This window comes from Schistocerca piceifrons, chromosome 1, assembly GCF_021461385.2.
Source record: "Schistocerca piceifrons isolate TAMUIC-IGC-003096 chromosome 1, iqSchPice1.1, whole genome shotgun sequence".
NCBI lineage: Eukaryota > Metazoa > Arthropoda > Insecta > Orthoptera > Acrididae > Schistocerca > Schistocerca piceifrons.
In genome coordinates this window covers 364,412,784-364,701,141 of record NC_060138.1, presented here as the reverse complement: position 1 = coordinate 364,701,141, position 288,358 = coordinate 364,412,784, and the positions used below count along the sequence as shown (strand labels likewise).

The 288,358-nt window shown below is 42.6% G+C and overlaps 1 protein-coding gene across 4 annotated transcripts; it reads left to right on the top strand.

Annotated features, from left to right (window-relative positions):
- The first annotated feature begins 56,039 nt into the window (after positions 1-56,039).
- Positions 56,040-190,370, top strand: LOC124785632 (dihydroxyacetone phosphate acyltransferase). 4 transcript variants are annotated; one of them, XM_047254197.1, is made up of 15 exons: positions 56,040-56,095; positions 58,157-58,376; positions 61,775-61,951; positions 62,061-62,190; positions 77,181-77,384; positions 77,476-77,627; positions 80,569-80,944; positions 90,119-90,256; positions 90,354-90,500; positions 108,408-108,487; positions 135,997-136,161; positions 136,651-136,820; positions 136,909-136,967; positions 177,737-177,809; positions 188,967-190,370. In XM_047254197.1, exons 1-15 carry the CDS (start codon positions 56,055-56,057, stop codon positions 188,968-188,970), a joined length of 2,136 nt encoding a protein of 711 aa, XP_047110153.1. In that variant the 5' UTR covers positions 56,040-56,054; the 3' UTR covers positions 188,971-190,370. The 4 variants fall into 4 exon arrangements, with proteins under 4 accessions (XP_047110153.1, XP_047110152.1, XP_047110154.1 ...); XM_047254196.1 differs by having other exon boundaries at positions 136,906-136,967; XM_047254198.1 differs by lacking the exon at positions 56,040-56,095 and adding an exon at positions 56,249-56,623 and having other exon boundaries at positions 136,906-136,967.
- The last annotated feature ends 97,988 nt before the right edge of the window (positions 190,371-288,358 follow it).

Below are 288,358 nucleotides of genomic sequence, written 5' to 3'. Positions count from 1 at the left end.
GGCAATTTGGCCTTCAGCGCACGGAGTATATCACGTGTTGCGACTGGTTCGTCCAAAAAATGTCCCATGTTCAAGTATTTTTCAAAATATCTGCGTAAGTTACCATTTTTACTGTTAAAAGTTTCAGGTTCTAAAATTTGTCTTCTGAGTCGCTCCTGGACGGATTGCGACCAGAATTTGTTCAGAAAGGCACGCTCAAACTCACTGTACGTGGTACATACGTCAGCTTGACTGTATGCCCAGACAGCTGCATCGCCTTGAATGTAACCGACAATATATGAAATCTTTTTCCGGTCACTCCAAGTGCGTGGAAATGCGTTACTAAAAGATTTAAGAAAAAGCACCGGATGAATGGTTCGTTTTTCTGGGATAAAAGTCTGAAATTGCCTGTGTTTTATTAAGCTTTCTTCTTCCTTTGCATTATGATATGGATTTGTTCCACTGTAATTACTGTAATGTTCAGATGGCGAGTAATCACGATAATGTTGCTGTGGTTTACCATGATAATAGCTTGTGTTTGTGTTTGCACGTCGTGGTATGTGTTGTAGTCGTGGTGTGTTTTGTTCTTGTGTGTTTGTCGTGTGCGGTATGTGTGCGTCATACTCGAATGTATATTGGTTTCTGAACTGTACATTTTGACTGATATTTTCGTTACATTCAGACTGTGGTTGATCGGTGAATTGTCTCATGGGTGCAGTGACGGATTGTACTGCGTCACTAATCAGCTGTTTGTTATTAGTGATGTATTCCGCTACGGAGTCGTGCACAATTGTTGGTAAATTTTCACGTATGCATCTATCAAAATGTTTGTCTTTGCTCTCTACCCAATCATGAAATTCTTTATTAATATTTTGAAAATGAGCTATGACATCAGATTGTAATCTGTCAGTCAGTTGTTGTTCAACATCGCCAAATTTATTCTGCACGTCAGTAACTCGTTTTTCAAGGCAGTCATGTACTGAAGGATATGTCTGAATTTGTTCAGTAAGAGCTTCACACGTGACATTAAGGTTTTTTACTTGTGTCTGTAAAAGTGCCACGTCATTTGTAGTCTTTTCTTGTCTCGTATTAAGGCTGGAAAATTTCGTACTGAGTTCAGTCATCTGTTTGGTCAGTGTGGCGTCTATAAGTTCCACACGTTTACATAAAGTGTCATTACAGGCCTTGATTGCTATGAGGTCAGATTTAATTTCGTCATTTTGTGTCTTTAACTGTTCATTTTGTGTCTTTAAGGTTGTCAGGTTTTCCGCGTTCTGCATCCTTAAGGTTGCCATATTTTCTGCGTTTTGTTTCATTGGCATTTGTAACATGTTGGCAATGTTTACTGTTTGCAAGGTCTCTGCCCCCGCCTCATCATTAGACGTGACGTCATGTATTAACATGGGCTCTGACTGAGACTGAAATTTTTGTGGTGGACGGCCTATTGTCAAAATTTCCGTTAACACTTGCGTCAATATTTGATGAATCGTCACTACCGGTTGCTGTCGTAAAGTCATTTTCTAACATTTGTCTCTCGTCCGAGTCGGATTGCGTCTGAATAGTATGTCTTTGCTGTTCCATCTTTGCGTATTGTTTTCTAGTTATGACCATGCCACACGTATGGTATGCTTCAAGAAAATAAAGTTTGACACTGGTTTTAAAATAAAATACAGTTGAACATGAATCGCTCGTAGCAACAATGGCTGTTTGTTGATTTAAAAATGTAAACTGAATATCGGATTATTCTTAATGGCTGCTGGCCATGTTACAACGTATCGTACAGAAGTCGGCCATATTGTACACTCGTGTATTGGTATTGTTGCAGAAGTTATTGTTCAAGCAAAAGCATTGAGAATGAAATTTATCACTGAAAACTGCTACGCGCGAAAGAAATACTACAGAATCTACTGAAGAGCTAATACACTGAATTATGCGTCTGGTCAAGCTGGCCAATGCAAAGATGCTGCGTCTTACCTTATTTTGCTGGAAGCTTCGTTGCGTCTTCCCGCAAAATTTTAGAATTGGAAAATATCTTCAGATTTTTGTTATTTCTCGTACATTCACGTCCAGGTCCAGAAAGTTGATTTTTCACATGAAACAAAGAGAACAATGTAACAAATGACAAATTGAACAACGTCCTGTCACCGTCGCCAATATAAAATAAATAACATATTAATTATTGTATATGTATGATAGTGATTAGTTGTAATTAATACTTGCTTATCTGGAACGTTGACGTTTAATTATTTCGTATCAGACGCTTGACAATGGCTTTTTCGTAAATGCAATGTTATTCGTAGTTGACCGTGAAATGTGATTCAAATAATCGGACTTCGTATTTAAATCGTTTCCAAAGACTGCTGCGGTAGGTGCGGACTCAAAATCTAAATCTCAATATTAGAATAATTTGCCAGCCATGTCAATACGTCGTACAGAGGTGACTGTCTACTAAACATAAAAATGTTTACATAGTTAGTTGAATCAGATATATTCAACAAATAAGCCTACAGTTAAATAATTCTACTTACTTTCATAATTATAAATTCTTTACAGAATCGAGTGCCTAGTAAGATTGCAACTCGCAGTGTTCTTATATAACTTCAAATATGGTGGTGTGCCAGTTAATAAAATATACGTGCTTCCCGCACCAGTTGTTCTGCAAGACCTCCCCCTTCTTAATCAAACATAAGAGTTTCCCAATTGTATTTTGTTTTATCAGCGACATAGCGCTGCAGTTCTGTGCCATAGGCTTTATTTATTTGTCAGAGATTAATTATTTAATTAAGATTTCGCGTTTCCGAGGAAACTCACGCACGGCATGCAAATGTGCCTTTATAAACATTCCATTAGAACTACTGACAGCCTTGGGAGAGCCAGTCCTGACAAAACTGTACCATCCGGTGAACAAGATATATGAGACAGGCGAAATACCCTCAGACTTCAAGAAGAATATAATAATTCCAATCCCAAAAAAAGCAGGTGTTGACAGATGTGAAAATTACCGAACTATCAGTTTAATAAGTCACGGTTGCAAAATACTAAAGCGAGTTCTTTACAGACGAATGCAAATCCTGGTAGAAGCCGTCCTCGGGGGAGATCAGTTTGGATTCCGCAGAAATATGGGAACAGACGAGGCAATACTGACCCTACGACTTATCTTAGAAGATAGATTAAGGAAAGGCAAACCTACGTTTCTAGCATTTGTAGACTTATAGAAAGCTTTTGACAATGTTGACTGGAATACTCTCTTTCAAATTCTGAAGGTGGCAGGGGTAAAATACTGGGAGCGAAAGGCTATTTACAATTTGTACAGAAACCAGATGGCAGTTATAAGAGTCAAGGGACATGAAAGGGAAGCAGTGGTTTGGGAGGGAGTGAGACAGGGTTGTAGCCTCTCCCCGATGTTATTCAATCTGTATATTCAGGAAGCAGTAAAGGAAATAAAAGAAAAATTCGGAGTAGGTATTAAAATCCATGGAGAACAAATAAAAACCTTGAGGTTCGCCGATGACATTGTAATTCTGTCAGAGACAGCAAAGGACTTGGAAGAGCAGTTGAACGGAATGGATAGTGTCTTGAAAGGAGGATATAAGATGAACATCAACAAAAGCAAAACGAGGATAATGTAATGTAGTCGAATTAAATCGGGTGATGCTGAGGTATTAGAATAGAAAATGAGACACTTAAAGTAGTAAAGCAGTTTTGCTATTTGGGGAGCAAAATAACTGATGATGGTCGAAGTAGAGAGGATATAAAATGTAGACTGGCAATGGCAGGAAAGCGTTTCTGAAGAAGAGAAATTTGTTAATATCGAGTATAGATTTAAGTGTCAGGAAGTCGTTTCTGAAAGTATTTGTATGGAGTGTAGCCATGCATGGAAGTGAAACATGGACGATAAATAGCTTGGACAAGACGAGAATAGAAGCTTTCGAAATGTGGTGCTACAGAAGAATGCTGAAGAATATATGGGTGGATCACATACATAATGAGGAGGTATTGAATATAACTGGGGAGAAGAGGAGTTCGTTGCACAACTTGACTAGAAGAAGTGACCGGTTGGTAGGACACGTTCTGAGGCATCAAGGGATCACCAATTTTGTTCAAAAATGGCTCTGAGCACTATGGGACTGAACATATGAGGTCATCAGTCCCCTAGAACTTAGTACTACTTAAACCTAACTAACGTAGGGACATCACACACATCCATGTCCGAGGCAGGATTCGAACCTGCGACCGTAGCGGTCACGCGGTTCCAGACTTAAGCGCCTAGAACCGCTCGGCCATTTCTGCTGGCACCAGTTTAGTATTGGAGGGCAGCATGAAGGGAAAAATCGTAGAGGGAGATCAAGAGATGAATACACTAAGCAAATTCAGAAGGCTGTAGGTTACAGTAGGTACTAGGAGATGAAGAAGCTTGTACAGGATAGAGTAGCATGGAGAGCTGCATCAAACCAGTCTCAGGACTGAAGACCACAAGAACAACAACAATATATCCACTATGTATGTTCTGTGAACAAAAGTAAAAAAGTAGAAATAGTTAAAAATGTAAAAAAGCATAAACAAATATATGTCATCCAAGTATTTATTTATTCATACACAGCATATATGTACTATGTACATACATGTGAATATATCTACGCAAAATGTTTGTTATGTAAATAGAATAGTTTCACATGCTACTAGCTGTCCAAGAGGATATAGTTCACAGCCCATCAGAATTGTTGTACAACCTATGCTACTGGGACTGTGGAATTTTATTGTGGTAAAAAAAGTACATCTGCATTAGTTTGTGGCATAGATTTATTAAAATTGTAAAATATTCTCATCTGGTGCTACTGGAAGTGGTTGTAAAAATATTCTCTGAAGTACGGTTACTTTTGGGAGGTTTTTTTCCTATTTATTAGTCATAGTGTGTAAGTTTAAATTATGTCTGCACTAAAATATAAGAGTCAAACTGTTTCTCAAGAACTAAACTGTACCTCAAGAACTAAATTCTAATATCAAGAACTATATTGTACATCAAGAACTGAATCATATCTCAAGAAATGAATTGTCTCTTAAGAACTGAACTGTATCTCAAAAATCAAATTGTATCTGCGTGAATAGAATAAATGAAAACATTCATTACTGTATGTCTTTGTTGTTGTTATTTACAAAAAAATCTATCCCATATTGCTTTGTATACATAAAGGATGTGTAGGACACAAGTGACATTGGCTTTGAAAATGAATCTGAGGTTTAAAGTGGAAGATAATGAAATACAATAGAATGGTTGTGTGTAATTTCCCATATCGTGCTGCATGTGTTGGCTAATGGGAGCAGGTGGCTCCTGACCTTACCTGCTTCCAAAGACATATAGCAAACATGTCTAAAATTAGCCAGCCCCGTGACCGTGTGGTTCTAGGCGCTTCAGTCTGGAACTGTGCGACCGCTACTGTCGCAGGTTCGAATCCTGCCTCGGGCAAGGATGTGTGTGATGTCCTTAAGTTAGTTTGGTTTAAGTAGTTCTAAGTTCTAGGGGACTGATGGCGTGAGGTGTTAAGTCCCATAGTGCTCAGAGCCATTTGAACCATTTTTTGTCTAAAATTATATCTCCAATGCTTGAAGAAAACCATAGACGTGGTACCTGGCCAGAGTTGCGTATTATGAAAGTGGGAAAAGGGTGAAGAGAAATCACAGACAGTGAGGTTAAATTACCATTTATTTCCCATTCAACTTAAAAGTAGTTTTACATTTTCATAAACAGATACAACATTATTTTCACGCATGTTCTTCTTGACTTGATGGAGAGCAGGGTACCTATAGAATTCCAAGGTTTGAATAGCAGCATACTCGAAGATTCGACATATCCAAGCTAGCTTCTCCCCCTTGACGTAGATGGTGGTCGAATAATCGAACCGACGTCACCATATCTTTATAGGGAGTACCAATATATTCCATGGTAGCTACTTTAACCCCTGTGTTTTAGTGCACTTCACATACTTGAAAGGTCTCAGCAATGCAATGCTTGCTGAGAATGTCTCTATTATATCAGTATTTCTGTGTATGCAATATCTTTAAATATGAATAGACTCCATTGATCATCATAGAGATCATGAATAAGTAGTAGCATCTTACTTGGCTTTTGTGACTATGGAACAGACATTATAATTTATTATTGGTGATTTCAACTATACATCCAACATAATATATTTTAACTGATAGTGGCCCATCAATGTGACCTAGCGCGTTCGAGTTATAGTGCTTAAATCTGGGCTCGTACTTTGAAATAAATTCATCCCTTTTAAATATGTCATGTATTGAACTGAGCCCGTGCGATATAACACATAATAATGGTCTAAGTTGTGTAGAGAACATTTAGTAATCAAGTGGTGACGACTCTTAACCAGTTTCATATAAATATCTGAGAGCACATTAGGCACATTTCACGATTTCACCACACTCAAACATGTCGTAACCAGTAACATTCTCTTGTCCCAGCGAATCCGTAGTCCTCAAGGCTAATTTTCGTAACGTATTGAGGAAGTAACAATTCTAGAATATTTATTCTGATTTGTAGGCACAGCTGTGTTCTTGAATGACGCAGAGCCGTGCAGTCACTATTCTCCTTTAATAGCTTTGAATTAGCCATGACTAAAGCATGAACCTCGGAATCCACGATCATACACTCCTGGAAATGGAAAAAAGAACACATTGACACCGGTGTGTCAGACCCACCATACTTGCTCCGGACACTGCGAGAGGGCTGTACAAGCAATGATCACACGCACGGCACAGCGGACACACCAGGAACCGCGGTGTTGGCCGTCGAATGGCGCTAGCTGCGCAGCATTTGTGCACCGCCGCCGTCAGTGTCAGCCAGTTTGCCGTGGCATACGGAGCTCCATCGCAGTCTTTAACACTGGTAGCATGCCGCGACAGCGTGGACGTGAACCGTATGTGCAGTTGACGGACTTTGAGCGAGGGCGTATAGTGGGCATGCGGGAGGCCGGGTGGACGTACCGCCGAATTGCTCAACACGTGGGGCGTGAGGTCTCCACAGTACATCGATGTTGTCGCCAGTGGTCGGCGGAAGGTGCACGTGCCCGTCGACCTGGGACCGGACCGCAGCGACGCACGGATGCACGCCAAGACCGTAGGATCCTACGCAGTGCCGTAGGGGACCGCACAGCCACTTCCCAGCAAATTAGGGACACTGTTGCTCCTGGGGTATCGGCGAGGACCATTCGCAACCGTCTCCATGAAGCTGGGCTACGGTCCCGCACACCGTTAGGCCGTCTTCCGCTCACGCCCCAACATCGTGCAGCCCGCCTTCCCAGCAAATTAGGGACACTGTTGCTCCTGGGGTATCGGCGAGGACCATTCGCAACCGTCTCCATGAAGCTGGGCTACGGTCCCGCACACCGTTAGGCCGTCTTCCGCTCACGCCCCAACATCGTGCAGCCCGCCTCCAGTGGTGTCGCGACAGGCGTGAATGGTGGGACGAATGGAGACGTGTCGTCTTCAGCGATGAGAGTCGCTTCTGCCTTGGTGCCAATGATGGCCGTATGCGTGTTTGGCGCCGTGCAGGTGAGCGCCACAATCAGGACTGCATACGACCGAGGCACACAGGGCCAACACCCGGCATCATGGTGTGGGGAGCGATCTCCTACACTGGCCGTACACCACTGGTGATCGTCGAGGGGACACTGAATAGTGCACGGTACATCCAAACCGTCATCGAACCCATCGTTCTACCATTCCTAGACCGGCAAGGGAACTTGCTGTTCCAACAGGACAATGCACGTCCGCATGTATCCCGTGCCACCCAACGTGCTCTAGAAGGTGTAAGTCAACTACCCTGGCCAGCAAGATCTCCGGATCTGTCCCCCATTGAGCATGTTTGGGACTGGATGAAGCGTCATCTCACGCGGTCTGCACGTCCAGCACGAACGCTGGTCCAACTGAGGCGCCAGGTGGAAATGGCATGGCAAGCCGTTCCACAGGACTACATCCAGCATCTCTACGATCGTCTCCATGGGAGAATAGCAGCCTGCATTGCTGCGAAAGGTGGATATACACTGTACTAGTGCCGACATTTTGCATGCTCTGTTGCCTGTGTCTATGTGCCTGTGGTTCTGTCAGTGTGATCATGTGATGTATCTGACCCCAGGAATGTGTCAATAAAGTTTCCCTTCCTGGGACAATGAATTCACGGTGTTCTTATTTCAATTTCCAGGAGTGTATTTTGCATAATACACTCACTACCTATGATCAAATTCACTGTTAGGATTACCGGTACGGCGCTGCTACTGTTCTTCTAAGCCTCCTATGGCATCACCTCATTCACACACTTGAAGTTGAATTACTGAATGACGATGGAGTCATAGTGGTTATTCAGCTATATGCAGTGGATGCAGTGAAGGGACAAACGGAAGTCTATTGTTACCTTGCAAAAAACATGCTTTGTATTCAAGCCTATAGGTTACGTAACATGGTATTTCTTTTGAAAATTCTGCTTCCCCCGCGTATTGTAGGATGTAAACAGACATATGTTAACTATGTATCGTTACGTCACCGTTCCTCGCACATGTAACAAACAAAATCTTTCTATGACGCTCTAGCAGCTTCCTTTTTTAACTCAGTTTGCCAGAAGCAACAGATCTGTCTTGTGATGATCCTCCTCCAAAGTGTTAAACAGACACGGTGCTTATCAAGAGCAACTAAAATATTCTTAGACCTCATACAGAACAGTTTTGTGGTAACGTAATGGTATGCAAAGGCTTCTCTATCCGTTTAGTTGGACCTCGAAAATTACCCTTGAATGGACGTACTCTAGTATTTTGCACTCGCAGTGAATGATGTCTGAGTCGAGAAATTTGTATAATCTGAGTGTTAGATCTACGACAGTTATACGTGTAAACATGGCATAAAGCTCACATGCACTAACAGAAGCTCCAACTTGGCGGTCCGATTATATAAGGCGTCACTGTGTTAGCTGGATTTAAAAGTATCAACTACAAGAAAAGTTTTCGTGGAAGTAGCGAAATCGAGAAAATAAAAGAGATGCTAGGAATTTTTTAATTGTAATTAGACCCTTTATTCCTTGACGAATACGTGATGATTTGGCTGGAGGGTTTTGCTACCGGACAGTATGAAACGATACCCATCTGGCATGAGTGTGGACAAATCATAATTTTTTTTCAGGCGCTTTACATCTATAAAAGATAATCGGAAATGTTATGGTACTTGAAAAAAAAGTTACTTTGGCTTATGTTCTGACATGTGCAAAGAAAATTACTAAGTATGGTTGTAAGGGAGGTATGGACTTGACGTGGGACATTGGCCACATCAGTAGCCGTAGTGGTATTGGAGCTTTTATGTGGAAAATTACGTCCAGCCATAAGGAGGGTAAGGAAATTAATATTTATAGAGCCACAGTCGTCAGCAACAGCAATATCCAATCACTCATTGTCGAATGTCACCAGATCGGCGCTATGATCATGATATTTAATTATAATTACACTGATAACTATGCGGCTGGTTTCCCAGTATGGTTCTACCTGGAGTACGGGTGCGTGGCGGAGGTAGCCCGAATCCAGAACGAATAGCATTTCTGGATTAAGGCATGATCCTCCCAAACCGATCTGACAGGGAACGGAGATGCAGCTGACTTCACTGCATCGCCCTCTGGGCAGGTGAATAGCGAACTAATATGCAGTGATAGCTGAGACACGCATCCACGGCGGCAACTTGCGCTGGCCATGTCTGGTCTGAGAACATTGGGACATGGGCACGTGGGATGTGTTAGTGTTTCAACACCCTCTAACGTCTAGTTGTGACAACTACTACTGCAGAATGGAATATGATTTAATTGTGTGGTGTTTACTGCTACTCAGTGAAGTCCAGTTAACGCTGTCTAGCAACAGAAAGGTGGAATTGGTCTCCCTTGTTGATACTATCCTATCAAACGGTACACCCTTTCTACTCATCCTCCTAATTCTTCATCCTAGTGTAGCTGAGAGAACCAACTAAGGGATTATACTGTGCTTTAAAAAACCAGTCGCAATATCAGATTCCCGATTGATCAATTTATTGTTTCCAGAAGTGGTACTGCGTGGACATACACCAATTCAACCACTTTGCACATTATTTAAGGACATATCTTGCAGCTGAGCTGAAATTTGAAATTCTCTGTTACCTTCATTGTAATGGACTTCCTACCAAATGACCTAACTATGCCAGTATCCACCAATAGGAAGCAAGGGAAAAATAAAGATCCGGAAGTGTTTGGAAAATGGGTGGTTGCAGGATCGAATCCCACCAAATGTACCAGCTCTAGTATCCACCAATATGATGCAAGGAAAAACTGTCCACACACAAAAGATATCTATTTAATTAATTAAGTAGTCAATCAATCTGATAGACTGGGTAATATTTCCAAAAAATGCACAGCCTAGCATTTTCTGGAGGCCTGGGGATTTCCCAGGTATCTGCTGCTTTGTTCAGGACAAAAGAGGAGTTAGTGTGGCACATGACAGATGCTACCTACGTCCTCTTGAATGACTTTGTTTCATCCGCTGCAGTTTTCCATAGCAATGGGTAGTGTGGGAGCAAACAGGGATATACCGGTTACCAGCGCCAGGTCTGCATGAATGGCGAGGGTGGCACAGGAGGAGTGTGGAAGGGAGGAGGAATGTGAAGGACATCTTAATCTGTGTGCGTTTGGATACGTCTGTGCACACAAACAGGAAGTAACCACTTGAGACAGGGGGAAATAGAGGGAGAGAGAGAGAGGCAGGAAGTGAGTCTGGTATCAGATTTCAAAGGGATGCTGCTACCTGATGATTTTTTTGCGGAGGACTAGCATGGTCCAGCACTGAGATGTTCCCTGACCGAAGGCGTGCAGTTTGGTTCGATTGACTGGCAGTCATCGATGTGATGAGGAGGTCTCTTTCGCCAGATATGTTTAGCGCGATATTTGACCGTGTAATTACGTGTGGTGTTTCACGACGGTATTCCTTGTCGATCGGAGTAAAAATGTGCCGCAATTGATAAAATTTTGCACACACTGTTATCAATTTCCCGACATATTGTTTAAATGAACAATATTCCAGACACTGCAATCCACTTTCTGACAAATTCTTCAGATAAATAAAGGAACTTCGATACACTTCGTTGCATCCCATAAATTGCTTAGATAAACAACATTCAAATAATAAAAGATTAAGAACAAAGAATATTTTTAAATAAATTCGTTATTCGTAATGTTTTATTATACATAACCCACCAGCTGATGCAATTAGTGGGTCCTTTAATTGGTACAATGGTATTTGAGCTGGTTCACAAATGAACTACAAGTAGTGTTAATTGCAATAAGCAAGGTACCTTACTCGTGATGTTTGTCTACTTACTCTAGTGGTATACTTAAAAACTAAACCTCTACACTATCTGCAGAGTTACACGTGTGCCAGTCGGATATAATCCTATTTTGCACGACCTTGCTCACCGAGCTAATCCCGGTGAGCCTGCCCCTGGCACTTTGCAGGCCCAAGATGTCTTGACTATCTCGCTGCCTGTTATTTATTTCCTTATATCTAAGTCCTACTTACTAGAAAAACCTAATCTACGTCAATTCCAGTGCGTTGTCCTATTCGGTGTTGTTGCACTCCACTCCCCCTACTCCTGGACGTGGCAGATTTCAACTGTAACGGCAGTCGGCCTATCCACGCCCAAGCGGTATGGGATTGGGGTACCAGGTTACATTTTGTTATTTGTCATTATTCACGGTTGTCCCTCAGATATTCCAAAAGAACTTTTTGTGATACGATACCCAGGTTGTTTAGTACTCGGAATGCATCCTCCTATCGTAGTAGGGTAAAAGTGCCGTGTTCCGGTAGTTGCTGTCTCGGTGCAGTGTAAAGGGGGCAATCATAAACAACATGGACGGAAGTACCCGCCAGTGCACCACAGTCGAACGAAGGCGTAACACTTCTCCCAAACTGACACAGATATATCGGATAAGGCCCATGACCAGTGGGAAAATGGAACAGTCCTCTTGTTGTCTGAAAGTAACCCAAACCTAATACTTCTTTAACATCTGGTAGGAATTGGAAAGTTCTTTTTCTGGTGTCATCGGCTTCCCATGCTTCCTGCCACAGCTCTTCACCCCTTCTCTTGATTGCACCCTTATCCCCTGAACACCCAGAATATCCTCTGTTTTTTCGATCTCCCCCTTCTTTGGCCAGAACCATGTTGCCCATTCCTTAATTTTGGTATCAAGGAGGCAAAGCCCCAATATCACCAACAAGGCCCCACCCGGAGATGTCCTGTAGACCCTGACTGACCTTAGTAACATATTTATTTGTACCCTTCTCACTGACATGGCTGATACCAACCTCATGAACCTGTGCACCCAGACTCCCGAGCTGTAACCTACAATTGATATTAGTATTCTGTTTTGATACAACTTTACTAGTTTGGTGGGAAGATGTAATCTTTTATGTCCAGTGCATATGAGGTTATTAAGTACTTCTGCAGTTTCTACGTGTGTTGTGAAGTTCCACCTTTCATCAATGATAACTCCCAGGTAACGCGCATCTTATCTCCGGAGAACTGGTGAGCCCTTGATTCTAACTGTTGGGTTCCTAATTAGTTGTCCTTTCAACAGGAGATAGGTTGACGTATTTGATGATATTTTCAATTTAGGAGGAGGTCATTTGCATAGGCTGTCACATGTCTTCACTTTGTTGCAAGTTGTCCAGTCATGGTTCCATGTGGATGCCCCAAAACAAGGGGCCCAACACAGAACCCTGGGGGCACCCCTTTCTTATCGATTTTCTAACTTTCCCAGTAGGGGATGAGAGCCAAAACTTCAATCCTCACAATTACTCTTCAGACAGTATTATAGTTGCTCTGGACACTCTTTCTCCTGTAAACAAGAGAAGATCGAAGGCCACAAGTGGTAAAAGGTTCCATTGATGTCCATCTTGATTCCAGCTATTTACTTGTACAAGGCTGAGTTACACTCCTTGGCCGCCACAGCGATTGTGCCAGCTGCCGACCACCCAGGCCTGAAGCCAAACTGCCTGTCACTCATCCTGCACAGCACTTGATGTGCAACCAGTCTATCAGCCAGCAATTTTTCGAATAGTTTTCCAAAGAGGTCTAGCAAACATATCAGTCTGTATGACTTATTCTCAGTTGGGTCTTTTCAGGTCCTTTCTTTATTATGACCACATTAGCAGTTTTCCAGATTTTGGGAAATTGTTGCAATCTGAGGCACTCGTTATATAGTTGGGTAAGTGGTGTTACCAACTGAGGGGCTAGGAACTGTGCTACCTCAGTGACAATGCCGTCTGGCTTAGGAGCTTTCCCTCTCTTTAAAGATTTAATTTGGGCAGCCACCTCCTCTTCAGAGAAGGGTTATACTGCCCTGTCATTTGCATATCTTATGCACCGGCCCTCCATTTCCTCTTTCTCACTGTCATCAGGCAACAGGGAAATAATTGGAAATTTGTGATAAGCTCTACAGGACCAAACTGCTAAGGTTATCGTTCCTTAGACTTACACAGTACTTAACCTAACCTAAACTAACTTACACTAAGGATAACACACACACCCACGCCCTAGGGAGGACTTGGACTCGAACCTCTGACAGGGGGGGGGGGGGGGGGGGAGCCACGCAAACCGTGGAAAGGTACCTCAGACCGCATGACTACCCTGTGTTGCTCAGGCAACAGGGACTGGAGGAGAACCTCAGCAGTTTAGCAGTTTCCTGCCAGGATTCCGTTATCCTGTCCCCATGCCTGATTGTGGATATCGCCAGTGGAGAGCCGATCTTCTCTCTCACCAACTTATGGGGCACTCCCATGGGTCAGTAGTTAGTTGATTTATAACATACCTCTCCCAACTTCGAACTCTAACCACCTGACGTTCCTTTTGGAACGCTTCCTTTGATTCCCTTTATTGTTGCAATGATCGTTGCCTTTCCCAGCAGACAACACTGTGCTGGTAGTGCCTCCATACTCTCCTGATGCTCTACTTCGGCAGACCATGGTGATGGAGAGGCCGCTGTGGCCTGCCTCCTGGTAGGTACGGCTGCCTTCACTGCTTTGTAATCGCACTCACAAGCTCTTCAGTGTACCTATCCACATTTATATCTCGGTCACCTGGCAATGCAGGAATGTCTCACTCCCTTGCTAGGCGCTCTCAGCCTGTTCTATTGTAGCTCAATTGAACCTCCCATCCCATGTCCCAGCGGCACTTCCTGTCGCCTATCGTGAATGTGATCAGACTGTGGTCACTTCTGGTGGCATTATCTTCTACTTTCAAATTTCTCACAATGCTTGCGGCATTAGGTGTGGTGAGTTTTACATCGTTATTTGCACGTTGTCCCCCTCCCGCTGTACAGGTGTGAGGGTTACAGGGCTTATTGGCCACCACAAGGTGCAAAGCCATACCTAATTGTTTCTTCTGCCTTACCTCCGTTTGCGTCTCTTGTGCCACTGAACCATAGGGGGGATTTTGCAATTATGCCAGCAGTCACAATCACCTTTCGACCCCGCAACGCTATGATTACCCGAGCGAGATGATTCAGACGCTGCTCTATGTATGTATTGATGAGAGGCAGTACTCCCGCAGGAGATTGTATTCCCACGATGCTGCAGTGACTGTTTGTCAGCTGTGAGAGAACTGTTAACCGCAGTGCTCTGTTCGTTGTTATTATCACCACTCTTGGCTCATCTCTGTTGCTGACTAGCTGCCATGTCGCGGCTGCAAAGGCTGTTTGTCAAGCTTGGGAGTACAGCTCCTGCAGGCAGAGCACATCTAGTCTCTTCACCTCCGCCACCTCCTATCTCCACCTCAGCAGGTTGGGTCGTCTGACTGCTACCCACTTCCACACAGTCGCTGGATCCGTAGCCCAGGTATCAGCACCTATGATTTAAAACACCTCCCAACCATTGGGTGATCACCATTTATCGACTACTCTCAGTCACGAACACCTTTTCTCTGACATATGTATTTAAGGACGTGATATCTCTCAATCAATGAATGGGATGTATCAGTATGTATCCCTCCACTAAGAGAAAAGGTGTCATAACCACACATTCAACTTTAATGTACACATGTGTTACATTGAGAGGCACCCACATGCCTTGCTCATACTGTGGCATCAAGCAGTCAGACCTGCAAGATGAGTGGTCTGCCAAGCGAGTGGATTTATTCATATTTCTCAATGACTGATTATGAGCTCTAGTACTCACAATTAAGCTACAAATTATCTCGTGTTTGAACATTATGCAACAGACACGGATAACGCACTTCTGACTATTAGTAATTTACACAACTCTGATTGCTCACTACGCTCTGGCAATACCACATTTTCTTTCTTACCCAACGGCTCTGATCAACACGTGGCCATCGCACTGATTATGAATGGCGCACACATTATAAATTCTGGGTATCATGACTACACACTAGTCGAAGATCAAGGCCACCAATCTTATTCTTTTCATTATCCGTATTTATTCCGATAAATTATATTATAATTCAAAGATTAAACACACCATTACATTTTATTCAACAATTACGCATGAGAAACTCCGCCCAGTGGGCATGGCTTTACATTGGTGATTCTCTATCTTATGGTCTCGTAATTATTTAACGCTACAGTGCACTTTCTGGATAGGATGGTGGATCTTTTGCTACATCTCACACTTCGACTCTCACATCCATCATCATGAAAACTTCCTCCAGTCCGAGCAGGACAAAAAGGAACATGCATGACCCACTGCCTCTGAACCTATCTTGCTATTCTCCCATGCAAACCACACATACTTAAATTACGTGAAATACATCACACTGGCAACATAGAATACAATCACAAAGAATAGTCACAACGTTAGAATCACTTCACTTTCAGCTTCCCCACTTCAGTTAGTACACACAACACTGCCCCACTTCGTAACTTTTCTTTCCTACTACGAACTCTGGAGGATATATGCACGTCTTGCTGTGCAATGCAAGCCAAGTGGCGTTGCTGGATAGACGACTGACTCACCTTGCTTCACTCTCAGAGTATTATAGTTTGAATCAAGCGTCACACAGAAACATAACACGCAAGGTAATATTAAGAACATATTCATCACACACACGGGTCCTCAACTGATACCATGGACGACTACTTCTCTTTATCCTTTGTCTCATACACAGATTGAGACTCACACAGTACTCACCACTCGGAAGTACTCGTCTCTAATTTCAAGTCCTGCACACACCATTTCTTAAATATTTCCAACTTATAGTACACACGCCAGTAATTCAGCTTAACTTTAGCACTTGGAAATATTTCAACTTGTTTCTACATGTGGTTTCATTGTGACCGTTGGTCACTTCTGAAGATTACTACGATCCCCCTAATATTACCTGCCTGACATTTAATTCTCCCCACAAAAGTTCCTGAAATAGAGAAATTATTATTCTAAACTACTCTTAAGTATTCCACATGCATACCATTTTCTCCACTCTTTTGTCTTTACGGAGCACACCTATGACAGGTCTTACCATGACAAGATCCAGCGGCAGAGAGCTGAAAACATGGCCGTTCTTCAGGTCATCTCGCACCTCTGTCGAAGTGGGGGAGCACCTTTCTACCGTATTGGTCAGTCACATTTCAGGCGCTCAAAGCTCAGGTAAATTTCATCTCTTACGTTCCACGAAAGGTGACCAAAGGACCGTCTCAAAGATGATCATGTATTGCACCTTCACTATATGCGGTTAGCAGACGACCATACATTCATTCATTTCACAGATCTCTCCAAATTGGGTGAGAGTGCACATGTGATCAATTAAATAAATAAATTGTCATTCTTTCCTACACTGGTATCTGGCTTCGGTGTATTAAGTGAAATTGACTTATTATTACAAAAAATATGTTGTTCTGACAAGAATAACGAAGAATGTTGTAACTATTTTCTATGTCTGGCGGTACTGTACCCTTTCAACATAAGTAGACATGTTAGCTTCGCTATCACCTTCAGTTTTTCTTTAAGTTTGTCATTGCAGTAAGTATTTATTTGTGTTTGGTTTTAGCATTAATACATATTTCATTATATCTTATCACAAAAATCTCTTTATTTTTTGGAGAAGGCAAATATTATTTATAATTATAGGATAAAACATCAGAGCACTCTGAGATTACATTGTGTCCTCGGAAATAGGTAAATTACTTAACTTCAATAATTTTATTTAATCAGTCTGGAGGAAATGCTCCCTTATCCAGGGTCTCTAGCCTTGCGTAAATTGTGCAAAATGCAAATGTCGTGTGACTAGGGCCTCCCGTCGGGTAGACCGTTCTCCAGATGCAAGTCTTTCGATTTGACGCCACTTCAGCGAGATGTGCGTCGACGCAAATTATAATACTCATAAACATTTCTCAACACTGCCCCTCCAGGGATTAAGTACTCTTTCCTTTAATTTCGTACCCTCACTGACGTAATGTATCTCTCTTCCCATAAAGTGATGGAAACTCGTGTAAGTTTACTTCTCTGGGATAACTTACCCATAAGCTCCGATAATGTGAATCACATAGCTTCTTTACTCTTATTCTGAGTGCTCCAGTACCTTTCCCTTCTGTTATTCTTTTTCCTATCTCCTACATCCCCCACCAGACTCCTGAGTTTTTCCTGACAGTTCTCCTGCCTGAATGTTCTTCCTATCGCTACTCTCCTTTTTCTTCTACATGTTAGCTCGTCACTTTACCTTTGGATTATTCTGACACCTGGTCTCTTTATTTCTCCCCTCAAAAAAGTGACAAGACTAACTTCTAGGAAACTATTTTTGTTCCTGTAATGTTTTCCACATCTGCTTGAGATCGTGCGCGTGACTGTACACTGTTTGCATGTGTGTGTGTGTGTGTGTCAGCGCGCGCACGAGCGCTCGCGCATTGTTCATTGTTCCCCGGCCAGTTCACTGAAGTAAACGTTGTAATCACTCCACAACGAATGTCCCTACTGACACGAAAACAGAGAAGGGTCTCAATGATAGAGACATACGAATATGGAAAAAGGGAATTCAGAGTTGGTCCTCAAAGCTGAGAAGTAAGCAAGTAAAAAAATAGAACCAGAGTGTTGGACCTGAGGAAGGATAAACCCCAAAGACTGAATCCTTCCCCCCCCCCTCCCCCTACCCCTACTCCAGAACACCCTCCCTGCCAAGTTCTTCATCAGTACGCCAGAGGACACAGAATGGTCGACATGCCCTACAGAATGGTAATGTCCCGACCTCACCCAAACAGGCGCTGAAGGGTGAGCCCAACACTCTCCTATGGAATGCCTGTAGAGAGTAAACAATAGCGCTGTGTTAATTGTGTGTGTGTGACTTGTAATGTCTGCAAATCCCACACCTCCCCTATAAAATGAACGCAGACCCATCCACAATACAATCATTATATATAACAGTTTAAAAAATTGCCTAATTCACATTGTTCAGGTTGAATCAATTTCCCAAAACCTGGAAAACTTCTAATGTAGCCATAATAAACAAAGGACCTGAAAAGACCCAACTGAGACTAAGTCATACAGACTGATATGTTTGCTAGATCTCTTTGGAAAACTATTCGAAAAATTGCTGGCTGGTAGACTGGCTGCACATCGAGTGCTGTGCAGGATGAGTGACAGGCAGTTTGGCTTCAGGCCTGGGCAGTCGGCAGCTGACGCAATCGCTGTGGCGGCCAAGGGGTGTGACTCAGCCTTGTACAAGTACATGGCTGGAATCAAGATGGACATCAATGGCACCTTTTACCACTTGTGGTGGCCTTCGACCTTCTCTTGTTTACAGGAGAAAGAGTATCCAGAGCCACTATAATGCTGTCTGAAGAGTAATTGCGAGGATCGGGAGGTTTGACTCTCATCCCCTAGTGGGAAAGTTAGAAAATCGATAACAAAGGGATGCCCCCAGGGTTCTGTGTTGGGCCCCTTGTTTTGGGACATCCACATGGAACCATAACTGGACAACTTGCAACAAAGTGAAGACATGTGATAGCCTATGCAAATGACCTCCTCCTAAATTGAAAATATCACCAAATAAGTCAACCTATCTCCTGTTGAAAGGACAACTAATTAGAAACCCAACAGTTAGAATGAAGGGCTCACCAGTTCTCCGGAGACAAGATGCGCGTTACCTGGCAGTTATCACTGATGAAAGGTGGAACTTCACAATGCACATTGAAACTGTAGAAGTACGTAATAACCTCATATGCATTGGACATAAAAGATTCCGTCTTCCCCCCAAACTAATAAAGTTGTATCAAAACAGAATACTAACATCAATGGTAGGTTACGGCTCGGGAGTCTAGGCGCACAGGCTCACGAGGTTGGTACCAGCCATGTCAGTGAGAAGGGTACAAATAAATATGTTACTAAGGTCAGTCAGGGTCTACAGGACATCTCCGGGTGGGGCCTTGTTGGTGATAATGGGGCTTTACCTCCTTGATATCAAAATTAGGGAATGGGCAACATGGTTCTGGGCAAAGGAGGGGGAGATTGGAAAAACAGGGGATATTCTGGGTGTGAAGCAGGGAAGGCTTAGAAAATTCAGGAAGGAGAGGGTATAGGGATTATCAAGGCGGTGATAGGTACCACTGAAAAGCGACTTAGCGATCACCTTTGAGACTGTCTGCACGCGACGCCCGTCTGGTAGTGGCAAGCGACGTCCTCCGTCGTCACAGAATCTTTCTGTAGGGCTGCTGCGGAAGGGGTCTCCCTTTCTTCTCCTTTCGTCTTCTGCTGGCCGACTTCCTGCTCTTTGGGAGGATATGCGACGAGCTCCTCCTTCATGGCAGCCTTCTCTGCCGCGATTACGACTTTGAGGGCGTGTCACGTACGACATCTTCCTGGCAGCTCGGCGTGCTTCCCCCTCTTGAATGGTTAGTAAGGGGGGAGGGGGGGGGGGGGCTGCCGAGTCACCTGGGACCGCCTCTTAATGTGTGGAGGCCTTCTTCTGCTTCTTCCAACCTTTCATGTAACTACAGCTACGAGAGTTTGCAGCTTGAGCCCCGCGGCGCTTCACGTATGTGACAGCAACGTTTCCCGGTTTGTCACAGTCGCGAGTATCGTGCCCTTTCGCGCATTTAAAACGAGCAACTGCCTCTGCAGTGCTAGTTACATACATGCCCTCATCTTGTGGCACTTGTAGCACTGCTACACCTTCTACTTGGGCTTCTTGCCTTCTCAGTCACTCCCGACTGCTTTCAGCAGGAACTCGACCACGGCAGCAACCTTGCCTCCCTTTCCTCGTCCGGACGTGTCTGCGGAGTGTTGTGGGCAAGCGAAAATACACTACTGACCAATAAAATTGCTACACAACGAAGATCACGTGCTACAGACGCGAAATTTAACCGACAGGAAGAAGATGCTGTGATATGCAAATGATTATCTTTTCAGAGCATTCACACAACCTTGTGTGAGCGCCGGTGGTGACACCTACAACGTGCTGACATGAGGGTAGTTTCCAACCGATTTCTCATACACAAACAGCAGTTGACCGGCGTTGCCTGGTGAAACGTTGTGATGCCTGGTGTAAGGAGGAGAAATGCGTACCATCACGTTTCCGACTTTGATAAAGGTCGGATCGTAGACTATCGCGATTGCGATTTATCGTATCGCGACATTGCTGCTCGCGTTGGTCGAAATCCAATGACTGTTAGCAGAATATGGAATCGGTGGGTTCAGGAGGGCAATACGGAACGCCGTGCTGGATCCCAACGGCCTTGTATCACTAGCAGTCGAGATGACAGGCATCTTATCCACATGGCTGTAACGGATCGTGCAGCCACGTCTCGATCCCTGAGTCAACACACGGGGACGTTTGCAAGACAACAACCATCTGCACGAACAGTCCGACGACGTTTGCAGCAGCATGGACTATCAGCTCGGAGACCATGACTGCGGTTACCCTTGATGCTGCATCACAGGCAGGAGCGTCTGCAATGGTGTACTCAACGACGAACCTGGGTGCACGAATGGCAAAACTTCATTATTTCGGATGAATCCGGATTCTGTTTACAACATCATGATGGTCGCATCCGTGTTTGGCGACATCGCGGTGGACGCACATTGGAAGCGTGTATTCGTCATCGCCATACTGGCGTATCACCCGGCGTGATAGTATGGGATGCCATTGGTTACACGTCTCGGTCACCTCTTGTTCGCATTGACGGTACTTGGAACAGTGGACGTTACATTTCAGATGTGTTACGACCCGTGGCTCTATCCTTCATTCGATGCCTGCGAAACCCTACATTTCAGCAGGATAATGCACGACCGCATGTTGCAGGTCCCGTACGGGCCTTTCTGGATACAGAAAATGTTCGACTGCTGCCCTGGCCAGCACATTCTCCAGATCTCTCACCAACTGAAAACGTCTGGTCAATGGTGGCCGAGCAACTGGCTCGTCACAATACGCCAGTCACTACTCTTGATGAACTGTGGTATCATGTTGAAGCTGCATGGGCAGCTGTACCTGTACACGCCATCCAAGCTCTGTTTGACTCAATGCCCAGGCGTATCTAGGCCGTTATTACGGCCAGAGGTGGTTGTTGTGGGTACTGATTTCTCAGGATCTATGCACCCAAATTGCGTGAAAATGTAATCACATGCCAGTTCTATTATAATATATTTGTCCAATGAATACCCGTTTATCATCTGCATTTCTTCTTGGTGTAGCAATTTTAATGGCCAGTAGTGTAGTTCGGCCTGTGCCCGGCGATCGGGCTGCGCGCAAGCATTGGAGTTTCTGCCTCGAGTACCACCGTCGTAATGTCTGTTGTGTGTATTGCTTGCTGTTGGCCCCTGATGCACTTGTCGCCAATAGCAGTTAGCGTAAGGGCTGACCGGATACTCTTCCTGTCGCCAACGTATTACCTCCCTATCTGCGTGCAGTGCACTTCATGTAAAAGTGGTCAAAGTTTTCCAGACGTTTGCTAATCGTGTAACTGAAACGCGACAGCCCGGTATTCACCTAGTGGAATGTGGGAAGCCGCCTCCCGTTTCTAAAGCGGCGCTTTAACAAGCGCGGCTGTCCAGCTGGGTGTATCTTCCGAGAGCTGTGTGAACAATATATTGATCCCTTTTTTTCCAGAGAACTAACGACATTAAGAAATATCTACAGTTATTTTCTACATCTACATCCATACTCCGCAAGCCACCTGACGGTGTGTGGCGGAGGGTACCTTGAGTACCTCTATCGGTTCTCCCTTCTATTCCAGTCTCGTATTGTTCGTGGAAAGAAGGATTGTCGGTATGCCTCTGTGTGGGATCTAATCTCTCAGATTTTATCCTCATGGTATCTTCGCGAGATATACGTAGGAGGGAGTAATATACTGCTTGACTCCTCGGTGAAGATATGTTCTCGAAACTTCAACAAAAGCCCGTACCGAGCTACTGAGCGTCTCTCCTGCAGAGTCTGCCACAGGAGTTTATCTATCATCTCCGTAACGCTTTCGCGATTACTAAATGATCCTGTAACGAAGCGCGCTGCTCTCCGTTGGATCTTCTCTATCTCTTCTATCAACCTAATCTGGTACGGATCCCACATTGCTGAGCAGTATTCAAGCAGTGGGCGAACAAGCGTACTGTAATCTACTTCCTTTGTTTTCGGATTGCATTTCCTTAGGATTTTTCCAATGAATCTCAGTCTGGCATCTGCTTTACCGACGGTCAATTTTATATGATCATTCCATTTTAAATCACTCCTAATGCGTACTACCATATAATTTATGGAATTAACTGCTTCCAGTTGCTGACCTGCTATATAGTAGCTAAATGATAAGGGATCTTTCTTTCTATGTATTCGCAGCACATTACACTTGTCTACATTGAGATTCAATTACCATTCCCTGCACCATGCGTCAATTCGCTGCAGATCCTCCTGCATTTCAGTACAATTTTCCATTGTTACAACCTCTCGATATACCACAGCATCATCCGCAAAAAGCCTCAGTGAACTTCCGATGTCATCCACAAGGTCATTTATGTATATTGTGAATAGCAATGGTCCTATGACACTCCCCTACGGCACACCTAAAATCACTCTTACTTCGGAAGACTTCTCTCCATTGAGAATGACATGCTGCGTTCTGTTATCTAGGAATTCTTCAATCCAATCACACAATTGGTCTGATAGTCCATATGCTCTTACCTTGTTCATTAAACAACTGTGGGGAACTGTATCGAACGCCTTGCGGAAGTCAAGAAACACCACATCTACCTGGGAACCCGTGTCTATGGCCCTCTGAGTCTCGTGGACGAATAGCGCGAGCTGGGTTTCGCACGATCGTCTTCTTCGAAACCCATGCTGATTCCTACAGAGTAGATTTTACGCAGGACAATGCAAAATCACACGTCACCAACATGTCAACGGTAGTACTGCTGATAGGATCTATTCTCTGAGAGCAGTTGCTACCGTTACGACAGTCTAAAGAGCTAAATGATTTTTTCGACCTTCTTTTCAAGGCCGTTCCTAACTTGTCTACTTTGGCCGAACCCGATACACTACCCGCAAAAACTCTGAGAACCGGGCCGCAGCGCTTGCGGCGGTATGATCCTGCCTGGGCGGTATCGGATCCCGCACGGCGGCGGACACAGAGCTGTTGTACACGAGACACCCCGTGTACTCATGAGATTTGTTGGTGTTGTGGTCTTCTGTTCGAGGATAAAATTGTTAAAGTGTACCACAGAAATATTGAAAAACCTGAAATGGTACATACCCGAAGAAAGAACTCAGTTATCCCGACATCTCTGAGGACATCGATGTTGACGGGACGTCAGACCCTAATCTTCCTTCCTTTTTTTTCAATTATCCCGCCAATGCTTACTTTTTAAAATTTCAAGTCCTGTTAGTAGAGGAAAGTGCCCAAAACTAGATTCCATCCGCTAAAGTGAACTCTTGATCTCTTGGCTCTGAACTCTCTTGAACTCTAGTGGAACCAAGTATAAATTATAGTTTAGGCTTCTAATACTCTGTAGCAGACGGCACCCGCAAGTCGCCCACTTCACTTGTTACTTATCAGTTCGTGGTTTTATGTTTTGACAATGGAAGCAGTTTTTAGATTTTGCTACAGTTTTAGGTATTTCTCCTAGATATTGGCGAGCAAGCCTTTCTATCCACATGTAGTCTTCAATAGTGAGTTTTATGGTTAATGTTTATATTTACATCGTTGGATGTTTGATTAAAAAGGTATTTAGTTAAAGAATGTAGGCTATGATTGCTTAAACTGGACCCCTTTAAGTTACTTAAACCGGACGCATTTCCGCTTCATGTTTAAAGTCTGCTAGTATTTGGTCACACTCTGATTGGAGTTCTAATGCGGATTTCAAGAGGATAACGGGAAGGTTGATCAAAGGAAGAGGAGTCCTTCTAACATGATAAACCTATTGATTCACTTCAGAAAAAAAAGATGAGTTCGAAGAAGGCCAACAAACAGTGCAATGTTCCAAAAACAACACATGCGAGGTAATCAAACATGAAGTTTGGTACACTTGGAGAAGCAGCAAAAACGGAGGCGGACCTACAATTTTGCGTAAAGATCTTGAAGAAGAGTTGGTTTAGTATTATATTGCTATGGAAGCTTCTTTCTTTGGGCTTACTTGTAATGACCTGTGAAGACGTGCCGCATAGTTGGCAGACTCAAGCAACGTTGAACATCCTTCAGTTACAAAATCAAACTGTCGGAAAGAAAGTCGACAGGAATATCCTATAGCGTGTAGCATGGCTCTTGGTTTCAGCATAGAAAACACGGAGAAATTCTATAAGCCTGCTAAAGATGTTATACCTACTCCAAAAGTTGTCTTGTGACAGCCAGAGCGAGAGCACCAGCAGCAGCGAGTACTGTTTGTATAAAGCGTTTTTGTACTTATTTGCTGCGCTTAGCTTTTAAATAGTTTTTCTGGGAAAACCTAGCGTAGTTTTCGCGTCTCGTATTTCAGTGAGTGTTTCTTGATTATCAGAGTAGCTCATCAGAAGATTATCTTGGGAATTTGTCACCGTATAGAGTAGGGTAAACATAGTCATGTGTAGGGACTGTGGTTGTTGTGAGCGGACGCAAGGAGAATTGGCCACTCTTCGGGGGCAGGTGGAGGCTTTGTCTGTTAGGCTCATCGAGCTCGAGGCGCAGGCGTCGGCTCGTAGTGGCGTTGGGGCAACTGTGGTGAGACCTATGCCTACTTCGGTGGCCTTGGAATCACATGGAACCCCTGATGTCGCTGCGTCTTCCGGCAGTGAGCATCTTACCGGTCAGCCATCACTCCAGGGTGAATGGCGGACAGTGGTGGGCTCGCGCGTGCCTGGCCGAAAGGCGAAGGTGGGATCTGGCCGCGTGGCAGCTGCCTTACCCCTTTCCAACAGGTACGGGGTGCTTCCTAGTGGTGATGACATCGTTTCCGAGCCACCACAGGATGCCTCGCCTGTTGGGCCAGTGGCCGATTCTCCGGCAAGGTCCCGACAGTCACAGAGGGCGGGCCTATTAGTTATAGGGAGCTCCAACGTTAGGCGGGTTATGGAGCCCCTCAGGAAAATAGTGGGTAGGTCGGGGAAGAATGCCAGTGTGCACTCGGTGTGCTTGCCGGGGGGTCTCGTCCGTAATGTGGAGGAGGCCCTTCCGGCAGCTATTGAACGCACTGGGTGTGACCGGCTGCAGATAGTAGCACATGTCGGAACGAATGACGCCTGCCGCTTGGGTTCTGAGGCCATCCTTGGTTCCTTCCGGCGGCTGGCTGATTTGGTGAAGACAACCAGCATCGCACGCGGAGTGCAAGCTGAGCTTAATATCTGCAGCATAGTGCCCAGAGTCGATCGCGGTCCTCTGGTTTGGAGCCGTGTGGAGGGTCTAAACCAGAGGCTCAGACGACTCTGCGACTATAATGGTTGCAAATTCATCGACCTGCGTTATTGGGTGGAGAACTGTAGGGCCCCCCTAGACAGGTCAGGCGTGCACTACACACCGGAAGCAGCTACTAGGGTAGCAGAGTACGTGTGGCGTGCACACGAGGGTTTTTTAGGTTAGAGGGACCCCCCCCCCCTTGGGCGAAACGATAAAATACCTGACGGCTTACCAGAGAGGACATTATCATCGTTGATAAAGAACGTCCGTCCTCAGAGACCAAAAACAGGAAAAGTTAACGTAATATTGGTAAACTGCAGGAGTATCCAGGGCAAGGTTCCTGAATTAGTATCTCTTATTGAAGGAAATAGTGCGCATATAGTATTAGGAACGGAAAGTTGGTTAAAACCGGAAGTGAACAGTAACGAAATCCTAGACACAGAATGGAATATATACCGCAAGGATAGGATAAACGCCAATGGTGGAGGAGTATTTATAGCAGTAAAGAATTCAATAATATCCAGTGAAGTTATTAGCGAATGCGAATGTGAAATAATCTGGGTTAAGTTAAGTATCAAAGGTGGGTCAGATATGATAGTCGGATGCTTCTATAGACCACCTGCATCAGCAACCGTAGTAGTTGAGCGCCTCAGAGAGAACCTGCAGAACGTCGTGAAGAAGTTTCGTGATCATACTATTGTAATAGGGGGAGACTTCAATCTACCAGGTATAGAATGGGATAGTCACACAATCAGAACTGGAGCCAGGGACAGAGACTCTTGTGACATTATCCTGACTGCCTTGTCCGAGAATTACTTCGAGCAGATAGTTAGAGAACCAACTCGTGAAGCTAACGTTTTAGACCTCATAGCAACAAATAGACCGGAACTTTTCGACTCCGTGAATGTAGAAGAGGGTATCAGTGATCATAAGTCAGTGGTTGCATCAATGACTAAAAGTGTAATAAGAAATGCCAAGAAAGGAAGGAAAATATATTTGCTTAACAAGAGTGATAGGGCACAAATCGCAGAATATCTGAGTGACCACCATCAAACGTTCATTTCTGAGGAAGAGGATGTGGAACAAAAATGGAAAAAATTCAGAAACATCGTCCAGTACGCCTTATATAAGTTCGTACCGACTAAGGTCCAAAGCGAGGGGAAAGATCCACCGTGGTATAACAATCATGTACGAAAGGTACTACGGAAACAAAGAAAGCTTCATCATAGGTTTAAGAGTAGTCGAATCATAGCTGATAAGGAAAAGCTGAACGAAGCGAAAAAGAGCGTAAAGAGAGCAATGAGAGAAGCATTCAACGAATTCGAACATAAAACATTGGCAAACAATCTAAACAAGAACCCTAAAAATTTTGGTCATATGTAAAATCGGTAAGCGGATCTAAATCCCCTATTCAGTCACTCGTTGACCACGATGGCACCGAAACAGAGGACGACCGAAGAAAGGCAGAAATACTGAATTCAGTGTTCCGAAACTGTTTCACTGCGGAAAGTCGTAACACGGTCCCTGACTTCAGCCGTCGCACGGACGCCAAAATGGAAAATATTGAAATAAACGATATCGGAATTGAAAAACAACTGCTATCACTTAGTAGCGGAAAAGCATCCGGACCAGACGAGATACCCTTAAGATTCTACAGTGATTATGCTAAAGAACTTGCCCCCTTTCTATCAGCAATTTATCGTAGATCGCTGGAAGAACGTAAAGTACCTAGCGACTGGAAGAAAGCGCAGGTCGTTCCCATTTTCAAGAAGGGTCATAAATCAGATGCGAATAATTATAGGCCTATTTCGCTTACGTCAATCTGTTGTAGAATAATGGAACATGTTTTGTGTTCTCGTATTATGACGTTCTTAGATAATACAAATCTTCTTCATCATAACCAACATGGATTCCGCAAACAGAGATCATGTGAAACTCAGCTCGCCCTATTTGCCCAAGAAATTCACAGTGCTGTAGACACTGGCGAGCAGATTGATGCCGTATTCCTGGACTTCAGGAAGGCATTTGATACGGTTCCGCACTTACGTTTAGTGAAAAAAATACGAGCTTACGGAATATCGGACCAGGTTTGTGATTGGATTCAGGATTTCCTAGAAGAAAGAACACAACATCTCATTCTTAACGGTTCAAAATCTGCAGATGTAGAGGTAATTTCGGGAGTACCGCAGGGAAGCGTGATAGGACCTTTATTGTTTACAATACACATAAATGACTTAGTTGACAACATCGGTAGCTCCGTGAGGCTATTTGCAGATGACACGGTTGTCTACAAGAAAGTAGCAACATCAGAAGACTCGTACGTACTCCAGGAGGACCTGCAGAGGATTAATGCATGGTGCGACAGCTGGCAGCTTTCCCTAAACGTAGATAAATGTAATATAATGCGCATACATAGGGGCAGAAATCCATTCCAGTACGATTATGCCATAGGTGGTAAATAATTGGAAGCGGTAACGACCCTAAAATACTTAGGAGTTACTATCCGGAGCGATCTGAAGTGGAATGATCACATAAAACAAATAGTGGGAAAAGCAGGCGCCAGGTTGAGATTCATAGGAAGAATTCTAAGAAAATGTGACTCATCGACGAAAGAAGTAGCTTACAAAACGCTTGTTCGTCCGATTCTTGAGTATTGCTCATCAGTATGGGACCCTTACCAGGTTGGATTAATAGAAGAGATAGACATGATCCAGCGAAAAGCAGCGCGATTCGTCATGGGGACATTTAGTCAGCGCGAGAGCGTTACGGAGATGCTGAACAAGCTCCAGTGGCGGACACTTCAAGAAAGGCGTTACGCAATACGGAGAGGTTTATTATCGAAATTACGAGAGAGCACATTCCGGGAAGAGATGGGCAACATATTACTACCGCCCACATATATCTCGCGTAATGATCACAACGAAAAGATCCGAGAAATTAGAGCAAATACGGAGACTTACAAGCAGTCGTTCTTCCCACGCACAATTCGTGAAACTAGATTATGTTTCCTCTGATTTAATACCTTTTCCCAATTTTGTTTAGTGCTATTTTGATTATTTTTAGAAGGTATCGGAAATTGGCAAATATTTTTCAAACACGTCAAGTGCAAGATTTTTTCACGATAGTTCTTAATTACATTTTCTAACAGTAAAATATAAATGGTGCAAAACATGTAAAGTAAATATTAAATGCTTTTGAAACATAATATGTAACACTTTCTATTTTATAGAATAAAAAACAATATAGGGATTCCATGTGTTAAGTCAGGAATGTAGAAATACACTGAAAAACCAAAGAAACTGATACACCTCCCTAATATCGTGTACGGCCCCAGCGAGCACACAACACGACGCGACATGGACTCGACTAATGCCTGAAGTAGTGTTGGAGGGAATAGACGCCGTGATTCCTGCAGGGCTGTCCACAAATCAGTAAGAGTACGAGGGCACGGAGGTCTCTTCTGAACAGCACGTTGCAAGGCATACCAGATATGCTCAATAATGTTCATGCCTGGGGAATCTGGTGGCCAACGGAAGTGTTTAAACTCAGAAGTGTGTTCCTGGAGCCTTCCCGTAGAAATTTTGGACGTGTGGAATGTCGCATTGTCCTGCTGGAATTGCCCAGTCCATCGGACTGCACAGTGCACATGAAAGGATGCAGGTCATCAGACAGGATGCTTACGTACGTGTCACCTGTCAGGGTCGTATCTAGACGTATCTGGCGTCTCATATCATACCAACCGCACACACCCCACGCCATTACAGAGCCTCCACCAGCTTGAACAGTTCCCTGCTGACTTGCAGAGTCCATGGATTCATGAGGTTGTCTCCATACCCGTTCACGTCCATCCGCTCGATACAATTCGAAACGAGACTCGTCCGACCAGGCAACATGTTTCCCATCTTCAACAGTCCAATGTCGCTGTTAAAGGGCCCAGGCGAGGCGTAAAGCTTTGTGTTGTGCAGTCATCCGAGAGCCCATATCGATGATGTTTCATTGAATGGTCCGCACTCTGGCACTTGTTGATGGCCCAGCGTTGAAATCTGCAGCAATTTGCGGAACGGTTTCACTTCTGTCACGTTGAACAATTCTCTTCAGTAGTCGTTGGTCTCGTACTTGCAGGGTTTTTTTTCCGGTCGCAGCGATGTCGGAGATTTGATATAAACCGGATTCCTGATATTCACGGTACACTCCTGAAATGGTCGTACGGGAAAATTCGCACTTCATCGCTACCTCGGAGATGCTGTGTCCCATCGCTCGTACGCGGAGTATAACACTACGTTCAAACTCGCTTAAATCTTGATACCCTGCTGTTGTAGCAGCAGTAATCGATCTAACAACTCCGTCAGGCACTTGTTGTCTTATATAGGCGTTACCGACCGCAGCGCTGTGTTCTGCCTGTTTACTCGTCTCTGTATTTGAACACGCATGCCTATACCGGTTTCCTTGGCGCTTCAGTGTATATTACAGCAGATCACTTCCTAACTGTAAAAAATATTGTGGCAGTAAGATACCAGTTGCATCTTCTATGAAGTAATACTGTATAATCGGAAACGACTGATGTTATTGTCGTATCAATGGTTTTCGGGGACGTTAGTCTTATTGTTGACACTGGTTTATTGAACAGAATGAATATAACTTCATGTTTCTCCAATTTTCATCCTTTTTGAAACGATAGGTGATTGCTTTCCCTGTACAAACGAACGTTGTGTGATTAACGAATCAGACAGGGCCAGCGAAGCAGCTGATTACTTTATTAAGAAATGTCAGCTCTGGAAATACGAAATACACTACTTAATCGAAAGTATCCCGTCAGCCTTATGTAATGCGGAACTGACCACTAGATGCCGCGGCAAGCGAATCCACCGGTATATCAGGAGGAGGAGAGTATTGTCAGCAGAGAAGCAGTAACAGCAGACTGCGGTGTCAGGAGAGGTCAGCGACCTAGAACGTGGACTGGTAATTAGATGTCACCTGAATAATAAATCCATCAGAGACTTTTTAACCCTTTTAAAACTGCGCAAGTCTACTGTTGGTGATGTCGCTGTGAATGGAAACGCGAAGAAACAGCGATAGCTGAACCAAGACGAGGTAGAGCTCTGACAGACAGGGACCATCGAGTTTTGCAGAGAGGGTTTGTAAAAAAGGGGTTTGTAAAAAATCTGCGTAAGGGATCACTCTTGAGTCCCATTGTGCGGTGTGTAAGAAGTTAAAAAGAATGGTATACAGTGGGTGAGCAGCTTGTCATTAGCCACATCTTCCTGTAGTCATTGTTAAGCTAAGCTTGTGGTGATGTAAAGAGCGGCAGCACTGGACAGTGCATGACTGGAAACGAGTAATTTGGAGCAACATCGACCTCGCTCCAGACGTCAGTTCCAGAGTAAACATCACTGCTGGCTCTTGTGGAAGAATGGGCTGCCATTCTCTCACAGACATCCTGACACCTCACTGAAAGTGCCCCCAGCAGAGCTTAAACAGTCATAAAAGGGAAGGGCGGACACACCCAATGCTAATGTCCACTAACAGCTGGCCAGATACTTCTGATCAGATAGTGTACTCAAGCATTAGTTTCCTCTGCAAGTCATTCCCTCACCACGTTAAAAGACGAATCTTACACTCTCTGTAGTACAGTGTAGGTTATATCATAATTAGTAGCGAAAACCGACTTCGGTGAAAGTATACGATAGTTGAAAAAAATGTTCCATTAAAAACAACTTTTTTACGAGATAGTTGCTAATGTGTGGTCACCAGCCGCCTTTAAGTTCAGTATGAAGTAATGTCTTAGTTAGGACAAAATATTTGAAATTTTAAATCTAATCAGGCACAAATTTCACAAGTGGCTCATGGCTGTGGAGTGTAGTACATGCATGAAAGGGTACCGACAACTCACTTCAGCATAAAGTATTTTCTAAATTAGGACAAACATTTGAAATGTAAAATCTAATCAGGCACAAATTTCAGCCATGGCTCGTGTAGTACGAGTATGTTGGGGAATCAGCAAATTTTTCTGCTCATGTTAGACATGTAAAGTTCAAATACGGGTCAAGATGGATAGGTGGAGCAGGTTATTCTGGACCGAGAATTGGCTATGAAGAAGGTGTGCGCGAAGTGGATGCCACAGTAGCTCGAAGTCGACCTAAAGGGTATCCGACACGTTTCAGCACAACGTCTGGCGATGTTTAATAGCAATCCGCAAGACTTTTTGCGCCGATCTGTGAATGTGGATGAAACCCGGATCTGTTATTACACACCAGAGTCGAAGCTTCAGTCAAGCAATGGAAGTATACAAAAAAGGCAAAGGTCATTTTATCAGCTGGTAAGGTGATGGCAACTGTTTTTGAGGCTCCCAAGGAATAATCCTCTTAGATTGCTAGGAAGAAGGTAGAATCATAACTGGGCCCCACTGGGCTTCATTGTTGGATCGTTTGAAACTTGTGTTGGTTGAAAAAAAAAAAAACAGGGTTCGCAAGCAAGAAGTGCTCTTTCATCTGGATAATGTACCATCACACACATCAGGGATAAGAATGACGAAAGTGCATGAATTGGGGTGTGAATTGGTTCCTCATCCACCGTGTTCACCCCAAGTGACTTCTTACTGTTCCTTAACTTGAAACTTTTGCTTGCTGGGAAGAAATTTTCATCAAAAGAGTTAAGTGACAATTGCGGTCAACGAGTATTTTGCGGAGTTTGACAGAACCTATTTTCCAGTGGGATGAAAAAGCTGGAGGATCACTGGACGAAGTGTATACTCCTCAGAGGAGACTATATCCAGATGTAGGCTGAAAAGGTGAGTTGTTTACGTAACAAATATTTTTTCTTGATTTTTAACAGGCTTATCAAACCACCGTCACTTGTGCTAAAAAGAGGTGTTGCATACAGAGGCGAGTGGCGGTTCGCAACCACAGCCTTGTAATTATCTTATCTTTCAAGCGGCTCGTTTGCGGAGCCGTGTATACCGGAACGTTTTTGCTTCTTTTGCTGCAGTCATTCAATCGTTTCAGTTTCCGCTATTGGTTGCTGTTCACCTTATATGTGTAGGACAGGACCCGGTTACTGAGATAACCACAATCCGCGCCCACGTTTCCCAAAATCACACAGATTACACAACTCTTCTCTGGACGTTTCAGGTTTAATCAAGCGGTTTCACCTGTTATGAGTCCAGGAAGACGAGAATGGTTCACACTGAGAGATACAATATGCGATTCGACACGTTGCGAAAAAGGTCGCACGACGCGATGCTTATCGGTTCGCCACTCCGGTTCCTACTGACAGTGAGATGAAAGATGCGTAATGCAACTGGCCGTACGACAAGCAACAAAACAACGTGAATCACGTTTCAGTTTCAGTTTCAGTTGCAATCATCTGGACGTTATTGCGGCTTTTCATTATTTAAAGCTCAAAAAACGGAAAAAGAGAAGGAAGTACTGAGTGAACCTGTACAATACGATAAATATCAGACATAGTTCAGCTGTGGTTTCTCGTGAATTCTCCCAGCACTAACACAAACTCCACGAATTCTAGAGAATGAGTCCAGACAGTTTCCACGTTTTGGAGCAACTAGTATCAGCTACTCTGACAAAGCAAAGCACGAAGTTTCAACTTACTGATTCTCCTGCTAAGAAGCTACTCATTACAATAACGTAAGTTAGTGCAAGTGTTTGAGTGGTGTTAAAAACACCACAATGAAAAGTTTATTTCTAGCTAGACATACTAGTATGGTATCTTATTCGGTGTAGCACATACATGAACAGTGGTTAGAAAAAATGGTTCAATTGGCTCTGAGCACTATGGGACCTAACTTCTGAGGTCATCAGTCCCCTAGAACTTAGAACTACTTAAACCTAACTAACCTAAGGACATCACACACATCCATGCACGAGGCAGGATTCGAACCTGCGACCGTAGCGGTCGCGCGGTTCCAGACTGTAGCGCCTAGAACCGCTCGGCCACTCTGGCCGGCCAACAGTGGTTAGAGATTAATAAAACTAGGATATTATTGCTACAACTGTTCAATTTCGTAAAGTATTATATGATCAAAGTTAAGGGGTTCAGAAGAAATGTTGCTGGATTTGAAGAGAGATCAATCACCATCGATTGACTAGTAGTGGGATGGTCAACGAGCGATGGGAAAAACTGACCGGTTAAATCCGATACATATATTTTAGTTCTGAATAACCGGTATTTTTTATATTTGTTTGGTCTCAGTTACAACAGATCCTTCTTTTATTTTTTGCTAATAACCGGGTAAAAAGACGAAATATCAGTTAGCCTTAGCAGCAATGTTACAAGTTTTCGTTTTCAAACAAACCTTTTTCTTAAGGAGTGATTTTTATTCGTAAAATGTGCATTTGTTTCAAATATTGTGTTATTATACAAAATGGGAAAAGAGATCAGTGCTGTTTTAATAACAATGTCGACAGAAACGAGCAGTGTACGTGCAGTGTGCAAAACTTTCCCCCAGCTGGTCCATACGGCAGTTTCTCACAGTTGTCGTCAAACATCCGTTGTATTGCAGAATGGCACCAACCCAAGTATGCGGATATTTTTTCGCAGTGACGTAGCTCAAAAATGGTTCGAATGGCTCTAAGCACTATGGGACTTAACATCTGAGGTCATCAGTCCCCTAGACTTAAATACTTAAACCTAACTAATCTAAGGAAAGGACATCACACACATCCATGCCCAAGGCAGGATTCGAACCTGCGACCGTAGCAGCAGCGTGATTCCGGACTGAAGCGCCTAGAACCACTCGGCTACAGCGGCCGGCCAGTAACGTAGCAATGAAGTACAATGCTCCATATACTTTTAAAGATTTAAGATTTGTCTACCATTTCTATGAAATAATAAAGGAGACAGAAAATTACGGTAACAGTGATAAATTAAAAACTTAACAACAATTTATTCATGGCACACAATAAAAATACGACGTATCTGATCTGCTGCCTGTGTCTACATAATATGCCTTTTATCTGCTTGTAGCCCTTGAAAACGGGCCAATGAATACTAAAAATAGCACTGACTATAAGTAATGTCCAAGTAGTGGCATGATACCCGATTACAAAACGATTTTTGAGCAGAATTTCAAAAAATTAGAGTCAATAGAAGAAAACGAGATTTTTTGGTAGTACTCAACCAATTATCACATTAAGAGAAAATCAGCAAACGATGAACAGACGAAGTTTTATTTTATTTGCCTATTTAATTTACTATTTCGATTCCCTGTAACCTGAAACTGAGTCAAAATTTTTCAGTCTTCGTTCAGTTTCTAAGAAAAAAAGATACAACCGTTTTCGGTTGTTTCAGAGATAACCGCCGTCCCCACTGTCAATTCTACGTCGGGCTAGAGAGTACGTTTAAATAAATGGAAGATACCCACGATGGCAAGGAAAATACCGACGTACCCCCCTCGGCTTCTTCCAGCTGTTCATTTAGAAGTGACAGAAATCAGCTTTCAGATCTCGTTAACGCCTGACACAGAGCTTCCGGAAATCAGAAAGCATAGATTGGAAGAAACATCCAGTCACCATCGTCTGCTGATGACTCCCGGTGTCATTTCATTTCAGTAGGTTTCTGATTTCCAGCTACGGCTTGTATCGAGGCAGCTCCGTACTCCACATTGCAGGCGGCAGTAGCCGCGCGTGTGGCGCTTAGCTGCCGACCTAGTCGCGGACAACCTCCCCTGTATCTCACCTATTTTCTCAAGAATAGGAAGAGGTAAGGCGCTTCTGCCACCGATAAAACCAATTTCCATACGTTAGCCAAATTTCTTATGTAGCGACCAAATGTAAACTGGCTAGCGGCTGTATTCTTCACTGCAAACTTTTCAAAATATACCCATCACAATAACTATGACACTAGCAAAAAGAAAATCATTTCGTTATTAAGCTGTAATGTGGGACTATAAGACGCGTGAATTTTTTTTTTTTTTTTTTACCTACACTACTGGCCATTAAAATTGCTACACCAAGAAGAAATGCAGATGATAAACAGGTATTCATGGGACAAATACAGGTTTATTACAAATGATTGAAGCGATTTCACAGCTCTACAATAACTTTATTATTTGAGATATTTTCACAATGCTTTGCACACACATACAAAAACTCAAAAAGTTTTTTTAGGCATTCACAAATGTTCGATATCTGCCCCTTTAGTGAGTCGGCAGACATCAAGCCGATAATCAAGTTCCTCCCACACTCGGCGCAGCATGTCACCATCAATGAGTTCGAAAGCATCGTTGATGCGAGCTCGCAGTTCTGGCACGTTTCTTGGTAGAGGAGGTTTAAACACTGAATCTTTCACATAACCCCACAGAAAGAGATCGCATGGGATTAAGTCGGGAGAGCGTGGAGGCCATGACATGAATTGCTGATCATGATCTCCACCACGACCAATCCATCGGTTTTCCAATCTCCTGTTTAAGAAATGCCGAACATCATGATGGAAGTGCGGTGGAGCACGATCCTGTTGAAAGATGAAGTCGGCGCTGTCGGTCTCCAGTTGTGGCATGAGCCAATTTTCCAGCATGTCCAGATACACGTGTCCTGTAACGTTTTTTTCGCAGAAGAAAAAGGGGCCGTAAACTTTAAACCGTGAGATTGCACAAAACACGTTAACTTTTGGTGAATTGCGAATTTGCTGCACGAATGCGTGAGGATTCTCTACCGCCCAGATTCGCACATTGTGTCTGTTCACTTCACCATTAAGAAAAAAATGTTGCTTCATCACTGAAAACAAGTTTCGCACTGAACGCATCCTCTTCCATGAGCTGTTGCAACCGCGCCGAAAATTCAAAGCGTTTGACTTTGTCATCGGGTGTCAGGGCTTGCAGCAATTGTAAACGGTAAGGCTTCTGCTTTAGCCTTTTCCGTAAGATTTTTCAAACCGTCGGCTGTGGTACGTTTAGCTCCCTGCTTGCTTTATTCGTCGACTTCCGCGGGCTACGCGTGAAACTTGCCCGCACGCGTTCACCCGTTTCTTCGCTCACTGCAGGCCGACCCGTTGATTTCCCCTTACAGACGCATCCAGAAGCTTTAAACTGCGCATACCATCGCCGAATGGAGTTAGCAGTTGGTGGATCTTTGTTGAACTTCGTTCTGAAGTGTCGTTGCACTGTTATGACTGACTGATGTAAGTGCATTTCAAGCACGACGTACGCTTTCTCGGCTCCTGTCGGCATTTTGTCTCACTGCGCTCTCGAGCGCTCTGGCGGCAGAAACCTGAAGTGCGGCTTCAGCCGAACAAAACTTTATGAGTTTTTCTACGTATCTGTTGTGTGACGTGACCATATGTCAATGAAATCGCTTCAGTCATTTGTAATAGCCCTGTATATTATACTAGAACTAACATGTGATTACATTTGCACGCAATTTGATACGCCTGGGCATTGAGTCAAACAGAGCTTGGATGGCGTGTACAGGTACAGCTGCCCATGCAGCTTCAACACGATACCACAGTTCATCAAGAGTAGTGACTGGCGTATTGTGACGAGCCAGTTGCTCGGCCACCACTGATTAGACGTTTTCAGTTGGTGAGAGATCTGGAGAATGTGCTGGCCAGGGCAGCAGTCGAACATTTTCTGTATCCAGAAAGGCCCGTCGGGACCTGCAACATACAGTCGTGCATTATCCTGCTGAAATGTAGGGTTTCACAGGGATCGAATGAAGGGTAGAGCCATGGGTCGTAACACATCTGAAAAGTAACATCCACTGTTCAATGTGCCGTCAATAAGTACAAGAGGTGACCGAGACGTGTAACCAATGGTACCCTGTACCATCACGCCGGGTGATACGTCAGTATGGCGATGACAAATACACGCTTCCAATGTGCGTTCACCGCGATGTCGCCAAACACGGATGCGGCCATAATGATGCTGTAAACAGAACCTGGATTCATAAAAAAAATGACATTTTGACATTCGTGCACCCAGGTTCGTCGTTGAGTACACCATCGCAGGCGCTCCTGTCTGTGATGCAGTGTCAGGGGTAACCGCATCCATGGTCTCCGAAGTGATAGTCCATGCTGCTGCAAACGTCGTCGAACTGTTCGTGCAGATGGTTGTTGTCTTGCAAACGTCCCCATCTGTTGACTCAGGGATCGAGACGTGGCTGCACGATCCGTTACAGCCATTCGGATAAGATGCCTGTCATCTCGACTGCTAGTGATACAAGACCGTTGGGATCCAGCACGGCGTTCCTCCTGAACCTACCGATTCCATATTCTGCTAACATTCATTGGATCTCGACCAACGCGGGCAGCTATGTTGCGATACGATTAACCGCAATCGCAATAGAACACAATCCGACCTTTATCAAAGTCGGAAACGTGATGGTACGCATCTCTCCTCCTTACACGAGGAATCACAACAACGTTTCACCAGGCAACGCCGGTCAACTGCTGTTTGTGTATGAGAAATCGGTTGGAAACTTCCCTCATGTGAGCACGCTGTAGGTGTCACCACCGGCGCCATCCTTGTGTGAATGCTCTGAAAAGCTAATCAGTTCCATATCACAATATCTTCTTCCTGTCGGTTAAATTTCGCGTCTGTAGCACGTCATCTTCGTGGTGTAGCAATTTTAATGGCCAGTAGTGTATTAGTTCCCGTTGAATCGAATGAGAAAGACTGCATAGCGGAAAACACATGCAAATCTAAATACCGCGGTTTTTAATTTTTTACGCAAAAAGTAAAAGCTTTACTGAGAAACCAAGTAGAGAGACGGATGCAGCTTTACTTTATCTACATAAAAGAGTTTTCTGAGGCGCATCTGATGACTCGAAATTTGAACCGTATGACAAAGTTGCGTGAAGCAACGACCATTCCCTGCTGCGCCGGGCGATACGGTAGAGATAGGTGCTGGTGTCATCCGGCGAGTGTGAACAGTGAAGTTGCTTCAACTACGTAGTTTTCCACGCGCTACACCAGTGCGGGTTGCTCTGTATCGCGAATCGCGTAGCGCATCGTAACGCGTATCGGCATCGCTTGCGTTGAGAACCGTGTCTAACTAGTTGCACCGGTCATACTTCCCTTCTTCATACTGAAGTCAGTCATTTATGACAAAAGTCCTACTGCACTGTGACCAACTCTAATTTCGTGAGTTGTCGGTACTCTGATGTAATAACAATGTTTTTGTGTGTGTGTGTGTGTGTGTGTGTGTGTGTGTGTGTGTGTGTTTGTACAATGCTAGAGCTGACGAAGGATTTCGTAGGAAAAATATTTCTCTTTTTACTCAATATTATTTAAGTTTGGCGCATTGTGTTTCGCCAAGTATGACGCCTTTGCCTGACGTTCAGGCAGGTGTTGCGTGCCGTACTGTGTTGACCTTGCAATATTTATACAATCACTTAGCTGCGCGTTTTCTCATCCGCAGTGATGTCACTGGAAGGGGACCAGCTTCCTCAGCAAAGGCCATGGCACGCGTAAGGAAATTATTCGCACAGTTTTCTCTCCAAACATTTCACGAGTCGAAACTAACTTGGGCTTTATCTATTAAAAATGCAAGACGATCAGAGTGTAATGCCTTTTTGGCGACCAAGTCATTAAAAGATTAAAGACACAGAAAACATAGTTGACGAAAGAAATAGGTCATTGCACGGTTTAAGTGCCATTCCAGTACTCACCACAAATGATTTCGCGAAACCACGTAAATGTCGGACGGAGTTTGAAAATCTCTTCCAGAATACGAATCCACAAATACTAGTACGCCACTTTCCACTTCTCTCGGCTCAGAGTTCCTGTTAATTTTTGGATGCACAAATCATGGATAAAAAACAGATATATGCGCAGATTTCTTTTTTCCCACGAAATAAAACAATGACAGTGAGAGAAGATAAAAACCAGTTAAGATCGGCGGTTGTTACACTTTAAAATTTATTTGAGACAGAAATTTGAACAAATATTCATCATATTTCTTTGATAAAAATCTTCGTCGGGGCGCAAGAAGGGATATTAACGGCAGCCGATATACAATGAGGTGACAAAAGTCATGGGATACCTCCTAATATCGTGTCGGACCTCCTTTTGTCTGGAGTAGTGCAGCAACTCGGTGTAACATGAGCTAAAGTCGCTCGAAATCCACCTGCGGAAATATCGAGCCACGCTGCCTATATAGTCGTCCGTAATTGCGAAAGAGTTGCCGATGCAGGATTTTATATGGTAACTGACCTCTCGATTATGTCCTATACATGTTCGATGGGTGGCCAAATTATTCCCTCGAATTGTCCGCAATATTCTTCTAACTAGTCGCGAACAATTGTGGCTCGGTGACATAGCGCATTGTCATCCACAAGAATTCCATCGTTGTTTAGGAATATGAAGCCGACCGTTGTGGTCGAGCGATTCTAGGCGCTTCAGCCCGGAACCGTGCTGCTGCTACAGTCGCAAGTTCGAATCCTGCCTCGGGCATGGATGTGTGTGATGTCCTTAGGTTAGTTAGGCTTAAGTAGTTCTAAGTCTAGCGGACTGATGACCTCAGATGTTAAGTCCCATAGTGCTTAGAGCCATTTGAACCATTTTTTGAGGAATATGAAGCCCATGAATGGCTGCAAGTGATATCCAAGTAGCCGAACATAACCATTTCCAATCAATTATTGGCTTAGTTCGACAAGAGGACCCAGTCTATTCCACGTAAACACACCCTAGACCATCATGGAGGCACCACTAGTGTTCACAATACTTGTTGACAACTTGGGTCCCTGGCTTCGTGGGATCTGCGTCAGACTCGAATCCTACCATCAGCCCTTACCAACTGAAATCGGGACTCGTCTGACCAGGCCACGTTTTTCCAGTCGTCGAGGGTCCAACCGATATGTCCACGAGCCCAGGAGAGATGCTGCAAGCCAAGTCTTGCTATTAACAAAGGCACTCACTTTGGTCGTCTGCTGCCATATCCCATTAACGCCAAATTTCGCTCACTGTCCTAACGGATACGTTCGGCGTACGTCACATACTGATCTCTGCGGTTATTTCACGGGCTGTTGCTTGTCTGTTAGCACCGACAACTCTACGCAAACGCCGCTGTTCTCGGTTGTTAAGTAAAGGCCGTCGGACACTGCGTTGTCCGTGGTGAGAGGCAATGACTGAAACTGGTATTCTCGGTACACTCTTGACACCGTAGGTCTCGGAATATTGAGTTCCCTAATGATTTCCGAAATGATATGTCCCATGCGTGTAGCTCCAGCTACTATTCCGCTTTCAAAGTCTGTTAATTCTAGTCGCGCGGCCATAACCACGTCGGAAACTTTTCACATGGATCACCTGAGTACAAATGACAGCTCCGCCAATGCACTGCGTTTTTATACCTTGTATGCGTGATACAGCCGCCACCCATATATGTGCATATCACTATCCCATGATTTTTATCACTTGAGTGTGTGTTAAATTGTGGTATTACACTGTCAGTGCTGTCATCAAATATTTCATCATAGATCCCTCTGAATGGGTAGCTTGTAACAACAGTAGAACCGCATATCAAACGAGAAACTGCTACTTTTGATGCTATTGGTTTTATTGTTCCCAGTCACTAAACGAGACTGTGAGTTTATCGATACGAATACGAAATGTAATTGAATTAATATCCCCCCCCCCTCCTGTTAATGTTAACATATAATAAAATCTGACTGGGATGTAATTCATGAAGTGCACGTGTGTCCGAAGGAACCTTGCGTTGTAAATCGGGATAACACATCCGCCGGAACCGGGAAACCGATTTTCAAGTAAAATGTGCTGCTTGCGAGCGCGCGTTTGTGTACTTACGTGTAGCAGCCTGTTCCAGAGCCCGACTGCATTGGCCATAATGGTAAAATGAACTGCTACGTCGTAAGAAAAAAATTAAGTAATTGACTAGTTTGACCTTTTACCTTGACACAGACAAAATATGTATTGCATTTAAAGTCGCTTTTGATTTTTTTGCCTAGATGCATACATTTTAAAATTTTTCACCTGTCTAAGATAAAAATCTGTAAAAAAAAATTGACTCTAGATGATTATGTTTTCTTTGTGGCTGCTGTAAGGAGAGAACGGGTTAGGTACAGGATGAGTTGGCGGTCGGAGGTTTCCGTTTCTCCGGTTCTCAGAGAATGCCAGGCAAAGGTAGAGAAAACTGCCACTACCCGCGGTGAAGACGCCGTCTCTGTTGGCAGCTAAAGTACTCACAGTCGCCGAAGATTTTCTGGAAACACTTTCAGAATGAGAAGGTTGAACAACAGTGGCAGTGTGGTATCTTCTGACTAACAAACTGGTCGCTTAGGGAACGTCTTGACCGCACAAGCTGACGGCGAAATATTGCGCGTCGCTCGGACCGTGACAGTAGCAGATTCGTCCAGTATTGTTAATTCGCGAAAAAATCACTATGCACTGTATTGCTAAACCCACTAATAGCTTTTGTGAAGGCCCGGGGATCCAACATCGAATAAAAGTTCGTAAACGATATTTACCATCTCTTTCATAAGAGAAACTTTTTATTCTTGATAATTGCGATTACAAGTTGTATCTCCTCTGCACTTCAAATTACGTCTATACGCAAACTTATCTACCCCCCCCCTCCCCCCAAAAAAAATCTCCAATAGTTATTCCTTATCTCCAACAATTGCAAAAAAAGAAGTTAGATGCTTCTTTTCCACAACAAAGAGCGGAGTCGTCACAACAAAGAGCGTTGTCTCAATTACGGTAGCGCGTCATCCCTGGTACTCGCAGCCGGAATATTACAATAATATTATAATATTATTTTACGGTGGTTCATGGTGTGGGTTCCTGGAGTCATGTCCCAGTTCATGAACCACGGGCAACGTATGAGCGGCCAAGTAAGCGGTCCCGACAGCCGGTATACCAGTCACCTTGGAATAAGGCTGAGCATCTCGGACATATTCTGAGTTGTGGGTTCCTGGAGTCATGTCCTAGTTCATGAACCACGGGCAACGTATGAGTGGCCAAGCAAGCGGTCACGACAGTCGGTATACCAGTCACCCTGGAATAAGGCTGAGCATCTCGGACATATTCTGAGTTGTGGTCACCCTTGAGCTCATACGGCAAAGACTACCAAATCCACCGGCTAGTCCCTCAACCGTTATGGGTAAAACTCAATGGGACTCGGGGCAAGTAAGGCTAACAACCTGCTTCCCCGGTACTTTAAATATGATGCTGGTAACAATCAGAGCAAAATGCCTCGGACCTTTGGAGGTGACGGAGTCCCACCTCTAACTGACAAACCAGGGACTCCTAAGATACGACTTGGCAAACAAATGGTAATGAGATGGGGAGCTATTAATATCAATGGTGGCTACTCTGGGAAGAAGGTAGAGCTGGCAGAGGCTGCAAGTAAGATGGGGCTGGATGTTTTAGCTGTTAGTGACATTCGGGTAAGGTGTGAGAAAGAAGAGGAAGTGGGAGAATACAAGGTCTACCTGTCAGGAGTCAAAGCAGGAATAGCACAATTGGGTGTAGGGCTTTACATCAGGAAAGAAATGGAACCCAGCGTAGTTGCAATAAGGTATGTAAACGAACGACTGATGTGGATAGATTTGACAGTGTCTAGCAAGAAAATTAGGATTGTGTCAGTATATTCGCATTGTGAAGGGACAGATCAAGATAAGATGGATAGTTTTTATGATGCACTCAGTGATGTAGTTGTTAGAGTAAAGGACAAGGACAGTGTTCTGCTCATGGGTGATTTTAATGCCAGGATTGGAAATCGAACAGAAGGGTATGAAAAGGTTATGGATAAATTTGGAGAGGATATGGAGGCCAACAGGAACGGGAAACAACTCTTGGATTTCTGTGCCAGTATGGGCTTAGTAATCACAAACTCCTTTTTTAAACATAAGAACATTCACCGGTATACTGGGGAAGGCAGGGGAACCAGATCTGTCATTGACTATATAATAACAGATCAGGAATTCAGGAAGGCTGTGAGGGACACACGTGTATTCAGGGGATTCTTTGATGACACTGATCATTATTTAATCTGCAGCGAAAATGGTATTGTGAGACCGAAAATGCAGGAGGTCAGGTCCATATGTAGGAGGATAAGAGTGGAGAAACTTCAGGATAAGGAAATCAGGCACAAGTACATAACAATGATCTCAGAAAGGTACCAGTTAGTTGAATGTAGTCAATTACAGTCATTGGAAAAGGAATGGACAAGGTACAGGGACACAGTACTAGAAGTGGCTAAAGAATGTCTTGGAACAGTAATGTGTAAAGGTAGGATGAAGCAAACAGCTTGGTGGAACGACACAGTCAAGGCAGCCTGTAAAAGGAAAAAGAAGACGTATCAAAAATGGCTACATACTAGAACTCAGGTAGACAGAGAAAGTTATGTTGAAGAAAGAAACAAAGCCAAACAGATAATTGCAGCATCCAAGAAGAAATCTTGGGAAGACTTTGGAAACAGGTTGGAGACTTTGGGTCAAGCTGCTGGAAAACCATTCTGGAGTGTAATTAGCAGTCTTCGAAAGGAAGGTAAGAAGGAAATGACAAGTATTTTGGACAGGTCAGGAAAACTGCTTGTGAATCCTGTGGATTCCTTGGGCAGATGGAGGGAATATTTTGAAGAGTTGCTCAATGTAGGTGAAAATACGATCAGTAATGTTTCAGATTTTGATGTACAATGGGATAGGAATGAGGATGGAAATAGGATTACATTTGAGGAAGTGGTGAAAATGGTCAATAGATTGCAGTGCAATAAAGCAGCTGGGGTGGATGAAATTAAGTCGGAACTCATCAAATACAGTGGAATGTCAGGTCTTAAATGGCTACACAGGATAATTGAAATGGCCTGGGAGTCGGGACAGGTTCCATCAGCCTGGACATAAGCGGTAATCACACCAATCTTTAAACATGGAAACAGAAAAGATTGTAACAACTACAGAGGTATCTCTTTAATCAGCGTTGTGGGTAAAATCTTCTCAGGTATTGTTGAAAGGAAAGTGCGAGTATTAGTTGAGGACCAATTGGATGAAAATCAGTGTGGGTTTAGGCCTCTTAGAGGTTGTCAGGACCAGATCTTTAGCTTACGGCAAATAATGGAGAAGTGTTATGAATGGAACAGGGAATTGTATCTATGCTTTATAGATCTAGAAAAGGCATACCACCGGGTTCCTAGGAGGAAGTTATTGTCTGTTCTACGAGATTATGGAATAGGAGGCAAACTTTTGCAAGCAATTAAAGGTCTTTACATGGATAGTCAGGCAGCAGTTAGAGTTGACGGTAAATTGAGTTCATGGTTCAGATTAGTTTCAGGGGTAAGACAAGGCTGCAACCTGTCTCCACTCTTGTTCATATTATATATGGATCATATGTTGAAAACAATAGACTGGCTGGGTGAGATTAAGATGTGTGAACACAAAATAAGCAGTCTTGCATATGCGGATGACTTAGTTGTGATGCCAGATTCGATTGAAAGTTTGCAAAGTAATATTTCAAAGCTAGATCAGAAATGTAAGGACTATGGTATGAAGATTAGCATCTCCAAAACGAAAGTAATGTCAGTGGGAAAGAGATATAAACGGATTGAGTGCCAAATAGGAGGAACAAAGTTAGAACAGGTGGACAGTTTCAAGTACTTAGGATGCATATTCTCACAGGATGGCAACATAGTGAAAGAACTGGAAGCGAGGTGTAGCAAAGCTAATGCAGTGAGTGCTCAGCTACGATCTACTCTCTTCTGCAAGAAGGAAGTCAGTACCAAGACTAAGTTATCTGTGCACCGTTCAATCTTTTGACCAACTTTGTTGTATGGGAGCGAAAGCTGGGTGGATTCAGGTTACCTTATCAAAAAGGTTGAGGTTACGGATATGAAAGTAGCTAGGATGATTGCAGGTACTAGTAGATGGGAACAATGGCAGGAGGGTGTCCACAATGAGGAAATCAAAGAAAAACTGGGAGTGAACTCTATAGATGTAGCAGTCAGGGCGAACAGGCTTAGATGGTGGGGTCATGTTACACGCATGGGAGAAGCAAGGTTACTCAAGAGACTCATGGGTTCAGCAGTAAAGGGTAGGAGGAGTCGGGGCAGACCAAGGAGAAGGTACCTGGATTCGGTTAAGAATGATTTTGAAGTAATAGGCTTAACATCAGAAGAGGCACCAATGTTAGCACGGAATAGGGGATCATGGAGGAATTTTATAAAGGGGACTGTAGTGGCGTGGCAAGACAGCCAAGCCACTCGGAGGTAGCCGAAAGGCACGCGTTAAGCTCACGCAGACTGGCGTGAGGTCTGGAACAAGGTAAAGTAATTATCCTATAAAGAAAAGAACGTAGTTCTTGGAATACTTAACTTTAATCCACAATTGGAGAACATCGCTCTTGTTTAGACATTATTACACTGAATATAAACTGGTAATGGCGCCTTGCTAGGTCGTAGCAAATGACGTAGCTGAAGGCTAAGCTAACTATCGTCTCGGCAAATGAGAGCGTATTGGTCAGTGTAGCTTCGCTAGCAAAGTCGGCTGTACAACTGGGGCGAGTGCTAGTAAGTCTCTCTAGACCTGCCGTGTGGTGGCGCTCGGTCTGCAATCACTGACAGTGGCGACACGCGGGTCCGACGTATACTAACGGACCGCGGCCGATTTAAAGGCTACCACCTAGGAAGTGTGGTGTCTGGCGGTGACACCACAGGGACTATGCTCCAGACTGAACGCTGAAAGGCATAATCAGTCTTAAATGATGATGATGATATTATATTACGAAGGGACATTGCAGTGGCTATTTTTTAACTGCCATGCCATAATTAAATTAACTTTTCCATTAGATCACGAACTGACCGAAGGCGTATGAAGTTGAACGCTTTATACGGGATAAAATGCGTCTCCCGCCACAAGACGACCTTAGAATACATATTACAATCCTTAGTACTACTTTGTACATAAAGCTCGCGAATGACGAGCTGTGCGTCGACCTTGTGCGGCCTCAAGTTTCGATACTCTGACGGACATATGGGGACTGAAGTGGTTGATCACGCTGGATTTGGCCTCCGTACGTTGCGGGTTTTCGAAATCCAGTTTGAAGTACCGTCGGACTCTTTGGTGGCCGCTTTAAAACGGCAACGTCGTCAGTCACGTGGCTGAAAAGTGAAAGACGTTCGAAACGTACCATGCCCTCAGTGGTGTCCGTCAGATGAAAATTGAACTACGGGAACACGTGCCTTCCTACTTGGTTATTGCCGGCTGCAGGGTTGTCGTTATGTACGATGTCCAGCCGCGCACTTGTTCAGGTTGTGGCCAGGAAGGCCACGTCCGTTCTGAACGCCTCCAACGTAGACTGGTTCAGACGCCGATCGGAGACCTCACTCCTCCTGTAGCGCCCGCTATATTCCCTCTGTCTTACGCGTCTGCGGCGGTGCTGCCTGCTACGCCCCCTCTCGAATCAGTCGGTACTCCTGTCAGCTCCTCTCGACGACGCGATGGACGTTTCGCTTGTCTCTCCTACCCCCCTGCTGGCGGCGGTGCAAATGAACGACAACCGTCAGCAGGCACAAGCTGTCTGTCCCGTCCCCATGGTTGTTGATAGTGGAGCTGTACCTGCCTCTGCCTTTCTGCCACCTGGCCACATGTCGGGACGATAGCCGTCCGCCATCCGAAACGGAACAGCATGTTAGGAAGCAATGCTCGCAGAGGAAACGGAAGAGACAACGTCATACCCCTTCTGATGACTGCGTCCATCGGATGTTGCATGGGGGCTTAATTAAATATGATTGAAAATATTTTTTATGTTTTTTAGTAGCTGTATGTCCGATTACGCTGTTTCGTAAACGGTTGGCCCTGACTAGAATTATTACGCAATCTGACTGCAACAAACAATGAAAGAAAATTTTCGTAAACACAGTTAATTAATTAAGTCCCCAGCATGCGTGCATGGGGGCATAATTAAGTACAATTGAAAATATTTTTTTATTTTTCGTAGCTGTATGTCCGATTACGCAAGTCTCGTAAACGGTTGGCCCTGACTAGAATTATTACGCAATCTGACTGCAACAAACAATGAAAGAAAATTTTCGTAAACACAGTTAATTAATTAAGTCCCCAGCAACTATAAAACCTACAAAACCAAAGCACAAATGTAACTGTCCTGTATGTGGGAGTGTGACTCAACGTACACATCTGGCACGGTTCTTCTCCAACAAGACAAGAATTTTTAAATACCAATTATACTAACGTGATAAAAGAAAATTACAAATACTACAATTGCGTAAGGAAAGCAGAATTAAACTCTAATACAAGAACACACGCCAGATGCTTTGTTGACTGAACCTGTAATGACTCATTATTTAAAACATGGAATTAATGAAAAAACACGCAATATTTTACCTTCATATATATTGACGAAAAGCACTCTGATCGATACAGTATTTCCATTAGAATAACATCTGCTATCTCTCCCATCAAATAACTGGATAAAACATGGAACAAACACTCCTTACTACAACATCTCGACAAGCCTTGCCCACTAGCACATCTCAACACTAACTGTCTTCTACGAGCTCTGCCCACGCACTGACTTCTACGAGTTCTTAACAGGCACTGACTACCACGAGTCCTCGACAAGCACTGCCTACTACGAACTCTCAACAAGCACTGTGGAGGCGGCTTAATAAAACTCTTTGGCGCAATCTCTGGCGCAGTGGCTCAGTGTAGCCACCTTTCAATGTGTGCACAGGATGACGATCCTGCAACTGATGGTGTGCTGTCCTCTGACGCCCTGCCAGCCGACGACGCGACGTCCTTCCCTGCCTCCATCTCAAGTCAGCGTCCACCACCGGACACCGACCTTCCCCCGCCTGCGGTTGCCTCCATTTCTGTGTCTGATAATAATCCACTGAACCCGCCCGGTGGCACGTCTGCCTCCTGGGCAGACAACATCGATGCTGAGGATGGACATTTTGGAGGTGTACAGAACTGTGGATCCCACGTTGGCAGGGTCGCTTCCCTTCCCATGAAAGTGATGTGCCCTTCTTCGGGGGCCTAACAGGGAGCTCCCTGTGCTTTCTCCGTGTTAGAATTGCCAGTCCTCCCGGCAATGGCAGCTTTCCAGACCTATCACATAGCCACGGTCAATGTCAACACTATTTGCATACGCCACAAACTGGCTTTACTCCATGACATATTGTATGACGCGGAAGTTGACGTAACTCTCCTTCAGGAAGTGCGTGTTGCAACTTTCTGTGCTCCCCGTGGTTTTACAGCATATGTCTCTCATGCTTCCCCTGCAGGTAGTGGGGTGGCGATCCTCTTACGTGACGGTATCCTCGCCGATGCAGTTACCTATCTCCCTGATGCCAGAGGTATGGTTCTCACGTTTAGTGGTGTCAGGATCGTCAATGTCTATGCACCATCTGGTTCAGGTCGCCGCTGTGAACGTTCCACCTTCTTCCCAGAGACAATCATGCCTCTCTTCCTTGGTCAGTAGGATGCATTGATAATGGAAGGTGATTTCAGCTGCACCCAGGCACCCAAAGACCAACTACCACGTCATTTTCTGTGCACACGCTAGCGACAACTCTCCAGCACCTCGCCGGCCAGAGTGGCCGTGCGGTTCTAGACGCTACAGTCTGGAACCGAGCGACCGCTACGGTCGCAGGTTCGAATCGTGCCTCGGGCATGGATGTGTGTGATGTCCTTAGGTTAGTTAGGTTTCATTAGTTCTAAGTTCTAGGCGACTGATGACATCAGAAGTTAAGTCGCATAGTGCTCAGAGCCATTTGAACCATTTCTCCAGCACCTCAGCCTAGTGGATTCTTGGGAACATGTTCATGGCGATCGCCCAGGGCTCACAAATTTCACAAGCTATCCTTCCAGCCGACTGGATCGTGTTTACATCACCTGCGGTATTGTCAGTGGGGTGCAGGCTGCTGAAGTCTGACCCATTGTGTTTTCTGACCATGACACATATATCTAAGCCATCAATCTCTGCTGCCAAAGAGTGTGGTGCAGCTGTGGACCATGGAAACTGAGCACAATCCACTTTACTTCACGCGGCTGCCGGCAGCTCATCGAGACCATGTGGGCAGCTTATCATCGACGCTATGATGTATATGAGTCTGCCTTGTCATGGTGGATGCTCTGTGCAAAGCCTGCTCTCTGCAAGGCCTTGATTGGTTACGGGAGGGAGGTTGCGGCGTGTCGGCGACGGACACAGGAATTCTATGTCACCATTCTCCAGGAATGTACTATGATGCTGTATTCGCCAGAGCGCCAGGAGATAGCGAATCGTGCCAAGGCACAGCTCACATCCTTCTCTCACCGCCACATCGAAGGAGCACACACACGATAGGTTAGTGCAAGAGCACCCATCTATGTATCATGAAATAGTGGAACGACGCCACCGTCGGAGGAATTTGATTAATGTTCTTATGACTGATGACGGGCAGTGATTTGATACCCAAAGGGGTATCGGGTCTGCCCTCCATGAACATAATGTTATGCTGTTCTCTGAACATCGTCACCGCCCCACTAACATTACGGCGGTCTCGAGACTCTCCTTTGGCTTGGTTCCCATGGATGCGACGATGGATCTGATTGCTAACGTCACAGAGGATGAGTCCATGACGCTATCCAGGCGGCTACTACGAACAGGTTGCCTGGTCCTGACGGCCTCCCACTGGAGTTTTATCGGACACTTCGACCCCTTCTGCCGCCAGTGTGGACGGAAGTTTGTCAGGACCTTATGTCACCTTTCGTGCCGATTCCAGACGGTTTCCTTGATAGTTTGCTCATTTCCATCCACAAGCCTCGGGCTACGTCACGGATATGTGATTACTGCCTCTTGACGTTACTCAACAGTTACACAAAAATCTTTACCCGGCTGTTGGCTACGTGGCTTAAACGGACAGCTTGGTATGTGGTTTGCTTCAAATGGCTCTGAGCACTGTGGGATTTAACTTCTGAGGTCATCAGTCCCCTAGAACTTAGAACTACTTAAACCTAACCAACCTAAGGACATCACACACATCCATGCCCGTGGCAGGATGCGAACCTGCGACCGTAGCGGTCGCTCGGTTCCAGACTGTAGCGCCTAGAACCGCTCGGCCACTACGGCCGGCGGTACGTGGTTTCCCTCGATCAAAATTGTTTGGGAGGTACCAATAACATCCACACTGCCCTCTGCCACTATCGGGCATAATCGCTCTTGCCCACGCACGTTGTGTGCATAGGCTTTTGGCAGCTCTTGACCTCAGCTGGGAGTTCGATCGCGTCCATCACGACTTCCTGGAAGGGGTGCTCCGCAGTATGGGCTACCCTGATACCACCGTCGACGTCGTAATGCGTCTCCTCTCGAGCTACGTCTCGTGTACTCTGCAATGACTGTTTTACTGCTCCCATTTCGATCTGTCGATCAGTGTGTCAAGGCTGCCCGTTCCCTGCACTGTCGTATGCATTCGCCATGGAACCCTTGCTTTGCTGCCTCCGACAATGCCTCTCTGGGATGTCTCTCGGTGATCATGTATTCAACAGCACTGCATACGCAGACGATCTCGTCATCGTTATTCGTAGCGGTGCTGAGGTCAGGGAGTCACTGGCATAGGTTACCACCTACGGTGAAGCTTCTGGTAGCTGCGTTATATCCGCAAATCGAGCGCCAAGACTGTAGGTGTGGGACTTTCTGCTGACAGTGCTGCTCCTTTGCATGCAGCTGATACTCTCCGATGCTTAGGACTCGATTTCGCGAGTGATCTGCGGCGGACAATTGCCCACAACTGCAGACGTCTACTTTCCCAACTACGATCTGGGTTCTTAGATCACCGTTTACGAGCACTCGATCTTCTGTGATGCACACAATACATAAATGTATATTTGGCGTCACGTATCCCCCACGTGGCACAGACTCTTCCTATTCCGCCATCCATGGCCCACTGCATACTAGTGGCATTTGGTTCGTTCGTTTGCCACGGCTTGATATTCAATATAAGGAACGAAACCCTCACCCTCCCGCGATGCGGGGGCGGTTTAGGTCTGTATCATGTGCCTGACAGAGCGGTAGCCCTTTTATTGGCTCTCACATGTCATTGTGGCTCCGTACTCCTACGTGCCTTACCACCCTGTTGCTGGAGGCCCTTGCACCACACTCGGTCGCAGCACCTATCCAACTTTCCAAAGTCCTGCCGCCCTTCTTTTACTTCCGCCATATTTTTGTTGAATTGAGCTACGTCCGTACTGTGATACTGCTGGCGCAATTGACAGCCACGAAGGTGATTTACGGTTTCCTTCAGTATCACAGGTCACCAAATGTAGTTGAGCGGAAGCTTCCCCACGTCGACTGGCGTGCCGTTTGGCGATCGGTGTGCTCTCCTTATCTTGACACTGACGTCCAGTCTGCGTGGTACCTTACTGTCAATGGGAAGCAAGTACGCGGATCACGCCTTCACAGGATTCACCTCGCAGACATCCTGTTGTGTGTCGACTGTGATGTTATGGACACAGACGAGCACCGCCTGGTGTGCAGATAGGCGAGAGGTGTCTCGTTCTTGGTGCGACAAATGTTGTCCCTAATTACCTGTACGACTCTTCATCAGATACCTATTGAACTGCTCCTCTTTCCGGACGCGAGATGCTTCTCGCAAGCAAAGACGAACTCTGTGAGGTGGATTTGTGGACACGTGGCACATTACTTGTTTACTGATGGCGAGAAATGTGTCCTCTACTTTTGGCAGTTCTTTTTCGTTAATGAACGCCACTGTGCAGTTGTCCGTAATCCAAAATACAGACAATTTTTCTCCAATTTCCTCTGCAATGTCTTCCTTAACCCACCCCAGAGCTGGGGTGTTCCTGTCATGAAGAGTTGATCCCTGTCTCTTCCACACTTAGAACCGATATATTCACTGGTAATCAGAATGTTCTTCTTAGACTGACGTCTTGCCACGCCTTCCTCCTCGCATGTCGCCGGTTTCCTGATATTCTAGGTGGTATTAACGCTAAAACTAAATAAATAAATAAAAAGAACAAAAAGAAAAATAAATTAATAAACGACGTTCATTGTACCTCTACTCCACGTTCCCTACGCTTTTCTTAGTTTCTGGAAGATGGGAACGGGGCATCGTGGCCAAGCCTCGGGTTGCGACCCCTGCCCTTTTTTTTAAAAAAAAAAAATTAAGGCGTCCGCTCTCTATAAGCGGGAAATGCGGCTTCGTGTCCCGGTCCGGCACTGCTGGTTGTCCATATTTGCAACTGCGAATAAATTTAACGTGAATTATGAGTATATCTGAATGCTTGCCAAGTAATTTCTGATGCTTTACGTAGATTGTAATACTTTCAAACTAGGCACGATTTTAACATTTTTGGACATTAGCAGCGATTTATCTACATTAAAGACGTTTTGGCCTTGTCCTTTCGTGTACTTATCAAGTTTTTCTTTCGCGGCTACAACGTAGTCGTCTAGCATATCCGCCTATGAGCCTATGATGCATTCTTCTTTATATGCATATTTGAATAGACAGCTTGCACGTGTTCCATTACATTTCTTACAAATCTCAATTCCTACTCAATTCCTATTCACTTTCAGCCATCAATGCCACATCATCAGTGAATCGTATTGGGCTAATTTTCTGTCCTTCACAAAGAGCAACAGTTGTATAAGTCCCTTTTCAGTAAACAGATAAACACCAGTGATGACAATAAACTTACATTACATCTTTCCTGGCTTCAACTTCTTATACAAGTACGTCAGTACAGAATATTCTAATTCGCTTTGAAGAAAGAGAGCGGATTTCCGTCTATCTGCCTAAAAAAAGGAAAAACATTTTATTTCATCCCAGATTATAATATGCCTTTCCATATTTATAGCGTCACAAAAAGCTCCGAAATAGACCTACTTTGCATATTCAATGTGCTTCTGCACTCCATATACTAGGTTCGTAGCGTTTTTGTTTTGCATGTTGGTATTTCGGTTGCTAAGGGTTTATTTGTCGATTGTTACTATTTCTAGTTCTCTGTTGCTTTTTGAGTTTACATATTGTTATGTCGTCGTTTGGAGGTAGTGAGTGGATCTGTGGACGTTTGGCGATAATGCCACTGTACAGCGCACGGCAAGAAAATTGTTTCCTCGTTTCAAGGAGGACTGTTTTGACGATAGTCTCTCCACATTCAGGAAAACCTAAGACCTTGGGTATTTGATGAGGATCACTTAAACGCATTACTCCACAATGTTCCTGGCAAATCCGCTGGTGCTCATTCAACCATCGTACAATAATTGCATGCAATGGTGAAGGTACGCTCTAAGCCAAAAATCACAAAAATCAGCATCTCTACTTGTTCGTCATCAACTGGTTCGTGAATAACACCGACCATTCCTATCCTCTTTCGTTACTGGTGACGAGAAATGATGTCATTATGCTAGCATAAGGAAAAGAAAGGAATGGTTGAGCCCAAATAAAGCAGCAGCTCCCCCATACAAAGTTCTGCGAACACTCATAAAAGATGTTATGTGTCTGGTCGAACAGCGACGGTATGGTTTACGAAGAATTGCCACCCAGAGGTGTAAAGATATTTTATGACATTCTTTGTCAACAGCTGAGACGTGTTGCAGACGCAGTCCAGAGCAACGACTGGAAAGACTCCGTGAAGTGATGGCACTCCAAGATAACGCTCGTTCCCATTCTGCTCGCCTCAAGGCCGTTGCTAGGTGTTTTGCCGCCCTAGGTGAGAACTGAAAAATGACGCCCCCTCTTATCCTCACCCTCCCCCCCCCTCTTCTCCTCCACTAAGTAAGTAGCAACATGATCACGAACTAGCGTATGAGTCCTGCTCCAGCCGTTGACATAGATAAATCAAAGTCTTGTTGGTTTTCAGTTTTGTATTCAGTAGTGGCTGTTTTTGTTTTGAGGCAGATAGAGGCAATGTGTTTACTGTTGTCAAAGTAAGCAAAGACTTATTAAGTATTTGTTTGGCACAATATTGAAAACAAATCGGTGTTTTGATTTTTCCTCTTTTTAATTTTTTCCCCTCAATCCCCCCCCACTTGATTTGAAGTTATTTTTTCCGCCCTTTGCCGCATCTAAAATTTTGCCACCCTAGGCGGCCGCCTAATCTTGCCAAAAGGCAAGAAAGGGCCTGGGTAGACTGACAAAAAACACAGTACATGAGTTGGGTTGGGAAGTCATTCAGCACCCACCTTATTCACCTGATAGTGCACCCTCAGCTTTTCGCCTTTTCCGCTCTCTATGGAACAACCTTCAACGAACTTCCTTCCCGGATGAAAATGCGCTCCGAATATGGCTCGACGAGTTCTTCGCCTCAAAAGTTACCGCAGCCTTGGCAGTCTGTTGTAAATAGTGAAGGAGAACATAATATTGATAACTAAAGTCTTTGTTATGTGTATCTTTCGTGTTTATTATTATGGGATAACGCCACGAGCTTATGCATCAATCTAATACACAACACTCAGTTGTTTCACAGTGTGTTTACACATGCCAGCCGCTTGCAGTTAACATAAGATGGCGGCTTTTTTGATCAAGATTTGATCAAATAAATTTGACATTTGACAAAATCTGCCTATTACACAACATCAAACATATTTCACAAAGTAGCTTTGCAGAAGATGTTTGACGGCATAATACCAGCTTACATCAAGGGCGTACCAAGTGACGGGCGGTTGATATGTAACACCTGTGTGCCTGTTTTCATTTTAATTTCTGATGTTATGTAATTCTGTTATACATTACGTAAAAATTCTGTGTAATGCGTTTGTGTAACGACGATGTACATGCAATGAATATTATATATCGACGAATTAGTAAAAATATAAAACAGAGATAAGTCTTTTCATGGTCCACTGCCTAAACACGCATCCTTCCCTGCCAAAACAGACAGACGTATAAATCTGTGATGTTATTTGATATATGGGCACTAGGCAGTGATCTCTAAAGGCCGTGGGCTAAAGCATGTTTCTGTAAGCTTGAAGAAATGCCGTAATAATCGTTTTTGCCCTTGCCTGTTCGTTGACTGAGTGGGAGTATTTTTAGTTTTAACGATATGCAATTGTACGAAAGATTTTCAGCCTTTTACTTCTTCGTAACGTATGAACTTTCAGACGAAACGAGGAGAATTATCATACGGCATTGAATACGGATGCATTTTCTTCCTTTTTATGGCGATTCTCGTGGTCAGAGAAAGCCACACTAAACGAAGCCTGACGCACTGCCGTTGCCGCCTTCTTGTGAAATGATTTGTTTTCCAACTTGTTCGGTAAACACGAGCGTGCTTTCACTTAACAAGGTTCTACTGCCCATTTTATATGATTCTGCGTACATCTGTCGTCGTGCAGTACGACTGCAGGTAAGAGGAGCAAGAAGTTACAATGCAAGTAACGCTTATAGTACCTAGCAATTTTGCTGCAGAATACCACTGACATCGTAAATACACCAAGATGTGATGTAACTACGGCTGTGCTTGCCCGCCGGATATTGGGTGTTGGCAGCGGCCTTGCGCGGTTTGTATGTTGGCAGTCGTAGCGCTGCCGTAGCCGGTGTGTAAATTATGCTGCTGCGAATGTTTTACGTATAACATCGTGGGAACTTTGAATGAGAGGTTGAAGAGGGGCTTGTTTTCTCAGTAGGAAGCAATTTTATGTACCCGAAACTTGTAATAAGCAGAGATACGTCAGTAAAATTTGTATTTGCTTGTTTGTATAATTGAAACTTGAAAAAGTACGAAAAGTTGTAACACCATCACGATGACTGTACTTTATGGTAAGCAAACAGCAGTGAGAAAGAAGCCGGGTAATGAGCGGTAAGTGCTCTCACACCATGAGAAGCTGACCTCAAGTGGCAAACAGTTTGTCGCTACTTCAAAAATCATAGGAAGGTGGGTATCGTAAATTTCTTCGCCACTTTGGAGTGTTGATTTTGATTTATTTTATGGAGATGCTTTCGGAATGATTTGTAGCGTTTTGTAACTCAGCACCAGAATATCTAAGAAAATGAATGGTTTCTTTATACAGAGATCATATTATTAAAGGAACGTGAACGAAAGATTGTTAACAGAACTCTGATTTTGTTGTCATTATTCGTATGATAGCAGGACTGACCGAAACTTTCGAAGAGGAATAGCCCTAATGCCAGTAATAAGGATTTAAAGCGCGCCAGATATTATTTGTAATTGATGATTGTTGCAAGTATGGGATCAAGCATTGGTTGGGACTCGCACAATAAATTTTGAATGTCAAAATCAATGGAAGTTTGATTTTTTTTAAATAATCATTTTCTGTTCGCAATTCCCTGTTGTAGTCAACAAATCTGTGTTTGAAGATCGCTGCTTATATGCCTCCGCGTGGAAAATATTTTTGTGTGTTCCATGAATTTTGAAGATACACTGGCTGCAATTCTTGTGCTAATTAGATTACCCTTATGATAAGAACGCTAATACTATAGCGTAATTGACAAGTTCTTAGACGAGGCCTCCAACGAATATTATTTTGTTCCCGTTTATTTCAGAATTACTATTATCAGCAAATAGTTTTACTTTGAACTGTGATGGTGATGGCGAAGATGGGCGTGGTTATGAGAGAAGTGACAAACTGGGGATGAGCTGTCACAGGATGCTTCTGTAAACTGAAACCCTGCTGTTGTTTGATTTTGAAATCGGGTGGAAAAGCTGCCTGTAAAGACTCACTGTAGTAATTTTACTGAACAAAGTGAAATTCCACCGTTTAGGAGATTGTATTGGCGTTATAGAACTGATATCTTTCATTCTGATACACAAATGATATCTTCTCAAGCAGTTGCAGAAAAATCTGTATTCATTGTTGTAACAACTCTTATTCAAGCTCTACCCATGTCATACCAATACAGACAAACGTGAATTCACCACCACCACCACCACCACCAATTATTGTGTTGAATAGCCTGTTAACACTTCTTATTAACAGTGTTGTTTTCCATCTTTTCTGTCGCTCCATAAGCCTTCAAACCCTTCAGTTATGCAAGTGTGGTCCATTTGAATGTAATGAAATATGTGCAGTAAACATTATGTATCACAAAATTTGATCTGTCATCCTAAAAAAAAAAAAAAAAAAAAAAAAAAAAAAAAAAAAAAAAAAAAAAAAAAAAAAAAAACCTTGTAGATACTAATTTACAGGAAAACAATTGCAACTTTCTGACATTATGCCGAAATTAATAGAAAAAAGTGCAACTTCTTCTGCAGGAGTAATTTTTTGCGGCTAATACTGTTTACTCATGTTTCATCGCTTTGTACCATCCTATTAACTTCAGTTACAGGTTTCTAAAATGTAATAGTTGTGCCTGCAGTTCTGTTTATCTTGTAAGTAGTAAATATGAGAATTGTTTATTTGAATATCCTTTCTTTAAAAGCTCATATTTTGTAATTCTTATTTTACAGGTCCAGACAGTTACAAATAAGTTCTATAATGGATACAACATGCAGAACATTAACTGCATTTAAAGACATTTTGGAGGAACGGAGGAAGGGAAGTGATTTTATGTTCATGTCAAAAAAATTTAATCCCTTAGTAGCCTATCGACACAAATGCAAAACAAGCCCCCAGAAGATTAAGGATGATGTCCTACGTACTGCTAAAGTACAGCAAGTCATAGATGAAGTAAGTGTATAAAAACAAATCATTGGTTTGAAAGTGTGCGTTGAGGATTATTAAAAGAAATTGTCAACACCGTGGCTGGAAGATATCCACAGCAAGGTGTGATGAGTGAAGTATTGGGAGGCAGGTGAATTGAAGACAAGTTTGCCGTCAGCTGTAGTGAAATGCAGACTCTAGTGGTAACAACTGAGGAGGTAGTGTATGTATTATATAGCAACAAGAAAAACAGTAGTTCGTTGTTGTGACAGGAGAGAATTGGGGTTGGAAACAAGAAGTTAAAAACTTCTGAGGGCATTGGAGGAAAAAGTGGTAAAGGTGTTGAGAAGGACTGGCAGGGAAAGGAGAATAGTAGAGTCTTAGATCAGGAGAAGTCAGGGACATTCTCATAAATTCAGGCTAACTGGTGACAGGGTGGAGTTTGTGATCCAAATAGCATAAGTTTCAAGAAAGAAAGACACCATCAAAAGGCAAGGTAAAATGAGATACAAAGAGAACACCTGCTCAATACACATGACTTGTTTCAACTTTGTATTTCATTGCAGTTTCTGGAGCCATTTACGTATTTCATAAATATTTTTCCGTGTTAATGGATTATGGGGTTTGTCTACATTCTGGCTAAGTTGTTAACTACAAATCCAAATGTCTGGACCTCATGCAGTGTGATGTGTATTTCATTTAAATTGTAGGACCTCCTAGAACTGGCTGGCAGTACCAGTTTTTCAGTTTGGAGAAAGGCAATGGAACTGCGACTTTCAATAGGGACTTTGGTTTGGGAATATAGAAAATCCAGGATGGAATAACAATAATATGAAAAGCATCACAAACAATTTGGAAAGGATAGACTGCTACCCACCACATAAAAATGTTTTTGGGTCACAGACAAGCTCAATGAAAGAGAATGCTAGATGTATTCAGCTATTGGACTAAGACGTTCATCAGACTTACACGTACGAGTTTTCTGCATCTGATGGAGGATATAGTCTGATAGCTGAGTATGTTTACCATTCTTTTTCATTGTGTCAGTCTGTGACTCAATGCCTCCTATATGTAGTGAGTAGCAATCTATCCTTTCCATATTGTTGTTATTCCATCCTTGATTTTCCTTTGTTAAACCTTTTAATGTTGTTGTTATAGCTTTAGTTTAGACGTTACTAATAATATCCTTTATGTGTGGCAGTGATGTACAGTCTTTAATATCATTGTCTCTCCTGTTCACTGGTATGTATCTGTTGTCTTTTATGCGATACTTGTTTTTCTTGTGTTTGTTAATTTTGTGTTCTGTATATAATTTCTGAGAATTCTACAAAATTATGCAAAATGAACCAGTGAGTTAAACTACTTGTAATTATCACATGTTGTGATGAATTGCTGTGTAGGCCTGTCATCTTCACAGTTTGATATGAAAGCTAGTTTGGTAGACAAATTCCTACAGAACCTAAAACTTATCATATTATTATTATTATTATTATTATTATTATTATTATTATTATTATTATTATTAAATACCTATTCAGATAAATATGTTCTTATTGGATACACTCATATGGCTCATTCAACTCACCTTGCCTATATATCCTTTCATAGCAAATCTGTAAACATAAATGGAAGAGAGACTAACTTTCCAGATATTTTCTGTAGTTGAAGATTTTCACTATAATTACATGGTGTTCCAGGAGAAAACAGACAAATGTTAAAAGAGAGAGCATGAGGTAGTCTGATGGAAAATCAGTAAAATGATTCCCAGGATGCTATGTTTGGAAAGAGTATGGTGCTGTTGATATTAAATGAAAAGATAATTGCTTGTTGTCTTTCATTGTAATTTTCAATGAACAGGTCTTGTTAAAAATATTCCTTAGCACTTGGAGAGTCTTGGTAACAATGAACAAAACCAATTCATCCTTTGTTTACACTTTTCATCCGTACCCTTCAGTCCTTAAATAAACCCATGATAATATAATAGATAAATGTTGAATGATTTTTGTGGCTGATCGTCAATACTGCTGTGACCGATCCAACAAAAGACCTAAGTAGGTTTAATTAAGGCACTGTACCATTAGCTGTGATAAATTCGCAGGGTTTCTTCCTCTCATGTTGCCTAATAAATCCCTCGTATATTCAAGCAAGTTGCAAATGACATGTTCAGATAGTGATTATCTGCAATAACAGAACAAACTAGTGGCCTATCATTGCTACATTATCACTAGTTAACTTAGAAATGACACAAAAATGGTCTTTTCACAGTAGTTTTACGATGTCGACCAAATATATGCAAGACTGTGACTTTTATAGATTCTTTCCTGAATAAACTTTGAGTCAGCAGTTAACACTCTGTGAAACCAGACAGACCATCAGTAGCACTTACACACAAATTTCTTGTCACTTGGCACTCTCTCTTTTCTCAAAATGCTACTTGCTGGTGGTGGTAGGAGTGTAAGCCCCCACTCATGTATTATGCACCTCATGTATATGAGATTTTCAGTCGCACTAAAATTCTTCTTCAGATAGTTAGTGAGAAATGTTGCACTCCATGAAGAATGTTTTCTACTTGGTAAGAAGGTCAACAAATGCAATTTATTATGCAACAAGGTCACTGGGAAGAGAGAACATTCACATGGTGGCAAATCCCATGGAAATATTGTTCTCAGGAAAAGGGGGGGGGGAGGGGGTGGCAATATTAGTCATTCAGGGAATTGTCGCTGATATTGTGAAACAGAAGCCCTCACATTTCCATTGCAATGGCCATTGCCATGCACACATTGGCAAAACCTGCATATAAATATTGCATCACAGCATGGAGTGCAGACTACCCTTAAGTATTTGCTACAGACTTTCAAACTCTGTGATGTAGGAGTGGAAAACCACCTCTCTTTGTCCTTTCCTGTAAATAATGTACTCTTATGTATGCAAGTGATGTGCATGTTGAGATGATCACTGTGAGAGATATTGTGAGCTAAATAGCTGTGTCCTGGAACCTGTTGAGAATCTTTGTTGATTTCGTGTTTTCCCTTCAGATTGGTACATAGTGCTGTGTTTTTGGTAAGCAATTATCTTTCCTTATACCAGTGTTTATTTTTCAGCCAGCATTTTTTGTTATCTAACATTAGTTCTCATACATTCCTCACAAACCTAAGGAAAGTTTGTCAGATATGTTTCTTATATTGCTACTCCATGAATGGAATCCCATTGTATTCAAGAAATGAGTAGTTTTTTGTTCCAAGAGAATGGAAAGAAGTTTGCTTCTACTTTCTCAGGTGCAAAGTGGTAGGTATATTTGTACACTCAAAAAATTTGTATTGTTGTCTACATATGAGGGGCAGATGGTGTACACCAGAAATGTCATTTTAGATGAATGGTGAGAAGAAAAGCCTCATTAAAAAAGATAAATTTTTTATGTTGTCCAGGTTGCAAATGAACAGAGTACAACCAAAGAGGAAGTGTATAAGACTGTCAACAACATCCTAAATGAAATTGGCTATGACAAGAGTATGCCTGTCATTCGTTGGCTTGGTGTGCTGCTGCTGAGAATTCTAAAACAGAGTTATTCTGCATTGCTTGTGAATGAAAGCAGTATAGAGAAAGTAATTACAACACATGATTTTCTTGTGGTTCCTATATGTCCATTTGTGTTATTACATATTGTACGTTATTTGCAATTTCAGTACTGAAATTAATTTTTGTGTTTAAAAGGTGAAGTCTGTGATGGGAAATAATCCAGTTATTTTTGCTCCCAGTCATCGCAGCTATGCTGATTTTATTTTGATGTCATATCTGTGCTTTCACTATGACATAGATATCCCAGTAATAGCAGCAGGAATGGGTAAGTGATTTTACATCCTCAGTTACCTAATATTGGAAGAAAACCTGTAACTTTTAAAAGATTCTTGTATGTGTGCTTTTGAAATGTACTTGGAATTTACCTTTATTTTATATTTATTGACTTCACAAATTTGCTACTATGTTTTTGAAATCTTTTTTTTTATTGTTCTCACTCATAGTGGGGCTCAGTGGCTTAGTGGTAAAGTGCTAGACTACAGATCAGAAGGTCCTGTGTTTCATACCCTGTCAATCCTGGGATATTTCTCTGTCACTTACTGTTTTTTTTCAGTGGAAAAGATATAGAATTGCAGCATGGTTTTGGAACCTTTGTTAAACAGAGAATCTCTGTCTGGCTGGGCAAAGTCAATTTGAAGATTGGAGGAAGGCAATAGCACACTACCTCCAATACTAGGAACATGCATAGTAAAGTACTGCAGTGTTCAAACTGGCTTTCTGGTTGAAATTTCCTGGCACATTAAAACTGTGTGCCGCACCAAGACTCAAACTCAGGACCTTTACCTTTCGAGGGGAAGTCTTGCAAGTTTAACAGGAAAACTTCTATGAAGTTTTGTAGGTAGGAGATCAGGTACTGGCGGAAGTAAAGCTGTGAGGACATGTTGTGAGTCGAGCTTGGGTAGCTCAGTCAGTAGAACACTTGTATGGGGAAAACAAAGATCCTCAGTTCAAGTCTCAGTCCACACACAGTTTTAATCTGCCAGGAAGTTTCATATCAGTGCATACTCCGCTGCAGAGTGGAAATGTCATTACGCAAACTTTCAGGTTGATGAGCACTTCTTAGTATTAACTGAGAAAGATTGTTACAAGACTAAACATGTTGTTGTGGATTGAGGCAGTTTCTGTTTGATGAATTCAGTTTTTTTAAACACATTGTGCAGTGTAAAAGATAACTATAATCTCAAACTAACTTTGAGAAAATGATAACAGTACACTACCTTGACAAACAAAATAAAGACTTCTAAAGAACTGTTTGTTCTGACTTATTAGTGTGTGCCTGTTATTTGATCTTTGGATGTGTCCTTGCACTGTGACAAGTTGTATATTCCCCAGAAAGAAATGAAGAATAATAATATCAGATGCAGTCAATTTATTTTCTTTTGGAGACTTGAAAGGTCTGGTGCTGGATCCATATCCTGTTGTTTGTAAATAACTTACCTTTAAATATTGATGTGCATTAAATCTCTCTCTCTCTCTCTCTCTCTCTCTCTCTCTCTCTCTCTCTCTCTCTCACACACACACACACAGGTGACTTTCTCTTAGTTTGAAATTAAGACTCGAAAAATTCCAAACAGCATACTAAATAATGTAGAAGACCGTACAACATGGTTTCATACAGAAATGTAACAGAGACTCAAACTGAACAATTTAAATTTATACCATACTGTAATAAATGAAAAATATATTAATAAGCGAATTATATAAACCTAAATTTAAATTGCAAGTCACATACAGATTTGTAGAATGCCTAGTAGTGGAGAGGAGTTGACTTGACATTGGAATAAGACCATGGCCTTTCCAATACTAAGACAAAGGCCAGTATCAATTACACATTATTACATGGTTTCGGTATGGTTGGTAGGGTTTTGCATAACATTATCATACATATATTATGAGGCGTGTTTTTTAAGTAATTACCATTTTGTCACACTGCGGTCGCAGCGCTGCGGTCGGCATTCTGCGCATGCGCACTGGGTTCCTACATCTGTTGTCTACGCACTGATGCCATTACAGTCAATTCTTCCTTGTTTATGTTGTGTACTGAGTGTTTAAGATGCCTCCGATAATCGTGTGTCCCGCTGACTGTGAAGTACGGGCTGTTATAAGATGTCTTAGTGCTAAAGGCCTAAAAGCGATCATATTCATCGTGAGATCTGTGCAGTTTACGGAGAAAACATTATGAGTAATGGAATGGTAAAAAGTGGGTGAGAGCATTTAAAAATGGCCGCACAAATGTGCATGATGAACAACGTAGTGGGCGTCCTTTGGTTGTTAATGAAAGTTTGGTACAGGAAGTGGACAATAAGGTGAGAGAAAACAGACACTGTACGATTTCGCCCATGCGGGTTGACTTTCCTAATGTTTGTCGTAGTGTTTTGTTTGACATTGTGACCGAGCACTTGAATTACTGAAAATTGTGTGCACGTTGGGTACCGAAAATGTTGATGGATGTGCACAAAACCAAACGTTTAGACAGTGCATTGACTTTCCTTCAGCGGTACCACGACGACGGTGATGATTTCTTAAGCCAAATTGTTACGAGCGATGAAACATGGGTGGCCTACATCACACCAGAATCAAAGCAACAGTCCATGGAATGGTGGCATTCAGATTCGCCCAGAAAAGTGAAGTTTAAGCAAACAATTTGACCGGAAAATTGTGCACAGTTTTTTGGTACAGAAAAGGAGTATTGCTTGTGGAATTTCTGCTTCGTAATGAGACAATCAGTGCAGCAGCTTACTGTAGGACATTGTACAATCTGCACTGTTCAATTCAGAACAAAAGATGTGGCAAGTTGAACAAAGGCATCGTTTTGCTGCAAGACAATGCCCGTTCACATGTGGTAAATCAGACCAAAGATCTAGTCACATCTTTTCGATGGGAAACTGTAGATCATACTCCGTACAGCCCCGATCTTGTGCCCAGTGACTACCATCTGTTCCTGCACTTGAAGAAACACCTGGGCGGCCGGCGTCTTGAAGACAATGACAAAGTCAAAACAGTGGTGATGCAGTAGTTAACAAGTCAGGCGGCAGACTTCTATGAGGAGGGTATTCAAAAACTGGTACAATGTTATGACAAGTGCCTCAGTATTGATGCAAATTATGTAGAAAAGTGGATTAAGGTACAGGATTTCTTGTAAAAATAAAATTATTGAGATATCTTAGCATATCTATTTTTTTTTTTTTTTTTTTTTTTTTTTTTTTTTTTTTTTTTTTTTTTTTTTTTAAAAATTTCAAAATGGTACTCACTTAAAAAACACACCTCGTATTTCTCAAGTCAACATTCCTTTTTCTCAACTTACACTAATTGTACAGGGATGATTGAGGTATTGTCACAAATGTTTGTTAACTGGCTTTTGACATTGTGTACTGATTGTGCACTAAGGCTTGCTATTTGTGTAAAATTTTAACAAAAGAGAGACTTTTAACTATCAGGAGATGAAAGGGCATCATGGATGCCCAGCTTTGTATCTATATTTTATAAAGCTATCTTCTTAATTCCAAATAAGAGACTCCCTTTTCACATACTATTGTTACAAATACCACTTTATTAGCCTTAAAGTACTTACTAACTGTATAGTTTGTACATAGCAATGTCGTAGAAAGTATCTGTGATTACTGTGTTAGTCCATTATTTCTACCCTATCCCTTAAAGAAAATGAAAAACAAAAAGTATGTGAAGGTTACATATTATGACAAAAGTCATAATGCTCTGTAAAGAATTTTGTTCAAATTTATATGAATGGATGTACAAGGATGTATCATAAATTCATGATTGTTATTTCACACTGTTCTGTTAATTTTTAAAGATGTTTTCTCTTCATTCCCACAATTACCCTTATCCTGACTGGACCTATTCCAAATATTTTACTGAAGTTTTGGATGGGTTCCCTTGTCATTTAATTATTGGAGCTCAATAATTATAGATGTTATTGTCTTGGATTGGTGTATATTCTGCCAGTGTTAAATAATCTATATCAGTCTGTATTCTGTTTCAACACCACTTGGACTGCAGTGATTCATTGATTAGTAGCTAGATTGAGTATGTGTCATTTGTTTTTAATTTATTCCAAGAGGTACTTCCTCAAACTGATCAGTTAGTGCATTATTGTTGGCAAAACAGCCTACATGAATGCAGGGTTCCCTTTTTTTAGGTAAACAAAAACAAAATTATTGAAGCAATTAATCAAAGTTAACAAAAAATTGTACAGACCTTCTGAAGACAGTTCAGAAGGCAATTCATCGGGGTCAACCACCTAGGAAATGGAACATAGATGGTGGAACGCTGTTTCTGATCAGGCCACGGAATATTGACTCCAGGCCTGGAAGAAGTTTAGTAGTAGCAGAACAGCAGAGACATGGTGGGGTTTCTCAAATTGCAGAAACAGTCCTTGAAAAATGTTACAAGAGTGAAAAGGACACATGACAAAAGAAGACTAAATGAATTTTCAGGGAATATATAAAGGGTTATCAGCCTCCAAATATGTTTCAAAAGAACAGATGGATCTCTTTAAACAAATACTAAAGAATACTGCAAAATTCTTAAAAAAAACTATTCCGATAAATTCCTGAGGAAAAATTACACTTCATGAAAATGGTACCAGACCCAGGTTCAAAACCACCTGCAATAACAGAGGTAAATGAGATAATAAAACAACTAAAAAAACGACAGAGCCCCAGGAGAAGACAGCATTATCTCTGAGATTTGGAAATTCAGAGACCAAAACGTCACAAAGGAACTCCATAAAATTTTCACAGAAATATGGAATACAGAGAAAATCCACAGGAATGGAAATGTATGTTGATTTACCTGCTTCACAGAAAGGTGTGACTAGACAGACTCTAATAACTAAAGAGGTATCCTACGAAATTCTTTCCAAGACATTAGTCAACATGCCAGTACCACAAGCTAACACAAAGACAAGCAAATATCAAGGAGGCTTCAGGAAAGGAAGGCCCTCTATTGAACAGATTTGGAACCTGTGAATGCTCCTGAAGGTCGGACAACACCACCGAAGTCACATCTGTGGACTTGAAGAACACTCAGACAACAGACTTGTACAGACAAAAATAAAATTTATGGGAGAGATCTCAGACCCATTTGAGATATGTACAGGGGCCCGACAAGAAAATGGTCTCTCACCACTTTTATTGAACATCAGCTTGGACAAATTTATCAAACAGTGGGAAGAAAAAGTAAAAGGAATTCAGTTAGGAAGAACATGTGCAAACAAGATCATCATAAAATGTGTGATATTTGCAGATGACCTGGCAGTATGCAACAACAAAAAGACAAGAATTACTGGAATATGTATTTTGTGCCAAAAATAGGTCTACAGATACCACACGAAAAAACACAATACACGGAAAGAAAGAACAACTACCACCAAGTCATGTACACAAAATACAGAAAGGTCAACAGAGTGGAAAAATTAAACTATCTTGGATAATATATACAAATAAGAGGATTAAACAAGGCATCCAATGTAGAAATAACAGAAAAATTTCAGAAAGCACACAAACTGACGTGGGTACACTACAGTAAAAAGAAAGAGAAGCTATTTTGAGACAGGTCAAACTAGGTGCTACAATGCAGTTGTTCTACCAGAAGCACTCTATGCGTCAGAAATGACCACATTGCAGAGACAAAAAACACCTCGGAAAAATTTCTGGAGCTATCTATACTTAGAGGTGGCATACGGCTGAAGAGACCAACCAGAGTATTATATGAATGTGGAGACAGACTGAGACATGATCAGGAAATGTCGACTAGAAGTAGAAGAGTTAATACAAGCAGGCATCAGTACTGAAATGATAAATGAAAGTACAGAAACAAACATATGAACACGAAATTTGAAGTAAAAGAAAGGAAGAAAAGAGGAAAAATATGGACAAAGCAAAGGAAACAGAAACACAGCCAAAGAGTTAAGAGCCTCTGAAAACAGAAAAAGAAGAAGAAATAAGAAACATATGATTAATCATGCAACATTCAAATTAATCACTGTCCTCAAAGCAAACATGTTTAATAATTAATAATAATAATAGTAATATACATCATTTTGAGGTTGCTACATATTTAACATTTGTTAAAATGCTTTACACAGTTAGCTTTTGGCCTAAGTGGCCTAAGCCTTATTCAACTCTCTCTCTCTCTCTCTCTCTCTCTCTCTCTCTCTCTCTCTCCCCTCCCTCTCTCTCTCTACTGTCATCTCCGGCAGCGCAGACCACAAGTCGTTTTGGATGAAAACAAAGAACTCTTTCAGTATCTGTCCTTGGGGTTAGCTAACCATGTTCATGGCATATATGCTTTGTTAACTAACAGACAAAGGAATGTGTAAACATGTCCTGCCTGAAGTGGTTGTGGATTATGATTCTTATGAGTTGTCCAGTTTTCACCATTTTAGGGTTCCATATCTCAGTTGGTAAAAATGTAACCCTTATAGGGTCTCTCTTTTTGTCCGGCCGCCTGTCTGTATGTCTGTCTGTTGAAAACCCATTTTTACAGGAGTGGGTTGATGTATCAAGTTGAAATGTAAGTCACATACTAAGATCTATTGTCCCTTGGCAGCATAAAAAAATTGAAGCTTGTAAGTCAGTGCAATCAAAAGATATGACTATTTTTGTCACAAATTGTGATACTTGCAAACTGACTCGTTGAAGCCTATAGCGTACTTCCTGTTCACTTAGAATCATGAAATTTTGCAAGAAGCAAGGTTTCACAGTACAAGTAAAGAAAAAATCTGAATAGTGTAATCTTGTAGGTATATCAAACGAAAAAAATATTCTGTTTGTTATTTGTTCTCAGACTTAGTATGTCTGTCTGTGAAGACCCCTTTTTCTCATGAATGTCTCGATGTATTAAGTAAAATTTTATGTTGTCCACTGAGATCTGTGGACCTTTGATGGTGTAGAATATTGAAGTTTCTAAGTCAAAGCAATCATAATATACAGCCATTTATGTCACATAATTTGATACATTCAAACTCGCTCTTTACAACCTGTAGGGTACTTCCCATTGACCTAGAATCATGAAATGTGTCAAGAAGTAGGGCTTCACAGCACAAGTAACGGAGAAAATCTGAATATTGTGTAGGATGAGCTGTGTGTCATGGAATGCGTGGAACCGCCAGTGCACGAGCTCTATTCGCTTGTGGCCAATTTTTATATATGATGTAATTTTTTGTGTTGTTGTTTCCTGTTGCTCATAGACAACTTTATCAAGTCATAGGCAGTTCCTGTAATCCATATACTGCAGGCCACTGTGAAGTGCACGGGAGGGGTTATTTACCACCATTCCAAGTATGTATTAGGGATTTTCCCCATTGCATTTGTGTATGGAATGCTGCAAAATGACTCCTTAAAGGCTTCTGTGTTGCTGGTAATTAGACTAATTTTGTGTTGGACAGTTGTGAGGCTGAAGTATATTCCTAGATTTCTCATTTAATATTGATCCTTGACACTTCGTAAGGATACTTTGAAGGATAGTTGGCATCTGTGTTGAAGTGTCTACGGGAGAGACAGTTGTGAGGCTGAAGTATATTCCTAGATTTCTCATTTAATATTGATCCTTGACACTTCGTAAGGATACTTTGAAGGATAGTTGGCATCTGTGTTGAAGTGTCTGCCTGTTTGGGTATTTTGTCATTTTTGTCAGTGAAACAAGCCTCTCACCATTTGTTCTTCCCTGAAGTGTATGCGCTCAGTATTACCTGTTAGACACACTTGATCCTCAGGATCCGTAGCCTGTCAAGTAATATGATGATCAGTGAAAAATGCTCCTGTTGGAACACAAGGAAGGTGGATATGTTCCTCTTCAATAGACTTTGACAGAAAAGTTGGGAACCAGCTGCCTCATTCCACATTCCTCACCATAAATTTTGGCATTCACGCCCTTTTAACACAGAACATTCTAAATGCTTTTACCCAGTCTCTCTTTGTAGCTAAACCTTCATACTCGGAACCTCCCTCTCACTGCCACTGTCTGTATATGTTGATCTCACACTGATTTCTCCTTTTCCTCACATTGAGTTAGAGTATACCTCACTGCCATTCTCTCTTCTCTCACTTTCACTGTCTTCTTTTTTCTTTCATTCCTACTGCCACTGTCTCCATGATACATGGTAGCTCAAAAATTATAGATGCGCCTACTTATTTTTTCCCCTATACTCACATGTTTAAAATTTTAGTACACACTGCAGCCATCCCCATACCTACATGTTTGCTGGTCTGGGAAAGTCCAGTCTCTCCAAGCCTATGTATGGTCTCTGCTCATACATATTTTTCATTTCCACTGTCTACACTATCTTTTTCTCCCACTGCTTCTGTCTCCATCCACCTCTCTTTCTCTTTTATTGCCACTTTGACTACCCCTCCATCACGGCATCCTCTCCTTTTCTTTCCCACTGGCACTGTTTCAATTCTCATATACCGCTACTGTCTCTCTGCTACTCTCTTTCAGCACAAGAAAGCGTGAATATGTTCACACGCGAAAATGTTTGGTAATGAAGATGGAATGAGGATTGAGGCAGCTGGCTCTCCCCCTTTTCCTGTCAGAGTCTTTAAGAGGAGCATATTTATCTTTTTCTGTGCTCCAACACCAGCATTATTCTGCCAGTTTCCTTCTTTTTCCCTTTTACAGCAGGATGTGCTGCATATATAAAATTAATTCTGTAGGTCAGTAATGTTTTGACAGTTTATCTACTTTGACACACTTATGTACTTCGACACACATGAACAACAAATAAGTACGCATAATGTAAGGTTAACACAGAATCATATGCTTTATATTTTGGCTGAATAGTTTTCTCATTGATCACAATTCTTTAAAAATGCCCAGCTTATGATTTGTATATTAAGAGTAGAAATGTTATTAGATATATTCTATTGAGTTTGCACTCCACGCAGGTCTGCATAATTTTTGATAGTCATTTTAAGTTCTTTTCAGAAATGTTAAGAACTTTGTCACTGCAATACTGCTTTGGGCATATTTGTCTAGGTATCAAGTGCCCATTATACAGAGGCAGCATGTCATAAAATTTTATTGCTGGAAAAATTGCTGACTAAAAACACAGTTTGATGACCTCAGAACTCTTGCGATGACCCTAGAACCCTTGCCTTGTGTTCACATGTCACTTAAAATTACATTTATGCCTCGGACCGGATATTACATCCATAAGTATGATAAATTTGAACCCTTGTATCTCGGCAACATTGATGATACTGGAAAAGTTTCAGCGTTCCCCGACAATAACATCTTAAGGACACTTGGTAAAAGTTTTGATGATTTGCTGTGAGTAGAAATTATAGGAGTAGCCCCCCCCCCCCCCACCCCCACCCCCACCCCCACCCCCAATTGGTATATTTCACACCCAAATTTATTTTTTTGTGTGGTTTCCTCAGGAACTGCCCGTGGACAGATGGTGCTTTTATAAGCAGCCAAAGGTCCACCATAGACCACACCTAATGCAAAAGAACCAGCCAAGTTTCTCAATTTGCATGGGCTGGAGGAAGTGTTTAATATGTAAATCTAGACCCTGTACTGTAGGGTAGCTACGGTATACCCTTTCTTCTGGTAGTTAAGCAGGTGGTCGCTTGCCCCTTATCTCTGTGATCACTGTAACCTGAGACATGACCCCCTGCAAGACACAATATCGTGCAGTTTTATGGAACATATGGATACTGTGCACTGACTGGTGTTGATAATGTTAAGTGATTTTTCAAGATGTGCTATCTGTGACTATTACTATCAATTAGAAGTGCTACAGGTACAGATATTAACTTATTCTGCATGAAGCTATTTTAATTTTTGAATATGTGTTAGTGCTGAGATGTCATTTGCCTAGTACAGATAACTTTCTCAGTTGCCTTTGGAACACGGAGAGTGATCAGTAGTTTTCAATTTGTGTTGTGATATTATTAGATTGAGTGGTAACTACCTCAGAATTATATCATTTACTGCTTAACAAGGCATAAAACTAATTGTTCCTAACCATTTTAATATGCTATTAGACAGCTTATGATAGCCTTGCAAGTTCAAGTGTTTTTTTTAGACCTGTGTACATGATAGAAAGGAATTGCAAAGTCAAGGAGGAGGTGTGTGACATAAACGAAAGTTGGTAGGCATGTTTCTCCATCTGGGAGATGATCATTCAAATTCCACACGAGTCGCACAAGAGTGGTGAAATTAGTGTCACTATGAGGATTCAAATCAGGCTTGCTTTAAATACATGCTGTGATGGTAGTGAGTGTTAGTTACCTTTGAGACTGAAAATGGAGTATTGATGTTAGTCAAGAATGCCTGTAAGGTGACAAAGACGCCAGTATCAACACCTCACTGAGTTTGAACTAGGTCGTGTAATAGGGCTACAAGAAGTTGAATGTTCCTTCTGTTATATTGCAGAAAAACATGGCAGGAACGTAGTTACCGTACATGATTGTTGGCAGTGGTATTCACGAGAATGTATGGTCGCAAGATAACTGGGCTCCGGACGACCACTTGGCATTACGAAGAGGGAAGACCATCTTGTTTGGCATATTGCTCTGGCACATTGCACTGCATCTGCAGAAGCAATTTGAGCAGTAGTTGGCACCACAGTGACACAATGAACTGTAGTAAATTCGTTACTTCAATGACAGCTCTGAGCCAAGTGCCCTGTAGCTTGTATTCCACTGCTCCCAAACCACCACCATTTGCCACTTCAGTGTTATCAGATGAGTGCTCATTGGAGAGCAGGGTGGAGATCTGTTGTTTTTTTTCTGTTGAACGCTGATTCTTTCTCAATGCCAGTGATGGCTGTGAGTTGGTTAGGAGGAGACCAGTCGAGGGCCTCCAATCAGTCTGTCTGAAAGCTAGACGCACTGGACCTACATCTGGATTTGTGGTCTGGGGTGCAATTCCATATGACAGCAAGAGCACTATTATGGTTATCCTATGCACTCTGTCTGCAAATGTGTTCGTCAGTGTGGTGATTTGACCTGTTGTGCTGCCATGAACAGCATTCCAGGAGGTGTTCTCCACAGGATAATGCTCTCCCACATACCACTGTTGTAATCGGACATGCTTCTACAGAGACCCTGTATCGACCGACCCAAGTGCAACAGACGTGGAACTTCATTCCACAAACTTCCTTCAAATGGAATGCCCTTGTACCTATGCAGTTGATACTGAATGTTGTCATTGATGTTTTTTCCAATGATGGAAAAATCCTCATTAAAAATGTTCAAACTGATACTGGCATTTTACAGTACACACTTTAAATTTCATGGTAAGGTCACAAAATCATACGTACTTAGAATCTCTAAAGCTATCTAGAACTTTTGAAAACAGCTATGCTAGTTGAATAAGAGGGGCCAGCTGTTTCAAATAATAAGGACTTGACAGGTGTTGCAAACTATATTGCATCATCAGGTGTTTATAGTCAGTCCACGAAAACAATCTGTTTACAAGTCAGTAAAAGCACATACCCAAACATTATCATCAAGGTATTTAAAATTTCTAACTCACAAATGGTCCCCATTCTTTGTTTATGGACATTCGCACACTTGTGAGTTAGAAACTTTAAATACTGTGAAGAGAATATTAGGGAATGTGCTTTTACCTGCTTTGAAACAGATTGTTGTTATGGATGGACTACAAACATATGATGATGCAAATATAGTTTTCAAAACCAGTCGTGTCTGTGAATAAGGATTTTAAACAGTCATAGTGGCCCTTCTTATTCAACATGGAATACTTTGGCTGTGGTTGCTCTACATTCAAAATATGTTATTGTGTTATTTCATTTTCTTAAGATTGTACCTACGTTTGTAATAGTTGATCTTCGTAATATGATGACAGTTTCTTATTTTCTACCTTCAGTATTGCATATTTTTAATTTTTTTCTGGCTATTTCACTTCATGATTTATCCAGTTATGTGTTTGTATTTTGTGAATGCCCTTAACTTCAAGGCACAAGGTATTGAAGCAATAGTAAGCCAGATGCAAATTGATTGAAAGTATTGCAGTTCTTTTCTTGCCATTATAAGCTTTTGAACATAATTTTCAACATTGCCATCATGGGTGGTACTTTTTTTTCTGTTGACATGATGATTTTCAGCTTCCATATGTACTGGAACTCCATGGTGGTCAAACATGGCATGCTTCAGAACTGATGCATTGGATATGTAGTGAGCCACATTATTATAATGTTGTCAGAGCATGATTTCATCCTTATAAAGTCTCTAGTAGGTCCATTTATCAGGAAATTTAAATTAAAATGATCTATACTAGCAATATTGTTAGCTGTAGTCAGTAGACAGCATGCCATGTTTTTTTATCTCCAGTTAATTTAACGTTTAACTGGCCATATTCTTTGCAATGTTTGTGGTGTGTTTCAAAAAGTGGGTCATCAAAATTTTCACAGAAAATGTTTAGGCTACCATGGGGATGTCTGTAGAGACCTATGATGATTAAGTTCTCTTTCCCTTACTTGTTGGTAACTGCTACAAATTCTGTATTATGTCTGTTCTTAAAATGCTTACATTTCTTACATAATGAGTGCTTCCTCTCACAACAAAGATTGCTACCCCTACCACCACCTCTCTGTTTTCTGCTTAAAGCAGTGCAAAAGATTGTGGAGTATTGGTGACACACACCTCATAATTCATTTGTATGTTAGTGCTCATTTGTAACTAAAGTATCAGGTTTGTTCTCAGCTTGGGATTAACTTTAAAGACATCAGCAGCATTTGTAGCGAAGAAGATAAATTCAGTATGGCAGGGTCTGATAAACAATGGGGAAGTTCTCAGCAGCATTGCAGTGAGCAGTATGTGCAGGGATGGACTGCTACATATTCAGCCACTGCATTTGTATGAGCACTAGAACGGGGAGAGTGGGGAGCCATTGCCATGACTGCCTTTTACTGCCAGGATAGATCCACAAATAGCTCCACAAAACTCAATTTGATAGCAGGCTGAGTATACTTGGGCCCATCCTGGAAGGACTGGAATGAGAAAAGATCTGTTCTGACCCGGGATTGAACCTGGGATTTTCAGGGCCAAATTCTGGCACTCTACTCTCTTGGGTATCACACACCAATTCATTTTACTAGATGAGACAGTGTGTGAGGAGTAGAGTGTGTGTGTGTGTGTGTGTGTGTGTGTGTGTGTGTAAGGAGAGTTTTGTCCTTTGGCAGTTCTGCCAATGTCTTTAGTGAATACACTGTCACATCTACCATCTTTCTTTTCATCACCATTCTTCATCTCTGAGTAGCACCTACACCTAGTGTCCTCAGTCATTTGTAGTATATATTCTTATAACTTCCCCTACTATATTTGGGTAGCCCAGATGCAAAAGCAGCTAAATACATTTTTTGTCAATTTTGAGATGAGTGCGCTACCATAGAGACTTTTTTCAGCAACTACATGATCAAATAAGTTTTAGGGTGGAAAACCAACTATAAGCTATTGAAAATGGCTTTAGAAAATTGTGATCAGTTGCAAAAGCCACTAACTGAATGTTGTCTTTGGGTACAAAGCCTGCAAAATATCCAAAATTCGCAAAACCTGCCAAGTTCAACAGGCATGGCGGTCACCGTGCCATGTACAGATACAAATTTTCTACAATATCTTGTGATGTCAGAAAGTGATGATGTAGTTAAAAAAAAAGAATCTAATGTTTAACATTCATATTTGTTATCTTTTTGACCTTAAGGAAGTCAGTTTTTCCTGGTGAAATAATGTCACCTTTGTATTTTTATATGACAGATGTGTAGAATTTTCTGACTTGTCTTTGAAATAAAACATATTCTGTTTATATTCACAATAATTAAACTTCACATTTCTGTCATTTCTAACATATCACCGAATATTGGATTTTGCAACTGAATGTTTGTTTTGTAATTGAAGTGATACATTTGCAAAACCTGCTAATTACATAAATCGGGTGCAAAAACTGCTAAGTCAGTGTTTCACTTAAGATTTCAATGTATGAAACATAATTTGGGCAACTCATTTGCTCTCTGTGGTTCTCTCTAGTACCGTGGAAGTTATTCCCTGATGTATTAACAATGTTGTCATCATATTCCATCTTCTGTTTGGTATTTTCCATATATTTGTTTCCTCACTATAGTGACCTGCTGAGTGGTGGACTAAGTTAGTGACTGGTTGGCATGCTTGATGTAACACTGTTTACTGAACAGGAACTAAGCCAGTACAGTTAGAGGACAAAAGTCCATGCATGAAATAAACTGAAAATATCCTGCAGTGACCATTGAAGAATACAACAGAGTGACCTTCTGGGTGTGATACATAGCTGGTGCGCACATAGATGAAGTTCCAGTTGTCAGGAGAGGTGAGAAGCGACTGGGAACTGGCAAAAGTATGGGACGGCACTGTCAGTTGGGTTGCAGTGCTAGCAGGCACTGCGGTCTGTAGTGCAGCCTCACGGCGTGGCTGGCAATCTTTCTGGATGCCGGAGTTAAACTGGCTGTCGAGAGGGTCAGCAATGACCTGAGGACTCACATGGGGGAACACAGGCGTGCAGTCATGTGGACACATGATCGAACATATTTGAGTAGGTCCCCCACAAATACAGTGCTGTTTACTGTGGTCTACAGGGAGGGGGGGGGGGGTGGGGGGGGGGGTGAGAGAGAGAGAGAGAGAGAGAGAGAGAGAGAGAGAGAGAGAGAGAGAGAGAGAGAGAAATTAGTAATCCTTTATAGAATTTGGCTGTTTGATGTTTATCATCCCTTTTAAATATTTGCCGTGCAGTTTTTTTTTTTTTAAGAAAAAATGGCTTTTGTTTCATTGCTATAGAAAATTGTGTGTGTGTGTGTGTGGGGGGGGGGGGGGGGGGGCGCGCGCGCCCGCGCGTGTATGTGTGTATGCTCTTTTGTTGTCAGGTTCCTTGCCTATGGCTCCACACACTTTTTCATTTCTTAACTTATTAATTTGTTTGACTTGGAAGAAAGGTGCTTCAGATTAGAATCTCATTGAAACAACTACCACTATTTCCTTTTCAGACAAAAACAAAACTAAATTAAAAATTCCTTGAGTCAAGTATACAACTTGTACAGTATGTTAAAAATGATCTTTCTTGTTGTCATAATAAAACGTAGTGTGGCAGTCTGCAAAGTATTTCAAGCTGACCTCATATTGATTATTCAGTGTAAATTAGTTGCTAGCTGTGTAAAGCGTAAAACTGCTGACTTTTTTTTAAATTGCCTTATCAGAATTCATCTGCTGCTATACATGTGATATAAGATTTTACTTTCAGACTTCCACTCAATGTGGCTCATGGGTCGTTTACTTCGAGAAAGTTGTGCGTTTTTCATGCGGCGTTCATTTGGAAAGGATAAACTTTACTGGACTGTCTTCAGTGAGTATGTTCAGAAATTAGTTACTGATGGTGATGCAGCAATAGAATTCTTCATAGAAGGGACTAGAAGTAGAACTGCAAAGTCACTGCCACCAAAATTTGGTAAGCAACGTTTTGGGAAGAATATGTTCACTTATTATTAAATCATTAAAATGAGTGCTTTGCATGGACTTACATCACTTTTAACTTCCAGGTTTCCTGACAATGGCACTAGCACCATACTTTGACGGGCGTGTTCCTGACATCAGTATTGTTCCTGTTAACATAAGCTATGATAGAACTTTAGAGGAGTCACTGTTTGCATACGAACTGCTTGGAATTCCCAAACCAAAGGAGTCTACATCGGTATTAAGGATATATATTTTTTGATGTATTAAGGATATATATTTTTTATATTTGATTATGATTTCTGTTCAGTGACCTAACATTAGTTTTTCCATTACTGATTAAAAATTTTGATTATAAGTTTGAAACAGAAACAGTATTTATGAACAGAAATATGACTTTAATAATAAGTCTGAAGGATTATGGACAAACAGAAAAAATAAATGAAATTAGTAGGAAAGACAAAGAAGAGGGAGAACAAAAGGACAAGACTAAAAAAATTGCTATAATTTTAGGTTTTGAAAAATAGTACATTTAGAGTAAGTTCTCATCCGTAAAGTTTTGGGGAACAGGAAAAACTAGGTGATTAGTCCACATGACCCATTTACTGAAACAGGTACCAAGGTCACAAACATTGTATCACAGAGCTGTTGCTCGTGTTCTCTCTATGGCTGTTCATCAGCATTGACAGCTTTGTGGTTACAATACCAATATCGACATCTATGTAGTGGTTGCACATAAATGGGTGTGCAACAGGAGTTGTTTCACAAGGAGCTGTTTTGTTAACAGAGTAGATCTTAATAGTACTCAGTGGTTAGCACTCTGGACTCGCATTCAGGAGGATGATGGTTCAAACTTGCGTCCGGCCATTCTGATTTCCCTATATCACCTCGAGCAAATACCGGGATGGTTTCTTTGGAAGGGCACGACCGATTTCCTTCCCTAATCCGATGGGACCAATGACCTCCTAAGGACAACCTATATGTGAGGATGGTTCCTGTGGCAGTACTCTGCAAGTTTCAGTTGGTCACAAGCATGCTTATTTGGGTTTGTGTCAACAGGATACTATAAGCCATTCCATTTGGTTGATTCTTTCCTCCTGGAGGCAGATGCTAATGAGGTGGATGTGATATACTTGGGCAATATTAGCTTGAAAGGTGAAGCACTGCCAAAATATTGACTGAACTGGACAGTAGGTCACTGAAGGGTCTTGTCCAAATACTGCACAGCCTCTAAATTACGTTTAATAAAAATGAGAGACATTCAACGTCTGTACATGATACCGGCCCAGAAGAATAAGTGATGACTACTATTATGTTGAGCTTGGGTGCATGCATGATAACTAGTCACCTCCACCCTCTTATCAAGAGTGAGACAAATCTTGCAGTTGTTGATAAAGAGACCCCAGTGTAACTTATCCAGATTCCATTCCACATGTCCCCATGTGTATCTGTGAGCACCCCAAGATGCTGGGGTTGTGTAATGTTGTTGTTATTATTGGATGCCTAGGGGGGGGGGGGGGAGATTTATAGTGTGGATATTTTTGTGCACTGTCTGGCATGGCACAGCCCTCCCAGTTGCCTCCAGAAAGACAGCAGGCCATTCTGTTGTATTTTCTTGGATGTACCTGCAAGTCATAATTTGGAGGTATTGGCCATCAGTGTAACAGATCTCTAATGTTTTTATGTTTCATGATAGTGTTTGAGTCTTCAAATGTGGTGTATGCTAATTTGGAGGGATACAACCACCGCTGATGATCCTTGGTGATAATGTATGCATGATTTACTGTTGCGATGGCTCTTAGAGGCACACTGAGAGATTGAACTGTGTACGCAAGCTGAAGTGTGATGTTAATGATTGGTGACATACTGTACTTTACCTCTGAACTGTGCTGAGAATGCAGAACTGTGCTGAGAATGCAGATTTACTTTTACCTCAGTCACACATGTAGCTATATGCAGCAATTTCTCACAGTCAAAAGGATATTGAGATAGAGGTTTGTGACCAAGAAGCACAAACTGTGTGTATCGTGAGGGTGGTACACACTATTTTTATTTAAATGGTGAGTGGAACAATACATATTTAAAGTACTGGACACAATTATCAACATAGCATAAAGAAAAAACAAACTATGAACTGTGTTTATTAAAAAATTCTAAACAAATCTGAAGAAGTAGGTTAATTAAAGAGAGCAAAAATTACAGAAATGTTTAAAGTTACCAGCACATCTGACACATTCACACTAAGATGGCTGATGTATTCAGATCTCCTCAAACACTGCAAATATCCTGTTAACTAACTCCATGGAGGACTCCATTGAGGTTTAATAAATCACACTGTTGAAAAGTGCTGTCAAGTCAGGTGATGCAGTTCAGCAGTCATCACATTTTCAGTGCTTTATAGCAGGCATGGACAGCCTTCGGTGACTTGCAGGCGCCTCATTCATATGCTTAAGCTTGTGGGCCATCTAGACATGCGAGGCGACAGCACATGAAGTCAGAATTGTAGCAGTCATGACGTTAATGCTTATGGGATAATGCACCAATACGAATGGCACCCCTTTCCCAACACCTTACACCAGCAAGTTGTGCCGCCTGACATGCGTTTGTGAGAGTACATTCATTTAATGTTCACCTTATGTTCAGATCCTTACCATTCATTTATGTTTCGTGAATTTTGTTTCTTTACTTACAACATTTTCAAGTAGCTGTCTTAAAAACTTACATGGTATAATTATTTAATGCCTTATTCTCTTTTTCAAGAATATTTTTCTGTGAGCCGAATTGAAACACACCATGGGCCAGATCAAGCATGCTGGCCACTGGTTGCCCACTCCTGCTTTATAGCAGTGTTTCTTGAGAAATCCGCACAAGTTCCTATCCTCAAGGTGTTCCTACAATCATCCTATGCATTAAACAGAAGTTTTTGTTGTCATTTTGAAACTCTCGTGTGTAATAACAGATTTGTTATTCGAATTAAAGATATTTAATTATTAAAAATGATTAATTAAACATAAGTTCACTGATTCATTAGTCCCATTCATTAAAGGTTATTACACGTACTATTCAAATTAACATAATGTTTGCAGGCATAATGGGTACAACTATTTTTTGCTCCATGTATCTTTTATTTGTTTTGATTAAGTCAATACTTACTGTTAAAATAATTGAATTATGTGCAGGGTTTTGTGAAGGCACTAAAGCTGGTGAATGAGCACTATGGAAACATTTATGTCGAATTTGGAGAACCAATATCTGTGAAATCCTTCTGCCAAGAAAATGGGCACTCTGATCCTCGCCTCTGGCGTCAGGCTGTACCGAGAGAGGTGCCAGCTGCCGTGGATTTGGAAGCAGCAACTGTTCAGGAGTTGGCCTATAAAGTTGTACATGCTCAAATGGCTTCAACTGTGTTAACACCCTTTAACGTACTGGCTATAGCTCTGAGTGGCAGCCTCATGTGGAAGGCAGATGCTGCACCTTCTCTGACCCACATTGCGAGGGAGGTTACATGGCTGTGCTCTGTGCTTGAAACACTTGGTGCTCTGGTAGACTGCAAAGGTACAGTAACGTTGATGCTTAACTGGTATACTTTGAATGCTTGATTGATGGAATTCTTATTGAATTGAGACCAACAGACTTGCCACAACATTCTGTATATTTGATAAAAGTAGTGTAATTTGACTAGTGTACATAAATGAGCAGTGCCGTAACCAACACATTATTTTGTAATTAATAAATAATGTAGTATAGAACCATTACAAAAAGAAGTAGCATAGACAAGGAAAGGTTATACCTTTTAATAACTTTGTTAGTTGTGATTTGGTTTGGAGCAGACTTCAGTTGTTCAAATTCTTTGTTTGAAAATTTGTTGCAGTTTATTGCCCTCTGCCATTGTCACAACTGTGCAATTTAATAGTTTGATCCTCTCCTTTTTTTCTCTTTTCGGTCAATGTTTTAACATGAACTAGCCTTCTCTCTCATGTTGCTGCACATTGTCGCAATCCAAGACCCTTTTATAGTCATTTCCTTGTATTTCGTACGATATTTTGATTTTTTTTTTGTTCTGATATCCCTAAATAAAAGAAATATGTTATTAATTTACATTTTTTATTCCTCTCTTTAAGTCCGAACAGTTCATTATGTTTGTGAGAAATTGTAGTGTGTAAGTGAACAATGAAATGTAATCCTTAAATATTGTTCTTGTTAAGAAGAACAGGATATTTCTACTTAAATGTTGTAAGTAAACATAATAACTAACATTAATGGTGCTACTGTGAAAGAAAATGGTGGCATTGCTGTCATTCAACATCTCATGAAGTTATATATAAAAACAAAGATCAGGTGACTTACCGAACGAAAGCACTGGCAGGTCGATAGACACACAAACAAGCACAAACATACACACAAAATTCAAGCTTTCGCAACAAACTGTTGCCTCATCAGGAAAGAGGGAAGGAGAGGGGAAGACGAAAGGAAGTGGGTTTTAAGGGAGAGGGTAAGGAGTCATTCCAATCCCGGGTGCGGAAAGACTTACATATGTGCGTGTGTGCGAGTGTATACCTGTCCTTTTTTCCCCCTAAGGTAAGTCTTTCCGCTCCCGGGATTGGAATGACTCCTTACCCTCTCCCTTAAAACCCGCTTCCTTTCGTCTTCCGCTCTCGTTCCCTCTTTCCTGATGAGGCAACAGTTTGTTGCGAAAGCTTGAATTTTGTGTGTATGTTTGTGTTTGTTTGTGTGTCTATCGACCTGCCAGCGCTTTCGTTCAGTAAGTCACCTCATCTTTGTTTTTATATATAATTTTTCCCACGTGGAATGTTTCCTTCTATTATATTGATCTCATGAAGTTATTTGTTTATGGCAGTTACACCATATTTATAATGTGAGAAAGCAGAATGTGTGCCTTGTGATTCATTTATTCATTGTGTTTTGTAAATATCATGATTAAGCAGAACCTTCAGGGAAGTGAAATGAGTCAAGTTATACATTAGCAGGCAAAAGCATCCACTGCAGGTTGCTAGCATACAATACACTAACATTGTGCGATATAGTTGGATAGATTAAAAAAAAATCTACTCACTGAGTGGCAGCAGGAGCAAAAACATATAAAAGTTAAGGAAATGTACAGACTTTCTGAGGCAGTAGTCCATTTATGGGCAGAAGGATAGAAGGGGAAGGAAGAGGGAAGAAGAAATAGAACTGGCGAGGTGTAAGAGATGGAGAGAACAATGGCAAAGTCACCATGAACGCCTGGTCAGGAGAGACTTACAGGATGGGATCCTTCTCTTCCCATCTGGTGAAGGAGAGATCTGGGGTTTCAGGTGACTTTTCCATAATTCTCTCCATCGCCTAATCCCACCAGTCCTTTTGCTTCATCCCTCTTCCTTCTCCTTCAATCCTTCTGCCAGAAGAAGGACTTGCATTCAGGAGGGCAACAGTTCAAACCTGCATCCGGCCATCCTGATTTAGGTTTTCCGTGATTTCCCTAAATAACTCTGGCGAATGCCGGGATGGTTCCTGTGAAAGGGTATGACCGATTTTCTATCCCATCCTTCCCTAATCCGAGCCTGTGCTCCATCTCTAATGACCTCGTTGTCGACGGGATGGTAAATACTAACTCCTCCTCCTACAGAAGACGGCTCCAAAATTTGTGCATTTCCTTAACTTTTGTATGTGTTTGCTTGTGCTGCTGCTCAGTGAGTAGGAGCTTTTTTTTTTAATTGTCCAATTATATTATATTTTCAGACACTGATTATTTTCATTGGTATGGTAACATTATGGTTAGTGCTTACACTGATAAGTGCTACAACTCCTCTTCTGCTACTCAGTTGCTACTATGGGCATTTTGTTAATCAAAATTTAGGTCTCATATTCCAGATATTCTGATAAATTGAAGAAATATCTAACAGGTAATCTTTTACTGTGTTTTTGAACATTTGGGGCCAATTTCCTGTCTGGTATCTATCATTAACCAGTTATACATTAGTTCTGAATCCTAGACAGGGACATATAATCTAAATGGAAATAATCTTTTTTTTCTGATATTTTAGTTCTTACTTTCACAGATCATCCTAAATTCACTCAGATGTGAATAGTAGGATTATTATTAACAACATGATCAATGATGTTTGGTTATCAGCTTAGATAAGAATGTGTCTCTCATTTGACTATATAATGTTCGCTGCTTGCAAAACTTCTGATGTGTTAAAAATGTCACCCGGACTGGGACTTGAACCCAGAACCTAGACATTCATGGCAGTGACCTTTACTATCTGAGCTATACAGGTGTGACTCACAGTCCACCCTCATGTGCCTCAGTTCTGCCAGTACCTCTTTCTTACTTGCTTAACTGTGCAGCTCCTAGATTTCTCCTGGAAGAAGACAGATGGCTTAGCCACAGCCTAAGGATTGTTTGTTTCCAGACTGAATCTTTTAGTCTGCAGTAGAACGAGTACTACTTTGAAATTTTTTGATAGATAAAACTGCATGCTGTACTTGAACTCGAACAGGAACTTTGCCTGCAGTGGACAATACTCTGAATTTTTTGAGCAATGCATAAGGGGCAGTCAAATCTAAATGACACACACTATATGATGAGCATGGTGGGGCCTTTGGTAACACAAGTAGGTGTGTTTGGAGGGTGCCCTCTTGTGGGAATTGGGAAGGAACAGTGCGAATGTTCACCATTGTGCCATTTATCTATTAGATGTGTTCTGTGTTAGGTCAGCGAGTTGTGTGTGCATCTCACTTTACTATTAAAGCTGGGAAACAATAATAGTGACATGTAATGTGGCTTTTGGCTGCAGAAGGAGTGTCTGGAAATGAAATTCATGCCCAAATGTCTGCTGTTTATGGCGAACACAGTATGCCATGTGCACGTGTGTTTGCATGGAATAAATGTTTTCGAGTAGGTCTTGTGTGAGGAGTCTGCAGGACAAGCTCCTTGTGTCTATCATCTTCTATCATTACTGTGGTGGATGCTGCCTTCAGAAGTGACCAATGATGTGTGATGGAAGACATTCATCTCATGTTGGGCATCGCTCATAGTATTGGTCATGCTGTCAGGACAGAGCTTCCAAAGTTTCAGAAAATTTGTGTGCAGAGGGTTCTCCACAATGTGACGGAAGAGGAGAAATTGAACGAAATGTTGACATCACTGCAGCATTAGAAAAAAATATAACAAAGAAGAATATCATTTCCTGTCCCATATTACGATGGAAGATGAAAGATGGCGTCATCATTTTGAGCTGTAGAACAAGTGTCAGAGCCGACTATGCAATGGAAGTAGGTGGATTCACCCCCCCCCCCCCCCCTCTTTTTTTTCCGGAACACAGAGCCACAATTAATGCATGACACTTTGCAGATCTAGAAGTTGTCCATCAGGTCCGAATGGCCAGGAATCTTGATGGATGACATCATTCTGTTGCAGGATAATTCACGCCCACATGTCGTCAAGGTTGCAGAAGTTTTGCTGGGAGGCCCTTACACATCCTTTATAGACTCCTGAGCTCTCCCTATGCAATTTCAATATTTTTGTAGACCTGCTCTGGGCAAAGAGGTGCATGCCTCTACTAAGTTTTATTAATATTCTCTCTCTAACTGCTCAGTGAGCATTGTTGGCAATGTGTCCTTCGTCCTCAGTTGCATAGTTCAGGTTATGGCCCAAACTGTTACCACTCCCTCCATTAATGACTATATGATCTTTTTTACCAAGAATTTTTCTCAGTGAGCCTTAATCATAGGTAACATCATGGAGTTATGCACTTGGCTTAAAAGTATTAGTTGTATAGATCCTCCCACTCTATAGCCATGGTGCAGCAACTGTGATACATTTTCAGTGGAAAAAAATAGTCAAGGTTGCAATGACAGAAGCAGCTTTATTGATGCATTATGCATTTTCGAGCCATTTTCAGAAATTATTTAGAAATTATGGCTACTTATAACTAATGTGTTACTCGCAGTTCTGAAAAAAATTCTGAAGATGCCTCAAAGAGGCGAAATGTGTTAGTAAAACTTCTGCTGTCTTTGCAGCCTAGATTGTTTTATTTTCTTACTGAAAATTTTAGTTACTTGGTATTTACTACCCTGGGAGTTTTGTACTGAGTTGGGCATTGGCTACCTATGACTGTTCCCTAATTGAATGACTCTCTTGGTCAGTGTAACCTTCTGATTACTATTTGCTTTGACATGCACTTTTCTCCCTCTTTTGTCTGGTTGTTCCTTAGCTCCATGGGTTGCCTGTTAATTTTGTGCACAGTCTCCAGAGCAAAGAGTTTTTTTGGAACACCAAGAGTGAAGGGAGTGGACTTGAAGCACATATTGAGCGTCTTGCATGATGAAATGGTGAAGGTGGCACTGTGCCATATTATGACGTGGTGTGAGTGAGAAGGCTTCAGTGAAAGTGAAAAATGAAGAGTAATAATAGCCCCTCTAAGCCAGTAATAGTCTCTTTCAAAAGAATTGTTGCATATGGGCTATAGTTTGTAGACAAAAGTGAGAAAAATATTTGTACTACAGCATTAGAATGAACCAGTGCATGCTTGTTGCTTCTTACATTGTTTCTAAATTTTCAGTACAACTGACTACATTTGACCACACTCCAACATTTAGTTGTAAAATACATGGTTGTTACTCCAGGGAGACACTTTACTCCACTGAACTGTTCATAGATGCACTTACGCTTATTGATGGGAAACTATATGTACTCTTTGTTAACATTGTGGATGAATTTACTGTTTATATTTTTTGTGCAATATGAGGGATTTGCAGGCACACAATCCCGTTATTTGGACAATACTTTTCTGGGACACTTGAATTTGTTGAGATTTGCTGTGCTAGTCTTTACACACATGAGTAAATTATTTCCCTCTTGCTTTTACTGTTGCATGTAATGACAGTTGCAGAAAATATCAACAAATTCATCTTCATGTTGCAGAAACTCTGTCTCCATTTTGCAGAGTATAAAGTCTGTGAGTAAATTATTTTATATTGTATCTTCTGATTATGTACGCCCCACTCAGTCATCACCAAGAGGTGTATGACAGGGGTTATTTCATTTAAAGGTTTCTTATTGTTCCATTCACAGATAGCACACAGGAAGAACAACACTTTTACACCTTCATGTGAGCTGTTATTTTCCTAACTTCATGTGTGTGAACTCTGTGAGATAGACACACAAAAGACTGAGGAATATTCAAAACTGCTGACTTCAGAGATGATACTTGCAGTTTTCCAAACAGGTCCTTGCAACATGAAAAGCTCCTTTCTTAGTGTGCCTGCCAGATAATTTTTAACATTTTTATTACAATCTCTTGCCACTAAAACAACTGCAGGATCATTCAAGGACAGTTGTTGCATTCCCTAAAAGTTTAATGTTACAGAACAAAGAGTAACATTTTTACTTGCAAGTCAAAGCATTTAAAAGTATTTCCAGCTGGCAAACAGATTGAAACTCAAGTTCTTTATTCATTCAGTAAATCTCTACAGATTGCTGTATGCCATTTGCACATGCACACACATGCGCTGCCCCCCACCCCTCTCCCCCTCCCGCCCCCTCCTTCCCCCCGAGCATGGGTGCGCTCTCTCTCTCTCTCTCTCTCTCTCTCTCTCTCTCTCTCTCTCTATGTATATCAAAATATATTGCAATAGTGCAATAAATTAATTCTATTAGATTATGCATTTGGAGCAGCAGCAGTTATTCCATGTTCTTGCTTCAAGTCTGCTGCACTTAACATGGTCTAAAAATTCTGCTTCTGAATGTAGGGAGTTATCTAATAAGGATGTCGTTAAGGATTTATAAAATGGTGATAATTAGGAAATAACTTTTATGTGACAGATATTTGTGCATTTGTGTAGCACTATTTATAGTGGGTGTTTTACAGGCTGATGTCCTTCCTGACTGGAGATGGAGTTTTGTCTTTTTACCTGGTATCGTGTTCATGCAAATAAAATTTTTATTCCTATCTTTTTAAATTCTTTCTCACTTATTTACATATTTCTAGAATAAAAATGTAGGAGAGTGGGTGGATTGAAGACTTCTGCTATAGGGTGTGCAGGAATCTTTCAAGCGTGGTGTATTGCTCTTTTTTGGGTCAAGATGATGACTGAAATAATGGTTGTGTTACACCAAAATACAGTCTGATACTGTATAATGCTGTGGAATTAGACAAAGTATGCAATTCAAACAGAATGGAAGCGTGCTCTGTATACAAGTAAACATAGGCTGTAGGATAATTTTTTCAGTGTCACATTTGTTTTTGTTTGTGTGTCTGCCATTTAAAATCATGTTGAAGCCATATGCTGAGCAATTTTGTTTCCTTTGAGGATGTAATTCTGCTGAACTTTGTCACAGAGGTGTTGGAGGCATCCCCCTTTAAACAAAAGTTCGGAAAAGTTGTTTTGGATGTATTTATTATTAGCTCATTTCCTTCAAACAAGGCATTCAGCTGGTCTTTAGCTTTATTCACGGCTTTTTGTAGTTGTCTTGGGATTTTCTCTTTAAGAAGGATACTAGTGCCATCTGCAAACAAGGTATTTAATTGTGATTTAGTGCTTAGGTTGGGTTGTTTATGTACAGAAGGAAAAACATAGGCCCAAAAATGGATCATTGAGGGATTCCACACTTTATTACACCTGCATCCAAGCAATATAATCTAGTGCTATTATTTAGTTCATGTGTAAGTATTGCTTCCTACTTCCAGATTGTTAAGTACGAGGAAAACTTTTTTAATGCAGTGCCTCTAATGCCACACTTTTGAAATTTTACGAACACTATTTTGAGGTCCAAGATGTCAAAAGCTTTGCTTAGCTGTGAGAAAATAGCAACAGCATTTTGTTTCTTGTCCATTGCTTCTAGAACGTTTCATAAAAAATTATACATGACGCTAGTCATGGACTTATTTTTTCAGAAACCAAGCTGGGCATTAGTGAGGATTTTGTTCCTGTCCAGGAATTTCATTAATTTGTTATACACTACTGGGCATTAAAATTGCTACACCACAAAGATGACATGCTACAGACGCAAAATTGAACCGACAGGAAGAAGATGCTGTGATATGCAAATGATTAGCTTTTCAGAGAATTCACACAAGGTTGGCGCCAGTGGCGACACCTACAATGTCCTGACATGAGGAAAGTTTCCAACCGATTCCTCATACACAAACAGCAATTGACCAGCGTTGCCTGGTGAAACGTTGTTGTGATGCATCGTGTAAGGAGGAGAAATGCGTACCATCACGTTTCCGACTTTGATAAAGGTCGAATTGTAGCCTATCGCGATTACGGTGTATCGTATCGCGACATTGCTGCTCGCGTTGGTCGAGATCCAATGACTGTTAGCTGAATATGGAACCAGTGGGTTCAGGAGGGTAATACGGAACACAGTGCTGGATCCCAAAGGCCTTGTATCACTAGCAGTTGAGATGACAGGTGTCTTATCCGCATGGCTGTAACGGATCGTGCAGCCATGTCTCGATCCCTGAGTCAACAGAATGGGATGTTTGCAAGACAAAAACCATCTGCACGAACAGTTCGATGATGTCTGCAGCAGCGAGCAACTGGCTCGTCACTACTCTTGATGAACTGTGGTATTGTGTTGAAGCTGCATGGGCAGCTGTACATACACACAACATTCAAGCTCTGTTTGACTCAATACCGAGGCATATTAAGGCCGTTATTACGGCCAGAGGTGGTTGTTGTAGGTACTGATTTCTCAGGATCTATGCACCCAAATTGCGTGAAAATGTAATCACATGCCAGTTCTATTATAATATATTTGTCCAATGAATACTCGTTTATCATCTGCATTTCTTCTTGGTGTAGTAATTGTAATGGCCAGTAGTGTACGTGATTCTTTCAGTGATTTTGGCAAAGCCTGATAATAAAGAGACTGGTCTACAGTTTTCTAAATTTGCTTTGCCACCATTTTTATGAGTATGGATCATTTGGCAATTTTAAGACAGCCAGGAAAGGTTCTTGTCAAAAAGGGTGGGTTGATTATCTCTGCATGATGTGTTACGGTATTTATAATTCATTCCTTTATGATCATTCCTTTACGTTGCTCTGGTGATTGTTTGATCTGCCTCTCTTATTACTGATTATTAGATTTTTGTGTTGTCTGTTTAATACTGCCTGAAGATACTCTCAACACATTGTGGGCCAGTAATTCTCTTGTTGTCATAGTTCACGCTGATATTTTCCTTTTTGCATTCTTTGGTAACTTAATGAATGTGTTCCTCCATTTCAGTATGTTGTCTTTTTGGAATTGTTTTATAAGTTAGAGTGTTTGGTATGTGGTATCTTAATTGCCTCACCTATTGCTTGACCATGTCTAGTGTTTCTCAGGCCCTTGATTAGGGGTCATCAACTAACATCACAGTTCTAAAAGAGAGATGTTGTATGTGGATAAGTTACACTTTTCAGCCAGGACATTATGAGGTACTTCCTGTGGTGAGAACAAGTATGTTTGAGTCATATGCAAGTTAGTGGCAGGGTACAAAAGGTATATTAACTGGTGCTATAATACAGAAAAATCATTCATTTGATTTCATGTGAAAAGCAGCTAATATATTTGACGTTAACAAATTGCACAGTATAGTGATCAGTTGCTGAAGAAAATGTATCGTTGTAATAATGAGACTTGATGGAAATTCTTGTGCTGCCAGTAGCAGCAGTATTTATTAAAGTGGACAAATCACATGTAGTGTTGTTAAAACATTATCAATTTCTGTTTTACAGGTCCAGCAAGTACAGAGGAGGTCCTTAGAGAGTCACTGACAGTTCATAAATCCCTGATAACATTAACCCCATTTGATGATCTGGTTTTAACAGATATAAGTATTTCTCCTCGTGAAATTAATACTGCTAATTTGAAAGGTAATGTGTGTAATCATTTTTTATCGAGCAAAATTTAATTTTTTGAAAAAATGCTTTATTACCAATTGTTGCTATTGTAAGTAATTATTTTGAACAGCACATTCACTATCACACAAAACTATGGGAATAGCAGTGCCACTGATAATGCTTCAGCATTATGTCAATCCTGTGATGCACTACATTATTGGTCCAGCTGTGGTTACAGTTGCTATGCAAGCTATGCCTGAAGCAGAGATACAAAAAGGTGAGTTCTTTTAATGAAACAAATTAATTACTTTCTGGTGTCCTGCTTATTCAGTAAAACTATACACAGTTGAGATGTGTAACACAAAGTAAAAATGTGAAAATCTAAATTGTGTTAAATGTGGACAAAAGTGAGAGGAGCAACAGATTCTGGCTGGGTCAACTACAACGTGAAATACTGAGTTCTAAATATTTAATAATTATGCTCAGACTAACAAAAAAACAAAATCGGAATATATCAGAAAATGAATAGAGTGGTGTAAAATGACAACTTGAATCCTGTAACACATAATTTTTCGCGTTGTTTCTGGCCCAACTGTAACCTAATCTGTTGGTGACTGTAGACATTTTTCCAATCAGATATTAGAGGCATACAGATTTATCATTCAGGTATGCTAGTCCACTTTGTTAATTAAGAGTACAAGTCATTAAAGAGTGGTATTAATTTTTTATTATCTTGTGCATCTTACAAAAGGCATTAACATTTTGTTGAGGAGAAGTCTTCATGCACTGTGAGCAACTGCCTGCACAGATCTGATTGAGGCCAAATAACAGTACAATTAGGTAAACAGTCACCTACAAAAAATGGAGTTGAATCAATTGAAATTTTACTCCATCTCTTGAAATATACTACAGATACTTGTTAAATGTTACATATGAGAAAGATGGTGTCACACAATTGACCATATTTTAGTGAGCCAAACACCTTAAAGATACTTTGGCTTCAGTTCAAAATAGGGCATTCAAATAGCCTTGACCCCGGTGAAAATGTTTGTGAACAACATGGCTGCCAATATTATTAAGGGAGAGGGATTTAATGTTTCCTTGGATAGTGCATCCACTATTATTATGCATGATTGCTTTCACATATTTGCTGCTGCATGCAATAGGTGTCAAAGACTGCTAACAGCTGAACACAAGCAAATGTGAAAGAAAGCTAGTTTGTAGTGAGCTTCAGCTACTCATGGCATAGCCTAACACATCCTGGGGAGGACTGTCCCAATTCTGTCTCTGTTTCTAATTGAACTTAATTGCATCGTTGTTCTGAAAAATTGATTTGTAAGTAGTCTTTAAATTACTAAATTCATCAAAATTAAAAAGTACAAAGACGGTTCAGTATGTGAAAAAGTTTGAAGTGATTTCCTTCTTTGATGGACCCTCTTACATATCAGTTTTGGTGATCGAGGTTGAACACAATAGATCATTGGGGAAAGGTGCACTGACATCTAGAGGTATAATAAGTGTGAATTACATCCAGCTTGCTGCCTGTGACTCACATTGAAAATTTGTTGACAGCTCTCATATAGAGGAGTGGATTTAAGTTTTCCACCGAGAAGTCTGTATGTGTTCTTTTTAACCGTTCTCGTTCGATTTTAACCTTTCCTGAGTTGCGCTTGAGGGACACTATTCTTACTTTTCAAGACATAGTGAGATTTCTGGGGCTCATTTTTGACTCGAGGCTCACGTGGTTACCTCATCTTAAAGACCTGAAACGGCGGTCGCTTCAGGCTTTAAGTATTTTAAAATGTCTTAGTCACAGTACATGGGGAGCTGACAGGACTTGTCTGCTCCAGTTTGTGCAATCTCGGCTCGATTATGGGTGCACGGTGTATGGGTCTGCGAGGCCTTCGTACTTAAAGATTTTGGACGTTGTCCACCATGAAGGGCTTCGGTTGGCCACTGGGGCATTCCGAACTAGCCCCATACCAAGCCTCTGTGCAGAGGCAGGTGAACCGCCACTTCATATGCGGCGACGGCTCCTTACGGTACGCCAGGCGTATAAAACTTTGTCCACACCCTACACACCTGCATACCATACCGTTGCTCGGCCTCCTCTGGCACGGTTATTTCATAACCGGCAACGTGCGACGCAGCCCTATGGGATTCGCGCACAGGATTGCCTTGCTGCGATGTCTGTGGCTGGTCTTCGTGTTTTACGTCGCGGTTGGAGCAGATCTCCACCTTGGCTCCTCCGGCGTCCCAAACTTATTTTAGATTTGACTCGTTTTAAGAAGGATGGCACGCCAGATTTTACATTCCAGTCACTGTTTTTTAACATTTTAGATGTGCATCACGGTTTCACTGTCGTTTACACTGATGGCTCCAAACAGGAGAATTTCCTTGGCTGTTCTGTGGTGTTCCCTGATCATGTTACCCGGATTCGCCTCCTTGCTGAATATACCGTTTTCGCAGCGGAGCTCCACGCGATCCTGAAGGCACTGGAGCAGATGCATCGTGTTTGGGGCGATCGATTTCTTCTCTGCTCCGATTCTCTTAGTGCCTTACAATCACTGCAGAACCTATACCCAACTGAGGAGATGGTCCAGCTGATACATGACCAACTGTACTTGCTCCAACAGTGGGGTAAAGAGGTATCCTTCTGCTGGGTGCCTGGTCATGTCAGCATTTGGGGCAATGAACAGGCTGATCGGGCTGCCAAGGAGGCCTGCAGAGGGCAGGATGTGGTCCAGTGTCCTATCCCCTTGCAGTCAGTCATCGCTGCACTCCACAGGAAGTGCATGGAGTTGTGGGAGGACGAATGGCTGGCGGTGACGGCCAATAAACTGCGGTCGGTAAAGTCAACCACTGGGCCGTGGCGTTCCTCCTGCCGGTTGCTCAGGCGGGAAGAGGTGGCCCTCACACGTCTTCGGATCGGGCACTGTCCTCCCACACATAGCTTTTTATTACGGCGGGAGGATCCTCCGTTTTGTGATGCTTGTGGTGTGCACATCTCTGTCCGGCACATTTTAACAGGCTGCATTTTATACCGTGATGCACGGGCAGAAGCACAAGTTGATGGGGATCTGCCTTGTGTTTTAGCTAGCGATGAGACGTGTGTGTCTAGGGTTTTTAAGTTTTGTGATGTGTCTGGACTCTGGCCTAAACTTTTAGACTGGAGGTTTTAGTGTGTTGCAGAGTGGCTGACTCCTCCCTTTTTTCCTTGCGGTCAGCCAGCCACTTCCATCTGCTACATTGTTTTAGCTCCCTCTACCATTTTCTTCCTGTGTTGTCCATGTTTTACTGCTGACGCCCTGCTTCATCCCATGCTTCGGTGTGGGTGAGCACATTTTTTCAATGATTGTTCCCCGTGTTTTATGTTCCGTTTTATGTCAATGTTCTGAGGTTTTTTTTTTCTTGACACCCGTCTCACTATGATACTGCACGGGCGCTGAAGACCTTGCTGTCGTGCGCCCACAAACCCCTCTACTACTACTACCACTATCAGCTCTCATATGTGGCATGATTCAAGAAATAGTGTTCCAGCATTATGTCTGAAAATAAGTCAGTGATTGATTTATAGGAAAAACCTCAAGAATCACACTTACTCATGTCACACGAGAATGCCCTGAATTGCATGCATATCCTTGGTGCATAGACTACATAACAACGTATTGTCAATAATGTTACTCGTTATTGGACAAAACATAATGCTGACTGTCAGCTATACCCCCGTAAGATGACTCTGGCCCTGTGTGATTATTTTCGTTTGCCTTATTTAAAATTACGGTTGTATGTATATTTTTTTTTTTTACAAATTAACACCTGCAATTCTGAAAGCAGTGCCAGGCCAGTTAAACAGATTGTCCATGACTGATTTCTATGAAATCACAATAAAGTCCAACTGTAAAGGGAGGGAGAGGGAGAATCCAGAATGACTGTGTTTACATGTGCACAGCAGTTTTTACACTGACCAGAAACAGGTTATGAACACTTTATTATATAGTGAATGCGTGTACAGGTTTTGTTCCCTTGATCTCTGACAAGTGGTACCTAAGGCCTCCAACAAAATAGAAAAAACAAAATAAACAGCAGTATCAAAATTTATTATAAAATTATTTAATTGGATAGATCAAAAATCTCCTCACCAAGCGACCACAAGTCACACACGTAAGACTGTTGTAATTGGCAAGCTTTCAGAGCCAGTGGTTCCTTCTTCAGGCAGAAGGCTTGAAGGGGGAGGAAGAAGGGCAAAGGAAAAGGACTGGAGAGGTCCAGGAAAAGGGATAGATTTAGGAAAAGTCACCCAAAACTCGGGTCAGGGGAGACTTAACATGTGGGATGAGAAGGAAAGACTGATTGTTGGGGACTGTGTCAGATGAGATTTGACAACCTGAGAGCTTAAAGGTGGAAGACAGGGTAATATGCAAGACAGAGATTACTACTAAAACATCGTGCATGAGTTAATAAGAGCGAAAAGCTAAGTGCATTGTACGTAACAGAGGTGGGGGGGGGGTGAGAAACAGACGGGAAAGACAATGAAAGACGTAGAAAACTAAAATGCAAAGAGTAGTTACAGTAAGGCTCATATAATGTCGCAGTGTGAAAATATATTGTTTATATTTTGCTCTACCAAATTATCTTGTTTGGAGAAAGAGGCATTCACACTAAGTTTGCTGCACCAGAGGTTCCCAGTGTCAGCAGTGTCAGTTAACATTAATGAATTGACAGAAAAATGGAAAAATGAAAGAGTACTGGGTGTCAAGAATATAATAAAATGAATGAATGAAAAAAGTTATCTTTATACTTGTATTCAGTTTGACCATACTGCTGGAATGTAAGAAGGCAGGGATTTTTAGTTCCCTGTGTTTTTTTTGCTGCTGTGCTAATAAATTTTTCAAATGAGAGCGTTTTCATCAAATATGTCTGAATAAGTTTATAACCACTGTGGAAACCCACTGCTCTAATTTGGCCCCACGATATTACCATGCAATTAAAGGTAGTAGTGGAAAGTGTGTTAAATCCACAGATAAATCTAATATGGAATGCAGCTTACCTGTGTTGGGTAAAGTGATTAAATAAGCATACAGTGTGGAATGGACTGTGCAGTTTATGTTGAGGAGTTGGAAATTCAAAAGTCCAAAATTAACAGTGTATATCGATCTAGAAATAAACTATCCACCTCACAAGAAATAAGAGTTACTGAAAAGGAGAGAGATGTTGGATGCTTTTAAATCAATGCATCAGTCACATTTTGTATGACCCTTTTGAGCAGCATTAAGATATATCTGTTATGACTCCATGTATAAAATCTTCTCGGTTTTCAAGCCACATCACTTCAAATAAAATTCTCGAGCTAATGACAGCTATCTCTACCATCGTCGTCAGGAGTATAACTGTTGACTACTGGGGCTGGTATGATTTTCCTCTTATACACCCATCATAACAATTGCGGGAACCAATCAGAGAGGCCAAAACAAAGTGTGCACGAAGGTGAGTCAGGCAACTCATAGCAGCTTCAGCCCACCGCGTTACTGAGCAACGTCAGATGGCGCAAGGGGCCAGTGCCATGTTAGATACTGCCACTCCCGCCTCCCTACAAGTCTTGAGCATCCTTTGTGGCATCCTTTCAACATCCAAAGCCTGCCCCCATGCTGTACTCAGTGTGTACCCCTGGTTTTTGTTAATTTGTTGCTGTTCATTCTAATCTCAGCCACCCCTTTTACAACGGAATCCCAGTATGTTGATTCATGAGTCAAGACTCTCGTGTTCTCAGACTGTATTTTGTGTCCATTTACCAGGCAGCGCTCAGTTAAAGCCAATTTGTCAAGCTCCCTTTATTTAATATGTCTCTTGTGCTCTGTATGATGTTCTGCAACTGTTTGACTTGTCTGGCCTTCATGATGAAATACGTTAATAATTTTGAAACATGATGATCTTATTAACCCATAATCAGTGACAACACTAAAGCCTTTTAGAACTTCGATCTGAAGGGCTATGTCTGCTCCACGTGATCTACAGCCAAAGAACTATAAAATCAATACCCATAAGTTTATTGTCTTTAGATTCCATTACATGTAGAAGCCACATTAGTCTATGATCGAAAGTGATGATTATTTTTAGTATCAGAACAGTGTGCCACATTACAAGTTCAATCAGTTTAAGAATTTGACAAGAATGTTAATGTCCACCCACTCCTCCAACATCTTAATAGTGAGCTACAACTGTTGAGTAGTGGTCACAGAGCTAGAAGTGGAACAGAAAATAGCAAAATCTGTCCATAAATAGTACACACTGTATAGGACTCCTTGCTGTGGAGATTATCCCATTAATTGCTATTGCAGGCACTGTGACGTTTAAATTGGAGCTGTAAAATGTGCCCTCAGTCTTTCATGGTGGCACGTCTATATAAAATCTTCTTGGTTTTCAAACCCCAACAATTCGAATAAAATTCTCGAGCTTTCGATGGTTACCTCCACATCATCGTCAGGAGTAAAACTACTGTCTGCCAGGGCTGGCATGATTTTCTTCTTTTATATCCACGATTACAGTCACTGGCACCAATCAGAGATGGCCAAAACAATGCATGCGCGGAAGCTGAGATGGGCAGCTCATAGCAGCTCCAGTGTGCTGCAGCACAGAGTGACGTCAGGTGGCGTAAGGGACTGGTGCCATGGTTGAAACTGTCACTTCTGCCTCCCTGTAAGTGTTAAACATCCTTCGTTGCTTCCTTTCAGCATCTAAAACTTGCCCCCAGGCCCTACTCAGTGTGTACCCCTGGTCCCTGTTAAAATTGTTAATGTTCCATTTAAACCCAGCCGCCTCTTTTATAGTGGAATCCCAGTATGTTGACGCACAAGCCAAGACTCTCATGTTCTCAAACTGTATTTTATGCCCACTTTCCAGGCAATGCTCAGCTATGGCTGACTTGTTGAGCTCTCTTTGTTTAATGTGTCTCTTGTGCTCGGTACAATGTTCTGCAACTGTACAAATTGTCTGGCCAATATAGATACTGCCGCACACACAAGGGACATCTTATGCACCAGGCACATGAAGAGCCATGTCCTCTTTAACAGTTCACAGCATATCTCGTATCTTGTGAGTGGGCTAGAACACTGGTCTCAATCCATGTCTCTGCAGTACACATCTTAACTTGCTGCTTGTTGTCCTATAGTATGGCAGGAAAGCTGCCGGCTAGACGTCTTCAGCCAGTTTACAAGGCATCCTTCTTCAGTGACACCTGAAAGTGTTTGCAATGTCTCTTTTGCTATAACCATGGGAATTCAGGAAAATGAGACTAATGATGAAGTAGCCAAGGACACCATGTTCCATCCCCTTACATGCTGTGAACTTGTTGTCAAGCAACAAGGCCACATGTCACTGAGAGTTACAGAGGCTCTCCCAGTATGGCACAGAAATATTTGTACACCTTATTTTAACTGAAAATGTATTTCATTATGACAAGAGTGCACAACTGGTTTATCACCTGATCTTCCCTATATTTTGGGTGGTGGTTAAACAAGTGTATGTATTTTAAACTTTTGTAATATGTTCAGTCTTCTGCCTAATGTGTTACACAGGAAATTTTAGTGTATACTCATGATAGCATGCTCATCCATTTGTTTCGTGATCAGCCAACCACAATATAGTGACTTATTGTTTGGTATGTCTAACTGTATCATTATTTTAAAACAGAAACACACACTTTTATGTTTATGATAAACAGGGTGAATGTATGAGAGAGAGAATAGAAAGCAATTTTGATTTATAGTTTCAGTTTTAGTTTTAAAGATTTTAATGAAATTTGTCTTCAGAAGTTGCAGTAAGGATGCTAGTAACTGAAAAGTTGAGAGATCTTACTTAACCTGCGGTCATATTCACAGTAACCACCACCACCACCACCACCACCACCACAACAACAACAACAAAACATTGTCATCATAAAAGTCATGCAGTTTGTGAAAATGTAAATAAGAAATTTGAAACACTCTCCTTTCACATATAGAAAGTGATGGAACAAAATTGAGGAACACTGAAGGATATTAAATGTCTCTGTAATGGGATGTTCCTAGCTGAAACTTTGCCCTTTCACAAAGAATCAACTCTCGTAAAGGCTATTAATAGGCTTGGGAATATCTCACATGGCTGAAATACATAATAGCAGTAAGGATTTTTTATAATGCAAGTGGAAATACACTGGAGTGCGAAACTTGAGGATGGAAGTAATTTACACATGATGTGTCACTGCCAAATAACATAGATCAATGAAATGTGAACTGTACATAGAAAGAACTGACACAGTGTAGTACAGAATGTAACTGAAAGAAATATGTAATGAGACGAACAGAAATGCCACTTTCATTCAGAGACAATAATTGCATTGAAGTCACTGCAGTCATGAAGGGGCCCCTGGACTTTACCAAAAGGGGGGATCATGGTTGTTAATATGGGGTGTGATCACCATGGTGGCAAGTCATGTTCTGCAATGTGCTCCCATGCTGACCACAAGATGGGTAAGGAGTTCTTGTGATAGGACGTTTCACTCCTCCACCAGCACGGCTGACAACTGCTGAACGGTTATTGATGCCTATGGACATACTGCAGAACGTCTCTCCAGCACATCATGCACATGCTCAATGGTATTTAAGGTGGTGGTGGTGGTGGTGGTGGGGCGGGGGGGGGGGGGGGGGGGGGCAGCCCTGTGCATTTGCCGAATATCCTCTCATATGAAGAGATCCACCACCTGTTCTGTTCAACGAGATCACACATTAGCTTCCACAAAAATGAAAGAAGGCCAAACACATATCTGAAAAGATGCCCGTGGGGAAGGAGTAGGGGCACAAGGGTGTTAACCGATGATTGCATCTTGTTCAAAGATTTGGAGGTCCTTCCACCCCTGCAACATTACGTGTTGCCATGATTGTTTGGTGGTCCAGCTATTACGGTGTGTGCAGAAATAGTATTGCATGGGCATACTGCCCTCAAAATATTTGAACACGGTACACTCACCAGTTAATGCCCTTGTGACACTACTCGTTCCTCACGTGCACCGTGTCAAGGGTGCATTTAGCCCTGACTTCATTATTATGTATTACAAAGTACAGCCGTATCGAACTGAGCTGGTGGAGGAGCTCTTTGAATGAAAAGATATTTAGTGAATGTACTGCCATGCCTGTTCCTCCCAGCTTAAATGCAGGATGTGTTTAGGAGACGTATTGACGCACATCACCAATGACTGTCGAGCAGTTGTCAACTGTGCTGGTGGAGCTATGGGACACCCTACCTCAGAAAATGCTTACGAACCAGCATGGGGCATGTTGTAGAACATGAATTGCCATTTGTGGTGATCACGTACATTATTAAAAACCGTGTCTTGCAATTTGTAATGTCTGGGGTACCCCTTCAGTGTAATTATTGTCTTTGAATAAAAGTGCCATTTCTGTTTACCTCAGTGCATTTCTTAGTTACCTGCTTTACTCTGCTGCAGCACTTCTTTCTTTGTATGGTTCAAATTTCATCAAGTTGTGTTGCTTGGCAGTGACAATGATACAAAAGTTATTTTCTTCTTTAAGCTTTTTACACCACTGTTTTAGTTGCTGGTGAAGCACAAAGAAAACCATGCTTAACTCACACTAAGTATGGCTGAGGGTCTGCTGATTTGTCACAAAACCAGTTGCTTCAAATTTCATAAGTTGATTTGGCCCTACCACATTGGAATGCAGAATGCAAGGAACTTCTGGCAATTATGGGCCATCTGTTCAAAACCCAGTAGTGTAATGCTTGGATCCATGAGGATGTTTAGGTTTCTCAAAGCATCATCAGATATGGGATAGAGAATATTCAGTATTCATGGAAGAGAAGAAAGTAGAAAGGGCTAAGGCTTTGTTTACAGTAGCACCGACAACAGCCATCAGCTGCCGTTGCCAGAGGTCGCCCAACAGCATTGTCCAATGACATCTTGGTCATGGTGCATCAGATCTCATTCATCAGTTTTTGGCAGGATTGAGCTGGTTAGGTTAGATTTTAACCTCCAAGGGTAGGATCTATTAAAAAGATGCCGAATCAGCTATAACTGTCTCAAAAAGAATGTTTCGGCTACTGTACACTCTGTCTTCAGTTATCGGAATTAAGAAACAAGTTTTACAAAATACCCATGTATTATGAAAATATGTAATTTCAATGATACACCACTCTAAGGATCTCTCCAAAACACATTATTCAGAGTGTGGTTTATTATGCTGTAGTGGCGACTTCAGAGTATGAAGCCTGTGCTAATGAGGTCATGTGCACATAATGATTAATTCACGTGCTAAAAAGTAGATTTTCTATTATATGCTGAATGGGTAAAATTTGTGGGTGGGTAAGCAAGCATTATTTAATTAATGAAAAGTAGATTTGCGGTGTCACACCCAGTTCACTTTATTCTAAAAACGATGTACATTCATGCCATACTGGCAGTAGGTATATTCAGATAATCTAATTCTAGCACTGGAAACTACACTGCTTTTCGACCACTTGCCCATTGGATTTGAGAAAGGACATAACAAGATTTCTGGTGGCAGTATTATTTCAGATTCAATGTAGTTCGTAATAAAGAGTGTCAGCCATATTACATTGTCTTAGGACATTTGCATGAAGCATAGCTCCAAAATTTGATACAGAATAAATTTAAAACTTCGCAATATTTGGGGGTGCAGGAGTGAAATTATTAGCTTTTAAATTGGTATTTAGGGCATGGCAAATAGCATCCAAAATATCACAAAAACTTTTCAGAATGTAGCAGAGGCCTAATCATTGGAAAGATGTAATCACCATGTCACTTCTTGTTTTACTTGAACCAGAATTGCAACTTTAATGTGAGTATTGGATGTTTTGATAGAGCTCAAATCACAGCTCTAGGCAACCACTAGAAATCTGTTTTCTTTAATTTATTTGAAGTGGTGTAGACAAATTTCGGTTAACCTTCAATGGCTGTCATTCAGCGTACATGTGAAAGACAAGCACAAAGCTTGGAATAAGATACCCTGAACACCTAAAGCACTGTAAAGTCGAAAAACTTGTGTACCACATTTGCAAACTATTTCATGGAACAGAATAACCAGGCTACTGGCATAAAAATGCCAGTAAGCAATAACAAAAGTTTGTAGACAGCTAATGTCCACCTATCACAACCAAAAAATGTCTCTACAGTAACTTTAATCATAAAATACACCATCCTTGTCACTTAAATTATTTTTCAAGGTTATAATCTACACTAAAATTCCTGACAAAGATTTTGTCTACTATTGGTTTCCAATAAACCTGCGATTACAGTCCATAGATTCTGAGCTACATCTTGATTTGATATTTTTCATCCTCAGTTTACCCCGAACTACTCCTTTCAGTAAACTTATCAGTTTCCCACAGACCATGTTGCATGTCATGTCAGCCATTATGACCGAAAAAACAAAGTGATTTGAATTTCGCTGATTGTTGTCCAAAGTCTGTATGTTCTGGTGAAGAAATTGGCTACATTGTGATCGTGCATGTAGTGACATACTGATTTGAAAAGATCGGTCATGTTTGGACGGTGTTGGCCGTCGGTGGAATCCTTTGACATCAGTGGCACTGTGAAAGCAGTCTGAGAGTTGTTAAACACGTTTCATGTGGTGATGCAAAAGTTGTATGAAGCCGTACAGTCTCAGGCTTTTACTCTACAATTTGCATCAGTCATAAAGAAACAAGTTCCCAAAGTGAAATCTGCAACACAGACTGTCAGAAGAAACAGCACAAGTCCTAGCATTTGCAAGTGCAAAAATAGAATGCCATTTAATGTTACTCCCCGTGTTACTTGCATTCCTGTCAAGGCACTTGCTAAACAACATGTAACAGAATCAATAGTGAAATTGCCAACTAGAAAAGTATTTGCATCCTTGACCACAAGAATGATCACTGTCATATAGGGCAAAATGAACGAAGAAATAAAAATTCTTCAAAAATGCCATCAAAGCCATCAGGTCTGGTTCAGAGCAGATGGATTTGAAGGTGTTCCTTAGGGAACTGTGTAGCCCCTTTATCTAGTTCACAATGTTTCCCTTATCTGCCCCATCCCACTCTAGCAGTTTCTGCAGTAGTGCATGTGCTATGTGTGCTCACAACGTTCCTAATAGTTGCCCCTTCTCTCACCCCCTCCTCTTCCAATGAAAACTTAATGTCAAGGGTACCTTGCTTATGCTAATACTGAAATTACATACCAGTTTACAGTGAAGGGTCTCAGATGGGGGACACTATTGGCTGCTTTGCAGCTTGCCCCAGTTGTGTACTAAGGAGCTGAGGGACAAGTAATCTTTATGTTAATGAAGCTGGTGACTTGTACTTAGGCTACAAAATTCCTCACATAGTCAGAGAGTCCCTGCATATGCATAATCCAACTATTGCATTTACCCAGCAGAAGAACCAGCCCAAACGTATAACCTCAATGTTGGGATAGGTTATTCTTCTTGGTATCAAGTCATGTGACAATTATGGACAACAAACTGGCAGAAACAGCAGCAGTGAAAGTATGCAACATCCCCACAGGGTCACAATGTAAAGCAATCTGCAGGCAGTAAACCTCATCTTCATACAGTGCTATAGGAGGTGGGAGGGAGGGGGACTGGAAGGCATGAACAAGTTACGGCTAGTTAAGCTAGCTGCTTGGCTGTGACAAGTCTTCTAATGAGAGTGCAGCACAAGGTTTGAATGACCTTCTGTTTTTGAATTTTGACTTTGAAATGTTAAGCAGCTGTAGAACATTTTCTTCTCTTCCAAGTTCCTCCCAAAAGATTTTTGAAATAACACTTAGGTGGAAATAGTTGCTAAGTTTTAAAATATGTGAAACAGCTTTTTGTGCACTCAACCATTTGAATATGTTACCCCTGTATTATTACTGTACTATTTTGATTAGTTTATTGTTTTATATAATTTATTTTCTTCAGTATGCTCTTCAGTGCCCAGGCTGTTGTGCATACTTAAATGGAATTGTGAAAAATTGGTTTAAATCTAAATGATCAATAAATTGAGGATAATCCAGTATTCACAAAGCATGATGTAGTCTGATAGTTTGGATCATCCATGTAAACATCAGCTTATGCATGGTTGCAATGAAAAGACACCTTTAACAAAGAAAACCTGGAGAAAAATAAGCAGATCTGTTTTGTATATGTGGAACCACTGATGGTCATCTTACTGACAATTCTGAAGAAATTCCATATTCAAACTGAGTTTACTCATGTGACAAAGGGGGATGATGTAATCAACTCAGTGAAGCAGACTCTGTTATTGATTACTTAATTTTTATCCAGCTGGACATTTGTAGTGGTGATACAATTGTTAGAATGCCGTAATATAGACTTGAGTTATTGAAAGAAAGCAGTAAGGGTCAATAAATGATTTGAAGCCAGAATGAACACTATAACAATAATCATGTAGTGAAGTAGAAGTGGATAGTTCCTGTGAAATATTATGGGTGGAGGTTACACTCAACAACCGAGCTAGGTTAGTAATTGGCTCCTTTTACCGACCTCCCAACTCAGCAGCATTAGTGGCAGAACAACTGAGAGAAAATTTGGAATACATTTCACATAAATTTTCTCAGCATATTATAGTCTTAGGTGGAGATTTCAATTTACCAGATATAGACTGGGACACTCAGATGTTTAGGACAGGTGGTAGGGACAGAGCATCGAGTGACATTATACTAAGTCCACTATCCGAAAATTACCTCGAGCAATTAAACAGAGAACCGACTCGGGGAGATAACATCTTGGACCTACTGATAACAAACAGACCAAACTTTTCGACTCTGTAAGTGCAGAACAGGGAATCAGTGATCATAAGGCCGTTGCAGCATCCCTGAATATGGAAGTTAATAGGAATATAAAAAAAGGGAGGAAGGTTTATCTGTTTAGCAAGAGTAATAGAAGGCAGATTTCAGACTACCTAACATATCAAAATGAAAATTTCTGTTCCGACACTGACAATGTTAAGTGTTTATGGAAAAAGTTTAAGGCAATTGTAAAATGTGTTTTAGACAGGCACGTGCCGAGTAAAACTGTGAGGGATGGGAAAAACCCACTGTGGTTCAACAACAAAGTTAGGAAACTACTGCGAAAGCAAAGAGAGCTTCACTCCAAGTTTAAACGCAGCCAAAACCTCTCAGACAAACAGAAGCTAAACTATGTCAAAGTTGGCGTAAGGAGGGCTATGCGTGAAGCGTTCAGTGAATTCGAAAGTAAAATTCTATGTACCGACTTGACAGAAAATCCTAGGAAGTTCTGGTCTTACGTTAAATCAGTAAGTGGCTCGAAACAGCATATCCAGACACTCCGGGATGATGATGGCATTGAAATAGAGGATGACACACGTAAAGCTGAAATACTAAACACCTTTTTCCAAAGCTGTTTCACAGAGGAAGACTCCACTGCAGTTCCTTCTCTAAATTCTCGCACAAACGAAAAAATGGCTGACATCGAAATAAGTGTCCAAGGAATAGAAAAGCAACTGGAATCACTCAACAGGGGAAAGTCCACTGGACCTGACGGGATACCAATTCGATTCTACACAGAGTACTCGAAAGAACTTGCCCCCCTTCTAACAGCCGTGTACCGCAAGTCTCTAGAGGAACGGAAGGTTCCAAATGATTGGAAAAGAGCACAGGTAGTCCCAGTCTTCAAGAAGGGTCGTCGAGCAGATGCGCAAAACTATAGACCTATATCTCTCACATCGATCTGTTGTAGAATTTTAGAACATGTTTTTTGCTCGAGTATCATGTCGTTTTTGGAAACCCAGAATCTACTCTGTAGGAATCAACATGGATTCCGGAAACAGCCGATCGTGTGAGAATCAACTCGCTTTATTTGTTCATGAGACCCAGAAAATATTAGATACAGGCTCCCAGGTAGATGCTATTTTCCTTGACTGCCGGAAGGCGTTCGATACAGTTCCGCACTGTCGCCTGATAAACAAAGTAAGAGCATGTTCTTATCAATGGAGAGACATCTACAGACTGGCGTGCCACAGGGGAGTGTTATGGGACCATTGCTTTTCACAATATATATAAATGACCTAGTAGATAGTGTCGGAAGTTCCATGCGGCTTTTCGCGGATGATGCTGTAGTATACAGAGAAGTTGCAGCATTAGAAAACTGTAGCGAAATGCAGGAAGATCTGCAGCGGATAGGCACTTGGTGCAGGGAGTGGCAACCGACTCTTAACATAGACAAATGTAATGTATTGTGAATACATGGAAAGAAGGATCCTTTATTGTATGATTATACGATAGCGGAACAAACACTGGTAGCAGTTACTTCTGTAAAATATCTGGGAGTATGCGTGCGGAACGATTTGAAGTGGAATGATCATATAAAATTAATTGTTGGTAAGGCGGGTACCAGGTTGAGATTCATTGGGAGAGTCCTTAGAAAATGTAGTCCATCAACAAAGGAGGTGGCTTACAAAATACTCGTTCGACCTATGCTTGAGTATTGCTCATCAGTGTGGGATCCGTACCAGATCGGGTTGACGGAGGAGATAGAGAAGATCCAAAGAAGAGTGGCGCGTTTTGTCACAGGGTTATTTGGTAACCATGATAGCGTTATGGAGATGTTTAGCAAACTCAAGTGGCAGACTCTGCAAGAGAGGCCCTCTGCATCGCGGTGTAGCTTGCTCGCCAGGTTTCGAGAGGGTGCGTTTCTGGATGAGGTATCGAATATATTGCTTCCCCCTACTTATACCTCCCGAGGAGATCACGAATGTAAAATTAGAGAGATTCGAGCGCGCACGGAGGCTTTCAGACAGTCGTTCTTCCCGCGAACCATATGCAACTGGAATAGAAAAGGGAGGTAATGACAGTGGCACGTAAAGTGCCCTCTGCCACACACCATTGCGTGGCTTGCGGAGTATAAATGTAGCTGTAGATGTAGAACAAACACCTACAATTACCATTTTAAAAGTCCCAATAGTGGGAAATGAAACGGGGAGGTGTTGAAGCTGGCATGTGAGTGGAAAAACCATCCAGGCATTCACTTGTAACATGTCTTCCTGCAGAGGTTGCAAGCCACAAATGAGAGCAGACCGGGGAGGGAGGGGGGGGGGGGGGCGAGAGAGAGAGAGAGAGGGAGAGAGAGAGAGAGAGAGAGAGAGATTCATCAGCCAGTGTTAAAATGTTGTGCCCCTATCAATCATGTTGTTGCAGTGGCAATGACTGTTAGCTAATGAGACGAGAAAGTGACCCTGTGGGTTGGCAAAGGAGTGCTCAAAGATAGTGCTGGACATAACATTTTCATCTAAGTGCAAAACATTATCAAAGCTGTCAACACTAATAACCGAGCATTATGTTACTCGGTATTTAATATGTGACTCTCAGATATTTTGTGTGAAATGAATATAATTGAAAGCACATGAGTGCAGTTATCAAAGGAAGTAACCATTTTCGTGATCTCTCTCTTTTGGGAAAAAGCCATCAATAATCTTGTGGAGCAGGAGTTTGTCATCTTCTTCATATGCTTCTTGGTAAACCATTGCAACCTCATGGTTTGCCTTGACTAAATAACACCGTACTGTAATTTCCTCTAATAACTTTATTTAGGTGATGGAAATTGTCTGCTGCTTTCCCTGGTTACCATAAGGCGGTGATGGGTAGGTGACTGCTTAGGAAATTTTTTCATGTGGCTCTAAATATGGTTGGCATGTCATATCATGCCCATTTACTTATTCACAGAACACACACCTTTTGGATGGTTATCTGACTGGAATTGTTTGACGTTTGTTGAAAAACACTGATCCAAAAGCAGTTCTTCTGAACCATGTTTTTACTGTATAAAATGTAACTAATGCAAGGAAATGGTAACTCAAGAGGTGTGCCCTTATGCTTTGCTATCAGCAGTCAACAAAATTCTGAGGATGAAACTGTTTGCAAGTAAGGTGCATCCAGCACATTCTGCCAATTTAAAATCTAAACTAATTGCACTTCGTGTCTACATAAATAAAAGTGACACATGTCTCTGATGGCACTGGGTTCAAGTGAAATAACTGCTTCTACAACCTAAGCTTTTTTATTCCTGGCAGAACTGATGAATAACATGTTGAAAAGAGAAGAAATAACACAATAGGTCATCAGCGTGTGAAATTGTCCCCATTTACGTTAATGGGAAAGCTCTTAAATATAACACCAGTTTCTCTTTTCCTTTCACCTTGGAGGGGGGGGGGGGGGGAGGGAAAGGGAGGACGAGAGAGAGGGGGGGCTATTAACATTACTGGGGTTAAAGGTTTTCAAAATTAACTACAACCACTCGTCTTTTGTGATGGCTCAATTTTTATTTTACAATGACTTGTTTCAAGATGCCTTTATACTGCCTGATGATGAGCCCTAGGTTACTTGAAGCTGATCATAGTAAAATAAAAGTTGAACCCTCACAAAAGGCAAAAGGTTGCAGTTATTTCTGAAAACCTGTATCAATTTGTCGCAGTGTTCTACTATCATAATGCATAAAAGTCTTGTTGCTATAGTTTTCAGTATTTCTGTTGTTTTGAAGCAAGATGCCTCTTGGTCTCAAATGATGCTAGATATTGTTAGCTTGAACTAAGAATTCTTTTACTACTTGTATGTACTTCCCAGCCATATGCATAGAAATTTATTTGCATGACCTTTGATCCTATATAGAAGTTTTCATTTATCTGTCTACCAACGAAAATGTAGTTAACTTTAATAAAATGGTAATTGACAGGTAAATGTATCAAGAGCACTGAAATTGTCAAGATATGCTTAATAATTCCAAGTATTCGACAATTGAGAAAATTTTGTCTGTAAACTACAGAAAGCATTTTTGTTGAATAGTATTATAGGGTAATGTGTGATGATGATGATAATAATAATAATAATAATAATAATAATAATAATAATAATAGTAACAACAACAACAACAACAACACACTTAGTTTTTCTGTCTGAATTTTGACACTAAACTTTTTGTGTTACCACGCAGACTATGTGATTGCTATAGTATCCTTGACGTTTTCTATTTCACCATGAAGTGAGCAGTTGTTTTGAGTTATGTGTATAAATGTACATAAATCTCTTGCAATTTAATATTAAGAACTATTTTCAGGTGTGATTATAACATTTGTCTTCAATAGCCTGCAGAATGCACATTTGTTTGTTTTTATTCTTCAGATAAACTATTTAGGAAGTACCACTTCATACGGTTACTTCTGTCACATGACTTTGTCTTTAATGGTGCATGGGAAGTAAAGGTATGTTGGAATTTTCACTTGACTGCTTCTTGAAAGTTTTGCTGTATATCTTAGAACAAAGAACTTAGCACTGCAGAATTTGTTTAGCCTGTTAATTGAGTGCATGCTACTTGTACTGTAGTAGTAGTAGTAGTAGTAGTAGTAGTAGTAGTAGTTTTGATAAGTGGTAACTAAATCTAACAGTAGCTAACATGTAAATGGATGGAACTGTACAATCTGTACATAGTATCACAGATTATTAATAAATTTATTAAGGTATTGGTAACGTGACTGTAGGAGCATTATACACAATTCTAAGAACATAATTGTCAAAATAACTTTTTATAATCTGAACCTCATATCCATGAATTAGAAATTGTTGGCAGTAATTTTTGCAGATGCTTGCTACATTTGGTAGAAGACCAATTTCTGGTTAAGGTAAATAAAGTTCTGTATTGCAGCAACATTTTTGTAAAACTGTCCTGCAGATAGAGTACCTATGTTGGGGGAGGGGGAGGGGAGGAGGGAGAGACTTTGGCCAAGCTTATAGGAGCAAGAATTTATCTGATGTGGATAACTACTTCTAAATGTTTGAGCTTTCAGGACATTGCCCTGACTGAATGTAGATGAGAAATAGGTGCAAACAAAGAAAAAGATGATTGTTAGATAAAAAAAAAACAAAAAAAAAAAACCTATGTAGTATGAGCCGCCTCCTGTGTAATGTATTCACTAAAATTATAACCTACTAAATAGAAAAACCATTGCTTTTTAAGCATGCAAAGTAATGAGCTGGCTTTCAAAGGGGATGTGGCACAGTGGACTATTTGCATGTTGCTAACAAAATTATAGTGTAAAGCAATGAGTGTGAATTACCATTTTGTCTATTGACAAGTTCCAAGAAAATCTGCACTAGTATTCAGAAACAAGATATCGATTGAACCAGTGCTACTATGCTATAAAATAAATTCATCAGTGCTACAGCGTACTTTAAACTTGATCAAGATAGTAAGAAATGTACAATTGAAAGAGGAGTCAGGGAGGAGGGTATTTTGTGTAACCAAGGCTTTTCTCTGCAACACTAGAGAACCCTTAAGACAGGAAAACAGAAGGAATGTGTATTAATGGAACTTTCTTGAACCATCCAATAGAGTAAGTGTGGAGGCAGACCTGAAAAGTAGTTGTAATAAGGCTAAAATAATGCACAGAAACATACAGGCCTGAAAATTAGTTATAATAAGGCTAAAATAATGCGCAGAAACATACAGAAAAGAAAATATTAAAGTTGACCCTGAACCAGTAGAGTTTGTTTATTTATGGTTATTGGGAACAAAAGTTGGATGGGCAGAATAAGACAGAGTAAAACTGGCCTGGCGTGCTTTTGGTAAACTAATTAGGGGCCCTAAAGCAAGTTTCTGTTATCACTAACAAGGGAAGTCTACAGTCAGCAGTGTACAGTAGCAGTTTTGACTTAAGGTTGTGAATGTGGACTTACAATGCAAAAACCATATAAATGTTGAGGGTTGTTTAGTGATCACTGGAGAGATGTTTATCAGGAATTTTTAAGAGAACAAAACAAAGAAATTTATCTGGAAACAGTCTGGAATGGAAGATGCAATTATGGCTCTCATGAAAATCAAATGAAAGTGAGTTCGACTTACTGCCCAGTGAACACCTGGTAGGTGGACTGAGGAGATTGTTTGCTGGACTGAAAGAGATAAGACAGAACTGAGATGAACTATTTGTTAAGGTCATTACAAAACATACAGGAGCTACATGAATGCAAATAGCTGAAGCCAATAGGGTATGGAGAAGTCTGGAGGAGGCCTTTATCATGCAGTTAATGTAAAATTGTTGCTTCTGCTGACGAGGATGCTGATGATCATATATCAGTTAATAACAATACATTTGTTGTATGGGCTATCATCTACACAACCAGAAGAAAAGGATGTGATAAGTCTATTTTCTTATTGTTCCTATATGATTGTGGCTTTGAAGCAGATGTCATACAGAGAAAAAGTGTTTTTCACAGTTGGATCTAAGATAAGAGTAAATAATCTAAATTTACTTGAGTGAGTTTGGAACAATCAATACAATTGGATTTCTGTACCATTCTTAAAATTGACAAAAATATATGATGTTAAAATGTTTAAATCTTTGAACTGGCATGCTGACATCTTCTCTCTCTCTCATATGTGTGACACATGAAGTTTAGCTGTTATGAGATGTTCTGCCAGTAGTAGATCTTGGGATTTGACACTAAATAAGTAAAATATTGGTATGTCTCACTTTTCTTGAGAAATTGAAAAGAAAGTGTTAAAAACATACTGATATTCAGTTTTGCTCGCAGATCTGTTAAGTAGTTACACAGGGATGCATAGAATTCTTTACCATGTGTTTATAAACAGATTTAGAGAAGATCAATAATTGTAGATTTGAGGTCTCTTTAATCTACATTGTGAACGATTGATGATAACACTGCTGCCACTCATACTATCATATTATTAAAAAAATCTATGATGTTAGAGAAATGCTTGTGCAGAATAAAGACCAATCTGAATGGGAAATAACAGTTGAATGTTAAATCAACACACTTGTCAAGCACACACATAACTCGTTATGTACAAAGTGCAAGTAAGACTGTACTGGGCAGTTTCTTGTTACAGGTTTTTTTTTCCCAGATAATACAGTGTTTCTGTTGCATTGCGTAATTAACAACTTTTGTTTTTTTTCATATTGTTTGTCTGCCTCCTTTGCTTTGGGAAAGTATTTTTGTCAGCTTTAATGTTAATCTAGTGCTAAGACTAACACATGGTCATATTCTGTGATGTATTGTTTCTTTTTTAAGACTACAGAAAGATGTTCATAATTCCGTTAATATACTCATTTGCTTGCCTGATTCCAGGGTTGTGGAATCTCCTTATTTTTCCCTGTGTTACAGAAAATTATGTATAGTGTATTAATATTACAAATTCATCAATGAGCAATGAAACAAATGTAATTTTATGTCAACTTTTCTGATGCATGTTACTGACACTAATCAGGTGATCTGCTTAATAATAAACCTGTACAGTATAGCCTGTAAAGTATGACTAAGTGCAGTATACACCTAGTAATTGTTATAACCTTTAATCACCAATAATTGCGTGGATATTCAAACACACTCACATAGAAACAATAGCTGGTCACATGATAACAACTCAGTATCTCTTATTCAACTGCCGTGCCGTGACATGCGGCCGGCGCCGTTCGTAGCTAGGTGGCGCTTCCGCGCTCAGCCGAGTTGCGGAGCGCCTCTATCGCTGTTTGCGCGTACTGTCGTGGCGGCACTGTTAAATGTCATGGCACTGTCACTTTTCCTCCCTTGAAAAAAAAAAAACACTCACTTCCTTGGAGACATGGACAGTGTGGAGACATCCATGGCCTCTTGTGAGGCCCCGAGAAGATCCCGTGGAGAGACACGAGAGAGTGGTCGAAAATGTCCAGGACAGAAGCTCGTGCGTGGAACGTGCCTTCTGGACGAGATGATGGGTGAAAACTCCGGAGCAGCATCCATAGGTGTCGTGGACCTGGGGGTGCGCTCCAGCGAGATGGGTCCCAGAGAAGGCGGCGTCGTGACTGGGGCCGGTTCCGGCGTACTCGGAAGCGGTAGCAATGTCGGCTGCATCAACACGTACAGTAGATCGGCAGCAGCGACAGGACTGGCTTCTCGGGCTGGTGGAGGCGAAGGAAGGGGCGGTGGCACCGGCGTGGCCACCACTCGTGGTCGCATCTGGTCGTAATGGCGAACAACCATGCCGTTGTCAGTACGTATTTCACAAAGCCGGTGGCCGCGAAGAGCCTTGACCACCCCTGGAATCCATTTAGGGCGAGATCCATACCCTCGTGCCCACACGTCGGCACCCACCGAGTATTTTCCCGCACTAGGGGACACAGCACAAGGCCTGACAGGGTGAAGCAGGTGCAGTAGAGTGCGCGGTTGGCGGCCATGCAAGAGTTCAGCAGGGCTGCGATCACCCAGAGGCATGAAGCGATAAGAACTCAGAAACTGCAGCAGAGCGTCATCTGTGGAAAAATCACTAAGGAATTTTTTCATCTGGCCTTTGAAAGTGCGGACAAGGCGCTCGACCTCCCCTTTCGATTGCGGATGGAAGGGCGTGTGCTGTAACATGATGAATCCCTTGTCCAGTACAAAAATCATGGAAGGCCTGCGAAGAGAACTGAGGGCCATTGTCTGTGACGATCATGGATGGAAGACCTTCTAGTGCAAAGATTTTGGACAAAGCCAGCATCATCGCTGCAGTGGTGGGCGAAGGACATCAAACAACAAACGGAAACTTCGAGAAGGCGTCAATCAACAGTAGCCAATAAGTACCGAGGAAGGGGCCGTCAAAGTCAGCGTGCACCTGTTCCCATGGCTGTGCCGGATCAGGCCACGGAGAGGGCATTGTACGAGATGCAGCCAGTTGTTGAGCACACTGACCACACGCAGCAACCATGTGGGTGATGTCCGAATCAATACCCGGCCAATAAACGTGCCTGCGGGCCAGGAACTTAGTCCGAGAAATACCCCAATGGCCTTCATGCAACAGTTTGAGAACATCTTTGCGAAGAGAGGCTGGCACCACGACCCGTGAAGATGCGCCATCCGTGGCCAGAAGAACAACACCATCATGAACAGACAGACGAAGGCGCAAGGAATGGTAGTTGCGAAGGGGATCCGATGCCCGGACCTTGGTCCTGTCCGGCCAACCCCGTTGAACAAAACTGATCACCTGACGCAGGACCGGGTCCCGCGCAGTAGCTGACGCGACCTGCGAACCTGTAAGTGGAAAACCCTCGACCGCATGAAGTTCTTCCTCATCAATGTGGAAACAGAGTAGTTCATCACGATCGAAAACCGGGTCAGGGCCCATCGGCATTCGCGACAATGCGTCAGCGTTGGCGTGCTGGGCCGTGGGGCGATAGTGAATCTCATAGTGAAAACGAGACAAGTATAAGGCCCAACATTGCAGGCGGTGAGCTACCTTATCCGATGGGCTGAACAGAGACACCAGCGGCTTGTGGTCGGTGATGAGGTGAAACTTAGAACCATACAAAAAAACGCTGAACTTTTTTAGAGCATAAATGATAGCGAGCGCCTCCTTTTCGATTTGAGAGTAACGCCGTTGCGCATCGTCGAGGGTCTTGGAAGCATAGGAGATGGGTCGTTCTGATCCATCCTCATACCGATGGGCAAGAACAGCCCCTAGGCCGTACTGTGACGCGTCAGTCGCCAGAACCAAGTGCTGACCCGGACGGAATGTGGCAAGACAAGGCGCCGACTGCAAATGAGCCTTCAGGTGGACAAAAGCCTGCTCACACTCGTCGGACCAACAGAAAGGGACGTTTTTGCGTAACAGCTGATGCAGAGGATGAGCTACCGCCGCCGCGGATGGAATGAATTTGTGATAATAAACAATCTTGCCTAGAAACGCCTGAAGTTCTTTGACCGTAGACGGCCGGGGTAGAGTGTTAATGGCTGCAACGTGCTGACGTAGAGGACATATACACTCACGGGACAAGTGGAAACCAAGATACACAATGGAGGGTTGGAAGAACTGTGACTTGCCCAGATTGCACCTCAATCCAGCCGAATGCAAAACCCGAAACAGTGAACGCAAATTGCAAAGGTGCTCCTCAGTGGAGGCCCCCGTGACAACAATGTCATCCAGATAGTTTATGCAGCCGGGAACGGAAGCCGTGAGCTGTTCCAAAAACCGCTGAAAAATGGCCGGCGCGCTAGCGATGCCAAATGGTAACCGCTGGTACTGATACAACCCACAAGGAGTGTTGATGATGAGAAATTCCTTGGAAGAAGCATCCAACGGCAACTGATGGTACGCCTCCGATAAATCAAGTTTGGAAAAGAACTGGCCCCCAGCGAGCTTGGTAAATAACTCCTCAGGATGGGGAAGAGGATAAGTGTCAATGAGGCTCTGAGCGTTGACAGTGGCTTTAAAATCACGACACAATCACAGACTCCCGTTTGGTTTAGAAACCACCACGATTGGCGATGCCCATTCGCTGGAGGTAACAGGAAGAAGAATCCCAGAAGCCGTTAACCTGTCTATCTCAGCCCTGACAGGTGCACGCAACGCCACCGGAATAGGGCGTACCCGGAAAAACTTAGGGCGAGCTGTAGGTTTAAGAGTAATGTGGGCTTCAAAATCCTTGGCATGGCCCAGACCAGCAGAGAACACGGATGAAAATTCAGAACACAATCCATCCAGCTGTTGATACGGAATATCCTCAGATATGAGGTGCACATCATCATCAATGGAGAACCCGAACAACTGGAAAGCATCATAACCGAACAGGTTTTCAGTGCCCGCATGATTCACCACATGAAATGTGAGGGACCTAACAACAGACTTGTAGGCAGTGGAAGCATCAAACTGGCCAATGATAGGAATTTTCTGTTTATTGTAAGTTCTCAGATGTCGCGTAACTGGAGACAAGGGAGGGGAGCCCAACTCCAAATATGTGCAAGAATTAATGAGAGTTACTGCAGAGCCAGTGTCCACTTGCATGCGAATGTCTTTATCCAGAACATGAACAGTAACAAGCAACTTATTTGGTTGAGAAAGCACACAGTTAACATCCATGTCCGATGCCTCGTCCTCGTCAACAGGAACTTTAGGGGACTGACACACAGAAGCAATGTGGCCTTTTTTCCTACATGAATTACACGTGGCCCAACGTTTTGGACACGCGGCCCTGTCATGCTGTATGAAACAATGTGGACACGAAGGAAGTGCGGAACGAACCTGCTTCTGGGGTTGCTGTTTTCACTGCGAGCGTTGCGGCCCAACGCGACGTTGTTTATGCGAGTGAACCGCCGCCACATCTTCGTACTCCTGTGAAACAGGCAAATTGTCCGTGTCGAAAGTTGACTGTACAGCGCCTACATCACACCACGCGTCTATTTGCGCGCCAGCAGCGTGAGACACTTCAAAGGATTGAGTGATGCTTAGAGCTTCCGACAACGACGGGTTTGGCAGTTGTAGGGCACGTTGCCGAACTTCTTTATCAGGAGCAAGCTGTAGAATAGCATCCCTAACCATTGAATCAGCATAAGACTCATGATGAGTGTCCGTGACAAACTGACATTTCCTACTCAGACCGTGTAGTTCCGCTGCCCAAGCCCGGTAAGATTGATGGGGCTGTTTATGACACCGGTAGAATGCCATGCGGGCAGCAACGACATGGCTGTTTTTTTGGTAATAGTTAGACAATAAGTCACACATTTCTTGGAAGGACAGAGAGGCAGGTTCCCGCAGAGGGGCTAATTGAGATAGCAGCTGATAGATCCGTGGGGAAATCCAAGATAGAAATAACGACTTACACATAGGAGCGTCGACAACGCCAAAAGCCAAGAAGTGTTGCCGCAAACGCTTCTCAGAATCCTCCCAGTCTTCAGCAGCCTCGTCTTAAGGAGGGAATGGAGGCACAGAAGAGGAAGACAGACAATGAGTAAGCAACGTCGACAACGCCTGAATAGCAGCCGTCAGCTGTGTTTGTTGTTCAATGAGCGCTTGCATAAGCTGTTCCATGTCTGCCCCGTCACGAACACACAAATCCACAACGCAGTGAAAATATCCGACCTCGTCGCCAAAAAGTGTTATAACCTTTAATCACCAATAATTGCGTGGATATTCAAACACACTCACTTAGAAACAATAGCTGGTCACATGATAACAACTCAGTATCTCTTATTCGACTGCCGTGCCGTGACATGCGGCCGGCGCCGTTCATAGCTAGGTGGCGCTCCCGTGCTCAGCCGAGTTGCGGAGCGCCTCTATCGCCGTTTGTGCGTACTGTCGTGGCACTGTCACAACAGTAATGAATGTGTGTGTGTGTGTGTGTGTGTGTGTGTGTGTGTGTGTGTGTGTGTGTGTGTGTGTACAGTGGGAGAAAAGATATTAGGGTGGTATGCGGAAATGGATTTATAGACAGCAAAAGAAAATACTTTGTTGACACACACACACACACACACACACACACACACACACACACACACACACACACACACACACACACTTGTGTAAAATGATATTAAAATTAACTGCTTGTAACTGTTGTTACAAACCTTCTGCTGTGCAAACTTGCTGTTCTAATTTTTCAGTACAACAAAAATATGTCATTGCTGTTCCAGAGGCTTCCTTCACTTTTTGGTGCTAAAACTTGATCATTATATTCAGCTTGGAGAATTAAAGTTGAATAAATAAAGATATGTTGCACATAAGCCAAAAGATAAATATATTGCTCTCATTTTGGTTTCATCTTTGGTCACTATTTCCTTGCTTTCCTTTGGGTTTATTAAAAAAAATTGAGCAGGCCCAGCATAGTAAAATACAAATTGCTATTTAGAAATGCTGTCTCTACATATTAGTGCCCAGTTGGAAATCACTGAGGGCTGTGGCAACTTTGTAAATGGTCAAAATGATGTCAGTCCTCCTGCAGACTAGACCTATGCTCATTGTGTGTGAGTGAACGAGTGAGTGAGTGAGTTTGTTAGTTACATATTCCACGGATCATATTGCATGACAGATCGTAATGATGCAGAACGAGTCATTTTACATTCACGTTGCAAATTAACTTCTGTAGATGGTTACATTCTGACTATTTTGAGTTAGTAATTCCTATCCACCATCTTTTACACATTACAGTAGCAGTAATTCTTCTACATAATAGGAGGAGTTGTCTAGGAGAAAATTTCCCAGTTTTCAAACTTCATGTTGCTGTCAATCAGACATTTTATATCACTGGATAAATGCTCAAAAATTTTTGTTGCAGCATTGTGCACTCCTTTTTGTGCTAAAGATGACCTTAATTTGGAGTAATGAATGCCATTTTTCCTCCTGGTATTGTAATTATGTATGTCATTGTTCCCTTTTGAACTGTAGCAGATTATTTACAACAAACTTCATGAGGAAATAAATATACTATGAAGCAGTAGTCAGAATGCCCAACTCCTTAAACAGGTGTCTACAAGATGATCATAAGTGAACAGCACATATTATTCTTATAGCACATTTTTGCACAATGAACATTGGAATGCTGGTTTGGCTACAACCTGACTATCTGACTAGTGCCCCCCCCCCCCCCCCTCACACACACACACAAAGGTAAACTTTTCACTCTTCAGCTGTGTGATATTATATGATGTTTGCTATGGCTGGCAGATTTTCTGGATTTTGGGTACAGAATCAGAGACTTCAGCATATAAATTGCAAGATGCAGATATACTAACACCTTGCAGGTAAGAGAGCTCACTACACTGGGGAAGTATTGTTGACTATTAAAAAAGTGTGAATATATCAAGATGTTTTGATTTAAATGTCTTTCAAGCTGCCATATGAGTTGAAAAGTTAGTTCCCTTCTTTTACATCCCAAACTCAGCCCAGGACATATTCGCCGTTTTTGTGCTATGATAGGAGCGTTTTTAATTCTTGTTCCTAATTTTACCCTACCATAATTTGGCATTATACTGCCATAGCTTGGCAATCGATGTATATTTTTGTTGATTCAAGCGACATGATCCCATATAGGTTTTTGTTGTTGTAATTTGAAACATGTTGCTTGAGTTGGGCATTGTTAATCCGGTTCCTGTATGACTACTTATCTGGTATGGCTGAACCTGTCCCATATAGCCTACTGTGTGCTCAGAGCACACAAGCCTCAACAATCATCAGAGTCAAATGCCCGCAGAAAGTTTCTTATCTTACTTATATGTTGTTTTAATTTTTTATTATTTTGTTTTATGTTTTTTAATCTTTTATTGTTTTTTAATTGTTTCTATTTTGTAGGTACACACATTTTATTTATATACACGTGAGACTGTACATGTAAACATCTGAAAAATAACCTATGTACTTAACACAGTGCAAATGAAATATTAAATATTGTGCAAAGTTTATGATAATCATTTACGTAAATAGTTTCTGTTACGTAGATAAACTTAAGACCAGGTTACTTAGATAAACTTACTTATAAGCTTACTAATCACATGCTCAATGTTTCACACAACAATTAATAAACTACTGAAAAGCGTACATCTTGTTATTATCTCTTATCTTAATATTTTTGTCACTTTTTATCTATAGTACGCAATAACAAAAACCAAAATTAAGAGACCACCACTAGATAAATTCAGGTGAATAATTTTGGCACGAAACGTTGCACTAACCTATTTAAATTAAGTAGAATTGGTAGATTTAAGGTTATCTTTTTTTTTTCTTTTTACAATCATTTTCATAGCAATTTTTGGGTTGGTTTAATTTTCTGCGTGGTCATCGATGAAGCTTAAAATGCTCATTCAAACATTATATCGATTACTACAGGGGTGGGCACAATTCTGATTTGGTACATGCATTGTTTTACATGTCCAAAGATTTTTTTATGATTTTAAGCCACTGTTGAATGAAATCTTCAACATATGAGTACAAGCAACAAAATGGTATTTAGTCTGTAATAAACACTTTCTTAAATTATATTAAGATGCAGCACTTAAAATGGAACACATTTCTGTGAGAGACAGTTTCATGTGCAGGCATGATCTTTTGCACATAAAACCCAAATTATGAAAAATTTGTACAGGTACTTCCTACAGTTACTGTATATAATTTTTTTTGCAATCTGTACCACTTTAAACTGTCTCAGCCCATGAGATTTGCATAAAACTAGATTTTACATGCATTTTATGTGCAACTGTAGACAGCTATATCATGGCAAAGGATAAAACTTTCACAAAACAACAGGATGACCATTAATTACATGTATTTGCCTACCTTCTTAGAAAATTTGAACTGATTCACCCAAGTTCAAAACATATAAGTGGCATGTGTAAAAAAAGAAAAAAAAAAAAAAAAAAAAAATGTTTTTCACATAAAATCCAAATGAAGCTAGATTTTTGGAAGCAAGTTTTCAATTTCATTGTGAAAATGCATTTTTTGTTTGTTTGATTCACTTTAAGCTGTTTTTGTGTATTCAGTTCATGTAAGAACGAATTTTACATATTATCTTTGGCTTGAGTTTCAACCATCATATCTCAACAACGGATATAGATTATGGGATTTAAAAAATTGTTTTGACTTTATCCATTCATCTCTCTGTGCAAAGTTTGAACTGATTTGCCCAAGTATAGAGTGTGTGCTTCAAAAACCTCCCAGCAAATGTGTTTGTGGATGTAAAATTCAAACGAAGCAAGACCTTAGACCAAACTTAGACACAGCAGTGGGCCAAATTTGAACCATCAGTCTGATTCCAGTCCAGAGTTATTGAAGGGTGATGGTTTTGGCGCATAAAATACGATTGAGGGTGAATGTTTTTGCACATAAAATCTGAATGGTGCCATTACATGAACATTAATTTCAGCCCAATGAAAATCTTTTGCAAAAGGAATTAATTGATTTGCACAATTTGCCAAGGTGCCAGCTCCAGTTTGTTGTTCAGACATTGCTTAACATACAGTAACATAGCTACAGTAAGACAGATATTTGAATGGCTATACCAATGGCTGCTGGCCTGTGTTAAACCAAAAACCTTTGACCTCATCTTCCTAGCAGCAAGAACTACTCCCCCCCCCCCCCCCCCCCCCCCCCCACAAACTGCAATTGTGTGTGAGGCCTTTTTCTCATTTCAGCACTTCCTTGGTGTAACTACATTTCTTAACATTAAATCTCTTGCCCCCTCCTCTTCTCCCCCGACATACATAAAGCTTATGACACGACCTGGTGATGTCATATCCTTGCCATATTGTATGAGTGGGGTCTCTGGGGCCCGCTCCCGATTTTTATCCAAAACTTTCTGTCACTCCGTACTTTCCGTGTTCAAGTTGGTGCCTCCCATAGTCCCCCCCCCCCCTCCCCCCCCCCCGTATTCAGGAAAATGGCATTCAGCAGGGTTCCGTATTGAGTGTGTCTCTATTTTTAGTGGATATTAACGGTCTATTAGCAGCTGTAGGGCCATTGGTCTCACCTTCCCTGTATGCGGATGTCTACTGCATTTCGTACTGCTCCACCAGTACTGGTGTTGCTGAGCGGCACCTGCAGGGAGCCATTCACAAGGCGCAGTCATGGGCTCTAGCCCACGGCTTCCAGTTTTCAGCCGCGAAGTCGTGTGTCATGCATTTATGTCGGTGTCACACCGTTCATCCAGAACCAGAACTTTACCTTAATGCCGATCCACTCACTGTAGTGGAGACATATCGATTGTTAGGACTGGTTTTTGATGCCCAATTGACTTGGCTACCTTACCTTAGTCAGCTTAAGCAGAAGTGCTGTCAGCACCTCAATGCCCTCCACTGCCTGAGCAACACCATCTTGGTCAATCCTGCCTTGACTATTTGAGTCCGGTTTATCATTCGGCGGTGCCCTCAATGTTGCATTTACTCAACCCAGAGCACCACTGTGGCGTTCACCTAGCGACGGGAGCTTTTAGAATGAGTCCAGTGACCAGTGCCCTGGTGGAGGCCAGAGTCCCTCCATTGAAGGTTAGACATGCGCAACTGCTTGCCAGTTACGTTGCACTCATTCGTAGTTCTCCTGCGCATCCACATTACCGTCTCCTTTTCCCAATCACGGTGCTTCATCTCCCGCATTGGCGGCCCAGGTCAGGGCTTAAGATTGCAGTTCCCACCTGGCCCCTTCTGTCTGAACTGGAGTCCTTCCTGTTACCTCCTCTCCTCGAGGTCCATCCACATACACCTAGACCGCAGATTCGTCTGGACCTTTTGCATGGCCCTAAGGACTCTGTTAACCCTGCGGCTCTCCGCTATCACTTCCTCTCAATTCTCGACATCTACCATGGCCATGAATTGGTTTACTCTAGCGGCTCGCTGGCTGATGGTCATTTAGGCTTTGCTTATGTTTGTGGAATACATATTGAACAGCACTCCTTGCCAAATGGCTGCAGTGTTTTCACTGCAGAGCTGGCAGCCATATCTCATGATCTTGAGCACATCCACTCATGCCCTGACGAGTCATTTCTCCTGTGTACTGACTCCTTGAGCTATTGACCAGTGCTACCCTCGCCATCCTTTGGTAGCGTCCATTCAGGAGTCCATCTATGCCCTGGAATGGTGTTTGTGTGGACCCCAGGACACGTCAGAATACCAGGCAATGAACTAGCTGACAGGCTGGCCAAACAGGCTAAGCGGAATTCTCTTCTGGAGATAGGCATTTTCGAAACTGACCTGCATTCTGACTTACGCTGCAGGTTTTTATGGCTTTGAGAGATGGAATGGCATAACAGTAGGCACAACAAACTGTGTGTCATTAAGGAGAATATGAATATGTGGAAGTCTTCCATGCGGTCCTCTCACAGGGAATCTGTTGTCCTCTGCTGGCTCTGCATTGGCCATATGTGGCTAACGCATGGTTACCTCCTCCATCGTGAGGACCCACCTCAGTGTCGCTGTGACTCACAAAAGGACGGTCCCCATCTCTTGCTGGACTGCCTACTTTTAACTTTCCCAACACCTTACCTTCGGTGTTGGGTGACAGTGCCTCAACAACAGCTCCAGTTTTACATTTTATTCGTGAGCGTAGGTTTTATCCTTTGATCTAAGTTTTAGCACATGTCCTTTCTCCCTTGGCGTCCTCCACCCAAGTGCAGAGTGGCTGGCTTCTCCTTTTTATTCTCATGGTCAGCCAGCCACGCTAATCTGCTCACTTGTATTGATCTCTTCTACATGTTTCTTGCACCTCTCTGTGGTTTTCTTGTCTGATTTTGTCCATTTTAGAGTTTGTGGTCCTTCTGTCATTCTTGTGGTTTTCTCCTTTCTTCGAGCTGTGTTTAGTATGTCTCAATTATTTTACTACCACCATAGTGGAATTATTTTAATCGGGACCGATGACCTAGCAGTTTGGCCCCTCCCCCTTATTTTAAACCAACCAACCAACCCTCTACCCTCTCCCCCACTCCCCTCCCCTCTACCTTCCCCACTCCCCTCCCCTCTACCTTCCCCACTCCCCCTCCCCTCTACCTTCCCCACTCCCCTCCCCTCCACCTCCCCCACACCCCTCCCGTCCACCTCCCCCACACACCTCCCCTCCACCTCCCCCACTCCCATCCCCCTCGATCTCTCCCTCCCCCACTCCCATCCCCCCCGACCTCCCCCTCCCCCACTCCCATCTTCGCGACCTCACCCTCCCCCACTCCCATCCCCCCCGACCTCCCCCTCCCCCACTCCCATCTTCGCGACCTCACCCTCCCCCACTCCCATCCTCGCGACCTCACCCTCCCCCACTCCCATCCTCGCGACCTCTCCCTCCCCCACTCCCATCCTCGCGACCTCTCCCTCCCCCACTCCCATCCCCGCGACCACTCCCTCCCCCACTCCCATCCCCGCGACCACTCCCTCCCCCACTCCCATCCCCCCGACCTCTCCCTCCCCAACTCCCCTCCCCCACTCCCATCCCCTCGACCACTCCCATCCCCGCGACCTCTCCCTCCCCCACTCCCATCCCTGCGACCTCTCCCTCCCCCACTCCCATTCCCGCGACCTCTCCCTCCCACACTCCCATCCCCTCGACCACTCCCATCCCCGCGACCTCTCCCTCCCCCACTCCCATCCCTGCGACCTCTCCCTCCCCCACTCCCATTCCCGCGACCTCTCCCTCCCACACTCCCATCCCCGCGACCTCCCCCTCCCCCACTCCCATCCCCCCGACCTCTCCCTCCCCCACTCCCATCCCCCCGACCTCTCCCTCCCCCACTCCCATCCCCCCGACCACTCCCATCCCCCCGACCACTCCCATCCCCCCGACCACTCCCATCCCCCCGACCACTCCCATCCCCCCGACCACTCCCATCCCCCCGACCACTCCCATCCCCCGACCACTCCCATCCCCCCCGACAACTCCCATCCCCCCGACAACTCCCATCCCCCCGACAACTCCCATCCCCCCGACAACTCCCATCCCCCCGACCACTCCCATCCCCCCGACCACTCCCATCCCCCCGACCACTCCCATCCCCCCGACCACTCCCATCCCCCCGACAACTCCCATCCCCCCGGCCTCTCCCTCCCCCACTCCCCTCCCCTCGACCCCCCTCCTCCACCCTTCCCCTCGACTCCCCTCCTCCACCCTTCCCCTCGACCCCCCTTCTCCACCCTTCCCCTCGACACCCATCCCGCACTCCCCTCCCCTCGACCCCCTCCCGCACTCCCCTCCCCTCGACCACCACCCGCACTTCCCTCCCCTCGACCCCCCTCCCGCACTCCCCTCCCCTCGACCCACCTCCCGCAGTCCCCTCCCTTCCCCTCCCCTCCCCTCCCCTCGACCCCCTCCCGCACTTCCCTCCCTCTTCCCTCCCTCTCCCCTCCCCTTGGCCCCTCCCGCACTTCCCTCCCCTCGACCCCCTCCCGCACTTCCCTCCCCTCGACTCCCTCCCGCACTTCCCTCCCCTCGACCCCCTCCCGCACTCCACTTCCCTCGACTCTGCGCAGTCCCCTCCCCTCGACACCGTGCAGTCCCCTCCCCTCGACACCGTGCAGTCCCCTCCCCTCGACACCGCGCACTCCCCTCCCCTCGACATCGCGCACTCCCCTCCCCTCGACATCGCGCACTCCCCTCCCCTCGACATCGCGCACTCCCCTCCCCTCGACATCGCGCACTCCCCTCCCCTCGACATCGCGCACTCCCCTCCCCTCGACATCGCGCACTCCCCTCCCCTCGACATCGCGCACTCCCCTCCCCTGCCCTCGACATCGCGCACTCCCCTCCCCTGCCCTCGACATCGCGCACTCCCCTCCCCTGCCCTCGACATCGCGCACTCCCCTCCCCTGCCCTCGACATCGCGCACTCCCCTTCCCTGCCCTCGACAAGTCGCACTCCCCTCCCCTGCCCTCGACATCGCGCACTCCCCTCCCCTCCCCTCGACATCGCGCACTCCCCTCCTCTCCCCTCGACATCGCGCACTCCCCTCCCCTCCCCTCGACATCGCGCACTCCCCTCCCCTCCCCTCGACATCGCGCACTCCCCTCCCCTCCCCTCGACATCGCGCACTCCCCTCCCCTCGACATCGCGCACCCCTCGACATCGCGCACTCCCCTCCCCTCGACCTCGCGCACTCCCCTCCCCTCGACCTCGCGCACTCCCCTCCCCTCGACCTCGCGCACTCCCCTCCCCTCGACCTCGCGCACTCCCCTCCCCTCCCCTCGACCTCGCGCACTCCCCTCCCCTCCCTCGACCTCGCGCACTCCCCTCCCCTCCCCTCGACCTCGCGCACTCCCCTCCCCTCCCCTTGACCTCGCGCACTTCCCTCCCCTCCCCTCGACCTCGCGCACTCCCCTCCCCTCCCCTCGACCTCGCGCACTCCCCTCCCCTCCCGTCGACCTCGCGCACTCCCCTCCCCTCCCCTCCCCTCGACCTCGCGCACTCCCCTCCCCTCCCCTCGACCTCGCGCACTCCCCTCCCCCGGTCCTCGCGCACTCCCCTCCCCCGGACCCCGCGCACTCCCCTCCCCCCGTCCCCGCGCACTCCCCTCCCCCCGTCCCCGCGCACTCCCCTCCCCCCGTCCCCGCGCACTCCCCTCCCCCCTCCCCCCGTCCCCGCGCACTCCCCTCCCCCCTCCCCCCGTCCCCGCGCACTCCCCTCCCCCCTCCCCCCGTCCCCGCTCACTCCCCTCCCCCCTCCCCCCGTCCCCGCTCACTCCCCTCCCCCCTCCCCCCGTCCCCGCGCACTCCCCTCCCCCCCTCCCCCCGTCCCCGCGCACTCCCCTCCCCCCCTCTCCCCGTCCCCGCGCACTCCCCTCCCCCCCGTCCCCGCGCACTCCCCACCCCCCCCTCCCCCCGTCCCCGCGCACTCCCCTCCCCCCCGTCCCCGCGCACTCCCCTCCTCCCCGTCCCCGCGCACTCCCCTCCTCCCCGTCCCCGCGCACTCCCCCCCCCCCGTCCCCGCGCACTCCCCTCCCCCCCGTCCCCGCGCACTCCCCTCCCCCCCGTCCCCGCGCACTCCCCTCCCCCCCGACCCCGCGCACTCCCCTCCCCCCCGTCCCCGCGCCCTCCCCTCCCCCCGTCCCCGCGCGATCCCCTCCCCCCCGTCCCCGCGCGCTCCCCTCCCCCCCGTCCCCGCGCGCTCCCCTCCCCCCCCGTCCCCGCGTGCTCCCCCCCGTCCCCGCGCGCTCCCCTCCCCCCCGTCCACGCGCACTGCCCTCCCCCCCGTCCCCGCGCGCTCCCCTCCCCCCGTCCCCGCGCGCTCCCCTCCCCCCCGTCCCCGCGCGCTCCCCTCCCCCCCGTCCCCGCGCGCTCCCCTCCCCCCGTCCCCGCGCGCTCCCCTCCCCCCGTCCCCGCGCGCTCCCCTCCCCCCCGTCCCCGCGCGCTCCCCTCCCCCCGTCCCCGCGCACTCCCCTCCCCCCGTCCCCGCGCACTCCCCTCCCCCCGTCCCCGCGCACTCCCCTCCCCCCGTCCCCGCGCACTCCCCTCCCCCCGTCCCCGCGCACTCCCCTCCCCCCGTCCCTGCGCACCCCGCCCGCTCCCCCTCCCCGCGCCCCGACCCCGCCCGCTCCCCCTCCCCTCGCCCCGACCCCGCCCGCTCCCCCTCCCCTCGCCCCGACCCCGCCCGCTCCCCCTCCCCTCGCCCCGACCCCGCCCACTCCCCCTCCCCTCGCCCCGACCCCGCCCGCTCCCCCTCCCCTCGCCCCGACCCCGCCCACTCCCCCTCCCCTCGCCCCGACCCCGCCCACTCCCCCTCCCCTCGCCCCGACCCCGCCCACTCCCCCTCCCCTCGCCCCGACCCCGCGCACTCCTCTCCCCTCGCCCCGACCCCGCCCACTCCCCCTCCCCTCGCCCCGACCCCGCCCACTCCCCCTCCCCTCGCCCCGACCCCGCCCACTCCCCCTCCCCTCCCCCCGCCCCGACCTCGCGCACCTCCCCTTGCCCCGACATCCAACTCTCCCGTCCCCTCCGCACGACATCCAACTCTCCCGTCCCCTCCGCACGACATCCAACTCTCCCCTCCCCTCCACCTCCACCTCCGACACTCCCCCCCCCGTCCACCTCCGTCACTCCCCTCCCGTCCACCTCCGTCACTCCCCTCCCGTCCACCTCCGTCACTCCCCTCCTCTCGACCTCACCCCCTCCCCTCCCCCATACCCCTTCCAGCGACCTCCCCCACTCCCCTCCCCTCCATCTCCCCCACATTCCTCCTATCTGCCTCCCGCACTCCCGTCCACTCTGCCTCCCCCACACCCATCCCCGCCCCCTCCTCCCACTCCACCTTGCCACCTTCCCCCCTATACCACCTCTGCCCCCCTACCCACCTCTGCCCCCTCTGCACCCCTACCCCCTCTGCACCCCTACCCCCTCTGCACCCCTACCCCCCTCTGCACCCCTACCCCCCTCTGCACCCTCTGCACCCCTACCCCCCTCTGCACCCCTACCCCCCTCTGCACCCCTACCCCCCTCTGCCCCCTGTACCCACACCCCCCTCTGTACCCCTGTTCCTACCCCTCCCCCCCACCCTCTGTCCCTAACTCCTCTGTCCCTACCCCCTCCCCCTCCCAGTCCCCATCTCCCTCTCCCCCTGCCTCCCTCCCCCTTCTCCTTTTCATGCTCAGTCCCCACCACCTTCGCCCCTACTCTTGACATTTTTGGAATAAACATTTCACTTACAGATGGGAGTGCCCATTTTGTAATTCATTAATAGGATTGACTGAATAAATAATTTACTATATTACTAAAAGATTGTCATTTCTTTGTTAGCATAATGGGACATATGAAACCACTATGTTCATATAAATTATAATTATCTTTGTGGTTTAGGTGTAATTAAGTTCATATTTAAGTAAAGTATTTTCTCACTACTGAGAATGCAGTAGAGTGGAAGGTATGTTTTCCTCATATTCTACTCCAGCATAGCTTTTTTTATGTATCTTTCTTCCTTCTGTCTCTCTGAGGAAGGTGACACTTTTTAGAAGAGCCAGGAGAATGAAGATTCAAGTCCTGTTTGCCTTCTCCAATTTAACTTTCATATCGTTACACGAAATGACTTTAGGGGGACGCTTTAGTGACACTGCTGGATGTACAGGTGGAGAAACAAACATATTGATACGTGTAACACTGCACGTATCCAGCAAGGGTGTCTGCAGTGGAACAAGGCCAGTATTGCAGGATGGTCATGTTGAGTGTCTGTAGTAGGTCTAATATAAGGCCTTCCGGCAGCTGTCTCTGCCTCAGTTTGCTACAGGCTCTGTGGCACTAAGAGTTTTTACTGTGTGTATGTTGCTATGTACCATGAACTTTTGGTTTCCTTGAGCTTCTGCGTCATCTCTAGACCACACCATTTATCTGATACCAGGCTATATGGCTACTTCCCGTTCATTCTCTGTCCTGACTTTTCTATAATTGCTGACTTTATCACGCACATTGATTAAAATACCCTTTTTGTACTTTTTGCTATTAAACATTGGTACATGGTGTTTAGCTAACTGTACAACATTTACTTGATCTAGAGATAATCACCATTAGTGACACGTTTGTCTTTGAAAATTGTTTTATTAGAAGTTATAAAATAGAAACACAATTCGTGAATAAATGGAGGTACTAATTGTGTGCCAGCTTCTGAATTAGCTACTTTTGCTATGTTTAGTGCTATAAGAGGTAAATAAAAGTTACTGAGTATGAAACCTTTCTGGCTGATTAGCATATGTTAGGTTTCTGTTTGGTGCTGCAATAAGATTATGCATTCTTTCTTATGTTAGTTATCAATATGTCCAGTACACTGCAGAAGTATTGGTTAAAACTATGTTTATGTCTGTTTTCTGATGTTGATACAATATTGGAAAGTGCTGAGGGAATAAAAGCAATAGGAGGAGGTGTTGTAACTACTCACCATATATGTGAAGTGTTGAATGGTATGACACACACACTATTTTGTTATTCCATCCTGAATTTTCCATTGTTTGATAAAGATAAGTGTTAGACTCAAAGAAAACCATCAAATTCAAATGGAAAAAAAGGTAAAGAAAATGAGGAAGTGGGAAGAAAATGAAGAAATAGAGAGAAAGAATGAAAAGAAATTATTGAACGTGTAGAAAGGCAGTGGCAGTGAACAGAGGATGTAAATGAGAAAGGAGGGAAGGGATGGAGTGGAGGATAATGGGGAAGCAGAGTGTCATAAAATAAAGGCAGAGCAGATGTAAAAGTTGTATGATGTCAGGTTCGTTTCTATTTCTGAAGAAACTCGTGGGTCCTAATATCAGGGATGGGGATGAGAATGATACTAACAACACTAGCTTTTATTTAGGCTACAAAACCAATGGTCTGTTGTAAACAATTTCTCTGTTGCCATTCGTTTTCGTAAAAAGCTTGGTGTGTCTCATACCAATTTAAAATGCTGGAGAAAGTTTGCAGTTTAGTTGATAGACCTACACTTTCGCTACTGGCAAGGTAGGAGCAGTCTGTGGAATTGGTTGGGTGTATTGGACAGATTTTACCGTTGGTGTGCTCATGTGGAGTTGTACATGTGTAAGGAGACATGCCACCCCAATGATGATTGCTGAGCCGCAGACAGGCACTTAGAAAAGACAACCACACTCTCACAACTAAATATTCACCCATAGCTTTTGCCAGAAAACAAGAGTACACACACATTCACATAATCACTCAGACACAACCTATGCACACATGACCACTGTCTCTGGCCATTGCGTTTAAAGTCTCTGAGAATCAGATCCAAACAAACCACTCCTCATGCCAGCCTAATCTCTCGTCGGCAGCTGCTAGGCTAGCAGCAAGAATTGGTGCCAGCACTGACTGCAAGCTGAAGGGAGTGGTAGGATGGGGAGAAGCAGTATTAATGAGAGAGTAGGGAAGCAGCTTATGCACTCAGCTGCAATGGATATAACACAGTAGTAGGTAATAACCAACAATAACGAACATAGAACCAACATTTTATTGGCAGTCAATTCTTCCCCGCCTTATACACATCTTTCAAGAGGCCTACTTCCTTCTGAGGTTATTTCTGAATTCAGTGAAGGTATTTTAAATCTGTCATGTGACTTCAAGGAAATGTATATTTTTATCACCAAATGTGTTTCGTGTTATTGAAATAAAATATCAGTGGTCTTAATGAAACATACGTACCATTTGGGGTGCCTTCTCCATCTAAAAATGGTTCATTACAAAGGATGTTGATATTAGTACTTAAGATTTTTGCTCACATCAGGAAACACCTTCCGCTTGCAAGTTTTTTTAGATATTTGTTTGCACTATTGTTTTTTGTACTGTAGCAGCAATGACAGATTGTCAACTTATGTCATAATTTACCCTTGAGATCCCTAAATTTGTCAGGGTAAAATGCTAAAACTTGTCTCGAAATTAGGGAAATATCAATGAATTTCACTTGGAGAAACCTGGGGCAACCCTGGACTGAAGCAAACAGACAACCATGCCACAGACATGCAGTTGGGCTTCCTACAGCCAGCTTAACTAGTTTAAAAGGAGTCAAACAGTGGCCTTTGAAGTGGCAACATGGTCCTTTTGGAGAACTGCCACACAAGGTGGAGGTGCTGTGTCAGTTGTGCAATATCAGTGATGTCAGTGGTTATGTGAACATTCTCCCACCAGTAGATGAGTTTCTGAATGTCTAAACAGCACAGAAGCGTGCCAGCATCGGGGTATTATAAGGGTAGCAGTGGCAGATTGGACAGCTGCCACAGCACAGATAAGAGATCTTATGAGCCTGGACATGTCAACACAAATTGTTGCTAACCAGGTATTAGCAATGGGACAATAGGCACACACAGCTCTAGTGTTCTTCCACACATGCCAGTGCATTGATGTGCACATCCTGACTGGTGTGGTCAGAGGATCACTTGAAAGCACTGTTGTCTTCAGCGATTGAAGCAGATTCTGCCTACATGCAAGTGATGGTTGTTTGCGCATGTGATGTAGAGCTGGTGAGTGCTGTCTCACAGAGTGCATTCATCCAAGACACACTGGCTCCATCCCTGGCCTTATGGTCTTGGATGTGATGAGCTATAACTCTTGTTCACCTTTGATGTTTCTGGGTGGCTCATTAACCAACACTCAGTGAGTGCGGAATGTTGTTAGACCTGTTCTTTTGGGGTTCTTGCAACAGGAAGGTGATCTGTTGTTCCAACAGGATAATACTCATCCACACACTGCCTGTGAAACTCACATATGCTCTGTGAGACATACATAAACTTCCCTGGCCAGCATGATCTCTGGACTTGCCTTCAGTCAAGCAAGTGAGGGATATAATATGATGAGAAGTGACTCGTGTGGCTTGTCAACCAACAACTCTTACAGAATTACATGAACAGGTCAAGCAGGCGTGGCATAACATATCCCAGGACAGTACTCGCTATCTGTACAATCAACTGGCTGCCAGAGTCATTGCCTGCATCTGCCGAAGGAAGCTACACCCTATTGTAATATGTATGTTTCAGCATGGATCGTCGTGTGGTACCTCAGAAACACTTGTGCTGTTGATCTGTAAATGTAATTGTTTCATGTTTTCCATATGCACTGTTGAAACAATAGATCTTGTGTGAACTGCAAACCTCTAAAAGAGTGCACTAATTTTCTCCTCTGGCAATGTATTTTCACAGTAAAATAATGTTGATGGAGAAACATTATCATATTTAGGAACATATATTTTACTATGTTTATTTAACATGTTCCCAGCAGTATACAATGGCATACACAAAGGCACATAGCTCAGAATACATATAACAGAGAAGAGATCTGTGCACATAAACACACTGGCAAATAACAGATATTTTGTTTTAGAAGCTTGATCCAGTTGGAGAACACTTTTAACACCAGAACTTCCAAACAGTTAATGATTGTCACTCCACTTTTCTTTTCCTACATGTCTGATTTTCATTTGTGGTACTTTCTTGGCCAACTTACATCTTTATTTATTCTCTTCCACAACCTTCATTATTTCTCTACTTCATTTAAAAATCTCTCTCCCCCCTCCCTCATCTCTGGCCCTTCCTCATCTCTGGCCCTTCCTCATCTCTGGCCCTTCCTCATCTCTGGCCCTTCCTCATCTCTGGCCCTTCCTCATCTCTGGCCCTTCCTCATCTCTGGCCCTTCCTCATCTCTGGCCCTTCCTCATCTCTGGCCCTTCCTCATCTCTGGCCCTTCCTCATCTCTGGCCCTTCCTCATCTCTGGCCCTTCCTCATCTCTGGCCCTTCCTCATCTCTGGCCCTTCCTCATCTCTGGCCCTTCCTCATCTCTGGCCCTTCCTCATCTCTGGCCCTTCCTCATCTCTGGCCCTCCCTCATCTCAGGCCCTCCCTCATCTCTGGCCCTCCCTCATCTCTGGCCCTCCCTCATCTCTGGCCCTCCCTCATCTCTCCCCCTCCCTCATCTCTGGCCCTCCCTCATCTCTCCCCCTCCCTCATCTCTGGCCCTCCCTCATCTCTCCCCCTCCCTCATCTCTCCCCCTCCCTCATCTCTCCCCCTCCCTCATCTCTGGCCCTCCCTCATCTCTCCCCCTCCCTCATCTCTCCCCCTCCCTCATCTCTCCCCCTCCCTCATCTCTCCCCCTCCCCCAACGCCCCCTCCCCCTCCCCAACTCCCCCTCCCTCATCTCTCCCCCTCCCCCAACGCCCCCTCCCCAACTCCCCCTCCCTCATCTCTCCCCCTCCCCCAACGCCCCCTCCCCCTCCCCAACTCCCCCTCCCCCAATGCCCCCTCCCCAACTCCCCCTCCCCCAATGCCCCCTCCCCAACTCCCCCTCCCCAATGCCCCCTCCCCAACTCCCCCTCCACAAACCCCCATCCTCCCCCATCCCCTCCCCTCCCCTCCCCATCTCCCCCATCCCCTCCCCTCCCCATCTCCCCCATCCCCCCACCCTCTCCCCTCCCCATCTCCCCCCTCCTCCCCCCTCCTCCCCATCTCCCCCCTCCTCCCCATCTCCCCCCTCCTCCCCATCTCCCCCCTCCTCCCCATCTCCCCCCTCCTCCCCATCTCCCCCCCTCCTCCCCATCTCCCCCTCCTCCCCATCTCCCCCTCCTCCCCATCTCCCCCCCTCCTCCCCATCTCCCCCCCTCCTCCCCATCTCTCCCCCCCTCCTCCCCATCTCCCCCCCTCCTCCCCATCTCCCCCCTCCTCCCCATCTCCTCCCCCCTCCTCCCCATCTCCTCCCCCCTCCTCCCCATCTCCTCCCCCATCTCCTCCCCCCTCCTCCCCATCTCCTCCCCCTCCTCCCCATCTCCTCCCCCCCGTCCTCCCCATCTCCTCCCCCCGTCCTCCCCATCTCCCCCCCCGTCCTCCCCATCTCCCCCCGTCCTCCCCATCTCCCCCCGTCCTCCCCATCTCCCCCGTCCTCTCGCCCTCCCCATCTTCCCCTTCTTCTTCCCCTGCCCTCCCCCTTCCTCTGCCGTCCCTCTCCCCCTTCCATCCCCATCCCCCTTCCTCTCCCGTCCCTCTCCCCCTTCCATCCCCATCCCCCTTCCTCTCCCGTCCCTCTCCCCCTTCCATCCCCATCCCCCTTCCTCTCCCCCTTCCATCCCCATCCCCCTTCCTCTCCCCCTTCCATCCCCATCCCCCTTCCTCTCCCCCTTCCATCCCCATCCCCCTTCCTCTCCCCCTTCCATCCCCATCCCCCTTCCTCTCCCCCTACCCCTTCCTCTCCCTCCTCTCCCCCTGTACCCCCTCTATCCTCTTCTCTCTCTCTGTATGCCCCTGTATCCCCCTCTCTCGCCCTGTATCCTGCCTCAATCCCCTTTCCCCCCTGTATCACCCTCTATTCCTCTCTCCCCCCTGTATCCCCTCCCCCTCTCTCCCTCCCCCCCTGTATCCCCTCCCCCTCTCTCCCTCCCCCCCTGTATCCCCTCCCCCTCTCTCCCTCCCCCTCTGCCTCTCTATCCCCCTCCCCTCATGCCTCTCCCCCTCCCTCCCACCTTTACCTCATGCCCCCTTCCCCTCTCCCACCCACCTTTACCTCATGCCCCCTTCCCCTCTCCCTCCCACCTCCCCCTCCATCCCTCTCTCTCCTCCTCTCCTCTCTCCCCCAGCTCCTCCTCCCCTCTCTCCCCCAGCTCCTCCTCCCCTCTCTCCCCCGGTCTAACCCCGGCTCCTCCTCCCCTCTCTCCCCCTGTCTAACCCCGGCTCCTCCTCCCCTCTCTCCCCCTGTCTAACCCCGGCTCCTCCTCCCCTCTCTCCCCCTGTCTAACCCCGGCTCCTCCTCCCCTCTCTCTCTCTCTCTCCCCCCCCCCCCTGCCTCATCCCCACCCTCCACCGACGTCTTTGTCCCTTCTTATAATTTTCCTGTTGTTTCTCTCCGTTTCTGTCTCTCCCTGCTGCGCTACTCCTGTTTCCCCAGTTTACATATTAATTTTTAGCACTCTATGGTTGCCTTTGAGCTTGGTTTCCATCCTGGATCTGATGATTACAGGCAGCTCGTTGTTGATATTCTGTTAGAAAGAAAAGTTAAGTTTATAGCCTGTTGGTTTTATAACCATTAAAGACTGAGCACTTACTTGGGTGTGCAAGGATGGAAAGAAAATCGGTGGTGATTTAGTAAATCAGAATCGCCATATAGAGATTGGCATTTTCCCCCTCTCAAAATTGGTACCACGCTGAGTTCTGAATTTTGAATCTCAGTGATGACTTTGTCATTTCTCAAACATATGCACATTTTACCTGTTGCTTTGATCAAGTCTTTTGATCTGTATCTTTTCAGCAAATCGTAACTCATTAGTGAGAGCCCAAGAATATATCTTCCATGTTCCTAAAGCTGTTGAAAAACAGAGATTGCATCTAACAGTAAAAGAGGGAGTCTGTCAATAATTATTAGCACCCCCCCCCTTCCCCCCCCCCCATACACACACACACACACACACACACACACACACACACACACACACAAACATGCGCAAGCATGAGTGTGAACATATGTACTTCTTCCCTGTGACAGACATATTAAAATTAAAAGCCATATGAAACCCTTCCTATGTAGTCAATCCTTAACTACTGTTTTTTGTGGTCATTGTTAAATATATACAGGCCGTCCCAGGAATAATTTTCAGTGTTCAGGGATATGGCAGGAGATAGTTTTCACACTTTTCTTGCACACTGACAGTGAATCAGAATTATATTCTGATACCACATACTTGATCCTGTACATGTTAATGATTTTCATTGGATTTTGGCCTGTTTTTGATTCATATAGAGTTATTTAAAACATTAACAGACTGTCAGTTGTTGGTCACTGTTCCTCAGTAATGCAAAATGCACAGTTGCTTCTTTTAATAATCTCATATCTGTATATGCTCATTGTAAAGACAATTTAAAGGACTGTATTCTGTTACTGTAAAAAGTAGGTCATACATATTCTATATTAACTTAGCTTGTAAACAAAGTTGCCATAGACTAGCGTTCTAGATGATATTCAGTATTACGTGTATCTGTTAAGACTTTAGAGTGATATAGCCTCCTGTGTAGATAATTTCAACAGATTTTTCTTTGTTTGTTTTTCTTTATGGGCACTCAACAGTGAAACCTCTAAAAAGAAAGAGTACCAAAAATTGGGTTTAAATGTTGGGAAGAAAAATAGTAGTACAAGTGTTGAGTCATCAACAGGCACACAAAAAAAAGTAACGGAAACTTTCCTAGGTTTTGGACCAGTCCTTTAATAAACTAGAATACACAAACATATGTGCACCTACATTGTGCTGGCAGCTGCACTGGGACTGGGGTTGTCATGTGTGTGGGTAGAGGTAGAAAATAGTCGGTGAGTGGGAGGAGGGGTGGGAACAGGTGGCTGATGATCTGGGAACAGGTGGCTGATGATCTGGGAACAGGTGGCTGATGATCTGGAAGGAGGCAGCAGGTGTGCGGGATAGAAATGCAGCACACAGGCACCAAAGCTGGTGGAGTTTGTGTGGCACAAGCTGCTGATGACTTGTTGGATAGGATTCTGAGGTGGTCACAGGGCAGAGGAAGAGGAGACTTGGGTAGAGGGTGTGGGTGCAGTTACTTAGCAAAGATTAAAGCCAGGTGGTCCACAGGAATGAAGGATGTTTTGCAAAGATAACTCTAATCTATGTAGGTTAGAAAAGTTGTTGCTGAAGGCAGCCCTAGCTGGCACGGGTGGTGATGCAGCCGTCGAACTCAAGCATGTTGTGCTTATCAACACATTGCACCACTGGATGGTCAACTCTACCCCCCAATCCACTCCTCCATAGCATCATCATTGTGCACTGTATGAACTCCTTGGCTCTTGTGCCACATTCCTATCTGTTGCACCTGTTCTCTCTCCGTCACACATTTCTATCTCAGGTACCTGCTGTCCCCCACTGAGCCACCAGCTACCCTTCCCCTTGTGTATGTGTGTGTGTGTGTGGGGGGGGGGGAGTGCACTTGTGGGGACCAGGGAGGAGGAGTGGCACCCTGTCGATGACTCAATACTTCTGCTATTCAGTAAGTTGTCTCCCTTACTCTTAAATTATTGACATTCAGTCAGGACTTTCCTTACCATATGATTTAAATGCCTGTTTTTCAGGAATTTGAAGAAGCATTGAAACAACTAGATCTTCTGAATATTATTGAGACATCGGCATTAGGAAACTTGGCACTGGGTAATCATCGTAAACTGAGAGAGATCTTCTGCAATTTACTGCAACCTTTCCTTGAAGGGTATTTCATATTTTTTCATGTTGTGCGAAAGGTTAGTTCACTGAGTGTTTTTAATCTTCCATTATCTCTATCTATTTTGAAAAAAAGAAAAGTATTTTTCCAGTACTGTCTCTAAATATATGATTTATTTAGACTTTTGAATATATGTGTTTTAGAATTTATTCTGAGTGTGACTATGTTGCAGATATTTGCCTGTGAATGATAATTAGTGAATATTTTGATAGGTAAACTTTTCAGTTGTGATGTTTGTGTTTTTACTCGAAGTAGTAGTGGTGTTAAATTCCCATGAGATAAAATTGTCAGACAATTACAGTCAGTAAAATTTTCAGCCAAAAAACTAAAGAAATATTTCTGTAAAAAATAAGGAAGGCAATTCAATGTTTGTGATATTTGATCAGATGGATAGTTAGGTGTGTGATATTTACTTTCAGTTTTTCTGCACAGTAAATTTTTATCTATGGTTGTGCTTTACCATACGGTGTCACTGTCGGTGATTAATAGATGTACTCCTGTTTTCAAGCATGCTGCAGTTCCCTGCACAGAGAAAGTGCTATTACAACAAGCTCAGAAGGAACTGGAGGAACTTCTACTCAGAGGAGAAATTAGCCACCCTTATTCTCTCTCATTAGATATGCTGGCTTCAGCACTGAAATCACTGGTATTACTTCAGGCAGTGACAAAACTAAAGAGGTTTGTGTGATCCAAACTTACGCAACACTTACCTTGTTTACACCTGTAAAACCACTAACCTACGTTTCTTTTTCATTTGTTTTAGCAGCGAAGAAATAAAGTATCAGAAGAATGAAAGTACATTGTCAAGTATTATACATGAGTTAGGTAAGCACTTTCAATAGTCAATCTGTTATGTAAAAAGACCTATAGAACATTTAAATTAATAAGGTAAATGCTAGAATCACAATTGGAAAATTCTGCAACAATTAGTCTCAAAAAATCGTTTAAAAATTGTCAGTTTATAATGTAGTAGGAAAAGCTTCTTCATTAATTTAAGATGAAATTGATTTGTGCTAAATACAGCTCCTCATTATTGCTACCACCACGTAAATGATTTTGTTGTGCTTGGACATGGCTGTTATTCTACATGTCGCAGTGTGTACCTGTCATCTACCTATCCCTCATTGTTGTTCTTAGTCATCTGCTTGCATAGCTTTATGTTATCAGTTGCACATCAATGATAAATGAAAATCATAGTCATAGGACTAATAATATAAACAACATAATAGTCCACAATGTTGCACTCAGTTATGTGGAACATGCTTATTGATTTTGTTCGAAAATTCAACTTCAGTTGCTAGCTTCCAATTACTGAAGGGCAGCGGAATCTCCATCTTCATCTGATCATTCAGATTAAGTTTTATATTGTTTTCTTAAATGCTGAGTGATGTCTGTGAAACAAATATGGCCTATTTCCTACCATATCCTTCCCTAATCTGAATTTGTGCTCAGTCTCTACTAGCTGTGCTCAGCCTCTAATAGCTACATCACTATGGCACCTTCAGTCTTATCTTATCTTTTTCTCCAGTTACTGAAGTCCATACTTCAATAATATTTAGCATCTGCAGCAAGCACCAATATAAAGTAATAAAGAAAAGTAATATAGGAAATTATAGGTATTAGCACTTTTGCACAAAAATTATTCACACTTATTCTCACTCAAAATATATTTTTTTTCAAAAGTTTCTGCTATTCTTGCAAACTGAAAATGGGTACAGACTTCATTTTTTTAAAATCTTGATTGTCTCCTTTGATGCCATTGCCCATCTTTTACTCCACTCCCCCACACTCTCTATAGCTCCCAACTCATTTATGGGTGAGCTTGGGTCCCCAAGTCATTGCAGCATTTCTTTTCTGACTATTTCCCTTTGGTTTAACCTCCAGTGGATGCTGAAATATGGCATCCCGGCTAAGACACAAGTTGAAAATATGGTCACTATTTTTTTTTATTTACTTAAATTTGCCATATTTCGTGACAGTACCTTTTCCGTTAGACGTTTGCAAGGCGATATTAGTCTTGGCTTCAGTTGTCTAAGTATGATTCCACAATGCATCTTTGTCGGCTGCAGAAAAGACGTGGTTCAACGTGTTCGCCTCATTTTGGTGTTTCAAATACCATTTCTTCAAATGTAATTTCTTATTTATAGTTAATACAAAAAAATAGTAACATAATTCAAAATTATTTATGACGGCGACCTTCACATTGTTCTTCCGTCAACACACACCAAGAGTTAGCTGCCGACTGACTATAGTCAAAGACGACTCCAACGTCAAAGATATTTTACACAACACACAAGCTTTCACTTGTAATCAGTCTCTTTGCTATTCTTTGATACATTTTCTAATAGTAATCAATATGCTTTCACTCTCAAAAACAGAAGTAAATTAACATATAATAAGACAAATTATAATAAATTCTGACAAAAAATATAAGAAAACATTTACAATTCGGTATCGACAAATACGGTAAAAAAAATAACATCTCCCAGATCCATTACAACTGCTCCCCAGGGCTTTTGTTGTTATGGACATATACAACAAAATCCCGACCACACTCAGTGATGGATCTGAATTACACAATTAGTACATTAATGATGCAGTCTGATAACCTCTTCTAAATTTGGACTCTTTGACTCTGTGGACTTGTTACTGGCTGTTGTTGCAATGATACTTCCCCATCAATCCCATACACAAAAAATTCAAGTAAAGAAATTATTTGACATGACAAATATATATGGTATAAAACATACATGAGAAATACTCTAATATATAGCAAACAGACTGAAAATAATAGAAAGGTAAAACTCATTTCCTAGAATAAGATTTAAATTTTTTTTAAAAATATCAATGTTAATTTCATTATGCTTACATATTGTACAGTAAAAATGATACTGGATATATATAGTGTAGTGTTTTTTTTTTATATATATATTTGCCTTATATATATATATATATATATATATGCCAGATTTCGTGACAGTACCTTTTCCGTTAGACGTTTGCAAGGCGATATTAGTCTTGGCTTCAGTTGTCTAAGTATGATTCCACAATGCATCTTTGTCGGCTGCAGAAAAGACGTGGTTCAACGTGTTCGCCTCATTTTGGTGTTTCAAATACCATTTCTTCAAATGTAATTTCTTATTTATAGTTAATACAAAAAAATAGTAACATGTAAATATGTCTGCTTGTGTCTGTATGTGTGGATGGATATGTGCGTGTGTGCGAGTGTATACCTGTCCTTTTTTCCCCCTAAGGTAAGTCTTTCCGCTCCCGGGATTGGAATGACTCCTTACCCTCTCCCTTAAAACCCACTTCCTTTCGTCTTCCCCTCTCCTTCCCTCTTTCCTGATGAGGCAACAGTTTGTTGCGAAAGCTTGAATTTTGTGTGTATGTTTGTTTGTGTGATATATATATATATATATATATATATATATATATATATATATATATATATATATATATATATATAATTTTGATTTTTTTTATTCATGTTTTTTTCTTTTGTATATTTTTTTTGCTTATGATTTTCTTCTTTTAGTACAGCTAAAGATACATCAGTATTATCTAAATTTTCTGCAATTATTTATGTACACTTGCCTCTCTACTACAATATTACTACAAGTCACATTCTTGTGAAGAGTACTTTTGCTCCCCACAACATCAGTATAAACAACAATAAACTGCTCATATATCATGAGGCTTTATCTAAAATTGGTTTTGAAACTTATACCTTTGCATGCATGTCCTCACATGCATGCCTTCACCCACAGGGAAGACTTAGCTTCCAAAAATTAGAAAAATTCAGAAATGCTCACTATGGAGACTTTTTTTTTTTGTAAAAAAAGTAAAAATAAATCTTTCTCTCATTTTTTGTTACAACAGTGTTTTTTCATCAGTTTCAATTAACATGTGACTTCAAATTATTAATTTATACATGCAAATATACATACTTGGTTGTACAAGTAGTTTTGTTCTAACAAGCATATTCCAGTGGAGGACTTTTGTTTTAGATGATAATAGGTTATTTAAATTTTGAAATTATGATTTCTGTTTATATAGTTTTACTCCATCTTTTTTCGAAACCGCTACTAGAGGATTATTATATGCACTCATACTCCTTTCTATTGTATTACATCCTTACATCTTTTTCAGCTCTTTCTCAACAGTAGGTCTTTTTGATATTGCAATACTGTATGGTTTTATGAAAAATGGTTCATGAGTTTTTACCTGAAGCTCACACTGATAACCCTTTACCCTACCAGGTATGTCACTGAAAACATCACTGTATTCCCACAACAGATTTTCTAACTGTTGTTTTTGCTCCCCATATAAATTTTGTGTTTCTGAAATTTTCAAATTTACTAAATTCCTAAATTCAACTTCATCAGTATCAAATCTGTGAGTTTCAATATTCTCCAAGCTATTTTCTTTTAGTAAATTGATACTGTCAAAATTTCCATTACTCTGATCACCAAGTGTGTTCACAAAATTTGTCTGAATGTATTCCCTTTCACTAGTTTCTATCAAAAGTTTTCTTCCAACCCAATCAAATGCTGTATTTACTTTTACTATCCAATTCATACCCAAAAGAAAATCCTCATTAAATTCCTGAATTACAAAACATCCATGTGTGAACAACTTGCCTTCAATTAAAAATGTCACTAAAGCCTGGCTTTTTACCAATTTACTGCTCTTCCCAGTAGCACCTTTTATCTTTACCCCAACAACTGGCATCTCAACATAATCTTTCCCCACTTTCAATTTCTTGCTTAACCTTTCAGATATTCCCGAGACCTCACTTCCTGTATCAATTAAACATTTACCAATCCATGACCCAATTTGAACTTTTATATAAGGACTGCAAAATTGATCACTTTTCTCAGAACCTGTATCCTCATGTAATAAATCACTTTCAATTTCCCCAAGCCTATACTTATCAGAATCATATGGTATATCATTACATGTATTATTTGTCACAGTTATAAAATTTGCACAAGATACAAAATTGTCATTAGTAGTCTCTATTATCTCAAATAGCCAAGAATTTTCATCCAAATCACATTGTATACTATTGAAGTACTTATCCTTCAGCTTTTCAAAAATAAAATATCTCATCTTTTTCCACCACTCAAGACATACAGTTTCACATACATTAATAAGCATCTTTCTAAAGTTCTTGTCAAAAGAAATAGTTTGACTGTTCAGCCATAAATTCATAAGAAATGTGTGTGTGTCATTAGTACGAGGTGCATTCAAGTTCTAAGGCCTCCGATTTTTTTTTCTAATTAACTACTCACGCGAAATCGATGAAACTGGCGTTACTTCTCGACGTAATCGTCCTGCAGACGTACACATTTTTCACAACGCTGACGCCATGATTCCATGGCAGCGGCGAAGGCTTCTTTAGGAGTCTGTTTTGACCACTGGAAAATCGCTGAGGCAATAGCAGCACGGCTGGTGAATGTGCGGCCACAGAGAGTGTCTTTCATTGTTGGAAAAGCCAAAAGTCACTAGGAGCCAGGTCAGGTGAGTAGGGAGCATGAGGAATCACTTCAAAGTTGTTATCACGAAGAAACTGTTGCGTAATGTTAGCTCAATGTGCGGGTGCGTTGTCTTGGTGAAACAGCACACGCGCAGACCTTCCCGGATGTTTTTGTTGCAGTGCAGGAAGGAAATTGTTCTTCAAAACATTTTCGTAGGATGCACCTGTTACCGTAGTGCCCTTTGGAATGCAATGGGTAAGGACTACGCCCTCGCTGTCCCAGAACGTGGACACCATCATTTTTTCAGCACTGGCGGTTACCCGAAATTTTTTTGGTGGTGGTGAATCTGTGTGCTTCCATTGAGCTGACCGGCTCTTTGTTTCTGGATTGAAAAATGGCATCCACGTCTCATCCATTGTCACAACCGACGAAAAGAAAGTCCCTTTCATGCTGTCGTTGCGTGTCAACATTGCTTGGCAACATGCCACACGGGCAGCCATGTGGTCATCCATCAGCATTTGTGGCACCCACCTGGATGACACTTTCGCATTTTCAGGTCGTCATGCAGGATTGTGTGCACAGAACCCACAGAAATGCCAACTCTGGAGGCGATCAGTTCAACAGTAATTCGGCGATCCCCCAAAACAATTCTCTCCACTTTCTCGATCATGTCGTCAGACAGGCTTGTGCGAGCCTGAGGTTGTTTCGGTTTGTTGTCACACGATGTTCTGCCTTCATTAAACTGTCGCACCCACAAACGCACTTTCGACACATCCATAACGCCATCACCACATGTCTCCTTCAACTGTCAATGAATTTCAATTGGTTTCACACCACGCAAATTCAGAAAACGAATGATTGCACGCTGTTCAAGTAAGGAAAATGTCGCCATCTTAAGTATTTAAAACAGTTCTCATTCTCGCCGCTGGCGGTAAAATTCCATCTGCCGTACGGTGCTGCCATCTCTGGGACATATTGACAATGAACGTGGCCTCGTTTTAAAACAATGCGCGTGTTTCTCTTTCCAGTCCGGAGAAAAAAAAAATCAGAGGCCTTAGAACTTGAATGCACCTCGTATCTGTAAAAGTTTCACTTAGGCTAGAAGTTATACATATGTCATCGTTATTTGTGTAGTCAGATTCTTTACCAACAACATCAAAATTCACACTTTCACATACATCCAGCTTGTGAGCCTTATTCATCCTGGTAACATCCCTGGGAATTTCTATAATATTCTCACTATTTAATCCATTTTCAACCATGTGTATACCCAACTCTGTATTTAAACTAATGAAATACCTTTCCTCAACATTATCATCAATACCATTACCATTACCATCATTACCAACTTTATCATCAACATCATTATCATTACACATATTCAGGTCATACACATTCAAATTATCCCCTAAAATATTATTTCCCCTTTCTAAAGTTACCAGATCACTTTCACCAACATTTTCATTCTCACAGCATGCATTCTCTCTTTCATTCACACACATCTCTGAACTACTACAAATTACATCATCTGACAAAGTGTTGTTCTTTTCTGCCCAAGTGTAAAACTCTGTTAAATTAAATGAATCACAATTACTTTTATCTACTGTATGTTCTTGTGTACTGAAAATGTTATCTTTATCATCGTTATTTTCCTCTTGAAATTGCTTCAATAAGTAACAACTAATGACCTCATGTAATAGCTTAGGTTTGGAACTGTCATGTTTGGGTTTATGATAGTCACATCCATTGGTCCTTTCATCATGCTCACCTTCTGCCTCAACCTTGCGGACCTTCAAGGCCCTACTCGTTTTTTATTTCCGGTTCCTGTTTGAACTGCTGATTGTGGTTCTGCCAATGTCTTTGATCAACATTTCTGTTCCCTTTCCTATGCCAAACATTACCTGATTGTTGATAGTTTCTATTGTACTGATCTCTAACAAAATTTCTGTGATTTTGATCCCTAAAGTGTTCTCTATTTTGTTGATTATTTCCGCGGAAATCATGTTCTTGTTTTGGATAAAAATTATGGTCCTTCTTCTGAAAATTGTTATATCCCCCTGAATTTTGACTGACACCATGATAATTGTTTTGTTCCCTTTTTTGAAAGTTGTCATTTCCCCAATTTTGACCATTACCTTTCTGAGTAACCCCACTGTGTGCTCTTGTTGTTACCCTATCCAACTTTTCAATATAATTGAGAAACTGCGCTACATTACTATCAGGACAATGAACTAAACTCAACTGCATTGCTGATGGCAATCTTCTCTTTAAGGTATCAATTTTGATCAAGCCATCCAAAGGTTTTGTTAAATGAATAAGTTTTTGAAGTTCACTTTTGCAAAATTGTTTCATGTTCCCATCTGATTCTCTATAGTTTCTCCCATTCAAAAATTCACTTTTGATTCTAGTTTGTTTAAGATCATCCCAAAATGTTTTCAGAAATTTTGATTCAAATTCTGAAAAGGTCATCCCCAAAGTTACAATCTGGTTTTCCCAAGTCAAAGCTTCGCCTTCCAAGAATTTTTTCACAAATTTAATTTTTATTTCATCTGGTGAGTGAGGTAAAAAACAATCCTTACAATACTGTATAAAATCAACGGGATGTAAGGGTCCATCTACCGAAAAGTGCTTCACTGGAACATTAGATACAAGACTGCATGTGTTGACATTGTGATGTTTGCTTTGAAATTCAATGTCAAAACTTTCAATTTTTTCGCTAAGTTCTTTGACAGATGTTTTGTTTTCTAAATCATTGCACTCTACTTTTTTTTCTAGAGTAACCAAACGATTGTCAGTTTATTGTTGTACATTTTTTGCTAAAACTTTTGTGTTCTCATCCAAATTTTTAATTTCCCCTTTTATCTCATTAAAATCAATTAAATTTCTTTCCCTATCTACCAGTAACTCATTTTTTACAGTATTAATTTCACCGCTCAATTTAGCATCAGTTTCATTTACTTTTGCTTCTACAGATTCAATTTTTTCCCCAACACTGCCAACTCTGTTCGAAAGATCACCCATTTGGGTATTGACTGCTTGGATTTGCAACAAAATGTTATCAATTTTTTCATCCCAGTAAGTCTTATTGTCGTCAACTGATTGTTTAATTTCTTTCGTGAAATTTACAAGAAAACTTTTTAAATCAAATTGATCGGTTCTTTCTGTTTCATTTGACCTGTCCTGATGTTCGAAGTCTATTAAATTACTACTTTCTACTTTAGGCACAATACTCTCGAAAATCTCATAAGTCATTGTGAAGAACAAAAATTTATACACAACAATACAAAACAAGGTAAAGGCACAATACTCTCGAAAATCTCATAAGTCATTGTGAAGAACAAAAATTTATACACAACAATACAAAACAAGGTAAAAATATTGTTTTAACAAAATACGAGCGTTTCGTGACTTATCTGGAACACTCTTCTACTGTTGCAAAACCACTTTTTCCATCCATGTGATTGTTGACCAAAATTCTTGAAGTATTTTCTTCTGTCGAAAATTATATTTTTTTGCTGAAACATGTCTTCTCAAAACTTTTACTTCCCGATGAACACAAATACTGTAACACACATTCTGAAGAAATTGGTATTAACACACAAAAATTTTCTTCCTCGTAGCACTGTTGAAGATCTCGTGAACACAATATCCCGGCTACAGTCCCCAGTTGAAATATGGCATCCCGGCTAAAACACAAGTTGAAAATATGGTCACTATTTTTTTATTTACTTAAATTTGCCATATTTCGTGACAGTACCTTTTCCGTTAGACGTTTGCAAGACGATATTAGTCTTGGCTTCAGTTGTCTAAGTATGATTCCACAATGCATCTTTGTCGGCTGCAGAAAAGACGTGGTTCAACGTGTTCGCCTCATTTTGGTGTTTCAAATACCATTTCTTCAAATGTAATTTCTTTTTTATAGTTAATACAAAAAAAAAATAGTAACATAATTCAAAATTATTTATGACGGCGACCTTCACATTGTTCTTCTGTCAACACACACCAAGAGTTAGCTGCCGACTGACTATAGTCAAAGACGACTCCAACGTCAAAGATATTTTACACAACACACAAGCTTCCACTTGTAATCAGTCTCTTTGCTATTCTTCGATACATTTTCTAATAGTAATCAATATGCTTTCACTCTCAAAAACAGAAGTAAATTAACATATAATAAGACAAATTATAATAAATTCTGACAAAAAATATAAGAAAACATTTACAATTCGGTATCGACAAATATGGTACAAAAAATAACATCTCCCAGATCCATTACAATGCCCTGGTTGATGTTGACTCAGTCATTCTTTTGATTTCCACTTTCAGTTACTCAGTTGTACTGTTTCTGTTAAATCCTACACCGCTTTTGGTTTATCCACAAATGGCATGCATACTGGCTTGGACCTCCACTTTATTTTCAAAAATTTGAGCTGTAATGACTGCAGGGTAGGTCATTAAGTTCCCAACATCATAGCCAGTCCATTTTTTTTTTTTTGGGGGGGGGGGGGGGGGGGAGGCGGCATCAGGTAGACAAAGTAGACACTGAAGCATTTGTGGGTCACTTTACTAGATAAAGTTGAGATTATAGTTTACAGTTGTGATGGAAAACTCTGTGTGCCACCTGTCATGAAATGTTTAAAGTGTGTGAAATATGGCCATCTTGTCTAGGTGTAGACATGAATCCACCTGTGGATATTACAAACAACCATTGCACACAGGTACTCCTGTGTACAACTGTATTACTGCACCAGTTGCAGAGAGGATCACTCCGATTTCTCACACAAAAACAGCAGTTGACCGGCGTTGCCTGGTGAAACGTTGTTGTGATGCCTCATGTAAGGGGGAGAAATGCATACCATCACGTTTCCGACTTAGATAAAGGTTGGATTGTAGCCTATCGTGATTGCGGTTTATCATATCGCGACATTGCTGCTCGCGTTGGTCAAGATCCAATGACTGTTAGCAGAATGTGGAATCGGTGGGTTCAGGAGGGTAATACGGAAAGCTGTGCTGGATCCCAATGGCCTCGTATCACTAGCAGTCAAGATGACAGGCATCTTATCCGCATTGATGTAACGGATCGTACTGCCACGTCTCGATCCCTGAGTCAACAGATGGGGACGTTTGCAAGGCAACAACCATCTGCACGAACAGTTCGACGATGTTTACAGCAGCATGGACTATCAGCTCGGAGACCATGGCTGCGGTTACCCTTGACGCTGCATCACAGACAGGAGCGCCTGCGATGGTGTATTTAACAACGAACCTGGATGCACGAATGGCAAAACGTCATTTTTTTGGATGAATCCAGGTTCTGTTTATAGCATCATGATGGTTGCATTCGTGTTCAGCAACATCGCGGTGAACGCACATTGGAAGCGTGTATTCGTCATCGCCATACTGGTGTATCACCCGGCGTGATGGTACGGGGTGCCATTGGTTACACGTGTCGGTCACCTCTTATTCACTGACGGCACTTTGAACAGTGGGCGTTACATTTCAGATATGTTACAACCCGTGGCTCTACCCTTCATTCGATCCCTGCGAAACCCTACATTTCAGCAGGATAATGCACAACTGCATGTTGCAGGTCCTGTACGGACCTTTGTGGATACGGGAAATGTTCGACTGCTGCCCTGGCCAGCACATTCTCCGGATCTCTCACCAATTAAAAGTCTGGTCAGTGGTGGCCGAGCAACTGGTTCCTCACAATACGCCAGTCACTACTCTGGATGAACTGTGGTATCGTGTTGAAGTTGCGGGGGCAGCTGTACCTGTACACGCCATCCAAGCTCTGTTTGACTCAATGCCCAGGCGTATCAAGGCTGTTATTACAGCTGGAGATGGTTGTTCTGGCTACTGATTTCTCAGGATCTATGCACCCAAATTACGTGAAAATGTAATCACATGTCAGTTCTAGTATAATATATTTGTCCAATGAATACCCGTTTATCATCTGCATTTCTTCTTGGTGTAGCAATTTTGAAGGCCAGTAGTGTACTTATGTGGTTGGCTCAAGAATTGAAGACCGGACAGGTTATGTATTTATGTACAATAGGAGCAGTGACACTCCTAGTCTAGTGCATGTACTGTTTTACAGTGGAATTGGTGGCCATCATGCAGGCTCTTCATTACATCCACACCCAATCACAAATTTTTCCTAATCAGCATGACTCCATGAGCAGCCTATAGGCCTTTACTATTTCTGATGTCTATTGATAACACACATATAAAATCTCCTCCTAGAACCTAATGGCAGTGAGAAGAAGGTAGTATTCCACTGCTCCCCAGTCATGTTGGGGTACTGGAGAATGAAATCGTGGATCTTTTCCCCCCAAGAGGTTACTAGGAACAGTGCTCTTGGAAATAAAGATACTGGAGTCTGACAGGCAGGTGACATTACATCACTGATCCTTAGCAGCATGGAAAAGTGACTGGAGTGTCACAGCCCCAGCCAGTAGGTTACCGACTATAGAAGAATCTACGACTGTGAGGCAGTCATTTCTTTGACTGTCTCATCATGAATCCACAGTCCTATTGCTCACATCAATCATCACATGGATGCTTCCTAACACAAACTGCCCCACCAATAGTTGGTTTGGCACTCTCCTGACGATTACCCAAATCTGTGATGAATCAAGTTATAAATTTTATTAATCAGAGTGAATTTTATACTTTATCTGCAACAGTGCCAGTTAAGTGAATAAAGTCAAAAAATAAGAAATATGTATAACATTGCTTATTATCAAAGGATATTGTCACTGAAAATACAAACATGAACAGCTTGGGAATATCATTTTTCATTGAAAAATTATTAGTAAAATAAGTCAGACATGATGAAAATGTTGCTAAACTTTTAGCTTTTGAACACACACACACACACACACACACACACACACACACACGACTACTGGCTACAGCCTCTCAGGCCCAACTGCAGGCTGCACCTGTTTCTGAGTAGGGCAACAATGTTCAGGTAGTGAGGGTAAGGTGTCGGCATGGGGTGGGAAACGGGAGGGACAGCACAGTAGGTGTGGGGAAGATGAAGTGCTGCAGTGTTAGTGAGCAGGGATGTTGTGGAGGCAGGATAGAGTAGCTAGGTGCAGAGTCAGCAGGCTGTGCTGGGAGAGGGAGAAGGAAGAGGGTTGGGTTAGAGAGAGAGAGAGAGAGAGAGAGAGAGAGAGAGAGAGAGAGAGAGAGAGAGAGAGAGAGAGAGAAGACAAGACAAGAGGAAACTCCTAGTAGTAGGTGTGCTAATGGAATAGAAGGCTTGTGTTGGGCTGAAGTGGGAGCAGGAAAGGGGAAAGATGATCGGACAGTGACTAGCAAAGACTGAGGCCACGGGTATTATGAGAATGAAGGATACGTTGTAGGGAGAGTTCGCATCTGTGCAATTCAGAAAAGTTGGTGTTGGTAGGAAGGATTCAGATGGTGCAGGCTGTGAAGCAGTCACTTTAGGAAGCACATCTTGTCGGGCAGCATGTTCATCATCTGGGTGATCCAGCTGTCACTTGGCCAGTTTGGTGGTGGCCATACATATGGACAGACAGCTTGTTAGTTGTCATGCTGACTTAGAAAGTAGCACAATGGTTGCAGCGTAGTTTGTAGATTACTTGGTTGCTTTCACAGGTAGCACTGCCGTTGATGGGATAGGAGATGCCTGTGACGGAGCTACAGTAGATGGTAGTAGGAGGATGTGTGGGACAGGTGTCCATCTACGTCTACATGGATACTCTGCAAATCATGTTTACGATTGGTCCCTCTATCTGTTTCTCGGGAGGTGTGAACAATCACCTAAGGCGGGAGTGCCCTCAGAGAGGGCCCCCACAAGGGTGGAGTGCGTCATCAGAGACGCCGGTAATCATGGAGGATTCTTCCGCAATGGTGTCCACACCTTCCACTATGTCTGCTCACAAGCGTAAGTTCACTGAGTCTCAGCTACAGACAGTTCTTCCATCGTTGCCACAGTTCCTTGTTGTTTCTCGGTCTGACGAAGGTCACGGCTTCTCCACGGTCAACCCTTTCATTATTCAGAAAGGTGTCGATGCAATTGCAGGTCCTGTAAAGTCTTGTTCCAGATTACGGAATGGCACCTTCTTGTTAGAAACAGTCAGTGCCCTCCAGGCACAAAAATTGCTGTGTACTTCACTGCTCCACACCTTCCCTGTCCGGGTGGAAGCGCACCGCACTTTAAATTCCTCACGTGGAGTCGTTTATACACGCTCCCTCGACGGATTGTCTGGCGAGGAAATTCAACACTACCTGTCTGACCAGGGCGTAACGGCTGTTCATACAGTTATGAAAAGGGCTGACACGAACATCGTTCCAACTCGTACTGTCTTCTTGACATTTGACAGAGTTCAACTCCCATCGAAAATCAAAGCGGGCTATGAGATAATTTCCGTTCACCTCTACGTCCCAAACACTATGCGTTGCTATCGGTGCCAGCGGTTCAATCATACCAGCCAGTCCTGTTCCAACCCGGCCAAATGTGTTACGTGTGGTAAGGATGCCCATGAGGGTGCTTGTCCACCTCCGTCCCCTCGTTGCATCAACTGTATGGGTGACCACGCTCCTTCCTCTCGAGATTGCCCCATTTTTAAAGACGAAAAGCTCATTCAGGAAATCAGAGTGAAGGAAAAGGTGTCGACCTTTGCTGCTCGAAAATTATTCGCCAGTCGAAATCCCACTGTGCCTCAGAAAGGAAAATACAGCACTGTCCTTGCCTCTCCTCGGCCAACAAAGGAGGCGGCCACGCAGACTTGTGATCTCACCTTTAGTGACACGGTCGTCAGATCGTCAAGCGCAAAGATCGCCCGTTCCAACTCCCCACTTTCGCCTGCTCACTCTATGGCCCACCCTTCATCGGGTTCTGCTAAATCTCGATCCCAAAAATCAGACACCCGGACTTCCAAAAAAGAGCATACCCCAACTTCACAACCATCGGTTCCTCCTTCATCTAAACATCATGTTTCCAAGAAGGCTAATAAGAATCCCAGTTCCTCTCCTTCTCCATCACGCGTGTCTCATCTACAGCACCACCTGGTGGTAACCGTCCTCGGCCGTCTTCTGTGTCGCCGAGGCACACTGCTGGCGGCCAATCACTGGTGGCAGGAGCTGCTCCTGAACAACCTATGGATCAGGATCTTCTGCCTTCGGCTGAGTGCCGTTCCACGCTGTCGGTCGCAAGCTCTGAGCAGTCGTTGAGTTGACAGCAACCTTGGTCCTATTCTTCCATTTTCTGTCCACCCTATGTCCATTATCCATTGGAATATCCGTGGCATTCGAGCCAATCGGGATGAATTGATGATCCTCTTACGATTCTACTCGCCGGTCATCTTCTGTCTTCAGGAAACAAAGCTGCGTCCCTACGACCGCTTTGTTTTCCCCCATTTTCAGTCAGTCCGATTTGATCTCCCCTCTGTTGAAGGCGCTCCAGCCCATGGAGGACTCATGATTCTTCTCCATAATACTCTCCATTATCACCCAATCCCCTTAAACACTTCCTTCCAAGCAGTCGCTGTCCGTCTGTCCCTTTCTGGATACACCTTCTCTCTTTGTACTGTATACATTCCAACGTCCACACTCACTTCTTGGTCAGCTTCCACCCCCCCCCCCCCCCTATTTGCTGGTTGGGGACTTCAATGCCCACCACCTGCTTTGGGGATCTCCACATCCTTGTCCGCGTGGCTCACTATTGCTAGACGTCTTCCACCAAGCGGATCTTTTTTGCCTCAACTCTGGGGACCCTACATTTTTGTCTGCCTCCACGACAAATTTCTCTCTTTTGGACCTTTCGGTCGGTACTGTTCTGCTAGCTCGGCGCTTCGAATGGTTCGCCCTTGCTGATACACACTCGAGTGACCACTTTCCATGTGTCCTTAGATTTCAGCCACAACTGCCATATATGCACCCGAGACGCTGGAAGTTTGCCCAAGCCGATTGGACACTTTTTTCGTCTCGAGCGACATTCGATGACCGTCACTTTCCTAGCGTCGATGATGAGGTCACTCATATTACAGACGTTATTCGTACAGCTGTGGAATTTTCAATACCTCGCACCTCCGAATTGCCCCGGCGCCCCCCAGTTCCTTGGTGGAACGAGGCATGCCGTGATGCAATACGTGAGAGGCTACGTGCTCTTCGCGTTTTCAGACACCATCCTACATTGGTCAACTGTATCCGCTATAAGCAGTTCCGTGCGCGGTGCCGTCACGTCATCCGCGATAGCAAGAAGGCAAGCTGGGACTTCTTTACTTACTCATTTAACACCTCACTCCCTCCTCAAAAGTTTGGAGTCGACAGTTATCAGGCACGCCTACTTTCTTCCCGCTCTCTGGGCTCACTGTCGCGTACGATACATTAGTGGACCCCGTCGCAATTTATAACTCATTGGGTCAACACTTTGCTGAGATTTCGAGCTCTTCAAATTACCCGCCAGCGTTTCTCCCGAAGAAACGTGCAGCGGAAGTGCGACCTCTTGCTTTCTCCTCTCAAAACCGCGAAAGCTACAATACTGTTTTCTCCATGTAGGAACTCCAACATGCACTCTCTTCTTCTCGCTCCTCCGCCCCAGGACCGGATGGTATCCACATCCAAATGTTGCTGCATTTATCATACCATAGTCTGCGTTACCTCTTTTGCCTTTATAATCGAATTTGGACCGACAGTACTTTTCCCAGACTATGGCAGGAAGCTGTCGTCATTCCTGTTCCGAAACCTGGAAAGGACAAACATCTCCCCTCTAGCTATCGCCCCATTTCTCTCACGAGTAGTGTATGTAAAGTTTTGGAGCGTATGGTGAATTGCCGTTTAGCTTGGTGGCTGGAGTCCCGCAGTCTTTTAACACCTGCCCAATGCGGTTTCCGAAAGCATCGTTCTGCAGTTGACCATCTTGTTGCTCTCTCCACTTATATCATGAACAATTTTCTCCGGAAACGCCAAACAGTAGCAATATTTTTTGATCTGGAGAGAGCATACGATACCTGTTGGAGGACAGGCATCCTCCGTACACTGTTCTCTTGGGGCTTTCGCGGTCGGTTGCCCCTTTTTCTTCGCAAATTTATGGCACAGCGCACATTTAGAGTGCGGGTGAACACTACTCTCTCCCGTACTTTCTCCCAAGAAAACGGGGTACCCCAGGGCTCCGTGCTAAGTGTTGTACTGTTTGCCATTGCCATAAATCCAATTATGGACTGTCTCCTTCCTGATGTCTCGGGCTCCATCTTTGTGGACGATTTTGCGATCTACTACAGCTCTCAACGGACCAGCCTTCTTGAACAACGTCTTCAAGGCTGTCTCGATCGCCTCCACTCTTGGAGCATCGAAACAGGCTTCCGCTTTTCTCCCAGTAAGACCATTTGTGTTAATTTTTGGCATCGTACGGAGTTTCTTCCACCTTCCTTACATCTAGGACCTGTCAACCTTCTGTTTTCGGACGTCGCTAAATTCTTGGGTCTTATGTTTGACAGAAAACTGTGCTGGTCCTCCCACGTTTCCTATCTTTCGGCTCGCTGTCTGCGATCCCTCAACACCCTCCGTGTCCTGAATAGTACCTCCTGGGGAGCGGACCGAGTGGTCCTTCTCTGCCTCTACTGCGCCTTAGTGCGATCGAAATTGGACTATGGAAGCATAGTTTACTCCTCTGCTCGACCGTCTATTCTTTGGCGTCTTGACTCTATCCACCACCGTGGATTATGTTTAGTGTCTGGAGCTTTTTACACCAGCCCTGTGGAAAGCCTTTATACTGAGACTGCTGAGCCTCCGCTGTCCAATCGGCGAGCTGTCCTTCTAAGTCGTTATGCTAGCCGTTTGTCTTCCATGCCCACTAATCCGGCCCATGACATTTTTTTCGACGCCTCCTTTGATTTAGGGTATGCAGGCCGCCCTTCCTCCCTACTACCACAGGGAGTCTGTTTCTGTCAACTGCTCCATTCTCTTTCCTTCCGCTTTCCTAAAACTTTCTTGACAACTTGGGGTACAGCACCACCTTGGCTCCGTCCCCGGACCTGCCTGCTCCGTGATCTTTGTCAGTTTCCCAAGGATGGTACCCCTTCACTTGTTTATCATCGGGCATTTTCTACTCTATGCGCACAAATGAAGGATGCCACATTTATTTACACTAATGGCTGAAAAACATCATTTGGTGTAGGGAGTGTCTATATTGTTGGCGACGCCCCAAATCGATTTCGGTTTCCTGACCAGTGTTCGGTTTATACTGCGGAGCTTTACGCTGTTCTCCAGGCTGTCCAATACATCCATCGCCATCAGCGATACAGTATGTCATCTGTTCAGATTCTCTCAGCTCTCTCCTCAGTCTCCAAGCTGTCTACCCTGTCCACCGTCTGGTCCACCTGATTCAGGACTGCCTATGCTTGCTCCACTTGGGGGGTGTCTCGGTGGCGTTCCTCTGGATCCCAGGACATGTTGGTACCTGTGGAAATGAGGCGGCCGATATAGCGGCCAAGGCTGCAGTCTCTCTTCTTCGGCCAGCTATTTGCCCGATTCCCTTCGCCGATCCACGGAGTGTTTTATGTCGTCGTGTTGTTCTTTTATGGCATGCACATTGGTCGACAGTTCCCCATAATAAATTGCGGGACGTGAAAGCTCTTCCCTGTGCTTGGACCTCTTCCTCCCGAACGCATCGTCAGGAGGAGGTAATTTTAACTAGACTCCGGATAGGGCACTATCTTTTTAGCCATCGACATCTTTTAAGCAGCGATCCTCCCCCACTCTGTCCCCACTGCTCTCAGCTGTGGATGGTAAGACACCTTTTACTTGAGTGCCCCTATTTTACTCCGTTACGCGCCTGTCTACAGTTGTCGCCTGAAATATCGTCCATTTTAGCAGATGACACGCGCTCAGGCGTTCGCGTTCTCGACTTTATTAGTGCCAGTGAAATGACGTCAGTCATTTGAAGCTCTTTTTGGGGACAACCAATCCCTTTCTGTAGTGGTTTTTTAAGCTTTCCTTCTGCTTTTAGTTTCTCCAATTTTTTGTTTCGTTCCCATTGATGCTGGTTTCCATTTTCGTATTTCACCTTTTCCTGTCATGGACTGGGCGGTAATGACCATAGCAGTTTTGCACCCTAAAAAAAAATTAAAAAAAAAAAAAAAAAAAAAACATGTTTAAGTGCCTAGCAGAGGATTCATCAAACCATCTTCTCAATAATTCTTTATTATTCCAATCTTGTACAGTGCACAGAGAAAATGAATGCCTGAATCTTTTGGTGCGAGCTCTGATTTCCCTTATTTTATTACGGTGATCATTTCTCTACGGTGATCTGGGTTGGCATCAACAAAATATTCTTGCATTCAGAGGAGAAAGTTGATGACCGAAATTTCTTGAGAAGAGTCCGCTGCAATGAAAAGCTTTTGTTTTAATAATATTTTGCATCTAGGTCAGTTTTTAGGGATATGAGCCCTGAACCAAGGGACTGGGAGCAGGGACAGAGTAGGGATGGACAAAGATATTGTGTAGGTTTGGTGGGTGGCAGAATACCACTGTGGGAGAGGTAGGGAGGATAGTGGATAAGATATTCATCATTTCAGGCATGATGAGAGGTAGTAGAATGGAAAATGTAATTCAATTGTTCCTGTCCCGGGTTGTGTAAGATTTCACTGAGGCCTTTGCAGACCGAAATTATCCTGCCCCTTGTCTCTCCAGTCACTTACCATTTCCCACATGCCCACTGTCTGGTCACAAAGGAGCACTCCTCTCATGACTCAGTACTACCCAGTGCAGGAGCAATTGAATCACATTCTGTGCCAGGGTTTTAATTACCTCTCTTCGTGCCCTGAAATGAGGAATATCCTACACACTACCCTCACCACCCCTCTCTGCCGCACACCGAACCAGTACAATATCCCTGTCCATCCCTACTCTGCCCCTGCTCTCAACTCCTTCCCTCATTACTAATACCTCTGCAACAGACCTAGATGTACGACCTATCCTGTACATTCGTCCACTACCACTTACTCCAGTCCTGTCACAGGCATCTCCCATCCCATCAAAGGCAGAGCTACCTGTGAAAGTGGCTGTGTTATCTACAAACTAAGTTGCAACCACTATGTTGCTTTCTATGTGGGCATGATAACTAACAAGCTGTCCGTCCATATGAATGGCCTCTGCCAGATTGCCCAAGAGACAGCTGGACCATCCAGTTGCTGAATGTGCTGTCCAACACAATTTGCTTCATTTTAATGACTGCTCCACAGCATGTGCCATCAGTATCCTTCCTACCAACACCAGCTTTCCTGAATTTGCAAGTGGGAATTCTCCCCGCAACGTATCTTTCATTCTCATAACCTCCTTGGCTTCAGCCTTTGCTGGTTTCTGCCCTCTACCACCTTCCATCCTCTCACTCCAGTCCTATGTGCACCTTCTGTTCCACCAGTGTACCTATAGTACTCCGATGAAAATTACTTTGTAATTTAGATTTCAGTGAGTCCAGTGCTAGGGGCCAGCCGTTATCCAATCCTTTCTGAAATTCAATGTGCTTGTGTGCTGCTTGGTTTGTAGGTATGTTCAGCACCTCTTGAAGCTGGGCTGGCTGTATGCTGGCAACACTGTTGCCCGCCACTGCAATCTGTCAGTCACAAACTAATTTCCATCAGAGTATAGTCTTTTCCCCTTCTCTATATCGCACTCCTCCTTTCCGCCCTCCCCCCAGCATAGCCTTCCAACTCTGCACCTATCAGCTCTATCCTATCTCCACCACATGCCTGCTTGCCCCCAACGCAACACCACATGTCTTCCATCCCTATCCTGTATCTTCCCCTCTTCTTGTCTGTTGCCACCTCCTTACTTCCACCTCCCACCTCGGATTGCTGCTCATGTCAGATGCGGACTCAAGCAGCCGTGCGTGCGTGCGCGCGCTCCTCCTCCTCCTCCTCCTCCTCCTCCTAGCAGAAGAGTTCAAGGGGAAGGAAGAGGGTTGAAGCAAAAGGACTGGAGAGGTTCAGGGAAAGGGGTATGGTTCAGAAAAGTCACACAGAAACCAGGCCAGGTGAGACTTGCCGGACAGGATGAGAAGGAAAGAAAGAATCAGTCTTTCCTTCTCATCCCGTGTGGTAGGTCTCCCCTGACCCAGGGTTCTGGGTGACTTTTCTGAACCATATACCCCTTTCCCTGAACCTCTCCAGTCCTTTTCCTCCACCCATCTTGCTCTCCTTTCAACTCTTCTGCCAGAAGCTTGTAAAAGTTAAAGCCTTTTGTGTGTCTGTTCCCCTGCTGTCCCTAGGTGAGTAGATTTTTTATCTATCCATTTACTTTATGTTACCAATAATTGATTATTTTCATTGAAAACTCTTGAAAGCCATACAATGACAATTGATGATGTGAAAGGACTGAAAATGCAATATTTTGAAGAATTCTAGACATTGTTTTGTGTGTGTGGTTTGAGCAGGACAGGAGAAAAGGATCTCTGTTGAGTGGATCAGTCAGTAAAAAAAAAAGGCACTGATTTTGTATGAAAAATTATGTGAAAATGGAAAGTTCACAGTGAGTGAAAAAAATTACACACCATTCAAAATGTAATTATTTTGGGTGAGAAGCTGTGTGCTGGTGAAAGAGCTGCCAATGAATTTATTCTGAAATTTGAAAGCTTAGTCAAAAAGCTTGACCTGATGCCTGATCAGGCATATAAAATTGATCAGTCTCTTAAACTACAAAATGCTCTGTACAGGAATTCTTGCGATGCAGAGTCAGTCTATAACAGGTACAAAACTTGCCAAAGATAGAATTACTATTGTTGTCTGTAGTACTGCTAATGGCAGTCAGAAGATGGCCAATGTTTGTGGGAATCCAATCTCTTTAACGAATAGTTTCATGACCAATTAGTCGCTGCCATTCAAAATACCTAAGAGGGAGGGGGGGAGAAACTCTCTAAATGTGCCATATTGATACTCGACAATGCGACATCTCATCCATCTGAAGAAGAACTTCAAATGGTGAGATAAAAGCTGTATTTCTTCCTCCCGACACAACATGTCTAACCCAGCCCATGGACCAGGAGCTCATTGAGTGGCTGAAGCGATATTGTCGAAAATACTCTGATCAGTTTTGGAGAGGACACAAGAAGGCAACATCTTGCTTCAACTGATGAAACCAATAAATGTAAAAAATGTTTTTATACAATTGCCAAAGTTTGGGATGAAATGTCTGCATAAATGCTTGAAAATTCTTGATACAAACTGTGGCCAGAAATGAATGAGACTAAAGATGAGACCTCAAAACAAACAAGTGACAGGAATCAAGATGAAACAGACCACGCGACAAGTGATGAAAGTGAAGATACAGACACTTCAGCAGTTTTGAGGCATTTGTAAACCTTAAAACCATACACTGAGCCCAGTGACATCTGTAAGTGGATCAGTATGGCTGACATTGACTGCACAATAGAAGAAGAATTAACTGATGATCAAATCGTTGATGTTGTAAGTGAAGGAACTGATAGAATGAGAAATGTGATGATGGGCAACAAAGACAATGAACCTGCAGCTCAGGTAGCACAGGGACAGGATGTACATAAAGTCCGGGAACACTTTCAAGTATTTGTTACACAAGAACTAAACACTGTACAGATGTCAATACATATTGCATTTTGAAGAGAAACTCTGAAAGTTTTTTTACAAACATTCGATATGCTAACCATGAGTGACCCAGCAGACATCAATACAGTAATTGAATTCTTGCCATACCTGTCCCAGCATGGCATCGTTGACTGTGGCAGTCGCTTCCCATATTCTCCCTCAGAGCTCTGCTACATCACATGGTAGAGGCGGTGCATACATCAGATCTTCAATGTGTCCCCATCGAAAAAAGTCACACGGAGTGAGATCTGGTGATCAGGGAGGCCATTTCATGAAACAACAGTCCCCTTCTGTAGCACAACTGATCCATCGATGCAGCTGTTCAGGTACCCACGAACTTCACGATGAAAACTGGGTGGAGCCCATCCTGCTGAAAGGTGAACGGAGAGTCATTGGAGCCATTTTGAGTTCATGTGATACATGATGCACCAATTTCTTTGGACTCCTTATGAATGTCTCTCGTACGTGCTCCACATTCACTTCACTAACACTGAGAAGTCTGCTTCCCTTTGCTGGGCACAAGCAACCCATTGTAACGAATTTGTTGTGCTAGTGGTAAATAGCTTTCCTTGTTGTTGGCTTCTTACCGTACTTGGTTCTAAACATCCGTTGAACAGCTGGTTCTAAACATCCGTTGAACAGCTGGAGTTCAACAAAAACAAGTGTTCTACAACACACAGAAAGCTCACTCCGCTCCTGAACTCGCCACGTTTGCGACTAGCGCTGACTATCGGCAAATTACCAAACTACGCTGTGGCAGTATACATGGGGAAAAAAAAAACTTTCAGGATTTCTCTTCAAAATGACATATGTATGACATCTGTCAATGTTTGGTTCTTGTGCAATAAATAATTGAAAGTGTTCCCAGACTTTATGTACACCATGTAAATGGAAAAAATGCATTTCATATAGCCTTTTAATACATATAACATAGTTTTGTGTCTACCCAAAAAGACATTTTGTGGATAGATAATGGCAGTACATAACGGCAAAACCAAGGTGGTTAGCTGCTGGGCAAAATCTCAATACAGATTTTCTCATCCTCCTTAAGAACAGAAAGTTTTTTTACTGTGTGATCTCATGTTTTAAACAGTTAATTGCAAATCAGTTCTGTGGCACTGCAATAAGGTATGTACAGCTGACCTACGTATACATATACATCTACATAAATACTCTGCAATCCACCACGTGGTGCATGGCAGAGGGTACCCTCATACCAGTACTAGTCATTTCCTTTCCTGTTTCACTCACAAAAAGAGCGAGGGAAAAAAAGACTGTCTATATGCCTCCGTATGAGCCCTAATTACTCGTATCTTATCTTTGTGGTCTGTATGCACAATATCTGTTGGAGGCAGCAGAATCATTCTACAATGAGCTTCAAATGTCAGTTCTCTAAATTTTCTCAATAGGGTTCCTGGAAAATAATGTTGCCTTCCCTACAGGGGTTCCCATTTGAGTTCCCGAAGCATCTCCATAACACTTGGGTGTTGTTCGAACAAATCTAGCAGCCTGCCTCTGAATTGCTTTGATGTCTTCCTTTAATCTGACCTGGTATGGATTCCAATCACTTGAGCAGTTGTCAAGAATAAGTTGCAGTAGCATCCTATATGTGGTCTGCTTTACAGATGAACCACTTTTTCTTAGAATTCTCCTGATAAACTGAAGTCAATTATCCATCTTCCCTACCACAATCCTCAGATGTCTGTTCCATTTCATATCACTTTGCAATGTTATGCCCAGATATTTAAATGACGCAATAGTGTCAAGCAGGACACTACTAATGTTGTATCAGAACATTATGGCTTTGTTTTTCCTACTCACCCCCATTAACTTACATTTTTCTACATTTAGAACATCACACCAACTAGAAATTTTGTCTAAGTCATCTCGTATCCTCCTAAAGTCACTCAACTTCAACACCTTACTATAAACCACAGCATCATTAGCAAACAATCGCAGATTGCTACCCACTCTGTCCGCCAAATCATTTACGTGTATAGAGAATGACAACAGTCCTGGGTTCTACAACTTAAAAAGTCTGCAAACCACTCACATATCTGTGAACATATTCTATATGCTCGAACCTTCTTTAACAGCATGCAATGGGACATCTTGTCAAATGCTTTCCGGAAGTCTAGAAATATGGAGTCTGTCTGTCTGCCCTTCATCCATAGTTCACAGTATATCTTGTGAGAGAAGAGAAAACCGAGTTTTGCATGACCAATACTTTCTAAAACTATGCTCATTTGTGGACATTAAGCTTCTTGGTCTCAAGAAAATTCATTAGACTTGAACTGAGAATATGTTCAGGAATTCTGCTGGGCAAGAGATTCACAATAAATGCGAGCTAAGTTAGGGGCCAATGCTGTAGAGTACTTTCTGTAAAATCAAATTGGGATTCTATCCAGACATGGTGACTTATTTGTTTCTAATTCTTTCAGGTGTTTCTCTATGCCAGGGGTGCTTATTGCTATGTCTTCCACACGAGAGTCTGTTTGATTGTTGAACAACAGTATGTTTGTGTGATTCTCTTGTGTGAATGGTTTCTTGAATGGGAAATTTAAAACTTTGGCTTTTGTTTTGCTTTCTTCAACTGCCACTCCAGATAAGTCAACAAGTGACAGGATGGAAGCCTTAGAACCACTTAGGGATTTTACATAGAAGCAGAATTTCCTCTGCTTCTTTGCCAGATCTTTTGCTAAGGCATGGTGGTGGCAGTGGTTCTATGCTTCATGCATAGATCTTTCTACAGACGCACAGGTCTCAATTGACCTTTGCTTGTCATTTGTTCTTTCTCTTTTGAACTGAGAGTGCAATAACCTCCACTTCCACAGAATTTTCTGAATCTTGTTATTAAACCATGGTAGGTCTTTCCTGTCCTTAATCCACTTTACTAGGCACATACTTCTCAGGACTATGATTTACAATCAGCTTAAACTTTGACCTAATTTCTCTGTGTCTACCTTACTGGAACTAAGTGATGTCAATTCACTGTCTAAGTGAGATGCTAGTAACTGCTTATCTGCTCTTTCTATCAGAAACATTCTCGTACTGTTCTTCATTGATTTATTAACTTTCGTAACCATAGCTGCTATAATGACATCATGAGTGCTAACCCCATTTCTATACTTATGTTGTTGATAAGGTCTGGCCTACTTGTGGCTACAAGGTCTAAGATATTTCCATTGTGCCTGGACTGCCAAACTAACTGCTCAGAACAGTCTTCATGAAAAGTGTTCAAAAGTACTTTGCATGAGTGTCTCTCTGCAATGAATCCAAAGACATCCCAGTCTATACTTGGTAGGTTACAGCCTCCTCCAAATAGTATTGCATAATCTGGGTATTACATGCTACTGACTGTAGACTTTCTTTGAATTATTCTGGAACTGTCACAGTGGATTTTGGTGGCTGGTGAAAATGTCCAACAATTAACTTATCGCCTACCTGTTATATGTCACCAGATAACTCTACTGTCACACTCAACTTCAAACTCAACAGAAACAATATTTTTGCCAACTGCAATGAACATTCCCCCTCCTGTGGCCTCTAACCTGCATTTCTGATATATATTCCATGATTTGTTAAATATCTCAGAGCTTCCCACTTCAGGTTTCAGACAGCTCTCAGTCCTGAGAATAATTTGAGCATGAGAATTTTCCTGGAGGGCAGTAGATTCAGGAATTTGTTACAAATACTTCAACTATTTACTTATAAAATTTTGACAGCATATGTGTGTTTATTCAGAATGTGGTCCGACTTCCCTTGCTGCATATTGACTGGTGAATGTTCATCATGGTACCTAAAACTACTGCATAGCCTAAAAAAGCTTCATGTGCACTCCATAAGTACTCTGCTATCCAGATAGCTGCTTTCTTTGTGTAGTGCACACCTGACCTATTGTGGGGAGTCATACAACTTTCACTCACAGCACCAATATCTTACTGTACAACACAGACATATTTTAGAGTACAAACACTACAGTACACTTTCGTATAAGATTTTTTAGTGTATCGATGTTTTCTTTTCATTTTGTTACTGCTTCAGCATGGAACAATATTTCAGACAGTATTTCCAGTTGAAAATTAGTACAGTTTCACTGTACTATATTGTGATGTTAAGAGTCAATAAAAGTGTTCCTCTTATAATCCAATGTTTTTTCATTCCGACCATGCTCTCAGTTCCAGCTCTTAAAATTAAATTCAGACATGGCAGTTGATCTAGTGTACAAAAATTTTGAAGGAATTCAGAGGATCTAGTGAACAAAAATTTTGAAGGAATTCTGAGAGACTCCAAGGAGAGTTGAATTGTAATGTAAATAAACATTCTGAGTAATTTTGTTACGAAGTGCTCTGAGATTATGATTTGGAAACAGTCATTTGTAGAGTAATACAGCACCCTTAAATTTCACTGTATATCAACACAAATAAACATGCATTTTTGAGAATTTTTGGAAGCTACCATTATTCTTTGCATGATCTACAAGTAATCTGTAGAAAACAGGAGTTTGTGATTTAATTACTGTATCAAATATTAAAACATATTGTGTTACATATAGTTTCTCCTTAAAGAGGAGTAGCCCTATTTATTATTGGCATTTATTGTGAATTAACTTCGTTTTCAAATTTGCTACCAACTACAATCAACCTCAAAATCTTTTAGGAAACTAGTAATTTATGTCACAGGTTTTTGTATTGCCTCAATAGAAATCTTGTTTTGTGTATTTACTTCAATTTGTATAAGGAATTAGCAGTTTCCAAGCTCAAGAGATTAAAAGGTAATAAGCAGTCTTAATTTAAAGTTACTTGTTCACTGCCATGTAATACATTGCACCAGCCAAAATGCAGTCCCAGAGTGAACACTGTTCTCGAACAAGTTCATTGGAAATTGCCATGACTACTGTCAAATGATTGGCAGCTTCTGTGAATTGGTGTCTTGGAAGAGCTCTCGAAAGTTGTGTACCTTTGATACTGGTACCAAATTTACCTCAAGTACTATCCTCTCCTGTGAATCCTGTCTCCTTCGTTGAAGCTACACAATCTTTCATTATTCGTCCACTTGACTGCGAGAAGCATATCGATAGTAGATCTGTGTGTCCTATACAGGTTGAATGGGGACCATGTAAGACTCAGGGTGTTGTAGCAATCCTCCTAACCAACAAGTTGCACTGAAACTGAAATCAAACCAATGGGACTCACTTCTCCTGTTTTGGGGGAACTTGTTTAGTCTGGTGTGAAGAGGGAGCAAACACACAAGGGTAGGGTCTATTAATCATTCGCAGTTCAAATATACGGCGAATGATCACACTCTGTAAGGAGGTGGCAGCAAGTGACAGGAAGGGACACCAGGTGCATTCAGTGTGTATGCCTGGAGGTCTCATTCAACATGTTGAAGAGGCTGTTCCAGCAGCCATTGAGGGAACAGGGTGCAAGCAACTGCAGATTGTGGTGCACTTTGGAACAAATGATGTTTGTCGTCTTGGCTCCAAGGTATTTTTTGGGTCATTCCAGCAACTGGCAGAAAATATTTAGAACCAGCATTGCACACAGAGTTTCAACAAAGCTCACAATTCGCAGAATTGTCCCCAGAACTGATTGTGGCCCTTTGGTTCTGAGTCAAGTGGAAAGACTGAACCAGAGACTTCAAAGATTCTGTGACAAGCTAGGTGCACTACATATCAGAGGCTGCTAATCAGGTAGCTGACTGTGTGTGGGGTGCACACAGGGGTCTTTTAAATTAGGTGACTCTCCATCCAGTTCAGGTAATGATAGCTGTAGGACACCTAGAAGTATCAGTATAAGATCTGAAGACATGCCTCCACAGATGAGAGTATTAAAATCCTAATTGTTACCTGCTGAAGCATTTGCAACAAAGTGCCAGAGTTTGAAGTGCTCCTGAAAACCTGTGAAGCTCACATAATAATAGGTACAGAAATTTAGTTGAAACCTCCAGCCCCCTCCCTGTTCCCATTCCAGCACTACACAGCCCTCATGCCCTCATTCCACCATTGCATCCAGTCTTTTTATTTCTCTCCTTGCCCACTCCCTCCCCCCCCCCCCCCACACCTCTCCCCTGCCCTCCGTCTAACCTCCCACTGCACATAACTGCCCTACCCTCTCTCCATCTCGTCCCTGCATGCTTCCCAGCAGCACTGCACTGTCTACTATCATTCCACCTCCCTGTCCCAGCCTCCTCCTTACTCCCACCCAGTCACCACTCCCATCATGCACTGGTGGTGGTGCTGCTGCTGCTTACAGTTACCTGTGACTGCAGTAGTGTGTGTGTGTATTGTCTACTTTTGACGAAGGCCTTACTGGCCGAAAGCCCTTATTTGTGACAGTCTTTTTGTTGTTCCTATCTGTGACTCAGCATCACCGCTATATGGTGAGTGCAACTTCCTATTCATAATATTGTTACATTTATAGCAGAGAGATTTTAGGGAAATTTTAAGTGTATATTGAAAGGATAGGCAAATGGGAAATGGAGGTAGAGTATTTGTCACAGTAGATAAGAAACTCAAATGGGAAATGGAGGTAGAGTATTTGTCACAGTAGATACGAAACTCAAATCCATCAAGATGGAAATTGAAACCGCATGTGAGATTGTTTGGGCAAGACTCAGTATCAGGGCTGGGCATAAAATGATAAATGGGTCCTTCTATTGCATCTCCGATGCAAACAAAAACTTTATAGAAAACATAAGTTCACTTGTATGTAAGTTCCCCAATCATACTATAATCGTCAATGGAGACTTTAGTCACTACAATTAACTGGGTGTGATAAGACATCCTGTGAAACTCTACTAAATGCCTTCTATGAAAACTATCTAGAGCAGATAGTTAGGAACCCCACTCATAATGGAAACATAAGGATCTAATAGCAATAAATATGCCTGATCCCTTTGAGGATATACACATCAAAACTGGTACTAGTGACCATGATTTCCGAAAAGCATTTGACTCATTACCACACATAAGCTTATTGTAAAAAGTATGATCATATGGGGTATCAAGTGAAATTTGTGATTGGATTGAGGACTTTTTGATAGGGAGGGTAATATATTTTGGATGTAGAAGTAACGTCTGATGTAACCCAGGTAAGTGTATTGGGACCCTTACTGTTTATGTTGTATATTAATGACCTGGCAGACAATATTAATAGTAACCTTAGGCTTTTTACAGATGATGCAGTTATCAGTAATGATACTGCATAAATATTCAGTCAGATTTTGATAAGATGTCAAAGTGGTGCAACAATTGGCAGCTTGCTTTAAATGTTTGGAAATTTAAAATTGTGCACTTCACAAAACAAAAAACTGAGTATCCTATCACTATAATATCAGTGAGTTACTGTTGGAATTGGTTAGCACATACAAATACCTGGGTGTCACACTTTGTAGGGATATGAAGCGGAATGTTCACACATAGGCTCAGTTGTAGATAAGGCTGGTGGTAGACTTTGGTTTATTGCTAAAATACTGGGGAAGTGCAATCAGTCTATAAAGAAGATTGGTTCTAGAATATTTCTAAAGTGTGTGGGATCTGTACCAAGTAGGACTAACAGGAAATATTGTACATGTATAGAGAAGAGCAGTGTGAATGGTCACAGGTTTGTTTGATCCATGGGAGAGTGTGACAGAGATACTGAATGAACAGAACTGGAAGACTCTTGAAGATAGACATAAACTGTCCTGAGAAAGTCTATTAATGAAGTTCCAAGAGCCAGCTTTAAATTATGACTCTAGGAATATACTACAACCCCCTACATATCACTCACATAGGGATCATGAGGATAATATTCAAATAGTCACTTCATATGTGAATGGAATGGGAATAAACCATAATAACTGATAGAATAGGACATACATCTGCCATGCACTTCACAGTAGTTTGCAGAGTTTAGATGTAGATGAAGAGCTATGAAACATTGTGCACTATTTCTATAAAGGCTGTCGATATTACATTCCAGAAGTAACAGCTGTGGTGTGTTCCTCATGCGGTTGAGATTATTGCGCAGTGACTTGGAATGGTGATGAACACAAGTGATAAAGACATTTGAAGGGACACCAAGATCTTATAATTTACAGTGTTGTCGATGAAACTAAGTCTTAGACAAAAAAAAGTAGTACCATTTGAGGCAGTGGAAACTAGTAAAGTTGCTTTCATATACAGCAAAAATTGTTGTAGGTTGATTTGGAATTTAGAATTTGAAAAACCTGGAAATTTCAGGCAAATCTTCAGTGGAACAAAGTCACCATCCTGGTGTTACATAGTAATTTCTACAGAATTCAAGTAAATACTGCACTGTTATTTATCACTGTGTGTGCACCATTGATATTGCCTTTGGTATACATGAGGAATCCTGTTTTCTTATGCATATGATGTAAATATGCTTGACACGAGGATACTCTCCTCTTAACAGTTGTGGAGTATGGTATGCATTGGTGCCCTTCTTGATGAGCTGTTATTTGAAAATGGCACAACAGCCAAAAATAAGATCACAAATAAATTAATTTAATAATACCCCATTTGGCACAGGTCTTACTAAAATACAGTACTGGAGGATTGTGGATGCAAGGGAACGGAACATAATTAAATTACAAAAAGTTTTTATAAAATAAGCAGATAATTCAGAATAACATGGAAATAGAACTCAGATCACACTAAATCTTTAACCAAGTGTCCTTTTATTACAAGACTTCCTGCATGCTTGCGGAAATTTTAGACCTGTGTATGTTTTGACAACTAATGAAATTCAAGGTTTCCTACTAATCTTGTACCACTCAGTCTGCCGTGTTGAGACTCTTCTGGCTTTTCAGGTAATTCAGATAGTAAGCATTGTAACCAAATTAATTACTTGTGTCCTTCACAAGTTGAAATTATTACTATGTCAGTCGAGGTGGCTACCACCACCTGCAACTGATTTATATTGCCACATCAAAATACTTTGACACAATGGCGGTTGTCAGTGGTAAAAAATGAGCATCACTGAAAATTCACAAATATTTCAGGTACTAGAATATGCATTTCTCTGGATTCAAATAACCAGTAGTTCATTTTTCCACAGCTCAAGCAGATTTATTCACAATGGAAGATACATAAGACATCCAGTTGCCTTACTTTAGTGGACAGAAGGTGAATCTGTTTTCTTTTGATCGTTCTTTTGATGCTCAATGATAGTTGAGGTCATACAGGATTTATCTATAAGAAATCACTCCAATATTTCTTTCATGTCTCAACTTATCATAACAATTCCATCTTCATAACGCTTTATTACCTATTGTTACTGTCAAACTCGTGTTGTAAAGTACTCTGATAAAGAGTAGTTTCATCCTTGTCACTTCCAACAGTCAAATATGGCTATATCAAGTATATTTTAATTGTGTTTAGATCTGGAACACTGTTTTGCACAGTCGCCTTATTTATGACTTAATTAGAACATTTGTTCCAACAGTGCAGTACTTCCTTGAGCCTACAAAGACTCAATTTTAAGAGACACAGTCAATCTGTATTGTCTGCAGAACATCCTGGTTGTTCCAGATGTACTCTTGCTTCACATATTCGATTCAAGAAAGCTGTCTTCATATAAAATTATTTTGCCAACATCTTATGGTAAGCAGTTGCAGTTAACAAAGACTGGATGTTACCACAACTTGCAGCAGGACTACATGTTATTTATAATCAATTCTTGCTTCTAAAATATGACCTTTTGCAACCAACCATGTTTTAAAACAAGAGTTTTGATCAACTGCTTATGTGTTTATGTAGTACTTTAGCATTCATGGAACATTCATCGGATGTGCACGTATCCTCTTTAGCAATTGAGTTAACTTCACCAATAGCAGGCATCCATTTTCCTTTTCAGTGACTCCAATACTTAAGAAACAATTTGGCCCTTTTTGTATTGCTTTTGGGTGTTCACCTGCGAGTAGCCATTGACGAAAATAAGAGCCATTCAACCTTAGGCAAACAGCAGAAAGAGCTGCCATTTGGGAAGAACAGAACAATCCTGAAATAGTCATTTTGCCTGTGTAAAACTGGAATTGTACTGTGCTATTTCCACCGTCAGAGTAAAATTGAAAAATATAGATCTTACTCAGTGATACAAAGTACAGGAAAATAAAAGAATGGACCAACAGGGTAAAAAGGAAGACCATTGACTTTTTGTGCCAGCTCTTGCTGAAGGAAACCAAGGCTCTATTGCCTACCTAAAGAATATAAAGAAAATATTCCTTGATGGCCTATTGTAAGCAACATAGGCACACCTGCATACCAGCTGGCCAAATACCTCATGGCAGTATGAAGTCCCTTCATTGGTAAATGTCAGTGCTTCATCAGAAACTCACTACATTTCATTCAAAGACTGCATCCTTTCTCGTCAATGACAATTATTATTAACAAACATACGGCATCGCCAAAGGGTACCCTCTCTCACCCATACTGATTAACTTATTTATAGAGGACTTCGATGAGAAAGATATGGAAAAAGCTTCGTTGAAGACCACATGCTTCTTCAGATATATTGATGACATATTTCTTGTGGGGCCACATGGGCATGAAAGGCTTTCGTAGCTCCTCCAATACATGAACTCTGCACTCCACCAATAATTAACCAAGATCCCCTTTCTGAATATCCTGGTTGAGCACAAAGTAGACAGCATTGTGGTATGTACAGGAAAGCCACCCATGCTGATTTTTACCTACATGCTTTCAGCTGCTATCATCCCTCACACTATGAGGGCAATGGACTCAAGGCCCCTGCAATATCTGACAGAAAAAGCCAACCAGTGGATCTCAACAACAAAACAGATAAACAGATACAGTGAGAGACGAATCCAACTTATTCATGCAGATATTAACAGGTTCAGCAAACAGAATACAGTGGTGGCAGACCAGCAGTGTAAGTTGAATCTTTGACAGTGCCAGTGACTTGTGCTGGCAAAATGGAAGAAAAATTAGCAAACAAGTGTCAACCAAAGACCCTGAGATGACAACCTTTTTGTTCAGGGGTATAGGATGGAGGAATTAGTAAGTCTGTTGCATTACCTATGAGCAATTAATAGACTATCTAGTATTAAAATTCTATGCCTCTGGTTGGTTAATGACATTGTTTTGAGTTTCAATTAAATTTTATTTAATGCATCACATGCGTCAAATTTAATAAGAAAAATCTATGAAATTTGCAGAAACCATCTTGAAAAGATACATACCTTCTTGCATCTCCAGACTACTCCCTCCAAACTACTCTGTGCTCACTGGTCCATTGATATCTGCATTGATTGATCTGTAGAGTGGTTTACTCATTATCTGAATGACGTTATAAGTGTTTTTCCCATAACATAGCTGTCACAAAATTAAACCTTGCAACACTCTTTATTGATGGCAAGTATTGTTAATTTGGAATGGAATACTTTGTAACACTGGTGTGTCAGCAACATTTATTTGTGTCAGTGTGATTTCTAGTAATCCCACCCTTGATTATATAAGAAATTAATACAGTGTTTGAGCCCACACTTTTTCGCTATAAATTAATATACTCTACTGCCCAGTAACCTACTTATTTGGATTTACTACAAGGAAAGTTTTTCTTTTTACATTCATTTGAGATCTGTAATTGACTTTCCCTATTATATGTGTCAGATGTTGCAAATGTTCTTTCCCTTGTTTTCCACACATTGCAATAGTACAGTGTTTTACAGTAAGTAAATTCAAACTCTAATAATGTAAACTCCACGTTGGTATATCAACAATATTAGGCAAAGGACAGAGTGCTACTCGCTGTAAAGATTACTCATTGCATTGCAGACAGGCATAATGAAGAGGCTGTTACAAATTATAGCTTTCAGCCAAAGCCTTTTTCCCCGAAGAAAACACACCTCGTGCACACATGACTGCTACCATGGGCAGCTCCGTCTCCAACTCAAAGGGTAATCTTTTCAGTGAGGAGCACTCTTATCATTTTCCCAGTATTGTTAAATTCAAACTCTGATTTTCTCATGGTATTTGTTCCAACAATCTTCAAAATTATCACATCTTTCTGATCATGGACAAAATTTGACCAATTCCTGTTTTTTTCAGAGAACTTTTTCTCTTTAGTTTCACTAAATCCTCATTTAGTTTTACAAATAACTTCTGCAACCTAGCCACATGTGTGCTAATGTCTTTTTGTCATACCACTGAGCCGTGATATTACTCCACTTGACCTCCCATGGCTGTGATTGGAAACAAGTGCATTGGTGACTAAGGAAAGCATGTCACACAGTGAATGATTTCAAGATAGTTGTTCATATACTAACAATTGGTTCCACATGTTCTTGTGAAATATGATGATAAAAATTCACAATAAGCCAACCAAAGTGCCCTCACTCTAAGGTATAATTATATTGAGGTTGACTGATACTTGACTTGAAAAAGTTTTCAGTTACCATGTTTCAAAATTATATGTTGTTGTGTTCAGATCAGTCACATAATTTTCCCCATATTTCTTCAACATTATTGAATGTCAAAAAGATAAATCAGTTGGTTTATTTGGCGCACTTGCTGTTTTCACATCATCGTTTTGCTATTGAGCAAGCCTTGTTGTTTGTTCATTGTTTGGTTCTTGTGGCAACACGTTCTAAATGTTCATACATACTCTAAAAATCACTGTGAAGTGCATGGCAGATAGTACTATCCTCTGTACCAGTTGCTAGGACTACTTCCTGTTCAATTCACGTAGGCAGTGCTGCAAAAATGATTCCTCAAAGGCCTGTGTGCACATTATAGTTACTCTAATTTTGTCTTGACTAGTCCTGCAGGAGTGATTTGTTTGTTGTTGTAGTGTATTACTAGATTTCTCATTTAAAGCTGGAAGTCTACTACCTGCTGGGTCTATGAATGAGACTATCTGATCATTCCATTTCATATCCCTCTACCAACCCCCCATGAACCATGGACCTTGCCGTTGGTGGGGAGGCTTGCGTGCCTAAGCGATACAGATGGCCGTACCGTAGGTGCAACCACAATGGAGGGGTATCTGTTGAGAGGCCAGACAAACATGTGGTTCCTGAAGAGGGGCAGCAGCCTTTTCAGTAGTTGCAGGGGCAACAGTCTGGATGATTGACTGATCTGGCCTTGTAACATTAACCAAGACAGCCTTGCTGTGCTGGTACTGCGAACGGCTGAAAGCAAGGGGAAACTACAGCCGTAATTTTTCCCGAGGACATGCAGCTTTACTGTATGATTAAATGATGATGGCGTCCTCTTGGGTAAAATATTCCGGAGGTAAAATAGAACCCCATTCGGATCTCCGGGCGGGGACTACTCAAGAGAACGTCATTATCAGGAGAAAGAAAACTGGCATTCTACGGATCGGAGCGTGGAATGTCAGATCCCTTAATCGGGCAGGTAGGTTAGAAAATTTAAAAAGGGAAATGGATAGGTTAAAGTTAGATATTGTGGGAATTAGTGAAGTTCGGTGGCAGGAGGAACAAGACTTTTGGTCAGGTGATTACAGGGTTATAAATACAAAATCAAATAGGGGTAATGCAGGAGTAGGTTTAATAATGAATAAAAAAATAGGAGTGCGGGTAAGCTACTACAAACAGCATAGTGAATGCATTATTGTGGCCAAGATAGACACAAAGTCCATGCCTACTACAGTAGTACAAGTTTATATGCCAACTAGCTCTGCAGATGATGAAGAAATAGATGAAATGTATGACGAGATAAAAGAAATTGTTCAGGTAGTGAAGGGAGACAAAAATTTAATAGTCATGGGTGACTAGAATTCGTCAGTAGGAAAAGGGAGAGAAGGAAACATAGTAGGTGAATATGGATTGGGGGGAAGGAATGAGAGAGGAAGCCGCCTTGTAGAATTTTGCACAGAGCATAACTTAATCATAGCTAACACTTGGTTCAAGAATCGTAAAAGAAGGTTGTATACCTGGAAGAATCCTAGAGATACTAAAAGGTATCAGATAGATTATATAATGGTAAGGCAGAGATTTAGGAACCAGGTTTTAAATTGTAACACATTTCCTGGGGCAGATGTGGATTCTGACCACAATCTATTGGTTATGAACTGCAGATTGAAACTGAAGAAACTGCAAAAAGGTGGGAATTTAAGGAGATGGGACCTGGATAAACTGAAAGAACCAGAGGTTGTAGAGAGTTTCAGGGAGATCATAAGGGAACAATTGACACGAATGGAGGAAAGAAATACAGTAGAAGAAGAATGGGTAGCTCTGAGGGATGAAGTAGTGAAGGCAGCAGACGATCAAGTAGGTAAAAAGACGAGGGCTAATAGAAATCCTTGGATAAAAGAAGAAATATTGAATTTAATTGATGAAAGGAGAAAATATAAAAATGCAGTAAATGAAGCAGGCAAAAAGGAATACAAACGTTTCAAAAATGATATCGACAGGAAGTGCAAAATGGCTAAGCAGGGATGGCTAGAGGACAAATGTAAGGATGTAGAGGTTTGTCTCACTAGGGGTAAGATAGATACTGCCTACAGAAAAATTAAAGAGACCTTTGGAGAGAAGAGAACCACTTGTATGAATGTCAAGAGCTCAGATGGCAACCCAGTTCTAAGCAAAGAAGGGAAGGCAGAAAGGTGGAAGGAGTATATAGAGGGTTTATACAAGGGCGATGTACTTGAGGACAATATTATGGAAATGGAAGAGGATGTAGATGAAGACGAAATGGGAGATAAGATACTGCGTGAAGAGTTTGACAGAGCACTGAAAGACCTGAGTCGAAACAAGGCCCCGGGAGTAGACAACATTCCATTAGAACTACTGACAGCCTTGGGAGAGCCAGTCCGGACGAAACTCTACCATCCGGTGAGCAAGATGTATGAGACAGGCGAAATACCCTCAGACTTCAAGAAGAATATAATAATTCCAATCCCAAAGAAAGCAGGTGTTGACAGATGTGAAAATTACCGAACTATCAGTTTAATAAGTCTCAGCTGCAAAATACTAACACGAATTTTTTACAGACGAATGGAAAAACTGGTAGAAGCGGACCTCGGGGAAGATCAGTTTGGATTCCGTAGAAATGTTGGAACACGTGAGGCAATACTAACCTTATGACTTATCTTAGAAGAAAGATTAAGAAAAGGCAAACCTACGTTTCTAGCATTTGTAGACTTAGAGAAAGCTTTTGGCAATGTTAACTGGAATACTCTCTTTCAAATTCTGAAGGTGGCAGGGGTAAAATACAGGGAGCGAAAGGCTATTTACAATTTGTACAGAAACTAGATGGCAGTTATAAGAGTCGAGGGGCATGAAAGGGAAGCAGTGGTTGGGAAAGGAGTGAGACAGGGTTGTAGCCTTTCCCCGATGTTATTGAATCTGTATATTGAGCAAGCAGTAAAGGAAACAAAAGAAAAATTCGGAGTAGGTATTAAAATTCATGGAGAAGAAGTAAAAACTTTGAGGTTCGCCGATGACATTGTAATTCTGTCAGAGACAGCAAAGGACTTGGAAGAGCAGTTGAACGGAATGGACAGTGTCTTGAAAGGAGGATATAAGATGAACATCAACAAAAGCAAAACGAGTATAATGGAATGTAGTCTAATTAAGTTGGGTGATGCTGAGGGAATTAGATTAGGAAATGAGACACTTAAAGTAGTAAGAGTTTTGCTATTTAGGGAGTAAAATAACCGATGATGGTCGAAGTAGAGAGGATATAAAATGTAGACTGGCAATGGCAAGGAAAGCGTTTCTGAAGAAGAGAAATTTGTTAACATCGAGTATAGATTTAAGTGTCAGGAAGTCGTTTCTGAAAGTATGTGTATGGAGTGTAGCCATGTGTGGAAGTGAAACATGGATGATAACTAGTTTGGACAAGAAGAGAATAGAAGCTTTCGAAATGTGGTGCTACAGAAGAATGTTGAAGATAAGGTGGGTAGATCACGTAACTAATGAGGAGGTATTGAATAGGATTGGGGAGAAGAGAAGTTTGTGGCACAACTTGACTAGAAGAAGGGATCGGTTGGTAGGACATGTTTTGAGGCATCAAGGAATCACAAATTTAGCATTGGAGGGCAGCATGGAGGGTAAAAATCGTAGAGGGAGACCAAGAGATGAATACACTAAGCAGATTCAGAAGGATGTAGGTTGCAGTAGGTACTGGGAGATGAGGAAGCTTGCACAGGATAGAGTAGCATGGAGAGCTGCATCAAACCAGTCTCAGGACTGAAGACCACAACAACAACAACATCCCTACCAATTTTTGGGCCCTGGTATTTATGAGCTGACTGCTTCCAGTTGTGACTCATAAATTTTGTAGTCATAGGACACTATGTGTTTGTTCGGTTTTCGAAGTATAGAATTTTTCATTTTTGAATATTTAAAGAAAACTGCAAAATCTCTCACTGTCTACTGAAAGTCTGAGGTTACTACTAATACTGTGTGCCAAGTTATTAATATACTATGTGAACAGGAAAAGTCTGAATACACTTTCCTGGAGAAGCCTGAAGTTGCTTCCCCATCTATAAATGAATCTAAATCAAAGATAACATCCACCCTACCAAGAAACTAGTCTGGTCACTAATTTCATTTGATACCCTATGTTTCTTTAATAAGTGTTGTGATTTTTAGTCAAATGCTTTTAGGAAGTCAAGAAATACTACATCTAGCTAGACTACCTTGATCCATGACTTTCATGATGTCGAGTGAGAAAAGTGTGAGTTGGCGTTCACATTACCAGCGTTTTTGGAATCTACGTTGATTGCAACAGGGGAGATCATTATGTTCGAGATATCTCATTATGTTTGAGATCAAAGTATGCTCTCAGATTCCACAAAAAGTTGATGTGTAAGATACTGAATCGTAGTTTTGCGAATCACTTCAGCTATTCTGTGTGCAAATAGATGTGTACTGTGCTTTCTTCCAACTATTGGGCACAGGTTTTTGTTTGAGGGATCTACAATATAGTTAAATGAAGATCTAACTCAAGTGCAAATCCTGTATAGACTCTAATATGTATTCCAATAAGTCCTGGAGCTGGTTTGATGCAGCTCTCCATGTTACCCTATCCTGTGCAAGCTTCTTCATCTCCCAGTACTTACTGCAACCTACATCCTTCTAAATCTGTTTAGTGTATTCATCTCTTGGTCTCCCTCTACGATTTTTACCCTCCACACTGCCCTCCAATGCTAAATTGGTGATCTCTTGATGCCTCAGAACATGTCCTACCAACTGGTCCCTTCTTCTTGTCAAGTTGTGCCACAAACACCTCTTCTCCCCAATTCTGTTCAATATCTCCTCATTAGTTATGTGATCTACCCATCTAATCTTCAGCATTCTTCTGTAGCACCACATTTCGAAAGCTTCTATTCTCTTCTTGTCCAAACTATTTATCGTCCATGTTTCACTTCCATACATGGCTACAGTCCATACAAATACTTTCAGAAACAATTTCCTGACACCTAAATCTATACTCGATGTTAACAAATTTTTCTTCTTCAGAAACACTTTCCTTGCCATTGCCAATCTACATTTTATATCTTGTCTACAAGAAAACAAAAACTGTAAAACAGCCAGTAGTGAACAGTAATATCAAAAATAGGCAGTGTACAGCGATGGCAATCCTGTGATTGGTGTGCACTTCTTAAAAACTGCTTACCTAGCAGAATGTGCCACCTACCCATGATTTTCTTACTTTCCAATACAGACATAAAGCTCACTTCCCAGAAGACATGATGAAGTTCATGTGTGGCAGAGACTTGGTAGTATTTCCTTCTCATTGAGTGGTATTTTGAGACTAACAAGAGTTTCAAAAGGGACAATAATTTCAAAGGATAATGTATTGAAATTAATGATTCTGGGTTTTATAATGTCAGTGATAATGGTTTCCATGGACACTGTAATTATAGAACATATCAACTTAAAACAACTGCCGATTGCAACGTGCTTGAACATAACAACTGTGTCAGACATGTGTTTGGTACTCTGCACATACCTGTGTGAATAATGAACTTGAGAAACAGTTCATAACAGAAAGAAGATCTATGGCAAGTCTTGTTCTACAATGCAAAAACAATCTAGTCTACTAGCTGGTCTATCAGTTGGTCCCACATTGCACATTCATGCCCGCAGAAGACAGTTACATGGATCAGTTCAAAGACAAGTGCAGGGGCTTAAATATGCCACCACTGCCTGCTGACTGTCTTCATGAGCAATGCCGGCTGCCTACTTTAGTGTACCATAATACTTATGACTGATTTCAGGAAAGAATCGACAGTCTCAATTGCAAAATGGTTTTTTATTTATTTAATTTGTGACACGGAGAGTCCCACAAGTACCAACAATGGAACATCATGCAATAAAATTAGTTCTTTTTGATGATTTTGTGTGCTGTCCTACACGTATATGTTTAGCATATCTGTACCCATTGTTGAGGTGGCGCAGTGTGTTAGCACACTGGACTCACATTCGGGAGGACGACGGTTCAATCCTGCGTCCGACCATCTTGATTTAGGTTTTCCGTGATTTCCCTAAATCGCTCCAGGCACCTGTGTGTAAATGGATGAGGAAGGGAGAAAATCACTTGGAGAACATTTTATTACAGTTGAACTTAACTGGTAAACTATTCATAATATAGTACTCAGATTCAATTTACAATATTATGAGAAGGAAAGTTGCCACTCACCATATAGTGGAGGTGCTGAGTTGGAGACAGGCACAACAAAAGATTTCCACACTTAAAACTTTTGGCCGATGGCCTTTGTCAACAAAAGACACACATACATGCGTGTGTGCACGCGTGCGCGCGCGCGCGCACACACGCACACACACACACACACACACACACACACACACACACACACACACACACACACACACACACACGCGCGCGCGCACCGCACACGCACATGCAAATGCAACTCACACACACTGTATGGTGAGTAGCAACTTTCCTTCTCATAATATTGTTACATTCCATCCTGATTTTCCATTGTCAGATCCAGTTAAGATTGTTTTGCATGTGGATATGGTCTTTGACTAGTTACGATATTAATTCATAATTGCAAAAATGAAAAGTATGATGAACTTCAAACTTGGGACATGTCACATGAGCTAGGATAAATTATTTTATATTTGTTGGTCAGTCTCAGGTCACAAGAGTGGTCTCATTACCAGTTTAACTTATTACCAAATCAATTATGAGTGCCTCTCCAAGCCCGTTCAGTTGATGAGTTACTATGTAATGTATTCCCATTGTCTGATGATGACTTGATATGTTGAAACTGGTAATGATAGCAGATGTGTGACCTTAGGCTGAAATGTATAATTAAAAAAATGACAATATGGTTGCTGTTTTTTCTGAAGAAAGTATGAGTAATCAAATAAATTATTTTAGCTGATCAGTAATTTTCTGCTCAAGAACCCATCATTTCTGCAACAATGTCTCTTGGTGACATTTTTTGATAAATTTGCAAATTACTTCATAGTACTGTTATATTCTAATTTTTTTAGGCACTGGAAATGTTGGATAACAAAGTATATTATATTTGCTGTTGTCTTTTTTCAGGTCAACTTGTCTCACCAAACCCAGTGAAAAATCGCATGAGCGTTTTTCGTACAGAGTTGCTACGAGCAAAATTGTGAGTATCTCACATTTGTTGTTACTTTTCTTCTGCCTGAAGAAATCACAAGGGGAAATTAGTAGATTTTTACAAATTACCTTTGCAACTGCACCTCATATAATACACGTACATACCAGTGGAAATGCATATGATTTCAAAAGTGTATTGTGTTTGTAAAGAAAAAGAGTTTCATAGGCTTATGGTACTCACTTTTGAAAACACAGCTAAATCTTGCCTCTTCTCCCTCAGACTTGAACTAATTCAAGAACAACAATGTTGCATGTACAGACAGGACAACAAAAGCTTCCAAAACAAAAAGTAATGCAACAAACCTGTTAAGATGCAGTGTTGTAAAAATCAATACAGAATTCTCTCTTTAAAGAAGTTATTGGTTGGTTGATTTGGGGGGAGGGGACCAAACAGTGAGGTCATCAACCCCATTGTGTTAGGGAAGGATGGGGAAGGATGTCGGCCATGTCCTTGCAAAGGAACCATCCTGGCATTTGCCTGAAGTGATTTCCTTAAATCGCGGAAAACCTAAATCAGGATGGCCGGACGCTGGTTTGAACCTTCATCCTCCCAAATGTGAGTCCAAAGAAGTTGTTCCACTTCCATTATTAATAAATATTTCAGTTTGTATTTCAGGCAATTTCTTATTGAGATAGGGCTAAATCAGTTCTAACTCATTTGAATTTAATTTGATTCTTGTGGCATAAGTGTGGGTTTCAGTTTTCAGTTACAGAGATAAGAGTCAACACATGTGAGAGGCTACCATTACAATAAACATTTTAGTTTCCCAAGTAACATTTTAAGATGTACTCAATTGAAACTCTTGTCAAGTTCACAAAATGCCAGTAGAATAAGACTTGACTTCATTCCTTTTCTGCTGAGTGGCCTGAACAGAATGTAAACAGGAGACCATTAATAAGTTACAGATTTAAAAGTATATCTGTGTTTCACCAAAAGCTACTTTAACAGCTATCAAGGGAGGAAGGGAGATGGTCTTCAGCATTGGTCATGAAATTCAACCATTACGGTCATTTTGGAAAGGAAATAAGATCTATTTATGATAGATATCCATTAATATGGAACTAAATCAAAACATGTTGTCTAACTTATAGATAATGATCTGCAGTTCCTTATGAGTTCCCCCAAAATCACTCCCCTCCCTCCCTCCATATAATTCAGAAGTAAATCCAACTGAATTGATATGTGGCATAGTATTGAGAAACATAAACATAAAAAAGTAAACCCTCACAGAAATGCTCTATGTAGCTCCAATGTGAATTTCCTGACAACAGAATGCAATGACAAATTCACCAAAGTTTACTTGGTGACATTTATCATAGATAATGAGACCATAGTTGCTTAATACTGGAGGTCGTTTGTTCTGCCAAGTGGATCCATGTAAGACTCGGACTCCTCCAGTAGTGTCTATGAGAGATGGGCCCACTAGTTAGAATCATTTTTAGTGTTGCCAAAATTCTGTGAAATGGGAATAATTGTCAATGAAAATTATTTGGTTTGACTTTTGTCTGCTGCACGAGAGGTTATTTGTTTAAGAAGCCGGTCATGAAGCTGATGAGGTAGAGAGACAATGGAATAACAAATCAGTATGTGTATAGTGAAAGATGTGTAAGACCAGCCTCATAAGGTTTAATCCCTCACAGTAATGAACTATCAGTTTATTGAAAAGAATACATAGAAGATGTAACAGATGTAGCACAGGATGGCCATGGACCACCATTACTTGCAGGCCTGGATCTATGGGGGGGGCAACAAACTGGGGATATATGACCCGGGCAGCAATTTCACCAATTTCATGGGGCACCAGATTCATGTTCTTGAAGGAAAAAACCTTGTTTCACAAAGTGCCTAGCATCTAGCGCACATTGGTCTAATGATTATTCATATGATTTTGAAATGCATCCCTGTTGATTTTTGAACACATTCCAAGTTGATTTCTGAATGAATCATAAGTTGATTTTTGAATGTGTACATGATGTCTCTGCCGGGGGAATCCCCATTGCATCTAGAAATACAAAAATGTTCTGCAGACGAAAGGGGATGGAGCTACACAAGCTGGGCAAAATAAACCTAAGGGCCAGTTGTACAGTCCCCAGTTAGCAGCTGCTTAAGTTCTATTCTTGGAGCAGCATGGAAAACGCATTGTACGAACACTTTAGTGCCTAACTGGAGAATAAACATGGGATAACTAAACTAAACTGGTGATTCTGGCAGGGTTAGTGAAGTAATAAGTTTTGACAATGCAGGAATAGTTACAGAATTAGTTCGTTAGAATGAGAAAAGAGAAGAAACGGGGACATCACACAAATTATATTGAAGAATATGACATCTAAATTATATGGAAGAATATGATGATTCCAAATTTGTATAAAAATTTTGTACTACTACTTTCTGATCTCATGCCTGAGAACCTGGAGCATATTAATAAAATCTGAAACTATTTCCTAACAAAAAATGTTTTTCTTGTTGTAGGCCTAATAAGCATTTCATATTAGTACTTGATGAATTATATTCTCTCATTTTACTTATGTAAATGAGGTAGGTAAAAACAACCATTTGTGACAAATCAGTCTTGCTTACTTGGTGTATGTTACAATTGCTGCAATATCAGAAAGGCCTATTTTGTTTTATCTAGCAGACAGTGATGAAATAGACATAATCTAATCGAGAAACCACACCAGTCTTGGATACTACACGTTAACAGGATTTTCAGTATTAGCCAACGACATTTTGATTTTACATGTAGCAAAACGTTTGACGAGGTAATAGATTCTTTCACAGAAAGGAAAGCACGCCATATAAAGCTGTAGCAAGATTAGAGAAAAAAGAAATGCTGGAGCCTAAGGATTGAAAAAATGTGTACTGTCTTGCTTCTCTCTTGTCTTTACTGGTTTTATGTTTCCTACATTTAATTTTATGTCACACAAAAGAGAAAGTTATTAGTTAAGAGGCAATAAAGAGTGCAAATTTTCTGAAGAGTTCTTATCCTCTCAGTTACAGATGCAGCATTAATCGTGGGTTTATTTTAAGGGGGGTTAGGATGTTGAACCTATTGACTGGGAGCAAGAGAGGCATCACAGGACATTTTAATTTCCACTGTCCTGGATATAGGTTTGATTGTTTCCATTACAAAATACACATTTGAATTCTACAGAGCAAAGTACAGTGATGTGTGATAGAAAAATGCTGCGGGAAGAGGCTTGGCATTGCACTTTGGCACACTTAAGACCAAATAACATGTCTTACAGTTCCTCAAACATGTTTTACATGTGAAACTCTTAAGATAGACGTGCAGTACAAAATAAACATATTTTTGAAAAATTGATTTTTAAATTTTTTTTAGGTCCTATCTCAAATGCTTTGGGGGGTTGGGGGGCACTATGAAGTTTTTGCCCCAATTAGGAAATATCATAGATCCAGGGCTGATTACTTGGAGAGGAGTTTGATAAAGCGGTTAAATAACGATTACTTTCAACAGCCTCTTGGGCACGATGAAATAACTGGAGAAATGTTCAAAGCATTAGATGATAAAAAAATAGTATTTGTGTGTGATATCAAAACAATAATAAAGGAAGTTAAGACAAATTTGAATTTTGTGCCATTTTGTCATGTGACAGTTTGCAGCCGTGGTTTTTTCATGTTTGTTATCTGTGATCCTTCCCATTAGTAGCTGATAGCTTTAGTGTGGTAAGCATTGTTGTTTGATGTTTATTTTCATCATGGAGCAGATGGAAACTTAGCAGTATATCCAAGTTAAAAAGGTTATAAAAAAAAAAAAAAAAAAAAAAAAAAAAAAAAAAAAAAAAAACCAATGAGAGACCCATGGCAACCATTTGTGAATTGTGTGTGACACTCGGAGGTAATGCTGCTACAACCAAATCATCAGTTCGGAAGTTGATTCAAAAGTTTGAGACCACAGGTTCTGTTTCAAATGTTAAGAAAACAGTATGACCTCTTCCTACTCGAACACAAGAAAATATTGCTGTTGTGCATGACAATGTGACTGTAAGCCCCAGAAAATCGGTTCTCTGATGAGCTCAACAATTGAATTTATCACCTAGTTCACTTCATGACATCCTTTCAAAAGATCTGAAAATGCATGTGCACGATTCAACTTACATAAGAGGCGAAGCTTGCAGATCTTGGAAAGAGACATCGATTTGCTCAATGGGTCTTGGATTGACAAGCGAAGAATGAGAACTTCACAAAAAGAATAATTTTCTCAGATGAGGTGTTCCACCTCAGTGGGAATGTCAATAAACAGAACTGCAGAATTTGGGATAGCAAAAATCTGCCAAGTGAGTGTGGAAGATGAGATGCATTCACAGTGCATGACTGTGTGGTATGTGTTTTGGGCAGGAGTGGTGATCGGCCCATACCTTTTTGAAAATGATGAGGGAGCTGCTGTTACTGAGAACAGCAACCATTACTGAAATATGCTTTCTGATTAGTTTTTCCCTCTTACAGATGAAAATTATGATTTTTTGCTTCAACAAGATGGTGCAGCATGTCACACATCCCGTGAAAGAATTGCTTCAAAAACTTCTCTCTTTACGTGGTAACCAGGAACGGTCTGCCAGATCATGCAATCTTATGCCTAGACTTTTTTTGGGGATTTGTGAAATCAAAAGTGTATGTGAACAAACCACAAACAATACATCAATTAAAGGATGAAATTAAGAGGGGTTATTCACGGCAACCCACCAGATATTAGTGAGTGCGACATCGAGAACTTCAATGAACGCATTGTTAGTTCCCATGTGGCCGTGGTCATATGGAGGATATAATTTTTCATACATAAAAGCTACTTAATGTGTTTGTAAAAAAAAATACATTTTCAATGAATTTTGTACGTTCTATAGCATTTTAATATTCATCCCTATTTCCCGAGCACCCTCTATTTATCTATGATATCATCAGTGACGTGTATGAAAAAGGAGAAATCTCCAACATTTTCCAAAAGAATAACCCTAATACCAACATCTAGACTCTAGAGAGATCACAGTAGACAAATGGGAAGACTATTGTACATTAACTGTTTACTGACCATTGCCTCCGAGATTCTGAGAAAAGTCATAAGCAACAGAATCCACCAAAATTAATCAAAACCTCATGGAAGAGCAATTTGGAATTAGGAAGGATAGAAAAACTAGTGAAACACTAAGTAGTGTAATGATACTATGTAATTAATAGACTGACCCTAAATGGTAGAAATTCTTGGGTACATTAAGTTAGATCAGCAGTGGGGTGGTCCAGCTGTTTCTTGGCCACAAATTGTCGGTGACCATTCATGTGCACAGACACCTTGTTGGTTGTCATGTAATTTGGGAGTAAATAAGCAATAGGGAAGTGCAAATAATAATCTTAATTTAAATCTGATGAAAAGGATAGTTGCCACTCACTATATAGCAGAGATGCTGAGTCGCAGATAGGCACAATAAAAAGAATGTCTGAAAGTGAGCTTTCAGCCAACAAGGCCTTCATCGGAAATAGACAACACACACACACACACACACACACACACACACACACACACACACACACACACACACACAACAGTCTCTGGCTTCTGAGGCCAGACTGCAAGCAGCAGCACATTATGGGAGAAGCAGCCAGGTGGACATGGTAAGGAGGAGGCTGGGAAGAGCTAGATGAGTAAGGACAATGACTAACAGAGGTTGAAGCCAGGAGGGTTATGGGAATGTAGGATATATTTCAGAGAGAGTTCCCACCTGCACAATTCAGAAAAGCTGCTGATGGTGAGGAAGATTCAGATGGCACAGGCTCTGAAGCAGTCGTTGAAATGGGGAACGTTGTTTTGGGCAGCGCGCTTAACAGTGGTCCAGCTGTTTCTTGGCCACAAATTGTCGGTGACCATTCATGTGCACAGACACCTTGTTGGTTGTCATGCCCATGTAGAATGCAGCACAATGGTTGCAGCTTAGCTTGTAGATCAGATGACTGGTTTCATAGGTAGCCTTGCCTTTGGTGGGTAGGTGGTGCTTGTGACCGGGCTGGATTAGGTGGTGTTGGGAGGATGTATTGGACAGGTCTTGCATCTAGGTATATTACAGGGATGTGAACCATGAGGCAACGGGTTGGGAGAAGGGTTGTGTAGGGATGGATGAGGATTTGTGTGGGTTCAGTGGGTGGTGGAATACCACTGTGGGAGAGGTAGGAAGGATAGTGTGTAGGACATTCCTCATTTCAGGGCATGGCAAGAGGTAGTTGAAACCCTGGCGGAGAATGTGATTCAGTTGCTCCAGTCCCGTGTGGTACTCAGTCACGAGGGAAATGCTCCTCTGTGGCTAGACAGAGGGACACCAGTCACCCACCACCTCCCAAAGTCCCAGCATCCGGCCACAGAGGAGCATCTCCCTCACGACTCAGTATCACACAGGACTGGAGCAATTAAATCAAATTCACCACTCTCTGCCTCTTGTTGTGCCCTAAAGTAAGGGATGTCCTACCCACTGTCCTTCCCAACCTTCCCACAGTGGTAGTCCTCTGCCCACTGAACTTATGCGATATCCTTGTCCATCCCTACAAAACTGCTGCTCCCAACCCCGTGCCTTATATCCCTCTAATAGACTTAGATGCAAGACCTGTCCTATACCATCCTCCCACCACCATCTACTCCAGTCCGATCACGAGCTTCATCTATCCCATCCAAGGCAGGGCTACCTGTGAAACCAGTCATGTGATCTACAAGCTATGCTGCAACCACTGTGCTGCATTCTACATGGGCATAACGGTCAACAAGGTGTCTGGCTGCATGAATAAGCACTGACAAACTGTGGCCAAGAAACAGCTGGACCACCCCATTGCTGAACACGCCACCCTACAGGACATTCTTCATTTAAATGAATGCTTCACAGCCTATGCCACCTGTCTCCTTCCCACCAGCACCAGCTTTTCAGAATTGCACAGGTGGGAACTCTCCCTGCAATATGTCCTACATTCCCATAACCCTCCTGGCCTCAACCTTCATCAGTCATTTTCCTTACCCATCTAGCTCCTTCCCTGTCCCCATTCCAGCACTACACAGCCCTCTGTACTGCCAACACACTCAGTCTTTTTATTTCTCTCCTTTTCTGCTATTCCCCTGCTCCCTGTCTAACCTCCTGAAAGCAGCTAGCTGCCTTATCCTCTCCGCACATCATCCCTGTATGCTCCCACAAGCAGCTCTTTATTGTCCCTCTCACCTACTTTATCTCTCCCTCTCCTTGCCCCAGCCTCCTCCTTATCTCCACCACCCGGCTGCTTCTTCCATCAAGCACTGCTGTTCACAGTGAGCCAGAAACTCGTCATCTGTGTGTGTGTGTGTGTGTGTGTGTGTGTGTGTGTGTTTTGTTCATTTTTAAATCTTGATGGAGAGAATCTGAAAGAGGCCACAAGCTTTAAGTAACTTGGTAGCAGAATAGTCAGTGATGGTTGAACAAGCTGAAACACCATGCTACAAAAAGGAGTTGCTACAAACATTGGAGTATGTTGGTTTGAACACAAAGAAAATATTTAGTTTGGAATGTTACCCTCTGTGGTGCAGACATGGATTGTAGAGAATCAAGAACAAAAAAGGATATAGACTTTGAGGCACGTTGTTGGAGAAGAATTCTCGTGATATCTTGGTAGCATAAAATAAGCAATGTAGTACTCTTCCAAATGATGGAGACTTTTTGCTCTTCAGTAATGGAGGAGAGAAAAAGTCATTGTGGAAGGACAGTTTTGTTTGTTTATTCATTCATTCCTTCATTCTTCACAAAAACAGCATGGTATCTGAACAATTGAAATGGGCCAGACAACTCTCATTTTTTTTGTAATAATTATTCTTACCAGTTTCTTACAAATACTAAAAAAAGAGAAAAAAATAATACTACCTGCTCAAAAGAGACAAATACTGCAAAAAAGGAAAAACAGAAAAATTACTTTATACTGGTACGAAACTACTATTAATCCCTTAACTAGTTACCCAACTATTAATACTACTTTTGGTGCTGCTGATTCTATGTATAAAATTGGTACAGTTATCTTTTTTTGTTCATTCTTCAGGGTACACCCAAACACTAGAAGATTGTCTCCTCTACTGGATCCACCCTCACACTACCCTGGTCAGCAGCTGTTATTTACTGGATTTCTTGGGCATGGGGCAGCACATCAGCAGTGTTCACTCTGTGACAGTTAATTCCATGATTCACTCTAACATCTTAGAATCCACTTGTTGGTTATCATTTGCACCAAAGCGATACACTTCCCTTCTTAGCCTTCCTGGATATGGCAGCTGCAGTATTGGCCAAGATGCGCCAGGTTGATTTGTTCCTCAGTGTTGCCTTGGTATCTTGTGTCCTTAATGCCTGACCACTATTACCTGTCACATTTTGTAATGTGCATAGTTCTACTGAAGTGTTGAAAGACTCCAGTTATGTGTTGTAACTGAATCAAATACTTCACTAATGATATGTCTCCTTGATTGTTGTTCATGAGCTTTTACCATGACTATTTTCTTATGGTCGCCTTCTCATAGTTTCTTGATGCTGCGGACCTGCTATGCAGTGCTACCAACTCTTGCTGTGTGACTTTGTTTCCATTTGCAAAGGGCTGAGGGCTGTAAGGAAGCTCTGTAATCTTCAAGCTATAAAAATTTGTAACTGTCTTTTAAAGAACTCTTCCACATTTTGTTGCACTTGTGTAACATTCATATAAATTCGATGAACAGATATCATTAACTAGAACATTTTCAAAGTGAATCTTGTAACATCACAGAAGAGACATTTCCCTTCAGCTTCATTCATCTGTTTCTGCAGCTTCATTCATCTGTTTCTGGACGTTGACACTGTAGGCACACCACTTTCTCTCTGCCTTCCAAAATGCCACCAAGCCACAATGTCAAAGCGTAAGTGACTCCCTCGTAGCAGATGGGGATACTAGATCACTGTCACTCTTTGCCGATGTCCTGTGCCTATGCTTCCTTTATCATCTGTGCACATACGTCAATGAAGAGTGTGCACATTGGAGATTCTCTAGAAGCTAACTACCTAAACAATGTTTTACAAGAACATCTTTCATCTGACTGTGAGGAAAAGGTGGAACAACTAGTTATTCCAGACCACAGTAGAGTTGTAGAGTGCGTACACTGTTGAGACTCAACTATTTTTCATCTGTCTTTTGACTTTGTGCAGTTATTTTGCATACTGGCCATGACCTGTCAGGTAATGTATCACTCCACTTGACAGGTGAGGAAATATCATTTTTAGTCTCTTCCTCTTGGCCTCAGTTCTAAGTATTCCTTGCACTTCCAGTGGGGATATTTCTAGAATTGGCAACAATGCATCATTTGGAATTCTACAATGGGTGCCTGTTAGTCTCAGTAGCACGCCGTGTTTCACTTTTATGACTAAGGAAACTGGCTTGACATGCTGTAATCTATGAGCCCAACACTTGCACTACATCCTGTAACTGGCACTAATGAAGATTAGTGGTATGCCCTAAGTTTTTCAAGGAATTTTAAATTACTTGTTTGTGATGGTTATAATTTGTGCTTCACATTTGAGCCTTTTCTGCCTGCCTCCTCTAGGTAATGTTTGAAATATTGACATTCATCCAGAAAAACTCCCTAGACATCTCGTTACCACACTTCATCTAATTGTTACATCATGTACTGTTATTTTAGGGTTCTCACTAAGTTCCCTTTCAGGAGGAGGTGTGTGGTTTTGTGAGGTGCTAGTGATAGTTTGATGCTTTGGCACCATCCTTCAAGTTCATACAGCCCAGCATTTCATTTGTCTGATGTAATTCTTCTCGAGTCACCACTTATAGTGAACAAGAAGTCACCTGCAAATGCTACCAGTCTGCTTATTTTACTGCTCTCAAGTTACTGCTGTAATATGGGATCCAACACTACATCCTAAAACTAGGGACCACACACTGATCTCTGGGGACAGCCTTTCATTAGGGTGTTTGTTATTACCTTTCCTAGGCATATTGAAGATAGTTATCTCCTGTGGTAAAAGTCTCTCAGTTAGATGTGTGGTGACTCTGAACACTTTGACTCCTAAGATGTCCAAAGAGAGATGGCCGCCATAGGTTATCGAAAGTGCCATAATATCGATTGTAATTGGTAGAGCATACATAGAATGAATGTCTGCCACTAGTGAAATCACCTTATTTATAGCTCCTTCAGTTGATGTCTCCTCTAAATCCATACTGGTGAAGATTCAGCCCATGTAACAGTCTATGATAAAATTAATAAAATGCTGAGCATCAAAGAGAAATGCTGAAAAAATGTTGCTGCTATGAGCCACGTTGTGTGTGAATATGACGACTGTCAATAATTTGTTGGCTGAAAACACCATAGAGAGTGAATGTTACAGTTGCAAGTAACATCAGACAAAATCAGACCCAATAAACAAAGCCAGAATTGTTTTGAAGACCATGTGATCAGTAGAGTTCAAAATCAAAGTCGAGATCCAGTAACTTGAGGAGGTAACAATTGTATTCGTGAGTTAGCATAATATGAAGTCTTCAGTGACAGGATACAAATTGCCAATTCACCCTTTGGGCCCAGTATTTATTTCCTGTTGTAGGCCAGTGGCCTTCACCATATGACGTGTTTGCCACAACCTCTGGTCATAGCCACTGAAGTGAAGCTATCTGCATCACAAATAATATCACCACCACTCTCTGAGTTTGTCTCCATATTACTTAAAGAGAGAAGATGTTAAATCTCTTCCCCCTGTTAACTGGATTATGGGGTTGGTATTGGCTTTGGTGGATAGTTTGTGATAGTTTTGTTCCTAGAAAACCAGACTTTCCAGTTTAAACTGTTCTCTGTTGCTTGACTGAGTTTTTGTTTATCAGATACTCAAAAACACATAGATCTTGTCAGCTGGATTTTAATTGAAGTTCAAGAAACTCTATTAGTCCTGGGTACAGCAAAGCAGGCAGTGTGTCACAAAACTTGCCAGTTAAATGTGCCAAAAAGGCACTCGGCAGCACTACACAGACTGTCATGGGTAAAATATTTTGATTATGCCATTTGCCAAATGCCTTTGGAGATTATCCTCAAAATTAAATGAATTAGTGCTGGATATTTAACACCTATATTTAATAATGCTTCTCACTGTGTAATGCATGCCATTAATTTTGTTTCAGGTAACATGTATACAGCATATCGAACACAAAATGGAAACTGTGGCATATTAAGGTTCAGAATGTAGAAGGCTTTCTGGGTCTACTGAACTGAAACATTATTGTTGCAATAGGAACTGAAGGTTGAATATTTTTCTTGCCTTGAAACATAGTCCTGAGAATTTTAAAGAAGGGAGTAAGGATATTGTACTCAGATAATAATCAACAGAGTGTTAGTCCTCCATTTTTTGTTCTTTACCTAATGTGAAGACTTAGGTAATACATTTGCTTTATAAAATGTGTGCTTGATTTTTAGAACATTATTTCTTTGTGATGTTTAGTATATATTGAATGTATTTAATTGAATGTATTGGAATAGCCACCTTGTGATACATGAAAAAGAAACTTGTTTTGATGTAGGGAACAAGTTTTTTGCTGATTCATCTTAATATTGTCTGAATAATTTGAGGATGCAAAACGTAGTTACCTGAGTGTCATTGTATAATTCATAACATTATGTTTCCTTGTATATAATTTGTCAATAGTGTAAAAGACATTTTGTAGCGTAATTTTTGTGAATACAACATTATGAGACTAGCTTTAATTCATTTGTATACCTGATGTGTTTGAATAGTTCATTTAATTAACTAATGTGTGCCTGTGCATCAGTGTAACTTTAGGTTAATAGAATTGCTATTCAATTTCTTTTGAATGTGTTACAGCTTGGGTTGTTCAAACATTACAAAATTCATAAAAGTGTTTTGACAGTATTTATTAGTTGTAAAATTGTGTCCATAAACCGTATTCTGTAACGAGTTACTTTTGTATATGTGTAATGGTTGTGTTTACAACCTCCAGTGTGCTGCTTTCAACTTAAGTCAACAGCTGAATGTGCTATAATGTATGAAGCTATTGTTTATTTAAATAATGAGAAAAAAAGCTTCTGGATTTAAATTCAGTGTGTTCATTGATTAATTTGCTGTTTCCTTTATCTTACATTTGAGTCTCTCTCATTCCACAAACATGTCCAATTACATTCCCCTAGGTCCAACGTGCAGAATATTAATAGTGTTTTTGATGCTACCAACTGTCTGTTCTGTACTTTGTATATGTTGACCAGATGCCACTATACCATTGTGCTTGATATGTTCTTTATATTACAGCCTCTTTTGACCAGCATAAAAATGATTGCATTATCCACACTGGAGTCTGTATGCACTAGTTGCTTCATATTTTAAGTTTTTTTCAATGCTTTACAATTTTGTGTCCAAGCTTAAATCTTGATTGGCATGCTGTCAGAAATATTAGAACAAGTCGTTTTTTAGATGTGTCCAAAATACTTCATTGTAATAAATTTCTCATTGTTGTGGGGGCTGTGTGTGACAGGGGAATGCAACTAAGACATAAAGGAAAAAACAATGAATTCAATACTAGTTTATCCTTTCACTAATGTCACATTGGAATTCCATAAATATTATTTTAACTTTGTTGTAACTGAAACTACACTAGGCTGTGTTGTGAAATAATAAATTACAAAAGGTTGTAGGCACAGTCCAGTCTGTGATCAGAGTCTAAACACTGCATGATGCCATGTGACTGTTGTAGCTGGAAACTAGCTGAAAAGATTTCTTATCCTTCCATGGCTGTACACAAGATAGAAATCGATTATCTGCTCAAGAAACAGTAGCACATGGGTTTGTAATCAGTGATGAAAAGTATCAAGCAACCACTTAACAAAGTGTGCTCTGGAAACAAGTCTCTAGACATGGTGGTAGAAAAAGGGAAAATAATACATAATTCTTCCTTTATTTACACACTCACAAATTATATTAAAGTGTAAAGAAAGAACTTTACAAATATACCAGAAAAAGAAACGATATCTAAAGAATTGCATGCTAGTCGTGTTGAAATGGCAAGTGAAAATCTGTACCAAGGCCAGGAATCGAATCTGGCTCTCCAGCTTACTGAGCAGGGGCTTTAGCCTCTAAGCCACTTGGGCACAGCGGTTCACACAACTGCACGGAGTACCCTGGCATGCCTCCCTCCTCAGTTCTCACTGGCATCCCAGTCTGTATTAGGTTCCCCCTTACACACAAAAGAATTGCCGAGGCTCTCCATGTTCTGGAGTAGCACCTCAGCATTGAACGTAAGTGGGGGATCTAGCCTGAAACCCAGGTGGAGGTACTTATACAAATGAAATGACACAGTTTCAGAGACTTCACTAGTCTCAAACAGATACGATTTTGTGTGTGTTTTGGTACAGATTTTCACTCACTGCTTCAGTCTATATATAAAATCATATCTGTATGTAACAAGTCTCTGAAATTGTGCCATTTCAGTCCTGTATTAGCTGCAAATCTTGGTAGTTGTATGATTCTTAATTTCGATAAACCATCATGTTGCATTTCATAGAAAAACTGGAAACAGCCAAGCAGTATTCACTCTCGAAGATCTGTAATATTATATTAATTTTGATAAGAATGTGCATCGAGTAGGAATAGCTCAGATGAGCTCATTGAGGGAAAGTAGAAAAAGGCTGTAACTGGTTTATTAATGACTGCTACATGTTATTTGTAACTCATTGTATTGCAAGGTCTTTGTTGCTCATTAAATGCATTGTGTGAAGCATCATGCATCTGACTGCAGATCCAGAACAGATCACAATAAACAGAATCACACTTGGAAAACGGAATCAATTTACAGTGAGTATACTTGTGGGGTGTCAAGTAAACAAAGTAATTGGTCTTTGCATTTTGTTATGTCGCTAATATGAAAACTTACTTAAATTGTCTGAGTATGCTTTACACCTACCTTCGCCATTTACAAGAGCCTGAAAACTATTTTTGCAGTCAGCCAGAAAGAGATGGAGAACATACTGACCATAATTTCCAGTCTGCAAGTCCACATTATTCATTGTGCTCAATGAAAGAAAAAGTTCCTACTTGCTGTTTACTCAGCAGGATCAGGAACAGTGACACTAATTAAAAGTTTTGATTTTTAACTGATTGATATATTCAGTAAAACGTTCACAAGCACAAAATATTCTATTGTAACTAATATTCCTATCAGAAACAGCTCCATTAACAGTTAAAAGGCAACATCTACAGGAAGTTCCAAGTAAATAGATCTATTGCCCTGACTTGTAATCACTGAATTTAATTGCTTGCCTTAAAAGTGGAAAATAATCTTGCCGCTTGCCATGTGGTTTTGCCAACATTAGGAGCAGCACGCAAGCTGTTACTTCTGTGAAATTTAAGCAATCCAGGATGGTTTACAGTCCTCATGAGCTCCCTTCCTACTTTACCGAGAACGCTTTTGGTAAGTGCCTAGCTGACGTCATCCAAGGCATTTGACTGATGCAAACAGATTGATATCTCGGTGTGGAGTGTCTCTTCTCACGCCTCTCTGGCTGTATTTATATATGGGTGCAACAGACCGCTGAACGGAACATCTGCTATCTACCACTCGAGGCACAGGTAGCAGACTCTAAATGCTCCTTTTACAGACATATGTTAATTAATCTCTCTGTCAGTTAATGATTTACAATCTCTCTAATTTTTGTATCATTACAGTTAACTTGACTTTAGTTACTGAAAAAATCTTGGTTCAAACTGTATTTAAACTTTGCCAGCTAGAATTAGAAGAGATCTGACAGTAGATCAAACCTCTGAACTGCTTCTTTAAGATCCCTTGTACTGATTGTTATTTACAATCAAACCTTGTAACTTGGTACTGCTGTATTATTTAATGAATGTAATCAAGTGCTGTTATTAGACCTTTCTGTCAAAAACACAAATGGTAATCTGTCATGAGAGAGGATGTTCTCATTTTAAATTTGGTTTTTAAAAGTAATGGGGGTAGCTTATTGGTGTCACAGATACGAGATTTTAAGATCAAACTGAGGCTACATACAAATTTTCGTCTTTCTGAGTCTAATCTTTAGCGCCTTAATTTTTTGTAAAATTGCCAATGGTCAAAATACTGCTGTGATGAAGTTGAGACTTGTAATTTTTAATTGTGACATACATTTGCATATTCTGAACAGCTTTTAGCAATCTAGTTTCATTATTTAGCACCACTTATTTTTTCTTCTTAAAATAATATATTTAGTGAAACATATTTATTTGATCATTCTGAGACTTAACAATATTAACATTAATGTACTGAAGCATACACTGACAAGGTTTGGAAAAGTTATTTTAATTCCACTCTTACATTATGTTGCAATTCTTTGTATGTTAAGTAAATGTGCATTATAATGCCATGGCGCTAGTAGTAGTGAACTCAAGTAAGTTCCAGCACAGTCACTCTCCTGTGTCTCTCTCACAATAACACTATGTTGTTTCACCTCATATTGTTCTGGAAGTGTGATCATGCCTGTAGCAGTTTGCCAAAGAACTATACAAAGTATTACAGTACTCGCATGGTGAACATATTTTCCTCAATAAACTACATTTTGTGTGGTGTGTGTAACTGTCAGAGTGTGAAGTGTGGTCCTTTTCGAAGTAGACAGTCCAGGCATTCTAGCCATCACAGAGTAATGATCACTATAGATGCTACCATTGCAAGAGAAGATTACTGAATAGCACAATACACTAGCAAATGTTCTCATGTTCATTTTGCATGATCACTTGGACATCTGAGAGGTCTGCACACAGTGACTGCAGAGTTTTGTAGTGCCTGAAAGACGCAAGTGTATTTGCTATTGGTTTTGATAGTTGGTTTCATCACTATATTGTTCTGATTCAGTAACAGAGATGGCTTACTGTATGATTCCCCTTACGTTTTCTTGGTGATTGACAATACAGCAATAGCATAAGAAATTAAATGTGTATTGTCACATTCTGAAACATAACATATGAGCCATTTGTCAAGACAGAGTAATCAGCTATTGCGGAGGATTTCTGTTGCATCTGTCACATAGGTTAGTTACAGAATGATTTGTAGAGAGGCTACAGGACATTATTTTCATGAACGTGCTGCTGTTCAGAAACCTGAATGTGAGAATAACTGTTTAACCTCACATAATATTTATGCCATGAATCAAAGCTGTCATTGGTCTGTGCAGCAGTGAAAGGTGGTGACGTGCCACTTTACATTATATGGATGGGTTTTGTGGATGTGGGGGATACCTTACACGTGTTGTTTGTCGTAATATTGTGGCAACAGTGAAATTCAACAGTGCTGGTGGCCTAGGGCAATCTTTTTGGGTTTAGTGCCAGACAGTTTATTTTGTTTAATGGTGAAATGATTACTGGTATTTATGAAACCATATTAGATTAAATTGTACTTCCACACTGTGGGAACTCCTTGGAGCTTGACTTACCAGTATCTCCATGATAATGCTTATGTCAACAAAGCAAGGACTGTTGCATTGTGTTTAATAGAAAGTGAGGCAAATTTGGTGCAGTGGCCTGCTCGAATATGTGATAAGAATCCTATCAAATTATTCTGGGATGAATTGATGTTGGTTGCAAGCTACATAAATCAGTCCATAGCATTTTTGTTCCAGGAAGACTGTTTAGAAATTGCACTGTAAGTGTACCGGTAGTTATTGTTAAGTCTTCCCCAAAGAGTAGTGTCATAATAGTAGCAAAAGCAGGTCCTGCATGCCATTAGGTATGTGAAGGGTGTCTATGGAATGAACAGTAACAAACATACTGAGATATTTGAGGCACTTAGAAGTTACTGCATTAATGGTACATATGTGTTTACATTGTAAATCGACACATCATCATTTGTAGGCCTGAGACAATGCATGCCATGTTTTATTTACAATGATCTGGCAACAATAGTGATCACCAACATCACCCCTTGCAGAATGTGTGAAACGAGATTCTTCTTCAGCCTCCCAAATATACATAGTGAGTATGAAAAAGCCAAAAGAGTGCAACTCTAGCAACTAATCACATATCTACTAGGTAGGTTTTATAAACAAGTTGTAAGTATCCTTACTGAAAGTGATCTGGAAGTTTGAGGTTAGGCGACTTTGCAAAAAGTAGATCAGGTTCATCTATTACAGTCCAGTCCAGCACCAGCAACACAGATGTTGCAGGCATCCATACCTGAAGCACATTTTCTCCAAGATGACCAAGGGTACTTTCAACAGCAACATTCAGTGACAAATAAGAGGAACTTCAAATGTACATAAAGTTAACGGAGAAAGACAACATAAGTATAATATGCCCAAGGAAGGCTGAACACCTAGCTATTAATTTGGAAAATAGATTGATGCAAGTCCTTTAGGAATATACTCATGACATAAATGAGCAACGGAATAAAATCTGGCATGAAATACAGACTGCTGCAGAGGAAGTGATTGGTATGGAACAACAGACAAGAAGAAATTAATGGTGTGAAGAGTGTGAGGAGGTAACAGGGATGAACGAATCATACTAAAATAATGTAATTTGATAGATAAAGATCTACTCACCAAGTGGCAGCAGGAAAATGCACACACAAAAGCATATGTAATATCTTCAGTATGTGTGTTTTCATGCCTCCGCTTGGTGAGTAGATTGGTATCTATCCAGTTACATTATGTTTAAAAAAATTGATTATTTTCATTGAATCATACAAAAAGATGAAGATGAGAAAAACAAGAATGCTGGTGGGTGACTATGAGGAAAGAAGAGTGCAAGAAATTGAGTTCTGAAGACAAAGAAGAGAAGCTTTTTAAAAAGGCAGTTGAAGGAAACTGAATAACACTAATGAAAGCAGAAAATGCTATAGGAATGCCAATAACCTTAGAAGAGACTTCGAACTGAAACAACACAACATAAACGGAAAAGTCATGAACTAATAGCATCACTGGAGGGAATATTACATTGCCGGGCAGAGTGCTTTAAGGAATTGCTATACTCAGAAAACACTTAATCGTGGAAACTAACTGAAACCAGCAGGTGGAAGAAGAGGAGAATGGGATGCCCTCGATGCGAGCTCCAGCTGCTGCCTCTGAAACACCAGGAGAGTAGTAAATAGCTTATTTAATTTTTTCTCTGTGTTTCTGTAGTTTAATTCTTATATTTCTTGCATGTATTTGTATTTAAGAGATGTAGTCTCACATTTCACTAACTAAAAGTGCAGATTCGTGCAGTCTGCAGTGCAGCTGTCATTTCTTTTGACGGTCAACTACACAGCTCAGTAATCAGTCTGTTGCTGGTACATGAGGAGAGCAGCAAGTTATGTATTTTGCTTTCTCTGTGTTCTTTTATAGTTAATACTTAAGTTAGTGGTTCTAGGATGTGTGGATGCAGGAGCAGCTGGCTGCAGTTCATTAATAGCTGAAGACACTTTTGGTCACGTTCAGCCACCACACTGTTTTTGAAATCATGACATGAGTTTGTTAGTGAGTGTATTCTCAAAAAAAAGTTTGTTACAATGTATATTTTATCCCAGGCTTTTCTTTCATTATTTATGTAAACCAATTCCTTAGAATTTGTAGCTTCAGATCTTAAAGGGAACTGGTAATACTTTCAACATAATAGGTCTTAAAATTATAACAATATTAGCAAGACTAATGAAGTTCAGATAAACCAGTAAGAATGCAGACATACTGTAAAGCTGTACTTGGACAATTGACTTAATTACTGTTCAGAAGCTGGAAATAATTCTGACTGCTGTTAAGTAATTTGAAGCAGCTTTGAATTGAAGAGTTGGGCAAGTGGTGAGAGATGTATACTAGAGATACCAAAGGTATCTCAAGTGCTATCCTAGCCAATGGCTACTTTTCCTCTGCAGCAAGTGCAGAACTGTCATCACTCGTGAACTTGACTATGAGTGGCGTGCAAAAGTTTGAGATGCTGTCTTCCACTGACACTGAAATTGAAGTGCTCAGACACATGCCGTCTGTTTTGAAGCCTGCCAAGTCATGTGTCAAGAATAGGGAAATACAAAAGTGTAGGAGGCTGTTAATGATGGGCAATACAAACAGAGGGTGAATAATAGTACCCTCAGAGAAATGGCAGCAAGGGAGGGGGCTAGAAGACCAGTTGTGCTTACAAATTTTCAATGAAGCTCACAATCTGCAGCAGTGTCCTCATAACTTATCTGTAAGTGGTAGTTGTGAGGTGATTCAAAAGCTTGATACAGAGACTTTGAATAGTTTGTGACAACAGGGCTATGACTTCTTGAAATTGCACTATTGGACTGAGAATTGTAGAAACTCCCTGAACGGGTCAGAGGTGCACTACATGTCAGAGGGTGCTACTTGGGTGGCTGAATACATGTGGAATTCACACGAGGGCTATTTAGCTTAGATGACTCCGTCCACTCCAGATAATGATAGCTGTAGTAGATCTCAAAGTACGATTCAAAGAAATTACCCCCACAGGTAAAATGATTAAAATCCTAGTGATCAGCTGCAAAAGCATTCACAACAAAGTCCCAGAGTTTGAAGCAGTCCAAAAAAATAGTGGAGTTATTACATCAACTTTTACAGGTTGACTCAAAACCAAGATAATCAGCAGTGAGATTTTTGGGGTGTACATTGCAAGGAGAAGCTAATGAGAAACGGTGGTGGTGTATTTGTCGCAGTAGATATGACACTCAAATCCTTTGTGTTATAAATTGATGATATATGTGATAATGTTTGGGTAAGACTCAATATCAAAGGGTGAGCACAGACTTTGAATGGATCTTTCTATCTACCACCAGAATCGAGAGAACCTCATTTCACCTGTATGTATGTCTCCTTATTATTGGAGGGGATTTTAATATTCTAACAATCAACTGGGAAAATTACAATTTAATAAGTGGAGGGCATGGCAAGACATCCCATGAAACATTACTAAATGCCTTCTCTACTGAAGAAGAGTGGGAATGTGTGAGAGGTGGAGACGGGCTATGGAGCCCAGGGCATACACAGTCGACAGTTAAAAAAAATGACATTTATTGACTTCATTATATGAGCTAGAGGCAGGCATGCATCTCCTCGTTGTCTCTTGCTAGGGCTGACGAGCAGGTGGCAACTTCTGTCCGGAGCTGCTGAGCCAGCATTGTGTGCTGCTGAGACTGTCAGCCTTTTGGGCCCCCGGCTACTGGCTTTAGTGGCGCTACATTTCATGCTGTTGTGGTGTTCCACTCGGGAAATGGGTGCCCGTGCAGCTGTGGTGGCGGCGTGTGGAGCGTGCTGTGCACAGGGTTCGCACCACTGCCCACAGGCAGCAGTTGAACTGTGGCTGGTGCTGTGGCTCAAGGTCCCTCTAGGAACTCAGCATCAGTGGTATGAGGCACTGATAGCAGGTCAGTGGGGCTGTGGCACCAAGTGCAGAAGGCTGGCACAGCCCAGTCTCGAACACGAGTGCTGCTGGCAGAGCCTAGCTGTTTCACTGCCCGGCATCGCGCTGGCATTGTCGTGGTGCTGATTTGTTTCTGGCGATGAGAACTGATCCCTGCATTAAAATCCAGACTTATTTATTTGCGTCTGGTGCTTATTTGTTTTACTAGGACCTGGCACCTAGTCACGTTGCAGTAACAAGAGACTCACTCTAGTGTCGTGACACCACCCCACCTGCAACATGGTTACTGCTGTGTAGTATCATTTATGACTCAGTTCAGCTAGCTGTGCTTCGCAGTCCACTGGCACATCTGTTACTGTGATCCATGTTGCCACACTGGTGGCTAATGACCTGCCGCTGTTAGTGCAACACTACGGTGGCTTCTATGCTACCTCTCCTTACTTTTGTTAAAGGCTAATAATTTCCTGGGTAAAGCCTGGGTAGTTTGAAAGCCCAGTCATGATGGAAATATATTAGACTTAATAATAAGAAGTAGACCTGATCGCTTTGAGGATGTCCAAATTGAAACTGGTATGAATGACCATGAGGCAGCTCTAGCAACATTTAATAAAGTACAAAGGACAGCTTACATATTTAGTAAGTCAGATAAAAAACAGTCCTGTCACACCTCAAAGAATAACTCAAAACATTTATCTCTGGGCAGAAGCAAGTAGAACAACTTGGCTAAAGCTTAAAAGAATAGTTGGCCATATACTGAATAGATACGTATGTAGCAGAACACTTGCGATTGAAGGGGCATTACTGTGAAGAAACTTCTAAACAGCGACATCTGCACCATAGATGTAAAACAAAGCAGAGTTGTAGATAGAGAAAAGCGAATGAAACACCATCAAGAGGGCAATGGGTGAAGTTTTCAGTGACCATCGTAGCAGAATCTAATTGAAAGATGTCTCACAATACCAAAAGAAATTCTGGTCAGTGGCAACAAAGTTAGCGTCCAGACACTTTTGGATGACACAGGAACTGAAACTGATTGTAACAAAGCAGAAACAAAATACTGAACTCCATTTTCAAATGTTCGTTCACAAGGAAGATACAGATGTGTTGCTTCAGTTTACTTCTCATGCCATTGCAAAGGTCAGTGATGTAGGTGTTAGCTTCAGTGGCGCAGAGAAACAGCCTAAATTGCTGAAATTAAATAAAGTTACAGAGCCTGATGGGACCAATGTCAGACTCTATACAGAACATGCAGCTGAGTTGGCTTGTATCTTAACCAAAATATACTGCAGATCCTTTGAATAAAAGGCCCAGCTGAAAACCATTCACAAGAAGTGTAACAGAAGTGATCCTTAAAAGTAGGAGAGGAATGGGACATTATTTAAATTATTCAGCCTCATTCATTTCCAATAGACTCTACAACAAAGTTGATGATAGATAATGGACAGCATAATTCACCTCAACAATGATTTATGAAGTGTGCTGTAAGTTGGTGCAAATGTCCCAGGCCTCCCCATACTTGAGGGAGGAACGGGACAGAACAAGGGGGATATGGGATGATATTATACAGTGCTAGTTTGTCAAGATTCTGTTGAACATATAACTATTATTGGTCTACAGCACTACTGTACATTATAGGGCTGGTAACTTCATTAAAATGTCCATTTTTTCCATAAAACACATCTTTTTCAACTGGAAAACAGAATTTGGAAACTCCACTTTTTTTCGCATGAATGTAATTTCGACTTCATCGGTTGGATCACACTTAATTATTCTCCCAATATAGTAAATCACAGTTTTTTTTTTTTTTGTGAGAACTAGGTCTTCTTCCTTAATCTTCATCGCATTTCCTTCCCACTCTTTTTCTTCCATTTCATCTTCCTCAGAGCTCAGGAACTTGTAAAGATCATCATCAGTATCTTCATGCTTGACATCCTCTGATGATTCAGAATTGTCATCAAGTGCTTATTTTTTTGAAAGATTTCTTCCAACTTTAGCCACTTTAGGCCTAGGCCAACTTGATTTTTCTGATTTCTTGGTTTTCCTTTCTCATGCTAATCCTCCTGCCTCTGTCTTTTCTGGGGTGCTAGTTAAAATCTGACTTTTACCCTCCTTCCTTCCTCTTTTAGCTTCTTTTCGTGGTTCTGCTTTCCCGAAAGGACGAACCTGTTCAAGACTTATTGCTTGTCCACTGTGTATTCTTTTTCAACTACAAAGAAGGAACTTGTGAAGAAACACGTGATTGAATGGATTCTTTAGATGTAGTAGGTTCTTGTCCATGCTATTTAAGGGAAACTCGCATAAATGGAAGAGGGCGATCAGTGCCACAGTGAAGGGCTCACTGTTATATGGATATATGCCAAATTTCCTAAAGCCAGAAAGAATAGTCCAACCATCTCACCTATGCAATAGATGGAAATAGTTTTCCTGGGTGATTTAGTAACCAGTCATTACAAATTCTGTTGTAATGGCTTTTAAATGGAGCAAACACTGACACATCAAGAGGTTGAAGTTGATGGCTACAATGTGGTGGAAAGGTTAACAAACTAACTCCATTTTCCTTTGCTGTAATGATAATATCTACTGCTACAAGGCTCTCGTGATTATCCAAAATTAGCAGTATAGGTTGGCTCTTGTTGCACTTGGTACCGTATGGTCAATTATGTGCTCTAAACACTGCTTGAAAAGTACACTGGACATCCAACCTGTCCTGCTAGTTAATGCAAGACTTCCTGAAGGAACACCCTTTAAAAAGAAATCTTTATACCTAATTCTTAGAAAAATAAAAGCTGGAGGCTGTAGTGTTTCCCAAAACACCATTGGAAAGCTGTCGACAAGAGATGCTCGTGAATAAATTGAATAAGCCAGAATGAGATTTTCACTCTGCAGCGGAGTGTGCACTGATATGAAACTTCCTGGCAGATTAAAACTGTGTGCCCGACCGAGACTCGAACTCGGGACCTTTGCCTGTCGCGGGCAAGTGCTCTACCAACTGAGCTACCGAAGCACGACTCACGCCCGGTACTCACAGCTTTACTTCTGCTAGTACCTCGTCTCCTACCTTCCAAACTTTACAGAAACTCTCCTGCGAACCTTGCAGAACTAGCACTCCTGAAAGAAAGGATATTGCGGAGACATGGCTTAGCCACAGCCTGGGGGATGTTTCCAGAATGAGATTTTCACTCTGCAGCGGAGTGTGCACTGATATGAAACTTCCTGGCAGATTAAAACTGTGTGCCCGACTGAGACTCCGCAATATCCTTTCTTTCAGGAGTGCTAGTTCTGCAAGGTTCGCAGGAGAGCTTCTGTAAAGTTTGGAAGGTAGGAGACGAGGTACTGGCAGAAGTAAAGCTGTGAGTACCAGGCGTGAGTCGTGCTTCGGTAGCTCAGTTGGTAGAGCACTTGCCCGCGAAAGGCAAAGGTCCCGAGTTCGAGTCTCGGTCGGGCACACAGTTTTAATCTGCCAGGAAGTTTCAAATTGAATAAGGATAAATCTAGTGGGAAAGGGAAACTGTGTGCTTTCCTTTCTTGTAGGCAATGAGAGTGGAGCAGTGGTGGAACTGGCGAGAAGAGGACCAGTAAAAATGGTACTACAACTACTGGTCGTCCAGGAGTCATTTGCGCCATGGTGCAGCAAGTGCCTGAATCCGAGAGCCAGGGAGTAAACGACGCACCAACAAGGGCGTAACGAACAACTGAACAGCGGTAGCTGTTTATCGTTTTTTTTCTCTCAGGTCCTACGATATACATTTACGGATGTTTTGAATGTACTCGAGAGAACAGCATTAGCGTAGCAATAGTTACTCTTGTTGTATAAAGTAATAGTAAAAATGTTGGGTGCGAAATATTCCCCTGTTTGTGAGAAATGTGACTATTTATTTAGTAGCGCAGTAGAGAGGACTTGCGGGAGCATTCCAGAAATCTTCACCGCAGTTTGATAGACAGGGAGGTGGCACGGAAGGATCCGGACCACCAAAAAAACTACTCTGAGAAGAAAAGCTAAAGGTATACTACTTTCATCTGGTGGTGTATTGGGGTCGGCAAAATATATCGACTAGGGAAACAAAAGAAAAATTCGGGGTGGATATTAAAACCCATGGAGAAGAAATAAAAACTTTGCGGTTCGCCGATGACATTGTAATTCTGTCAGAGACAGCAAAGGACTTAGAAGAGCAGTTGAACGGAATGGATAGTGTCTTGAAAGGAGGATATAAGATGAACATCAACAAAAGCAAAACGAGGATAATGGAATGTAGTCGAATTAAGTCGGGTGATGCTGAGGGAATTAGATTAGGAAATGAGACACTTAAAGTAGTAAAAGAGTTTGGCTATTTAGGGAGTAAAATAACCGATGATGGTCGAAGTAGAGAGGATATAAAATGTAGACTGGCAATGGCAAGGAAAGCGTTTCTGAAGAAGAGAAATCTGTTAACATCGAGTATAGATTTAAGTGTCAGGAAGTCGTTTCTGAAAGTATTTGTATGGAGTGTAGCCATGTATGGAAGTGAAACATGGACGATAACTAGTTTGGACAAGAAGAGAATAGAAGCTTGCGAAATGTGGTGCTACAGAAGAATGCTGAAGATAAGGTGGGTAGATCACGTAACTAATGAGGAGGTATTGAATAGGATTGGGGAGAAGAGAAGTTTGTGGCACAACTTGACTAGAAGAAGGGATCGGTTGGTAGGACATGTTTTGAGGCATCGAGGGATCACAAATTTAGCATTGGAGGGCACCGTGGAGGGTAAAAATCGTAGAGGGAGACCAAGAGATGAATACACTAAGCAGATTCAGAAGGATGTAGTTTGCAGTAAGTACTGGGAGATGAAGAAGCTTGCACAGGATAGAGTAGCATGGACAGCTGCATCAAGACAGTCTCAGGACTGAAGAGTGAAGACCACAACAACATCGACTAGGGACGCAACTTCCCGCTAGTACTGGTGTAAAGCCGGGTTCACACAGGCAACAAAAGTATCGCCACTGCTAATGGCGAACTGCAGTTGCTTTGTAGTTGCATGTGTGGACTCCTGGTTTTCGGTGGCGCCATTTACGAAGCACAACTTTTGTCACGCCACAAAAAGTTGAACTTGGTTCTACTTTGTTGCGCCATTTTGCCTTCTCCACAATCGATAACGTCATTCGATTGCTACCTCGCGGCTGGATTCAAACCTTTCTAGTGCGTATTCGTTCGCAGATAGTGCTTTTGTTTGTGTGTTTGTTATTAATATGTCGAAAAAGTGGTAAACAGCGACAATTATGAGATTCTTGGAGGTGTATCAAGAACGAGAATGCCGTTGGAACCACAAAAGCGAATCATACAAAGACAGAAATTTGAGAGATGCTGCATTAATTGAAATAGTAAACAGTATGCGTGAATATGTACCTGGAATTCATGTAGCTACAACAAAATTAAAAATTCGAAGCATTCGAAATGCTTACATGAATGAACATAAAAAAGTACTGAAATCACTTAAGATTGGTGCGTCTACAGACGGTATTTATAAACCCAGCCTTGCTCAGTGTTGCCAATTTAGCGACTTTGTCGCTAGAAATGGCGACTTTTGCCTTCGTCTTAGCGACAAAAAAAATTATTTAGCGACTTATCTGGCGACTTTTGGAGTACTGACGACTTTTGCAGTACAAATCAAAACTATTTTGGGCCAATATTTTCATTAACAAAACTAAGATTTTAACTAAGGAATGGGTACTACACTGACTTTTTTCTACATTTACTAAGTTAAATTAAGTTCTTAGCAGATCATGTAACATTGTTCAGCATTTAGTAAACCTGAATGTGGGAATTGCCTACAGAGTAAGAAAACCTTGACTATAGAACAGTTCATTATTCATTACTCACTAGCCTGTTATCGTCGATAGCGTATCGATCTATGATTCTTCAACTTTTGAACTCCCTTTATTTTTCGAATTGACAAAAAACATATGTATGATAAAATACATTTCTGTCCAGCAACTTCTAATTTTTCGAAATGTTAACTCTTAGCCAAATTATTATCACATGCACTGTGGTAACACAAGAACGATTCGGTGGGGTATCTCAGACATTATTACATTTTAAACACTGAACAATAGGACTTATATCGAGTTACCGAGTGAGTAGATTGTTTCATGACCTCTAGTTCGCCTGAGTTTTAATGTATTTTCAGTGATTATAAATTGGTGAAACTTATGTTGTGGTGGATTACATAATGGATTTACCGCAGAAGAAGAAGCAGTACGCTCAAAAATATCGGGATGGGTGGGAAGCAGAACCTGAATTCAATGGGTGGCTGAAACCAGTCGTTGGAGACTTATCCAAGGCAAGATGTCAAGTATGTGCAACAGAGTTTTATGCTAAATTGTGTGATATTAGAAAGCGTTCGAAAACTATTAAGGATAAACAAAAAATTGATTTTTAAAAAACATAAACCACCTTACCTGTGAAAATTGTTCCGAAAACTATAGTTAGAATAGCAAGCAGAGCGGAAGGCGCCCTTTCTTTATTTATTACTGAACATTGTTCTATTTTAGCCGTAGATCATTTAGGAATACTGTGCAAGAAGGTGTTTTCCGGTGATGAGGACGCTACAAACATGCAATTACATCGTACAAAGTGCAGTAACATTATAACTGAAGTTTTGGCTCCACATTTTACACAATCATTGGTTGAAGATATAGGTAACAAAAAATACAGTGTACTAATAGATGAATCCACAGATGTATCAATATCTAAAATGCTAGGTATCGCTATACGGTACTATAGTGCAAACAACCAAACCATTAGATCAGCATTTCTCAAACTCGCTGTAGTAGAAACTGCAGATGCAAGAAATCTGGCTGCTGTTCTTGTGAATTCTTTGAAAGATCTCAAACTTCCAATCACTAATATGGTAGGAATTGGCACAGATAATGCTTCTGCAATGGTTGGCATAAACAATGGGCTCTTCGAACAACTTAAGAGAGAATATGGTTTGAAGCATTTGGTATTGATCCGTTGGATTTGTCACTCTCTTCAGCTTGCAGTTTCGCACGCCTCAGTGAATACCATACCTAGAAACATAGAGTTTCTTGTACGGGAAACCTACAATTGGTTCTCCGTTTCACCCAAAAGACAAGAGGAATATAAAAAGGTTTATGAGACAATAAATTGTGGAAAATAGCCACTAACAATTCTGTAGGTCTGTACAAGACGTTGACTTTCAATTGAACCAGCAATACGAAGAATTCTGGAGCAGTGGGAAGAACTAAAGCTACATTCTTCACTTGTCATGGTTCAAGACAATTGTTACACTGCCGATCTTTTGTACAAGATGTATTGTGACGACTCAAATCATCTTTACATGTTTTACCTTAAACATGCTTTAAAAGACGTACAAATAGCAATAAAAGCTTTTGAAGGAGAAGACAATGACCCCACTAAATTACTAGATACACTTGTATTTCTCATGCAGTCACTCGGACAAAACATAGTTTTTCCAACTGTTGATTTGTGGACAACACCAGTTCCAAGCCAATGTATGTACGCAAATTCGAACCTTGGCTTTATGTTTGAACAGAAATTGTCTGAGTCAAGTTTGTCTGAAGAAAATAAAGTTTATTTGAAGAAGAAATTCAACAAAGACTGCCAAGTAACGTTACAATCCTGAAAAAAATGTCAATACTGAATGTTGAAGAAACACTAAAAGTGAATAAAAATAATGCTGTAACGGATGTAGCCAAAGAATTGGGTTTTAGTGGCGATTTCATAGACGGTATGCTGCAAGAATGGCATAATACCAATTTCATTAGGTGGAATAACACTACTAACACTGTTCGAATTTGGAGTGAGGTTTTGCAGTATAAAAATGCCGCAGAGGAGAATCCTTTTTCTTTGATTACACAGCTAGCAATGACTGTTATATGCCTACCGCATTCAAATGCAGAAGTGGAAAGGATATTCAGTTCTATGAACATTATAAAAACTAAACAACGTAACAGATTATCGTTAAAGACAATTAATGCTTTGATCATATTGAGAGACCAGCTGAAGAAACAAAATAAAGACTATGCATCTTTTGACATACTGTCAGACGTATTGGAGCTTATTGGAACGAACAAAAGTTACTCTTTTGCGACAAAACCAGTCGAACTGCAACATCATCTTTTGAGCGACGCTCAACCCTCTACATCAACTACAGTTCTGTCAGAGCATGAAACAAAAGAGTAATTCGATCTTCTGAGTGACGACGATGAACAGCTCACACACCGCTATGTATATATTTTGTAACCTAATTTGCGTTCTTGCTTTCTTTTGTTACAAATATAGTCGTATATTTCTAGTATATTTGACTACTGTGATTGAACCAACAATTTATGTGTTGCGTCAATTATGATAACATGTTTAATTAAACGTTAGCGTATTTTATATGTATGTTGTTGCAAGCGATGCGTCATTTAATTAAGACAATACAGCAATTCCGTATGAGACAATTTTTATTAATATTTTATAACCCCCCCCCCTGTCTTATTGCACCATTCACAGCACGAAATTTTCAGTACACCCCTAGTAAAATCAGTTTTAGCGACTTTCTAGCGACTTTTGATATTGAATCTAGCGACTCAGGTTTTTTAGAGTAGGCAACACTGGCCTTGCTTCGTTTGAAGCTGCAGACCGGTTCTTAAAACATGTAGTCGAGACAAGAGAGACGAGAAGCAGTTTCGTAAGTAATATTTTACATTTATTATGTTTCCAAAACATCTTATTTAGTAACATGTACAGCCGTTTAATCCGTTTCTTTGTTGTTAACTCTTCGCTCAGTTCTAATGCCACAATTTGCGCTACAACATTAACGCAGGCCCGAATCATTTCAGCTGAGACAGGTGACGCCATTTTGTAAACTGCGCAGTTACGAAGAATTTGTGGCGTCCTGTGTGAATGGTAGCTCACAGCGCCACTCCAGAATGACTTGACTTGTGGCGATACTTTCGTTGCGTGTGTGAACCCGGCTTTAGGTGGTGTATTGACTGTAGATATTCCTGTTTCATCGCAACTGAATATGAGTCCTGGTGTAAGTTCATATTTTTCGTAAATAGACTTGAGGTTATTTAAAAAGAGATCAACATTTGGTTTTTTAAACTGGTGCTCGCCCTAAACTTGTTTCTTCTGGGGCCCTCATCGATAGTTCCTTGTATCGTCCCATAAAGCCTTTGAACCAATCATGTCCTGCCATTTTGTTGCTTCCCAAGATTTAGGAATTTTTCAGTGTAAAGCACAAGCATATTGGTAGCCAAGAATTCTCACCTGAATTGGAGTCAACCTGTAATGCATTCTGCTGGCAGTCAAAAGATACTCCACTTTTTCTGACTCCTGATCTTTGGAAAATACCAGGCCACATACCAAATTACTTTGAAAGACAACGCTCTCCTTATCGTCTGCTTGGGAATAATTCTGAAGATTACACTGAAATGGTGACCTGGAGAGCCCAAATGATTTTGCCACTTGTCTTATGCTATGGCCCTTGTTAACTTCTATTACAGCCTCCAAAATGAGACACTTAGCTGGAGCCATCCACTTATGGAGCATTATGTCCTGTAAGTGTCACGCAGTCAGTGTATAAGAACAGTAACTCTCATAATTATTATAGTGGGAGGAATGGGACACTATCCCACTCCTCCCAGACAGGATGGTCCAGTCCTCACTTAGGAGCACTTCCATACATAAGTCAAAAACATAACTGACAAAGCTACGAAATTTTATTTGCTGATTCAGGAACATAACTAACGACCCCACATTCGAATTCACATTTTCAAGTCACTCTAAATAATGGATATTTAAAAAACAGTTGAGTTGTTTTCTGTGATTAATACTTAAATTTTAAGAGCGAAAATCGACTACGTTCTCTCCTCAGCTAACAACATGAGCTTCGTTGACCCAGATGGAACAGGAACTGCATCAGACCAATACCATCTGGTGAGGAGGTATTGAACTAACAATTCAAACAAAATAGGTGGGAAATTTGAACCGACAAAATCCTCCCATTGTACCACTCCTCCCCTACCATTCAGTTTCATTGACATCCACCTGCTGTAGAATCTTCTAACACAGTCTGCATTCAAAGATGATGAGGTGTCTCGAACAGAATGACTTCCATGGTAGCCTGCATGAGTTCCAAAAAAATCGGTGCTGCGAAACTCATCTCGTGGATTTCTCACATAATATCCTAAAGGAATGGATCAAGGCAGTCAGGTAAATGCAGTATTCCTGAGTTCCGAAAAGCATTTGAGTCTGTACCATAGCTACAAAAGTATAATGTAGGGGAGTGCTGAGTGAAATTAGTGGCTGGATTAAGGACTTCACGGTAGGGAGGATACAACATGTTATCTTGGTTCAGATGGCTCTGAACACTATGGGACTTAGCTTCTGAGGTCATCAGTCCCCTAGAACTTAGAACTACTTAAACCTAACTAACCTAAGGACATCACACACATCCATACCCGAGGCAGGATTCGAACCTGCGACCATAGCGGTCGCGCGGTTCCAGACTGTAGCGCCTAGAACCGCTCGGTCACTCCGGCCGGCCTGTTAGCTTGGATGGAGATGTTTCACAATAGAATATTGTTATTGTAGTAAAACATCAAAACATGATACTACGCCGTTCGACAAGTGAGCCATCTTTATGCACAGAAACTTAATAGGAGAAGACGATCGCTAGCCGTCTTCCAGTTAAGTATGGCTTTTAATGTCGGGAGTCTCCGAAGAGATGCTCGGCCCGACGTCGAGTGCAGCTCCTTTCATTTCAGCAGACAGATTGCGTCTTTAAGGGAATTGGGATGTGACAGGAAAGAAAGGAATTCCGAAGGAATGGCTGTGGCCTATAATAAGAGACCAATCGCGGCATTTACCTGAATTGTAAATGGGAAAATCCTGTTAACGGTTGCCGACTGGTGAATTCGAATCACCTCGCCTCCCGAATCCAGGGATTGCTAGCTCAGCATCTCAAGGCTCAGAGCTACCCCCATCGGTGAAGAATGTGAAAAAAAACTGGTTGTTGTGCATTATTTTCAAAGAAATTAAGATGCATGACAACAAAATGTCCATTTTTATATTGCGTTTTTCCTCTGATTGTGCCTGTTTCATCATATGATAATGCATGGAAGCATGCATTTTAAGATCTAACTGTGCACCCAATACGTGGTTTCAGTTATTACAGCATTACGACAGCGTAAATAGATTTTGAACGAGAGAGAGAGAGAGAGGGTGAGAGAGAGAGGGGGGGGGGGGGGGGGGAGGGTGCAGGGTGCAGTCAGATCGGACGAAGTCAAACAGCCCGCTACGAAGTCAAACAGCCCGCTGGAAAATATCTTTTAGAAACGAAAGAACTATACAATGCGTTGTCATCATATACGCCTTCCGCTCTCCTCAAACCCTTTCCCATAGTTCCGTAACGGAACCGGTTTTCATATTGAGCCCCGTCTGGATGACCAGATTTGGGCTATTAATGACACAATTTTGAGCAAAATTGTAACGGAATGCAACCATCAACACTTGGGCGATATTTTTGTTGTTCAACGAAATTTCTGGGCTACACAGGCAAATTCAGACGTGTTTGTATACGCTTATTTTAGTTTAATGTTATTCGAAATGACGTTCACTACTCCGATGCCTTATGAAATACTGAAATATTTGAGTTCTACTAGGCTCCAAATAACGATTCCGTTGTTAACATCAGTCTGCTGCAGATCGGTAATTAAGCTATTATATTAGTGTCAACTTATCTTAACCCTTTCGGTGACGAATTACTTTTTTTCATAAAAAAATCATGGCTTTGCTGTCCAGCTCTTCGAATTAAACTACGTTTTTTCAGAGGCATAAAATATTCCGAAGTGGCCCCCAAGGGATGATACAACACGTTCCCAAATGAGGACATTGTGTCCAAGTGGGTGCAGTATAAGTCGAAAAGTCAAAGTATTTTATCTGATTTTATTTCACCAAAATACATAAATTACACAAATCTTACCTATTGATTGTATACATAAACTGTGGCTTTACACTTGTGAAGACTGATAATCAAAGAAACAATTTTTTTCTATCCAGACATAAGTTAATGTTACATTTTACACAGTAAAATTTGGTTTTGCCTTTGCAACCTGGTTTCTTGCACCTGTCAAATGATTTTTAGTCCCTGAGCATTGGAAGATGCCCAACGTTGTCCAAAAGAACATCAGCTTCTGAACAAACTTCCGCGTTGGCTCGTTTTGAAGTACTTGCAGATGGCATTGGACTCTCACTAGTAGGGTGCCCCCTTTTCCTGGCAGCTGGCTTATCTATTTTTGTCAGTGCTTTGGCCACACTTGCCCTAAAGTGACGCAAATCAAGGGTCTTATTTTTAGGAACACCTCATTCTGATGCTATTTTATTGTACTCAATCCACGCATTTACACATGCAATTTCAACTGCATAAGCAAACATGCGAAGCGTCCACTTTCGCGGTCTGATGAATGTGCGATAAATTGTGATCAGAAAATCCATCTTGTCGATCCCTCCCATATGTTGACTGCAAACTTGAATAACTTCTGGCCGGTCGATTTCAACATATTCCTCCAGAACCTATAATAAAAAATGCTATTACAAAAAGGAAAACTCATGAAAAACGTACATCTGAATAATCCAGATGAAAAAGCCGCTAAAGTAATTTTATTTCGATTTTGAGGTGGGCATACGGCCGTATAGATTTTTTCAGCGCCTACATGATGGAATGTTTCAAGTTGCAAAACCCGCTATAAACCGTCTAAAATTGCTGTCGAAAATCGTGTTCTGTTTCAAAAGGAGGCTGTCTTCAGGTGCAAATCCTGCTAAGTGCCATGTCCGGATGAATAGCACATGAACAGAAATCAGACTTACCAATCGGGACATTCAAAGCTACCTTTGTCTGTTACGATTAGAATGGATATTTTTGTTATTCAGCTTTAGGTTGGCTGCGCTGCAACAAATTCGTACGCAACAATAACATTCTCCCTGCCAAAGCATTGTCGTTTGGATGGGACGAGTGTTCCGTGATTATCTCAGTGCCACTTATGATGTCTCTGTAACTTCTTCTTCTGTAAGTGGACTCGGGAAATTGTGAAATCACCGTAAGATGACTAAAAAGACAGCGAAATAATGTCCTAAATTTCTATGCTATTACGAGCTTTCAGTCACAATGTCCTCATTTGGAGACATCTATAAAGTTATAAATGTGTCACTTACCCTTCGTTCTCAAAGGCACCTTTAGTTTTTACCTTAAAGAATGCACCTTTCTACGCAAAAATAATTTTTTCTACCTAAACTCAGAAGGTATTAACCGGCTGATGGGAGGTATAAAAATTAATGGGAGGCGCCCATGTGAATGTGCACATTCAATTCTGTTTTGTGGAAGCACAGATTGACAGGTGTCGATACTGTTCTCAAATAAACTCTTTACATGTGACAATACGAAGACAACAATCACAAATGGCAAAATTTAACGAATTTTAATATACTAAGCATTTATTTAGTATATCCTTACATGAGGACGCCATGACCGAAAGTGTTAAACCTATCATAACGCTAGTGGACGAATCAAAACCGGATATTCTTCTTTTACAAACGTATGCGTAATAAGTAGAGACCGGATTATATGCATTTGCATGTTGCATATGCATTTGCATATTCGGTTCCTTTTCACCGGTTATTGCGTATTTTAACTAATAACTAGTGACGATGTATATTTTCACTCTATGTTTACAACATTTTACAAATTTAGACGGGCGGTTTTGATGTCTCACAGATTGACCGCGACCTAGTACTGCGTACAGTCGCTAACCGAGAGGCCACTGCCTTGCGAAATCATAATAGAAGAGGAACAGTAACAGACAAGAGTCAATGCTCCTGCACCCGCGCCCCCCGGTTAATCCCCTCCGCTGTCATACCGTACGCGTCGGCAACAAATTAAACTACGCAATCTTTTATTCGCGCGTCCATTGTTTCAGTTTAGTTTTCTATTTAGTTGTACACAGGTGAACGTATTTACGGCGTGTAGTGTTAACGTGTTGTGTGTCATGCCATCCGAAAAAAAGAAACGTCGTTTCGTGGCTAACTGACCATCCTGGAACAGTTACATACGATGGAATTGTTTTATATTATCGAGCTTGCAAGAAAAACGTTTCGTGCAGAAAAAAAACAGCGTGTCTAGACGAGTCTTCACATTTCAGGAAAGCAGAAGAAAGGACCAGAACAACAACTTCTGACAATAGCAAGATGCAGTAGCAGGGATTTCTCCAAAGATAACCAAAAAAGTCGGTTTAGCATGGATCTATGTCAAGTATTCATTGCAAGCAATATTCTTCTTCAGGAACTTACAAACTCTATCCTCAAAGCCCTCTTGGCAAATGTTGCTTAAATCAAAATATACCGGATGAATCAACATTGCGTAAAAATTACATACTGACAATTTACGTAAATGTTCTGGAAGAAATACGGAATGAACTCAAGGATAGCATTATCTGAATTTCAGTTGACGAAACTACAGACACTTGGGATCGTTACACTGCAAATTTAATTGTTGGCGCTTTAAAAGAAGAGCCTTCTTCTTCCTATCTAGTGGCCTGCGAAGAAATTGAAAAAGTAAATCATTTTACGATCGCCAGATTTGTGAACGAGGGTATTAGAAAAATATTTCCAGAATCTTTTGCAGATGAAAGGCTGTTCGTGTTTATTTCAGATGTTGCTCCCAATACGATAAAAGCGGGAAAAAAACTAAAACTGAACTCCGCCCGAACAGGCCATGAAGGCCCAACGATACCGACAAAGCAGGAAAAGCCTTCCGAGTATTTTATCCCAATTTGATTCATGTGACGTGCTTTGCTCATTGAGTACATCGCCTTGCTGAAGTACGTTCCACGTTTGTGAATGTACATAAACTGATTTCATCCACAAAGAAAGTGTTTCTAAAGCCTTCTGTTAGCAGCAAGACCTACAAAGAAAAACTACCAAATGTGCCTTTACCTCCCGAACCAGTGAAAACTCGTTGGGGCATGTGGGTCGAAGCTGTGTCGTTTTACAAAGAACATTTCGAGGTCTTTAGAGGGGTAATAAACGACTTCGATAGTGCAGAGGCTTTGGCAGTTTGCCAGTGGAAGGGAGCTTTTAATGATTCCGGTGTTAAAAAAGACATTGCTGTGATTAGCACTCATTTTTCCCATATACTTGCAAGTATTAAAAAGCTTGAAACTCAAGGTTTGGCGTTGAATGAATCTATTCAGTTAACGAATAAAATTAGTCTAGTGTACTCCTCATTGCCGGAGTTATTCCCAAGTAAACTCAAAGAAAAGTTTGAAAACATTTTAAACAATAACCCAGGCTTTGAACCCTTGTGCCAAATTGATAGTTTTATTAATGGGACAGGTGAACTTTTGCCAGGAACAATAAGTGCCAACATAGCACCCAAATTCAGATACAGCCCTATTACCTCAACTGATATAGAACGGTCCTTTTCTGCTTATAAAAATGTTTTGATTGATCAAAGACAGAATGTTACTATCGAACATTTGGAACAGTACTTGGCTGTTAATGTTTACAATAGTAGAAAAATGTAAAACAAATTGTAAACGGTGCTTTGATCCAATAGTATTAATTAAAAGTTAATGCTGTTCAAAAAATTCATAATTCTAAGTTGTATTTTTTTAAATAAAATATTACGTCGTTTTTGAGTGTGCCCCTCTACATGCGATATATCTCGAAGTTGGTCCTGTACATATCGGTTGTTTCGCTGCAACTTACTCGCATCGCATCCGATTGTTACCGACAAAATAGGAAAGAAGGAACAAATCTTGAAACACAGTATCCCTATGCGGTTAGCAAATTTTTAGAAAATAATCACAGTAACGGCGCCTTCCTAGCCTCTACCAGAAACAATCAGAAAATGATATCAACGTTCTAAATGTACCGATTTTTTGCGCTTTCTTCGAAATTGATATGCACAGGTTCGATTTTGAGATATAATGCACGCAGTAACTACCATGTTTTTTATTATTTGATCTTGCATATTTCGACACTTTTCAAGCATTTTTAAGCATTTTTCTTGCATATTTTAAGGATTTTATGATGCGTATAATCCGGTCTCTAGTAATCAGTAACCAACAGAACAGCGAGCAGCAAGATAATAAACGGCAGGACTTCCATTACGTTGTGGCCAAGCGGTTCTAGCCGCTTCAGTCTGGAACCGCGCGACCGCTACGGTCGCAGGTTCGAATCCTGCCTCGGGCATGGATGTGTGTGATGTCCCTAGGTTAGTTAGGTTTAAGTAGTTCTAAGTTCTAGGGGACTGATGACCTCAGATGTTAAGTTCCATAGTGCTCAGAGCCATTTGAACCATTTGACTTCCATTAAATCAAACCACAGATAGGACCTCAACAGTCTGCAGCTCGTGGTCGTGCGGTAGCGTTCTCGCTTCCAGCGCCCGGGTTAGATTCCCGGCGGGGGTCAGGGATTTTCTCTGCCTCGTGATGACTGGGTGTTGTGTGATGTCCTTAGGTTAGTTAGGTTTAAGTAGTTCTAAGTTCTAGGGGACTGATGACCGTAGATGTTAAGTCCCATAGTGCTCAGAGCCATTTGAACCATTTTTTTAGGACCTCAACTGATTAAGAAAACAAAAACTGAACTCAAGTAAGGCCAACAATGTAGAACAGTTGATCTTGGCTAAAGTAGGGAGAGGCAAGAGCTATTTATAAATCGATAGTTTATATCTGAAAGTCTTGATGCCTATCGATAGTGTGTTTTCTTTTTCCATAGTCTAATTGAAAATCAAAATATAAAGGGCGATAAAAAAAAAGTTTCCGTTCGAAGGCTGTACAGTCCATAATCGCTACGCCACTCAGGCAAAATCGTCTTGGCCATTGAGGAATCATCCCACCGACGCACCAGGTTGAAGATATTCGGTAAAACGTCGAGTCCTGGTGCGTGAATAAGTAGTCTGTCACTGCGTGCTGCACACCCTCGTCCGTCAGGAATCGCCGACCCTTCAAGGCCCTTTTTATGGGAACGAAGGAAAGCCTGATAACCGCATGAGGAGAGATCAGAACTGTAGGGCGGGTTCTCGAGCGTCTCCCACTTGCGAAATGGTGGCGTGCGTAACCATGATGCAGCAGCACCCGTTGTCGCACCATTCCACAACGGTGCTTTTCGACGGACGTGCGGCCTCATACAAATACTTCATTCTCCGCTGGTTGTATACCAGTATCTGTCCTCCAGCAGCCAAGAAAAGAATAACAGCACGTTGGCCGTGTTTGGACGCATTTGATAATAACGTCGCTATAGTTCAAGTTTTTACATCACACACACAGAAAAGATACGAATGCCAGGCTAATCCATTGCCGACATGTCGGTGCTTATACACCCTAATCGGAGTCGCACTACGTTGCATACGCTGTAGCAACGTTCTCAAACCGAAACCTTGTAACTTCCAATTTCATTACACGGCAGCCAGGTCATGTATAACGGGGCTGGAACACCTGCACGGAGTGACATTTGCACCGAGTGACACCTGGCACGAAGCCTTGGGCTCTTGTCGGGCTAACCGGCTTTTCACAGGTACAGGCGCACTAATAAGTCTAGCAGTTTAGTACAGCTGCTCGTCCGAGCTGGCTGACGCTCACACCACAGCAGTGAGAAATCGTGTTGCGCATCAGGGTGGCTCATTAACGCATTTCGTCGCAAAAATTATTTTTAGCATTATTGTATTAATGAGAACTGACACTGAAATTCAACATCTCTTTTAATATTTTGATGATGCAAAGAACAGGGTACAGATAAGTAAGAAACATGGTATTTATTACGACTGTAGCAATCTTAGGGCGAAATTGAAATTGACAAATTTATGTTTTGTTGCCGTTTTAATTAAACGTTAAACATAATAACACAGAACGTCGATGAATATTACTTATATTGCTTTTCACTAAAGGATCAGTGGCTGGTACCAATTTTCGTGTAATTAGAAGACAAGCTCTTAACCCGAAAATCTGTGAAACTTCGCAACCTTTTGCAAGATGAAAAGCAGTATGGTAGCTTGCACGCGTTAATATTGTCAAAGACGTAATTTGTTTACTTCATCATCACATTTATGTACCGATCATTAAAGACAATTTAAGGCTGAAATGTTAAGTAAACACAGAAAACAAATTACGAAATTTCTCATAAAATAAATGCATAGAACCGTTGAACTACGCCTTGTAACTGTACACACAAAACGTGGCATGTGAAATTTGTGGTGTGAGTAGCAAACGTTGGTTTTCGAGAATACCATTAAAATCACACTAAAAATTCAGAACTCGAAAACCAAAGAAGTTACGGACTTCAACACTTCGGAACTGCAACATCTTTACATAAAAGCCCCGATTTTAAAATTTGTTTGCTATCGGCAAAGTAGAAGAAGAGTTAACTTTTGGGTGGAATGTTCCCTTAAGCACTGCGCCGTCAGTACTGTATGTCTACGCCGAACCTAATTCTGGCAATTCCTCTGAAGGCGGTACATTGTACTTCTGCGCTAGCAGTCGGCCGTCCTGCTCTATGTAACGACTTCTGAGCGTCCCATTTTCCGCGAGCGCTCAATCCAGGCGGCGGACGAGCGTGAGCGCTTTTACTCGCCTAGCCGCTTCCTCAGCAGGCCTGCCTACAGGTGTTGTTAGAAATTAGTTTTAACGTATGTTGAAAGGTTGCGAAACTCCGACCAGTCACTTTTTTATGACAATTTATTTTGCCTTTACTAGCCTTACGCTGGTTTGCTAACCTTCTAACGGAGGGAGACTGTACGGATTTAAATGCATGTCATTTGACTGCGTTTCGGCTGCAAAGATTTTATATTCGGTGTCGGCCCATACATTTTTGATTCTAAAAGCCTCTAGAGGCGAGTGCTGCAAATATACCCTTGAAAAGGTTTGGCCTTTGAGATAGTCTTGTCACTCCTCATTGGGGAATATTTTACAAATTTCAAGGAAAATTTAGCTGAATTTGAGTCATTTCCAGGGAACAGCACGAGAAAGTAGTCTCTTTCAGTCCTCCATAAGATTTATTTACAATCCAGTTTTACGTCAGTTAAGTTTTATTGTCAGACGCTCATTTTGCTATGGGAAGTAATTTTAAGAAATTTTTAACTAATGACTGTGCATGCTGCAATTTAATCATCACATTGGCGACACTGGTTTAATATGTGCTCTAGCTATAGTGCCCTCTGCTGGGATTAGTGTCTTGTATAAATACCAGACGCAATCTGAGTATTACCAGCACGTACCATATACTCACATGATTAACTTGGCGATGATTTACATCGGAATATTTTAGTTGTATGTCTACGCCGAACCTAATTCTGGTTATTAACATTTTATAATTTTATATTTTATGTATCACTAAGACTTGATAGATTTAGCGTTAACTTATTGAACCTGTCGCTTACACAATACTTATCTTTGTAACAGATCTGAGGATGGCAGTATGCCGAAACCGGTAATAAAGTGTAAGAAATCTGTCTGATCAAGACGGACTTGTGAAAATAAAATATATATGGGAAAAGCAGCCAGTCAGTAAGGGACCCTGGAGAATTTAAAAAAAAAAATGCTACGGGAGGTAAAACAAAAATGCTACAGTGTCAGAGATCGCGGAAATATAGAAGAGATGTTCAGTCAACATATTCGATAGTGTATTATTTTATTCGTGATGGGACCATAATTCTTCATTCCTGTTGTAAAGTTTCTGGATTGGATTGAATTGTTTGGGGGAAGAGACCAAACAGCGAGATCATTGGTCTCATCGGATTAGGGAAGGACGGGGAAGGAATTCGGCCGTGCCCTTTCAAAGGAACCATCCCGGCATTTGCCTGGAGCGATTTAGGGAAATCACGGAAAACCTAAATCAGGATGGCCGAACGCAGTATTGAACCGTCGTCCTCCCGAATGCGAGTCCAGAGTGCTAACCACTGCGCCACCTCGCTCGGTAAAATTTCTGGACAGCGCATGTTTCATGATTACGATAACTTCATTGTCTAACAGTGAACAATAGGTGACGCTCGAGAATGTGATTAATAATAATAATAATAATAATAATAATAATAATACTTCAGCAACGTCTTGCATGCAATGCATCCCGCAAATAGTTTACCTCAGTTTACAGCTTGAACATGTAGCTATTTTTCGACATAATCACCATTTCTGTCGATGAATTTTTGTAGACGCTGTGGCAGTTTTTGTATGCGCATGTCATACCAGCCCGCCACCATGCTGTTCAGAAAGTTATGAACCTCTTCTTTCACCTCATCGTCGGAGCTGAATTACTGGGACCACAGTTAACGCTGACAGGTACTGTGAGACTCTGAAAAAACTCAAACGGGCAATTTAGGACCGGAGAAGAGGAATGTTGAGCAAGGGCGTACACATCCCCCATGGCAGCGCTCGCCCACACTTCGCTCGGCAAACCGTTGCTCTCCTGCAACAGTTTCAGTGGGACATAATCATCCACCCATCATATAGTCCTCCCTTGGCACCCAGTGACTATCACCTGTTCCTTAGGTTAAAAGAACATTTGGCCGGAAAGCTATTCAGCTCCGAAGGTGAAAGAAGAAGTTCATAACTTTCTGAACAGCATGGCGGCGAGCTGGTATGACATGGGCATACAAAAACTGCCACAGCGTCTACAAAAATGCATCGACAGAAATGGTGATTATGTTGAAAAATAGCTAAGTGTTCAAGCTGTAAACTGAGGTAAACCATTGTAGAAATAAACAGGTCTTTGTACTTATAAAAAAATGGACCTTACTTTTGGGATTACCCTCGTAGGCCTATATATAGCATGATAATGCGGGCACCGCCCATGCAAGTACCCTGAGGCTAATACCATATTAGCATCTGGTAACATCTGAACTCTAAACTTGCGTGTGCTGTCACTGTGGGGAAGAATTGAGATCCACCTAAAAGTCTGGTGGTTGGAGTTAAACATCCCATTGACGACGTGACCATTAGAAACTGAGCAATAGGGCAATGGGCAAAGACGACGAAGGTAGTCGAGCGTAACGGTCGCATCAACCTGAAGTGTTTTAAGGAATATCTAAAATAGGAACCGTGGTTCGGTCTCTGCCACGTTCTACTACCTCTCTCGCAGTCTTCATATATTACATGAAAACTGTTCGCAGTTGCTAATATGGACTACCAACAGCTGTATAATGAAATAATGACTATGAAAATTTGTGTCGGATTGGGACTCGAACCTGGTCCGGCCCCAAATTGTCATTGTCTTCTTTCCATTATACAGCTGTTGGAGGTTCATATTCGCAACTACGAATAAATTTCATGACGGCAGTAGTCGCCGCAGTGCATGCATGCCCGAAGGAACTTTGCTTCATAATTCGGAATGATAAAGGCACTGCAATATCCTTTATGTATTACATTATACGAAAAAGTTAGAGTCGTGCCTATTAAATTTTGCTATCTACAAAAGACTTAGTGCGCTATAGAATACAGTAAGAGAACGAAATAAGGAAATCTCAGCCTAATAACCATAAACTTTCATTTCGTGTGAGACGACTCGCACCTCTACAGGTAAGTAATAAAGTGCCACATATCGTTTTACATGAAAAGGAAATGACGTTATAGCTAGATGAGTGGCGTAAGTGACAAATGACTGTTTTGCCGCGACAGAGATGATAGGAGACGAAGCTGTCAGAAAGAGCGGGGGCGCGCACGCGCACTGAGAGCCGCTTCCTCATTACGGCGGCATCCTGGCGGCCCTCCCACGCCGTGGCCGCTTCTCTGTTTTTCTGGATCGCTGGAGGGGCGAGGTGAGGGCGACCACCACTCCAGAGGGCGTGCCTGGGCAAAAGGAACTCTGACAAACATCATTACGGCTGTGACCAGTTTCTCCGGCAGTCGTTCGAACGTGCGTTCAATCATTAGGAGAATCATTATTGTTTGAAATATTAATAATGGCGAAAAATTGTGCGGGTTTGAAATGGAATTATACACAGGCTTAGTCGTAGATAAAGCAGACGGCAGACATCGATTCATTGATAGCATACAAGGAAAAATGCTTACAAAACGCTCGTGTGACGCATCCTAGAACACTGCTCAAGTGTGTGGTATCGGTATCAAATAGCACATACGGGGGATATTAAATGTATACAAAGAAGGGCAGATGGAATGGTCACACGTTTGTCAGAGCAGTGGGAGGACGTCGTGCAGGCGCACGAAAATCTAAACAGGCACGCGCTAGGAGACAAACCTCAACTGTTCGACGGAAGTTGACACATCCTCCCGTCGCTTCTCGCTAGGACAACTTCATAATAATAAATGAAAATCACAAAATTGTGGATATTCTACACTATAAAATAGAACATAGAAAATTTCGTGCTTTTAGTATATAATTATTCAACGAAAGCTTACTTACAGAGTTTCAGGAATAGCAATGGGACCGTGTCAACTCGTCATGGCCGATGTCGTTAAAATTTAATTTATATGCAGGACGTGGCCGGAAATGAAAGAACAAGCCGTAGGATCTCCAGATGACCAAGAGTCTAGAAAAACTTTAATTTTTGTCGTGAGTCGGGCGAGGCGCTATCCTTCTTTGTTAGCGTAGTTTCCAGGCGGCGGTTGGCGCAGCTGAAAGAGTAGAGAACGGCAATCGGAGGGTCGTTGGTTCGATCCCTATGTGGAAGCGGGGTCTTTTTGTTTTCAGTTTTTACATTATCTACTCCGCAAATGAAGGAAGTATGCGGCCCCTTAGGAGCATGGCTGCCAAGGACGGGAAGGAAGCCAGTGTGCACTCCGTGTGGGTGTCCGGACATTTGCCACACCGGACATTTGCCACGGCGGACATTTGCCACGGTTTTACCTGCTCGGAAGGGTCGGACCCGTGTCCCCCCTCCTCCTCCTCCTCCTCCTCCTCCTCCTCCTCCTCACCCGGCCACCCAGTTTGCTTTCGAAGTTCCGAACGTGACATCAGTATGGAAGATATTACAACAAACAAGGGCAGGCCTCCTGCTCATTATAAAGGTTACGCGCATCTTAAACAGAGGGAATCTAAAGAAGGTGTTGTTACATGTATGTGCTTACTCCGAAAAGCGGCTCATTGCAAGGGAAAGCTGCTTTCGAGGAACGGAGAAGTGTTGAGCGTGTTAGAACATCTCTGTGGACCACCTGACGATGCAGCTCTGAAAGTGAGGAAGCAAGTGGAAAGGGCGGAGAGAAGGTCTCGAGAAGAAACTACACAGTTATCGGAGATATACGCGGATGAAATGGAAAATCTACATAATACAGTTTGTGACTTTGTTACAGTGATGCTTAATTCAGAATCTATGAAGAGAACCGTGTGTCGTCGATGGAGTCAAGAGCGGGGGAACCATCAACAGCCTAAGAACTCTTATGAAATTGATCTTCATGAAGATCTATTAAAAATGGGAGATGGCAGTAGTTTTCTTCTGGAAGACGATCGATTAGAGGCGAGAATAATGATTTTTAGTGGAAGCAAAGGAAAAGAAATTTTAAAAACATGTGCCCATTTTTTTATGGATGGAACATTTAAGAGATGCAGCAAGCAGTTTGTACAGACCTTCACCATACACGTAGACTTAGGAGGCCCGATTAAAGAAACAAACATTCTTCCTACTGTATTTGCACTGCTCCCTAATAAGAAGAAAGACACATATGTTCGTCTGTTTCGTCTGATAAAACAGGCAGTCTCTGAGTGGTGTCCTAAACAAGTAAAGGTGGACTTTGAGGCAGCTGCGATATCGACCATTCGTCAAGTTTTTCCCACAACTGAAATATATGGATTCTATTTCCATATGAAGAAGAGTTTATGGAGAAGAATTAAAGTTCTCGGTCTAAATGAGGAGTACCACCAGAACGAGGATTTAAGACTTCACCTCAGCGTGTGTGCAGCGCTGGCAGTTGTAAAACCGGAGGACGTAAGCAATGGATGGATTGAGATTCATGCAGAAGCTCCTGATAACGGAAGGTTCTCTCATTTTCTTGACTACTTTGTGGATAACTGGCTAGAGAATGAGGATATAGCAATAGAAATGTGGGACTGTTACGGAAAAAGGCACCGAACGACGAATGCTTTTGAAGGGTGGCAAAACAAAATAAATAGTATTATTGGAAACCCTCACCCTAGAATCAACTATTTGGTGGAGTGCTTGAAAAAGGAAGCAGAGCTCACAAACTGCATGTACATGATCTTGAAGGTAAGAAGAGGAAGAAGAAGGACTTGGAGCTGGACGACAGGATAGAGAGAATCTTAAAGAATTATGAAGAGACTGGCAACATTAGGCCTTGCTTGAAAGCCATTGCCCATATTCAGAAACTGGACTAAAATACGTTAAAAATAATGTATTAAAAGCTATGAAGACCACTGAGTCCTCGCAGATTACTGAGATAAAATTATTAAAACATTGAAGCAACATTATCGGAGCTAATATTAAGTTGTAATTGTAAATAGAGTGTACATTAGTTCAGCGTGTTTAGGCTGATTTTACACACGCCAGAATGGTAGATGGTCATTTATCATTTTCACGGCCCAAAACCTGTGCAAAGTGTGATGCCAATTAGCCTTTAATGTAAAAATTAAAAAGTGTTTCAAGCCTCACAAAAGTATCCCTATTGTTGTCACGTTAAGATAACTTTTTTCTACCTTCCAATATTATGGCTATACTACTAAATAATTGAGTTCTAAAATAGTTTTCTGAAGCTTCAGAATCGCAACTATCACCTAAAATACACTCCTGGAAATTGAAATAAGAACACCGTGAATTCATTGTCCCAGGAAGGGGAAACTTTATTGGCACATTCCTGGGGTCAGATACATCACATGATCACACTGACAGAACCACAGGCACATAGACACAGGCAACAGAGCATGCACAATGTCGGCACTAGTACAGTGTATATCCACCTTTCGCAGCAATGCAAGCTGCTATTCTCCCATGGAGACGATCGTAGAGATGCTGGATGTAGTCCTGTGGAACGGCTTGCCATGCCATTTCCACCTGGCGCCTCAGTTGGACCAGCGTTCGTGCTGGACGTGCAGACCGCGTGAGACGACGCTTCATCCAGTCCCAAACATGCTCAATGGGGGACAGATCCGGAGATCTTGCTGGCCAGGGTAGTTGACTTACACCTTCTAGAGCACGTTGGGTGGCACGGGATACATGCGGACGTGCATTGTCCTGTTGGAACAGCAAGTTCCCTTGCCGGTCTAGGAATGGTAGAACGATGGGTTCGATGACGGCACTATTCAGTGTCCCCTCGACGATCACCAGTGGTGTACGGCCAGTGTAGGAGATCGCTCCCCACACCATGATGCCGGGTGTTGGCCCTGTGTGCCTCGGTCGTATGCAGTCCCGATTGTGGCGCTCACCTGCACGGCACCAAACACGCATACGACCATCATTGGCAGCAAGGCAGAAGCGACTCTCATCGCTGAAGACGATACGTCTCCATTCGTCCCTCCATTCACGCCTGTCGCGACACTACTGGAGGCGGGCTGCACGATGTTGGGGCGTGAGCGGAAGACGGCCTAACGGTGCGAATGATCCTCGCCGATACCCCAGGAGCAACAGTGTCCCTAATTTGCTGGGAAGTGGCGGTGCGGTCCCCTACGGCACTGCGTAGGATCCTACGGTCTTGGCGTGCATCCGTGCGTCGCTGCGGTCCGGTCCCAGGTCGACGGGCACGTGCACCTTCCGCCGACCACTGGCGACAACATCGATGTACTGTGGAGACCTCACGCCCCACGTGTTGAGCAATTCGGCGGTACGTCCACCCGGCCTCCCGCATGCCCACTACACGCCCTCGCTCAAAGTCCGTCAACTGCACATACGGTTCACGTCCACGCTGTCGCGGCATGCTACCAGTGTTAAAGACTGCGATGGAGCTCCGTATGCCACGGCAAACTGGCTGACACTGACGGCGGCGGTGCACAAATGCTGCGCAGCTAGCGCCATTCGACGGCCAACACCGCGGTTCCTGGTGTGTCCGCTGTGCCGTGCGTGTGATCATTGCTTGTACAGCCCTCTCGCAGTGTCCGGAGCAAGTATGGTGGGTCTGACACACCGGTGTCAATGTGTTCTTTTTTCCATTTCCAGGAGTGTATCATGGTTTGTTAAACTGATAATATACGCTTTTGTAAAAGAAAATGGCAACTGAACCTTTGAATTGCACCTAAAATTGACATCCCAAAACTGATCTGATCCTAAGGTTGACAATTTAAGTTTAGCTGCAAACATTTATAGTAGATGTAAATCTACTTAAGTACATTTAAATATAGTCCTTTAAAAATTAAAATTTCTTACTAAATTGTTGATTATCTTTAAAAAGGTCAGTAAAAGCAAGGAGCTTACTACTGAAAATTAATTTTTACTAAAGAACATCAGAAACAAATGTATTAGACCTACTTTTCTTATACATACATTATAGACTTTTTGAAAAGATATTTGATCATTTCCTCTGTCACTGACAGTGTAATTTTAGTTGATTTGTAACACCAGGGATATCTACTTCTGAATTATGTTTGCAGCTGTTCTCATTTCGAATTCTGGAATATTTACTTCGTCTTCCTTGGTGAAGGAATTTCGGAAAATGCATTTACGAACTCCACTTTAGTGGCACTGTCTACAGTAACATTACCGTCGCTGTCGCGCAGTAAAGGTACTTACTGAGTCTTTCCGCTGGTTTACTTAACATGGGACCAGTATCTCTTTGGATTTTCCGCCACATTTCTAGAGCGAGTTTCGTTGTGGAAGCTATTAAATGCATCTCGCATTGAAATCCGCACCAAATTTCGAGCCTCAGTAAAACTTCACCAATCTTGGAGATTTTGCGTTCGTCTAAATTATACGTGCCTTTTGCGGTGCTCCTGCAACAGCTTTCTGTCGTGTTTTGTGTACCATGGGGGATCAGTTCCGTCTCTTATTAATCTCGAGTGCTGTTGATACTATTTCTTTGAACTTAAGCGACATATAGTCTCAATTTACATAGTCTGGAAGGATTGGAGACTACCTCTTGGAAAGACGTCACCCGAATTTTTAGCTGCTTTTATAAATACACTCCTGGGAATGGAAAAAAGAACACATTGACACCGGTGTGTCAGACCCACCATACTTGCTCCGGACACTGCGAGAGGGTTCTACAAGCAATGATCACACGCACGGCACAGCGGACACACCAGGAACCGCGGTGTTGGCCGTCGAATGGCGCTAGCTGCGCAGCATTTGTGCACCACCGCCGTCAGTGTCAGCCAGTTTGCCGTGGCATACGGAGCTTCATCGCAGTCTTTAACACTGGTGGCATGCCGCGACAGCGTGGACGTGAACCGTATGTGCAGATGACGGACTTCGAGCGAGGGCGTATAGTGGGCATGCGGGAGGCCGGGTGGACGTACCGCCGAATTGCTCAACACGTGGGGCGTGAGGTCTCCACAGTACATCGATGTTGTCGCCAGTGGTCGGCGGAAGGTGCACGTGCCCGTCGACCTGGGACCGGACCGCAGCGACGCACGGATGCACGCCAAGACCGTAGGATCGTACGCAGTGCCGTAGGGGACCGCACCGCCACTTCCCAGCAAATTAGGGACACTGTTGCTCCTGGGGTATCGGAGAGGATCATTCGCAACCGTCTCCATGAAGCTGGGCTACTGTCCAGCACACCGTTAGGCCGTGTTCCGCTCACGCCCCAACATCGTGCAGCCCGCCTCCAGTAGTGTCGCGACAGGCGTGAATGGAGGGACGAATGGAGACGTATCGTCTTCAGCGATGAGAGTCGCTTCTGCCTTGGTGCCAATGATGGTCGTATGCGTGTTTGGTGCCGTGCAGGTGAGCGCCACAATCAGGACTGCATACGACCGAGGCACACAGGGCCAACACCCGGCATCATGGTGTGGGGAGCGATCTCCTACACTGGCCGTACACCACTGGTGATCGTCGAGGGGACACTGAATAGTGCACGGTACATCCAAACCGACATCGAATCCATCGTTCTACCATTCCTAGACCGGCAAGGGAACTTGCTGTTCCAACAGGACAATGCACGTCCGCATGTATCCCGTGCCACCCAACGTGCTCTAGAAGGTGTAAGTCAACTACCCTGGCCAGCAAGATCTCCGGATCTGTCCTCCATTGAGCATGTTTGGGACTGGATGAAGCGTCGTCTCACGCGGTCTGCACGTCCAGCACGAACGCTGGTCCAACTGAGGCGCCAGGTGGAAATGGCATGGCAAGCCGTTCCACAGGACTACATCCAGCATCTCTACGATCGTCTCCATGGGAGAATAGCAGCCTGCATTGCTGCGAAAGGTGGATATACACTGTACTAGTGCCGACATTGTGCATGCTCTGTTGCCTGTGTCTATGTGCCTGTGGTTCTGTCAGTGTGATCATGTGGTGTATCTGACCCCAGGAATGTGTCAATAAAGTTTCCCCTTCCTGGGACAATGAATTCACGGTGTTCTTATTTCAATTTCCAGGAGTGTAGATTTATTTCGCGTTTAGTTTTGGTGAATTTTTTTGTTACGGAAGTGAGCCTCGCTACGACTGCGTGTTCACTAATCCCTGTATCCGTCGTGTTGCTCAGGATTGTTTGTGGCTAAGAGTTCAAGTGTGTTTTCGTAACCATTTACAAATTTGAATGGCCTCGTCAACTAATTGTTAAAAATAATTTTAAAAAAAGCATTTAGAACAATTACGGAAGTTGTTTTCTATTTACAATAGGGTATGAAAATGTATTTTTGTCGGTCCGCAGCTCGTGGTCGTGCGGTAGCGTTCTCGCTTCCAGCGCCCGGGTTAGATTCCCGGCGGGGACAGGGATTTTCTCTGCCTCGTGATGACTGGGTGTTGTGTGATGTCCTTAGGTTAGTTAGGTTTAAGTAGTTCTAAGTTCTAGGGGACTGATGACCATAGATGTTAAGTCCCATAGTGCTCAGAGCCATTTTGTATTTTTGTCAACATGCGGAAGGTAGATTGAAGTAACTGCCAACTATAATTGTATGAGTAGGGTACCTATTTGTGACGAGACTCAAGTTTTCCTTTCTTTGAACTGTTCAGCAAGTGTTTCATCTGAGACAGGGGGTTGGTAAAAGGAGCCAGTTATTAATTTATTCCGGTTGTCGAATATAACCTCTGCCCATACTAAGTCACAGGAACTATCTGCTTCAAAGTCGATTGTGAGCTTACATTATTTTTCCTTAAGTTGTCCTTCTTGTTTCTGTTGTAGTGCAGATAATTACAATTACGGCTTTTCCCTCCAGAACCTAAGATGCTTTCTCTGTGACCCTGTGAATACCAGAGCTAAACAATGTAGAAGAACAATATACGTTACAAGCGTAGCATTCTGTATTACTTCATTACCTTATTTCTAACATTTTAAAATTTTAAGTCGACTTTAGATGACATGTCAATCATAGATGTTCTTATCTCTATTTAGTGAACGTGTTTTCAGTTACGTTTTGAACATTGTCCCGGTACACTTTATTAACTAATGTTTTTAGAGAGTAAATTAATATGGAGTACGTCGTTCTTCTTTTCAAACATTCACAAACCCATTTATTCTTTCCCTATTGTCTTTTGGGTATGCAGTTGAAGTAATTAAAGTAGGCACAAATGCAGTGATCAAAAAGAAATGATTAGCGTACATTCGCATTCTCGTTTCATCGTGAAAGGAAGCTACCGTACTGACAGAGGAATCTATATTTATACTTGGCAGAACTAATTACATACTGACATAATCGTCGGTATTGCTTTCGTTTCCCAAAAGTTATAAATATTTCGATTTCGGAAAAGAAGCTTTGTATTTGGCCAAGATGTCGAAGAAGAAGGTCCCTTACGTACTGGTTGCATCGAGTAAGATGTGGAGACGGCGGTTTGAAAGCGGACAGAGGTAGTGCGGGGAAGGGCGTCCCTTACCTGAGGGATCGCTGCTCAAGCTACCTGGCGAAGGGGCAAGTGTGGCAAATGTCCGGCGTGGCAAATGTCTGTCACACGCAATGCTGATGGTTACCATTCACAACAATCCTCACTGCAATCCGTGGTTGTTGCTGGTCGACGCGGTTGACGCGAAACACGTAATTCGCCACTTGTCACTTTCTGTTCCATATCACTCGCGAATCGGTATTAGTGAGGGTCAACCCCACGACGATCAGGGGACGTGATCACTCGTCATACTCCGGTGAATATTACCGTTTACAACTCACTCGACCACCCTTCTTGCCCGTCCCTCCAACACCACTTCTCACTCGACACTCTCGTACTACTCTGCACTCGACACTAGTCTCACTGCCTCCTGCAGCGCTCGACAATCGACCCCTGTCTACTATCGACCTTGGCGTCGGATACTAGCTTCTATGCTTGTGGGATCACGGATCCCTTACACGGTGTGGCCGAGTGGTTCTAGCCGCTGTCTGGAACCACGCGACCGCTACGGTCGCAGGTTCGAATCCTGCCCCGGGCATATATGTGTGTGATGTCCTTAGGTTAGTTAGATTTAAGTAGTTCTAAGTTCTAGGGGACTGATGACCTCAGAAGTTAAGTCCCATTGTGCCCAGAGCCATTTGAACCATCTGATCGATTTATCGACCCCCCGATTCAGAAGATATGGTTGCTAAACAATTCAAAGATAACTTGAGTCTCATTTCAAATAGGTACCCACTCATATAATTATAGTCGGTGGTGACTTCAATCTGCCCTCGATATGCTGGAAAAATTATACGTTTACAGCCGGCGGCAGGAGCAAAACGTCATCCGAAATTGTACTGAATGCTTTTGAAAAATCGGTTCATGAGCCCTGACGAAGCGTAAATGGTTGCGAAAGCATACTTTACCCCTTAGCAACAAATAATCCTGCACAAATAGGGACGCATAGTACATCTATTTGAAAAATCCGATAAAAATGCTCTTAACGCTTTTTTAAGAGACAATCTCCACTCCTTCAGATCTGATCATGTAAGCGTAGAAAAGTTGTGGAATGATTTCAGAGAGATAGTATCGACGTCAGTTGAGATATGTATACCACATAAATTAATGTGATGGTACTGACCTCCCATGGTATACAAAACGGGTCAGATCGCTGTTGCAGAACCAACGAAAAAAGCTTGCACAAATTTAAAAGAACCCAAAATCCCCAAGACTGGCAAAGTTTTGCAGAAGTTCGAAATGTAGCGCGTACTTCGATGCGAGATGCTGTTAATGATTTCCACAACTAAATTCTGTCTCGGAAACTGGCAGAAAACACAAAGAGATTCTGGTCAAAAATAGTTCAAATGGCTGTGAGCACTATGGCACTTAACTTTTAAGGGCATCAGTCCCCTTGAACTTAGAACTACTTAAACCTAACTAACCTAAGGACATCACACACATCCATGCCCGAGGCAGGATTCGGACCTCCGACCGTAGCGGTCGCGCGGTTCCAGACGGTAGCGCCTAGAACCACTCGGCCACTCCGGCCAGCAGATTCTGGTCACACATATAGCATACCAGTGGCAAGACGCAACCAATACCTTCACTGCGCGATAACAACGGTGAAGTCACTGATGACGGTGCCACTAAAGCAGAGTTATTAAACACGGTTTTCCGAAACTCATTCACCAAAGAAGACGAACTAAATATTCCCGAATTCCAATCAAGAACAACTGACAAGATAAAAAACATAGAAATAGATATCCTCGGTGTAGCAAAGCAGCTTAAATCATTTAATAAAGACAAGGCCTCCGGTCCAGATTGTATACCCGTCAGGTTCCTTTCAGAGTATATTGAAACAATAGCTCCATATTTAGCTATTATATACAGGGTGGTTCATTGATAGTGACCGGGCCAAATATATTACGAAATAAGCATCAAATGAAAAAACTACAAAGAACGAAACTCGTCTAGCTTGAAGGGGGAAACCAAATGGCGCTATGGTTGGCCCGCTAGATGGCGCTGCCATAGGTCAAACGGATATCAACTGCGTTTTTTTTTTAAATAGGAACCCCCATTTTTTATTACGTATTCGTGTAGTACGTAAAGAAATATGGCTGTTTTTTCGTTTTGTGATAGATGGCGCTGTAATAGTCACAAACGTGTAAGTACGTGGTATCACGTAACATTCCGCTAGTGCGGACGGTATTTGCTTCGTGATACATTACCCGTGTTAAAATGGACCGTTTACCAATTGCGGAAAAGGTCGATATCGTGTTGATGTATGGCTATTGTGATCAAAATGCCCAACGGGGTTGTGCTATGTATGCTGCTCGATATCCTGGACGACATCACCCAAGTGTCCGGACCGTTCGCCGGATAGTTACGTTATTTAAGGAAGCAGGAAGTGTTCACACACATGTGAAACGTCAACCACGACCTGCAACAAATGACGCCCAAGTAGGTGTTTTAGCTGCTGTCGCGGCTAATCCGCACATCAGTAGCAGACAAAGTGCGCGAGAATCGGAAATCTCAAAAATGTCGGTGTTGAGAATGCTACATCAACATCGATTGCACCCGTACCATACTTCTATGCACCAGGAATTGCATGGCGACGGCTTTGAACATCGTGAACAGTTCTGCCACTGGGCACAAGAGAAATTACGGGACGATGACAGATTTTTTGCACGCGTTCTATTTAGCGACGAAGCGTCATTCACCAACAGCGGTAACGTAAACCGGCATAATATGCACTATTGGGCAACGGAAAATCCACGATGGCTGCGACAAGTGGAACATCAGTGACCTTGGCGGGTTAATGTATGGTGCGGCATTATGGGAAGAAGGATAACTGGCCCCCATTTTATCGATGGCAATCTAAATGGTGGAGTGTATGCTGATTTCCTACGTAATGTTCTACCGATGTTACTTCAAGATGTTTCAGTGTATGACAGAATGGCGATGTACTTCCAACATAATGGATGTCCGGCACATAGCTCGCGTGCGGTTGAAGCGGTACTGAATAGCATATTTCATGACAGGCGGATTGGCCGTCGAAGCACCATACCATGGCCCGTACGTTCACCGGATCTGACGTCCCCGGATTTCTTTCTGTGGGGAAAGTTGAAGGATATTTGCTATCGTGATCCAGCGACAACGCCTGACAACATGCGTCAGCGCATTGTCAATGCATGTGTGAACATTACGGAAGGGGAACTTCTCGCTATTGAGAGGAATGTCGTTACACGTATTGCCAAATGCACTGAGGTTGATGGACATCATTTTGAGCATTTATTGCATTAATGTGGCATTTGCAGGTAATCACGCTGTTACAGCATGCGGTCTCAGAAATGATAAGTTGACAAAGGTACATGTATCGCATTGGAACAACCGAAATAAAATGTTCAAACTTACCTACGTTCTGTATTTTAATTTAAAAAACCTAGCTGTTACCAACTGTTCGTCTAAAATTGTGAGCCATTGTTTGTTTGTTTGTGACTATTACAGCGCCATCTATCACAAAGCGAAAAAAGTGGTCCAACTAAAGCATTCATATTTCTTTACGTACTACACGAGTATGTAATAAAAAATGGGGATTCCTATTTAAAAATACGCAGTTGATATCCGTTTGACCTATGGCAGCGCCATCTAGCGGGCCAACCATAGCGCCATCTGGTTTCCCCCCTTCAAGCTAGACAAGTTTCGTTCTTTGTAGTTTTTTCGTTTGACGCTTATTTCGTGAGATATTTGGCCCGGTCACGATCAATGGACTACCCTGTACAACCACTCGCTCACAGAAAGATCCGTACCTAAAGACTGGAAAATTGCTCGTCACACCAATACCCAAAAGGGAAATAGGAGTAATCCGCTGAATTAAGGCCGATATCACTAACGTCGATTTGCAGTAGGGTTTTGGAACATATACTGTGTTCGAATTATGAATTACCTCGAAGAAAACGATTTATTGACACATAGCACGGATTCAGAAAATATCGTACTTGTGAAACACAACTAGCTCTTTATGCTCATGAAGTAATGAGTGCTATCAACAGGGGATGTCAAATTGATTCCATATTTTTAGATTTCCAGGAGGCTTTCAACATCGTTCCTCACAAGCGTCTTCTAATCAAACTGCGTGCGCATGGAATATCGCCTGAGTTGTGCGACTGAATTCGTCTCTTCCTGTCAGAAAGGTCACAGTTCGCAGTAACAGACGAAAAGTCATCGAATAAAACAGAAGTTAACTTCCAGCGTTCCCGAAGGAAGTGTTATAGGCTCTCTATTGTTCCTGATCTATATTAATGACATACGAGACAATCCGAGTAGCCATCTTAGATTGTTTGCAGGTAATGCTGTCATTTACCGTCTTGTAAAGTTGTCAGATGACCAAACCGAATTGCAAAATGATTTAGATAAGATATCTGTTCGGTGCGAAAAGTAGCAATTGACCCTGCATAAAGAAAAGTGTGAAGTTATTCACATGAGTAAAATCTGAAGGCTGTAAATTCAACTAAATACTTAGGGATTACAATTACAAATAACCTTAATTGGAACGATTACATAGATAATGTTGTGGGTAGAGCAAACCAAAGACTGCGATTCTTTGGCAGAACACTTAGAAGGTACAACAGGTCTACTGAAGAGACTGCTTACACCATGCTTGTCCTCCCTATTCTGGAGTATCTGTGCAGTGTGGGATCCGCATCGGGTGTGACCGACGGATGACATCGAAAAAGTTCAAAGAAGGGCAGCTCGTTTTGTATTACCGCGAAATAGGAGAGATAGTGCCACAGACATGATACGTGAATTGGAGTGGTAATTATCAAAACAAAGGCGTTTTTCGTTGCGACGTGATCTTCTCATGAAATTTCAATCACCAGTTTTCTCCTCCGATTGCGAAAATATTCTGTTGGCACCTACCTACATAAGGAGAAATGATTATCACGATGAAATAAGAGAAATCAGGGCTCGCACAGAAAAATTTAAGTGCTCGTTTTTATCGCGCGCCGTTCTAGAAAGGAACGGCAGTAAGACGGCTTGAAAGTTGTTCACTGAACCCTCTGCCAGGCACTTTATTGTGAATAGCAGAGTAATCACGTAGGTGTGGATGTTTGTTACCGGGTCACGTGCCCGCAACGCTACCAGGCGGCATTCAACAGCGTGGCTGACAGTGGTCATAAAGTCTTGGCTTATCAGCGCGTGTGTGTGTGTGTGTGTGTTTGTGTGTGTGTGTGTGAGGGGGGGGGGAGAGGGAGAGGGGGGGGGGGAGGTTCGTAACAGGGAAACCTTGTTACCACAGATCTGGAAAAGCTCTTAACTCTTTTCACAGTACTCTAATAAATATTCAGAAGGACGTAGGCTTCTTTTTTTTTAACAAAAATAACAATGTGCAGTTTTTCTGTTACAACCGATAGTGTGTAAGAAAATGGTGTGACATGCCGTTCTGTGAAAATATGCGGTTTCACTTTGTTTCCCGCAGTCACTTTTAAGTACAGTAGCAGGGCGTTTAAATACTAGAGAAATTCCTTTTGCCTTATGGCACCTTTATATATAATTTCAAACAAAAATTCTGTACACATCTATGTTCTGTTTTGTTTTTTCCCTCGGAGTCCGTTTTAATAGAAAACAGGGAAGATGTATTTGTACCTTAGCGTTTTATGATTAGAATACTACTACGGAATCTGAATCGTCCGACACTTTGTCATGCTATCCATTCACAGATTAAAACTATTCGAAATAATGTCATCGAAGTTACTGTCCTCACAGATGCAGCAGCAAGGGAGGTCGTCGTACCCAATGTGCGATTTACCCATTGATTTTAAGCAACTGCAATTCCCCGTCAAGGATTCGTTGACAATAACAGCAAGCCTCAATGTCAGAGAGAAGAGAAAGCACATAATAGGGGGGCTGGAGCGGGGAGGGGGGAAAGGAAATGGATATATAGAGGGGGGAGGAGGAAATGGACAAAGGGAGGGCGAGGAGCAAGTGGAGAGAGGTAGGGAGGTGGAGGAGATGGACTGAGAGAAGGGGGAGAAGGAGATTACGATACATATGTCCAATTCAGATACATGTTTAGCAGTTCGAAACATTGCCGGGTGTGTTAGTATTATTACAAAATAAAACCGCGGGTTACTAGAATACTTGGCCTGTGCCAAATGCAGCTGCTTGGTGACCACTGATCTACATTATCGAGCGAACAGCAAGAAACTCAACCACAGGAGTCAGTTACATCGAAATAACAGACTTGGCAACTAATCCTGTATAACATCTACATAAAATGCTCCATAAGCCAATATACATTGCATGGCGGAGCAAGCCGGCCGTTGTGGCCGAGCGGTTCTAGGCGCTTCAGTCCTGAACCGCGCTGCTGCTGCTGCGGTCGCAGGTTCGAATCCTGTGTCGGGCATGGATGTGTGTGATGTCCTTAGGTTAGATAGGTTTAAGTAGTTCTAAGTTCTAGGGGATTGATGACCTCAGATGTTAAGACCCATAGTGCTTAGAGTCATTTGAACCAATGTTTTGCATGGTGGGGCGTACATCTTACCAATATTCCAGATTTTCTTCCCTATATCATTTGCTTACTAAATGCGGGAAAATGACCCTGTACATGCCTCTGCACGCGCCCTACTCACTTTTATCTTTTACTTATGGTACCGACCCAAGATAAACATTGGCAGGAGCATAAGTCGCGCAGTTTTCTTGAATACGGGTTCTTCAAATTTACGCAACTGGGCATTGTGAGAGCTATGTCGTCTTTTTCCAAAGATTCCCATTTATCTTCGCCGAGCATTTCCGTTACACTTTCGTACGGGCTGTACTGACTTGTTACGATCCGAGGAGCACGTGTCTCAAATCGTTCGATGTCTTTTTGTCATGTCTGCTTCATAAGCACTCGAAACACTGGAACAACATCCTAGCCCTTAACTCGTGAGGTGTGGTCTTTCAGAGCGCCCGAAAATGCTCGAAATCACTCTCCAAGATCAGCTGTGGCGAAATGCTTTGTACGACGTCAGTACTTGGGTACAACATTTGTTTGCCACAAGATCAGCAGTCCAATAGTGCATAAATCACACTCCTACGTGTAATCAGTCTTCCGCTCATAGGGTCTGTATCGGACATGCGGAACCTCTGCTCTCTAGTGGAATCATTTAGACTCGATGCGTACCGTCGGCCGTTGGATGCAAACAGATAGCTCCATAGTCTCATTTGGAATTCCATCCCGAATTAGATGGGAAACTTCATATTTAATGTTGCTGTTTTTATGAAATTTTGCCTTGGCACAATAAATTCAAGTTTCAGTGTTTTCGTTTATCGTTATTGGTCGCTCTTTGTTCATGTGTATACTGATGGCTCTGGGTGTCAGAAAACTTCTGCAGGATCATGTGCATTTCTTGTCCCCAACCTGAACCATCATTAAACAATTCGTCTGTCCCCATAATGCTAAATTTTTATCTCGGAAGCGATAGTGATCCGAGAGGCTCTCACATTTGATGGTCATGCGGGGCTCCAGAACCCACTGATATTACCAGACTAAATAAAATTAAAAAAATTCTGTTGCAATCCACTGAAAGCCAAAAATGGAACAGTAAAATGAATATTCAAACGCTGGAAATTAAACTAAGACGTACGGAAACTCCTGTCTATTAGCCCCAGCACACGTAGGATTAATTTCCAATGTAAAAGGTCGAGCAGTTGGCGAAAGAGGTCAGTGGTTCTGGCCGTGTAAGGAACTTCAGTCTACCATTCTCGATTTCAAATTATGGGTGCAGAAACTGGCAGAGAATTAGCACCTTTCAACCTGCAACAAAGATCGACGCTACACTGTCATCCAACCAGTAATGAGAAGTTCCTTCTGGTTTCGAAAATTTCAGGCGGGCAGGAAGCTGATAATTACCTCGGTATGAATGCGTACTAACTACAGTTGAATTGCCTCTCACTGACATCGGATAGGCGTCAGTGGGGTCAATCCTTTCTGCGACTGTAAGAAGGAGCAAGAGAGAGATGTAAACCGCTTACTGTTTTTCTGATGTTTCTTCGAACCACAGCAAAACAATTTACTGCAAAATCTTGTGAAACTACCCCTTACAACACTTTTCCCCGTGTTATTGTGTCATGAAACTCTCCAAGTATACTAAGCCTTTTTAGGGTTCCAACACTTGTAGGAGCACTTTGTTGTTCGTCCATCCGACTGTCTGCCTGTCCGACTGTTAAAAACACTTTATCTCAGGAATGGACAGATTCATCAAGTTGAAATTTATGTCATGTACTAAAGTCTGCAGTCCCTTGGCCGTTTAGAAAATAGAAGCTTCAAAGTCAGTGCACCCAAAAGACACGGCCGCTTACTCCAAATATTTTGACACTCGCGAACTCACTCATCAAAACCTAAAGAGTATTTCCCGTTGGCCTAGAATCATGAAATTTGGCAAGAAGCGAAGTTTTACGGTAAAAGTAAAGGAACAAAGTCCGGAAACTGTTAATTTGTCCCTTGGTCCCTTGACGTTATATAAAAAAGCTAAACTTCTAAGTCAATGCAATACTGCCATTTATGTCATATATTTTGATACTCGCAAAAATCACTCATTAAAACCTAAATGGTCCCGTTCATTTAGAAACATGAAATTTAGAAGAAGTGAAGTTTCGCAGTACAAGTAAACGAAGAAATCAGAAAACTGTTAATTTATAATTATCTCACACGAAAAAAATTCTTTTCTCGTACGTTATCCAACTTCAGACTTAAAATTAAAACATCCTCGAAAGTCTCGGAATTCCCAAGACCAATATACACTGAAGCGCCAGAGAAACTGGTATAGGCATGCGAATTCAAATACTGAAATATGTAAGCAGGCAGAAGACAGCACTGAGGTCGACAACGCCAAATTACAAGTGTCTGGCGCAGTTTTTAGATCGGTTACTGCTGCTACAATGGCAGGTTATCAAGATTTAAGTGAGTTTGAACGTGGTGTTATAGTCGTGCACGAACGATTGGACACAGCAACTTCGAGGTAGCGATGAATTGGGGATTTTCCCGAACGACCATTTCACGAGTGTGCCATGAATATCAGGAAAACATCAAATCTCCGTAATGGCTGCGGCCGGAAAAAGATCCTGCAAGAACGGGACCAACGACGACTGAAGAGAATCGTTCAACGTGACGGAAGTGCAACCCTTCCGCAAGTGCTGCAGATTTCAGTGCTGGGCCATCAACAAGTGTCAGCGTGCGAACTGTTCAACGAAACATCATCGATATGGGCTTTCGGAGCCGAAGGCCCACACTGGTACTTTTGATGACTGCACGACACAGAACCTTACGCCCCGCCTGGACACTTCAGCACCGACATTGGACTGTTGATGAGTAGGAACATGTTGCCTGGTCGGACGAGTCTCGTTTCAAATTGTATCGAGCGGATGTACGTGTACGGGTATGGAGATAACCTCTTGAATCTATGGACCCGGCATGTCGGCAGGGGACTGTTCAGGCTGGTGGAGGGTCTGTCATGGTAAGGGGCGTGTGCAGTTCGAGTGATATGGGACCCCTGATACGTCTCGATCCTATTGTGACAGGTGAAATGTACGTAAGCATCCTGTCTGACCACCTGCATCCATTCATGTCCATTGTGCATTCCGACGGACTTCGGCAGTTCCAGCAGGACAATGCGACATGCTACATATCCAGAATTGCTACAGAGTGGATCTAGGAACACTCTTCTTGTTTAAACGCTATCGCTGGCCACCAGACTCGTCAGACATGAACGTTATTGAGCTCATCTGGGATGCTTTGAGACTTTCTATTCAGAAGAGATCTCCACCCTTTCGTGCTCTCACGGATTTATGGACAGCCCTGCAGGATTCATAGAGTCAGTTCCCTCCAGGACTACTTCAGACATTAGTTGAGTCCATGCAACCTCGTGTTGCGGCACTTTAGCATGCTCGCGGGTCCCTACACGATATTAGGCAGGTGTGTCAGTTTCTTTGGCTCCTCAGTGTACTACGACTATCAGTGTCGATAACAGACAAAAGTCGTTGCGATTCTCGATTCCTTCGATGGATGAAATGTCTATATACAGAATTAAATGTGTAAAGAAGCCTCTTGCCACGCGGGGTAGCCGTGCGTTCTGAGGCGCCTTGTCACGGTACGCGCGGCTCTCCCCGTCGGAGGTTCGAGTCCTCCCTCGGGCTTGGGTGTGTGTGTTGTCCTTAGCGTAAGTTAGTGTCAATTCGATTAAGTTGTGTGTAAGCCTAGCCAAAGTGACGTTAAGAATAATTAATAAAAGACTTGAGAAAGTAATGGAGGAGAATTTTGGCGAGGAGCAGTCTGGCTTTAGACGAAATACGGGCACCAGAGATGCAATAGGGCTCCTACGAATCTTGGGTGAAAGGTTTATTGAAAGAGGAAGAGACCTATATATGTGCTTCATCGATCTAGAAAAGGCATTTGACAAAGTGGTTTGTGACAAGCTGGCGACTATAATGAGGGAAAAGAGAGTGTACTGGAAAACCAGAAGACTTGTAAACTCATTATATCTTAATCAAAAAGTTTCAATTAAAGTGAGAGAAGAAAGTACAAACTGGATCGGACTAGGAAAAGGAGTAAGACAAGGATGTTGTCTATCACCTACTCTTTTCAACCTCTACTTGGAAAATATGATTGACCAATGCTCATTAGAAGACAAAGGCGTATAAATTGGAGGAAGAAGAGTAGGGTGTTTGAGGTTTGCTGATGACGTGGTCCTTCTAGCCACAGGGGAAAAAGAATTTCATGATTTGGTGGACACCATTGAAAGTAACGGGAAAAAATATGGAATGAAAATTAACGCAAATAAAACAGAATTATTGGCAGTAGGAGGAAATAAGGAAATAAAAATTATGCTGAATGGAGAAATACTAGAACAGGTGCAAAATTGTAAGTATCTTGGAAGCAGGATAGATACCGACTGGAAGTGCACCACAGAAATTAAAACAAGGATAGCAATGGCAAAAGAAGCGTTTTATAAGAAAAGGAGAATTTTCTGCATCGGTCTGGACAGAGAACTCAGGAAGAGACTCATAAAATGTCTTGTATGGAGTGTTCTTCTATATGGCGCTGAAACATGGACGATGAGGAAGAAAGACTGAGAAAGGCTGGAGGCTTTTGAGATCTGGACATGGCGGAGGATGGAAAGAATAAGTTGGATGGACAGAGTAAAAAATGAAGCGGTACTGAGAAGAGTGGGAGAGAAAAGACAGTTACTAGATGTAATGAAGAGAAGGAAAAGAAATTGGATTGGGCATATATTAAGAAAGAATGATGGACTGATAAAAACAGTTTTAGGTTATGTAGAAGGGAAAAGGAAGCGAGGAAGGAAGAGATTCCAGATACTGGATGACATGATGGACGGTACAACATACAGCAGCCTTAAGAAGGAAGCAATGGATTGCAGAAAATGAGTGGCAAAGGACCTGCTAATATAGCAGATAACAGATGATGATTGATGTAGCCTAGTGACCGATGACCTAAGCAGTCCTTACCACAAATTTCAAATCTCATTTCAGAGAAGCCTCAGAGTGCGGAACCCACTCGCACCTGACCAATTTGATATTGTTTTACTCGAGATAGTAACGTGTGTGCAGCAAATTTGATGTACTGTGTATGGTCATACGAAAAATGTAATTTCCAAATTTCTAGCCTCTGTTGAGCTTTTCACTTGTGTTCTATTTTCTCTATAGTTGATATGTCAATATTCTTTCGCTGCAAGTATTGTACCTGAGTGGATACTATAAAATAATTCTAAACTATTGTTCAAACTATGTATATTGTGATTTCTCAGTAGTTATGATTTATGTTGACATCTTGGGTTGTCGGGTGTTCTGCCGGATATCAGCGTCGTACTTGCACGATATTTCGGTCACGTAGCTCGAGACCTTCATCAGGTGCGACCTGAGACTGCTCCTCGAGTGGACCTGGTCCAGTATTTATGCCTATGGACTTCCCCCTCCACCAACGGCTGCAGGCGCTTCCTGCGCCTGCAGCCGTTGGTGGAGGGGGAAGTCCATAGGCATAAATACTGGACCAGGTCCACTCGAGGAGCAGTCTCAGGTCGCACCTGATGAAGGTCTCGAGCTACGTGACCGAAATATCGTGCAAGTACGACGCTGATATCCGGCAGAACACCCGACAACCCAAGATGTCATTAGATCGCCGGGAAAGCCTGAAGAGTTACATGATTTATGTTTGTAACAAGCAGTTAGCAATAAATACAGTTCAATAAACGCAACCCAGATCTAAAGAAAACTGTTCCATATAAATTGAACATAGAAAAAATTATAAAACGATGCAGCTGTTCCGAAAAATTCCCCTAATACAGACTGTCACGACTTACCTGAGCAGGACGCACGCGTGACGCCAGCGCGCAGACCAGGCCCGCTACTGAGGCCCGGCGCTCGCTCGCACTTACCGTGGCGCGGCTGGCCGGCACCGTTATACACGCTGTCCACTGCGTGGCGCGCGGCCGTCTGCGTCGCGCTTCTCGACTAACGTTGTGGGAATTGTGGCGCTGATGGTGAGTCACTTAGCTGTCCCGTCGGGGTTATTGGGTGAGTCATGTTATTGCTAAAGTGTTTATACGCATTTCGTACATAGCTTCCTACTCGTCAGTGAGAGATATGCAGTTCGACGCTCTCGTCTGTTGAAGAACTGATTTCCTTAGAACGAATCTCGTCATTTTCTATAATTGTTTTACCCGTCTTCTCGTGGAAACACTCCATATGTTGTAGATCTGTTGATGTAATTTTCTGCACCAAGTTTGTAAACGTTCGTTTTACAACTCCAAACGTCTTTCTCTTGTTGCAGCGTAATATTTCCTCTTATACCGAGTGATCAAAAAGTCAGTGTAAATTTGAAAACTTAATAAACCACGGAATAATGTAGATACACACGTAAAAATTGAAACACTAGCTTGGAATGACATGGTGTTTTATTAGAACCAAAAAAAAAAAAAAAAAAAGAATTGCTAGACGCGTGAAAGATCTCTTATGCGCGTCGTTTGGTGATGATCGTGTGCTCAGCCGCCACTTTCGTCATGCTTGGCCTCCCAGGTCCCCAAACCTCAGTCCGTGCGATTACTGGCTTTGCGGTTACCTCAAGTCGCAAGTGGATCGTGATCGACCGACATCTCTAGGGATGCTGAAAGACAACATCCGAAGCCAATGCCTCACCATAACTCCGGACATGCTTTACAGTGCTGTTCACAACATTATTCCTCAACTACAGCTATTGTTGAGGAATGATGGTGGACGTATTGAGCATTTCCTGTAAAGAACATCATCTTTGCTTTGTCTTACTTTGTTATGCTAATTATTGCTATTCTGATCAGATGAAGCGCCATCTGTCGGACATTTTTTGAACTTTTGAATTTTCTTGGTTCTAATAAAACCTCATGTCATTCCAAGCATGTGTGTCAATTTGTACCTCTCTATCTACATTATTCCGTGATTTATTCAGTTTTCAAATTTATACTGACTTTTTGATCACCCGGTATATTAAAGGCATGCTCAGTGGATTTTTTCTGAAATAATGTGATTTCGGTTTTACCTATACCTTTAGACTAGATACAGTTCACACCATAATTGTTACACCAGGGAAATGTTAACTTATAGTTGTTCGTCTATCCCACCAAAACCTTCTTTTCCTCTCATCTGGTCATGGTTTAGACGGCGCACTTAGAGTACGTTAACGAAAGATCCACACATATTCACTTCATCATATTTTGATTTTGTAGTCGTGAATTGTTTCACATCATTTACTTAACGGAAAACGAAGTGTGAAAATTACCAAACGGCAAGATCTTGATATGAATATGTGCCCATTTTTCTTTCATTGTGGTGAAAGTGCGTCCAGTAACCTACAGCAAGATGAAAGGAAACATATTTTGGCGGGATAGACGAGTAACTAAGCGTAATATTTTATTAATGTAAAAATTCTTTTGTGAACTGTACCGAATCTATAAGTACACATAAAAACAAAACTGTATTATTACTGAAAAATCCACTAAAGATGTCTTTATTCTAAGAAGTGAAAAGAAACGTAATAAACGAAATAAATACACCGACGGAAAACAAATCGCAACACAAAGAAAGAGTTGCGCGACATAAACGAAAGTTGGTAGACGTGTTTCTACCTGAAAGGTGATGTGTGTTCAAATTTCGCTCCAGTCGTATAAGCTTGGCGCTGGCAGCGCCACTATGAGGATGCAGACGAGGTTTGCGTGACATGCACGCTGTAGCGGTCGTGAGCGTTGGTTACCTCTGAGACTGGACATGGTGAGTTCTTGATAGTCAAGAATGACTTTAAGGCGACAAGACCTCATAATCAACACCTCACCGAGTTTGAACGAAGTCGAGTAACAGTGCTACGAGAACCTGGATGTTCTTTCTGCGATATTGCAGAAGACTTGGCAGAAATATAGCTAATGTACGTCATTGTATGTAGCGGTGGTCAAGGGAAGGTACGGTCGCAAGAAGACCGGCCTCCAGAGAGTCATGTAGAACTACCGAGCGGGAAGATCATCGTGTTCGTCGTATGGTTCTGGTGCATCGTACTGCATCTGCAGCAGCTTGGACAGCAGTTGGCAGCGAAATGACACAACGAAGTGTTACAAATCGCAGGTCTGTTGTGTTTCCTGATAAAGGCTCGTTCTGGTTCGGTGCCAGTGATGGCCGTGTGTTGGTTAAAAGGAAGGCCTGCAACCAACTTCCAATAATACAATACCAACAACCGTTATTTTGATTTTATTTTTAGGCAACCAGTTTCGACATCACATTATGTCATTTTCAGGCTTGCATATAACGAGTAAACCTCGTGTTAAAAACAAGTGCAGCACTGTCAACTTGTCTCGTGAAGATTTTTTCCCACAGGCGTGTGCGCTCCTTGGACAGCTGTCAGCAGGCATGACATAATGTGATGTCGAAACTGGTTGCCTAAAAATAAAACCAAAATAACGGCTGTTGGTACTGTATTATTGGAAATCAACCAGCCAAAGTCCCACACCCCAGACATAGGATGGAGTTACGTATATGCAAGCAATTTGTCCGCGTGCTAGAAACACTGAACCAGTACCTGGAGCATCGTTTGTTGTAACCCAACATGCTCTACATAATGTCTAAATGTTGCCTCTGCCTCCTCGATCACCAGATCTGTCTCCAGTCGGGTATATATAGGACATCATCAGATGACAACTCCAGCGTCATACACGAACAGCATTAATTGTTCCTGTATTGACCGATCACGTATAACAGGGATGGAGCTCCATCCCACAAAATCACATCCGGCAGTTGTACAACACAATGCATGCACGTTTTCATGCTTGCACTCAACATTCTGGTGGTTACACCCATTATCAATGTACCAGCACCTCACATTTTCTACGGCTTATCTCATTCTTACCTGTTATTTGCAATCTTAATTACTTAAATATGTTATCTAGAGAAATGTATTCCCAAAATTTCATTACTCTACATTAATTGTTGGTGTTGCGATCTGCCGGCCGGTGTGGCCGTGTGGTTCTAGGCGCGTCAGTCTGGAACCGCGTGACCGCTACGGTCGCAGGTTCGAATCCTGCCTCGGGCATGGATGTGTGTGATGTCCTTAGGTTAGTTAGGTTTAAATAGTTCTAAGTTCTAGGGGACTGATGACCACAGATGTTGAGTCCCATAGTACTCAGAGCCATTGTTGCGATCTTTTTCGTCAGTGTATTATATTGCAGGAATGAACAAGCGTTTGAAGCTGTGAAACGAAAACTCCATATACTTATTTTATTGCCTGGTGTAATACATACTCCTGCGTTTCAAAAAAAAAAAAAAAAATTATGATGTTATATGCTTTTAGCTGTTTCAGTCATAAAGTGATATGCTACTCTTTATTGTAGAAGGTATGAAAAAAATACCAACAGGTGACATTCAGTTTCACAGTTTTTGTATGGTATGGCTGCTTTAAAAATTTTTCTCTCTCTTTCGGTGGAGGTGCGTGCGGGTGGGAATAGACTGTTGCTTACAGCGGTAAAGGATTTCTGCAATGATTTTGTTAGCATTTAATAATTTCCTTGGAGTAACTCTTTTAACAAAGTGGGTACAAACTTATCAAGGAATGTGGTGTTGTTAGTAGTTAGCCTCTTATGAGTAAAGTCCGTATTTTTATTTAATGTCAACAAGAAAAATATGTACATATTTATGTAATGAAAATGGATAACACACATAAGAAGATCTGTAATATCTCGAAAACATTGCTTTCAACGCTTAGCATCAAATAATGATTTCAAGTAAAATAAACTTCGAAATTACACCACAGCCTACTGTGTTATAGTAATATGCACTTTAACGTACCAGAAACACGAAAACCACGAGTAGAAGGTACATTTTACATTACTTAATTTTTAATTTTGAAGTTTATACTGTGCTAGTGAAGGAAAATTCTCTTCGGTCATATATCTTTGCTAAAATGTCCGTCAAACGGAAATTATTAAGCTACCCTTACCTTACCTTACATTTAATTTTGAAGCGCAATGAACAGCCTGGTACCGTAGTTTTCCAAGTTCTCTGCAGTCATAGAATGTCGCTAATAGAACGAATATTTTTGTAGCAAAGAATCATATCTCCACATCACAGGACGTTGATGGTGCAAATTTTAGGAGATAAAGTATGCATGGAGCGATGTCTGTAGGAGCATGTCCTTCTCTCCTCAGATTGTAGTAAAGTTCGTGTAGTCGGGATGTTTAACTAAAACAATGCAGTCTTATTCACTGCCCTATGTCAAATATCATATCTGTAAAGCGTCAGCTTACAATCAACGTTTTCAACAGTTTTTAACGACATCTGCAAAGACAAAAATATAGATTACAATTCGTTAAAGTTGTTGGCAAGAAAGCCTAAGTTGCTATGGAAGCACGCCAGAGCAGTTTCGATTTTAATGTCAGTGAAAACTTTTTGTGTTTCTCGTACTGAAATTTAACAATCTCTCGTGAATGAATCAATTACAAGTTTAACAGCTTGAAACTATTTATTATATAAACCATCAGCTTCAGCCCGTATACCCACTATGTTGGAACAGAGTCAGGCCGCTTGACTAGATTCGGCAGCAGTTCCCTATAGAGCGACAAACGTTAAGTGGCTTTGAGAAACACTTTCTTGGTGTAGGAATCCTGGGTAGCTGCCGCGCACTTCTCCGTTGATACGTTGCAGTGCGTGGCCAGGCAGTTGAAGTGGCTTAAATGCGAATGGAATACACGTAGAGTAGTAAGTTGCGCGTCTTCAGCATTTATGCGACATCTGAGGAGGTTTCAGCGAGATATTCGGTTATCAACTTTATATTACTGCACGGGCTCTTGTGGAATAAATATTTTTTTAACTGTATTGCCCATGAAGATTGTACCGCGTAACCTCGTACTACTCGTCATCACTGATTCGGTCTAAATTTACGGTCTATGCAGGGTTTGAACAGAAATGAAAGTGGCAGAAGTGGGAGCTGGAAATGGCCAAGCGTTTGGAAAAAAAATAGCATTTTTGGCGCGGTTCGGGAAAGGCACGAACTTCTTAAGTTATTGTATATGCCAGGCAGTAGCTGGCGCAGCGGGATGAGTATGAAACGGTACTGCAGGGACACGGGATCGAGTCCATTTAGAGAATGTTCTCACTCTTAATTTTTACGTTACTTGCATTGAAAATAAACCGATATAATGTTAAATATATTGCCTTTGATGTGAAGAAACCCTATGTGCAGGAGAACAAATTTATTCTGTTAATTAGCTCGTGGGGTGGACAAACAAATTAACAATTATACGACGGAGAATTTTCAAAATGAAGGATTGCCATCGTGCAGTATTAAAGTGATTCTCCCCAAATGCACACATTTAGTGCAACCCTGTGATGTCTATTTTTATTGTCAGCTGAAGAATTTGATCAAAAAGCTTCAAAATTGCTCATACCTCTCGAGAGAGAAAAGAAATCACGTCCCGAGAAGATTGCATCAAAACACATTCCCTTGTATATCAAAATCTGTCCTCGCAAATATGGCGAAATGATGCGTTAAGTGTGACTTAACTGCCTAACTGTGAGATTAGAGGGAACCGTTTATGAATGTAAACAAAGTTTGTTTTTGTACAGGAATTTTAAAATGGCAACGTAACTGAAAAATGCGGCTTTTATAACATGTGCTGAGAAAATTTCTGCTTCGTCTGTTTTTAAAATGAAAATACCCCAGCACGAGTAAATCATCAGCTGTAAAATGATAAAAGTATCTAATATTACATACGAAGTTATCCTGTACGCGTTACAATCCCTTCCTTGAAATTTAATTTGCACTCTCAAATTTTCCTTTGCCTTCTCTTTTCATACTTTTATGACAATGTTAGTAAATACAACATACTGAGCATTATTTCGGTTTCTTTGGTGTGTAAGTCATGCAAAAATTGGAAAAAAGTACTCCATGTAGGGACACGTACCCAGCACCTTCCCATTACGGTTCTGTACCTTTTCCACTGCGCCAACCGCTACTTGGAATTTACGCTAGCGTAAATAGCTCACACGTCACCCGAGCCGCTCCAGAAATGCTATTTTTTCTAAACGCGTTGTCATCTGGAACGCCCAGTTCTGTCACTTTCATTTCTGGCCAAGTCCTGCGTCATAAATTTGGACCAAATCGGTGATGAAGATTAAGCGCAGTCCCCTTGTAAGTGATAGTATGTGAAGTATAGGAACAATAGTCACCCGCAGGTTAACACTGTAATAAGAGAAGTATCATTGCTTGAATGACTAAAAGCAAATACACTCCTGGAAATTGAAATAAGAACACCGTGAATTCATTGTCCCAGGAAGGGGAAACTTTATTGACACATTCCTGGGGTCAGATACATCACATGATCACACTGACAGAACCACAGGCACATAGACACAGGCAACAGAGCATGCACAATGTCGGCACTAGTACAGTGTATATCCACCTTTCGCAGCAATGTAGGCTGCTATTCTCCCATGGAGACGATCGTAGAGATGCTGGATGTAGTCCTGTGGAACGGCTTGCCATGCCATTTCCACCTGGCGCCTCAGTTGGACCAGCGTTCGTGCTGGACGTGCAGACCGCGTGAGACGACGCTTCATCCAGTCCCAAACATGCTCAATGGGGGACAGATCCGGAGATCTTGCTGGCCAGGGTAGTTGACTTACACCTTCTAGAGCACGTTGGGTGGCACGGGATACATGCAGACGTGCATTGTTCTGTTGGAACAGCAAGTTCCCTTGCCGGTCTAGGAATGGTAGAACGATGGGTTCGATGACGGTTTGGATGTACCGTGCACTATTCAGTGTCCCCTCGACGATCACCAGTGGTGTACGGCCAGTGTAGGAGATCGCTCCCCACACCATGATGCCGGGTGTTGGCCCTGTGTGCCTCGGTCGTATGCAGTCCTGATTGTGGCGCTCACCTGCACGGCGCCAAACACGCATACGACCATCATTGGCACCAAGGCAGAAGCGACTCTCATCGTTGAAGACGACACGTCTCCATTCGTCCCTCCATTCACGCCTGTCGCGACACCACTGGAGGCGGGCTGCACGATGTTGGGGTGTGAGCGGAAGACGGCCTAACGGTGTGCGGTACCGTAGCCCAGCTTCATGGAGACGGTTGCGAATGGTCCTCGCCGATACCCCAGGAGCAACAGTGTCCCTAATTTGCTGGGAAGTGGCGGTGCGGTCCCCTACGGCACTGCGTAGGATCCTACGGTCTTGGCGTGCATCCGTGCGTCGCTGCGGTCCGGTCCCAGGTCGACGGGCACGTGCACCTTCCGCCGACCACTGGCGACAACATCGATGTACTGTGGAGACCTCACGCCCCACGTGTTGAGCAATTCGGCGGTACGTCCACCCGGCCTCCCGCATGCCCACTATACGCCCTCGCTCAAAGTCCGTCAACTGCACATACGGTTCACGTCCACGCTGTCGCGGCATGCTACCAGTGTTAAAGACTGCGATGGAGCTCCGTATGCCACGGCAAACTGGCTGACACTGACGGCGGCGGTGCACAAATGCTGCGCAGCTAGCGCCATTCGACGGCCAACACGGCGGTTCCTGGTGTGTCCGCTGTGCCGTGCGTGTGATCATTGCTTGTACAGCCCTCTCGCAGTGTCCGGAGCAAGTATGGTGGGTCTGACACACCGGTGTCAATGTGTTCTTTTTTCCATTTCCAGGAGTGTAGAAAGTACCCTAAAATACTGATACGCGATAGGTCAGTGCCGGCTTAAGGCACAAGCGGCTTCTTGGGTCGCCAAGCTGAGAGGGGCATCGGAGGTGGCTAAGCGAAAAATTTGTATGCGGATTGTATCATAATTAGTAGCGAAAACCGACACGCTTGAAAGTATATGGCAACAGACACAAAAACGTTACAATGAACGTGGCTCCACAATAGAGCCGTTTGCGAGATAACTGCGAATTTGTGATTACGTGCTGCCACTGACTTTGGCCGGCCGCAGTGGCCGAGCGGTTAAAGGCGCTACAGTCTGGAACCGCACGACCGCTACGGTCGCAGGTTCGAATCCTGCCATGGGCATGGATGTGTGTGATGTCCTTAGGTTAGTTAGGTTTAAGCAGTTCTAAGTTCTAGGGGACTTATGACCACAGCAGTTGAGTCCCATAGTGCTCAGAGCCATTTTTTTTTTTTTGCCACTGACTTCAGTTTCATATGTTTTCCCAGTTAACAGAAATGTATTTGGCTCAAATCTCATGCAAGGTCTACCTTAACTTGAAACACAATACTGCAACAGCACGTTACACATTACAGTTTACTGTACGTCGGTATCAGTTAAAGTAGGTGTTAAGAGCGTCTTTCTCACATTTTGACGCAGTACTGCTGGTATATGTGGACAAGGATGTGCAATTTGCTGCTCCAGTTCTTCAACCGTACCAGCAGAAGTGCTTTGCACTTCAATTTTGATAGAACCTCGGACAGAGAAATCCGGAGGGTTGCGGTCAGGTGACCTTAGCGGCCGGGGTCTATCCGTCTTAGACATTACTAGCGCGTTACATGTCGCCTCACAACAGAAACAAAGTTTCCCTGTGCCCATCATACATCTGCCACATTTCTCAACGTAACGCAAGGTGTGGATGAAATCTGGGCTCAACTATAAGGCGACATAATTGAAAACTTTCGACTTCAAATAAATTTATACTACATCTGCGCGACTACTTTGCAATTCACACTTATTCCAACCACCATCAGCCATAGGTAGAAGCACAAGCGGCCAAAGACACTGCTAGCTAGGGCATAGCCACCTATGGCAAGCTAATATACACCAACAAGCGACAAACGTCTGCAAGCCCTTGCATATCAGCAACACTGACTGCAAATTACCAGCTGCTATTAGAGCTGACCAACAGGCCACAGCAAGGAAACCGACGAGCTCGCCCACTGACGCACAAACAATTCGTCAACATCACCCTACAATGTGCATCCAATATATGACCTATCGGACACAAAAACGATGATAAACCTAACGGTTGCAGGTTGCTAACTCTGATCGCGAGTTCGACACCGATACCCAGCGGCAGCCGCCGAGCAACAGCACCGCACAACGTCAAACGTATCGACATGCATGATACCCACTACTAACAAAGCCTACCCATGCACGATCTATCGCAGGCAGCAAGACATCCGCTAGTGCTCTTACCACCCGACCTAACTATCGCAGAGGCTTTTTTCTCTTGGCTCTTACCTTGGCACTTTTTTTTCCTCTGCCCTTCAAACCACTACCCTTCGTTCGACTTCGACGCAATGTATCTCCAGATGAGCGCGTATTAATGATTAACCTCAACCAGACGTACGCAAAAATCGCAGTACCCACATCCTGCGACACCTCACTTTAGTGAAAACTAACCCTTATGCAAAGATGGCAGTAGACCTTTTGAGTTAGCCATCATGCCTGTGTGAGCGTGGAGGGGCTCCACCTCTATTTAAGAAACCATCAGACATTTTCTCTACCGTTCCAGTCTCCAACGGCGTGTTGGAAAAATGAAGATTTAAATTTTTCTGTAGGAGCTCTGGTTTCTCTTATTTTATTATGATGGTCACTTCTTCCTATGCGAGCTGGCGTCAATAAAATATTTTCACGTTCAGAGGAGAAAGTTGGTTATTGAAATTTCCTGGAAAGATCTCACGAAAAACACTTTTGTTTTAATGATTGCCATCCCAATTCGCTTATCATATCCGTGACGCTCTTTCCCTTATTTTGCGATAACGCAAAACGAGCTGCCCTTCATTGAACTTTCTGATGTCTTCCTTCACTCCTGTCTGGTAAGGATCCCACACAGCACAGCAATACTCTAGCAGAGGACGGACAAGCGTAGTGTAGGCAGTCTCTTTAATAGACCTGTTGCATCTTCTACCAAGTGTTACGCCAGTAAAACGTAGTCTTTGGCTTACCTTCCCTGCAAAGTTATCTATGTGATCGTTCCTACTTGAGCTTTTGATAACCGTAATTCCTGCGTATTATTCGAATTGACAGCCTTTATTTTTGTGTGATTTATTGTTTAATCGAAATTTAACGAGTTTCTTTTTGTACTTGTGTGGATGACCTCACATTCTTCCTTATTGAGAGACAATTTCAACTTTTGGCACCATTTAAATATATTATATGAATGGGTGGTGTCTCCAAAAGAACAAGTCCGCAGCTAGTGGTCTCGCGGTCGCGTTCTCGCTTTCCGAGCACGGGGTCCCGGGTTCGATTCCCGGCGGGGTCAGGGGTTTTCACCTGCCTCGAGACGACTGGGTGTTTGTGTTGTCATCGTTTCACCACCATTCATGCGCGTGGCGAGTTTGGACTGAGCAAGGGTTGGAAATTTGTTCGGGCGCTGATAACCGCGCAGTTGAGCGCCCCACAAACCAATCATCATCATCATCATCATCATCATCATCATCCAAAAGAACAGAATCCGCAGCTGTGGTACATGTTATGTAAATTGAAGGCGGAGGGTGGGGAAAGGAAAGCAACTATTGATGTCAGCTGCATAGGACCTTTTGCGGAATGAGCGGTGACGAGTGAAAATGTGTGCCAGACCGGTATTCGAACCTGGGATCGCCTGCTTACTTGGCAGCTGCGTTAACCACTGTGCCAGCCGGACACAGTGTTTATCGCAATCGCGCGGATTATCTCGGCGCGCCTCCCTGCCGACAGACATTCCCACCTAGCGCCAGCTATCCGCAGTCCACGTCTGTTTCCCCCATGCTCGCTACTTTGAGACTCTCTCAGGAGGTCAAACGTATTTGACATTCACACTGAAGGTGGTGGATTCATTACCCATCGAGGCGAATCAGCTATACGAATGCGGGTGTCTGTTCTTTCGGACACGTCGCGATGCAACTGACATCAATAGCTCCTTTCCTTTCTCCCCTCTGCACCTTCAATTTACGCATACGAGGTTTGTCCGGAAAATACGTATAAAAGTTGAATAATGTCTTTATGTTACAGGTTGCAGTCACCACCAGGTGGGACTACTGCTGTAATCAATCTCATCAACGCTCAGTTCGAGTCAGAGCACTCTGCGTGATGGTGGGAGTGTGCGGCAGCTTGTTGACAGCTACCCTTTTTCACCTGCCGTCGGCATGGAGCTCTCTCTGATTGAGGAACAGCGCGTCAACATCAAGTTTCTTGCACACCTAGGCAAGAATGGCCGTGAGATTTTTGAGTGTTTGAAACAGGTTTACGGAGACAATTCTCTGAAGGAACCAACCGTGAACAAGTGGTTAAAATCGTTCCGGAATGGCCGAGAAGAAGTGAACGATGACCCTCGCCCAGAACGCCCGTCGACATCTAGTTCCAATGCAAATGTTGAACGAATTCTGGCTTGTGTTCTTAAAGACCGTAGATTGACAGTCAGAATGATTGCTGACGAGCTGTCAATCCCCAAAACAATCGTTCACGAAATCCTGACACAAAAACTTGAAATGAAGAAATTGTGTGCGAAAATCGTACCGAAGCTCTTGACGCCAGAACAGAAAGCAAAGAGGGCTGAGTGCTGTGAGGAGTGGTTGGAAGCAGAGGAACGAGGGGACTTTCTCAATCGAGTCATCACTGGAGACGAGTCCTGGTTTTACGAATTCGATGGGGAGCTCAAAGGAGAGCAAGGAGAACCGAAAACAAAAAAGTCGCTAAAATCAAGGTCCAATGTGAAGACAATGTTGATTTTTTCTTTGATTCTAGGGGCATTGTTCACAAGGAATTTGTCCCTCCCGGCCAGAGAGTGAACGGAAGTTTTTACGTTGAAGTTCTGACACGTCTCAGAGCTTGTGTGGCCCGAGTTCGACCGGAGTTAGCAAAAGAGGGCAGGTGGATCCTTCATCACGACAAGGCGCCCGCTCACACGTCGCTCGTGCGCGAGTTTTTGGCTCGAAGCTCAATCACCGTGACAGACCACCCGCCTTATTCACACGATTTAGCCCCGTGTGACTTCTTCATGTTCCCGAAAAGCAAAATGGTGCTTCGGGGGCGGCACTTGGGAGATGTAGAAGCCATCAAGGCGGAAACGACACGCCAACTGAACAACATCACAACTGAGGACTTTCAGCAATGTTATCAACAGTGGAAACGGCGTTGGCAGAAGTGTATCGCGTCTCAGGGCGAGTACTTTGAAGGAGACCATATTGTAATCCCTGAATAATTGTAAAATAAAGTTATTATTCAACTTTTATACGTATTTTCCGGACAAACCTCGTACATAATATGTATGACAGCTGTGGATTGCGCGTGGTGTCTGTTCTTTCGGACATGTCGACAGAACAGACACCACGCATTCACATAACTGATGCGACTCGATAGTCAATAAAAACACCACCTCCAGCGCAGATGCACAATTACTTTCGATCCCCTGAGGGAATCTCAAAAGTAGCGAGCATGGACATGGACGGCTGCTGTGGGTAGGTGGGGCTAGGTGGGAATATCGGTCGGATACTCCTCGCAATTGCGATAAACACTGAGTCCGGGTGGCGTAGTGGTTAACGCATTTGCGCAGTAAGCAGGAGATCCCCGGTTCCAATTCTGGTCCAGCACACATTTTTCGCATAAAGTCCCGATGCAGCTGACATCAATAGTCCCTTCTCTTTCCTTTCTGCAACTCCACCATCAATTTACATAATTAAGGTGTGTGTCTACGTAGTTGTACAATGGGTTTGATCTTCTGATGACTTTAATGTACTATAAGTAACAACATCATCTGCAAACAACCTAAGAAAGGTAATCAGACTATCTTCTAAATCGTTTATGTACGTTAGAAACAGCAGGGGGCCTATGACGCTTGGGAAACATCGAATATCGCTTCTGTTTCACTCGATCATTTTCTGACAAGGACAATATTTCATACTCACGTCAGTGACTGCTCGTAACAACACATTTCCATTTATCTACAAACGGCTCGTTTGGTGAGCCATGTTATGCCGACTGGAACATTTTTACCTCTGTTACCACATACATTCACCCGCGTCAGTTTCCGCTATTATTTGTGATCCACCTTGTATATAGAAAGAGAATTACGTTTCACTACAAGCTTTTGCGGGTATCAGGAATTCTCTTAAATGAAAATGAATTGCTGCTGCTCTACATATTTAGCACTTCCCTAAGGGTTAGAAATTTATTTTCGTTACAGAGATTTGGTTTGTTTGGTCCCTTAGGAATTCACAGACACACACACACACACACACACACACACACACACACACACACACACAAAGATATGTTCATGTAGTAGTTACACTCCTGGAAATTGAAATAAGGACACCGTGAATTCATTGTCCCAGGAAGGGGAAACTTTATTGACACATTCCTGGGGTCAGATACATCACATGATCACACTGACAGAACCACAGGCACATAGACACAGGCAACAGAGCATGCACAATGTCGGCACTAGTACAGTGTATATCCACCTTTCGCAGCAATGCAGGCTGTTATTCTCCCATGGAGACGATCGTAGAGATGCTGGATGTAGTCCTGTGGAACGGCTTGCCATGCCATTTCCACCTGGCGCCTCAGTTGGACCAGCGTTCGTGCTGGAAGTGCAGACCGCGTGAGACGACGCTTCATCCAGTCCCAAACATGCTCAATGGGGGACAGATCCGGAGATCTTGCTGGCCAGGGTAGTTGACTTACACTTTCTAGAGCACGTTGGGTGGCACGGGATACATGCGGACGTGCATTGTCCTGTTGGAACAGCAAGTTCCCTTGCCGGTCTAGGAATGGTAGAACGATGGGTTCGATGACGGTTTGGATGTACCGTGCACTATTCAGTGTCCCCTCGACGATCACCAGTGGTGTACGGCCAGTGTAGGAGATCGCTCCCCACACCATGATGCCGGGTGTTGGCCCTGTGTGCCTCGGTCGTATGCAGTCCTGATTGTGGCGCTCACCTGCACGGCGCCAAACACGCATACGACCATCATTGGCACCAAGGCAGAAGCGACTCTCATCGCTGAAGACGACACGTCTCCATTCGTCCCTTCATTCACGCCTGTCGCGACACCACTGGAGGCGGGCTGCACGATGTTGGGGCGTGAGCGGAAGACGGCCTAACGGTGTGCGGGACCGTAGCCCAGCTTCATGGAGACGGTTGCGAATGGTCCTCGCCGATACCCCAGGAGCAACAGTGTCCCTAATTTGCTGGGAAGTGGCGGTGCGGTCCCCTACGGCACTGCGTAGGATCCTAGGGTCTTGGCGTGCATCCGTGCGTCGCTGCGGTCCGGTCCCAGGTCGACGGGCACGTGCACCTTCCGCCGACCACTGGCGACAACATCGATGTACTGTGGAGACCTCACGCCCCACGTGTTGAGCAATTCGGCGGTACGTCCACCCGGCCTCCCGCATGCCCACTATACGCCCTCGCTCAAAGTCCGTCAACTGCACATACGGTTCACGTCCACGATGTCGCGGCATGCTACCAGTGTTAGACTGCGATGGAGCTCCGTATGCCACGGCAAACTGGCTGACACTGACGGCGGCGGTGCACAAATGCTGCGCAGCTAGCGCCATTCGACGGCCAACACCGCGGTTCCTGGTGTGTCCGCTGTGCCGTGCGTGTGATCATTGCTTGTACAGCCCTCTCGCAGTGTCCGGAGCAAGTATGGTGGGTCTGACACACCGGTGTCAATGTGTTCTTTTTTCCATTTCCAGGAGTGTATATTAAAAGAAAAAACAAGCTTCCACTATTGCTAGATTTGAATTTATTTTTATAGATCTTATCGAGAGCGTAAGGAGATACCATTTATGTCTGAGGGAGTCAGAAGAGGGGAAGGTGGTTGGAGGGGGGGGGGGGGGCGAGAGGGAGCGGGCACCAAATGATACGTCGCATCTGGGGAAAAATGTTCTCGAACTGGCCCTGCGTTTTCTCTGTCTGCAAAACTCTGCATTTGCGTACAATCGATGTTTGAATGTCAACAAATTACAGCTCGCCGAAGACATAATGCCGTATAACAGACAGTTACGACCAGCAGATTCCTCTGCAGCCATCCCTAACGAGATCCATCGTATAACTTGTTAGTGCTTCACTGTGTGGCAGAGACGTCGCGACAATATTCTAGCATTAGACACCTTCTGCAAGAGTAACGGATGTAGAGAGGATGAATAAGAATCGACTGACTTAAGTTTAGGCTCTGGTGTAATGCGCGTGGCTCATAGTTCTGATTGTGCGAAAATTAACATGGAAGAGGAAACGAGAGTAGCTGTATCCAGTTCGATCCCGAGACTTTGTTGTATAGTAAACAAGTCCATCCATTTCACTAAATAACGTACTGTTCTGAATAGAATCCTTACCCTTTTCGGATGATTTGGTCTGTGAAAGTTGTCAAGCTTTGATTATTTAAATATGTTAAAATATAAAATAATGTAGAATAAGCTGTGGCCAATCAGATGGACGGCTTGAGGAAAGGGAACTGCCCTAGTCAGTTGAGCGAGGATATTCGGTGCGAGGAAAACGCGGCCGGGGACAGGCAGAGGGAGTGTTCGGCTGGAGACGCCAAAGGGTACAGTTCGGATTGAGACGCGAAAGCGGACAGTCGGTCTTTGGGCAGCTAGGAAGTGAAACAGAAAATTTCGCGTTGTGTGGTATCGCGGGACTTAGTCTCTGAGCGGTGAGCAGCCATGTGCCTGGAGTGAACTCTAACTTTTCGCGCAGATAACTCGTATTTCGCGGTGAGATTGTGAATGCTCGAACTGTGTCAAATGGATATGCACTCGAGTGTAACAGTAATTCTAAATACGACCACTTTCGCTATTAGTTTGCTTTCTGAATAAACATTATTCTAACCAAATCGCAACTGCGTGGCCTACATCATTTATGGGGTGTTAATTTAATTCTCAATATTATTATTACTGCTATTGTATGTTATGTTAACTTCGTATTTCTCAAACTTGCCATCAGCCAGACAATTTAACCAAAGGGTCACAAGTGTCTAATTTAGGGCGTGTAATGCGACACATGCGGTTCAACGCCTAGACGAGTTTGAGCCAAGACATTTCGACGAAGAGGAACCGCATGTGAGCCCGAACATTTTTTGGATGTTAGCTCGCAACATCTGCTAGTTTTAGTTTCTCATTTTCTAATCTAATTCTCTCAACATCGCTTTATTTAATTCCACTACATCCCATTACCTTTGTTATACTTTTGTTGATGTTCATCTTATAACTTATTTTCAAGATACATTCCATCTCGTCCAACTGCTCTTCCAAGTCCTTTTCTGTCTCTGAGAGAATCGCAATGTCATCGATAGCGCGCCGCAGTGACGTAGCAGTAGCCGCGCCGCTCCTTTGCAGCTGTGTGTAGCTAAGCAATCGAGCCGGCGCGCAGCAACTGAAATACCGATCAATGCTTCTTAATTAAATCATGGGAGAAGGGAGAGGGTAAATTTGTTAATAATGATAATACAATGTCACATGTCCAATTAATCTAAATTCTTGTGTTGTACCATGTCCTTTCGTCCAAATAAATACGGCTTAGGCTGGATCCACTCTTCTCCTATTGCATGGAGACAACGTTAAAGGGATATCGTTAGTGTAACATGATTTTCCAAAATCGTTATTACCAAACTCTGACATATGAAATGTTTTATACACTACAACATCTCTCTCGTTAAAATTCTCAAGTCCAGCTAAGGCAGCAAATACACATCTCACCACAGCCACAGTAATCCATGCATTATCATGACCAAACGTTCCAGCACCATAAACTGAAAAAGGCATCCTGCAAGAAACAAAAACACAAGGATCAGAAAGGAGAGTGGTTTGGGGAGTTTCTTTGAGAGCTTTATTGTTTATCCTCGAAGAGTAAGACGTCAGATAGAAATTTTTGATGAGCTTCTTCTCCCTGAGCTTTAACTCCTTTTCTTATTAGCACTCTAATACTGCAATACTTTTCTTACAAAATTTAAGTTGCCTGGTGCGTTAACGCACACACTTGATTTCTTCAAACATCATGAACAATTCCATTCGCAGGATCCATGTGATATGGTTAATGTAGTGAAAAACACGAGTGTAAATTGTATCTCACGACCATCAAACTGGTATATTTCCAGGAAGTCCTATGATTTTACCGAGTGTTAATTTTCCTTCTGCACAATGTACGACGAGCATAGTCTACAAATGGAAGTACATTGCTGTGTACAGTGCATTCCGATCTCTATTTTGATGACTCCATAATAAACGTGGCCGTGATTGGGGGACACACAGCTGGACATCAGATACACTATGTGATCAAAGGTATCCGGAAACCTGGCTGAAAACAACTTTAATGTTCGTGGCGCCCTCCACCGGTATTGCTAGAATTCAGTATGGTGTTGGCCCACGCTTATCCTTGATGAGAGCTTCCATTCTCGAAGGCATACATTCAATCAGGTATTGGAAGGTTTCTTGGGGAATGGCAGCACGGAGTGCTGCACTGAGGAGAGGTATCGATGTCGGTCGGTGAGGCCTGCACCAAGCCGGCATTCCAAAACGTCCCATGTGTTCTATAGGATTCAGGTCAGGACTCTGTGCAGGCCAGTCCATTACAAGGATGTTATTGTCGTGTAACTGCTCCGCCACAGGTCGTGCATTATGAACAGGTGCTCGATCGAGCTGAAAGATGCAATCGCCATCCCCGAATCGCTCTTTAACAGTGGGAAGCAAGAAAGTGCTTAAAAGATCAATGTAGGCCTTTGCTGTGATAGCCCCACGCAAAATAACAAGGTGTGCAAGCCCCCTCCATGGAAAACACGACCACACCACAACACCACCACCTCCGAATTTTACTGTAGGCACTACACACGCTTGCAGATGACATTCACCGGGCATTCGCCATACCCACACCCTGCCATCGAATCGCCACATTATGTACCGTGATTCGTCACTCCACACAACGTTTTTCCACTGTTCAGTCGTCCAGTTTTTACGCTCCTTAAACCAAGCGAGGCGTCGTTTGGCATTTGCGGCGTGATGTGTGGCTTATGAGCAGCCGCTCGACCATGAAAACCTAGTTTTCTCACCTCCTACCAAACTGTAGGCGGTCTCTGTCAGTCAACGGACGAGGTCGGCCTGTACACTTTTGTGCTCTACGTGTCCCTTCACGTTTCCACTTCACTATCGCATCGGAAACGGTGGACCTAGGGAAGTTTAGGTGTGTGGAAATATCGCGTACAGACGTATGACACATGTGACACCCAATCACCTGATCACGTTCGAAGTCCGTGAGTTCCGCGGAGCGCCCCAGTCTGTTCTCTCACGATGTCTAATGAGTGAGGTCGCTGATATGGAGTACCTGGCAGTAGGTGGCAGCACAATGCACCTAATATGAAACACGTACGTAGAGCAATTGCAAGCTCTGCAGACTTTGACGTGTAGATATTAATGGATTTCGTAGTAAGTCCAGTTCTTTGTCCTGCTGAGGAGTGGTTACTCTTGATTGAGCTTACATTGAACTACAACAAGCATTCCTTTTGTCTCGGAACCATCTGTTTAAGTCTTAAGGCATATTCGGTATTACTGATTTTGTAACGTGTATCTGAGCTACTGCAAGACATCGGAGAATTGTACCGTGAAAATGTGGCTCAGTTGACATCTTTTTTGTGTCAGTACTTTGCAAAGTTAGTAAAGGAACCACAGTCTGCTCACTATGAAAGTGTGAACACTGTTACATACACTCTAAGACAAAGAAAAAAAAAAAGGGACCCAACACGAAGGAATTGTCCCCAGTGGAGCGGAAATCGATAGATGTGTTGTACATATGAAGATAAAGACACGATTACAGTTTCAGAAAAAATTGCATGATTTAATCAAGAGAAAGAGGTTCACAAATTGACGAAGTAACGCGTTGGTGCACCTCTGGCCCTTAGGCAAATTGTTATGATTCGGCATTGATTGATAGAGTTGTTGGATGTCCTGCTGAGGGGTATTATGCCATATTCTGTCCTTTGGCTCGTTAGATCGTCAAAAACTCGGGCTGGTTGGAGGACCCTGCGCTCCAAACAATGTTAATTGAAAAGAGATCGGACAACTTTGCTGTACAAGGTAGCGTTTAGCAAGTACGAGAACAAGCAGTAGAAGCTCTCGCCGCGTGCGAGCGGGCATTATCTTGCAGAAATGTAAGCCCAGGATGACTTGCCATGAAGGGCAACAAAATGGGCGTAGAATATCATCGACGTGCTGCTGTGCTGTAGGAGGTCCTGCTATGAAATGAAATGGTACCCCGGACCATTGCTGCCGGTCGTCGGGCCGTATGGCGGGCGACATTCAGGTTGTTACCCCACCACTGTCCGGAGCTTCTCCGGACACTTCTTCGCTGGTCATCGTGGCTCATCACTGGATACAATTCTATGCCAGTCAATGAGATTCCAGGCCCAATGTGCCAGACACCACTGCAAACGAGCGTTTTGGTACAGAGGTCAATGGTAGTGGGTGTAAGGGGCGCTGTGAGCTCAGCTCCCTTTCTATGAGACGCCTTTACTGTTCCTTGTGGTCACTGAATCATGATTCGGGACTTTGAGTGCCCCGCTGACAATTGCTCGATCCTCACGTTCTGCTATCTCGCAAGGTCTACTGCTTCCTTCTTGACACTTGCGTTCAGCCATAGTTAACCCATTCCAGCCAACATCGTCGAAAAATGGCATCGGTCCTATTCAAATGTCGAGCGATTAGCCGATTACTCAGCGGGCTTCACTGAGCCCAACTAGACGTCCTCTTTGTAATGCTGATACCTGTCTATATTGTTCACGCGCCCATTTGCGACGCATAGTTACTGTCCAACTGAGTACACGGGATAATATTCGTAAAGAATTTATGCCCTTGTATCGACATGTCATATGTTTGCTATCCCTGCCAGCTGCGCGGAGAAACTGCGCTTCAGTGTTACACATTCATCCATCTCCCACCTTAGTTTACAATTTTGCATTTTCAGTCGATATCGGTATGAATATCAATTTGAGACCAATTTGCATAACTCCATCGTATTGCGTCGTTTCTGTTTCGTTTCAGAGTGTATTACGAGTGTTTTCTAGTGCTTTTCGTTACCGTTCAACCACCTGCGTAATCGAAGGAGGGAGGACTACTTCCCAGTAAAGATGTCAGTTCTGATTTAGGAAAATATACCGAAGGTGTTTTACAATGACTGCTTGTGTTTTGTTCTTCTGTTTTCCGCCATTGCGCTCCACTTTGAAAACTAGTGTCTTCAATCGTGCGAGCTGCCGCATTGGTAAGACTCTGGTCCTGTAGGACCTTTTCGGAAGTATGGCGGTTCATATCTGTCACACAGAATTAGGTTCGTGACTCTCTAACTAGCTTAAGGCGAATGCCGGGGTGGTTCCTTTGAAAAGCCGCGGCCGATTTGCTTCCCCACTGATCCCTAATCCGTCACTAATGACGTCGACGTTGGCGGGAGGTTAAACCTTAATCTTTATTTTTTCTTCCACTAGCCAGCGCTTCGTGAGATGCGAGTAGTCACAGCACTGCTTATGCAATTCTCACACGGCAAATGTTGCTCAATGTAAAGTGCACAAAGTGTGATTTCTGGTGTGGTTTGTGCACGCTTAAAAGTGAGCTGGCACATCACAGGGCAAGTGCTCCTCATCGTTACTAGCCACCCCAGCAGTCTGGCGGCAGCTGTCGGCTACAGTTTGTAACGTTAATCACGTTACACGTTTTTAAAAATTTGCTTTCAGATGCTTCGGATTCATTAACACCGGCATATAACATTTTACTTTATCAAATACGCGGAAAACCGCCTTGGCTCGGCATAGTTTATTGTAGTGATTGTTAATCATACAAACACTGCTTCTCTTTCACTGTGTCTGCTACAATGCACATTTGCTCCGTTCTTCTTAAGCTGCCTTCGTTGTCCTGTCCGTGGAGTAGACTGCACTGAATTGTGTGGGAATCAGCCAGATAGTAATCTTGCAACTCGACTGTCCATGGATTCTGACACGATCACAAAATTGAACAAACTCACTCCTGAATGACAAGCGCCGTTATCCGTACATTACATCGAATACTGCAGAACATATTACTGTTGAGTTAAAACAATACCCGGAGAATTTTCCAGAAAACATTTAATTACAGCAAACCGTACAAAAAAGACGCGTTTTTTATCCAGTCTTCAGTGTACTCGTTCCATAAAACGGCGCTATAATAAATTGTAAAAAGGTGTGCGTTTTTGATTTTTTTCTTCAATGTAGATCTACTTTCACCTTGAACCACATATCTTCTCAGCGCTCAAGTTACGAAAAGGCACCAAATGCTAAAAAACCTGAGAGGTGGCATGAGCCCCCTCTCATGTTTCTATCTTACGATTTCCTCTCTAACTGCATGCGGTGAAAAGTTGCTATTCCTTCACATGCGGACTTCCCACGCAGCGTCTCTCGTCACCCAGGTGGTCTGGTGACAGGCGGGCTCCGCTGATCTCGAGAGGCTTAAGCCGACGGGTGTGAGGGAGTCGAGTGAATGCTTTCCAGACGCCGACATTGTCAAGAGACACGCCCGCCGGGGCCTGAAGTAGCGGCTGGGCTAGAGGTTCCGTTACTTCACAGAAACTTAGCGAAAACACTTTCTGGCGGGCTACCAGCGAGGCGTGGGAATGACTTGTGTACCCAGGCAGTTGTGGCGGGAAAATTCCCGCGCTTTCTGCAAAATAGTAACTGTGATTGGCTTGCTCAGGGCATAGCTCCCTGACGTAGCAAAATCAGCGCAGAAATTGGCGCCAAGAACCTCCATTGGTGGAATGGTAGTGCTCCGGCAATAGAGTGGAATTTTCCGCCGGTTTTCGAGTTGCTGATTGGAACGTTTAACCACGGCCACTGTCATGGGGGCGGGAATGTTCTGTGTTTGGCCTGTACGGGTGCTCTAAAGGAGTCGTCTCTCGCCTTTCGGTGGAAGTAGGTTACAAGACTGAGCTCTCGCTGCTCGGGTCAGCCTGCCTTCCGTGGGCTGCCTAATATACTTTTATTTAATTGTAACTGTTTGACGAAGTTGCTGAAGTTTCGACTTCAACGTAACTTTCCGTGTACAGTTGGCAATTGAGCGTTCTGTGTACAAGAGGCCTATGTTGTCTGTCTTGAGCAGTTTTGGCTAATGTTGATTGTATCGGAGTTACTGGGTGACTTCGCTTGTTAAAATCAATCACTGTACCGTCAGTGGTTGTGTGGCAAGCTTTCTTCGTCTCCCTCAGAGGCGCATTTGTATTGCTAGGAAGTCTTTAGTCTGGAACAACCAGGCCAGGATAATTTGTTTCGGGCTATACTCGCGACGTTAACATCACCACGACGGGCCATCGAAGCAACCAGCCATCGCCTCCGGTACGCCAAATCGTGTTCTTGCAGTTAAGAAGACAGATTGGTAATGTATGTCCGCACCACCGGCAGACATGGATTTTCCTAGGTGATAATCAGAGCTCAGCAGAGTGCGCCTGTTCGTCTTTTTCTAACTTTGTTCTGTCTTGGGTAGTAGCAATTAATGTTGGGTTGGCTATGTGTTTTCTCTTAAGATTTGAGTTGCAAGGAATTGGCTCCACATACCACTTCATCATAATCCTCACAATCTAGTTTAGCCACAACTTCACATTCACAGCGTTTGTTTGAGTATCAAATTTGAGCCAATTTGATGTATTGTAAACGTTTCATGTGTTTTTGTTTATTATTTTGTGTTTAGTCTTAATAAATAATTTTGTTATTTTGGACAGAACTTTCATTCTGTTAATCGGTAGAGCAACCCTATCATTCCTCACTATGTTAATGAAACCTTCGTTTATTTAACTTATTTATCAAATTAAATTATTGCAGGTGCCAAACTCTCTTCTAGTCCACTGGCAGGGTTGATTAGAGTCAGTTCGCGTATTTTTTTTAATCCTTGTGCAACAGCAAAAGTCGGAGTTAGAATAGGGGGGGCTTAGAGCATCATTTACACATGTGGATTCTAGAAGAATTTAGTGTTAAATACACTGCTAGCCCCGGCACCTCGCAAACCTTTTACAATCGACATGTCGTTCCCTATCATTTTGTTATAAGAAATCGTACCAAAACCGAGGTGTTTCCGAAAGATTCTGAATATGCCGATGCTTTGAAACATCATATACACTGCCTGAAAAAAAAGTGAAACACATAGGAAGAAAGAGGGAAACGAAATTAAAGTTCACGGGCTGAGAGGGTATCTGATGTTATTTCAGAGACGACAAAATTGGCTCAGTTTTATAAAGAACTTGGCAGCGTGATGTTGCACCCCTGTGGCCTGGACGCGTGCACTGAATGATATCGTAAATCCGCTGGATCCTCTCCTGAGGCAAGCTGGCCGAACTGTTGATATACTGGCGCTGGGACGGAGGTGACGCCTGAGCTGGTCCCACATACGTTCTATCGGGGACAGACCTGGGGATTTAGGTGGCCACGGCAGTACCTCAGTATCACGCAGACAGTTCATATAGACATGAGCCGTAAGTAGACGAGCGATATCCTGTTGAAAAATGGGACGATGACACTGACATGAGAGGTAAGACATGAGGGTGCACTATAGCTGTTGTGCCGTCACAGTTCCCTCAATCAGTACCAGCTGTGGGTTAAAGTCATACCGGACGGGCTCCCACATCATGACACCAGGAGTAACGTAACTGTGGCTCTCCAAAACACTGGAAGAATGGGACCTCTCCCCAGCTCGCCGCCACGTTCGCCGACGATAGTCAGCCCGTGTAAAGCAGAACCGCGGCTCATTGCTGAACAAAAGGCAGCGCTACTGATCAGCAGTCAACGGTTCCCGATCACGGCACCCTCCAAACACAGCCGTTTGTGCTGTGGTGTCAACAGCAGCCTGAGCGTGGGACGGAAATTCCTTAGTCTAGCAGCTGCTAGTCTCCGACCAATGGTGCTCGACAACACAGAATGTCACACGAAGTCCGGTACTTGTTCACAGATGCTGGGCGCAATTTCTAAGGGGCCATCCTCCAATTTAGTGGTCAATCTTGGTAGACCGGAACCTCGACCAGCAGTGCCTGTCCCATCCGAATGCCACCCAAATCTGTATACAGCACTGCCGGCCGCGGTGGTCTAGTGGTTCTAGGCGCGCAGTCCGGAACCGCGGGACTGCTACGGTCGCAGGTTCGAATCCTGCCTCGGGCATGGATGTGTGTGATGTCCTTAGGTTAGTTAGGTTTAAGTAGTTCTAAGTTCTAGGGGACTAATGACCACAGCAGTTAAGTCCCATAGTGCTCAGAGCCATTTTTTGTATACAGCACTATTCGAGCAGCCGGGCTAATGGAGGCCCTGTTGCGAACTCTGTCAGATGCTTATAGCGCTGTCTCAGGTAGCAAGCGGCGTTTCAATGACCTCCATACGGATCGCTCAGTATCTGACGCTGTTCAAGCCACTTATACAGGGTGATTAGCCGCGCTGTCTAGGGCGTCTTGTCACGGTTCGCATGGCTGCCCCCATCGGAGGTTGGAGTGCATGGGTGCGTGTGTTGTCCTTAGCGTAAAAGTTAGGTTAAGTTAGATTAATTAGTGTGTAAGCCTAGTGACCGATGACCTCAACAGTTTGGTCCCATAGTCCTTACCACAAATTTCCAAATTTCCAGAGTGATTAGGTTGCGCCTGCGATTCGTTTTACGTAACCCGCGCTGCGTCTCTATCAGGAATGGTATCCGGACAGGCGACAGCCACGTAATCGATGTAAGTTCCCTCTCAGCACTGTAGGCGACGGTTAGCAAACGGAATCATGCAGTAGTAAATAATACAACCGAGGATTGGCCATGAGTTACACGGTATTTTTGGACCAAGGTATACGTTATTTTTGCCATACTTATCCAAATGTCTCCGATCTTTCTTTGTGTCGTTAGTGGTGTCGTCATACAGTAAGTTTATTCCGTTTGTACGAGGGCAAGTCAAAAATCATCTACACTTTTCATTCTGTCGTTAATTAACATGAAGCTAGGGATATACAGTGCACACCATTTTTCTACGTAATCTCCCTCTTTCTCAATGCACTTGGCCAACGGACAACGAGCTTACGCAGACATTCCAAATAAAAGGTTTTCGGTTGGTCGCGAAGCCACTTTTGCACCGCATTTCGCACGTTCACATCTGAGGCAAATAGGCGACCACGCAAAACATCCTTGAGTGGCCCAAACAAGTGAAAGTCACTTGGACCTAGGTCTGGGCTGTAGGGAGGGCGTTCCCATACCTCAAATTTCATCCTGTTGACGGTTTCGTAGTGTGATGGGTCGTGTGTAACCGTGCACTGTCATGCAACAACAACACCTTCTTCAACAGCAAACCTCGGAGTTTGGTGCGAATTGCTGCCTCAGCTTCTTTTTCAACAATTCACTGTACCCCGGACTGTTGATAGTCGTTTCCTTTTCCATGAACTCTGCCAGTATGGGCCCCTGTGAGTCCCAAAACACGGTTAACAGTACCTTTCCTGCGGATGGCCCCGTCTTGAATTTTTTCCTCGTCGGTGATCCAGGGTGTTTCCGCTGCATACTCTGGGGCTTTGACTCAGGCTCGTAGTGATGCACCCATGTTTCATTTCAGGTGACAGTTCTTCTCAAAAATGCATCACCTTCGTTGTTGAAGCGATTGAATAAGCGTTGACAGACCTTAACACGGGTGAGCTTATGGTCGTCGGCAAGCTTTCTTGGTACCCGTCGTGCACAGTCCTTATGGAAACCGAGCTCGTCGTGGATGATGTGATGGGAGGAGCCACGGCTGATGTTCAAAGCGGATGCTACCTCGTCATAGTGATTCGCCTATTCGCCAGAACCGCCTCACGAGCTTGCCGGATGTTGTCGTCTGTGATGGAGGTTGACGGCCGTCCCGCTCCCTCTCCGTGCGTCACACTTGTTCGACCACTTTTAAACTTCTCTATCCACAAAAACACAGTTTTATGTGATAGTGCACTTGTACCGTATTGCGATGATAATCTGCGATGAATATCTGCCCCTTTGACACCCTCCGACCAGAGTAATCGGATCATCGCCCTTTGTTCCTCTTTGGTGCATACTTCTAATGGAGCTGCCGTGCTATACCTGCAACAGAAGGAAGAGCAATGGCGGAAATAAGATCAAAATGACACAGCATTACAACAGTATAACAATGGCATGTGCGAGGACAGAACTCGACTTGCGCAATGTAACAAACGCTACGGCAAAAGTGCAGATAATTTTTGACTTGCCCTCGTATTACTTAATCTTTCGGAAAAGGTTCAAAGATTATATGCCAGAAAGATGTCACTTTCACGCTTTCCATTTCGATATCTCCTGTTATTTCTATGTTTCCGATAGTGAAACACACTTTATAAGGCTACGTTTTTGAACCATTTACGAAAGATTAAGTGCTATAAAAGGAGTAAACATGCAGAGATATCCACACCGTTAATTACACGAAGAGAGGCTGGAGACATTTGAATAAGTAAGACAAAAATGTAATCTTGGTCAAAAATTACTGCGTAATTTATGGCCAATCCTCACTTATACACTACTGGCCATTAAAATTGCTACACCAAGACATGCAGATGATAAACGGGTATTCGTTGGACAAACATATTATACTGGAACTGACATGTGATTACATTTTCACCCAATTTGGGTGCATAGATCCTCAGAAATAAGTACCCTGAACAACCACCTCTGGCCGTAATAACGACCTTGATACGCCTGGACACTGAGTCAAACAGAGCTTGGATGTCGTGTACAGGTATAGCTGCCCATGCAGAATCAAAACACGATACCACAGGTCATCAAGAGTAGTGACTGGCGCATTGTGACGAGCCAGTTGCTCGGCCACCATTGACCAGACGTTTACAATTGGTGAGAGATCTGGAGAATGTATTGGCCAGGGCAGCAGTCGAACATTTTCTGTATCCAGAAAGGCTCGTACAGGAACTGCAACATGCGGTCGTGCATTATCCTGCTGAAATGTAGGGTTTCGCAGGGATTGAATGAACGGTAGACCCACGGGTCGTAACACATCTGAAATGTAACGTCCACTGTTCAAAGTGCCGTCAATGCGAACAAGAGGTGACCGAGACGTGTAACCAATGGCACGCCATACCATCACGCCGGGTGATACGCCAGTATGGCGATGACGAATACACGCTTCCAATGTGCGTTCACCGCGGTGTCGTCAAACACGGATGCGACCATCAAGATGCTGTAAACAGAACCTGGATTCGTCCGAAAAAATGACGTTTTGCCAATCGTGCACCCAGGTTCGTCGTTGAGTACACCATCGCAGGCGCTCATGTCTGTGGTGCAGCGTCAAGGGTAACCGCAGCCATGGTCTCCGAGCTGATAGTCCCTGCTGCTGCAAACGTCGAACTGTTCGTGTAGATGGTTGTTGTCTTGCAAACGTCCCCCTTTGTTGACTCGGGGATCGAGACGTGGCTGCACGATCCGTTACAGCCATGCGGGTAAGATGCCTGTCATCTCGACTGCTAGTGATACGAGGCCGTTGGGATCCTGCACGGCGTTCCGTATTACCCTCCTGAACCCACCGATTCCATATTCTGCTAACAGTCATTGGATCTCGACCAACGCGAGCAGCAATGTCGCGATACGATAAACCGCAATCGCTATAGGCTACAATCCGACCTTTATCAAAGTCGGAAACGTGATGGTACGCATTTTTTCTCCTTAGACGAGTCATCACAACAACGTTTCACCAGCACGTTGTAGGTGTCGCCACCGGCGCCAACCTTGTGTGAATGCTCTGAAAAGCTAATCATTTGCATATCACAGCATCTTATTCCTGTCGGTTAAAGTTCGCGTCTGTAGCACGTCATCTTCGTGGTGTAGCAGTTTTAATGGCCATTAGTGTATTTTTCGCAGTATGATTCCGTTTGCTAACAGTCAAAGATCTGAGACGAAATTTAATCTCGATTACGTGCTTGTTGCCTGTCTATATACCGTTCTTGAAACAGACGTAGTGTAGGTTACATAAAACGTAACGGTAGGGGCTGTTGAATCACCCCGTGTTCGCCGGCGTTGTCGAGTAGACAGCGATCCTGCCTGTCCTGCCGGGGGCCCCGGGTTCGATTCCCGGCTGCATTGAAGATTTTCTCAATTCAGCGACTGAGTGTTTGTGTCGTCTTCATCATCATCATCATTTCATTGTCATCGACGCGCAAGTCGCCGAAGTGGCGTCAGCTCAAAAGACTTGGGCCAGGCGATCGGGTGTACCCGCCGGGACGCTCTCGCCACGCGACATTTCATTTCAATCATGCCGTATCCCCTAACAACGTTAGTGACGACGCACACGCGAATAAGAATAATGCACGCTGGTTCAAATAGTTTAAATGGCTCTGAGCACTATGGGACTGAACTTCTGAGGTCATCAGTCCCCTAGAACTTAGAACTACTTAAACCTAACTAACCTAAGGACATCACAAACAGCCATTCCCGAGGCAGGATTCAAACCTGCGACGCAGCGGTCGCGCAGTTCCAGACTGTAGCTCCTAGAACCGCTCGGCCACTACGGCCGTGCACGCTGGTGCTCGTTCTATTAGGCAAAGACAATTATAAATCTAACCACCGATGGTGTGGACGTGTTCGAAACTACACCGACATCTGTCCGTATTTTCTGTCTGCTTCATTTTTTTGTAAGGCGGTGTATTCATAGCACGTGGAAATGGAAATCACAGACGCGGAGACCTGCACCACCATAGTAGGCAAGGTCCTGATGGAGGTGGTTTGCCGTTGCCTTCCTCCGACCGTAATGGGGATGAACTATGATGAAGACGACACAACAACACCCAGTCATCTCGGGGCAGGTGAAAATCCTTGACCTCGCCAGGAATCGAATCCGGGACCCCGTGCTCGGGAAGCGAGAACGCTACCGCGAGACCACGAGCTGCGAACTCATAGCATATACACTCCTGGAAATGGAAAAAAGAACACATTGACACCGGTGTGTCAGACCCACCATACTTGCTCCGGACACTGCGAGAGGGCTGTACAAGCAATGATCACACGCACGGCACAGCGGACACACCAGGAACCGCGGTGTTGGCCGTCGAATGGCGCTAGCTGCGCAGCATTTGTGCACCGCCGCCGTCAGTGTCAGCCAGTTTGCCGTGGCATACGGAGCTCCATCGCAGTCTTTAACACTGGTAGCATGCCGCGACAGCGTGGACGTGAACCGTATGTGCAGTTGACGGACTTTGAGCGAGGGCGTATAGTGGGCATGCGGGAGGCCGGGTGGACGTACCGCCGAATTGCTCAACACGTGGGGCGTGAGGTCTCCACAGTACATCGATGTTGTCGCCAGTGGTCGGCGGAAGGTACACGTGCCCGTCGACCTGTGACCGGACCGCAGCGACGCACGGATGCACGCCAAGACCGTAGGATCCTACGCAGTGCCGTAGGGGACCGCACCGCCACTTCCCAGCAAATTAGGGGCACTGTTGCTCCTGGGGTATCGGCGAGGACCATTCGCAACCGTCTCCATGAAGCTGGGCTACGGTCCCGCACACCGTTAGGCCGTCTTCCGCTCACGCCCCAACATCGTGCAGCCCGCCTCCAGTGGTGTCGCGACAGGCGTGAATGGAGGGACGAATGGAGACGTGTCGTCTTCAGCGATGAGAGTCGCTTCTGCCTTGGTGCCAATGATGGTCGTATGCGTGTTTGGCGCCGTGCAGGTGAGCGCCACAATCAGGACTGCATACGACCGAGGCACACAGGGCCAACACCCGGCATCATGGTGTGGGGAGCGATCTCCTACACTGGCCGTACACCACTGGTGATCGTCGAGGGGACACTGAATAGTGCACGGTACATCCAAACCGTCATCGAACCCATCGTTCTACCATTCCTAGACCGGCAAGGGAACTTGCTGTTCCAACAGGACAATGCACGTCCGCATGTATCCCGTGCCACCCAACGTGCTCTAGAAGGTGTAAGTCAACTACCCTGGCCAGCAAGATCTCCGGATCTGTCCCCCAATGAGCATGTTTGGGACTGGATGAAGCGTCGTCTCACGCGGTCTGCACGTCCAGCACGAACGTTGGTCCAACTGAGGCGCCAGGTGGAAATGGCATGGCAAGCCGTTCCACAGGACTACATCCAGCATCTCTACGATCGTCTCCATGGGAGAATAGCAGCCTGCATTGCTGCGAAAGGTGGATATACACTGTACTAGTGCCGACATTGTGCATGCTCTGTTTCCTGTGTCTATGTGCCTGTGGTTCTGTCAGTGTGATCATGTGATGTATCTGACCCCAGGAATGTGTCAGTAAAGTTTCCCCTTCCTGGGACAATGAATTCACGGTGTTCTTATTTCAATTTCCAGGAGTGTAGATTATAAAAGAAAAGCAACTAGTAACGGCCTTTAACTGAAACGACATAATCCAATATGGCGTCTCCTAAGTCCCGATTGTGAAGTAGAAAACGGTCTTGTATCTAATTGGGCATCTTCCTCCACACGCTGCAAAAATCTGACATGTCTGATTGGGAATATTCGGCGACATCAGACTTCACGTTGTGATGTGAGAAAACTCGTCCAGCTCGGCGGCCACGTCACGTATAGCGGCAGCTCAAGCCTAGAGCTGTAGAGCGCTGCAGCCGACTGCGGCCCCATCTTGCGGGGCGCGCCTGTTCCGCACACGCCCCCTGTCCCAGTGCACCGCTTCTCGCTCGGTTCCCGACGCCGCGCCGGCCACGAGGTCGCGGTGAGGCTGTCGGCTGCACTCAAACCACCTGCAACACACACAAACATCGGAACTGGCAGAATGTGTTGTTGTAACACGATCCGAGTTTCACAAGCGAAGAGGTATTGTGATCGTGGTTCTGGGTTACGTTTTGTAACGTATCAGTACATCGCAGAGCTCTCTGCAATCACTCGGTTGAGCTTCATTCACGGCAGCTCCTCTTCTCATTTCTGTATGGACTACAAGTATAAAATGCACACACCTGTCATTGCAATACTTCAGACGTTGCAGATATTAATCTTTATTCTGCGGTTGCTCTAAGTTCCAGCAACATAGATAAAAATTCCTCCCACAACTGAGAAAGCTCAGGTTACCATACCCCACAAGCATTGCTGGTCGTTTACTAATAATGACAAGGCAGTTCTAAGATGTCTGATAAGATGTATTACAGTTAGGAATTTTAAAATCTGACCGCATACCTAATGGGAAGGTGTGATCATAATTTCTAGTGGTCTGTCGAAAAGCTGTTTGTATATAAAAGAGCAGTGACAATACGAAACTCTTTGGAAGAATATTTTGGAAGGAAAAATTCAATTATCACTTCTGTGGAACTTCGTGGCGGATTAAAACTATGTGCCGGACCGAGACTCGAACTTTGGACGTTTGTCTTTGGCGGTAAGTGCTGTACCGACTCAGCTGCCCAACCACGACTCACGACCCTTCCTCACAGTTTTACTTCCTCCAGGACCTCATCTCCTACCTTCAAAATCTGAGGAAGGATCGTGAGTCGTGCTTGGGTAGTTCACGAGTAAAACACGGCAAGTGGCGTAACGCGATTTCCCAGAAACTTCGCCTTGTGGAAGAGGGGTCAAAATAAGCGAACACGTGTCTTGGCTTATCCATAGATACTCGACCGTTTCATAGAACACGACGGTCAAACTTTTAGGTGTAATTTAGAAGTTTTTTAGTGCGCCTTCAGTTCAATGATATCAATGTTCGAGCTCATGCGTTGGCCTTTGCGTCAACACTGTACTCAAGATGTGGACCCACCGTCCACACACTTTCACCGGTCTCCTCATTGGTGAACTGGCTCCGCTGTCGTGCATGCCCCTGCTGCGCTCGCTCACATGGCGCCTGCGCTCTCCCACATCAAAACTTCCTTCGTCGATCATGGCTATGTGCACACAAATCTCCCCTGTGCCAGTGCACATTTGGTGCCTGATGTCTACGGCCTGTTGAAGAATCATCCTCAGAATGTGGTTGAAAGACGCCACTCAGGAGTAGCATGGCCTTCGGTGTGACGAGCGATTCACCAAAAGTATTTTTAGTGACAGAGATCCGAGCCACCTGGTACCTCGTGGTCAACGAAAAGTTTCCAACACGATGTAGACTGCACAACATTGTGCTAGCTGACTCCCCAATGTGGATGCGGTGTCGTGCGACTGACACGGATGAACATAGCCTAGAATGCAAACCTTCAGCACATGTGTGGCTTCCAATGCAGTAGATGCTTGCCTTCTGTATCCGAGTGCCACTCCACACGATGGAGCCCGGAATGCTCATTCGCCTGGTTAAGACCTACTTTTCCCAATCAAAGGCACATCGAATTAACTGGATCAAACGACTTTCCGTCCACTATCTTTTTTGGGTGGTCTCAAGGATGTCCTTGAAGTTTAGGAACGACGTGATCAATTGCAGTACAGTACCAGATATTGCCAGACCTTTGATAATTACTTTAGCAGTGTATTCAAGGATCTCCCCATCCAGCCCCCACGCCGCCCCCCTCCCCCCCCCCCCCCCTACACGCCGTAGCTGGGTTGTACCGGATGAGAGCAGTTGAGTCTGGTAAACGCGAATTTGAATCTCGAAATGGTACATTGTACAAGACTGTATACCGAGACAACATATCTAGGTCCCCGCTGTGGAAAGTCGGGTCCAGATAACGTTTATTTTCTGAGGTTTTCTAGTGGTCGTCATTCTTATGTTGTGCTACAGCAAAGATTCCTCAGTTTGGTTGTATTCTGTTTTATATTGTGTACTAAAAATACAACACGGTCACACAGATTACGTTTCGTATTGTAATATTATTACGTACAGTATTGGTTAGTACCATGTCAGTCCCCTACCTTATTTCAAAAAACAAATTAACAAAAATTTTTTAAAAAAGATGTTAGTGTCCCAAGAGGGAAAATTAGTGACATTTTTCTTGTTCAAATTGTACGGCACATTTCAGCCTTGTCACTACTGTAGAAAAAATATATTTGTGACGGGTTAGATTCACACTTTTGCGCCTCATGTTCGAAACACGACTAGTTTTTTTTGTATTGTTCATTTATCTACCCATGTCCATAGAATGTTTCTAACAACTTAGGGGATACAAGGGCATTATAATAATTGTAAAATTGCAACTTGGTTTCACAATAAGTGTCATACATTTATTAAATAATGTATGTGCGTATGGTATTTTCAGGGATGACATTCATTTTAAACGCAGCGTAGCCATAAGCCTCGCAGACAAAATTAGTGGAAGTGAAAGAAATGCGTGCAGCATACAAGGAATTCGAAAGTGAAATTCTATCTACCGATCAGACAGAAAACCGTATTAAGTTCCGGTCTTAAGTTAAAAAAGAAACGAATGGAAGCCATCTGTCCAGACGCTCTGTGGCCTTAATGGCAACGAAACGGAAGATGACAGAGAAAAGGCTGAATACTGCATGTCTTTTTCCAAACCTGTTTCACTGAGGAAGATCGTACTGTAGTTCCTCCTTTAAATAGTCGCACGAACGTCAAAACAGATATCGAAGTAAGTGATGACGGGATAGAAAAGCAACTGAAATCGCTGAACGAAGGAAAGGTCACTGGATCTGACGAGATATCAGCACGACTCTACATAAGGTGTGCGAAATAACTTGGCCCTCTTCCAGCAGCCGTCCACCGTAGATCTCTAAAGCAACGACGTGTTCCTGATAATTGAAAGAAGCACAAGTCATTCCCGTATTGAAGAAGGGTCATCGAACAGACTCTAGGCCTGTATCTCTGATGTCGGTCTGTTGTAGAATTTCGCTACATGTTTTATGCTCGCCCATTTCTGGAGACGTTGGGTCCTCTGTGTAGGAATCAATATGGATTCAGAAAACAACGATCGCGTAAAACTCAGCTCGCTCTTTTTATCGAGGAGACCGAGAAAGCAGCACATACCGGCGCCCAGGTTGATGCCATGTTCGTTAACTTCCAGAAGGTGTTCCATGCGGCTCCGCACTGTCACGTAGTGAACAAAATACGAGAGTGTAAAATATCAGAGCAACTATGTGACTGGCATGAAAAGATTCTATAAAACAGAAACATAACATGCCATTCTTAGCAAAGAGAAATCTTCAGACAAAAATCACTTCGGACGTACCCCAAGGGAGTGTTACTAGCCATTACTTTTCACAATATGTGTGAATGACCTAGTAGACAAGGTCTGAAGTTCTATGCGGCTATCGTATACAGAGAAGAAGCAACGTTATAAAACTGCAGCGGAATGGAGGAGGACCTGCAAAGGATCGACGCTTGGTGCAGCGTTCGGCAGTTGATCCTCAACGTAAACAAATGTAACGTATTGCGTATGAATTGGCTGAAATACACATTATTGTATTATACTGTTGCAGAGGAATCACTGTGTAAGTAGGCTGTTTAGGTTTTCTTATTGGTAACGCCAAGTAGCGCTCTGTGTGAAAATCACTGGCTGTGCTGTGTGCAGTCTGTGGCTAGTTTGCATTGTTGTCTGCCATTGTAGTGTTGGGCAGCGGCAGCTGGATGTGAACAGCGCGTAGCGTTGCGCAGTTGGAGGTGAGCCGCCAGCAGTGGTGGATGTGGGGAGAGAGATGGCGGAGTTTTGTAATTTGTCATGAACTGCTATATATATTATGACTATTAAGGTAAATACATTGTTTGTTCTCTATTAAAATCTTTCATTTGCTAACTATGCCTATCAGTAGTTAGTGCCTTCCGTAGTTTGAATCTTTTATTTAGCTGGCAGTAGTGGCGCTCGCTGTATTGCAGTAGTTCCAGTAACGAAGATTTTTGTGAGGTAAGTGATTTGTGAAAGGTATAGGTTAATGTTAGTCAGGGCCATTCTTTCGTAGGGATTTTTTGAAAGTCAGATTGCGTTGCGCTAAAAAAAATATTGTGTATCAGTTTAAGCTCAGTCCTGTAAAAATTGTTCAAAGGGGACGTTTCATATGTCGACCCTTAGCCGAGGATACCTCACTGGAATCTTTTGATTTTTCCTTGTAGTTTGTGTAATTAGTGTAGCTTTTGTTTATTGCTAGCGCGTAATTATAGAGAGAATTTCCTTTGTAGTTGTAGTTTTTCATTGTTGTACAGTAAAACAGTTGTGGCATGCATGTAGATTTGCAGCAAGTATTTCGCAGCTGCGCTTGCAATTAACTACATATTATTTTCAGTGCTATGTTAATGTGTTCTCTTATTTTTGCTCTTCAAATTGTGTTTTTCTGTGTTATCATGTGAAATATTGTGACAATAATGGCGTGTGAAAAACGTAATACTAGGCTCCAAAGTAAACTGAGAAATAACAGTGAAGACGAAAGCAGTGTGTTAACGCCACCATGTAATGAATTAACAAATATTCAAAGTAGTAATTTGGTAACTGTGCATAGGGAAATGGAGCGGGCGTCAAATAATGGTGTAGGCAGTGAAACAATGAGTGAACAGGGAAGCATTATCGATCGATCGGTCGGCAACTGCTCGCCTCAGGAATCGGGAATGACAGAACACAATATTGCAAATACTGTAGACTCAGGTTTTGGGTTCTCACCGTTTTCTCAAATGAGTCAAGACACATTTTCCGCTTGTCAAAATGTGAATGTTGCCGGTGCAAATTCACTGCCGAAAAGCACTGAGGAACATGTTTCAGGCACCAGTGCATTGTTATTACAATTAATGCAACAAATGGGACAAAAGCTTCAAAAGTTAGACATAATGGAACAAAATCTTCAAAAGTTAGACACAATGGAACAAAATCAGAGACAAACACAGCAACAGTTAGACACAATGGAACAAAATCAGAGACAAACACAGCAAAAGCTTCAAAAGTTGGACACAATGGAACAAAATCAGAGACAAACACAGCAAAAGCTTCAAAAGTTGGACGCAATGGAACAAAATCAGAGACAAACACAGCAAAAGCTTCAAAAGTTAGACACGATGGAACAAAATCAGAGACAAACACAGCAACAGCTTCAAAAGTTAGACTCATTGGAACAAACTCTTGAACAAACACGTGAAGATTTAACTACTGAGTTACATAACATTGAATCGAAATGTCAAAAAGTCTGTAATGACGTAAAAACTCAAATTTGTGAGCATTTTCAACCTATTTTTTCGCGGCATGAAAATGCATTACAGAATCACGAAGCAGCCATAAAAGAACTGCAAACTATTGTTCATGAAAATCATGAGACCTTGCAAGCTAAATCTGACTCAGTTGCATCTACCGATTCGGTTACGCAACTTGCAAAAACTCACGAAAACTTAAAGGACACAGTAGATACTCTGAAACTTGGTTCAGAAAAACACACTGTGGAAATAAGTACACTATCGGAGAAAGTAGCTGAACTTTCGGATCAGTTCACTAATTTATCTACGAAGGTAGATGATAATCTGAATGACACAAAACCGGTAGTCTTTAATGACACAGAAGAGTGCAAACAAATTAGGAAATTCAATCAAAATCAAATCAATATACAGTACAAAAGAGAAATCCGGGAAGTACAAGATCAGTTGGCACAAGTAATACCTAAATTACAAATTTCAGAGGACATTCGCGCTCCAACACGGGAAGAGGGACTTAGAAATACGGAAAAGACGCAAAATAATAACACAGGGCATTTCGGAAGTTATGAAAGAAATTTGCAATGTGCACCGAATTTTGAGATGGAACCGCCGACACGACCTAACAATGACCGATATGCGACTCGCCGACACGATGATTTTGACTATAAGCTGTTCATTACTACACGTAAATTCAAAACATTTAAGAATTCTGCCAACGACATTCATCCACAAGCATGGCTCCATCAATTCTCTCATTGTTTTCCTCCCAACTGGTCGTTAGAACACAGATTAGAATTTATGTGTGGCTACTTAGAGAATGAACCAGCTGAAAGAATGCGATCGGTCGTTCACGACTGTCACAGTGAAGGAGATTTTTATCATGCCTTCCTCTCAGCATATTGGTCTCAAGCTACACAAGACCGAGTAAAACATAGCATCATAATGATGAAACATTTCGAACAATCTGAATTTTCCAGTCTTGTGAAATATTTTGAAGACATGTTGCACTAGAATCAGTACCTGTCAAACCCATACAGCCCCTCAGAACTCATCCGCATTTGCTTAATCAAATTGCCTGAACATTTACGACATATTATTTTAGCAGGACGTTGCATAGACGACATTGAAGCTTTTCAGGGACTCTTACAAGAATTAGAAATTGACACAGATAGTCGCGGGATGCGAAAACAGGAAAACAATCACTACAGGTCACATCTGTCGCAATTCCGTGACGACAGAAACGATAACTGGACGCGACAAGGCTATTCTCACCACACAAATCGTGACCAAAACAGACACCACCCGTATGACAACCGTTGGCAGAGTAGTAATAATTACAGGGAAAGATCACCTCTCCGCAGTAATGACTATCACAGAGACAATCAGAGAAACAGACAATTTGGGAACCAAAATAATTATTATCAAGGGAGACAGAATAACTTTAGACGCAATGGTCCAGCGCTCAGTTACGATTCAGGGAGAAATTCTCCACCACGTGACCGACAAGAAAGAAACTATGGTATCTACCGACATGACGACAGACGATATGATCGTAACGACAGACCTGAATTGCATCAGAACTGTCGGGATTCAAACAGAGCAGGGCCCTCTCGTCAAGGTGAATCTGTAGAAGTTAGGTCTTCAAATCACAATAACGACGCGCGCCAACAAAGAGACAATAGGCAATGACTCATACCGCTGGCAGCCACAAAACGTACGTATGAAACTAACGACGCAGCTGCCGTAGCTAGTAATTACGTAAAAATGGAAGACATTAGGGACATCTTACTCCAGGAACACGACATAAAACATAACAACATTGCATATCCTGTGATTCACATTACTGTAAATGACGTAAAATTTACGGCAGTACTTGACTCTGGCAGTCCTATTTCAGTAATTAGTGAAACAGCTTTTAGCAAATGCAACAAATCGAACGATTGCCCCACACTTCCGTTACGTAAGATTAAATTACAAGGTGCAATCTTTGGAAAAAGTGTAGATGTACGCCAACAAACCAACTTAGAATTCTTTTGCCAAAGCCACAGCTTCTCTATGAACTTTCTTATTGTTCCATTATTATCGACGGAAATTATATTGGGAGTAGACTTTTTGAATGAATACAAAGCAATCTTAAACTTTCACGATGCGGAAATAAGTTTAGAGAAGGAAGGTAAGTCAATAGCTTTGAAATTTGAAGATTGGCTCTCAAACCATGACGAGGAAATTAATTGGCTTTACCTTCTGTTAGACAACAGTTCGGAATTTTCTACGGAACTAGACACTAACAATCACTCTGCAAGTACTGACAGGGATGATATTGACGGCATATTTGAAATTAATGAGTTAATTCAGAATAAAATTCAAACAATTGAGAATTGTAATGACACTGATAGGCAGGACCTTTTTGAGATTTTACAAGCACATTCCACAGTTTTTACTCATAAAACAGGAACAATCATGGGATTTCAATATCAATTTCGTGTTCGTGAGCATACTAAATTTTGTCTTAGACCATATGTAATTCCAGCACATTATAGGGACCGTGTTAGAACAGAAATACAATCTATGCTTGACGAGGGCATTATTGAGCCTGCAGTAAGCTCATACAACAATCCATTACATGTTGTTGAGAAAAAAAATGGATAGATCAGGCTTGTCTTAGATTCGAGACAAATCAATAGTATCATTATTCCTGAAACAGACAGGCCGCAGACGATGGAAGAACTTCTTCAAAATTTTAATGGTGTAAAAGTTTTATCTTCCATTGATCTCAGATCCAGCTTTTATCAGATCGAACTTCATCCAGGATGTAGAAAATACACAGCTTTCCTTTGTTTTGGCGTTTGTTATCAGTTACGGAAACTTCCCTTTGGTTTGAACATTTCTTCAGCCGCATTCATTCGCGGGCTAAATTCCATATTACCTGAGTTCTTAAAACGTCACATCACCTTATATGTGGACGACATTCTAATAGCAGAAGCTTCATGGGAACAACATAATCGCATCCTCAACAGTTTGTTACGTATTTTTGCAGAATCTGGAATTACAGTTAACTTGGAAAAGTGTGAATTCGGTAGGTCAAAGGTGAGGTTTTTGGGACATATTATTTCTTCTGAAGGCATTCAGCTGGATCCTGAAAAGTTAGAAGCAATCAGAGCCAATCCAGTTCCATCCACAAAGAAACAAGTCCGCAGTTTTCTAGGTCTCGTAAATTTTTACCGTCGTTTTCTGAATATGCAAATTCTTGTTACACCAAAACTTTGTTCTCTCACTGGAAAAAATACTATTTGGAACTGGGACGAACAAGCACAGTTGGAATTCAATTCTTTGAAAGAATCGCTACTTAACGCACCAATACTAGCTCATCCAGATCTGTCACAAGATTTCTGCCTTAGCACGGATTCTTCTAAAGTCGGTCTTGGTGCCCATTTATTTCAAGAAGCCACAGAAAATGACACTACTGTTCAGAAAACCATTGCTTTTGCTAGCCGAGTGCTAACAAAATCTGAAAAAAATTATTCCGTTACTGAATTAGAAGCTTTAGCTATCGTTTGGGCATTTAACAAATTCCGTTTCTTTCTTTCTGGTAAGCACGTAAAAGTATACAGTGATCATCGTGCATTACAATTTCTTATGCCTTCAAAATTAAATCATGACAGGTTAAAACGTTGGGCATTGTTTCTGCAAGAATTCCACTTCACAATAGTCTACATTCCCGGCAAGGAGAACATTGTTGCGGACGCACTGTCAAGCGCACCGGCTGGGCTTGAGAAAAGTAACACAGAAGGCAACCTCGAGAAAAATTTCAATATTCTTTACATTCAGAAAGTCGCCTTTGAAAACTTCATTACCACATCTTTAAAGGACATTGCTCATGAACAAGATAAAGATCCGATTTGGAAAGACATCAAAAGCAAATGGCATGAAAAGACACACACACAGATTCGGCATTATTATCTGGTTAGAAACAGCATACTGTTCAAACGCTGCCCTGTTGATGACAAGCTATGGGTACTTTGCATTCCAGACGATTTTGTTAATAAGCTCATTTGGTACATTCATTTCAGCTACGCACATTTTGGTCCACGAAAATGTTATCATATTCTTCGAACGACTTGTTATTTTAACAATATGGAAAAGAGAATTCGAAGAGTCCTGTCTATTTGTAAACTTTGTCAAAAGGCTAAACCATCTACTATCTCACATCGTGCTCCGTTGTTTCCTATCATTCCTTTTAAATTAAAAGAATTTGCTGCAGTTGATCTATTGGGACTCCTTGTCAGAACATCAAATGGATTTTCGTACGTTCTAGTCGCTGTTGAACTTACTTCAAAATTTGTTTCTTTCACTCCGTTACGTAAAGCCACTGGACGATCTGTATCCAACGCCTTTGTTAAAAATTTCTTACGTGAAGTTGGACACGTTAGTAAAGTCATTTCAGATAACGGACCGCAATTCAGATCTGCTGTTTGGTCACGCATGCTTCGCAACCATAAAATCAAACCTGTTTTTATTTCATTGTACTCACCACATTGTAACCCCTCCGAACGGATTATGAAAGAAATCAATAAGCTTTGCAGACTTTATTGTCACAGAAAGCATCAGCATTGTGACAGATATTTACACTTATTTCAAAACGTGCTGAATGAAATGCCTCATGATTCCACTGCTTTACCACCTACTCTTATACTGAAGAATGAAGAACCACCGAACAGAATCAGAGAGCTTGTACCTTTCCCGAATACACGTAAACTTCGACACAAAGACATAACTGATTTGGCTCTTAAAAATATAAAATCTGCAGCAGACAAAAGGAGAAAACTACACGGTAAAGCAAATGCAAAGAAATTGTATATTGGTCAGAAAGTTCTCATTAAAGCTCATTCATTGTCACATAAGAAGAAACACTTGAGTCACAAATTCTTTCTAGTTTACAATGGACCTTACAGAATCCGACGTATACCACATGATAATTGTGTTGAAGTTGAAACTCGGCGTACTAGGAAGAGTAAAGGTTTACACCACATTTCACATGTAAAACCGGTTATTGAAAGATAATCTGCTTTTTAACTTTGTCTTTTCCATATAACTTTTCACTTTACATTACTAGTATGCTTTGTCAGACTTAGAATCTGTTAATATGCAACAATGTTTGAAGTTAAATATCCAGTCAAGAACCACGAGAATTTATTTAAACAGAAATTACGAATGCATTGTTATTGTGAACAGACGACACAGTGTTATTGTGTGTGTACATTCGTGCTTGTTAGTTGCTCGTTTACGTAACGACTATAAGGCTCACATACTTAGAACATTTACCAGTACTGCTAATGAGATTTTAATGCAACATTTTGGTTTACTTGAAAATACATTCTGGATTTAAAGTACTTTCTGTGGAATTAATGATGACTTAGCATTTGGTTTCTTTGACAGCTACACGATTATATCACGACGCTACTAATGAGTGACAATTTACAATGTTGTTTTTGCGGTGTATCTGTTTTATATCCGCACAGTTTTTCTGAATTCTTCTGGAAAGCAAAACATGTTTTAGTAGTAAGCTACAATGTGAGAGCCTCTTTCGTAGCACAACAATACTTTACAGTATAGTACTTTCTTGATCACAGTAATGTACGTAATAACTACGATATCTATACACAAAGCATTTCACTTTCGTTTATGATGGGGTAAGTACATTGACTTCTGCAGAACTTAGCTTTCGGAGGACGATAATTACGACACTTCCACAGAATTATCTTACAGCAAGACGCACATTTAGCGCTACAGGACACGCATTTGAGTGATTAATTTTGTACTTAAAACATTTATTTTTAAAGATATTTGAAGTACAATGATACGAAGTTTTTCCGTGATACATTTCATTCCTTTGCTGTAATCTGTAGCACCTGAGGGTATAATTACATTAATCCTCAGGGGGGTACACGCCTACTTTGTGTACCATGTGTTTGGCAAGCACAAGGAGCCCTAGCTAATATGGTATTTGCTTATACAACTTTACACATCGGTACCATATTTCTCTAACACACAAATTACACAGCTATCTGATCATTAAACTGAGAGATAAACTTTTTTTTACTACATCAGTGACACATGTTTACGCTGAAACGTCCCCTTAGAACAATTATACACGACTGTCCTTAAACTGATACACAATATTTTTTAGCGCAACGCAATCTGACTTTCAAATATCCCTACAAAAGAATGGCCCTGACTAAATTAACCTATACGTTTCACAAATCACTTACCTCACAAAAATCTTCGTTACTCGATATGTAAGTAGGCTGTTTAGGTTTTTTTATTGGTAACGCCACCTCTGTATGAAAATCACTGGCTGGGCTGTGTGCAGTCTGTGGCTGCTTTGCATTGTTGTAATACTCGCCATTGTAGTGTTAGGCAGCTGGCTGTGAACAGCGTGTAGCGTTGCGCAGTTGGAGGTGAGCCGCCAGCAGTGGTGGATGTGGGGAGAGAGATGGCGGAGTTTTGTAATTTGTCATGAACTGCTATATATATTATGACTATTAAGGTATTAATATCTTTCATTTGCTAACTATCCCTATCAGTAGTAAAGATGTTGAGACATTATTTATTCTGTTTTGTTGCTCATATGTGAAGGTGATGTTTCAAAAGTTATTCTGATCTTTTATGTATTTCCTTATGTCATAATTCCTGTAACACTGATGTATATGTTTATTTCGATTCTTTTGTAAAGCCCCTATTACTACAAATGTTATCTGTATTATTATGTTTTTAATGATGTGTTTTGTACCTTTGTTATTGTGTTCTTATGCTATAAAATTGTAATTGATACCAGTTCATCATATTATTAGCTTGGAAGTTCCATTTCACTGCACACGTTTCTGTTGGTCATAGTATATGGACAATATGTGAGAAGTAGGGACTGTTAGTGTTTACACGTGTGTTAATAATTCAGCAAGGGACTGGATAACAGCATTGCTGGTTCTAAGGACATTTCAAAAAAAATTTTTTGTGAGTGCACAAGTGGTGGTTTATGGACTTGCTATATTCTCCGCAGGAATCTTCGATGGTGATTGTGCACCTGCACAGTCGCAACGGATGGCTGCTGGCCATCTCTACAAGGACTACAGCGGGTCTACACCTTTGATGATCCACCAATACCATTATTTCTACAAGGACTACAGTGGGTCAAACCCTTTGCTGACTCACCAGTACCATTATTTCTACAAGGACTGCAGTGGGTCTGCACCTCTGGTGGCCCAACAATACAGTAATCTCTAACAGGACTACTGTGGTCTGCTCTGTGATGACCTACCTACCAATACTCTTCAAAATTTCGACTGACTCTGCTGTGGGTTTGCTCTGTTGTGGACCAATAATACCTGTCAGCATGTCAAGAGTCAGCACTGTCTTTCCTTTGGAAGGACAACACTACTTCTTCAAGACTGCATGGAAATCCACTACTTCCGTGTGCATTTCTTTTACTGCTCAGACTTTGAGAAAAACAGTGCTATTTTATTGTGATGAACGATCAGGACTGTCTTTATGGACTGTGAGAAAATTTTAACTTTTGACCAACATTATATCAATAAGTGTGTGCCTTTGATTTCTTTGTTATTGTAATTATGAAAAATTTTATCAAATCATTATTGGCCACTGCCCAAAACAATTTGTAAAATTTTTTGTGGGGAGCATGGGGGCTATGTAAGTAGGCTGTTTAGGTTTTCTTATTGGTAACGCCACGTAGCGCTCTGTGTGAAAATCACTGGCTGTGCTGTGTGCAGTCTGTGGCTAGTTTGCATTGTTGTCTGCCATTGTAGTGTTGGGCAGCGGCAGCTGGATGTGAACAGCGCATAGCGTTGCGCAGTTGGAGGTGAGCCGCCAGCAGTGGTGGATGTGGGGAGAGAGATGGCGGAGTTTTGTAATTTGTCATGAACTGCTATATATATTATGACTATTAAGGTAAATACATTGTTTGTTCTCTATTAAAATCTTTCATTTGCTAACTATGCCTATCAGTAGTTAGTTCCTTCTGTAGTTTGAATCTTTTATTTAGCTGGCAGTAGTGGCGCTCGCTGTATTGCAGTAGTTCCAGTAACGAAGATTTTTGTGAGGTAAGTGATTTGTGAAAGGTATAGGTTAATGTTAGTCAGGGCCATTCTTTCGTAGGGATTTTTTGAAAGTCAGATTGCGTTGCGCTGAAAAAAATATTGTGTATCAGTTTAAGGACAGTCATGTATAATTCTTCAAAGGGGACGTTTCAACTGGAAGCAGGGACGTCCAAAACATATTCAGAAATGTGCATACTGAGTGATTTAAAGTTGAACGACCACATAAAACTAATCGCAGGCAAGGCAGATGTCACACCGAGATTCATTGAAAGATTCATCAGGAAATATAGTCTGCTCAAAAAGGAGGTCGTTTACAAAACTCACGTTTGACCAATAGTTGAATACTGCCTGTCAGTGTGGGATCCATGCCATATAGGATTGATAGAGGAAACAGAGAAGATCCAAAGAAAAGCAACGCGTGTCGTTACAGGTTCATTTAGCAAGCGCGAAAGCGTCACAGAAATGATCAGCGCTCCCCAGTGACAGACACTGCAAGAGACGCGTTGCGCATCACGGTGTGGTTTACTGTTAGAGTGCCGAGAGCATACACTCCCAGAAGAGTCAACCAATACAATGCTTCCTCCTGCATGTCTCGTGGAAAGAACATCAAGACAAAATTAGAAAGATTAGAGCTCACACGGACGCTTGACAACAATCATTCTTCCCGAGGACCATTCGGGACTGGGAAAGGAGGGAAGTAACAACGAAACCCAAAGTACCCTCCGCCATACACCATGATGAGGGGTTATAAATTACCCTGTAGAAGTAGAAGTAAATGACTTTATCCAAGACATTTCCGATCAATTAAAGAAATGTCGTGAATAATTTTTTTGTGTGTGGGGAAGGAGACCAGACAGCGAGGTCATCGGTCTCATCGGATTAGGGAGGGCGGGGAAGGAAGTCGGCCGTGCCCTTTCAAAGGAACCATCCCGGCGTTTAAGTGGAGCGATTTAGGGAAATCACGGAAAACCTAAATCAGGATGGGAGGACGCGGGATTGAACCGTCGTCCTCCCGAATGTGAGTCCAGTGTCTAACCACTGCGCCACCTCGCTCGGGGTGAATAATTTCTAATGTTAAAGTGCAAGTAGGCTATTTATGTGTTTGTATGTTGGCAGCGCTATGTTGCGCTCTGCGTTAATAACTCTGACAGCTCTGTGCGCACTCTGTAAGAGACTCTCTGTGGCTAGTGGGACTGGCAGTTGGAGGTGAACAGCCAGCAGTGGTGGAAGTTGGGAGTGAGTAGTCAGCAGTGATGGAGATCAGAAGTTAATAATTAGCAGAGATGGAGGTTTGCAGTATTAGTGCGAGCGGACGATCTAGACATGTGTCCATTATGGAAATGTAGTTTATCGATGATTATATAATTTTTGGAACTCTATGTCATGCACGATTATATAATTTTTGAAAACTGAATAAATCACGGAATAATGTAGATAGAGAAGTACAAATTGACACACATGCTTGGAATGACATGGGGTTTTATTAGAACAAATATATATATATATATATATATATATATATATATATATATATATATATATATATATACAAACGTTCAAAAAATGTACGACAGATGGCGCTTCATCTGATCAGAACAGCAATAATTAGCATAACAAAGAAAGACAAAGCAAAGATGATGTTCTTTACAGGAAATGCTCAATATGTCCACCATCATTCCTCAACAATAGCTGTAGTCGAGGAATAATGTTGTGAACAGCACTGTAAAGCATGTCCGGAGTTATGGTGAGGCATTGGCGTCAGATGTTGTCTTTCAGCATCCGTAGAGATGTCGGTCGATCACGATACACTTGCGACTTCAGGTAACCCCAAAGCCAATAATCGCACGAACTGAGGTCTGAGGACGTGGGAGGCCAAGCATGACGAAAGTGGCGGTTGAGCTCACTATCATCACCAAACGACGCGCGAAAGAGATATTTCACGCGCCATCTGTCGGACATTTTGTGAACTTTGTTTTTTTTTTGTTCTAATAAAACCCCATGTCATTCCAAGCATGTGTGTCAATTTTTACCTCTCTATCTACATTTTTCCGTGGTTTATTTAGTTTTCAAATTTATACTGACTTCTTGATCACCCTGTACATTGTTTGCTTTGCAACAAAATCTTTCCTTTGCTAACCACATGCCTATTAGTAGTTAGAGCCTACAGTAGTTAGAATCTTTTATTTAGCTGGCTTTATTGGTGTTTGCTGCATTGCTGTAGTTCGTGTAATCAAGATTTTTGTGAAAGTGACTTATGAAATGTATAGGTAATTGTTAGGATTTCTCCTTATTCAGGGCCATTGTTCTGAGTTGATTTTATGGCAATCAGATCGTGTTATCCTTGAATATTGTGAGTAATTAATGATTAGGAAAAGTTTGAGTTCTGTTTGTCAGGACAAATTCTGTAGGTCAGCGTTGAAATGATAAAATAACAAAGAGGCTGTATAGTCAACGTCACTCAGCAGTTTAAGTAAAAATATTTTTTATAAAGAGGTTTCATCCTCTCAGTTATTGCAGTTTAAGTAAAAACGTTTAAAATTATTAAGTGTCAAAAGTACGACTAAATATTCTTATGAACATATCCTATAATGCTTTGGTAGCTAGGTAAAAATATGCATTGCTAAAAATATGGAGCCATGGGTTCATACCGTAACGTACTATGATAAAATATTTGTTGTTGATACAGCTGTACCAGTACGAAACATTCGTGTAATGTTGTTGTTGTGGTCTTCAGTCCTGAGACTGGTTTGATGCAGCTCCCCAAGCTACTTTATCCTGTGCAAGCTTTTTCACTGCAACCTACATCCTTCTGAATCTGCTTAGTGTATTCATCTCTTGGTCTCCCTGTACGATTTTTACCCTCCATGCTGCCCTGCAATGCTAAATTTGGCCGGCCGAAGTGGCCGTGCGGTTAAAGGCGCTGCAGTCTGGAACCGCAAGACCGCTACGGTCGCAGGTTCGAATCCTGCCTCGGGCATGGATGTTTGTGATGTCCTTAGGTTAGTTAGGTTTAACTAGTTCTAAGTTCTAGGGGACTAATGACCTCAGCAGTTGAGTCCCACAGTGCTCAGAGCCATTTGAACCATTTTTGCTAAATTTGTGATCCCTTGATGCCTCAGAACATGTCATACCAACCGGTCCCCTCTTCTTGTCAAGTTGTGCCACAAACTACTCTCCTCCCCAATTCTATTCAATACCTCTTCATTAGTTATGTGATCTACCCATCTAATCTTCAGCATTCTTCTGTAGGACCACATTTCGAAAGCTTCTATTCTCTTCTTGTCCAAATTGTTTATCATCCATGTTTCACTTCCATACATGGCTACACTCCATACAAATACTTTCAGAAACGACTTCCTGACCCTTAAATCTATACTCGATGTTAACAAATTTCTCTTCTTCAGAAACGCTTTCCTTGCCATTGCCAGTCTACATTTTATATCCTCTCTACTTCGATCAACTTCAGTTATTTTGCTCCCCAAATAGTAAAACTCCTTTACTACTTTAAGTGTCTCATTTCCCAATCTAATTCCCTCAGCATCACCCGACTTAATTCGACTACATTCCATTATCCTTGTTTTGCTTTTGTTGATGTTCATCTTATATCCTCCTTTGAAGACACTGTCCATTCCGTTCAACTGCTCTTCCAAGTCATTTGCTATCGCTGACAGAATTACAATAC

Coding starts and splice junctions, on each gene's coding strand:
- LOC124785632 (XM_047254196.1), top strand. CDS start 56,055: ATGATTCTGCGTACATCTGTCGTCGTGCAGTACGACTGCAG. Junction 56,096..58,156: donor GTCGTGCAGTACGACTGCAG/GTAAGAGGAGCA, acceptor CTTATTTTACAG/GTCCAGACAGTTACAAATAA. Junction 62,191..77,180: donor AGTAATAGCAGCAGGAATGG/GTAAGTGATTTT, acceptor TTTTACTTTCAG/ACTTCCACTCAATGTGGCTC.